At 40.5% G+C, this 288,358-nt stretch overlaps 4 protein-coding genes, 1 long non-coding RNA gene and 1 gene segment (V, D, J or C); 3 read left to right on the top strand and 3 right to left on the bottom strand.

The window, feature by feature from the left end:
* The first annotated feature begins 26,476 nt into the window (after positions 1-26,476).
* Positions 26,477-148,539, top strand: AMPH (amphiphysin). 2 transcript variants are annotated; one of them, XM_050915809.1, is made up of 22 exons: positions 26,477-26,556; positions 81,766-81,846; positions 94,477-94,531; positions 101,257-101,351; positions 104,565-104,660; positions 105,994-106,101; positions 106,498-106,583; positions 108,553-108,628; positions 109,537-109,619; positions 112,294-112,432; positions 113,943-114,071; positions 118,983-119,090; positions 122,397-122,420; positions 124,080-124,103; positions 126,722-126,754; positions 128,167-128,217; positions 130,276-130,392; positions 136,907-136,963; positions 141,066-141,215; positions 142,484-142,750; positions 144,547-144,648; positions 147,378-148,539. In XM_050915809.1, the coding sequence occupies exons 1-22, from the start codon at positions 26,488-26,490 to the stop codon at positions 147,483-147,485; spliced, it is 2,058 nt and encodes a 685-aa protein (XP_050771766.1). In that variant the 5' UTR covers positions 26,477-26,487; the 3' UTR covers positions 147,486-148,539. The 2 variants fall into 2 exon arrangements, with proteins under 2 accessions (XP_050771766.1, XP_050771767.1); XM_050915810.1 differs by lacking the exons at positions 130,276-130,392; positions 136,907-136,963.
* A 16,346-nt stretch (positions 148,540-164,885) lies between these two features.
* LOC127012675 (probable non-functional T cell receptor gamma variable 10) lies at positions 164,886-165,349 on the top strand. The segment is given in 2 exon segments: positions 164,886-164,928; positions 165,033-165,349. Coding segments are annotated over 2 exon segments (360 nt in total).
* A 9,458-nt stretch (positions 165,350-174,807) lies between these two features.
* Positions 174,808-192,776, top strand: LOC127029968 (immunoglobulin kappa light chain-like). Its single transcript, XM_050915832.1, has 6 exons — positions 174,808-174,850; positions 174,970-175,282; positions 185,246-185,292; positions 188,925-189,218; positions 190,689-190,760; positions 191,530-192,776. Exons 1-6 carry the CDS (start codon positions 174,808-174,810, stop codon positions 191,661-191,663), a joined length of 903 nt encoding a protein of 300 aa, XP_050771789.1. The 3' UTR covers positions 191,664-192,776.
* A 14,335-nt stretch (positions 192,777-207,111) lies between these two features.
* LOC127029972 (uncharacterized) lies at positions 207,112-209,532 on the bottom strand. The gene is made up of 3 exons (XR_007768262.1): positions 209,501-209,532; positions 209,217-209,368; positions 207,112-207,244 (listed from the first exon to the last, which is right to left on the bottom strand). It is a non-coding gene; the product is annotated as an uncharacterized LOC127029972 (long non-coding RNA).
* A 741-nt stretch (positions 209,533-210,273) lies between these two features.
* Positions 210,274-210,727, bottom strand: LOC127012676 (shugoshin 1-like). The gene is made up of 2 exons (XM_050890907.1): positions 210,566-210,727; positions 210,274-210,479 (listed from the first exon to the last, which is right to left on the bottom strand). The coding sequence occupies exons 1-2, from the start codon at positions 210,696-210,698 to the stop codon at positions 210,274-210,276; spliced, it is 339 nt and encodes a 112-aa protein (XP_050746864.1). The 5' UTR covers positions 210,699-210,727.
* A 6,504-nt stretch (positions 210,728-217,231) lies between these two features.
* On the bottom strand, positions 217,232-277,811 carry LRRFIP2 (LRR binding FLII interacting protein 2). 5 transcript variants are annotated; one of them, XM_050915814.1, is made up of 27 exons: positions 277,330-277,811; positions 267,013-267,117; positions 256,333-256,419; positions 254,789-254,839; positions 251,909-251,962; positions 251,774-251,818; positions 247,983-248,024; positions 246,360-246,425; positions 245,167-245,241; positions 244,365-244,412; positions 244,236-244,280; positions 242,793-242,840; positions 242,642-242,695; positions 239,786-239,923; positions 237,355-237,399; positions 236,553-236,666; positions 236,029-236,100; positions 231,191-231,361; positions 230,489-230,581; positions 228,324-228,416; positions 224,291-224,392; positions 223,922-224,054; positions 222,496-222,545; positions 221,248-221,368; positions 220,125-220,204; positions 218,853-218,957; positions 217,232-218,095 (listed from the first exon to the last, which is right to left on the bottom strand). In XM_050915814.1, the coding sequence occupies exons 2-27, from the start codon at positions 267,100-267,102 to the stop codon at positions 217,985-217,987; spliced, it is 2,133 nt and encodes a 710-aa protein (XP_050771771.1). In that variant the 5' UTR covers positions 267,103-267,117; positions 277,330-277,811; the 3' UTR covers positions 217,232-217,984. The 5 variants fall into 5 exon arrangements, with proteins under 5 accessions (XP_050771771.1, XP_050771772.1, XP_050771773.1 ...); XM_050915815.1 differs by lacking the exons at positions 239,786-239,923; positions 242,642-242,695; positions 242,793-242,840; ... (6 more) ...; positions 251,909-251,962; positions 254,789-254,839; XM_050915816.1 differs by lacking the exons at positions 236,029-236,100; positions 239,786-239,923; positions 242,642-242,695; ... (7 more) ...; positions 251,909-251,962; positions 254,789-254,839.
* Positions 277,812-288,358: the final 10,547 nt, after the last annotated feature.

Genomic DNA, 288,358 nt, shown 5'->3' on the forward strand with positions numbered 1-288,358 from the left:
ATCCAGTTCTGTGTGATTTCTTCAATACCGACCAATAAAGCTAACTGAAAGGATATGTGATGAATCAAGTAAGAGTGTATTGGTCTGCCATATCAAAGAGACAAAAGTATTTTTGTTATAATGAAGCTTTGGATTATTTTTCTCATCTGTCTCTGTTTTATTGTTTTGAGACCCACAATGCTGTGTGATAGGCTTGGTGGCAATGTTGGGCTACACTGAAGATTTTGGTGGGCCCAAAAGAGTGAGGAGCTAGTGGTGCTTAGTGAGCATGAGGCAATTCAGTCCTGCTGAGAGTTCAGTTAAAAGTGACAGCATCAGGATAAAGGTTGACTTTTGCAAAAGGAGGAGTTAATCTGTTCCTAGCAGACCTGTGGGGCCTGGGAGGGACGTGCCAGGAGTAAAGCTCTAGCCAGCTATTTGTGGGGCGAGTAAGACGTGCCTGTTGCTCTTGTAATAAATTATTTATTTATTGGGTGATCTTTTTATGGCTGATAAACAATGTCTGCAAGGGACTGGGACAGGCTCTGCAGATCTTTTGGGTCTCATTGAAGTTGAGAGGTGCATGACTGGCTTTTGCCATCTCCTGCTGCAGCTGAATCTCATGTGTTTACTGGCTAATAGCTGTGTCTCAGTGGGCTTGAGGCAGCTCTACCAGATCAGTGATGTACTGAATCAGCTGTGTTTGGTGCTTGGGCAAGAGTCTGCTGCCCAGCATTACATGAATCAGTGGGTCAGTTAATACTTCAAGGAGTCATTCTACATACAAGGTATGTCCTCTAGCTGTAGCTGCGTCTGACAGCTGCTCACCTGCGGGAAATCTTGGACACAGTGGGTATTGTGTGTTGGAACAGGAGCAAGTTGTTCAGTGTCTGACACTGATCTTGTGTTACAGAGCCAGAGCAAAGACAAAAGGAGTTGTTTTCCCATTTTTAGATCCACATCATATTCCTATGTGAAATAAGCATTTTCATGGACAGTTGCTGCCAAGGACTTGACTGCAGATTTGTCAAGGACTACTGTAAAGCAAAGAACAAGAAATATCCAGTTGTCTGCTATGTTTTGTAATGTACTTTTAGTAGGAGACTATGCTGCAACATCTTTTTCTAAATTTTGGCTGGTAGCTGGACAGAGGCTGTCAATATTCTGTGTAGACTGCACAGGTTGGCTTATCAAGTTTTCATCTTAGGAAATTTAATCACTTTCTACCTTAGAGTTAATGGTTATTCAGCTAGAGTCTTTTAAGCAGGCACCATTTTACTCTTTGCTGTTGTGTACACTACCACAGCGGTTTTCTGCTTGGTGAGTAGAGTTCCTGACTGCAATTCAAGGGAACTGGAATTGCAAATAACCTCTTAAATGAAAACCTCACATTGGATTTCCCATTTCTGAAATGTGTTGATTTAGCATTCAAGTATTGTATGTCTCAATCACCTTGGAAAATACAGTGTCATCTCTGCAGGTTGGTTGGACTGGTCCCTGCCTGTGTTATTTGATAGCGGCTTGAAAAAATACTAGCAGGAAAATTCTTACCTAATGCTGAACAAGGACCATTATCTGAATGAGGAATATCTCTCTGAGAAGCCTGTTTTCCCTCTCTCCTGTTCTGTTGTACATTTCTGACTTCATATCGATGCAGCATAACTTTTACCTGTGTTTACAAATGCTAGACACAACATCAGAGTCTCTTCCTCTCTAGAAGAGCTTCCCCCTCGAGCAGATCTTTGCCAAATACTAGCTCTAAATCAATTGCTGTGCTCAAAACAATTTAAACAAGACTTGTAAGAAACAAAGTACCACATTTAGAGAATGACTCTTTAATTACATACTTTTGGGACTGTCTTCTTACTCCACTGTACCATGAAAGATTAATTTTCTCTTGACATCAGAGAAATCCCTAGATGATGTTTTTTCTGTTCTTCAAGACAACGTGTGCTTTCTTTTACTATAATCAAATATTAAATTATGCAGAAAACAGAACATCTGAAGTGTCTGAGGCATCAAACGCACAAGAGAATAGGATGTGTGAGAAGTTCTGAGAGGTCAATGAGTCATAGTGGGAACGACCTAAACTTAGTCTTAAAAGGCTTCAATAAATGGCGATCATAATAAGCTTTTGCAGTAGAGTCTTAGAGGCAGGTCTTAGAGGCTCTGATGTGTTTTGGCTGTGACATTCCCCCAGGAGTCTGCAGCCTGAACGGACAAGGCTGCCAGTGGGTTCTGCTCCTGGGTTGTGCTTAGGACCAGTTGTGCTGCAGCAGCAGGAGTCAGAAACCTGCTGAGTGGAGGCTGGTACCCCTCCAGCCTGGAGGAACTGCCAGAGGTGGAGGTGTAGTAGAGTAATTAAGGGCTGGAAAGTGGCAGGAGTTGCAGAGGGCAGTTGAATTGTTGGTTGGGGATTTTTTCCCCTTGCTTTTAGTCTGATCCCAGTAGGATTTAAGTCCAATTAGGTTGACAAGGTAATGGTATCTTGGTGTCTGATGGCTGTAAAATCACATTTAGCAAGATGCCAGCTGGATGACATGTTCTAAATAGCGTTCACATAGGATGCAGATTTGTCTGTGTGTGGTGGCAGTGAGGGGCGAGAGCCACAATAAACAGTTGAGGCTTTTTAAAAATCAGATTAAGGGAAATGTTTTTAAGAATGAGCAATTGTCTCACATATTACCATGTCTTGTACACAATAAAGTAGTAGCACTGGAAGGTGCAGGTGACGACAGTGTTTTTACTCTGTAGGACCCATTCAGTAGCAGCTATTTTTGCACATGCTGGCACAAGAACCACTGAAGCACTTTTCAGTGTGCCCAATACCAGCTATTAAGAGTCTTCATCTGGAATTTCTGCAAAGTAATGGAGATCTTGAGTTAAGCAAAACCAAAGTTGGGAAGCATTTTCTCTGTGCAATCTGTAAAGCTGAGCCAAGAATATACTTCTGGCATAACTCAGTTCTATGCTATGCAGATTTTCATTCTCTCTGCAGTATCAAAAAACTTTCTGGTGATGCACTAAGAGGACTATGTTCTGTTTACGTTACCCATGCTCATTCTCTCTCTCTCTCTCCTTCTCCCCCCCTCCCCTCACCGCCCCCCCAAAGTACCTGCATTGGAGTGAGTGCCTTGTTTTGAATTGTGTGGTGATTTTCAGTCAGTATCTGCAAACACAGACACTGTGCTCTGTATGTGTTAAGGTGGGCAAGATCAAAAGTACGTGTTTTGTATTTCCTGTGGAAGGTAGCCAGATCTTTGTTCATCCTTAGTGCCTGGGGAAGTTTGTTCCCCAGTGTCAAGCCAAGGAAAACATTTTCCTTCAGAGGTGAACTTTGCAGAATAACTGTAATTTTCAGTGGTGCCAAAAGAATCATTGAGGTAGGAAGGGACCTCTCAAGATCATCTAGTCCAGTCCCCCTGCTCCAGCATTGGTTGCTCCATCACCTTCCCAGAGATTGAGATGAGGTAGTTCCCCAGATCCTACTTCTTACCCTTCTTAAAGATGATGATATCCCAGAGGATCAGTTAAAACAAGGACTACAGCCTTGAAGAGTGAGATTTGCTTTCTTCAGTCTTCAGGAACCTCTTCCGATTGACATGGCCTTTTAAAGATAATCAAGAATGTTTTCTTCACGCTGAAGGCTTTGTGCATGGGTATTTTATAATGTTGCAGTCCAGTCCAGAGATGAAGCCAGTATAAATTACCGTGGGGTTAGATCATGGTCCCCAACAAAAGGGCAGATGTTCCTAAGCGCCTGGGTTGGCAGAGGTGTTAGTCTTTACAATCATCGTTCACAGAAACAGCACCGACTTCCTTAGCAATAGTAAAAATGCAACTGCATTTGAGCATGTTTCTGGCACACAAATTTTCCTTTGCTGCCTCTTTCTTTCACAGGTAACTGTTCGTCTTGTCTTGCTTACATAACCAGCAACCGCCCTTGCAGCTCTCGCTGCATGGGAATTGCAGTGGAAATCCTCTGTTCCTCCATTGTCTGTACCAAGAGCTATGTCAGGCTGCTTTGAAGCTGTTAATCTTGCATCAGCTCAACAAGCAGATGTAATACCTTTTCATTACTGATGAATGAAGGATGAAGCTGGACACTTACTTGTCTCTAAGTATCAAGGAGGAATGAATAAAAATACATTGCGTGTGGTAGGAAGAGTCAAAAATGGCAGGGCCTTTTTTGGGGAAGGGTGGGAGAAATTTTTTCTTTAGCAGAATCAGTATAGAGGATTAGGTACTGATTTCATTTAAAAAAAACAGATTTTTTTGTAAACTATGCATAAAGCAGGCTGTAATGCCTATGCTAGATGGCAGAGGTCAGAGGTGATGGGCTCAAGTCAGGCATCAGCATATACAAAAGCCTCTGCAGCTATTTTAGAGCTTAATGAAAGTTCTGCTTTTATAGGGTGTGTTGTATTCACTGCTATTCCCTCTGGTTTACTTTTCATGATAAGACTCACTCACCTTTATCAGGCTGAAAAGCAGGTAGCCTGGATGTGCATCTCCTCCATGCCTAACAGCCATGCTTCATTTCTACAGATACAGGCAACTCAGCAGTCACAGGCTCCAAGGCTGCAAACTGATGTCAGGAGGACCTTTGATGGCTGAAGTCTGTGTTGGAGCTTTGGAACCATGAGACAGGTTTTGTTCCTGCTGAAACTGATGACAAATTTGCCTCGACTTAAATGAGGACAGCATCTGACCCTCCTTAGAGAGTAGTTTGCACTATGAATAAATACCATAAAATCAATTAGATCAGGAACTTTTCCTTCTGAGCTGGCTGTGATCATCTGTAACTGCCTAGATGCATGTAGTACAAAATTACTTTAGTAGCGGAGCTTGGTGGTCATCCATAGGATTCACGGCCGAAGAGGTTTATGACTCTCATTTATCATTCTAGGAAACAGTGAAAACCATTTTAATTAATAATGTGTACTTCCAAAACTGTATTAAAACAAAATTATAAGGGCATTTAAAGAGATTATACCTTGTGCTGCTCCTGTGAAATATGAGTGTGTTTATAGTTGTAGTTGTTTTTAAATGCTTCTTCCCATATGCTGCATTGCAGTGTTATACTGGAAAGGCTCATGCTGCTGGATTTGAAGAATGAAAATCTAGTGTTGCACAATGAGATTAGGTAAAGAAAGTGAATTATCAGGATTTCTTAAACAGATTTTTCTAGATACTGAATCCTTCCTCTCTCCTCTTGTGCCTCACCCCAACCTGTTCTTTTGTGACTGCAACCAGCCTTTATGTTGAATTGAATCAAACCATGTTACTGAATTCATTTACTATTCATTCTGTTACTATCTTACAATTCATGCAGTGGCAGGTGATGAGATGATTTTGTATATTTTGTTTGGCATGAATCCCAGCAAATGAAATCTAAAACTGGTCACTAATTTCTGGTGTGATGTGATGCTTATCATTTGAATCTGGTCTACTGCAAATTTCTGTATATCTCTTCTTTGAGGGGAAAAAAAAAACCCAAACAAAAAACTCTTCCTATTTCCCTTTTTGTCCATTGTGATGGTGGCTGTATTGTCTCAAGAGCATTCATAGTAACTGTTGCCAGCACATGATCATATACGAGAAATAACCTAAAAGGGGTTAGGAGTAGAAAACACTTAGGTCTATTAAAATCTTCATGGTAACATTTCTGAAATATTCCCAGTAGCTGAAGCATGAAAAGTAGAAAGGCAGAGTCCCAAAATACACTTGACAAAATAGCGTGGTGAAAAGGGATTTAAGATTATAAGGAAGTGGGTTCCACCTAAGCTGGTATGGAATTAAGTTTCTGGCACTGAAATAAGTTAGAGATGTTTTAAACCAAAGACTAACACAGAATGTCGTTAGTCTTCACCCAGAAGACTCCAAAGGTGAAGCTACAAAAACTCTGTAAAGCAAAAAGACAGATTTTAATATATTTTGGGTAGGGAACAGCAAAAAAAGAATCTTAGAAACCTTAAAACTTATAATTGGGTAACATAAAATTCAGAGCAAGATGTAATGTAGATCATAGAAGTGCTGTTTGGAAGGGATTTCTGGAGGTCACCTAGTCCAGGCTTGAGGTTTTGCTGAGAAGAAGGTATCACTAAGACACCATGACACCAACGTTCAAATTATGTAGAAGTATTGGAGAAAACCTTGTGAGTGAAAGGCAGGCACTGTACATTTAGGGAAAATTAGAATCAAAGGAGGTAAATGAATGAATACTGTCAACAGGTAATAGAGAATCAGTAATGACCTGAAATATTATGCCTGCATATAAAGCATAATAATAGTAGGAATATATTGTCAGCCACGTATTGTCGTGCGACCAGTATGGTAGCACAGAGTGCAAGGAGTTGAGGACAGAAAGAGCAGTAACACTGGCAGACTTCAGCCATGCCTGTGTGAGTCACGATGAGGCATCATGAGAAAACTACATTTTCAGTACTACAAAAGACTACCCCTTGAAGCACCTCATCAGAGAGCACAAAAGGAGAAGCAGTCCTTGATTTTTGCTCTGGGAACTGCACAGAACCGGAATGCTACAACTGAAAGGCACTTGGTAAGAGAGTCCTTAATGTGATCAAATTCAATCTCCTTGTAAGATGTAGAAGCAAGACAGTAATCTGTCACAGTAAAGCTTAACTGTTCAAAACAACAACAACAAAAAAGAACTATATAAAAATGAGGGACCAAATTAAAAGCAGTAGTTAAGTGTTTACAAGTGGTATGAAAAATGCTAAATTCACGATAGTGGACTTTTTTTAACAGCGTCTCCCCTTTCCAAAGCAAGCCTTGATAGACAGCAAAGAGACTGCTTAGATGTAAACAGATCTTCAAAAAATGTATGTTGTATCTAGAGAAGGAAAACAGAAAAGAACATTACATTCTGACAAGTTAATGTCAAGCCACAATAAAGCAGGCCAAGAGACCCAATGAGAAGCAATATGCTAAAACTGGCAAAGCTAACAATAAAAACCCCATCAGCAAGCTGCATATAAGGCCACCTGTAGAAAATGGAAGCAAAAAAGGGTTTTAACAAAGAGAGACCCCAGCAGGAAAAACAAATTAGTTCTTTGAAGTAAGTATTGAATAAGTATTTATTATGAAAGTGTTCAGGGAAAACCTAGAGTGGAGAGTTTTTTAACATGGAAACTTCTGAAATTAAACTGTTTGTAGACAATGTAGGAAAAAATCAATAAATAGTATGAAACCACATGTATCAGTACATATTCACCTAAAACTCTGGTGGATCTCAAAACAGGATATTGCTATATGATTAACTGTGATGTGTAAATTGTCTTTAAAGTAAGTCCTAATACTAAAAGAATGGAAAGTAGTAAATACGACACTAATATTTTCTGAAAGGCTCCATGACAAATCCATAGAAATACAGACCAGTAATTCTCAATTCTTTACTGGATAAATCAATAGAAGTGCAATTTAAAAAAAAGACACATGGATATATCTATTTTATATCTTATATTGGGAAAAAGTGAACATGGATTATGGAGAGGGAAGTATGCCTCCCATTTATCTGAGTTTCTAGAAGGACTTGATGAACCTGTCAATAACTGATTCAGATGGTATAGTGTTTTTACACTTGAAAAACCCCCAAAAGCTCATGTTAAAATCCTTCAACAGGATTAAAAAAAAAAAAAAAAGAAATCGGCCTTGAAACAAGAAGCAAAAGGTTTCTAATAGATTTAAATCTGTTTAAAATGAGACTTGATGTACGATCAGCTTTCACAAGGAAGGAGTGATTGCTGGTAAAATTCCACAGGGATAAGTGTTGGGGCTCAGGGTGTTCAGCATAATCAGTGATCATCTGGAAAAGGGCTGGATAGCAAAAAGAAAAACATTTGCTAACAATATAAAAGTAGCCAGAGTCAAAACTGAAAGCTCACTGAGAACATTTTTTTATCAGTGATCTGAATGCAGGAGTTGAATGCACAGTTAGTAAGTTTGCTGATGATACTGAACTGGGAGGTGCTGTTGAGTCTCTCAAGGGACAAGAGGCCTTGCAGAGGGATCTGGATAGATTGGAGCATTGGACAATCACCAATGGCATGAAATTGAACAAGAACAAATGCTGGATTCTGCACCTGGGATGGAGTAACACCAGACACAAGTTTAAATTGGGAGAGGAGTGGCTGGAGAGCAGCCCTGCAGAAAGGGATCTGGGGGTGCTGGTTGAGAGGAGGCTCAAGAGGAGTCAGCAGTGTGCCCTGGCAGCCAGGAGGGCAAACCGCATCCTGGGGTGCATCAAACACAGCATAACCAGCCAGTCAAAAGCAGTGATTGTCCCGCTGTATTTAGCGTTGGTGTGGCCTCACCTTGAGTCTTGTGTGCAGTTCTGGGCCCGATAACTTAAAAAAGGATGTGAAGGTCCTTGAATGCATCCAGAGGAGGGCACCAAAGCTGGTGAAGGGGCTGGAAGGCATGTCCTCTGAGGAGTGACTGAGGACTCGGGGTTTGTCTAGTTTGGAGAGAAGGAGGCTGAGGGGCGACCTCACTGCTCTCTACAGCTTCCTGAGGAGGGGAAGTGGAGAGGGAGGTGCTGATCTCTTCTCCCTGGTGGTAGTGGCTCAAAGCTGTGTCCATCAGGGGACATTCAGACTTGACATGAGGAAACATTTCTTTACCGAGAGGGTGGTCAAACCCTGGAACAGGCTTCCTGGAGAGGTGGTCGATGCCCCATGCCTGTCAGTGTTTAAGAGGCATTTATTTGGACCAATGCCCTTAATACCATGCTTGAACTTTTGGTCAGCCCTGAAGTGGTCAGGCACTTGGACTGGATGATCATTGTAGGTCCCTTACAGATGAACTATGCTGTGCTATGATATTCTAGTCTACTCTATTTTCTTCTTCCTACCTGCTCCTTTCCCTACCAGTACATGCTGAGGAAATCTCTGATGACATTTCTTCCCAGCCCTACACTAGCAGAAGGCATTGAATGGGTAACCATGTCCCACCCTAGGCATTGGCTCTGTCACATTGTGGGAAGGAGGCATGTACCTTCTGATGGGAGTGAGAGCTGTGGATCATCTCGAGATAATTGGACCACCTGCACAAAGTTACAAGAAGCAAGAGTGAAGCGTTGTTTTTGAAAGTCGTCTGTGTTCATCCAGTTCATCTCAGTTTCCACACGATGGCAAACCCCCACATCTCTCACACCAGCGAGGCTCAAAGATCAAGCCCTCAGTCTAAAGCAGGACGTGCTCCTCCACTAAATGGTTGCAAATCTTTTGGAGGTGAGCAATACCTGTTCATTACCACGTGGATTTTAGTTTTGCTCCTTGGACTCATTTTTAGAAAGGTCTGATCTGTTTCCTGTGGAAAAACACACTAAAACAAAAAAGCCTGAGAACATTCAGTACTCCCTCAGAGAGAAGGTCCATCTGGCCCAATACTCGGTCTCCAAAGTGGCCCACCATCAATGTCTAAAGGAGAGCATATGAGCAGTGCAAGTCGTCTTCTGTCAGGGTCCTGGGGGTGCTCATAGGCCTCCATGGCTGGGACCGGCCTCCCCTGGGACCCCCACCCTCACCATCTCCTGCCCAGGGAACGTGTCTCGGCCCAGCCTGGGGCCTTCAGTCCCTGCCTGAACAATGGATGTTTTAGTTGTGCTTGTCTCTGCCTGTCTCCTGGATGGGTCTGGGACCTGCACAGCAGAGAGCTGCTCTCCTGGATGGAGCCCTCAGACCTAGGTCAGAGCTTGTCAGGCATATCTCTAGGCATAACATAGCATAACTATTCTGTCCTGTTCTATTCTATTCTATTCTATTCTATTCCCTGCGCTCACTATGAGTCGAATAATGATGAGACTGTTATTTGCCTGAAATGCCAGGGGTTTTTCAGCTCCAAAAACACTTCCAAGGATACATAACACAAAGGATACAACTGGAAACACAACTTTGTTTTCTGAAATCTTATTTTTATTTTTTCAGATTTTCTAAATCTGTTTCAGAGCCAATGCTCACAAGCATTACCACAATGGCCATGCGCAGGCAGGAGCAGGCTGATGCGTTCTTCAGTTTAGCTTGCAAGAACATCCTTTGCAGCCTGGCAAAGGCCACTCACAGAGCTACAGAAAGTAGCAGCAGGAATACAGGCCAAGCAGTCCCTGTTTCCTGAAGAGGGAGAACGGGAAGGATGAGGATCAGGACTGACCACACACCAAAGAAGAAGAGGTGTGTGGTACCGTGGGGTATTTTCCAAAATATGACAGGTAGCCATGACAAGCACCCTTTTTGCCTTCCAAAACTTGCTGCGCCGATGTGCTTCTTGGGCAGTGATGCATGAAAAGCGCTCTCGTGCCTGCCCTGCGCTTCTGTTGCATGCAGGGAGAGCTGCAAAGTGGCAGCTGCTGATGGGGCAGCAAGCGTGGAGCCCTTCCAAGCACGGGCTGTTTTGCACAGGCAAGAACCCCTGGGGAAATGGAGGCAAGGCAAGAGCAGAGCTCACTCCCGCTCCAAACTTGCAACGGGCAAGAGAGCCCGAGAGAGCCAGGGCACCAGTGGTGCCTTGGAGGTGCAAGAGCAGCAGGCAAACAGCTAGGCGAAAGGGCCCAGAGGAGCCCTGACAAGGGGCTGTGCTCAATGCTACAGAGGAAAAGAAGCAACCCCCGGGGGCCTCCCTTGGGGCCCACCCTGGCAGTCTAGAAAGCTTCCTCCCCCTGCATGCGGGGCACGAGGGCCACCTGCGTGGAGCACGAGCAGCAGGCACCTAGCCCAAATGGCCCAAAGGAGCCCTGGCAAGGGGCCGTGCTCAATGCTGCAGAGGAAGGCAAAAAACCCCCAGAGACACTTGCTAGCCCACCGGGGGGGAAAAAAGCCTTCCTCCCCCCAGCTGCAGGGCACGAGAGGCCATCTTCGTGGTGCATGAGCAGCAGGCGGTAACCTAGCCCAAAGGGACCAGAGGAGCCCTGACAAGCGGTCATGCTCAATGCTGCAGAGGAAGGCAAAAAACCCCCGGGGACCAGGGCCAATCCGCCCCGGGGGAAAATTCCTTCCTGACCCCAGAGCTGGCGATCGGCTAGTCCCTGAGCATGTGAGCAAGACCTGCCTCCCTGTCCCACAGGCTGGTCACGCCTCCCAGGAGATGCCCAAGCCCTATCCTCCCTCAACCTGGAGCCCTTTCAGGGGCTTCCGAGAGTGGCCAAATGCCCCTGGCCTGATCCACCTTGCGGGCAAGAATCCTTCCCGTGCCTGGCAGGACACCAGTGGGTGCTCCAAAGCACTGGCACCCCTTGCAAGACCTCTGCATCCCATTGCTTACAGCTGCTGCCCTTGTCTCCACAGGGGAAGAGGATGGCGAGCTCTGCAGTGCTCCTCAAGAAGACATTCCCTTCGTCTTGCCACTGCTATCCAGCTGAAAAGGCCTGATAGCCTTGGGCACCTCCAGGCCTTGGTGGTTCTCATCTGGTGAGGGGCTTGCAGCTGTTCCCCAAAGGCTGAAGCAGGATTTCCAGCCCTCCGATGGGCTTTGAACACGGCGCCGCTGGGAGCTGGCCTTGCAGTGGAGAACCTCCAGCAGCCTCCTCCAGCCTCTCGTCTTCCTCCCTCAGCTCCCGCCAAGTCATTCCGCCGCCTCCTCAAGGACTTCCTCTAGCATGTCTTCGGGCTGCCCCCGGGCCAGCTCTGGCAGTGGGACACGGGACGATGCTCCCTTTTATCCTGCCCCGGCCCATTGTGACTGCTGCGTTGCCGGGTGCTGGCACTGTGACACGGGGGTGACGGGGCCCCCCATGGGCAGCCCCGCCCACTGCCCCTCCACCCAGCATCCTTCGGAGGAAGGCCTTTGGGGTGCTGGCCCTGAGGCAGTCCCTGTGCCCAGGAGGCCCAGGGGGCTGTCCCTGCCCTTGCTGGCCATGCACTGGGCCCAGCTGCTGGGCATCCCTGAGACGTCCTCTGCCACTCGGCTCCCAAGGACAAACCTCGTGCTGTTACTCTTCTCTCCAGCCATGGCACAATTTGAACAATGCCCTTAATACCATGTTTTATCTTTTGGTCAGCCCTGAAGTGGTGAAGCAGGTCAGCTAGATGATCGTTGCAGGTTGCTTGCAGCTGAACTATTTTATTCTTTTCTATTTCTATTTCTATTCTATTTCTATTCTGTTCTAACATATCATAAACGAACTTGTCCAGTGACAGGGAAATATTTTATTCAATTTTCACCTGATTTCATTAACATTAGAGGAAATAAATAAGAACAAAAAGAGCACTGCAAAGACAATGATGGATTTTAAATTACCTCTTTCAGGATGGAGACTCAGGAGTCACTCTATGCAGTTCTAAAATAATGTCTCCCCAACAGCTGGTGGCAGTGAAAGAGGAAGGCAAAGAGGGGAATCATTAGGAAGAGCAGAGTGAACACACCACAAAATATTGCTCTGCTGTGTATTTTCTTGGTGTCCCCACTTTTTGCGTTTCATGTGAAATCCTGATTCCCAACTCCTCCATCTCAAAAGGCCATAGTGAATTCTAACAAGGCTTCATGGACCTGATCTTTGGCCTGATGTGCTGTGGTACGTCTTGGTTTCTTATATGAAAGTGTGCTTTAGGAAGGAATGGGAAACAAAAGACAGGATTTTTGGGAAATACACACGAGTAATTGAAGTATATATTGTAATATGGACAATATTTTTGGCAAAGTAGATGATAACTTCCAAACTCTAGGGAAAGTCTTCACTATTTTTAATACCATTTTGTCAGATGTGAGAAGCATCTTTCCAAAAATACTTTGTCTGTGACCAAAATGTTTCCTTACCAAAACTTATAGTAATTTAGAGATGAAGAAACATTAAGTTACTTAATCCTCCCTCCTGTCACTGAAGAGTTGCTCCCTACAGGACTAGCATGTTTTCTAGAGGTCTAGAATCTGCTTTTAGATATTTCCAAGCAATACCACATCCTACAGGTCCCTTGAAGGTCTACATGTAAGGTCTAATAGATGATAACATGCATGTGAATTTCTTTTATCTTCTTTTGCCTCTCACCTGATACAAAGACAGTTATTCCAGAAAAGGTTGAGCTGTGCAGCTGAAATTGCTGTGGACACTAGATAGCTACAGCACTTACTTCCTCTAACTGTAGCCTCTTTTTTGTGCTAGTGCTCCTCTCCACTGCTTCTTCACACAAAAAAATCTTTGGCTAACTTTAATACAAGCTTCACAAACAGAAGAGAAATGATGCTGGGATTATAATGGCTCCATGCAAAGGTTCATTCAGTCCTCAGTGAATCTCCTCTTCTGATGTGCATTCATCAGGTACACAGTCAGTATTCCCATGATGCCTGCAACGGGAGAAAGTGGTTTCTGGATTAATGAACCAGAGCAAACATTTTTCCATTCAGATCTGTTCTAAGGTAGCAAATGTATTTTGAAGCCAATTTAAAGTTGGTTAAAATGTTTTGAAGAAGCAGGAAGGAGCTTTGAAAAAACCCTTCTGTGGAACCTCAGCAATTTCTGGTGTAGGGGTGAGCATCCTGTGTCCAGGCGTGGAGCCCACAGGGTACGCTCTGTGGCAGCGACTGGTGGCACGTCGGTGTGTCAGCAGAAAACCTGTGTTTGTGAGTGTCTCTAGCAGGTTCTGCATGAACACACTGTAACAGGCTCCCCTTCCCTCCCCCTGATGTCAGATGCTGCCCCATCTACCGCGGTGGCAGCTCACTTAAGGGACATGTGCCAGCCTTTGCCATGCACGAGGTCTCCTAGCCTAGGCCATTTGATCTGCTTCATTTGGCACAAGCTGTGCTGGGATGCTAAACTCTCCCTGGTGAAGGAACCAGTAAAAGCAATTTAGCGTTCCTACTTTAAGCACGAAGGAGAAGTGAAACAGCATCCCTCATTTCATTTGCTCAATGTACAAAATTTGGATCCTTCTTTCTCTCAAGCCAGGACTTGCCCCAGGGTTTGTCTCTTTTCTACCCTCCCACTGCATCTCACAGTAGCAGGCTTCTGGCTGGCTGCTGCTTGGGTTTTGGCATGGGGAGTGGAGGTGACGTACTACAAGGGAGCATTATCGTCCTTCTGAGGTGGCCATCACTGCTCTGCTGTTATTAATCTCTCTTAAAAGGGTCATTGGCATGAAAGCAAATAGAATCAATGATTTCACTCAGCCAAAACTTGTCATTGAGAATGTCACACTGCAACACTTTCAGCTCCTCAGGCTACTGGGTGGTACAACAGAAGCCTGTACCTAAGGTAGCAGCGATCCTGAGAAGGCAACAGTTCAATTCCTGCTTCACTTCAAATGGCCAATAAATCTCACTGAATGACAGATGGTTAGGTTTCAGAAGGACGATGAAGGAGAAAATTCATAGCTGGTGCTATTCTGAGAACGCTGGGCACCACAATGACTTGATAGATGCATAAAGGTCAAGATGACCTTCTAAATGCAAATGGGATGGCTCGCTGTTTGGGTTAAAATAAACAAATACATGAAAAGGTGCCCAGGGTCCAGCCAGTGCATAGGCTTCCTTTATACCCTCTTCATGTGTACCTAACACAAAACCTTCCTGTGATGAAATCAAAATCTCTGTCTCACACTTTGACCTTGGTGCAACCATACCAGAGTGAGGTGGCAGAAATCCGTATTCTGGAGTGATTTCATGGTAGAAGAAATCACCTTCTCTGTAGGTGTAGGAAAAAAACAGTGGTGTTCTGCTTGCTGCCTTTTGTTCTCTTGTCTGTTTTGAAATTGTGTCAGCTCTCGGGCAGCTGCCTTTCCTTGCTCTGTGGTGAGTTATGCACAGCATCTCTTAGGATTAATAAATGGCTGTTCCTAATATGTTCCTCTCATGACAAACGTTCCAGTACAGTCATAAAGTGCATGACCTGATTTATTAAGATATTACAGTAAAATATTGGGACTGCTTCTATGAATACCTCACAAGGGATGTACATCTGGAATTTATAAATGCAGTGGTGTAACTGCCATGTACATGATGGATCACCAATGTAAAAATTATGGCATCAAAATGATGTTGTGATCCTGTTAGGTGGGACAGTGAAAAATATTTTTAAAATTTAAAACTTCTGAACTGATGGTCTTGAGCAACATTTGTATGGTTTCATGTTGACACCAGCATTACTTCTGCTTCCATTACAATTCACCTGCCACATCTCTTTAAATATTCATCGTGGCCATCTGCCTGAACCATGCTGGCTGAACTAGATACCACCGCATCATTTGATATGCATCCCAACCTCTTCTCCTTCTCCCCTTTCCAGCCTCTGGCCTTTCAGGCAATAAGCAGCATCTACCTGGCTAGACATTTACTTTAATCTTCTTGGTGGCTTTTCTTGGTGATGACTTTGATTCATCAGTCCAAATTTTATCCATTTAAAAATGTTAGTTCTAAAGTTCATAGCATGTGGGCCATAGGCAAGTGCTGTCATTTGCCTTAGGAGGAGAGAGCTTCCATCCATTTATCTAAAAAGATCCTAATTTCTATTCAGAGATCTAATTTGTAGAGGGCTGCAGGGAGGGGAGATGAAACCCACCCTTAACAATCACTGTAAAGGCTTACAAAGGGATTTGATTTCCTCAACAATCTTCAACACTGGCCTCGTGCTTTAATTTTGTTCCCTCTAGGATGCGATACAATTAGAGGGATTAGGCTTGGAGTTTTGCCATTTCAAAAGGAGCATGTTTTCCCTTTCACCTAATGACACTGGCTCACTAATAAAAATGTGTGCCTTGAAACTCACATTAAAAACAAATTAAAAGTAACAGCTGCACTGAAAATTCAGAGCAAAACTGTTCGTTGTCTTTACATAGGCAACTGTACATTAAGGTTGGGTAGTTCCAAAGCCTACGTTACAATTAAAGTTGGTTTGTGTTGCACAGAGCCAAAACAACTGCATAGATGCATCCTCTGCCTCAGAGTATGAAATCCTAAGCCAAAACTTATTCAAGTCAAACAGAAGTTTTTTATTGACTTTGATAGTAGCAGGGACAGGCCTTGAAGCCCAAGAATTTCAAAGGAACTTTGTAGTTCTCTATGACTGTAATTAAAAATCCATGAAAAATGTAAGCAATTCCACCTGGTCCTCTACCAAGGGCTGTTTCTTGATCGCATCAGATTACAAGGGAGACCAACATTCATTGGGCATTGATCTGTTCGTGGGAACCAGGCAATAGGTGTGATACTGTTATACTCATTTGTGTGGTCCTTTAATTCTCATTCCCCATAAAAGACTGAAAGCTTTTGTACAAGTTATTTTCCTCTCTTTTTGCTTTCTTCTAAAACCATTTTCATAGTATACCTAAGTTAAATGTGTTCTATCTTAGTTATAAAGATGATAATCAATATGGAAAGCAGATTCCGTTCATTTGCATCGTGATATGCTTCAATATGAGCACAGACAACTTCTCCCTCTCTCTTGCCGAGAGCTGTTTACCTTTTCCAAATTCTTTATATAGGAGAGTTTTTCAAAGTAATGAATGTTGCAATAGATGATGTCAGCAGAGGGGTCTTGTTGGTTCCTTCTGTCGAATGATCCCATGTTACTGCCCTTCTGACATCTGCAGGCTAGGCTAATTTGGGAGCCCAGGAATTGGCAGCACTGCTCTTTTGGATCAAGGTTTTGAGTTACATCTCAAAGCATGTGAAAATGTGTCACGTAAACTCTACATGTTAAGCAATATTTTGATGAGTCATGCAATAAAAAGCATGACTTAAAATATCTTTTCACATCTACACTACACCAATCTGGTTCAGTCTCCTTCTGCTCATGTTTATCACGTCCCATTGCTCCCTGCTCACCCCTGCATCTCCATATGTCGCCATCGCCTTTTGTCTCCTACCTAGGTCGTTAGGCCCAGATGCAAATAAAAAGCTCAGCAGCTCAGTTCTGCAAAGCCCACACTGCATTGCAAAGTTGGGTCTAGAGGGACTGAGAGTTTCCAAAGTTTCCTGAGCTCTGAGGAGTGGGAGAGGAAGAAAAGACTCATTAACTGTGCAACCCAGACTCCCTTAGTCACTTTGTTCAGGCAACTTTTACCATGAGTGGATGGAAATAGCAGGGTTTACACAGTATATCCCACATACACAGGACTTACAATTGCAAAGCAGTTCGCTATTGTCTAATAGCTAAGACTGGTGAGTTGCTGAGCTAATACGCCACCACTCCAGCAAGGCACTGGATGAGTCTTGGCAGGCCAAGGGCTGGCCTCCATCCCTCCTTGCAACGGGGCTGAACTTTCACGTTGCTCTTCCGAGTCCTTGTTTTTCCCTCGTATTTTAATACCTTTTCAGGTCACAGTTTTTCCTGTGAAATTTCCTCAATTTGCTGTCTATCCCAGTCTCAACAAATTTGTCTCTGCCAGCTGTTTTGTTTTCCACACTTTGCACGTCTCTAGCCAACGTGCTTTCTCACAGCGTCTCCTCACGTCCCAGCCGTTATCTCAGGAGCCTGAGCCCGGGTTGTGCAGCCGGGCTGTATCAAAACCAGCCCTCAGCTCACGCACGGCCGCAACCTGGGGAGGAGGATTGCAAACAGGCTCCTTGGAGCGACTCCGACTGCAGGCACACCTCTGCCAGTTGCTATGAAATGCTGAAGACAGGGATGTTTTTCTCATGTGAACGTAGCTGTAGCTAGGCATCTTTGTGAAACCGGGACTCAGCGCCTGACGCCTTAAATCATGATTTTTCTTCTCTGGGTGGGAAGGGTAGGAGGTGAGATTGTTACCACCCACTTGTCTAGTAATAGTCTAGCATTTGGAGCATCTACTCTGCAAAAGGAGACATAGGTTTTGGGCCTCACTTAAAGCCTTGTCTCTCAAATCCCATGAGAGCGCTGTGAGCACTGGGCTACAGGGCAGTTAGTCTGCGGTCAGTGGCAGCAGCCGTTCCTGGCTTTGCAGTGGGTGCCTGCCCACATGGGGCTGCCCCAGCAGAGCTCGGGAACGGCTTTGCAGCAGCCCACACCCCAGCACGGCTCTCTACAGGGCTGCTGTGGAGGCTACGAGGGAGTCTCCTGGTGTTAGGTGGACCTTACTTCCCTGCAGTCCCAGTGAAATCCTGCAAATAGATCAAAAAAGTGCAGCCAGGCTGGAATTTCTTGAGTTTTACGGTTTGCCTCAGAAATGCGAATCTGTTGGCACCCCAAGTCTTTTTGACAAGGGATGAAGGGATCATTTGGGGGAAAACTCAATATGAATGGTTAATACGTCTGGTCCTCATGAAGCAAACTAGTATCCCTAATCTCCTCATGAACTCTTGAGACATCATAACATTTCCTCCAAGGTTTTCATCCCATTCCTGCCCCAGGGGTTAAACTGAAGGGGCAGAAGCACGTGTCTGCCTATGCTGTGGGTCTGCTCCCACCTCTAACACGGGTGTCATGGCAGGTTCAGGCGCAGAGCTGGACTTCACCTGTGAGGTGGAGCACCAGACATTTCACCTCAGCTCTTCTTGCTGCCAGCAAGGTGGAGTGAGACGAAGTCAACCTCACCCCAAGTCTGAGGTGTTGTAACGAGAAAAAAAAGACTTTCCAAGAAAACTCCTCTTTTTCCTTCCCAAAAATGCCCATATCTTTTAATCTTGTTTCTGCATTTTAGAAGCATTTTAGCAGATACTAGCTAACATGAAAAAGGTTTTATTCGCAGATGTGAGAAGAAGAATCAGAAGAAACTTGTTTCACGCTTGACATACAGAAGCAGTGGAGGCTTCAAAGATTTGTTCATGGGTAGATATCAACTATACTGAAATAATTAGCTTTGTGTGTATCACTGCTCTGACCTGTGCCTCCGCACCGTTTCTCAGCAGCCCCTTTGAGCTCCTTGTTAAGGTGCATGTCAACTGGTGCATGTCAGCTCTGGCGTAGTGAAACTATTGAAATCCTGCACTTATGCTACTAACACTCTTAGATTTATTTAATGCTCATCTACTATTCCATTAACCTTGATCAGAAATTCTTCCCTTGATGTTGAAGGGGACATGACTAGATCTTTTGCTTCAAAAGAAAAGTAGGGTACCTGAAAATACTGTTTTTGAATGATGCTATGCTGAGGTGTAGAGAAATCAGTGCACAGTTGTCGTGGTGAAAAATATTCACCACCAGGTTCTACTCATGCCTTTTCTGCAAATCCTTGCCCCATCCACTGAAAATCATTATCCTAGTACAGCACCAAGGGGCCTGAGCCTTCAGTCTACTCTCTGACCCTCTTCCTCATTTTCCTTAGTATGACAGATTTTATTTTATCTCCCTGTTTTACAGGTGTTCAGGGAATACAGAGAAGTATATGAAGTCCATGACCTCTCTCTACGGAGCAATGCATTCATTATTGATTATACAAAGTGTATTCGTCTAAAGGCATTTGCAGGTTTTTTGAATTTAATTATATGTAATAGTCATCAATTCATTGGTGATTAAGATTTACTAAAGGTTTTCCTTCTAAAAGCACTGTTTTAAGAGACGTACAGTTAGAAGATATAATTACTGTGTAGTTAGCTCTCGTCCTGCTGCATGCCGTTTCTGAGATGCATCAGGGAGAAGAGTAGCAATGTGTGAACATTTCTCAATACCGTTTTGAAGAGGGGAAAGGGAAGGGAGAAGGTGTTAAAATTTAATTTGGATGATGTATAACTTTAACTTTTACCAAGGCTGCCTCTGATAAAAGATGCAAAAAGCTGCAAAAAGCTGCTTCTAAAATAAGACTAGCATAACATTATTAGCTGAAGACTTTTTTTTTCCCCACAATGTGAGAAAAATCACTGTCTCACATGCCAAGGACAAGGAAGCCTGCAACAGTTACAGAGTTTGGTTCCTATAGTGACTGTTATAGCAACTGTTAGCATCCAAAGTGTCTTTTCATCTAATGATTGAAATAGTTCAGAAAAATCTCCTTCCACAGTTGCTGGTTGAGTGGAGTATTTATTATCATGCATACATCTATAATAAGGTGATACAGATGAGAAATGGAGTCTGGGGAAGGGCCAAAGAAAGTTTTGCTGGGATCTGGATGCGAAGGCTATCTTGCCGCCAATCCCTGCTGTTCACTTATAGCTCTTTTAAATGCTGCAGAGGTATGTTTCTGGAAAAAAAATAAATAAACCTGGAACACAACTTTTCAACTATGCTGAAGAATACACTAGCCACAGCTAAATAACAAACAATCTCTTAAGCCAGTCAGGCCATTCACAGGTAGGACTGTTTTAATTGACTCCAGGGACTGCTTCCCCCTGCATCTGTCTGGGACACTTTTGGGATGAATAATAATATAACTGGAGCCGTTGTAAATGAAAGATTTTCTTCCTGCAAATAGAAATGTATGTTGCAACTTTTAAGTGTGCTACTTTTACTAATTTTGATGAGATAAGTGCTGGCATTCCCAAAGCTCTGACGCAGAGCACAGGCATGAAATTCAGTTTGGGATTCCTTGGAACAATTTATGGATTATGGTAAGAGAAGTCAGGACCAATCTAGCTCAATTAAGAACAAACCATGTATTAAGAAAGAAGAGTGGAGAGATTTGAATAAGGGTCCTTGATAATCAGAAGCTAGGGGTATCTTCAGAGAGTCCATAGGTTTAAAACCTGACTTTCGACTCCACGATTTAAAGCAGCAGATGCTACAATTTGACAGAGTCTCGAGAGGGGGTGCCTTTTTGAAGTCTGGATTAATCCTTTGCTATGGTGTACGGTTTTCATTATTAAAGTGCCTCTCCTGTGGCCAGAGGTCACATCATTCCCTGCAGAACCTGGCTTTTTAGAACATGCCTGGTGGGTCTAGGACTAGTAGCAACAGCTGGGCAGTGCTGCTCTCACAGGCGATCTTCTGTATCCCTGCAAGCAGATCCCTGGTTGCTCTAAATTGTTATCGCTTCCTTGAAAGCAGTGAGTGTCAAGACAAGAAGATCTGCTGCAGGAGAGGTGGCTTCCAACCTCCATAGCCCAGCTCCAGGTGACTAGGAGGAAAAATCTACTGATATTTAGAAAACGCTGTGTCAGATATTAAAGCAGCACAATTAGTCCACACTGGTTTACATACATCTGTCTTCTTGAAGAAAAACAAATCCTATGACCTTCGTAATAAAATAAATGAATATATTATTTTGCATGTATATATTATTTTGCATTTCATGGCCTTTCTAAATTAGGGGCACACATACTCAGAATAGTTATGGCTAGTCATCTTTCTCCACATTTTAAACATTCCAGGATTAGGATTACACAGCTTTCACTACACCCCTCCTCCTAGCCCACAGGAATGGTGGAAGCAACAGCACTATGTAAATGTGCATAAGCACTAGGAATAAAAACGGAGAGACTAGATGATGCTATAATGTGCTCATAACGCCATTATCAGCCAATTCATGAGCAAAGAATCATTTATGGAATCAAGTTGATGCCATGCAGCTGTTCCCTTTATCACTGCCTAACTTGTGAGAGGAACTCACCACTGGTGAGGCATTCCGCAAAGGCAGCAAGATTGTGGTGGAATGGCTTTAAAAAAAAAGAAAAGAGAGAGAGATTAAATGTCACAATATTCTTTTTTATTGTTATGCAAATGAAAGGTGTGATTTTCTATATTCTCACTGTAAATACTAGGAATATCGTAAATACATTTGATGGGAAAGAAGAGGAGGGGTATGGAAAATTACGTGTGGAGGAATACACTTTTTAAGCAAAGAGTTTGTCTTTTCTTTCAGGAGAGATCCAAAGGATGTGCTACCGAAAGCCTTTCTGTCCTTTTTACCTGCCAGTTAAAAGGGCAGATATTTCTGGTTCTGGCCTGTGACCTTCTGACTGAGAAGATGAAATGTGTCAAGCACATCTATGCCCGGATTTTTCAAAAGCAATTTTCAGTGGCCTCTGAATGCTGACCTCAGACTAAAGGAGCCTGAATTTCCGCTAAGAGTGGTTGGTACTTTTCAGAAAAATTACATGCTTCTAAAGAATCTTAGTTTGGGAGCCTCTTTTTTTTTTTTTTCCTGTGTTATGGGAGTTTTTCCTACTTAGGTGGGAAAGCTCAGATGGTGGGAAAGCTCATATGTTGTCAGCATGATGCTCCAAAATTAATCTTCTGTACCATTCCCTGTCTTTTTAATTTAAAACCTGACACATCAGGATGAGGCCAACCAGAGCACGAATATCCTGTTCAGCATTCATTCCTAATGCTGGAATCAGTACTGTATACACAGCCTATCAAGGTACTGTTGCCGTGTAAATGATACAACTTAAAGCCAATTTCTTTGTGCAGCCCCTTTGGCAATGGGTCCAGGTTGAAAGTTATCCTCACCGGGGGAGGGAGCTGTGGATCCCTGCAACTCTGGCCACGCAGAAACTCATTCTTGGATCTCAAGAAAGCTTGTCCTTCTCATCACCCTAGTCTTTTCCTCAAGTTTGTATTTTATTAACACTCCAACTGTATAAAAAGAAAAAATGCCTGGTGTTAACTAAGTGATACTTAATTACTCACTGCTACCCCTACCTGCTAACCCTAAAGGATTTTGGATCTCTTGTCATGTCTTCTTATCTACTTGTGCAGCCCCAAACCAGGAAAGATTCACCCAAAGGCAGCAGTAATTCCACGTATTCTCTCTCTAGCATTTTTTTTCCCTCTATTTGAAGGTCATTTCTCTAATTCCTTCTTTTTCAGGGAGAAGGACTTGGAGGCGGAAAGGAACACATCTCCCCCCTGCAGAAGTCCAGCACAGACATCCATGTCCCATGGGTGCTACCCGGGAGTGAATTTCATACAGAAGCATCACTGGTGCTCGTTCTGTGAGTGAGCTCTGCAGGCTCCTTGTTAGTGCCGCTTTCCCACGTAAGGCTCGTTTCGGGGGGGTTCAGAGCCTGGGGTGCCGACCCAGCTGTTCGCTGATTGAAGTCAGTGGCAGGACAGACCTCCAGGGGAAAAAAGTGAGGCCAGTGCCGAGCACTGCCTACTTGTATGTAGCTCAGTGAAGCCAGATAGGTTCAAACAATGAAGCTGAAATCGAAGGGCACCTTTCAGATAAAATGCTTCCCAGTGATGGAACTGGTATTCTGTGCCAGAATGTAAGTACAGGTTCAACATATGTTAGCATGTTAATGACTGAGAGAGAGGTGTTAATGTGAAGTTATGGCAGTGAAGGAAAATGTAAAAAAAAAAAAAAAAAATCTATATTTGACTTTAATAATAAGAATTTTAATTAAAAATAAATGCCTAAGTCTTTAAATATAGAGCATGTATGTTTTTTAATTTCAGATGTTTATTAAAAATTTCCTCTGGACTAGATTTTTACAGCGTTTGGCATAACATTTATTTTATGAAAACATTTTTTCTTTTGACGTGTATTTTCCACTGTTTTCCTCCCTTTCCTTGTCTTGTGATTCTGACAGGCAGGTCTTCTCTGTGTGTCCCATATCCAAAGAGCAGTGAGACCTACAGAAACTGCCCTGATAATTCAGCTAGTCTTTTTCTGCCCATTATATGCTGACCTAAACTGCAAGCATAGTACCAAGCTGTTGTTTGTAAAAGGAGATTTAAAATTCACGTCCTCTACACTTGAAATCATTTAACTTCTCACGTTGCTTTCCCATGATTGCTAATCTGTTTGTCTCGACTGGCATCGAACTTAGGTCCGTATATTCTGCCTCCCAAAGTCCCCAATTACAGCGCGATTTCAACTCCCGGGCTGTCCTGCAGCTTTGTTTGCATAATCTTCATTTCCCACTCCAAATTGCCACTGCAGTCACTATTAAAGTGGTGTGCTATGATGGGGATGTCTTTTATCTGCCATGTCTGGGTTGTGAGTTGTGAGTCTCTGTAGGTTGCTGTTTGTAGAGCTCTGTGAGGTGAAAGTCGCTCTGTTACTCCGAAGGACTTGATATCTATATTGTAATTATCATCGCAATGGAGATGGCTGCAAGACAGCTGTCAATTTTTTTTTCTTATTGTAAAATTGACTCCTATAGACCAGTGTCTTCTAATTTTATTGCTTTACACGAATGAAGAGTGCTCAGAAAAGCAGAAATGTATGATGAAAAACCATGCTGTTGATGAGTCAGAAGAGACGCAGATTTCTTCTTTTTCTGACTAACATTTTGGGTGAACAGGTATCGTCACCTGGCAAAAGTGGTGACGTAGCAGTAGTGGTAATACTTACCTTCTCCCTTCCCCTTAGAGACTTTACGTTCAAAAATCACCACTCCATTAGGAGCATTTTTCTATGAATGACTGATCATCCCTGCTATTCAAGAGTGAAACTGAAGTGAAATCTCATTTTAAAATAACAACAAATGAACAATAACACAACAAGTATAGGGAGAAAACAAGCAGGGTAAATTGTAGTAAATGATTCTTCATTTTTAAATGTCATCTATTTCAGACTAAGATATCAGCAACACAGAGAAAGAAATTTGCTTTAAAACACATCTTAATGGAGAAGTTCTCTCTTAAGAGAGATTAACAATAAATGTTACATGTGACAAACAGGGAGTTCAGGGAGATCAGCCTGATTGTTTGCAGACAATTACTTTCCAAAATCTAGCTGATGGAGAGCACCATGTGCATTGATAAACCGGCCAGTGAAAAAGCCATTTCTGGCTGTTGGCCAAGGCCATTAAATGGGGCAAAGGCAGTGCAGGTTGACTGACTGAGGAGGAAGAGACGGGCTGTATGACTGAGTACAGCCCACACATCTTCACGCTCCTCATCCACCAGCATGAAAAAGCATTTTTGGGCTTGGCGGTGAGGGATCTACTATCGTTATATCAGACAACTGGGGACAAAAAGGCACGGGAGAGTGTCCTCCCTCCCCCTAATAGCCCAAATGCAATAATATACTCTGCTGGTGATACATGCTACCTTGGTTATCTTTTGGTGAAGAAAATGCATGAGTAATCAAAGTTAAGACCACCTCTTTTCATTATTTTTTTGTTATTAAAGTGGTCTGATCCTTTTGGAATCAGATGCCAAACTGGGCAGAAAGAGAAACTCTGAAGATGTGAAAAATTACTTCAAAGACTTTGAGAGCCCTGTGCACACTGGGATTTCGTTTTGATCTTTCACCAGCCTAACAGCATTATAAGAGACTGTCTGCGATCTTTTGGATAAAATAGTTTCCTTGGTTGCTATGATGTGTTTTCTTTGTTTTTCCGCTTTTGTTTTGTTTTGGTAATTTTTTTTCTTTTTAAAAGATGCTTATGTGAGAATTAAGTAGGCACCTACCTTTATATAGGTCACAATTTTCTAATAAACGTTGCTACTGTTGCAGCCGGTACGTTACGTCTGCTTCCTAATACTACAGGAAAACGTGTCATGCAGGTCTGGGACTGGGCGGATATCAGAAATATAAGGTCTCAGGAAACATTGCTGGACTTACTAGGTGTACAAGACATTTTCTTTTGGCAGGTACAAGACCTTCTGGCTTGTGTTTTGCACCAATCCGAAAAATCAATGAAAAACATTACAAACATAGAACAGCTCCCTATAGAAAAATATAGGTGCAGGCTCAGAGCCTGGAGTTCCAGTGTTTTGCTTTGTATTGCTTTGCTGTGTTGGCCGCTGGGTTTCTGCTCTCCAGATCAGGGAACTCCGTGCTTGGCCCAACAGCAGAAATAAATGCCAGAAGTGAATTTGGGGCCATGGTACCTGGGAAGGCTGACTTTGGTAACCTTGAGTGATTGGTGCGGAGCGATTCTGTATTCGAAAGGTTTCGGGGTGCTTGAGTGTCAAGGGAGGACAGAGAGTTTTGTTGCAGCTGCCCTCTAGTTTTGACTGCAAGTTGTAATTTCAGGATTGAGATCAAAAACCTGAAACCAGTCTGGAGCCAGTTTGTTGCTGTTGGCTGCTACACCGAGATAGGAGTGAGCGATGGATAGGAGGAGGATGCCAAGAGCAGCGCAATGGCAAGTCAACGCATATCACTTGCACTCAGCAGCGTGGCCACTGTGAGCCCAACACGGCCATCGGCCGCACCAGCAAGCCCAGCTTGGGCCCAGCTCAAGGTGCAGGTCCCCGAACCGCAGCGCCCAACTACTGTGCTGAAGGCCTGCGACGCTGCAGCCCCGAAACCAGAGTGAAAGGCGTCAAAGGAGCTTGGAAACCGGGCGCGACTCTGACCTGGTGGAAATTTCTAGGGGAATAAGTGGGTGCCTCATGCTCTCTGGCTGTACGAGGGGGGCTTGTGCCGGGAGCAGACACGGCCATCAGCCGCCACAGCGCTGGCGGCTTCTGGAAATCTTCACCCCCGTTCTCTCTCTTGAGGTTTCCTAGTATCTAGAGGAGTTGTCTCATCTCCAGGAGACAGCGCTGCCCGCCCTGCGGGGGGCCCAACAGCCGCCTCCCCGGGGAGCCGGGGGCGGGCGGCGGCGGGGGGGGGGGGGGGGGCCGGGGCTCACCTGAGGCGGCGGCAGCCCCGCCTCTCCCCGCTGTGTCTTTAAGGCCCTCCTCCTCACCCGCCCTCTCTCCATCCATCCCTGCCTCGCCGCTACTGCTCGCCGCCGCCGGGCTCTGCCTCGCCCGCCTTTCCCACCCTCCCCCTCCCCTCCCCATCCCCGCCGCCAGCCATGGCCGACATGAAGACCGGCATCTTCGCCAAAAACGTCCAGAAACGCCTCAACCGCGCCCAGGAGAAGGTGCGCGGCGGCGGGGGGGGGGGCTAGGGAGGGGCGGCCTCGCCCCGGCGGGCAGGAGGAGGAAGGGGGCGGCGGTGCCCGGGGTGCGCCAGGGGAGGCGGCCCCGCTCGCCCCCCGCGCCCGCCGCTGCGGCTTCCTTCTCTCCTTGCCCACGGGGGTGCGGAGCCGCCGCCGGGGGGCGGTTGGGGACGGGGGGGACGGGACACGGGGGCGTTATTATGTAACTGGCCCATTTAACCGCGCCAGCCGCCCCCTGCCCGGCCGTGCCGCTGTCCCCCGCGTCCCGGCGGCGGGTCGCTCCCCAGTGGGACCCGGCGGTGCGGGGGGTGCCGGTGTCCACCTGCCGCAGGCCCCGGGCGAGCCGCCGGCTGGCTCGCCCTTCACGCGGAGCGGGGCTGCCCGCGGGGGTAGGCCGAGTGGCTGCGCAGCGCACCGCGGCGGCGGTGGCCGGGCTGCCGCTCCGGCCCGCGCGGGGAAATACGGGCTTGCCTCGCCTCCCCTCACCGCCCGCTGCCAGCTCTCCTAAGAGGATTGCGTTTCCTTTAATATCCGTGCCGGCTCATCCCCGGGTGAAGCGATCCTCCTTGCTGCGCCCGCTCGGCGGCTGAGCCAGCCGGCCGCAGCGGTGTGGCAGAAACCCCCTTCGTGTGACAGAGAGCCGCGGGGGCCGGAGCGGGGAGTTGCTGGCGGAGGCCCCCGCCTTCGGCAGCAGCTGCTTCAGTTTTGGGGAGCTTCTCAGAATGTCATGAGGCTGGTCAAGATGTTGTGCAGCTGATGGTGTTTACTGCTTGGAGAACTCGGCGCCAATTCTTGCGTTACTGTAGCCTGGAAATGAACAACTGGCAAAGTCGGGGAGCATTTGCAGGAGTTCCCGTTAAAAGATAAGGGCCCTGTTGGCTGTTGTTTATTTTGTTCATCTTCGCTAATAAAAGCTGATAGGTATAAATGTTCCACACAAGTAACTCCTGGTTAGCTGGAGCTGTTGGGTGGCTCAGAACAGGACCATAGATACGGACATTAAACCAAGCAGAAAAGCATTTGTGTATGACTAGATATAGCATCCCTATCAGCTATTAGTACCGTTTGTTATAAAGCTGTTCTCAGCATGAATTTGAGAGGCACAGTTGTCAGCAAGCGTTGCATGTCGTCTCTTTTGAGGGCTAATAAAATCTTTATACACCTCTAGCATGTATCCTGTATTGTAACGTGCCCTATGTAATAGGGCTCTGGAGAATTAAAAGAGATTATTTTATGACTACTATTTCTCATGCTTCAGTACCTATAAATCCCCACTTCCTTTTTTGCCACACATTGAACTCTGTGGAGCTCTAAGGGAATAAAAATTGCAACAATTAATATGTAGAAAAGTCTCATATGTAATCATGTCATTATTTAAGAACCTAATAGTTGAGGCTGTCACAGGCAAGTGATGGATTTTCCCTTTCAAATATTCTTATCTAGATTACAAGGTCATAAAGTACTAGACTTTTTCAATACCAAAGTCATGATGCATTTCCATTCTTGCAGGTTTGGACTACAACTGTTTTTGAGTAAAACACATAATATATTCTTTAATAGTTTGAAGAGATCTGATGACTTTATGGTGTGAGTTGAGCTGGGTCGGTGGTTGGAGTAGAAACCTAAAAATACTATTCTTTTCATTGTGTCTTTGTCAGTGTTGTTACGATTAACTGTCTGGTAAAGCATTGGTGCAAGTCTTAAATCACATGTACTGCTTCCAGGTGTGTCTGTTCAAACATGGGAGGTCTTGTTTACAGAAATGTGTGGGCATACCAGAGAGCACACCTTAATCTGAGTACCTGAGGTCCTGGTGTCCTGGCAAAGACTGGTCATGCACCAGCCCCGGGGTAGCCACCTCAAGCCTGATGAGCGCCTTGGGTGCAAACTGGGGATGCTAGTGGGCTAGCAGGTGCTAGTGGGCTGCTCTACCTTTGCTTTGGTGATCAGCCACGCTAGGGGGAAAATTTGTCTGGTTTTATCTGCATGTATTGCAATCAGGCATTCGGCAATTTTGGCCTCATTATGGCATCAGTGGTGGTTGTTTCTTATGTCATGGGTCTAAACATTGCTTATTTACAGGGAATGAAAGCTGTTAGTGGCCTGCCACAGAGTAGGTCACAGTATCATGTAGCTCTGTATCCTTGCTTCCCTCTTTATGGCATGCATGTGTAGTTATTGTGTGAGCTGTGCACATGTATTCTCTCATGCATACACTTCTGGTTAGCTTTGAGTTCCTTTATGGTTATACAACATAAAATCCTTCATTATTTTTGCTAAAACTTTACTTAAAAAAAAAAAAAAAAAAGGCCCCCAAATGGGAATGTTACGGAATGATTGTTTTTTGTTTGTCTGCTTTGGGTACTTGATGACAACAAGAAAATTGTATCTAGGAGTTAAAAGTCTATGATTTGTCTGATTTCTGATGGTGTGAATAGGAGGGCATTGTGACAGGCGTGTAATATCACACTGGCTTAAAGAGATTTTAAATACATTGAGTTGTTTTATCTTGTTGCTTATATTGGATTTGGGCACCTTCAGTATACTTAATGTGTCCTTATAGTCAATTGCATTTATACATAGTTCTCTATTTGTTATTGATGCAAAGTATGTATTAAACGTGGAGTGGCTGTAAAACATGAACTTTCACCTATGGAAACTATTTTTCTAATGATGCTATCATTATTGTTAGTTCCTTGCAGTCTAGGAGAAATTTTATTTGTATGGTGTAGGTAGTGCATGTGCCCATATACGTGTGTGTCTAGTCACTACGTATATGACAAAAACTAAATAACTGACATGAAAACATCTCATATTGGGCAAATTTATCTGTCTTGCATTAGAAGTGTTAAATCAGAGAGTTACATGGATGCATCCTTTGATGCTATTTCCCTAGTTTAAACAAAAGCAATCATCTATCTGTGATAGAGCAGACTTGATAACATCAAAATGTTGTTTTTTCTTATAAGATTCCAGAAACATTTAGTTTATTCTAAATAATGGGTGAGGTTTATTCTGGAAATGGGTGAGGTAAATGTGTGAAAGGCTTGATATGGCAAATGACATTAAAAAATAGTGTAAGGCTAAAGAAAGTAAGAAATCACACACTTAATCATGAACTGAAGTGCTAATGAGGGGAAGAAGGTGATTGTCCAAGATGGGCTGGACCAGGCTAGTACTTAAAAAGAAACGTGATTTTAAACAACTAGAAATAATAATGGGTCACTCCATTTTTCACATAATCCAGAAGATGGTACTTTTGGTGGTAGCACATGTGCCCTGGCACCCTGATTTTGAATCAATGAGTGTCCCATCTACTAAATTACACTACTCTTCACTGCATTTCTTCAATGACTTTTCCCCCCAAATTCAGGAAGTATGGACATGCTGAGCTTGCAGCATCTGCTGGAAGCTGCCAACAGTCAGCTGAAGAATCTGGATTAAAGTTTTAAAAGCATCAGAGCAACTTAGGAGCCTACATCCCAGTCATAAAAGTAAATGAAACACTGATGCGTTGAAATGTCTCTTTATACTGAAACCTGAACAGATGTATTGGTAACCAAGGCTGGCTGAGTCAGTTCTGAGGACAAGATTACTTGGATGAAAAGGCTGAGGTTGTATCCCTAGGTTCCTCTTGAAATTTGAATTTAACCCAATTTATAACACTAATTATCTCCTTGACCTCTCTCTTGTAACCTGACACCTCTAACTGAATAGCATAGTTCAACTGGAAGGGATGTACAACAATCATCTAGTCCCACTGCCTGACTACTTCAGGGCTGACCAAAAGTTAAAGCATGGTATTAAGGGCGTTATCCTAATGCCTCTTCAACGCTGACAGGCATGGGGCATCGACCGCCTCTCCAGGAAGCCTGTTCCAGGGTTTGACCACCCTCTCAGTAAAGAAATGTTTCCTCATGTCAAGTGTGAACCTCCCCTGATGGATGCAGCTTTGAGCCATTCCCACGCGTCCTGGCACTGGGTACCAGGGAGAAGAGATCAGCACCTCCCTCTCCACTTCCCCTCCTCAGGAAGCTGTAGGGAGCAGTGAGGTCGCCCCTCAGCCTCCTTCTCTCCAAACTAGACAAACCCCGAGTCCTCAGCCTCTCCTCAGAGGACATGACTTCCAGCCCTTTCACCAGCTTTGGTGCCCTCCTTGGGACATGTTCAAGGACCTTCACATCCTTTTTTAAGTTATTGGGCCCAGAACTGCACACAACACTTAATGAACATTGAACAGATACAGCTGGTCCACAAATGGAAAGGTATTGTTCTCATAGTGTGGTCTTCCAGCTCAGATGACTGGGCAGCCCAATATAGGCTCATGGACGTTAGCTCTGGCACAAAGAGGGGATGACTAATAGAGGTGGTCTCTGGGCTGCAGGGTTGGTTTCTGCCATGGCTGGAGAGAAGAGTAACAGCACGAGGTTTGTCCTTGGGAGCCGAGTGGCAGAGGACGTCTCAGGGATGCCCAGCAGCTGGGCCCAGTGCATGGCCAGCAAGGGCAGGGACAGCCCCCTGGGCCTCCTGGGCACAGGGACTGCCTCAGGGCCAGCATCCCAAAAGCCTTCCTCCAAAGGGTGCTGGGTGGAGGGGCAGTGGGCGGGGCTGCCCATGGGGGGCCCCGTCACCCCCGTGTCACAGTGCCAGCACCCGGCAACGCAGCAGTCACAATGGCCCGGGACAGGATAAAAGGGAGCATCGTCCCGTGTCCCGCTGCCAGAGCTGGCCCGGGGGCAGCCCGAAGACATGCTAGAGGAAGTCCTTGAGGAGGCGGTGGAATGACTTGGCAGGAGCTGAGGGAGGAAGACGAGAGGCTGGAGGAGGCTGCTGGAGGTTCTCCACTGCAAGGCCAGCTCCCAGCGGCGCCGTGTTCAAAGCCCATCGGAGGGATGGAAATCCTGCTTCAGCCTTTGGGGAACAGCTGCAAGCCCCTCACCAGATGAGAACCACCAAGGCCTGGAGGTGCCCAAGGCTATCAGGCCTTTTCAGCTGGATAGCAGTGGCAAGACGAAGGGAATGTCTTCTTGAGGATCACTGCAGAGCTCGCCATCCTCTTCCCCTGTGGAGCCAAGGGCAGCAGCTGTAAGGAATGGGATGCAGAGATCTTGCAAGGGGTGCCAGTGCTTTGGAGCACCCACTGGTGTCGTGCCAGGCGCGGGAAGGATTCTTGCCCCCAAGGTGGATCAGGCCAGGGGCATTTGGCCACTCTCGGAAGCCCCTGAAAGGGCTCCAGGTTGAGGGAGGATAGGGCTTGGGCATCTCCTGGGAGGCGTGACCAGCCTGTGGGACAGGGAGGCAGGTCTTGCTCACATGCTCAGGGACTAGCCGATCGCCAGCTGTGGGGTCAGGAAGGAATTTTCCCCCGGGGCGGATTGGCCCTGGTCCCCGGGGGTTTTTTGCCTTCCTCTGCAGCATTGAGCATGACCGCTTGTCAGGGCTCCTCTGGTCCCTTTGGGCTAGGTTACCGCCTGCTGCTCATGCACCACGAAGATGGCCTCTGGTGCCCTGCAGCTGGGGGGAGGAAGGCTTTTTTTCCCCCCCGGTGGGCTAGCAAGTGTCTCCGGGGGTTTTTTTTGCCTTCCTCTGCAGCATTGAGCACGGCCCCTTGCCAGGGCTCCTTTGGGCCATTTGGGCTAGGTGCCTGCTGCTCATGCTCCACGCAGGTGGCCCTCGTGCCCCGCATGTGGGGGGAGGAAGCTTTCTAGACTGCCAGGGTGGGCCCCAAGGGAGGCCCCCGGGGTTGCTTCTTTTCCTCTGTAGCATTGAGCACAGCCCCTTGTCAGGGCTCCTCTGGGCCCTTTTGCCTAGCTGTTTGCCTGCTGCTCTTGCACCTCCAAGGCACCACTGGTGCCCTGGCTCTCTCGGGCTCTCTTGCCCGTTGCAAGTTTGGAGCGGGAGTGAGCTCTGCTCTTGCCTTGCCTCCATTTCCCCAGGGGTTCTTGCCTGTGCAAAACAGCCCGTGCTTGGAAGGGCTCCAGGCTTGCTGCCCCATCAGCAGCTGCCACTTTGCAGCTCTCCCTGCATGCAACAGAAGCACAGGGCAGGCACGAGAGCGCTTTTCATGCATCACTGCCCAAGAAGCACATCGGCGCAGCAAGTTTTGGAAGGCAAAAAGGGTGCTTGTCATGGCTACCTGTCATATTTTGGAAAATACCCCACGGTACCACACACCTCTTCTTCTTTGGTGTGTGGTCGTTCCTGATCCTCATTCTTCATGTTCCCCCTCTTCAGGAAACAGGGACTGCTTGGCCTGTATTCCTGCCGCTACTTTCTGTAGCTCTGTGATTTGCCTTTGCCAGACTGCAAAGGATGTTTTTGCAAGCTAAACTGAAGAACGCATCAGCCTGCTCCTGCCTGCACATGGGCATTGTGTTAATGCTTGTGAGCATCGGCTCTGAAACAGGTTCAGAAAAATAAAAATAATATCCTGTTTCCACTTGTAACCTTTGTGTTGTGTCCTTGGAAGTGTTTTTTGGAGCTGAAAAACCCCCTGGCATTTCAGGCCAATAACAGTCTCATTGTTACTCGACTCATGGTGAGCATAGGGTATAGAATAGTTTTGTTATGCCTGACAAGCTCTGAGCTAGGTCTGAGGGCTCCATCCAGGAGAGCAGCTGTCTGCAGTGCAGGTCCCAGGCCCATCCAGGAGACAGGGCCAGAGACGAGCACAGCTACACCATCGCTCGGGCAGGGACTGAAGGCGCCAGGCTGGGCTGAGACACGTTCCCTGGGCAGGAGGCGGTGAGGGTGGGGGTCCCAGGGGAGGCCGGTCCCAGCCATGGAGGCCTATGAGCACCCCCAGGACCCTGACAGAAGTAGACTTGCACTACTCCTATGCTCTCCTTTAGCCATTTCTGGTTGGCCACTTTGGAGACCGAGTATTGGGCCAGATGGACCTTCTCTCTGAGGGAGTACTGAATGTTCTCAGGCTTTTTTGTTTTAGTGTGTTTTTCCACAGGAAACAGATCAGACCTTTCTAAAAATGAGTACAAGGAGCAAAACTAAAATCCACGTGGAAATGAACAGGTATTGCTCACCTCCAAAAGATTTGCAACCATTTAGTGGAGGAGCACGTCCTGCTTTAGACTGAGGGCTTGATCTTTGAGCCTCGCTGGTGTGAGAGATGTGGGGGTTTGCCATCGTGTGGAAACTGAGATGAACTGGATGAACACAGACGACTTTCAAAAACAACGCTTCACTCTTGCTTCTTGTAACTTTGTGCAGATGGTCCAATTATCTTGAAATGATCCACAGCTCTCACCCCCATCAGAAGGTACATGCCTCTTTCCCACAATGTGACAGAGCCAATGCCTAGGGTGGGACATGGTTACCCATTCAATGCCTTCTGCCAGTGCAGGGCTGGGAAGAAATGTCATCAGAGATTTCCTCAGCATGTACTGGTAGGAAAAGGAGCACATAGGAAGAGAAGGGAAGGGAAGAAACAGTTCAACTGGAAGGTACCTACAACTTCCATGTAGTCCAACTGCCTGACCACTTCAGGGCTGACCAAAAGTTCAAGCATGGTATTAAGGGCATTGCCCAAATGTCTCTTAAACACTGACAGGCATAAGGCATCGACCACCTCTCCAGGAAGCCTGTTCCAGGGTTTGACCACCCTTTCATAATAAACAGAGTTGGTGCTGTCACAACGCTTCTGCAACTCAGGTTCAGTAAGGCTTGTTCCTGGGTGTTTCTTGAGTAGCTCTTGAAAATTCAACTAATGTGGTTTTTTTGATGTTGAGCTTCTAATCAGTAGTATATTCGGTTTCATCCAAAAGTTAAAGCAGTAAATATTCCAGTTTATGAGAACTTTGGAGGCATAACTAGTGTTTAAATTGTTGTAAAAGAGGAGGTTCCATAAAGGAAAAAGATACCACACCCCCTCCCAGGAAGGGAATTTGATCATTCTGTAAACATCATGTGTTCTTTCACTGATGACATCAGCTCTGAGGCAGGAGATGGGTATCTGCATGCAAGAATATATTTATAAAAGGCTTGTTACGTATATTGTACCTGTGCTGACCTGCCTGCAATGTGATGATATGGTTCTAGCAACCTCGGGTTCATAAAAGCAAATTACTGTCTAATGATTTAAAACATTGGCCCCACAGATGTTATAAAATCTAGTACACTGAAGTCATTACAGTATTATGACAGACCTCAATATTTAGGGCCCTGCTGGCACAAGCACGTGCGATGAAGAGGCAACTTCATCTCTGAAGAGCAAATTGTTAATCTCTGAGTTTACAAACAAAACGAATTAGAAGTCAGTAATTTCTCATGTGAATGGTATGGTCTAAACTCAGCAGCTCAGATTCTTCTAGCTTCGGGTTCCAGTATAATAAAAACTTGAATTTCCTTTTTTTTTAACTTCTTTTTTTCATAGAAATTGTAGAAAAGAGGAAGTGCAAGTGGTCATCTGGCCCACTGTTCTAAATCAAAGCAGAATCAGCTGTACTTAAAATTTTTCCTTAGGAGTGATTTTCTTGCCAGCTTTTTTAAGTATGTAATGATGGCAATTTTGCAGCTTCCCTAAAATGATCTATGCTGTTGCTTAGGCACCTCCAGTCAGAAAGTTCTCTTCTCACTGAATATAAATGTCCTTTTTTGCAGTTCAAGCCCTTTGTTCCCTGTTCCAGCTTTCCTTGATGTAGAGGAGTGTGTTCGTTCTTCTTGCTTCAAAATTCACTAGTGGTTTTCCTCTCTTGTCAGCATTCCCTATGATCTAACTGGAGTTATCATATGACCCTCCCAACCTGGCCAAATAGTAGCTATTATTAAAATACTGAGTGCTTTCAATTGTTTTAGTTTCTAACGTGTAGGTTAAAAGGTAGAGGTAGATTCTGGTTGTCTGGGTGCCAGGCACGGAAGAAAGGGAAGAGAAAACGCCCAGAACTCCTTCCTGTTAGGTTCTCATGTGATGTTTTCCCTGCTATGTGAGGGAAGGTAATCTGTTTCTCCTGTTCCAGTTTTCTCCCCATATGCAATGCTAAACATGATCCTATGAGTTACTGTGCAATACACTCTTCGTCATTGTCACTGAGCTTCCATCAAGTCAAGAAAGTGCTGTTTCTTCAGTTTTATGGGTATCCATATCACCATGTTCACTGACCAAAGCATTATTAATATCAAGGTGACCTCCTCCTCTGTTCTTGCTTGACAATTTCATCTTTTCACTTTTATTCTTTCCCATTTCCTTTTTAGTTCTTGAGCATGCGTCCGTTCCTCTACCGTTCTCTCTACACTTCACTTAGACCATCTCTTTAAAACAAAATAAAATTTTTAAAAAATCTGCTGCTAATTTGTTGGGCTTGGGTCTGGTCTCTCTTCTTCACTACATCTTACTCCTCTAGCAGATCCTCTCTCTTGCATTGTTGTATTGTCTAAGACCCAAAGTTTCTGACCCAAGGTCTGCCCCGTGCTAGCCATCAGTGAGGCTGTCATCAGTGGTCCGCAGCCACTTCTCAGTGTGGTGCCACCTTCCTGTTGTGGCACAATTAAGAGTGTGACTTTACGGGCAAGTAGTGGAGAGATGTTGGGGTGGTGATAACCTGTATATCTGGAAAATACAGGAATTCTTGGTCCAGATTGATTACCAACGCCTGCCTCCTAGAATTGGATGAGCTACTGGCCCCTGGTCCAACCAGCTGCTGTAGATGGTGTGGCTGAAAGAGCAATGAACGAGGGCAGGAAAGGGGAATACGCTTTACCTTTCCTCTCAGTAGGCCAAGTTTTCTGCGCTGGCTGGGAGGAACTGCGAAGGAAACTGCTCAGTGTCTGTCATAGCAGGATATTTCAGTGGGGATAAGTGGCAGAGAAAAGCAGGGTAAGTAAGGTGTGGAGGTGAGCATGGAGGGGAGAGCAGCATGCCTGTGCCTTCCCTGCCTGCAGCAACTCAGCATGGCTGGACAGGCTGTGGGGAGCCCCTGTTACTGGCTTGCCAGGTAATAAAAGCAAGTGTGGGATGACAGACTACTGAGTTTGGGAGAAAAGGAAAATAAAGAGTGACAGATGCCGTTCAACACTTTTTTGCAGTTGCCTACATGAAGAGGACCATAGCTCACTGAACTCACCTGGAGATGGTAGGGGGATTTTTTCACCTGCCTAAAATATGCACAGTGGGATTCACCCCCAACCAAAACCTCTGATCAGGCAGCAGTCACTGCCTGCTATGGCAGTCCTCCTGCTCATCCCAGGGACTGCAGAGTGGGGGGAGAAGGGGTAGCAGATGGTTCTGCTGCTTCAATGCAGAGAGCATTTTCCCTAGGGAACTGTTGATTAGTTTAGTTCATTGGGCTCTGCTGCAAACTCAGCTGCTTGGAGCCTCCAACCCAAAGTGTTTCAAGTGCTGGGTCGCTCTTCCCTAAATGTTTTGCAGCATCAGTGCTGTGCATCATTGAGCCTTTGCTGTTCTTGAATACAAGATAATTTGTTCCTGACCTAATGAGTAGCTAGTTAGTCAATAGTTGCCAGAATCATAAACCAGTGACCAACTTGGAAAAGCAATTGTGTCGTTTTGTCATGTTGAGTCTCTGCTAATTGGAGTTTATTAATCTGTTTAACAGGGTAAGGTAAAACATAGGCCTGCGGTAAAGACGCATATAACGCATTTCTAAAGTGTGGATTTGTGCTATGAGAAAGCTAATGCAGGAAATAGCCTGTTCCTCTTCCTGGCTGCTCTACCTTTCTTTCTGTTTTCTTAATAATTATTCTTCATTATCTGTAGGACAGGAGCACCTGTGAGACTGCAGAATTGGGGACTGGTGTGGACAAGCACTTAGTTGATAAAATTCTGTTTAGATAATTTCTAAGAAGGTTGGTGGGGCAATGGGAGAGGAGTTCAGCAGCCTTTCTATGGGTGGGGGCACAGAGAAGTCAGGGGCTGGACCACATTTCAAGTCTCTGGTCTCTGACTCCCAGTGCCCTGCTACTACTTCTCAACTGTTTCTGTTGTTGTGCCTTCTTTTTCTTACTACCTCTTTTCTGACAAAACGCTCCTGCTTACTCCCAGGTAAGATCCTCTGCTTTGTTCTCCCTGTAGCAGATTAATTCCTTTGATGCTCCCTTGAAGTCTCAGCTTGGAGTCACTTTCACCCCACTTTTTTGTACCCACAAGATTGCTAAATCTGTTTTTTGTAGTGATACAGAGGCCAGTGCTACAGTCTGTGAACTGCAATCAATCCTCTTTATTTATGATACAAAAGAGGAGAGGAAGGCCTGCCAAAGTCTTGGGCTGTCACTAAAACAACCATTTGAAAAACAATTTCTAGTCTAGATTAGCAAACAAACCCCTATTATTTTTTCCAGAAACATTTCACAAATTGCCATCTTTATAGTGTGTACACACGTGCCCGCACATGGTTACAAGAAACTGTCAATCCTGCTTTTCCCAGGTTTCAATTGGAAAAAAACTATAAGAATACACTGATGTCTTATTTTTAACAAAATAGGGGTTTGAGAAAATAAAAATTGCCTAAAGAACACAGAAAATCTGACTTTCCTTTCTAGACTGTGATCATCGGTAAGCATTTGCTTGTGTCCTTACAGAAGTATAAGGGGTTAGCGGTATGTAGCTGTGGTAGGTGATGGTCTGCAGTGCCATGGGAACACGGGTTATTTATACTGATGATTCACGCTTTATGTCTCAGCAAAGCCCAGTTAAGTGACCCACATGCATGAGGGTTAATACACATTAAGCACAAAGTAGAAGCAGGTGAAACACTGCATACAGAGAAGAAGCTTGATTGAATAAAGGCGATCCATCTTCTATGGAGAATAATCAGTCTTTCAGATCTGAGAAATGACATTGATTTTTCACATCAAATGCATATATTAGGTTTAGATTCAGGAAGTTGTTGAAAGACTTATTTGCATGCAGGGCATGTAGAGGAATAAATAAAAATGTGATACTGTTATTAAACCTGTACAGATCTGTGTGTGGACGCTGTTGTTTGTATTTAAACTAGGCTTCCAGTTGTTCAACTTGCCATTATCACCTAAGTCCTTGTTGGTTTATGTGGGTGTTATCTTTTTACACTGGTGTTGCCACTCTGTGCAGTTTGGATGAACTTTTTAAATACATAAGGCACATTGCTGAAATGGATCTGCTGTGAGCATGAAATCATTTTTTCAAAATGATATTGTCAGAAATAGGACAAATTGTAGTCCTGTAAAAATCGTAAGGAATGGTTAATGAGGCTAATCAGAGAGGAAAGAATTTCATTGATTGCCTCATGTTTTTCAGATCTGTACTAACCACATTCTTATCACAGGGGAAACAGAAGTGCTAGGGTCAAAGGCAGAACAAAGGAAAAGAAAAATTCATGGGTGTACTCAGGCCTGAAGAGAGGCAGGGTCACGGCTCAGTCCAGAGGCAGGTTGGTCTGGTGCAGGCTTAGGGCAGATGTCCCCATGGCTGACCTTGCTCAGGGAAGAAACATGTAGGGAGAAAGCTGCACAGTAGTAACCAAAGGGACCCCAGGCAGGCAGGGGATGGCTAGCTGCTGCAACCACAGCACGGTCACTGCGGGACCGCATTCAGGAAGCGGTAAAGGAGTGGATTCATTATGTGTGAGGCGGCAAGTGGAAAAGAACCGCAACAGAATGAGGTTAATGTCCAGGTGAGAAGATGGCTGGCTGAGGCCCAGAAACAAGCTGGATGTTTGGAGATGAGATATGAATTTGAAATACGGAATTTGGATTTCAAGAAATGTGGAAGTATACCGGTGCAGGGAAATTTCTTTGATTTTAAAAAATAGTACAGCACTCCCTCTATATTCTCAAATAGTTTCTGGATTAATTAGTAAAGAAACGGATATATTCCTTATGATGTGATAGTCTTGCAAACTGCCAAAATGTAACTTTCTTGATAGCACATCTCTAAATGTCCTACTTAATTCTCAGCAAAAATGGGCAGGCAGAGTTAGTATCAGGACAGTTGTATCTTCCTTCATGTTTGTTCATCTCCCCTCTTCCTTCTTTGTCCATCTCTTCTCCCATCGTCCTTTCCTTGCTGCTTTCTCTTTCCCTTCCTCTCTTCTTGTACATCTAACCAAACAAGTTGTTGTAGACTTAACCACCAAAGCCATTTAGAAAATGATTTGACTTCTGTTGCACCATCTGGTTTACTTGATAGGTGAGCACAGCTGCACACTTCAGAGATGATTGCGCGTTTAAAAATCAGTACTGAGCCTCCAAATGTTGCAGGCTTTCAGAGAGTACTGAATGTTCATTTTGTTTTATTTGCCCCCTGTTGTGCATGAGAGGGACAGATGGTACTGCTGGAACAGGACTATTCCCTCAGGGTCTGCAGGGCTGACCAAGGTCCTCCCTGTACAGTGGGAAGCTGGGAATTAAGTGACAGCACTCCGTGTAGGCAGTGCTGAGTACCTGGGGAAACGCTGAAAGACCGGGAAGGTGAAACGGAGAGCAAAGTTGCCTAGTAATTAAGACAGCAGTGCATGAAGTGCAAACGTGCAAGCTGAAGGAGTCTGCAGTGGGCTACATTCATTAGCTTTGGTTTTATTGGGAGCTCCAGCTGAGTCCACAGGAACTTCACCCAACTGGTTGCCTTATGGTTTAGCCCAGCAGTGCTGTCACTCCAGATTCAGTGAAGTTAAGGTGCTATGTGTACCCCAGGGCTTTTGAACTTACTTCTGCCCTCTGTTCTTGTACTGAAAAAACCCTCCTATGAAATCCGTACTTCCAGGGTCTGAAAACCATGTTTCAGAGAAGGCAAACCTCACTGACGTTTTGCAGAGCTGAAGAGGGTTTTATTCTTAACACCACCCTGGCATCATGTTTTCCTGTAGCACCAATCCAAGAACATATTCGTTGCAAGCATAATGCCAGCATCTTTTGTGCAAAGTTTCTTACTGGGGTAAAAATAAATGGTAATTCAGAAGTTGGCTGAGAATCTAGGTTGATTTGACAGCCAAGCTGAGAAGCAAATCAGGAGGGAATTTAGGCAACCGTTAGCTGACAAACACACGTGCCATTTGAATGGCATCTTAACTCCTTAACGAGTCACATCTCCAAGAGTCATGACAGCAACGTGGCAGGACAGGGAGGAGCAAGCTCTGTCAAATACAGTTCAGATATGGTCTGACAAATATTTTGGATCAAGAACATGTGTTTGCAGACTGCAGGATGAATGCAAGTTTGAGTATGGTGTGTTTTGCTCAGTGTTTCAACTTGGATTGTGCTGTTCAGTTCTGGTTTCTATAGTGAGGCCTGGTTTCTATAGGCAGTGTTTGTCTGGAAAAGAATTTAAAAAATTGGACCCCATTAAAAAGTATATTTTAAAGGAGGCACTGTGCAGTGTCGAGGTTGCTAAGTCACTTTTCTGAAGGATTATTTTTGTGAGCAATAAATCATTTTTTTCCCCTCTAGTGACCAATTTCCAGTTTGACTCAAAGCACTTATACCAATGTCTGTTTGCTAATGCCCATCAGTAGCCCATCCTACCGAAGGCTTACCACGAAGTACGCTGTTTAATAGTGGTGTTGGATTGCTCAGTAGTATCTGTTATCAGAAGTGTTTGCAGGATTGAGGTAGTAATATAAACCCGGCCCAGACTTTTCCTTCCTCTGGCTCAAAGAAGGATATTTTTTTCACACTCCATTATACAGAAAGATTCCTTACTTGCATAAAAGCAGTCATCAATCAAGCCAATTTTATTACACATTAATACACCTTAGAATATTTGCACATTTAATGCATCTGAAAAAAAAAAGGCAGTAAAAAGTCAGTCTCAAATGCAAAGCACTTGTTAATTCCTCCTCTCTTTCTCTGAATCCCGGGGTATTTTCAGTTCTTCTTCAGGGAAGGTGTTATCATTAAGTGTTGACAAAAACCCACCTCTGGTGGATTGTGATGGCTTTCTGTCTTTTTTTATTAAGTCTTATTAAAAAAACAAAGTGGAAATAGCAGAAAGGTGGGGAAAAGCTTTCTAAAAAGAGTCACGAACACATTTCCTCTCAAAGATACATACACCAACAGGTTATGTCTACATCTAAACCAGCTTTAGCTGTACCAGTAGTGAGCAGGTGGTTTCCTATCAGGCCAAAATTATCTGCTGTACTACTGAAAAGTGTTTAAAAAAAAAAAAAAAAGTATGTTTCATCCAAGGTTTTTAGCTCTGGGACTTTCAAAAGAGCTCAGTTCCCACTGACCTTCCTCATTTAATTTAGGGTTGTTGATAACTCAGTTCCTTATTCCTGAACATGCCTTTCTGTGCTGCTAGCACCTGCTTAAGTGTGGTATGGAGGGTTTCCACCTTGCACCCCTCAGTTATCTAGAAATGGTGACTCCAGGGAGACGCAGAGAGTACAGTTTTAGGTTACTCTGTGAAAGCATGGTGCATTGTCTGCATCCTCATCTCCATCCAGTGTCTCCCCTAGCAAAACAGGAGTTCTCCAAGCCTTCATTTGGTGTGGCATGAGGCAGGGTCTCACCTGAAGGGGGTAAAGCCCCATGCCTGGGCAGAGGGATATCTCCATGCATTGCAGGAGAGAGGGATTGCGTTCGTGTTCACCCAGGAGAAAATTGGGTCCACGTCCTAAAAGCAGTTAGTCTGGTCCTCACGGTATTAGCAAAATAAGTTGTGAGAGCACGTCGTTTTCTTATCCCTAACCTAATGCTTTTGTGCACAAAGAGAAGACTTTAGGGCCAGACTAGTTTGATGCACAACAACAAAGTTGCTGAACAATTACAAAACAGAGACATGTAGAAGGTGTACACTTGACACTGACACATGGTCAGACTGGGCATCCTTTGAAGTGAATGAGAGTGATCATTGGGAAACTTAACTGAACACCGGCCTGCCGTGGGATGTTGGTTGCAACAGGAAGCTGGTAGACAGCCAATGTTTGGTCAAGATAAAAAGCTGCTAGCTGAGTTCCCCTGCTTTACCACATTTGCTGTAAGGGTCTGTCTGTCTTGAATGGGATACACGTAGATTTTCTTTGTAGATCTTATTCCACACCAAAATGCAACTCCTATCTAAAGTTTTAGGAAAACATTATACCTTCTCTACAATGTCCTTTTCTGTATTACTTAGGAACTAAGATAAAAAAATTGTCTTTCACATTTGCAGTCTTAAGAGAGTTTTGTCATAACTTCTTGCCAATATGGAGAGCAAGCACACTCATGTGTCAATATAAATTGAACCCAAACAGATGGCTGGATAACTTTTATATAATGTTTGATGCTATGAGAATTAAAGAACTCGGCCTTAAAGCATTTATAATTTAGTAAACAATGAAGAAGCTGGGTCTGATACCCACAAGATAGTGCTGATATAGGACTAAAGTGACACAATGGTTAACAAAGGCCAGCACCTCCAGGTGAGAATTCAAGTTTTAGTGGGGCTACCTATTTAAAATTAAAGGGAAAATTGGTAACTTCTTAATATCTTTCCACATACTAAAAAATAAGAAAAGAGAGAACTAGGGGTTCAAATATGGACAAAAATCAACACTGATATGTCTGACATAAAATGTTTTTATAGCTGTATTGGAAAAAATGACAAATTGTTAAGATTTACAATTAATATCTTATATTTTCCAGAAGCGTGTATCTGTTGTGGAATATAAAATCCAGTTACTCTTTGTGTTATGTAAACCTGAGCTATAGTAAAGAGCATAATAATTTCAAAACAATGGGTTGTTTTCTAATCCTGGATGTTTGGGCATGTATTGTTGCTTGGTCCATAAAATCTGCAGTAGCTAATTTTACCAGAGACATGAGAAAATGCCTGTACTCCCATCTGGGATCTGACTGATCCTTTGGTCTCTGAGGAGCGTAGGAGTGATAGAGCTCTTCATTCCTCACCCCCCTCAAAAGAAAAGGCAGTGGTTGATTTGTATGGGATAAATGAGGGGAATGGTCCTTCATCGACATGAGCGTTTCTGTGATTCATACTCATACCAAGAGGTATTTTACTCTATCAGTAATCGTATAGAAATATAGTGGACTATGCAGATTACTCCCATGTACATATAGCAGGAAGAAATGTGCAAAAATACAGTGTCAACCAGCTTTCCACCTGTGCTCCATTTATTCCATCTTTTTTTAATGTTTTGAGTTGTTTTAGTACAAAACCTGATCTTGAATTGAATTGTGTGGGAGTTTAGTCAGAATAAAAGAATTCAGATCAGAGCCACACATTAAAAAACACTGATTACATCCATCATAGTATTTAGGATTTATGCCTATTACAAATTGTAATGAACTTGATATCAAATCACTATAGTAGCTATCCTTTAAAGATTTGATTCTGCTCATGGCAATTTTATTCGCAGCAGGATGAGGCTCTGCAGGTTAAATATAATCCAGTTCACTGTGCTAGCACAAGATTTAATACTACGTGTACTCTCTGTACTGGCTCTGCATGGGACTGGATTTAAGTTGTAGCTGGTTGCATAGCTTTCTGCAAATCACACCTGTGCTTATAGGTGTAGTAGTGTGTATACATATATTCTGAAGTAAGAGGACTTTTTACTTTGAGGATGTCAGAAGCAATGTTGTAAAATCTTGAGCAGTTACAAGCTGGGATTTCTCCTTGCTCTGAGGGAGTTTGCCTGGCTATGCCAACAGCAAATCTGTCCTGGGATCATGAAATTCTTGGTTGACCTTCCCTGGTTGACCTACACATGGCCTGCATAAATCAATACTTCTAATTTGCTGATCCTGTGAGTTTTGCAGCTAATTATAATCGTTTCAGCAAATTTGAGTAAACCTGCACAGCTACTACATCGAACTGGGGGGAAATGCTTGACACTGACTTGTGCTAATGTTTGCAAGGGTGCATGCAGGCTGACTTGCTCAAGCCTTCTGCTTGCTCCCCTTGCAATGAACACCTACGCACAAATACAGAGGGCTTAATAGATCAGTCTGGGGCCGTCTGTCACTGTTTTTAATCTTCCTAATTTTTCGTTGCCTGTTTGTACCAACTGATTGGTTGATGATACTTGGAACGTGCATGCAGTTTGATTGCTCCCTTTTCTTTTTGTGCACATCAACACCTTATTTTATCTGTTTCACTTCACTTGGGGCCTGGCTGAAGGTATGCAATGTGTAGGCTAGACCCAAACATTACCAGCCTAAAAGACAGTCCTTCTTCCCCTCCTTTGATTTTTTTGCAGAATAAATGCAAGCTGTTTATGTTGATTTGTTTAATTAAAAACAAACAACAAAAACCCCACAAAAAACCCCAGCAATGTCACAAGAAACAGGAAAGGACAGTGTACCAGGCTGGTTTCTTCATATTTTGGAAAAAGGATAAGGTTGGGGATTTTTATCTTATAAAAGAAAAAGAGCTAACATGGGTTTATTAAAAATGAGAGCAAATGGTTTCCCCTCCTTTCTCTTTGATGAGTGTTTCTCAGTGCATTTCTCAATCACATGTACAGCCTGTACAGTCCCCATTCCCATCCCTGCCTCTTCCTCTCTCTTTCAGTCAGACCAGCAACTGATCCTTCATTTAAGTTTGGATTTAGAATTGTAGGATAATTTAGGTTGGAAGAGACTTGTGGATGCTGACTCGTCCACCTCCAGCTCAGAGCAGGGACAACTTCAAAGCTAGGTCACGTTGCTCAGGACTGTGTCCAGTTGCGTCTTGAATATCTCCAAGGTTGGAGATTGCCTAGCCTCTCTGAGCCGCCTCTTGCAGCACTTCACCATCTCATGGTGATTTCTTTTATCCCTCATATCTCCTCAGAATTTCCCTTGTTGCAGCTTGTGACTGTTGCTCTACCCCTTTCTCTGTGAGCCTCTGAATAGGGCTTGGCTTGGTCTTCTCTGTAATGGCTAGTTAGGTATTTGGAAGTAGAAACCAGGTTTCCTTCCCTTAGCTCTGTCTTTTCCTGACTGAACAAGCCCAGCTCCCTTCTTATGCCTAGTGCTCCAGCCTGCTGAGCATCTCAGTGGTCCTCTGCTGGCATCTCTCTAGTCTTCCCATGTCTTTCTTTCGCTGGGTAGCCCAGAAGTGGATGCAGCAGCACTCCCGGTGCAGCCTCATGAACTCCAAACAGTGAAGGAGAATTGTTGCCCTTGACCCATGTCTACACGGCAGTTCTGACCTTCGTCCCTGCAAGGGAGCACATGGCTCTCAGGGCGCAGATCCTCAATGGTGGAGATCAGCAGCAGTTTTCTTTGGTCAGAAGAACTGAGAGCTACGGAGAGATGAACAGGGAGGAGGGAAGAAGCTAGTGGGTACCTCAGTAACTCTTGTCATTCGTGGGTTTCGAGCTGACTTCCTGAGACAGCTCCCTGAAATGCCTAAGTGAAATTCAAGGGCTGCTCTGCCCCTTTTCCAGCCTTTGGCTCACAAATGCGAGTTCTCTGGAATCAATGGAAATGGATTCGGTTTAGCTGAGAGTGTTTGTGGGGTTTGGGTTCTTTTGGTTGGGGTTGGTTGTTTTTTTTTTTCCCCCCAAACATGGTGATTCATCTCCACAACAGCTTTTGCTTAATCAAGGCCTGAGTTGCTGCTTCTTTATTATATGGCCTTGTGAACAGTTCTGTTGAGCAGCAAAGCAATGGCAATGGCTCTGTGGAGAAGGTCAGGATTCAGACCCAGACCCCCTTATTAGTCAACCTGCGGGCCAAATTGCTAAGTGGAGGGACCATATGGAGTGGATCAGTAAATACAGGAACCCTGCTTTGCACACTGACTAGGAAAACTTAGGAATTACTTCAAAGTATTTAGCTTCAGCCTATCTATGTGATGCGCTCAGAGTGCTGTTCTGTCACTGTAAAATTATTTTGTATACAGCAGCAGCCAAAATATCGTAATTATTGAATTGCAGCACCTGTCAACTTTCTGGTGTCTGTGCCCTGTTAATTTGCTCTCATAATGTTTTTGGAGAGTCCAATAACAAGAAATAACATCCTTACACATACGATATACCAGGTGGAAATGTTATTGTATCCCATAGCAGGGAGGAAAGGCTCTCCTCAGATACCCTCCTTTTTCCACACAGACATACTTTATGTAGAGAGCTGGAGATTTTTTACATTTTATTTGAAATCTCCTGGATGCATTTACTGTGTGGGAGTAGTTTCAGGCTAGACTTTTTTCCACGTGTGCTGTATGGTGGATTGATAAGTGTAAGCTGTATCAATGTATTCAACGCAGGAGCACGTACCTTACTGCCTGGGAACCCTGGACCCGGGAAGATTAAGAGTGTTTCTTCACATCTTGCCCTTAGCTGCTGTGATGCCAGGTTTATGCTATGGAAACTTCTTCTATGTATGATATATATCAAAATTACTAATTTGAAGGTAACGTGGTGTAACCTGAAGTGGAAATACAGGGATATATTCTCAGGTGCTGTAAGCTCATGTCAGCCTTCTGGCTTCACTGGTTTTATGTTGATTATCTTACACCAGGTGAAAACCTGGCTGACTGCTGGTGACTCTACCTACATTAAATGTAATGTTCTTGCTGCAGCAGCTTCCGTGCCCTGGGAGAGTCCCATGTACATGCGGAGCCTTGTTGAAAAAAGTATTTAAGCATCACACATGCAAATATAGCAAGTCTCATTACACATATGACAGATCTTACCTGTTTTCTGAGGATTATGCTGCCCTGAGAGGTAAACAAAGATGTTCAGTTATTTGAGGCAAGAGCCATCCGTGATTCCAAAAGCATTGGGCGGAAAAAAGGGACATGCAAAAAGTAAGCATCAGAACGAGATTTTTTAATTGCTGTTTCAGTGTAATTCCAGCTGTCAGGGCCCTGAGGGGCCGTCACAGTCCCTGCCCAGCCTCCCCCCATGCCTGCCCATGGGCCCAGGACCTCATTTCAGCCTCCCAGCTTGGCCCCGTCATGGTGTGGCCCTGCTCGCCCTGCTCCCTGACACCAGCAAACTCCCTCGCAAGTGAGAGCACTGCCTGAGCAGAAACAAAGTGAAATCTGAGTAAAGGCTTTGAAAATGTTTTTATCCATAGTAAGTGGCTACTGCTACTTGCATTATTTTTGTCTTACCAGTGTGGGCTCTGGGCCATCTCTTCATTTGCTGCTTTGTTGCTGAGGGTTTTACAATATTTAAGGCAGTTACAGTGGTACTTGATACTTGGCTGATTGTACTTTACAATATGGCAGTGGATTGGATGCAACTTCAGCCATGTAAGGAGGGAGCGTTACCTGAAATTGTCATGGTCCATACAGAGGCTTGTAGTTGCTCTTGATACATCTGTAGCCTCTTACAGAGAAGTCTTCTCTGGAAAGTGTTGATCCTAGGAAGAGCTCCAGACCATTATCAAGGATGAACCTGAGGCAGCAAAAATTCATATTCCTCTGGTTTCTTATATGGATCCTGAGCATAGCCTTAGTAAGATGTGCTTTGCTTCATCTCCACTTAGGAATAGTAAACCAAAATCCTAAAAAAAAAAAAAGAACAATTAATCTGTGCTCACATCTGATCAGTTTAAAGCTAAGCACAAACTGAAGGGTTTGTCTGAACCAAGACCTTATGGCTTACAATACGTGTGTCTTTCAGAGGATCTCGCTGCCTGAGCAGACATATGCCGAGGGCAGTAGAAGGCTTGTACTTCCCCTTCCACCATTCCCCTTTGCCAGAAAGTATAACTTCATGTTTAATAGCCCTTGATAGATTTTTGACTATGTATATGCTTAGATTTTTAATAATTCATGCTTTTGCAGCATATTTTGCTCTCAATTCTGTCATGTTCCTTTATTGTAATTTTTTTCCTGACAAAACGGATACTCTGAAGCACAGGATAGACCCCATATGTTCTTCACCTAATAATTTTTTACTCACTGATGTTGCAGGCAGTCTGTATTTTGCAGTTTTTGGTCTGTGTTTAATATGCAGTTAACATAGTGAATGCCAAAATGCAGACCAACTGTAAACCCACTGGTAAAGCTCTGTTCTGCTGCAGGCTAGAGATCTGAAGATCTGCATTAAGTAGGCTGTAGCATCCTTTCACCTTTAGGATGTTTACAGATAAAAATGTCTATACATCATCTCTGAAGCTGTTCCAAATATTTGTGAACTACTGGTGTATTTTGCAATACTAAGTGCATGCAATATATATTTTTGTCCCTTGGATCAAAGCATAAAACAGAACGTAGCATTTCTTTTCTTTTTCCTGAATAGGTCATATTTATCTTCTATTTTTTCTCCATCCCCAAAGTACATGGGGATGGGAAAGAGTGGGCACAAGACCCTTAAGGCTAGGGCAGCTCAGAAAACAATGTTTCAAACCTTTTTCATCTCTTCTGTTGAGTAATGCCATCAATCCTTCTCTGAAGTTTCATATGAAAAGCTCAGGTTGAGTCCAGTGACAGTCAAAAAATACCTCTGATATTGTGTGCTTGCATGCATTTTTCATTAGGGGTCATTGTTTTTCTCTATGGCCAGAACAAAAGAGGCAACAGAAAACCGTTAACCTTACACAGCCCAGATGATAAAACGCTAGTGTCAGCAATTCTGCCCTTACAGTGGAAGGATATCAGGAAATCTTTAGATCTCACCAACTTTAAAAAGACTTCTTTCTCTTTATCACTTCTTTAATTTTTCTAGCCCTGAGCTTTATTTTTGTAGTGTTCTGTATGGGATGTGGGAAGCTTTTCTGTGTTATTTTTAATTGCATTTGCAAATCACAGTACAGTGACAAAGTAATTTGAATATTCTACAAGTGATTCCTCTGGTATAAATTGTGAGGAGCACAAATACAATTACTATGGGTGGTAGAAATTTTCCCATTGAAACTCTTTTCTAAGATGAGAACAAAATGAAGTTTTGACTGAAAAGTGCCCCTTAGTGTATAAAATACTGAGTATACTTTGTCAATTACTTTCATCTTGTCCTGAAATTATTTTCATTATACTTTTAATTCACAGCAAAATCAACAAAACTAATATTACTTCTTGCCGTTCTGTGAGCCCCTTATTTAAAAAGTCAGTGTCTCCAGCATAAATGTGCTCTGGCAGCCTGATATTTTATTTTCTTCCAAGCCACATACCTGCAAACTCTGAGCCACCTAGATGACATGAAACAAAAGTGAGCTACGTGTTACTGAGTATGATGTATGAAAATTTCGTTAAAACATAGATCATTTTCCCTGGGAAGGGAAAATTGTCTGAAAATACTGCATTTGGCAAAGCAGGGAGAAAAGCAAAATAGTATCAGTAGGGTAAAACTATTTAGGGGGTTTCAGGCACAGAAGCATTCCATCATAATCCCACAGATGATAGCCTTGCACCAGTGGGTCCTCAGCTCTGCACGTACATCAAATGTTTATATATATATTTATATATAGACAGAGGAGAAAAATCAAATTATGTATTAATTATTGCCTAATAGTGTATGACATGGTAATAACTAAGCCTGAAGAAGTGCATGTTCCTCATGCAGGTGGGATCAAAGCTGCATAGTGAGCTTCTAATGCATGTGGAAACGTAACATTTTCATGGTGAAGTTATTGGACACGTGGGGTCTCATGATCACCAGAAATGCTGAAGCCTGGTTTCCAATGGGTTTGTGTCTCTTGTTCCAGTTGATTGTTTTGTGTTGTGATTCAAAGATGGATTATGTCAAAGTTCAGCCTGCAAGAACACCTTCAATTGCACCACCCAGGACTCCAGAGAGTCCACACATGGAAAATACCTTGACTGAGAAAGGAATTACTCTATTGTCTGAAGTAAGATTCACAAATAGGGCATTGATAACAATGCTTTTTTATGTGAGTGTCGATTCTCTGCTCTCTGTTTCTAAGAAGCCCACTTGCACGTGCTCTTTACTCCATAAGGAGCGCTGTAAAGTTTGTGTCTCCTGTCATGTGGAAGAATCATAATCTGACAAAGAGTTTGGAAATACTTTCATTTTATAAGTAGTATTTCTGGTGATTGTGCTTTCTCAGAAGTTTTCTGGTTTTCTTCTGGAAGCAATTCTTAAACCAGAATAGAAATTACAGACCTATCCTCCCTAAAGTTTGGCACCGTGCCTTGTACACTTTTTATGGGCTAATTGGGACGGCTGTAGAGAGCTCGGTGTCCGTTCAACTCATGGGAACTCTTTTCTAGATTGTCATTTATTTAAGAGCATATATGTAAAATTTAATCATCACCCAACTTTAAAATTTTGGTCCATAAATTGTGGCTTGACTTGAAGGGTATCTGTATAAGGATTATGAATTCACTCAGATGGTTTTAAATGGGAAGGAATTAAATCTCACCAATATGAGACAGAAGTAAGATTGGAGTTCGTCCCAAAATATGATTTGTGCAGTTGTGTGCATTTGATGTACTTAAAATACAAAATAGAGCAACTCCCAGTGGAGTTAATGGAAGGGGGATTGCTGTATCTTCTGAAGCTTTGGACTTTCCCTAAACTGCTGTCATGGTTTGCTAATGAAGGTCTGTGCAACATGACAAGTTGCAGAAGCCAGTCTATAAATATTTATCTTGCACAGTCTTGAACCTGAATGCTGGCATGAACTTGTTTATGAATGAGATTAAATTTTTGCTGCTTTTAGGTAAAATACGAGCTATTGGAGTCGTTAATGCCTGCAGGGAAACCTGATTAAATATTTTTTAAGTTCTTTGACTTTTGCTGAGCTGACAGTCTTTCCTTCTTTGTCTGGAATGCTCTTTCCTGGTAGACCAGTTTTGTGAGCATCCGCAGGGAGACTGTAGCTTCTCCTGCTCCTGTGGAGGGCAGAGGGATAAAACAATCACATAAAATACCCTGTCATTTAGGATATCTCTGTCATTTAGAGACAGACTGTAATAACACTTATTTCTCCCTAAACTTTGCTCTGTTAGCAATATTAATGTGTCTCACTACTTGTCGCCACGCAAAGCGACAGAACATGTCACAGAAGTTGATCTGTTGTGACATGGCATAATAATGATGTCAAGATTTTACTTTCGGGACCTCTTCAGGGGGGCACTGGGAGGATCCACATGGATATTTCCAACCTTAAGATGTCATTTACTAGAAGTGCTATCTTCAGTTACAAACCAGCCTGAGTAGTTTGCAGGTGGCATACACTTTGTTTCCTTTTCACAGAGCAGAGTGTGGCACTGCTAATGGCAGGCTGTTTGCAGTATCTGGACTGTGAGTAAGAGTCTAGCTTACAGATCAATTACAAGGAGAAAAGGACTTCTTCAAGCCTGGTATCATCTTGCCCTGCTCTGACAGTCCTTTGGAGGCTGCAGAAGGCATCAGGCTTGGTGGTGTATCTGTGAGCTACTCCCAGGATAGGACTCTACCTCAAAGGCACAATACAGCCCTTAATTATTTCTTTCGAGCATGAATTATTTCTTGACTTGAACACCATTGTTTTCTGCCAAGGCTGGAATGACTTAATGTGTTGATTGCTCACAGTTTTGCTCTCAAGCCTTGATTGTGATGTCTGAATCCAGGGAACATATTTTAATTTTGATGAATGTGTAACTCCCAGAAAGCAGTGTGTAGGCATCAGGAACAGGATGCACCTAAATGCATAAGCTATAGACACAGCCAGCTGAGTGAGACATTTATTGAGCAAATACTCCCTTTGTTGTAAAGACCATGAAACAAGCTGAGGAAAACTGTGTAATGGGTTACTAAATACATGCCTGTAATGAGTCTCACATTGCTCTGACATATCTATGCCACTTCACTAAACTGCAATGGAGTGATGTAGTTACAGGGGGCCAGCCTAGCCAGGTGATGACCCCCATGTTGAAAGTTGCTAAATGGCTGTGATCTTCACCAGCAGAAGTGCTCCAGACATTAAACTAACATGTTTTCCCAGGACCAGCTTGCTGAAGGACTAGGCATGCTCGCTTGCTGAACCCAATATGATCTTGCTAACTCAGGCCCCCTACAAGTGAGGTTCGTTTCCCAGATCCCTCTTACTCCTAAGATACTTCTAGCATTCCTGTAGTCCTGTTGATCTCCTCTTGATGGGAAAAGAGATTGAATAAAAATGCCATGATAGAAATCGGGTGGAAATAGTAAACATAACTGGAACAATTATGTGTTGAGCAATGGTTTGTGTAGAAACACTGTGAGTCTTATGTTACTGTGGGGGTCAAATGTAATCAGAAATGTTAATTTACACTGTAGATTACAGTACTTGCCGCTTTCTTCCCCCCCTTCTTTTTAACATCAATGGGAAGTGAGTCAAACTGAAAGAGCTCGTGTGAATAAAATCTTGAATCTTGTAATCTTGAAACAACTATCTGTATGGATATTTTCAAATGAAGATTCATTTGCCAGTAGTTTGGAGGATATTGTATGCCTCTTTTCAAATATCCAGGTCTTTATTGATTTGATTGATCTGAGTTTTCTTTCTATTTTTAACCAAAAATATTCACATTTCAATAGAAAATAAAGAGGAATAACAGTTCATTGGTGGGATGCATTTTAAGGTACAGATAACGTACTCTTGTGTCAGCGCTGAGCCTCCAGTGAGTGCTGACTGGGCTGTCTGGCTCTACCTGGGGTATTGTGGCTCTCTTGTGCCTGAAATCAGAGGTGTAAAACACCAAGACTATGGCTGGTGGAGATAACCAGAAGAGTAGATAAACAGAAGGGGAGAGTGTCACCTTCTACGCTTTCCTTGTGTCATGCACTCTCTCCACCTGGCATCACGAAGCTGAAGTATCTGGCACCTTGCCATCAGTATTTTTCCAGGAGCTTAGAAACATCTAAGGTTCTGCATGTGTAGAAGCATCTCCAGTAGGTTTATGGCTGGAAATACAACTTTTGAAACTGTGTTCAGATTATTTCATGGCAGTCTTTGTTCAATACCCTCGCACTTAGATTTCCAGAAGAACAGGTGGTCCAAGGTGGCCCTTGGTGATATGTGTGTGCCAAACACTGGAGTCCAAGTGTGGTATTTCAGGAATGCCTTCCTAATACCTGCTTGGGATTGCATTTCAGTTTGTTTGTTTGTTTGTTTTTCTTAAGGCCTTTAACACGTTGTTCAGTGCGTTTTCATCTAAAGCAGTGATTTTAGCTCAACGTTTCTTTTGAGGAAGCATCTGCACTGGTAAGGCAGGTGAACTGGGCCATTTGGGCGTATCTGCTCTGCAGCATCGCGCAGTGATATCCAGCTCTCTAAGTGTCTGGGCACCTGCAGTGCTGTGGGGATGAGACCCTGTGCTTCTGGTCTCTAGGTTTGCTGAAGTACTTCCATACGGCTCTGCATCATGCTTGGTAAATGCACCCTTTCTGTATGCAGAGGAAACACACTGTTAGGCAAAGAAGAAAACTCAAACTGAAATTCATCTTTTTGAGCAATTCTTACAATTCGTGACTGAACAGATCAGAGTGGAGTTACATGGCTGCTGGTGTATTCTGGTTAGTATAATCCTTCACTGCTGAGAAAAGGCTTACATTTTTACAGTATTGGTTCACATCCTCTATAAATTCCCAGAGAGCAAAACTATTATCTGAAAGTATATAAATTTGAGTCATGGGCCTGATTGTCTTACTTAGCCTCTCTTCCATGCTGTCTCAAAACTTTGGACTCTGATGTGCACTGCCCTGTGAGACACTCCTCTCACCTTGCTGTGTCCTGTTGAATAGCTTTTTTGTTAAATTTTGGCTTACATGAAGGAAGAAAACGTGCCAAGGAACCGTATATGCATTCCTCAGAAAAGACCGATCACTTATACCCTAAATGTAATTATACGTAAAATGTTTATAAAAATACAGTATATGAAAGGCTAATACATAGATGAACTATTAACATTACCAACAAACAGCAGTATCTTTATATTCTGTTTTAAATAGGTTTAGATACTCCTCTGTTTACTTTAGGTTGTGGTTATGTTTAAAGAAATAAATGCTTTTTGAGGAGCAATTTAGGCTATTTAATGCTGAGATAGTAAAATGTTGCGATACGGAAAACTGAGATAAGTTAATTGGAGCATTTTTTATTTATTACGAGTTACTTTTTCCAAGCTGCTACTGACTGAGTTGTACACTGCTAATAAGCATTTCATGTGATTAACTAGCAATTAGTGCTTCATAACTTGTTAATGAAGAGTAGAAGCTGTATATTGCAACCGAGGATTTGAAAGCATGATGAACAACCAGCCTTGATCATTCTGACGTCTGCTGAGTTCAGATAAAGAGCCTCAAGACCTGATTTTATTTATTCATAGCCTCATCTTCAGAGGAGGGAAAAAAAAAAGGAATGGTGCAGGAAATAAAAAGTAATGCAAATCAATTCTTTGATTGAAGTTTTCACCACAGTTTGTAATGCAATTTCCAGATCAGGCAGCTCTTATTATTATTTGCTGCTATTAGGGATATTGTGTACTGATTGTTGTTGGGGGGACAGACGCTGAAGCCATTTTCTTTTATAGTTGTCTTCATGGTCTTACCCAAAAATCTGTTGGTTGTTCGACCATATGGCAAGAGGTGCACAGCAAGAAAAGCACTAAAGCAAGATTTCCTCCCAAAAGTTAACCAGATCAAACAGTAGCAGGCTATTCCTGCAAAAATATGAGCCTCCTGTGACTTATTCCCAGGAGAGGCCTTATGAATATGAAACTGTTTACATCTGTTGCATAAATATGGGAGTGATTCCCAGTCATGAGAGGCTGGCTAGCACTGCTGTGACTGCACAGGGAGGTCTCCGTGTAGCTGGAGATGACGATACCAAAGCGTGAGCAGGTGTCCAGTTACAGCTGAAGGAATTATTCTGGTGGAAATAATATGTATTTCTGAATTTAATCTGATTATCTTCCTCTTTTATGTTTTTGAACAGATTGCAATTTCTTAAAGTTAGTTATTGCTCTAGTGCACTTCCTAAATAGCTCTTCTAATATTTTTCCTTCAGGTTTGCTAACCTCCAAATTGAATTTCTCCTTATTGTTGTATTTCATGGTCACTCACTGCCTTGTCTATACATAGACTGCATTTTTTAAAAATAGATTAAAAAAAAATAGTTTGACTAGTCATGCAGCTTTTTTTTATTGTTACCAAGTAGTTTCAATAAATTATTAGTACAAACCAAAAATATACTTGATTTAAACTGGAAAGAGAAGTTCATTGAGCTGCATGTGTAATTAAGAGCTAAAAAATTATGTGTCTGGTCATGAGTGAAGCTTCTGTTTAATTGAGGCAACAGATCTTAGAGGTAGTGCCAAGGTAGATTGTGCAGTAAGGTTTTTAGTTGGAGGTCAAGAGCACCTGCCCTAAAAGAAGGAGTGATCACAAAGATAGTGAGGGGAAAACGAGTTGAGGAGACAACTTCTTGAGAGAGAAAGGAACGAGAGTTGGACTAAGGACAGAACGAGAAAACAGAAATCTCAGAGATGCTGGTACAGAATAAAAGGAAAAACAAAGAATAAAAGAGAAAACCAAAAGGCAATGTTTGAAAGGAAACTGGCTGTGATAGTGGAGCTGTAGGTGGAGAGAAAGGGGCAGAGAGCAGAGCTGCACATCACTTGCACATCACTGATTAATGTCTGTACGTGTGTTTAATTTGGGGGAGTTAACAGTTGTTTTTTCTCTGAAATGCTGACTAGTTTTGTTGTTTTCTCACATGACACCTTGGGGGCTCTGTAGAGTGTTTCACTCTTGCACAGGAGTATTTGTAAGAGGAGAGAAAATCCTGATGTAACTTTGTAGGCTACCTGTTTGTTGTTGATGGGATTTTTAAAAACAAAGCCATGATTCACCGAAGCAATTTGACTGTGTGCTGTACTGTTAAGGGCTCCTTGAAAGATGATTATCTAAGTTAGCAAAGGTTACTTAGCTAAAATCCCAGTCGTTATTATTTCCTTAAACCTATTTCCCAAGATTTTTTGTATCTGGGTAAGGTTGCCTCTATTTTTATGGTTGCCAGTCCTTTCTTTAAGTGCTCCTATTGCTAACATTCAGCCAAATTTGTAAGCAAGCGTGCCTGTGTAGTAAAATAAAATACAGTGCAGTGATACCAAAGCTATGTCTCCAAGAGCTGTACAGCCATGTTAGCATGCCCACCAGAGCTGAAGAGGGGTTTCATTAGCCAGGATGGAGCTGCTACTCTAGCAAAGCCATGCAAACCCACCCAAGCCTGGTGTCTCTGCACACCCCTACACTTATGCTTTTCAACAAGCCATCTGGTATTCATTTAGCTGTCGTATCTGCCTCCTTCCTTTGCTGCAACAGCTTCCAAATCCTTTAAGTCAAACAACAACTTCAGACATTTGACAGCAGGATAATTAAAATATCAAATTATAAGAAATAAAAAAAAAAATTGAGATCTTTTTTGGCTTGTAATTTTCTGCGGCAATCTGGTCTTTCCAATAACAGAAATGAATTTTGGGTTTTTTTTAAATAAGAAAACCAAGAGCTCAGTTCATGGGCAAGTATAAATTGAATACTGCATATTGCTAACAGTACAGCCAGTACATTTTTTCAGGAAGAAAATACTCCATGTTCTTGCCAAAAGTCAGTGTAAATATTCCACCCTGTGGGTCACTGGTATGCCTATGTGCATAGAGGCTCTGAACATATGTCTGTCTTGGTGCTTCCCTGTGCTATATTAAATAAAACTAAGAAGCAGGTAACCTTCAGCGAGGGCTTCCAGGTAAACTCAGCTGCTCATAAGTTTTCTTTCTAGCAGCATCCTCCTTCCCACAGCTTCCTCAGGCAGTGACAGTGAGCGTGTATTTCCATTCCCATGCTCAGCCTTTTCCTGAGCTGGCAGCGATGGGACTCACCTTGCCCAGGGACGCGGTGAGTCAGCAGAACAGCTCAGTGCAGAGGAGCTGAACCAGAGCAGCAGACCCTGGATGAGAATGGTTGTGAAAAATGTTTGTTTACAAAAAGCCTTTTTATTTGTCAAGAAGGAAAAACAACTAAACAGATGCTTCAGTCCCTCAAAATTTCTTTTCCAAGAGTACATTTTTCTTACAGAAGCGACAGCATCTTCCTATCAGATATATTATCATCTGGGAAGCGTTTATCTGATCTCTAAGGAAAAGATTAAGAAAATGAAGATACACTGTTCTGATACCAGCTCAACCACTACAGAAATATGAGAGTATCCTTCTAATCTGATGACTGCAAACAAGGTCATGTAAATTACCCAATAAATGTTGAGAACACATAATAGAGGTTTTATTGTATACCCAGATGTGCTTTCAGTTTTTCAGTAACATTCTCCCATGTCTATTTTTTCCCTTCTACATGTGAAAAACTCGTAAATTTGGGATAGACTGGAGAAGAAAGAAATTCTAGAAATGGCACAGTTGTTCACCATACTTCTCAAGGGTAAAGTGTCTCAATTTATAATTAAAAAAACAAAAACCAAACCACAAAAACTTTCTTGGTCTGATATCTTGGCATACACAACCCAAAATGTAGGAATTAAATTAAGTTCTTGCTGTCATACTCATTGATGATAAAATAGACTTTTCAGCTAGAATTTCTTCCTCAAAGTCTGTGGGTGAATTTAATGTAAAATACAATCCAGTTCTCTATTGGCACAGCAATTCTAACAAAATGAGGTATAATAATTGTATTTTAAAGACCAGCATTAGACATGCTTCTTGAAAGGCATTGGAAATTGTTCTGCTAAGTGAGGAGGTATTTTTATATAATGGATTTTAATCACACAGGAGCTGCACTTCTTGAATAAAAGGTCAATTTAAGCAGAAGTGGACTTCAAAAGTGCAAAGCTTGTAGATAGATGAGAAAAAATAATTTCCAGCTTTGAATAGGGGAATTCTGATTCTACTTAGTTATGAACTCTGGCTCAGTTTCTTGCGTAGATTACTAAACTGTATGAAAGCGGTTGACTGAGCAGAGTAGTTGTTCTCAAAATAATTTAATCCCTGAATTGCTCAGCTCTCACCTCAAATTCTAGTTAAAATTTGGAGATGTCAATGTAATGGCCTCTTTGTGCAGTGTACAAAGATCGGACTCTCTGGATCCCACAGAAAAAGATTGAAACGCACAGCAATGAAGCAGTGTGGGTTGGGACTGCAGGCCAGCACCATGTCCATCATGTCTCTTCCACTTAATGAAAATTGTTCTATCCTTGTGCTTGGTTTTGCTGCTCTGTCCCTTGCTACACCTAGTATACAACGCTTTCTCCCCACATGGAGCCTAACTACTATCTTGAGGACTATGCATTTCCTTTAAGTTAGGCAAGGTACAAAGTGGCAACTCTGTAGAGTTGAATACTCATTGCCTTTCATATCACAGCTATTGTTAAGGTTCTTCAGCTATTTGAAAGCTGTGTGTGAGTTTCCAGATTTGTGATTTGGAATGATATGGTGCAGAGGGAAGAAAGTTTCTCAAATAGTAGGTTTTTTTGAAGGAAGTGTTTAGAATGGCCCTGTTGGGTTCAGATTAACCCTTGTTAAAAATCTGTGCTCACAGACTATTAACTTTTTTCGTGCCTGGTTATCTACAGTAAGTCTTACTGCAGTATGTTCTGAATTGAAACTGGTAGAAAAATCCTTTTGAGTGTAGTTTACCTCATGACATGGGAAACTGGCAAAAGATGTTATGGCTTTTGGACAGGCTAAAGAGTTCCAGCTTATCCAAAGATGAGGGTTTTCTGTCCATAAATAGACATTAGGGTACCTTGCAATTTAATTTCTAAATATTTATTAATGCAACTCAACTTTAGGGTCATTGAACTGTGGCCATATGAGTGTCTAATTATCTTTCAGTCCTCATCTCTTTCTGTTGGCACCTTTACTCTATTGGCATCTTTTTGGAATATAAAATCTGTTCAGAGGAGAAATAATTGCATTGAAATTAACTGGCAATGATTGCATGGTTGTTAGGGCAGAAATTAGATTTCTTAGGTTTATGGGTAAAATGCTGTAAAGGTAAAGCCTTACATTTTATGGCATGTTATGGAAAACACATTGCATTCCTCTTTTACTTGTGTAGTAATCCCTCCAGTACTTCCTGGGCTTTTTATCCTGTACAGGGTAACAGGGTAAATTCCCCTGTGGCTAATTCAAATTCTTCTCTAAATTATCCTGGCAGCAGAGTTAGACGTTGCATTCTTATTCTTAATCTCTTTGATTACTTGATTGATTCCCTTCTGATATCCCTTCAGTTTAATAGTGATGGCTTTCCAAGTTGTCCTGACTTGGAGGTGAAGTTTTGCAGGGTCCCCTCTATGCTAAAAATGGGTTTGCTGATTTTTTGAGTTTTCTTTTAAGTTTAAACAATATACCTTTGAGATTTTTTTTTCTCTTTTTTGTTCTCTAGTAGAATGGACAGACTCACTACTACGAAAAAACATTCTTAATTATTTTTTTTCAGCAGAAAGAGTATATCAAGAAGAGAAGAACTCCTAAGCATAAAATAGTGTTGAACATGCACTGCATACTAGCAAGGGGAGGTGTGGGATTGATGGGAAAATCCGCTCTGATCAGAGACTAGCAGATTTCCTAGGGGCTATTCAGCATATCCTTGAATATGCCCAGCACTTTCCAACTGCTCCTGACCAGCATGAGCCACGAGGTAGGACAGCTCAAGAGCCATTTCTCTCCAGAAAGTGCCCCTCTGAGGGACAGGGCTCAGGCTGAGCCTGAGACATGTCATTTAGTCTAGGTGCTCTGGATGCTGAGTGCTTGCTTTCGTAACCCAAATACAGTACAAAGACCAGGATCTATCTTTATTTATTAAAATCTTTGCATTGATCACATGTATTGCATTTGAAGTGCAAATTCTTGTGGTATTGCAAAATCTTACTGTGACTCCTCATATGTGTGAGGCTGCTTAATGCTATCTAAGATGCAGGGTCCTGCATTCTGCAGTGAATTGTTCTCATCTCCACACTTCTTTTCTCCACACTTCTTTTCTCACACTGTTTCTCGATGAATGTGATCTACTTGCAGTGATTTTTATGCAGTTGCACAGTCATGAGTTCTTCATCTAAGTTCTGCATTGAAGAAAAGGAAAAAAAAAGAAAAAAGAAAAGAAGGGGAGAAAGAGAAAAAAGAAGGTTAAAAAACGGGGGGAAAAAAAAAGGCAGCAGCTCTTGGGATCTCTTTTATATTTCTGGTCTTTGTTCCAATGATTCTTTCTATTGTTTTGGGCTATTACTACTTGACTGTGGGTGCTGTGATGAGGGGGTCCTGCTCAGCAGGGTAAGGGGGAGCAGGTAGCGATGGGAGGGTTGCTGGATGCTGTTACGTAAGGCTCTGAGCCTGCAGCGATTTGCGTGCGGCAAAGCTGACTCTTGACTTACACCATGTGAACGAGGAGCCCAGGGTGGTGCCCGGTGTTGCCTGCAGCAGCAACGTAACCTTTTAGTGAACCATCAGTATTTTCCCACTGTGCGGACAGCCTTGTGGATGTAGGAAGGTGGTCGTAAGAAAAAAATAGCTTTTTGGGTGACCAAGCTTGACTCCTGTTAAGGATAACTGGTTTTTAGAAGGATACTGCTTTGAGCGCTATACATCTGTTTACTTGATTTCTGAACACCCAAGCTGGATTCTTCCTCGTCTTTCTCCAGGGATTGAGAAATTCTTCTTCTGGTCTGTGAATTTTTAATAGATTTCATATACTTTCAAATACTACTTTCATACCTGATGATGAAAAACCTTCCTTGTCCATATTGATAAGGAGTCTTGTATCACTGTGGTAAAACTGTCTATTTTTTTCTTACCCAAACATGACCCTGAAATCACTGAAACATTTATATTTAGACCAGTGTTGTAATCCATGCGCAGTGGTTTCCCCAGGAATCTGCCACCGTGACACTGAGAGAGATCTTCACGCATTCACAGATGCGTATTTATTCTGAAACAAAAGAGTTAATAGCTGAAGGTTAGAATGAGAAATGCTGTACCAACATGGTACTTTGAATCTGAAAACTTTGCTTTAAATAGTGTCATCCTAATTTCAGAGCAGATTTAGAATCAATTAAATTAATTACTGAAAGAGAAAGCAGAGGACTCATATGTTGTAGCCCTGTTAATCACACTGACTTGTACTTAATCACACAACTTTGCATTTACATTGTTTTATCGTCCATGAGGACCACGGTGTTTTATGCAGAAACCGTTTCAGGCACTACTGAAATGCAGCTTCCTTTTGACGGATGTGGCAAATGTCTCACAGCCCATAGTAGTGCCAACAACGGCTGAGGGCAGGAGGAGGAGAACAGGAGAAAGCAGAAAGTTAAGAAAGGTAGAACATAACAACTTGAACGGTTTTATTCTTACAGCTGTGAAAAATATGCTGTGATCAATACCTGGGACTAACAAGATTTAGCTTCGCTACTTTTATGAAAATGTAGCATCTCTGATGGCCTCCTAGCAACCTGCTGAGGTGCTGGGGTTAATTTAAATTTGAGGAAGCAATGGCATCTACTGAATAACTAACATGATTTCTTGCAGCATCCAGGATTTCCATTGTGGTTATCAATCTGAGTAGATCTCTAGTGCATAAAATTCATCTTCCAAAGAAAAAAAAGGATAAAAGTTATAAAAAAGCACAAAGGTAAGAATAATAACTCTGTCCTGTTATTACTTTGCATATTATGAGCTTTTGATGTAGAGGCCTGGGTCTTTATAAAGAGGAGCATGTGGGTAACTTGGCAAGAACTACCCTCGAAGGAGTAGCAGCATTATTCAGGAAACCTTTCCTTTAGGTTGCATCTTGTCAGCTTTCATTGCCTTAACACTGTCACGGTTTAGGAATACCTCACATAATCACCTGCCCTTATTTTCATCAATTTACCTGCAGGCCTGCAGGAATCATAGAAGTCAAGAGCATTGCATGGATTAACTTAGCATGAGTCACATTGAAATTACAATGGAGGAGCCATAAATAGACCAGGAATGCTGATATAAAAGTCTTGTCCTAAAGTTTATCACTCAGCATGACATAAAGTCTAAAAGAAGCATCAGATTTTAATGTGTGTTTGTAGTTTAGATCGCAACAGGATAGGTCATAAGTCAATTTAACGTTTCTGTCTCCTAGCTCTGGGATTGTTATTAAGAATTAGGAAATTAAATCTATAAAATTACACTCACTAACAGCTGATTCCTTGAGTTTATAATGTGTATTAAATAAAGCTTTTCCTGCTTTATTTTCCCACAGCATTCTAATTTATTAATGGAGTCAGAAGAGGTTTGTTTGTGGTACTTGATAATGTTACATTTCCTTAATGTCATGGTTCAAATTTCAGTACAAATGGAGTTCACATTGTAAAAGGAAGTCTGATAAACATGACAGATATAGACAAATTAAAAAAAATTTTTTTGCTCAATTTAGTGTATTGACTTGTACCTTATATATATTAGTGGAATTTTTTTAGAAATTATATATTTCAAGGAGACTTGAAAGGGTAGTTTTATGTTTTTAATTATTTTATAATTATGCAATTTTAATTTTTATATTTTTATTTAAACTATTTCATATCAGTTGTAACATAAAGGATGAGTAAAAAAAATAGTCTCCTATAAAGTCTTTGAAAACAGGTGAACAGCAGAATTGTGGTTATATGATCCATGCTCATTTGTAATTTCTTAATGCTTTTTAAAAAAAACCACCAAAACTCCAAAATTGGACATTCCTGGAGTACATGAGACCTGATGGGGCTATACCATCTACTTGTAGCAGAGGCGCTATGTAAGCTGGGGTTAAGTTATGCCACACCACCCAGATGTGCCTACCTGAAGGAGAGATTGACCCCAAGACTCTCCCATCCAGGATAAAATGGCACACAGTGCGATCGGTTTAATCTTTATCAGTTCTCTGGAGGCAGGACACGTGCGCTGTGTCTACATTAGGATTGTGAACTAAGGATGGTCTATCTCTAGATCAAAACAGTAAGTGTTGAGGACCTGGCACTCTACACGTTTCTAGTTTTTTTAACTTGGATTATGTCTAGTACCATGGATTGAATGCCTGTTTGAGGCTGGAGTGTACTGGAGAGTATATATACAGGTATGGGGGTGTGTGCATATATATATAAAAATAAATTTTAAAAAATGTATGTGCGCCACTGGACACACATATATGTGTGTTTGTGTGTATATATACCATGTATATATGGCTGTGTATATATATGTATGTGTGTATATCCCTGGGCAGACTTACCCATGGATGCCTCATTCCCTGCAGTCCTTGCAGGTTTATAGCGTTGTGATTACAGTGGGCATCCCATCAGAGCAGCGGTGATACTAGTAGCTTGCTCTAGAATAAGGACTTGCAGTAAAGTATAAAATTTGACTGTTTAGTGTTAAATTGCTCCTGTGACAGGAAATCAGTGTAATGGCCCCTTTCTAAAGTTTGCCAACATTTAGCTATCTGAAGTACGTGTTGTTTTGCTGAGGAGAAAAGACACAGTCTTTGCTGAAAGGCAGCAAATGCTGCTTATTTAGAAGGAAACTGAGTGCCAGAGTACTGCTGCAATAGTTGCATTTTGTGAACAAGGCAGGGGTTAGTTAATTTGAGAAAGTCCAATCTAACTAATGACTTGGTACCTTTTCCCTCATGGGGGAAAAAGCTAGCCTGGCAGCTTTTTGAAATCTCTGGTCCATAGTCTAATGGTGTAAACCACCTGCAGAGTAAGCAACTGGATGACTGCAAATACCTGGAGGGCCTTTTTTCACCCATAAACAGGATTGGGCAAAGGATATGCCATGATCCCACTGATTGGTGGATTGGGGAGGCCTTTAAAGACTTTTGTTTCTAAAAATTCATAGATGTAGGTACCATTCTTCTTCTTCTTCCTTCCATAGTCCCCACGGAGAACTGCAGTTATTTTAGCTCTGTCAGCAATCTCACTGTCTGTACAACGATAAGCATTGGGCAAAATTTAATAGACTGCATCTTATAGTGTGTAATGTAATACTCAGAGATAAATTATAAAAGAAGCAAACTATTGACCAACTTCCACAACTTCTAGATGTCAGCTATTATGGGACTTTTTGCTGTGGAAGGCATTAAATCTTTCTATTAGAGTATTTTGTTACTGTTGTAGTAGATAGATGATTATTTTCAGAATTGTCTTATTTCCCTGGAAACCATAGTCTTTCTGGGAGCTGCTGCCTTCAAGTACCATCGTAACCATCTTGTATGAAAGGAGTGGGGAGGTGGAATTCAGCAACAGGGAGGTGTTGAGACTGAAGTACAAATACTTCTTCATAGGTATGTTGGATCAAGGGGGGGGGTCTACTCCTCTTCTGTATTACAATAATTTGGCATCATGTGCAGATGCACATGGTTTTGCCCACCATGGAGCAGGGCACATCTCCTTCCTTTTCAGCCTTTTTGTAGCCATCCCTTCTTCTGCATGCCTCAGCAGCCAGCCATCAATACCTTCTACTGTTGGGTGGAAAGCTGGCTTTCTAGGGACAGATCTGATGTTCAACTGTAGTATATACTGTGCTGCCCTAAGTTGGGTATCATATGGATATTTTAGATAAATTGAGACTGACTTGATAGCAGTCTTCACCTTGACATTTAAAAATATTTCATCAAACTTCTCACAAATCCTCTTGATACTATGCTTCATAGCATCTGGTTAACAGAGTAAAATACCAGATAAAGACAGCAATTATATTTGGTTATGAAGGGTGGTGCTTCCATCCAAGCTGAAGGGGACCTTCTAGAGATCAGGGAGTCCCAACACATTTTAGGGTACAAACTGGAGAGCTTTCTGTACCATACAGGCAGGCAAAACAGAGACAGTCACAAGTGTGGATCCATGTTACTGTAGAGTTATGCCACACATCCCTGATCTGGTTTCAGTCTATATTTTGCAGGTTTTAGAAGGAAAGTTCCTTCCTTTTGTATAGAGTTGTTGTTTGGATCAATTTTTATTGCAGTACTCAAAGTCCTAGATGTTGTTTTCCTGTTATCTTGCAACAGTGTAAGGCATCGGGTAATCAGAATGTATTTCCCTGAGTGTAAGTGCTAGAAAGTCTTTAGTGTCAGGTTGGATTTTCCAGAAGCCCTCCAACGAGACTGGCGGGCTTTGATTCTGCTACACGTGGGCCAAGGCCTAAACACCACAGTATACTTCCCCCTGTGTGAGTAATCCCATTGGCTTTGAAGGGATTTACATCATTAAAGCTATGATCTTGCTTAGTCAAGGAAATCCTGAAGGTACCCGAGATAAACATCCCTGAACAGACAATTTATCCCTGCAACTTTAGTTATTCCATTAGACAAGCTTCTGTGCTATTACAATGCATAGAGTGATCTTTGTTAGTCAGAAACAATGTCTCTATACATTTAAATAACAAAACCAGTATTTTTTTTAAAGACACCTAAGAACATCATGCATTTCCTAAAGTACTCCTGTCTAACATCCTTCAGTACCTGTGGGTGTCAAATACTTCTATATTCCTAGAAAAACTCCTTTGTATTCCTATAAATGAACAAAATGTTATGACTGTGGTGCATTTCTAATCCGTTAGTAGCTGCCAGAGGTTAGATTTATATTTATAAATGCCTACAGTTCTGCTTGCCTTTTAAAGCCACTATGGTTCATTGTGTGAAAAGCATCCTTTATGAAAGCATATAATCAAAATCACTTAAAATATGTCTTTGTTAAGAAATTACTTGCTGCAGAAGCTATTTTACACAGCTGAAAATTTCTGGGACTGCATTTGATACAAAGGAAAAAAATCAAATCAGGCTTTACACTTACAGAACTATTCCCAGTAAGCTTTGATTTACTTATTTTTGCACCAGTATTTTTAACTTTTAACTTTTTGCTACAAGAAATATGACGGCTTGAGTAGGTATGACAGACAATATTAAGTAATGGTTGCCATATATATCACTTTATTTTTGGGAGTGATAGAGAAACTAATCCTGCTTGTCTTTCTCACACATTCAGATCCACAAATCTAATTACCTGAGTGAAATAATTGAGATTTGGACCTTTTTATATACTTGTACTCTGTTATACATGCTTTTTTAGTTCTTTGTGTTGCTCAATAGTTGTTGAGAGAGGATTGTATAGGTATGGTGTTGATGCACAACATCTACATGTTCAGTTTAAAGCTCTCCTTTTTGCATATTGTATGATTAATTACAGGCTGGCACAGCTGCTTAATCAATTCCTGTGCTTCCGTTTCCTCCCCCTAGAGATGGAGGTGTTATAATCCAATCCTGGAGTGATTGTAAGAGGTGCTTGGGAGACAGTCACTTACTGTGGTGATCATGGTGGATAGAAGTATTCAGACTGTACATTTGAGCTCCAAATGTAGTGAGACACTGAGGAATGGATATCTTTTTGATGAGAGATGTGCAAACTTTTTTTTTCATAGGATTTAGCCCTGAATATCAAATTGTTGTAGTTTAATCTCTTTTTCTGCTTTTTCATGTCTGACACCATTTTCAGATCCATTTTCACATGTAAGCTGATTTTCAGTGCTTAACACATTTATTTCTACCACTGATTTTAAAATACATCAAGTGTTTTTCTAATTATTTTCCTACATATGACTGATTTTCAAAGCCGCTGAAAAGATGGGAAAATCAAAGGGAATTCAAGGACCTGGAGTAATTTAAGGAAAGTCTAGTTTAGACATATTATTACTAGAGAAGAAAGTTACCTCCAAGCTGGAGAGAGTCTAGAGAAAAGCCAAGAGAATAGTTGAACATTAGAAGACTTGACCACAAGGGAAGGTTGAATTCATGGCATTTGCTCAATGTAGAAAAGAGTAGACTGAAGGCAGGAATGATAACAGTCTTCCAATTTATTTAAATAAATAATTTTTTTAAACAGTTATTTTAAGGAGAATGGTGATCATTTTTTCCACCTTTTCCACTGTATGCAGGACACCAGCACAGCTGATCTTCAAAAGAAAGACTAGAGTTGTTTGCCACTGTCCCGTGCTGTTCCATGACCCTTAAAGTGTGAAAGACTATTAACTTAGTGTCCTCTTCCCTCCAGCTGAATTCAGCTATGTACCCTATTCCCAGAGATTTTCAGTAGTAGCTAGCCTGTGCCCATTTCCTGTGGAAGAAGTTCCTTCCCTCTTACGTGCGATGATGAAGATTTCTGTGGAGCTGTTCACTGAAGCATGGCTTCAGCCTCAGTGCGAACAGTTTGCTTCTGAAGAGTTTGAGAGGCCTCATGGCACAGGACTTGCTGATGAAGGTCACTCCAGGTCGTCTTTCCTGCTACTGTTTCTCCAGCATGCCTTGGTGACTACGCTAACAGGTTATATGGCCACAGCATCCCACTGTTACTTTATTTTGTCTCAATTCTGGAAGTGCTATTTTCTAAATTTCCTTACACCTACAGAGTTTGTGTTTTGTTTTTTTTTTTTCACCTGTCTTAATCCTCTCTCTGTATTGAAAATGTCCTTTGTCCAGATCCTGAATGCTTTCTCCTTGTTAATCTTGCTCTCACTGTGGTACATTCCTCTGACTCAGTGTTTGTCTCAATAAAGACCATTAAAAGGCATCAGAATGTGACTCCAGATGAGCAGTAACCCCAGAAGAACATGGCTTCTCTTGCAGTAAAGCAGTGCTTGCATGCCATTTCTTTTCCAGCATTGGCAGATAGGCTCCTTTTCTGGACACCTTGTTGCCTTGAAACTGTGACCATTAGAGAACTCTTAAATGTGCTGCTTTTACAGAAGCACATTGAGTAGAATGGGATTGTTGTTTGCTTGGCAAAGAAAAGACTTCCCTGGAAAGCGGGCCCTACCTGTGCTCTGCATGCTGCTGATCTAAGCAACACCACATCTGTTACCACATTCAGCAGCTCTGAGGGCTAATTCTGGAGTCTCATCCCCAAGCACCATGGGAGAGGATGAAGCCCTATTTGCCTGCAGTGTCTCATACAAAGTCTAGGTGTCAAAGCTGGAGCACTGACACCACCACTGCTGCTAGTCCTTGCTGACCTCAGCTCCAGTTCAGAGCTTTTTTCCTTTTCAATAACTAAAAGGCCATGACCTGGGGTAAGCATGAAGAAACGATGCACATAAACCCCTGAGAACAGGCAAGCTTATCCTTAGCAGCAATTAACGAGAAAAGTAGAAATATACTATGTTAGCTGAGCAGCTTTAGAATACTTTAATGTTGTGAGGTACTGTTTGACCTTCAGTAATGCAAAAATGCTGAATAATTCTGAAAAGCAATGAGAAGGAAAACTGGTAACTTTCTTCAGAAATATCTGACTAGCACAAAATGCTAGCCATGTTATGCTGGTTTAATTATTCCTTTATAGAGCTGGTCTTGGGGAATTTGTGATTGTTACAAGATTGTGCCTTCACAAATTCTTCCAATAAGTCTGAAATAAATCTCTTGTGGATCAGTAAATTTCTGAAAAGGCTATTTTATAAAAGAATGACAGACCTGGATGGCTTCAAAGATTTCCTGAGCTGTTAAATTAGTTGAACCAAGTGTATATGCTCTATTTAATTTTTCACACTGTTGGGAGATAATTTCCTCGATATTTTGAAACAAACTTATTTATCATGCCATCTAGAGAGGAGTGAATTCACCTAGAAGTGTTACGTCAGTGTCACTGTCTTTCTCTGGATGAGGAGAGAGGTCTGGAGCATCTCAAAGGTGAAGAGTACCTCATCAGCAAGTGTTGCCATGTCAGGCACATCACCGATATTTAGTGTGCAATATATTAATGGTCTATGAAGAAACAGTAAATTCCTCCACAGATGAACATCAATCTGGAAAATGTTTTGCAAAGTACTAGACAAAGTTATCTTCGTGTTCTGCGTTGCTATGTGTGGCATGACATGAGACTGTCTTAACAGGTGGTGAAATATGCTGTTGGCAAGCCATCAAACCGTGCTGGAAAGTTTAGGTTTTCTTTCCCCAGGGCTCCACTATATCAGTCATGTAATGAAGATTGCCTTGAGTCTGCAGAGAGAAATCCCGTCCTTGCTGAACGTGAAGGAGCCTCAGGGTGGGCAGCACCCGCACCTCAGTGTGTGCTGGACCAAGTGTGGGTGTCTCTAGCCTCAGCCAATACCTTTCTCAAGAAGTAAGAGTACCTGTGGAAATGTCACAGCTCAGACTGGAGAAGGCAGTCAAGATTAGGCGTCTGTATTGCTACTTTGAGCATATGGATTAATTTAGAAGCCAAACTGATAAGACACAAAAACACTAGTAGCCTGTCTTGTAGATGTAATAGTGAAGTGGAAGGAAAGTAAATTCACCTGTTAACTCTTTGAGGCTGTGCAATGAGAAATGTGTGAGTGCTGTTAATTACCCATGTCAGGAATGGCTGAACTCCTGTCTCTGTCATCATCTCTGCACGGTTAGTGATATAACTGTAATTTTGGGTCTAAGGATGTGGATTATAATCTCACAGGCAACCATTAGAAAAATGTATTATATCAAATCAAAATATCTCTTTTAAATCAGATTTTTTTTTTTCCTCCCTAGCAATTCTGATTTTTTTTTTTGAAAGCTTTTATCTGGTTCTTCCTCCACGTTGAAGAGATTACTTTCATTTGTAAATTACCTTTTGTCTGCCTTTTGTGATGAGAAGTAACCTAGAGATACCTATAATGCTATCAAATGAGACTTACTAACTTCATATCATTGTACTGAGGGGACATTATGTTTTACCACTAACACCCTTTATCTACTTAGTGCCAAAATCCATTTCTTTTATTATAAATTGGTTCAGTTTGATTTTAATCAAGACCAATAGGAAATATTGTCACTGGATCTCGGAACTGAGTACAGAAAATCAGGTATGCAATGTGAATATAAGGGGAAATAGCCTGAAAGGCATCACTACTTAAAGTGAAAGCCTGATTTCCTTAAGTTCTTTGATCCACTGAAAGCATATGATCAGAGCTAAATGAAGTAAACAAGAGTCTGCTATATATATCCTGTGGAACTAGACAGTGGGAGAATGCATGTGCACTTTTAAATTCAAGGTCTGTTATACTGAATGTGATCTATATTTTGGCCTTGTGACTGAAAAGCTTTTTGCTTGATTATTTTTTATTTGACTCCCAGCAGACAGGAAGAACATCATATACTTGCTGTGATAAATCCAGAGAGACAGTCTGTAGAGGACAAAGTTGTCTTTTTCCAGGTAGAATTTAAATGTTTAATTAAGAAAGCGAAACTATGGCAGCCACAGATAAATTACAATTTTATATTTGATATCTCTCTTCTTAGCCCAGGAAAAACTTGATTAATTTAGAGGTAACAGATTGTCTGTCAGGTATCACTGCTGAGTACTTTGGTAGGATAAATTATATTAGGCTCCTTGTGCAAAGATGAACTTTAGTGGCCCTTCTGTACAGGAGACAGACTTGTTTATTGCATTGTGGCTGCTTCCAGCTTAAAAGATTTTTGTGCTAAATGTCTTTGTAGTTGATTTTAATGTTCTATTGACAAGATCTCAGAAGTTAATTTTTAAAAAGTTCTATATAGGCAATCCACTCCACTTTTTTATAATTATCCAAATCTGATTTGAATAATTAAAGTTTTGTCAATGGCAATTCTTTTACATTTGATTCTATGCTACTTTTTATGCTTCGAAAATATGGTGAAAACTGTTTTTCAAGTAGCTGCTTTAACCTTTTTTTCCTAGTTCTTAAGGACTAGGAGTATCAAGTAAATAGACAGCAAAAAAACTAGCTGGTCACCAGATGAATGTAAACATCAGAAATAATTAAATATATATAATATATATAATTAAATTATTAATCATGGCTTTTTGGTAGGATCTTCAAACAAATCAAGATGATGGTCCCCGTGTCTTTAGTGCTGTAAAAGGGTAAAGGATCAGATAGTCTCTTGCTTTGAAAAGCTTGCAGCCCAAATAGGGCAGAAAGTGAATAGAAGGTCAGGTAAATGAAGTTGTCACATGAACAGAGTGAAACATTATCAGGGCAGTAAATAAAATTTCTTCCACTGTTATTTTTTGGAGGGAGCAGTATTAAGAAAAGTGTCTGCTCAACAGTAAGTATAGAGGATAAACCAAACGGGAGTAGGAAAGTGGAGGAGCTGGTAAGAGGGAGGGAAATTAAAAGTAATGAGGAGAGTGTAAGGGAGCCTGGATGCACAGCTAGTTTCTACAAGGCTGAGACACTCTGGTCACTACTAGAAAGCTATCCAGGTACTTTTCAGCTAGATGAGTAAGTATAGGCAGAAACAACAGCAACTGATAGGATTTTTTTATTAATTCAGCAGAGTAGCGCTTTGATTTATTTGGGATGCAGTAAAGGACACAGAAATTCAACCAAGGATATTGTTGCTAATTGTGCAGGCAGTTAAATTTAGCTCTTGTTTAACCAAAAGAAGTGATCAATCTTCTCAAGAAGTGAGAGAGCAACGTTACCCAGAGAAGGGCAAACAGATTGTCTTTCCAGTTCTTTAAGATGTCTTTTTGTTCACTCTTCCTCTTCTGTATAGCTCTAGTGCAGATAATCTGAACACAGCAGATTTCTGTACTATGAAACTCCTTTTCACAGGAGGATGGCCCAGAGGTTAAGATGCTAGTCTAGAATAATCAGATTTGGTACCCTACTTGTGATTAACTTCCTCTGAACTTGGTGTAGAAGTTACTTGCTTTCCTGTACCTTGTTTCCCCGATGGTAAAGTGAGCAAAGAATGAACTGTTAGTGCGTTAAGAGATTTTGTGAGGAAAAAGAATACTCAGAAGTTTGAGGATTGTAGATGTTGCTATGATATTAATAGCTCAATTCAACTGCCCACACATAGGCTGCTTGAGTTGTATCCTGCCTTGCCTCAAGCTGCTATTCCAGAAGACACTTCCATAGGTCCTGTTTGCCACCTGCACAGACAAGTTTGAGACATCCTGTGCCGTCTGAGATGCCTACGGGAAGGCAAATGAATCAAACCCACGGTTTCTCAAAGTTGATTCTTTGCTTTTAGCTTGGTCCCTATTCTCTCGTAATGTTTTTTCTCCGTCTTAATTCTTTCTTTGATTTCTCACTCTTTTTTTCTCTCTACATCTTGGTCTATGTTGTTTCTTGTTTCTTTCCACTTTGTTTTCCTCTTTAAGCTACATCCCGTGAAAATCATCTGCCATACGCCATTCCAGCATCTCTACCTGGATGCCATCCTCTGTTATACAGGCTAGTCATACAGAGCAGACTGGGGAAAACTGGTCTAACAGCTTATTTGTTTTTTGAAGTACGTAGCAGTTTTTTGAAGCCGTGCCAGGCTTTCACATCCCCTGGGGATAAATACCTTTCAGAATACATGCAGAGAGTGTGATGAGACACCTTACCATGTGGGAGAGCCCCATAGCATTAAAGCCTGTGAAGGTCCCAAGAGAAAAAAGCAGAAGTCCCTAGCAGTACATTGCCATAGCTGTTAGTATCCTTTCCCTTCTCACCAGCAAAATGAGGCCTTGTGAACTTCAAAGCTCATCCTTCAGTCTCCTTAAATTCCTACTGCCCAGCTAAGTTTTACTGCTAGACCTCTTAGGATCACACTTACGCAGCGTGATAGCCACCTACTATTGTGTTAAATTTTGCAAGGGTGCCTATTTCCAGTAGACCAAATTTCCTGGATGTTGCAAAGAAAAGGGTGAGTAATGGTCTATGCATTATGGTGCACTGCAATGTGCAAGTCAGTGCTCTCTGTAAAGTACTTTCTGGTTTTAACCAAATGACCAAGGACTAATGTAGAAGTCTGTGGCTTCATTCCGAGAGGAATCATAGTCTTGTTTATTTTGTGGATCTCTCTAGGGCATTTTTACATTATCTGAGCAATGATGTACAATTAGATTCTGTAATTTGCAGAAAGGTTATTATAATCATCTCTCATAGCATAATGTTCACATTTGTCATTTAGGCAGTGTAGAAAGACCACATTTCCCTCTTTCAATTTTGATTAAGAGAACATATCATAGTGTTTTATGCTTGTCTGGGTATTATTCAGTACTCTTCTAATTTGTTAGAAAACTGTTCCCATGCATCATGATATTTTACAATACTCAAAGCACCAGCAAGCAAAAGCTGACAAAAAATTAACAAAAGAAAAACAGCCATGAGAAAAGTGAACCTTCATGCTTCTTGAAACAGCAAATACCTTATCAGAGCTTCACAAGCAGCAGGACCGTCCATCAATAAGAAAAATCCATCAGGACTATAAAATGTAAAGAGACCATGTCAGGAATTCATGTAAATGCAGTTTGTTGGGGCTGGGAGCGGGTTCTGGAGGAGTGTCACTGCACACTTGTCATGTATCTTCCCTAAGCATCTTCTTTTAGGGGGTTGGAGAGAGGTTTGTATATTATATGCACAGTTTGTCTGACCTGTAGAGTTGTTCTTATGCTCTTCCGTACCAGAGAGTGCCTGGTACCTAGCAGCTGCCCTCTTACATTACTTGGACCATATTTCATGCATTAATGCAGTTCAGGATATGACTTCTCTTTTGCTTTGTGACACTCTACAGCACAAATTGCCTCTGTCGTATATTAGGATAGCGATTGTGGAGTTACAGTCCTCCACTAAATGGTACATTCCCAAATTGCAGTTACCATGGTGGCCTTTCTCCTAGTATATGATCCACTGTGTCAAACTTCAGCAATGAAATTCAACTGTAAATGGTAGGCAAATGAGGATTAATGTGCCCAGTGTAAGAGAAGACCTAAATGGGAGGCTGGGGAACAAATACCAGTACAATAATAAAGATATAAGGTACATTACGTGACAGTGAAGATTGGCTGTAATTTGCTGAATGATCAGTTGTTCTATATAACATTAATAGTGCAAGTGTGCACAGAAAAAAGGAGAGGTAACTACAGATCACCTAACGTTGATCTGGAAACCTGACCTAAGTTTAGTCATTTCTTAAGATCAGTAATGGAAACAAGGCGGACTGCAGATTCTGCTGAAGATGAGGAAGAAGAGAGAGTGGCCAGAGGAAAGTGAGAGCGTAGGTGCTTCTTGCAATTCTTTTGCTCCCTTCTGTGTCTGATTGAGCTCTTGTAAATTTATTGGCCATCTCCACAGCAATTCTTTCTTTAAAAAAAAAAAGTGTTCTGGGTTGGAGGGTCATTGTTTGCTCCTTAATGATTTAAGGCATGTTTTCTTAAACTATCATATCTGTGGTTTACGCACTGGTGGATCTTCTTGAGACTTCAAAACCAGGCCAGAGCATCACCCTTCTTGACTCAGCTCCTGTGTCTGCCTGGTGGCCAGCTGCAGTCCTCAGGATGCCTGGAGTGGTTCTGCTATAAACCAGCACCATACGAAGCAATTGCTTATCAGTGAAGAGCTTTATTGTAGTGTCTTTCTACATTTTCTATAGCCCTCTTAGTAAAATGCTCAGTGTTCTGTTTTAAAGACGTTTTCAGGCTTTTGAGAGTCTGTCAATGACAAAGGGATTTTTTTCCGCAACCTTCCAGCAGATATTAATGACAAATGGAGGCAAACATTTGTCACTCTCAGCTGTTGTTTCTGCAGGAACACAATGGTGGAATAGCAGCAGCAGCAGCAGTACAAAGGCAAGCCTGAGTTCTTGGAAAGTGTATGACTGTATAGCGTGGAAAGTAGGAAATTCAGTCAACCTCTTGGAAAAGAGAAGCGATTGAGCCTGTTGCATTGGAGCTATGTTGGGATCAAAATATTCATAGCAGAATTGAAACTGAGCAATACACTGTGCTGTTCCAGACGTGTATCTTAACTCCGTGATAAAATGGTAATTTATACTTATTGAGTATGTTCTGGTTGCTGATCTACTTACTTTACAAAATTCTAATAGTATTAAATGTGGTATGGTTTCTGGCTATTCCAAAAAACTGAGCTTGTTTGGAAGGCCAAGGCTTTAACCCTAAAAAGAAAGTGTTGAATCCTGTTTTTTTCTCCTTAAAGTGCTCAACTGCCTAACTTATTAGCATGAAAGCCAAAGAATGTTGATCTTTTGCTCTGTTTAGTCAGAAACTTACTCCAGCACTCTGAAATGGAAATTCTTGGAGCAAAAAACCCCCCCAAAACCCCAAACAAAACCCACCTTGTTTACCCCATGAATCACTTTCCCCACCTATGGTAATAACAATTGCTTTGCACACGTACCCTGAAACTTTAAGTCATATTCTATGTAAATGAATTTCTGCAGAAATTAATACAATACCAAAAAGTTCTTAGACTTTATATTTTTAAAATGCCTATTGCTTATATACAATTATAACTTTGCTCAAAAAAACCCAAAAACAAAAGAGAAAACAAAGAACAGCACTAGAGAAAAATTTAACAAGTTTTTAAAGAATCTTTTATTTATTATTTTTATAATTAGGAAATTCCATCTAACTTTTATGAAATACATTATGCATATTTTAATCCTACCATGTAACAACATTGAAAAATACCTCTCTGCCCATCTTCTTTTTCTGACCATATTTTGAGATTTCAGTGCTGGAGTGAAATGGAGGCAGGATAAGACTGTAGACTTTGACATCACGGTAAAAAAAGTTTGTTTTGTTTTGTTTTTAAATGCCACCCAAGTAGATCTTGAGTAGTCAGCTATGAATGTTACCTCTTTGGAGAGGAGACTTTTTATTAGTTGGACTAAACATGTAGATCCATAAGCTTTACACTTACGTATCTGTAATCCAATTCACTGTCTCTTCCTGCCCCCCTTTGCAGGGGAACAACTGAGTGGCATCCTTGTAATGATTCTCCCTCTGGTTTCACTTCAGCTACCCACGTGCTAACGGTGAGGAGGCGGGAATCTCATGTGGCTTCAGTGAGTCTTGAGTATTTGTTCTATTTCTTGTGTTTAGCACCCTGCTCTCACACTTAAGTGAGAGTCAGTAGATACATTTTGGAATTAGTTCTGTTCCAGGCTTCATACTTCGATAAGTTGTCTTCCAGGCTAGGTTTTATTTCTGGAACAAACAGGGTTTCTTAAACTTTGTTCCTCAAATACCAGCTGGGTATCATGGAACACGATGAACTTTTCTAATTTGACACTTTTTTATGGTTTTGTGGTGTTGAATGCTTTGTATAGCATCCCATCACATGAAAAACTTTGTCTTTTTAAACTTGGAGGTGCCTGTGTGGGGTTTTTTGCGGGGCAGGGGGGTTGGTGGGGCAGAGTTTTTTGTCTGTCTGGAATTACTGTCAGGCTGTGGTAAGCTTGGGGTCATTATATGTTTGCCGTATGAGTTGTCATATACTATTTTGTAGTTGGGTAAGTTGAAATACAGTCAAGTTTACTTCAGACTTATCCCATTGTGTTTCTTTTTTTCACCTCAGATAAGCATACTTGTCCTGCATCATAAGAAGCTTCTTTCAAAGCTTCTATTTTATATTGACCAAATACTACTTTCAGTTTTGTGAGCATTTGCTGAAATCCATATGATGTTTTGCACATAGGTAACTCTAAAATGATTTCTTCTGAATGTGCCTGCTTTCGTTTTAACCAATTTCTGCCCAGAAGTACCATCTTGAAACTCCTTTGGAAAGCTGTGCATGTTAGTCATGCAGCCCTAGTATTTCTTTTACAGGTTGTAGAAGAGTATGGTATTAGGAAAAAAAAGGGTTGTGGAACAGTGTTGTAGATGCATCTGTTGAGATCCAGAGCACTTCGCTATTCTCCAAAGATTTTGGACAGTGAGTCCATGACAACAGTTTTGGACTCTCACAAGTATTTGTCTTGCTTTTCAAACTGGGGTTATTCTGTAATATCCTTAAATATTGCTACTTGTGGTGAGTTAGATTAGCTTAGCTTTTTCAGTGTTTTAACAGTCCTGGGAATTTCGAAGTCTTGTCCTGGATAGTCCTGTCTGAGCAGTCATGTCTTCCTGCCCTGAGTGGTTTTGACCATATTGGTTGTTCTTTAAGAATACTGATGTGTGACTGGGGATGATGCATGTTGGGATGTATGATCAGATTACTGTCAGCTCCTGTCCACCCTGCTGCTGCTGCTGCTGTGCAGGGAGCTGAGCTGCTCTTGAGGCAGCTCCTGTGTGGCCACAGTTTACATCAGAGAATCAGTTGGGTTTTTTTTTCTTTTTTTTTTTTTTCCCCCTTTCCTTGAATTGCCATAGTCTTGGAAACTTTTTTAGGGGAGGATGGGTAGGCCTGTCAGGGTAGTAGTCTCAGCAGCTATTATAACACTGTCATCCTTGCCACAAGACAAGAGTTTTCAATGTAATCAAGCTTACTCAAGCTCATCTGTAATTTTTTCTATTATATTAGTTTCCTTTCTTTGGTACATTGCAGACACTTAACAACATTCACATCACAGTCATTGTAAAATTGATTGTTTTAATTCAAGATCAGCAAATTACTGACTTTTTCTTCCTAACACTTCAGATCCTCATAGAACTGAAATGTATTATTTGGTAAATGAAGGTGCTTAGAAGACGAAAGGGGAACTGTTTAGTCTTATGTCTTCCAAAAGGTTTACTGAAGATGCAACATCCCCAAATGGAAATATTCTTGCATTTTGTATCTAGATGTGTACTCTTGATGACATTTATAAATGATATCAGACATGCTTGATGTCCTTACTCAAATTTTGTTTGTGTAGAATCTGTCATTTATTTATCTCAGTACCACATTGCCAGATAATTCCTCTCTACATGTATTCACTCGACAGCATCTAGGTTTACCATCAGATCAGATTTAACTTTTATTTCATTCTCAATGCTAATTGGACTTAATTATTTAGTTCATGTATTCTTAGCGACATGCTGGGTCAACACTGATATTCATTTTAGATCCTTAACGTAATTCAGTGCATTAAGCAAATTGTACAGTGTCACATTTGGACACCACAGTTAAATTAAGAAAAAAATAAAACAGCTGTTTCAAATTCTATCTCTCTTCTTTGGGTTTTTTTTTTTTTGTCTTTTTATGGCATTTTAAGAGAAAACTTACTGGTAGCTGATTTAGTCTAATTATATGAAATGGGGTAGCTTTTTACCTATTTCTTTTTTGGATAGGGTGATCATGTTCACCAGCTATTTTATACAGTCTTCAGAAGACTACAGAATACTTGACTGTAGAACATTTATTGAGATTCAGTTCATGTCTGTTTCTTTAATTTTTTTAAAAGTATTTTATTTTAAATGGTACAAGCTGTTCATACACATTGATAGATGTTCTTAATGCTAACCCCAAACATTATTTCTCTGTATGGGCATGCTAAGAAAAAGTATGCTAGCCACCTGCCTTCTCCGAGTCTAGGCCTCATTTGAGCCCTGCAGGCCACTGAATATTCAGCAACAGCTTTGGTTCCTCTGCTCTTTCTTTTTCTAGTGAATGAATCCAAATCCACAATATGAGTTACCTACCACATGGATCTAAAATAAGATATTAGCCACTTATCCATCCAGATCTCCTTTCTTTGGCACGTTGTGGAGCACTCCAAGGCTTTTGTGAAACACTGTCCATCTACCCTTCCTCTGTCCTCAGGGGCCACCAATAAACTGAGCTATTCCTGTTACTAAATCTAATCCTTATCTAGAAGGGTGGTTGAACTGAGGCTTAAGGGGGAGGTTAGGCACTTGCTGCTCCTGAGCACAGCCTTCATTTTACCTTTAAGGGCCATCAGATGCCCAACCTGGGCATTTTAAGTATTTTCTCTTGACCAATATCTAAACCTAATGCTAGTAGGCTATCTACTTGCCTTTTCCTAACCCTAGCCCTAAACCAGACCCTGGCTCTAGTCTTGACCCAGGTACTCTATATAGCAAGATGAACAATGTGTCTAAAATTTATTTCAGCCTGTCCACAAGAGGGGTTGGAGTTAGAGGAACCCATGTGTAGTGTACACAAACCTTCATCTGGCCTTAACCCTACCCCAAAGACACCCTATAGGTGGTGACCAAACTGAGCAAAACTAAACCACAAGCAATAGACTTCTGTTGACAAGAGACTTCCACTTTGAGACAGAAGTGCACAAATAAGTGCTGAAAGTTAGATCAATTTCTAAGACTTACCTTCAGTCTGGTCATGTCTCTGTTTAGACTACCAGTGGTAAAGTTGTGGTTACAATAAGGTTGGTTGTAAAAGGCTGAGCTACATGTTCAGTGGTCCATGGGGCTATATGGATGGGATCTAAAGGGACCTGTGAGGAATAGTTTATTCTAGTTGCAGTCTACTCCGCTGTCTCTATACAGAATTGTGGGCATGGGATTGGGATTGCATTTAGGAAAAGAGTGAGTGAACTCTAGTTATCTGTGTGTAGGGCATGGGCTGCAGGATTTCCATGAGGGCAAGTATCTTTATCTGATGCCAAGCATCTGTCTTGGAACGTCTAGTTCCAACCATGTGACATATCTGTAGTTCTGGTTTGGGTTAGGATTAGGAAAATTGGGAAGCTATGTTATTAATGGTTATTTAATGTAACCCTGGATTAAGATTAGGGTTGGTGTTTGCAGAGGCCAAGTTCTAACACTGCATCTTGGTCTCAGTTCAGCTAAATACCTGTAGAGAAATTGAAAATTGGAGATAGGATAAAAAAAACCCAAACCATAGGAGGTAGGTGCTGTGAGAGGTAGGTTGTTCCCTTCTGAGCCTTGCGGTATTGGGCCTGAGTGCACATCTGGAGACATGGATGTGTGCCATTGATATTTTGGGAAAGAGAAAAGAGTTTATCATGATAACCTTTCTTGCTGTGGTTTGTTACCTATGTTATGAATCGTTCAGAATACAGTTAACATGCCTGCTACTTGTTCCTGTGAACATGATTTGAATGTATTGCTGTGGTCAGGAGGCTTACCTGGCAGCCATCTCTTTGAAAAGGAAATGTTGGATTTTCAGAGAGCCACCTGGTGTGGATGAAAGTCATGCCACAGTTGGGGGCAGACTCTTTGGCTCATTGGTGACAAGGAGCAATGTGAGGGCCTGTGATGATTCAAAATGTTAAATTAAATGATTCCTCTGTAAAACCATCTGTGATACTTTTTAATATTTTAAGAAGAGGTTGGTGATAAGAGTGTATGAGGTCTTTGGGACTAGTCAGCAGGCTTAAAAGCAGCCAAAAATGCCCAAATGCGCCAGGGAAATGAAAAGCTAAAACATAGCTATCGGCAGCAAAAGGCTGGTCTTTGTCTGTTTTTCCTCTCTGATGTCATTCTTTCTGTCTTTCTGCTGTAAATACGTCAAAAATTCCTTGAAGTTCCACATGCCAGGTCTACAGGTAGCATCACATCACCTTCATGATCATCGTGACCCCCAGTTTCCACTGTGGCAATGGTCACCGCCCCTTTGTGCAGCCTGGTTTTATGGTGTGGGACTGGCTGGGGTTGGGAGAGGCAAGTGGTAGGAAAGAGAATGTGGTGGACTGGAGCTGTACAGTCTTTGTTTTGAGAAGAATAGGGGTGATGTTTATATGTTTATTCATAGTATCAGTTAATTGCTACTGTTTGTATTTTGTGTTTATTTTCATTTGTTTGTTTCTGTTTTTTCCTGTGAAAATGGAAAGTTTGATCAGTTTGTCATGGGAGAGCAATCTGAACATCACTGTGTGAGATGGTTATCCCACATGCAAGTACTCTATAAAGATTGGGGGTTGCTTGACAAGAAGTGTGAAGCCTATTTGCAGCTACGTATAAGTTTTCAATATTAAAATGAATGGATACTGCCAAGATTTAATAATAGAATGCATTTATTGTAGTTAAATACAGTGTAAAGTGTAGCTGTGTCAAATTACTTTTGAGATTGTTATCACATGAATAGCCCTTACTGCTGACATATTGCAGTATATTATCTAGTGCATGACAATCCACTTCTGAATTAATGAGGAAGGCAAATATGAACACCAATAGAAGTTTTAAATAAGCATCAGCTGTAACAATTTCTCATGCAGCCTTACTATGACTTTATGTTGAAAATCATGCAGATAAAGATAATGTTAATACCGTTCAATGTAATGAGCCGTAAATAGAAGGAAAACCTAATGAAATTTGATTTAGTTTTTTTTTTTTCTCTGTCTGAACGGGAGGACAGCTTGCAGTGCCAGCAAATTTCTCTCATTCTTCCTTGGTTTGAAACCTTGGGATTCTTTGCTAAAAGAGAAGTTACTTCATTAAAAAAACACACCCCCCCCCTCAAGGACTCCATACTTTGAAGTATATTTCCACACACATATACACACACCATACTCCTGCTTTTTTCCTTTTTTATTTTGACAAAATGGTTTCCTGTGTGAACTTCAGAAACAGTAGTGCACGCAACACCCCCAAAAATAAAATGCTATTTAAGCCTAACTGCAAGAACAGAAGTGTTGAAAGTAGCAGCGTTTTTGTTTTGTGACATAAATATTGAATTATTCCGTTTTCTTTTTCTTTTCAATATAGGTACTTCAAAAACTAGGAAAAGCAGATGAAACAAAAGATGAACAGTTTGAAGAATACGTTCAAAATTTCAAACGGCAAGAGGTCAGTTAGTTTTTCAGTTTCTTTAATTGTGTCTTAAGAAGAATGCAGTGTATTTGAACTTGCTGATTTTGAAGAAGGTGTTACAGGGTAACAGGTAAGAAGATTTTGGGGGGGTAGAAAATTTTGTTCTACTATTTTCAAACAGAAAGAACAGTTGGATTTGTGCATGCAGAGGGCTAAGAAATGCACTCATAGTAAAAGGACATATTGTAATCATATATATCACCATCATGCTCAAACCACTTGGGATCAGCAGAGTGACAGCATTTTCGACGGCATAATTGAGAACAGAACCCAACCCCAACTAAATGCAGCTTTGTAGTTGCCTTCTTACAAAGAAGAGATGTATTTCCTTGGTTTCATTTTGTGGATTGCTTTCATCAGTGTTATATAGTAATACTGGTTTTATGCTAAGTGAATAGATGAGTAGTTTCAGACTGCTGTGTTTTGTTACACTCCCTGTTGGTGCAGGGGAATATGCTGGCAGTGCTGATGAAGCACTACTGGGGAGCAGCGCTCAATTACTTTAATGTTGTAAACACAACACATGAGAACGAAGGTGCCCCAAAGAGTTTATAATCTACTCCCAATGCAATCCTAAATTCTAACCTCAATTACTCCTTGCTTTGTTGGACAGACTTTTTGGCTCCCAGGTGATTAATTGCGATTAATTATATAGTAGCTTTCTAATACAAATTAATGCCTACCATGAGCTGCATTAATGCCACCAAGAAAATAGTCTTGTTATGTAAGTATGAACTGAGGTATCTGTCATCTTTGTGAGCTATCATTTAGAGCTCATATAGAAAGGCACTGGAGGGTGAGAGAACTACTCCCACGCGTTTTACTCGATGTAAAAATCGGCTCATGTCAGTGTTTGCAATTTCTGCCCTGAATCAGTCCTATCTACCACATGCACTTCTGTCCTTTCCATGTAAACACAAACCCTGCATCCTGACTGCTGGGATGTTTATTAACTCTTTTGCATCTTATGGTCACTTAGCCTTTATTTTCCTCTCTCAGTGTAGAAGGGAGGGAGGTTTCAGGAGTCACTGGGCTGTTGCGTAGATCTTCGCTCTTCCCCAAAGATGAAAATGATGGGAAGTAAAAGAATCTGTTTCTCTGAGGAGTGTGGTTCCTCCCTCAAATTTCTTGAGGTCAGGAAGATGGTGGGATTTAATAGGCCTGAAGAAGCACTCAGAAGCTTTGAAACCCTGCAGAAATGTTATATTTTCCCTTTTCTTCCCCTTCCTCTTTTCCAAGTACGCTGGGATATCAATGGAGCATTTCTTTCTTCTTGATTGTCCTTATGTTGCTGCTTATCCTTGCTATCAATATCCCAGCTGTTTGCCCAGCTAGTAACTGTGTTAGTAGAAATAAGGTGCATCTGTAAGGTTCTTATTGGATGCAGAAGGAGCAGCTGGAGCATCCCCATGAAGAAACAGAGCTTTGTGGGATATTTTTTTGGCTAAAAATTCTGAGTGAAATTAAAAAAAGAGAGCTGAAAGAGAAAAAAAAAATCTTTTTAAGCAAAATTCTGTCTCAAGTGTTTTTCTTTTCTGTCCTTTACCAAGAATTTTCCGTAATGGTGATTTTCAGCTGAAAGTCTTGTTAAGGGCTAAGGAGGATCTTAGCATTGCTTCCTTTTTATTTCCGCCTCCTTTGATGTACAGAGAGGCAGTAATAAATAGTCAAGGACTCTGCAGGAACTGCATGATGCTAAATGCGGATGCAAATGTGACTTGGGGCCGGGGGGGAATTGGGTAGGGAGGAGTGAGTGCAGAGGGGACTACTACAACTCTCTGGAGGGGCACATGCAGATTAGGCTAGGTCCACTGGCACACCAAATGAGAGAGACTGTTTGTACATTTATTAAACTAATCACACGTGCTTACTGTGCTCTGCTGGGCTCACTCTCAAAGAGTTCTGTTGTGCTAAGTTCTTCAAATATAAGGGGAAAAAATGCTGCAGAAGCACTGTTTCTGCCTTGTTCACCAATAAGAAGCATATAAATTGCTTAAATTTTCTTAGTTTTGTCCATGCTTTGATCTACAACTTACCAGCAATGCAATGATACAAAGCATTACAATGTGCATCTGAATTATCACTCTTACTGATTAATACCTTGCAGAACTGCTGTCTTCTATGAACTCAGGCAGCCATCTCTTCTTGGTTTACATTCGGTCCTGCTTTCAAGGTTATCTCTGCAACTCTAGAGCCTTTAGAAAAAGAAAAATGAAATTCTAGATATTAAAGAATAAAAAGGTAGTCTGGGTGATTGATCCTTGTGCTGAGGTCCACCAAACTATTGATGTGGGCTGTTCAGGTGGCTTGCAAGCAGAACCGCCCCTGTTAGAGGCTGTCCCATCTTTTGCAGTTCCCTCCAGGATTATTTGTCTCCGTGGTGGTTGCTGACCTAACAAGGCCTTTCTATGGCAGAGGCAGTTTGAGAGAAGGTCCAAACTTTACTTTGTTTCTTGCAATCTTACTTAGCAGTGATTTGGCTGTTCCTTGGCCATCTCACCTACCTAGATTTGGTTTTGAGGAAGACTGTCACTTCAGTTCTGTGTCTCTTGGTAAGTTGTTTGCAGCAGCTGATGCGATGTGGGCTCTGGAGATCCTGGTAAACTGAAAGCTGTGAAAATTTTTCTTGTTTCCCTACCTTATTGAGCCTGCAACACTTGGCAGGTCAACTGGTCTTAAGTATAGAATGATCTTTTTATTAATACTCTCCAAAGATAATAAATGAGGACTCCCAGTTCAGCTCAGGGAAAGGATAGAGAAAGGAAAGAGAAAGAGCATAGTGCTCATTACTCAGTGTCGTGGTTTAACCCCAGCCAGCAACTTAGCACCACACAGCTGCTACCTCACTCCTCCCCCCTCTCAGTGGGGGAGGAGAATCTAGAAAAAAAAGTAAAACTCGTGGGTTGAGATAAGAACAGTTTAATAACTAAAATAAATATATATGTAATAATAACAATAATAAGAATACAAATATAACAATGATAATAATAATAGTAATGAAGAGGAATATAACAAAAAGAGAGAAATTAGACCCAAGAAAACACAAGTGATGCACAATGCAATTGCTCACCACCTGCTGACTGATGCCCGAGAAGCGATCCACCCCTCGCGGCCAACTCCCCCCCATTTATATACTGAACATGACCTTCTATGGTATGGAATATCCCTTTGGCTAGTTCAGGTCAGCTGTCCTGGCTATGCTCCCTCCCAGCTTCTTGTACACCTGCTTGCTGGCAGAGCATGGGAAACTGAAAAATCCTTAGCTTAGGATAAGTGCTACTTAGCAACAACTAAAATATCAGTGTGTTACCAACATTATTCTCACACTAAATCCAAAACACAGCACTATACCAGCTACTAAGAAGAAAATTAACTCTATCCCAGCCGAAACCAGGACACCCGGGAAACAGATAATTGAAAAACTGAAATCTTAACATGCTATTCCTTGCCTGAATAGCAGATTGGGTGGTATGTACCAAACTCAGCAGAAGGCTATGTGTAAGGACACATCCAGCAGATCTATCTGTAGGAAAAGCTCATTTAGACTCCCCAGTGATCCGTTCCCATCTCTTTCTGAATGCAGCTGGATAAGAGCCCCTTCTGGACTTGAATTACCCAGATGAATCACCATGGAGAAACTGAGTCATCCCATGTCTGGAGAGAACATAGCACAGTGGCTTTGCAGAGCCTCAGGACTTTCCCTATCAGAAGCAGTAAGATGCTGCAGCTGAAATCAACAGTAAAAACATTTAGAGTTTTAACAGTGAATACAGCTGTTATTCACCTTCCACTTAAGTTGTAAACAGAAAATTGCTACTCTAAATCAAAACTTGTGGAACAAACAAAACATATATAAATTTATATATGACAGAGTATGACACAGATTTTGAGTGTATTGCAAGAAATTTCTTGAGGCTTAAACATTTCTCTCTGTACAGCTAATTGTGGATGTGCTCAGCCTCTTAATCAGCCCTGAAGTTCAGAGAGGGGGAAAAAAAAGACAAATCCTGCGTATTTCTCTCGACTGTGAAAATATCAAGTCCATCGGGGATTTACCTAAAATTTCATCACTATTCTGTTGTTCAAGCAACTGCATCTTACAGTTTCTTTTTTTGACAGGAAGTAAAGTAGCAATTCCCTTATCCCCAAGTATATTTTAATGACTCACAGCGCTTGCTTCATTTTTGTAAGAGATCAATATTCTATTTCATGTCTGTGCATATTTACCTCATTATTTTTCCATAAGTAGTTATGAGACTTCTTTTATTTTACAGACTACAGTTAAAATATATTTTAGTGTTTAAAACCATTAACATTATGTGTTGTATATGTACACACAGAGATATAGCAGTTACTACTAAAAAGCAGCTGCCTGTGACCTGTCAGAATAAAGCAAAATGTCAAGTGCTGTTGTTGCTAATTTATAGAATTAGGTGAAAATTAAGAGCCTTTTTTTGCTGTTGTTGAGTGAGCAGAACCTGTTTCTGTGGACTGCTTTACTTAATGTGTGCCTTGCAGTAAGAGCTGCTCCTTGGGTGTGATTGTTAGGGGTGCTGAAAGGGTTTGTCCTGGCCAGATCTTCATTTCATGCAAGCATGCTTAGCTGCCTTACAGCTGTGGCACGACATTGTCTTAAAGTTGCTCTGTGAGACAATTAACATTTATTGAAGTGTTCTTTTTGCATCAGATGTGCCACTGATTTCTTAAATTTTTTTCATGAGTTAAGATACCCAAGATGACATTCACCACCTACACATAGGCACTAGATGTGCCTCATGGCGTCCCACCTGGCCGCAGCTGTTGCTGCAGACAGAGGCACATGGCTTTGGCCACAGTCCTGTATCATACCTGCTAGTTCTGTGGTCCTCTTGAGCACCCCATGGCATCTCCAGTGGCAACAGATGCATGTGTTTTGGCAGCTAAACCCTGCCCCTGGAGAGTGATCCAGATTGCAACACCTGAACATGGGTGTCTGTGTTTGAGTTGGGTCTTCCCAGATGCTTGTGCTGAACTGGGCAGTGTGGTCTGGAGGGCCAAGACAGAAACCCATCAGTTCCCTGGGGACATCTGTGGGCCTTAATGGCTCTGATCAGCCCCATCTGGGACCCCTATCCTGCACATGGGCCTAGGAGTCTGATTTTAGCTCAGCCCTGGGCACGCAGTCCCTCCCTAAGCCATGTCATAGGGTGGTCCCCATGCTTAGGGGACCTGTGCTTCAGCTGCATCTCCTGCTGCTCCCATCTGGATCTCCCAGACAGACCCTGGACCTGGTTCAAACCCTTGCTAGGTCGGGGGGTGTCAGTGAAGCCTCTTACCAGCCCCTGGCTCTGCCCGCCTGGCCCAGACCTTGCAGGATGGTACCCATCAATGAGGGCATGGCCTGCGCTGAGGTCACTCGTGGCTCCTGGCCCAGCCCCACCAACTGAGTTGAGCAGCTGCTGTGAGGGTTGTGAGTCAGTTGTCTAAATGTTGGCATCTGTTGCCACTTGCGAGGCCCTAGTGTGACTTCCCTGGCTTCCAAATGCTGTTCAACAAAGCTGGCAGGTCCCTTAGAACCAGTTGTGTTTGCCGTTTGTGGATGTATCGCAAATGGCACTAGACAGCTATGCTGGGTGAATGGTTTTGACTATAGGATTTTCTTAATTGCCCTCCTGACTCCACAGGTTGCACTGAAGAGATCTCCATTGGCTCTAAGATGAGGAGAGGCACCCAACTCATGTAGGCAGTGATAGGTGTCTTAATCTGGAGTTGAACGAAGGACATGATGAAGAAGGGGAGCTTCAATAAGTATTATAATCACATGAAATTCAATCTGTGTTCTGCAACACCTTTTCTCTGGCAGTTATTAGGTGTCCCATATATCTATTTGACCATCTTTAAACGTACCTTATGTCCTCCCCTTAGACCCCCTCATTTTACTGATCTTGTGCATGGGCTTGAGATGGAGAAAAGAATCCAGGCAATAAGCAAAAAGTGCAAGCTTTAAAATTACTCTGAATGGGAGACACTATTTCTCCTTAGCTGATACTCATATTTCCTTGGTTGTCTGTGGAATCTCATACTAAACTGCAGGGGATTCTTGATACTTGTTAAGCTGCAACATATTGTTGGTTCAATACAACTATGTCCATAGAGGACTCCTTTGCTAAACAAAGGTGATGCCAAATGCTGTCCCTGATAGATACTCCGAAGTAAACCGCACACAGGAAAACACGATCTAGACTAGTGGGAGGGGGCTTTTTTCTGTGAGCCAAGAAGTGTTTGCGTTCAGGGGGACTGCATCTGACAGGCATCTTTTCAGGGACAGTCCCAAAGCATACTTCAGATACTGGATGACCACTAAGCCAAATACAAGCAATACAATATGCAAAGTATTTTGAGGGCTATGGAAGGGGTTTCTCTGCTGATTACCATTTCACCCTGAAATGTATGTTTAATAATTATCTTATATCTGAGGGGCTATTTTTCCCAAGACAAGAAGAAACATAGTGTACCACTAAATCTCATCTCAACCTCATTAATTTCCGATCAGGCAGGAAACTCAGGAAGGTGAGGCCCTCTCTTTTATGCTACAAAATTATCTCTGCAGGAACAGCCCAGATTCATTCCAGCTAATTCCTCACTTCCAAGGAGAGAGCAGCTGATCGATGTTTTGCTTTTTTGATTCTGCCTATTGATTGCTCCAAATCTAAAGTCTAAACTGTTGTCACACTGGGCTGGTTTTGATTGCCCCTTGGATATAAACTATTATGCATCTGCAGCTTTAGTAACTGTGCTAATTGTTTTCTCCCAGACAGTGCAGTTGAATGATCAAGTTATTTCTGACTGTTTTTGAAGCAGACTGGTATATGTTTCTTCAGGAGCCCTTTGGAATAACTGACCCTAGGGATAGCTGACATAACCCAGCTCTGGGATTTAACACATGGATTGAATGTGATGCAGTTCACAACAAACACTTTTGGACAGTTTTCTACCAGACCTGTTAATACATAGCTGTATATGTTATTTAAGAATATAGTTATGGATATGCAGCTGTAGGCATAAACAGAGGCCAAGTACATGTTCAGCAAGTCTAGCTCAATATTGAGTATGTATAGATTACTTTTAGCCATAGACTTGTAGACTCTGCACTGCTGTCTTTGCACATCCTAAATTTTCATTAAAACGATTAGTCTGGGCCCTACTTTGAGGACATGAGTATGCTTGTAGGAAGATGTAATAGGTATGAAGGTAGAATCCTAGCTTGGGGAGGGAGAGGTTTAGTTCTGAGGCAAGAAGGTTGGAATTTCATTTAAGGAGGGTGCCAAGTATTTTCTGTTCAGTCCTCATCTGAAACAGAGACCGTTGGTTCAGTAAAAGGGTTAGTTAGTTAAGCATCACTGCAGGCACAGAACTTTCTCACCTGGCTGCTAACACGGGGCAGAGCTTGCTGGTTCTTACCTTTAGAGTTCATACTTTTTGGATTAGTCCCAGTTGTCTGAGGAGCCTGTTTGATTTGATGCAGTTTACTTCAACTCATCATGTTACTTAATAACTAGAACAATGAAATTCTTCCTCTTGAGCCTTCTTAGTGGCTGGACCACAAATTTGGTGCTGTCCTGGTAGGTACTGGGATGCCAAAAACCTCTGTGTTTCCAGAGAAGTTTGCAAACCCAACTTTTTTCAAGTGATGCACTAGACAAATAATTCAAAACCTAAGTCTCTTACAGCTTGTAGAAAGAGAAAAGAGAAAATGTATTTCTTTAAGAAAAAGATTCCAAATTTTGGGAGACAGTTCTAGGAACTATAAGGAGACTGAGAAATGGTAAAATAGGGTACTCTGGTATGCAGATATATTTCATACTGAATTATGGATTTGTCCCAGTAGCCTCTTATTTTGTTAAGCTTCACTTAATGCAATAGCCCTTTGCATTCATACTTCTGAGTTCCCTGAAAGACCTACCAGTAAATACTACCTGTAGTGTTTGCAAACAGAGAGACAGTGCTGCTTTGCATTGTGGCTAATAACTGCACATTACAATAAAGGATGTCTTCCAGGTGATACAGAAAATGCTTTCCTTTGAGCTCTTTCCTTGATGTCTTAGTGATGGAATGACAAAATTTGAGTGTTAGACTTAGAGCTGCATTAATAATTACCTGGTTTGCATTTCTGTGGGGCAGGTTATTAATTAACCTGTGCTCCAGGTTCAGCATTGACAGTGCTCTTGACTCTCGCTACAGTAGAGTGATTTATTTGTTTTTGGTATCAAGCACATGCTGTGCTGACATTTCCTGTAAAGATATATTGTGTTTACATCCTGTATGTGACATGATAGAAAAATCAAACTCTTCTGTTCTGCCTGGAAAGCCGTGAATAAATGATGCCTGGCAAATAGGTCATCCGATTCCAGCTTCCATGGAGGCAAGGTGGCCTTTAATTTCTGAGTGGAAGCAGCAATTTTTCTAATGCATCAGGGAGCAAAAGCTGGTAAGACACAAACCGTGTTTTTTATGGTTTTAGTCATTAAGTTTTTGTAGGTCTTGTCAGTCTTACAACCAACAGTGTTGTGGCTCTCTTTGGCTTCATTCCAGTGCTAAGATATGCTTAAATACTATACTTTGAAAAGAAAACCAAAATTAAACATACACAAGAATCAGTAGTACTGACAAGGCTTAATGCTACTATAAAGGTGCATAAGACCCGTGGCTGTAGATGACAAGATCCTGAAACACTAAGCCTCCTTATCTCGCTGGGTGCACGTGTCTTTACCGGCTACATAATACTGACCGTGTAATAAGACCAGAGAGTAGAAAAGAGGATCTGACAGTGACACTGACTGTGTGCTACAGTGTTCAGACTAACAAGTTGTTGTTTGGGACATTGCTGTGGAGAGCTGTGTCAATTTTCCTAATGAGGGATGTTGTTTTGGGTTGTTAGCATGCCTCCCTTGCTCCTATGTGCAGTTTAACAGGATTGCCTGACAGATTTTTGGTTATTTGTGTGTTGAGTTTGACCAGGTGAGCTAAGAGTGCTGATTTCTGGTGCTGGAGTCCAGTGAGAACATGCCTGCTGTTATCAAACAACCTGATTGTGAGAAGTTTGCTGTTAAGTATGCTGTTGAGATTTCTCTCTGGAGTTTTCTTGCATATTATGAAACTCTGACTCATTTTGCTGCCTCATGTAGAACAAATAAAAGAAATTATGAAATGGTAAAGGAAGCATCAGTGCTCTCTTGGGAAATCTCATTTCAGAGGAGCACAACATCTGCAAAATGACACCTACTTTTCATTCTCCTTCAAGAAACTGCATCTCAATTAACAAAATTGATGACCTTAATGAAGATACTTGGAGCAGTGGTTTCAGAGCCACCAGATGCTTTCATCTGATAGACCAGAAAGGAGAAAGAGTGTCTCAGTAAACATCGAGAAGGTGCAATGTTAAATATGTGGCAATCATTAAAACAGTGCTTTTTAAAACCTGTGTGTCACAGTTTGCAAGATGTGCGGAGCCAGCAATGCAGTTTAGTCTGTTAGGTGGTAAAAGTGTATCTATCTTCACTAATAGTGAGTTTACTATAGCAAAATGTGTAGACCAGAGGCGCGTTTTGCAGAATTCACAGGGCTGAGGACTTTTGATGCAAATTTTTATTTACGGTATTTTATAGAAAGGTCTAATTCTGTTGCCATTGAAACTGAGAGATTATCTCTCAGATTCTGTGGAAGCTGGCCCTTGTCCATGGATGCTTTAATGTCATGTGTCATACAACATTTGCTAAAGAGGGAAAATTCATACGGCTCTATGCTGCTTAGATATTTCAGTGGTTTGTGACCTGTTAACCTAGACTGAGGGTGATGCATGTTAAAATTATTCTTTTGAATGAATTGTCAGAATTCATAACAGCACATATGGCAAAATAGTTGCATCATGTTTTACTGCTTTGACTTTTTCTGATACGTTTTCCTGAGCAGCGGTTGCTGATGACGCACAACACTAACCAACCACAGTAGATCTTCTAGTAGTTTAGGGTACTAGTCGTAGAACTGCACAGCAGTACAGTTATAAATATAGTGTTTGAGCAATGTGTGTCCCTGACACGCCATTTGTGGTGTGCTAGTTAGTCCTAGTGACAAAACGGCACGTGTATGAGTAAATATAGACCTTTTACTGGACATGAGGACAGCTAATAGGATTCTGGGCCTTCCTGCTGCGGTTTGCTGCTCCTGAAACGTCAGAAATTCTTTAATAACTAAAAACTGTTATTGTATGGACACCTGTTCAGCTGGACCATGATGAAGAATCAAGTTGCTGTATCTACTTCCCATTTTCACCACAAGTGCTCAGGCCAAGGAAGATATGAATTGGAAAGATAATTTCTATACCTTCATGTGGCTTCTCAGAGTACCAGGGATCCTCCCAGGAGGAGACTGGCATGCATAGAAGGGGAACTTCCCTCCTCTTTCTGCCGCATGTTTACAGATACTCCTCTTCAGATCCAAGAGCAAGAAGTTCTGCCCCCGGGTTCAATCTCCTTTCCTCTGTGGCAGTGTTGTTCACTTAATGCCTTGCTCCACAGAAAGAGACAACTTCTGTCATTTCTCTGCCTCCCATTCTAGCATGGAAAGAAGTAGAAAAAAGTCGTCTTCTGAAATGCATTAGGATGCTACCCTGTGATGTAGGATGATAGAATGTGTTGTTATGATGCGTTAGGGTAGTACTTTTTACTGAACAGTATTAAGATGTACACGTATATATTTTCTTAAGGGACACAACATCAAGCTACCACTACTTCAGAACTTTCTATTGTGTTGTAAGTAATTAAGCCTGAAGTTTAATCCACTGATTACTCAACCTGTGCCTGTCTGGCCCCTGCTTTGATATGCAGCTTTGATCCCAAAGCAAGGGAAGGGTTTGTCTTTCCTTGGAGCATTGAATATGGTCCCAAACCAGAGACAGATTGGTGGGCTGAGTGCTCCTGTGCTCTTCCTGTTACTCGGCACCTTCTCAGATATTACCCTGGTGGGTCTATTCCTGTGCTCAGAATTTAGTTGATTAATGGATTTAGGTTCAAAAAGGAGTTTTGCTTCAAATCAAATTAGTGTAAAAGCAACCTTCTGTTTGTTGAATCAGTAAAGTGAATTCAGTCTGCTTTCTAAGCCCACTCAGGCATTTTTACCTTCTAAAATCTTTAATATTTCCAGGACCTTAAAACAGTTGCTCTCTTCTTACAGTGCATTGCAATTTGGGTTTTTTTTGATCCAGTTCTAAAGGCCTTCAGTTCCCTGCAGGGAGCTGGGAGAGGCAAGTGAGTTTGGTGGATGTAATCTGCATTGCAACCTGTATACTGGTGAGGCAAGTGAGTATTTTTTGAGAACCACCATTTGGATTTAACGTGGCTGTGGATAGATGGATTCTAAGCCCCAGATGGTCCCTTTCAACCTGAATTTCTTATGATCCTCTGTGTCTGAATGCTCTGAGCATCGCTGTTGCTGATGGCAAATCCTTTACTGACATCAGAAGTCCTTTGACTTAAGTAGAGTTATAACAGCTTATACCAGTTGAGACTCTGCCTTCTAAAGTATTCACACATGCACCTTTTTGGGTTCTGACTTTCACACAAAAAATATGAGAGAAACTCCAAAGCAGTCAGTCATATTTTGCAGCTGATTTTTCCATATGGTGTAGCTGTATGTGAGAAAATGTGACTGCAAGCTGATATTCCTATAGTTTCCAACTGTTTAAATAAATAATTTGAAGGATATTGGGAACTGATAAACGTGGAGCGTTTCCAAAATCTTCAGGCTACTGAAGGTGACCTGGACAACAGCTTTTTAGCAATAAAGTATGTGCCATAGTGTAGCACAGATTTTATTGCAAATCATAGGAGCTGTGAAGTCCAACTTGTGATACAGCCAGAGATAAAGTAAGGCAACCCATTTTGTTTTGTCTATTCTGAGTTTTTCAAAGGCTGTTAGTATAAGATAAAAAAATATCATTTTGATGTATTTGCCAAAGAAACACTTGAGATTTCACAGCAGACTGCAAGTTTGGGGTTTTTTTGTTTAGCCAAGCTAAACAAAATAACGAATGCTATTGGTTTTTAGTAGTTATTTACTTGCAAAATATTAAAATGTTAAAATGCTCGGAAAAGTGTTTGCAAAAGTAGTAAGCCATTTATGTAAGGGTATGGATTTTCTGCAAGTCTAGACTGGCCTCATCTGAATGGTTTCCAGTGGAGGTGCACTGTTCTTGATTATACTTCTTTGTGTTTCAGGTGAGGACATTGGCCAGGTTGACTTGAACTGGACCTTGGCTGTAAAATATACCTGTCTTTCTTTGGCTGGAATTCTTCCCTGTGCAGATGACTGATAAAATAAACCCAGAAATTTTAGCCTAGAGAGTACACTATGCATAGCATCTTGGCCAGGCCATCTTTTCTGTATGAACCTGTGCATGCTTGCAACATGTGACACTATTCATCAGATAGCTCCTGAAATTGCTTTTTGTTGTGAAGCTTGACATACGGTGTGCATTTTTTAAGGCATAAAATATAACTGAAATGTGTTTTTAATAACATAACTGAAATGTGTTTTCACTTCCTTGCTTTTTTTTGTTTTTTTCTTTTCCAGGCAGAGGGTTCCAGGCTCCAGAGAGAACTGAGAGGCTATTTAGCAGCCATCAAAGGTGATTTTTAAGTTTTATGTCATGTTTTCATAAAGCAAACTTTTTTTAATAATTGAGGCAAGTAGGCTTGTTTAAGGTATACAAAGACAAATACAAGTAATACTGCTTTTGTCATTAGTAGTCCACATTTCTGCTTTGGATCCGGCACAGGCTCTTTAGCCTGTTGCTGGGGATTCTGCACCTTCGATGTCAACTCGTGTGTACAGTCTTGCATGCACGGCTCATCCTTGGCTGTCCTTTGTGTGCAGGACCGCTGCCCAGATTCTCACGTTGCATGCATTTTGAGCACCCACAAAATCTACGCATCTTGTTAATCATCTTTGCAAATGCTAGAATATGAAATACCCCAAGCAAGGCAAGGGATTGCTTGATCTCCGAAACTGTAACATTTCCAGATATTACTGGTTGGATGATGATCTCCCTCCAAAACCACGCTCCCTGCAATGATGTGATTTCTCATGTATTTCTGACTGGTTAATCCATTTTTTTAAAGTTTAAAAATCAAATGTGATCTCTTTTGATATTACATTGAAAATCCAAGTAGCAGAAGCTCACTGGTCAGCACTTAAATATCAGAGATTAAGTAAACAGCTATTTAAATCCCACTGGACATTTGTAAATCCAGCACACAACTTAGCACCATATGCAGAGTGTTCTCTTTCTCATGCTGCCTCTCTTTGGAGGAGTTGGAGGCCAGGTGCTAAAGGGAAGGGAATAAGAGTTGGTGACTGACAGAGAGACAGTGATGGCTTGTTGAGATAAATATATATATATATGTGTGTGTGATAAATATATATATATGTGTATATATTTTTAACCTGGCTCCAGTACAGTAGGGAAAACGTTACAAACGAGTGTTAACATCCTTGGAAATCACTGTGTCATAATAAAGCTTTGGCAGCTGTTGACAGGCAGGGAAGAAAGCTCTTTCTGATGGGAGTTGTAAAATGGGGAGAAAAATGGTAGTTTAATGTCTTTGACCATCTATTATTTGTGGATGGACTGGGCAAGGAAAATCCTGTACCAGACAGAAGATATTTTGCCTTGTAGGGATCTGCGCGATGTCTTTTGTTCTTAGAGGAAATTTCAGCATCAGTCATTTTTGGGGACCCATTGGATGCTGATTTTACTTTCTTATTTTTCAGTCATTTCTTCCCCACACCCATTATCAGATGGATACTCAGAAGCAGCATGATGAGGCTGTTTGTTGGCCAGATGGCTTTTCTGTCATGTAGGCTGACTGTTTACATGCTGCTTTGATTTCCGTGTTGGTGACAGCAATCCTTCTCTCCATGTTTCATTTTCTTTCTCTCTCTCTCTCTCCCCCCCTTTTCCTAGTACTCTGTGCATTCGTGGTCCTTTTGCTGGTTTACTGTCTAGTGGGCTACCCTTTGCACCAAGTTTTGTTTTTAACTTGGTGTGAAATTTTTCATTGTGCAAGTTTTGCCTTTTTAGCCGTGCTTTTCTGTTCAGCATCTTTCTCTTGTTGCAGCCTGTAGGTCCATATTTGAAAATAATTTGGACAGACTTTCTTACTGAGAATGAAAAGTGTTTGCTAACACCTCATTATCTTCATGTCTTAAAAAAGACCCAGTCATAAGCAGCTCGCAAGAGCCTTAAAAATGTTGTTCTCCAAAGCCAACAAGCCATCAGTGAGCTTCCTTGGTGCACGTGTTGGCACACCTTCATGCCGTGGAGTGAGAGGACAGCTCGAGACAGTAGTCCACAGTACACAGCTCTGGCTGGGGCTTCCCCAAAGCTGACTAGCCTAGCAGTGGTAAAGACCTTTCCAGATTTTGGATGGCAGAAGCAGATCCAGCAACTGCTATGGTCTTTTTGTTGCTATTCTTTGAAGGACAGCCATCATTAAAAGATTTTGGGGTGGCTATGCACAAAAGCATGGGAACCCTCATATTTAGGCACTGGAGTGGGACTTCTGCATCTAGGACATCTGAGCCTTGGAGGCATGCTCTCATCAGGGGCTCATTTTGCAGGGAAAAAAGTTGATCATATCATTGGAAAATAATGCAGTTGACATCCTTGTACTCTTACAGGTGTGAGAAAAGCAGTTCATTTTAAAGGGTTTCAGGAATTGGCAAGATAGCTAACTTTAACTAAAAGCATTTTATGAAGCTGGTATGTTGTGAACTCCAGTAATAAGTTTCATTTTGCTGCATGACTTTTGAGTAACTGGATCTTGGAAGTTGGAAGTACAAGATCTGGGCATGATTTAAGGAAGGAATGGTCAATTGAGCCTTCTTATGACCCTCTATCCCTTCATTTTAATATACTTGACAGTTTGAGGTTTAGGATCACACATTCTTAAAAGAATTTTTGTTGTATTCAGACTCCTTCTCTCACTCAGAAGTGCTTCTTAGTCTTAGCTGGATCTTGATCTTTACTGCTGGTTACTCAAGGACTCGGAGGAACCATGTCGTAAAGCTGTTGAACTTGTGAATGGCTTTTATGTGCTGTTTTATTTCACCTGCATGATAGCTTAACGTCTGCTATGTATCAGTGTTGTTTGTACTGACGAGACTGTGTACTATCCCCCATAGCTGTAGTCATCTCATGCCTCTGTCTTCTGTCTCTTCCAGTCTCCTTGGCAACGTGTATCTGGGTTCTCTACTTCATGATTCATTTTTTTAAGCTTTTGAGAGCTGTAGGTAACTTGAACGGTTTTATGGGCCAATTGTTAAAGAAACCCTAAATCAGCCACTCATTCTCTACCCTGAGCTCTTTGCAAGTACCAGTGCAGATGGGGAGATATAAATCTGGATCAACATGCAGGTGGCAAGGTGGCAGAGGTAAAAGGGAATTCTGCATCATGAAAAAGAAGCACGATACTTTTCAGGTGGCTTAATGTAGTGAGAAATAATAACCGGTCTACAGGAAGGGAAGGGGAGATTTTGGAGGTCTGTAAGCAGTTTTGCTGCCTAGTTGTCAGTCTGCAGCTGACAGAACTGCACATATCCTCCAGACACACAAATCTTAAAATCAATCATGTAATTTCTTAGAAGCAATAAAACTTTTCATCATCTTTCTGTAAAATTTAGTAATGAATTATGAAATGACTGAATTGTTCCAGTGGAAACTCTAGTGGGTAACTAGCAATAATAGATACAACCCTTATGGCAGGGTAGGTCATTTCCCTGGAGAACCGCACAAGAAGCTCTCTTCCCCACTCAAATAATTAAATAATAAGAGCCAGACCAAGGTGCCTCACTCCATCAGGAAAACAGAATTTTCTCCGTGATTCAGCCTAGATTTCCCTGCTGGGGAGTGAGGAAACCCCACAGTATATGGGTCCTACAGCCAACATGGAGTCTCAGGCCAGTCTCATTCTCCATGGGAGCTTGAGTACATTGGAATTGTGATGGCAAAGAGTCACCTACCCTCTGCCGTCTCTAGGGTGCTTAATGGGAATGTCTCTGCACCGCCACCCCCAGGATCCCTACCATGTGGGGGCCTCTAGGAGTCCTTTGAGGTTCCAGGGACAGGGGCTCTTTCCCATAGAAAGAGGGATGATTTCATCTGAGAGCCTCAGACTTCAGTAACTGGATTATTTAGCATCATTTTTCCTAAGCGATTCAATTATTTTGGCATTTGTAGTTATTAAATAAGTGACCCAATTACCAAGAAGAAGTGGTACTAAATGAAACAATTGATATTAAATGTAAATTTCTAACTGTTCATCAGCAGTAAAAATTCTTTTCACATTTCATAGTACTTTAATGACTTGCTTTAAACAATTTATCTTTCTCTGTGATAACAGTTAAAAATAGCAGAGAGAGACAGCCTGCAGTCTATGGCTGAGACGCTAATCCTCTTAACTTTAGTGCTGAATAATGCATAAAAGGTAACAGTGCATAAGAAATCTATGTGAAAACCAGCCAAATAAAAAAATCATTGGACATTATAAGTTTATGCCCACAGGCATGAAAAAAAATGGGAAGCCACTGGATTGGTATTTACCTATGCACTCATTTGGGGTATTGCAGTAAACCTAGTGTAGATGCAGTAGGAGGGGAGTCGGACAGATGATCTTGTGGTAAATTCAAACTGAAGCCCCTGACTGAAGAAGCCAAGTACTGTAATGCCCACTTGCCTCACGCTGCAGGTGGGTTTGATTGATGTTTTTAACAGGAATGTGGTAGAATGGAGGATTACCAGATTCTCAGAACTGAAAAAAGTGCAAAAGTTGGTGCAACTTTGATATGACTCAAGCGTCAGATATTAAGTGTCTTTTGTTTATTCTCTTAAGCAGATATATGCCTGAGTCCTGTAGTACTTAAAAAAGAAATTCTGCATAGGAAAAGGTGCTCTACCCAAGTCTGATCTGCAACTGAGCTGAGTGCAAGCTGCAGGAGGGATTAGCGAGCAGCTGTGCTAGCCTGCCTGCCACAGGAACGTACATGGCAGGTTTAGCACACAGCATGCTTAAGGGCAGAAATTCAGGTATCAGAAAGGATCAAGTGTGAGCAGGGATGCACAAACCTTCCTGGTCTGTGCTGACCAGACCTGTCTGTCTTCACCCTGAGTGGACAGAAGCAGCCTTCTTAAGCACGGCAATACCGTGCTGGTTTTGCCTTACCTCCTGAGTTGTTTAATTTGCAGTGGCATTAAAGATTTTAAATGAGTCCTGCCTGGAAAAATACGCGAAGATCGTCTGTATTTTACTGTAATGTGGCGTATTCTAGGCAAAAAAAGCCCCTTCGTTCAGGAACCCTTTCTTAGCTGGTGATACACCATCCTAAGCATTAACCACAAAGGAGAAAAGGAAGAAATGCACTTCAAGTTCTTGTGCTATACCAATTCTCTAAGCTGAGCTCTGTCATTAAAAAGCACCCCCAAGACAATCCCTGAAAAGATCAAATACTCTGTTTTGGCTCAGCACCTTTTCATTTAAGGGTGAAAGCTTGTACCCTCTGAACACCAGGATTTCCTTTGTACTTGTTCTCCCCCTTTCCCACATCATTCTCTCCCTTGAACCCAAGGTCTGAGAACAGCCGTCTACTTTCAGCTTTTTCAGTATCTTTTTTCCTATCCTACCCATTCCGTAGACCTCCATTTTTATATTAGGAAGTGTGAATTACTGCATTTGTTTTCCTGTCATATCTTGAGTGCATGTTTTGGAGTGCATGGTGGAATAGCTACTGACTAGGTCAAGCGTACTCTTCTAGACATTCAAGTTTCAAATGAATTCTTCTCTTCCACTCCTGAACATCTCTTTGTGCAGAAAACAGAAATATTGATGTTATTCCTAAATTCAGCCACTGAGCAGTTAAATCTGAAGATCACGCTAGAGACATTTTCAAGACAGCACAGATGTGCTGCAGCAAACAGACTTTGGCTGAAGAAAAAATGTGGTTTTTTAAAAAAGTTAATGCTAGGTAAAAAAATTAGCAGTGTTGTTCAGATTTTGCAAAGAAGTTGAAATAAAGTTGTCATTTTAGAATTACTGATTCTGAACTGACTCTTAGCATGTTAGGTGAGATCAGTTTGGTTTCACTAGATTCAGAACCATATCCAACATCTAATGTATTGGTGCTCCATCAAAATGGAAAGGCAAACCCCAGTGCCTTCACTGAGGGCAGTAATTTATTCACTGGGATCAAACTCATCTCGCTGAAGATAGATTTAGGCTCTTTCTTGTAATACCATTGCAGCTACTTTACATTTAAGCCAGCTCGTCTGTGTATTACAGAGTGATAACCATCAATAGTTCCCGTTCTTATTTCACCTGTGGTAGCAAGAGCTCCAAAGGTGACTGATGCAGTTTGGTTTAGCACACTTCTCTGTAGACACCACCCCGCTGCAAGTGTAAGCAAGCACTGGGCCCCACATACTTCTAAACCTACTGGGTGAGCATACAAGATAATCATTCTTCATAAAACCAGGTCCATTATGGCACTCTCCCCAAGTTCAGGCGTCTCTTCTCCCTAGGCACTGTCTCAGCTCTTGCCAGCCCTTTGCTTCATTATGAACATACCTTTAGGTCACCGTCATTATTGTGGGCACAAGAATAACAAGCTCAACCACTCTCACTTTACACGTGAAAGCTCCTGAGACTTAAATTCCTTTGAAAACAAGGAAACAGAGAAATCCTGAGATATGTTCTACCTGTGTGCGACCTCCCCCATTCTGGGGAGCACCTTTGTTTAGCACAGACCTCTTCTAGCTTTTCTCCTAAGTCCATTTTTATAGCCAGCAATTCCCATAAATCTCTGCCATTTTAACCGTGCCACCCTGGAAATGCCTGCTCTTCCGCGCAGGTTGGTATGGTACTCATTACGGACAAGGTAGGAAACTGCTCTGTAGGGAGAAGAAGCAGCGCTGAGAATAACCAAAGGCAGGTCGCTATTTGATTGTCTTTTCAGTGATAGTTTTTCAGTTGCGTATTACATGTCTTTAGTGAGCAGGACTACCCTCTGAGTTGTTATTAATGTTCAGATATGTTTAGTTCAGAATAGAAAATGGAATCTCTAATCTGATAGAAACTTATTTTCTGCATATAAATATGGGTTATTCCTTCTGTGAGGGACATTTCTCATTAACCTGGGGGAGCTGGGTGAAAATAAAGGTTTTGTTTCAGCTCTTGAAATCGATATTCTAAACATGCCAGAGGGAATAGTATAGTGGGTACATGTGGGTCAAAATAAAGATATTTAGCAACTGTTTCTTGTAGTTTGCAGTTATATGTTCCTCCTGCTGTCTAATTACAGGGATGCAAGATGCCTCAAAGAAGCTTACAGAGTCTCTTCATGAAGTGTATGAGCCAGATTGGTACGGACGAGAAGATGTGAAAATGATTGGAGAGGTAAGATGTGTGGAAAGAGGAAAAAAGTATTTTGGCTGCAAACAGATTAATCTGAGCTGTTGAGGAGAAGTTTACATCTGAAATTTCCATTAGTTCTTCATTGCATGTTTGTCCTGGTTTTGGCTGGGATAGAGTTAATTTTCTTCTTAGTAACTGGTATAGTGCTGTGTTTTGGATTTAGTGTGAGAATGATGTTGATAACACGCTGATGTTTTAGTTGTTGCTAAGTAGTGCTTACCTTAAGTCAAGGATTTTTCAGTTTCCCATGCTCTGCCAGCAAGCAGGTGTGCAAGAAGCTGGGAGGGAGCAGAGCCGGGGCAGCTGACCTGAACTACCCAAAGGGATATTCCATACCATAGAAGGTCATGCCCAGTGTATAAATGGGGGGAGTTGGCCAGGAGGGGCAGATCGCTGCTCGGGCATCAGTCAGCGGGTGGTGAAAATTGCATTGTGCATCACTTGTTTTTTCTTGGGCGTTATTTCTTTTTTTTGTTATATTCCTTTTCAGTACTACTATTATTATTATATTATTATTATTCTTCTTAGTTAGTAGTGTATTTTCTTTTACTTTAGTTATTAAACTGTTCTTATCTCAACCCACGAGTTTTACTTTTTTTCCCTCCTCCTCCTCACCCCACTAGGAGGGGGGGAGGGGGAAGCGGCTGCGTGGTGCTTAGTTGCTGGCTGGGGTTAAACCACGGCAATGTTAAATCCTGTTTTCTGAGCATAGAAATTATTGGTCTTGTGAAATGCACCTCCTGCTGACCAGATGCCGCATTTGCAACGTCTGTTTTACGAACTAGCTGACGTAAGCTCCCACTGAGGTCAACATCAGTGTGAGCAGAATTGGTCCTGATAGGAACTGATTGACAAGTTTGTGCAAGGTATCTTACATGCAGTTTTACAGTTGGGATCCTGAATTCAACTGAATTTTAAAAATTATCAAATCTGCTTATCCTTATGTGCTATGTAACAACTGTTGAGCCAGTGGCACTAAACAGGATATCTGATGGGACACTTGCCTCCCTCTGACAAGAATCTGGAATTTAAGGGCAAATTAGCTGCAGGGCACTATTCCTTTTAGCCTTTTTAGCTTCCTCCACTGATTAGAGAAGAATAGGCTTTTCTAGCAGACGCTGCAGGAATTTGACTGGAGGTGCTCTGAATTGCCTGCTTAAACAGCCTTAATTCTGGGGGAAGTCTGTCAGCAAATGTGCTGGTGGTGACAAGAAAGTGCAAACTGTTATCAGTGCAACTTTTAACCACCTGGCTTTCAGTTTGCAAGGGCTCCTGGATAATATAAGTAACAAAAAACTGGAAGACAGAGCAGTCTTCCCAAATCCGCGTAATGATTGCTTTTCTTCTCTATGGCTGCTTTCCTCTACCCTTCCCTGCTGCTGAAGGCATGACATGTTTTTGATTTTAAAAGCACTCAACTTCCAAACTGTATAAGTTAAGATACCATACCATTTATATCGGTTTAGGTTAAACAGCTGGAAGATCTGCTGCATCTTGCATCACCTCATCTTGTATCTGTAGACTATCAGGTTTTACACTCAGAAATTTGTAATTGTGTGTGAAAGGGCCAAAATTTGGCTCTTAATCTCTATTAGGTATAGGGATAAATGTTAGATGTGTCTTCTTAATAAGAGACTCATGTGGGCAATATTACAATATCTTTGCTCCTGATTTTTTTCCCTATGTAATCACAAATGTAGATTTATGCATCCCTCAACCTAGAGTAAAAAAGAATGATATATTTGTGCAGCCCAGGATATAAATGATCATTCCAAAAGAGATCCACCTAAATGACCTTATTCTGTATGGTAGGAAAGACAATGGCTTAAAGGACTCTTCAGCAATGTTTTTTGAGCCCATTAACTTTCAGAAAACCTCCATGATTTTAATTTGTCCAAAACATGTATCAGCAAGATACAAAGGCAAATGCACAAGACTGGCAGTTGCTTGCTATGATCTAATGCTGTGCTGCTCTGTAGACCACTGTGATTAAATATTGTGTTAATAAATGAGGTATTTCTTTTAAGCATGATTAATAGATTGTAATAATTCATTAGGGACTCTGTTAGGGTAAGAAATGAATGAACTGAATGCTGGCATCACACAGCATTTATAATATGCCCTATAGTAGCTCATGATAAAAGAAACACTAGGTAATAGCTTTCCGGACTTGCCAGTGAGGATAACAGCCCTGCAGAGCAGTGCTCACCCCCTTTAGTGTCCCTCCCATAGAAGGAGGGAGTTCAGTGATTTTTGAAACATGCAAAGAAAAGCGGGATCAGGATGTTTAACACATGCTAATGACTTGTTCAGTTGAGAACCTGGGACCTCGAGCACTATGTCTCTTTGTAACAGGATTTGCTTCTGGCAAGGAATCTCACCCTGCTCCCCATGGGGTCCTTGTCACATCAGCTGCATTAACATGGTCTTAAAAACCAGAAAACTACAAGGGGTGTCTCTTGGTGACTACCCCAGAGCTGCAAAGGGGACTGGGGGAAAGCACTGTAGCTTCTGGGGGGGATTTTGTTTCTTTTGCCTGCTGATGTTGGCATGTTTCACATCTGGCATCCCAGTTCTCTAGCAGTGCGAGGTAGAGTTCTTGTCTGTGCATCGGCTATTTCATCAAATGTACCTTAATGGCACAAAAAGTATGGGATGGCAAGACCTTTCTTAGGGTGGGTCTCCACAGCTTTTATTTTAAAAATGACCAAGCAAAGCTAAGCTTACAAATCCTTGTAGTTGATGGGAAACTCGCTTTAATTTCTCCTTTATTTTATTTACTCTTCTATTTTTAGTTGTACTTCTTTTCTCTGTAAGGAAGGTTCATCATCAGTGAACATACTTAGGCGTAAGAACTAGGACAGCTTCAGATTCTGCACTGTTGACCCTCAGGGACCTGAAACCCTGAGGAAGACCTTGAATCTGTGATATCCTTATTTTCACATAGCAGTTACTATTTGAAAGAATGAAAACACAAACTAGTTATTAAGCTAAATCTTCTTTTGTTGTGAATTAAAACTTGCAATGTCAAGGTATTCCTTTTCATTTACCTTATAAGTGCACTCTGATTTATTGCCATAAAGAACATTTTAAAACTTCAGAAAGATTAATCTTTACCAATTACATTTGTATTTCTCCTAGGTTTGGAGTGGAATTAAACTACTAAGCGCATTTTTCTTTTTTCTACCTTTACAGAAATGTGATGAACTTTGGGAAGACTTCCATCAAAAACTGGTGGATGGGTCATTGTTGACCTTGGATACATATCTAGGACAATTTCCTGATATCAAAGTACAGTAATGATTTCCTATAAAGGACTATTTGTAAAATTACTGTTGAGTCATAAAATAAATAGAAAATGAGATTACAAGCAAAGAAAAATAAAAAAAGGGGAGGAGGTGGAAGTCATTCTCTTCTGCAATGTAAAAGGTGTTGTTCTGTAAGTAAATCCCTGACATTAAGCTGCACTGATTTTCCAAGTGAACAAAAATATTTTTCATGCAGTAGTACTTGGAAGTAAATTAGCCTTTGTAGATAAAACTTTTGGGTTTTTTCCTGCTCCTGTTTATTTGGTATGAGATAATTCTCACCAACTTCAACAGGGACACATTAAGCTCTTCAGCTGTTAAAATGCCAGACAAATTACAACATGAAAAGCAGGCCTTTTGTCATTGGCTAGACGCACCTGTGGGTATCTAAATACCTTTCTTTTAACTAAGCCATGGTTCCTATCTTTTAATTAGTTATAAAAAGATTTTGTAATAATCAGGAGAGACTGTTATGCAGATTCTAGCCTCTCCCAGATGCCTGTCTGGTGTACAGTCCAGGGAGATGGTTGCTAAATGAAATGTGTGGGGATAAAGAATCTTTTATATTTGAATGTGACTGTATGGACATAGCTGGAAATTCTTTGTGATGGTTTATAATTGAGTAGGTATCATGCAGTCATCCCCTTTGTCATTTACATCAGAGACTAAAGAAAAAATAATTAAAAAATCCCAACGTTACTGATGTTCAGTCTCAAACTTGCTTGTAAATCAAACTGCACTTATGCCCTCTCAGCATGTGGAATTTACGTATAATATATAGCTTTGTAAAGTCAGTATATATCAAAGGACTTTTGTTTCGTTTTAAAAGAACTATAGCAGGTAAATTAGAATTCCTATTGTATGTTGAACTCCAGTTATCTTAGCTATGTGTCAGAGCAACTATAGTAAGAAGTATATTTTAAGCACTTTTCCAACTCTAGAAAAAAATTACATTAATTATCTAGTCAATTTGCACACTAAGGGAAAAAGATGGTGTTACCGTGAGTTTGACAGGTCCACTTATTCTGGAGAATGAGACAAGTCTTGCATAACCTTGATATGTCACTTCTAAGGCCTGTAAGCCCTACACCCACAAAAAAACCTTCCAAACCATCTGTAAATGGATTCCTTATTTAAAATAAGATGATTATTTTGTCTCTTTCACCATGTCCATGTTCCTGCATGATACAGTAATTCAGATACGAACAGCAGATAAGGGAGAATAAAAATATGTCAAAAACTTAACTGACAACATAGGTAAAATAGCTTTTAAAAAAGTGCTATTTGTGCTGACTTTCATTTCTACCCCTGTACAGACTCGCATTGCAAAACGAAGCAGAAAGCTAGTGGACTACGACAGTGCAAGGCATCATCTAGAAGCCCTGCAGAGCTCAAAAAGAAAAGACGAAGGCAGAATTACCAAGGTAGCACAATCGGAAGATCGCTGGCAGAAGATTTAGGGAGCTCAGGTGGCATTTGTTTCTGTGCAGAGACAGAGCACAAAGTTTCACTTCTTTTTCCTCTTTCAGAAATTGAAATAATGATATCCTTAAGCATAAACGTGTATTGAGGATTTTGGTGCATGTGGAGGGCACGCTCAGCCTCTTTCAGGAATGAGTCCCGTTTGAGCCCTAACTTTCTCTCTTGATGAGACTGAAGGGACAGCAAGGCCTGCGTTGGCTTGCATGGTGTGAGACTGAGTCACATCCTTTGTTAATAAAAGTTGTAAAAGACCCACCAAAAAAATGCGCAAAAACAATTTTGCAGGTTTTGCCATGTCGTAGTGATTGCAGAAGTCACCCTTTTTCATTTTGTTTTAGGCAGAAGAAGAATTTCAAAAAGCACAGAAAGTATTTGAAGAGTTTAACACTGATTTACAAGAAGAGTTGCCATCTCTGTGGTCACGGTAAGCCTAGGCAGATATTGTCTGGAAGGCCTAAAGGGGGGAGTAAGGAAAGGGAACCAGGGGATTTTAATGAGCTGGTAGAAAATGGCTTGATGGCTCCTTGAAGATCCCATCCATTATCTTTTTGAAATAATAAAGGGGAAATTGCCTGCAAATGATCCAAAATTATACTTACTATAAGTGTATTTATGCTTATTTCTTTCAGTGTATCTTGGCACTTAAGATTCATTATCATATCTTCATTCTGAGGTGCAAAAAGGTCTCCATTTTATCGGTTAAGAACTGTGTCAGAGCACAGAACAGCAGGTCGTGACTACGACCCACTGCTTCCATAACCTTTTTCAGACACCTTGGTGCTGGATATCTGATCCTTTCAAGAAAAAAAAAGCCACTTGTTAATAAAAAGGATCAAATGTTTCCACTGTCAAAAGTAACCGTACAGAGCAGCCACATCCTTTTCTAGATTTGCAATGGGTCTACTTATAGGTCATTTTTCTGTAAAAGGTATCAAAACAAAGAACCTTACAAATGCATAAAGATTTTATGGCAATTGTTTCCCGGTTCCTATAAGGCACTACTAAAGCAGTAGAAAAAGGGAAAAACAACATTATAACTACATCAGAATACACATTTCATAGTTTTGCACTGACTGTGTCTGCGATGTAAAGCATTTGATGGCATAGATCATTCATTCGAGATGTTTAATCATGAATTGTGTTTATACAGAAAATGCAGACAAAATGAATGGGAGAACAAAAGCAGGAGAAAAATAAGCATCTCATTAGTGTGCTATGTTCTTTAACAAATGACAGTCTGGAGTGGAAATGTGTTGTGAGTCACTGAAGTATCTTCTGTCTTCTCTGCCTTCTAAATTAATTCCTGTTAAATTTCAGATCAATAGAGGGTTTTCCAGCTGTGTTTCTGCCTATTTCAGTTGAAAAGCTTCTTAGCACTTCAAGATATTTATTTTATGGGCTTACTAAAAGTAAAACTGCATATGAATGATTTAGAGTAAGGGCCTTTTTATTTCAATATGTGTGTTGCCCACTAACTAATCTCAGGGAAAGGTAGAATTTAATTTAAGCAATAGGCATAATTTAGAAAGCAATTGCTTTCAGGGTCCTTTTTTTTTTTTAGTTATTACAATTCTTCAGGAAGAAAATAATCCATTGAGTTGACATTTTGCAGGCTTATTCTTATGCCAAAGATTATTTTTGTTAATAAATGTTTGGAGAAATTACACATGAAAGTTATAAATAGGAAAAAGAATAATTCAAACCATAAGAAAACACCTTCTACTTTCGAAGTGTACAAGACATATGTAATCGCTCACCCCAAGCAAGCAGATTTTTGAGTGCATGTGCAAAACTGTCTAGTCTATATTAGAAATTATTTTCTCTTACATACATATGCATGTATTTCAGGGCTGATTTCTTTAAGGAGGGCTGAGCATGGGACACCCACTGCCAGACCATACTGAGCTGTATACCTTAAAGGTGCCTCCAGATGCACCTGCATCACCATAGGTGCTGTGATAGCATCTAGGGCGCAGGCGCTCGCAGTGCCAAAGTGGTACCTCTCTCCTTTCAGTCAATGGTTGCCTGCTGTCCGGTGGGAGATGGGGTGCCCAGAGCACCTTGCCTTCTGTGTGCTTGTGCCGCACTCGTGCCAATCCTTTTCCAATCTTCCCCTTCTCTAAAACGAGCTGAAGCCCCCCCGCTGTGGAGTAGTCTCAACTTGGTTCATTCACTCTGTGCAGTGTGAAATATGATGGTTCTTAACACAAACAGAAATAATCATGTACAAACTAGTCTGAAATTTTGACATTCGATCCAATTCTTTGCTTTGCTGAGAATAATAGTCAAGAATGTTGCTTGTAGTCTGGAAAAAAATTAATTAATTTGCCTTTGTGGCCCTCCCACCCCTATCTTTTATTCTCTTTTTCCTTTCTTTGTGCCATCCTCCATAGACGAGTTGGCTTCTATGTGAACACCTTCAAAAATGTATCCAGCCTCGAAGCCAAGTTTCACAAGGAAATAGCTTTAGTGAGTAAAAATGTATAATGGATGATGTGATATGTGATATGCATAACAGCAAGCAAATGCCTTGTAATGCAGCAGTAAAAATCTAGCAGAGGCACACGTGAGAATTTGCCCTAGATCCAGATTTCTAGTATAACTTTTGTATTTGTTTCTACTTGCCATTTTTGTACTCTCCTTAGGGAAAGGGCAGCCCATACAATTTTGAATTACAGTGCATTATCAGTTGTAGCACTAAATTCACTTTCTATTTTGATAACTTCTCCATTCTTTTTAGCATACCGTTACCTTCAGTATTTTTTCTGTGTCCGATTGCTAAGCATCTCATTGCTTTAATCAGTACAAGAAAAACATGTCAAGCATTCCGTTCAAGACTGCTATATACATTGTCAGCAATGCAACATTATATCTGTGACTGTTAGGCAAATTGAGCAGTTTCAGTGAGGATCTTTTGAATGTACCGTGCTAAGTGGTAGTGTATTATCTATAGTAACCTACTAATAGGAACCAAAATTGTTTGGAAAATTTGCTTGACTGAAGTCCCACATAAATTGGGATTAGGTTTTTGAGAGGAAAACATGGATCTTCTCGGCTACCCATGTTGCTTTAAACTTTAGGTGACCTCCTCCATCAGAGATCAGGCAGCAGTCACACTTATAAACTTGTTCTCTGAAAACCAGCTTATGTTTTTGAAGAACAGCTGTTATCTTTGATTCTATGGATTTTGATAGGTTTCCACTTAGGCTTTTGATCTACATGGCACTGAGTATTTTTGGAAGGATCTATATGCCATTTTAAAGTTATCAGATTATATATTACCAGGTTATCAGTTATCAGACCAGATTTATCATCTGTGTTTTTAATAATTACTATAGTGCTTCATATAAACTCAGGCAAGTGTTTTGTTTTCTCAGCTATGTCACAAACTATATGAAGTGATGACGAAGCTGGGAGATCAGCATGCAGACAAGGCCTTCACCATTCAAGGGGCACCAAGGTGAATTTACTGCTTTTTTTAATGAATTGCATTGCAGTAGGCTTTGTGGGTTTCAGCATATGTAGTAATCACCTATACTATGTGTAGTGATTGCTGCACAACACGGTCACTGGGTCTGTTCGTTCAGGATGGTAGATGAAGGTACCTTGGATGAAGTTCTTAACATGAGTAAAGGTGCAAAACTTCCTTCACCACCCATTTATTTTTCCTTTCAAAAAAAGAATAAAGGCCAGATTCTCAGCTGTTGCAATTTAGCCTAGTTCAAGGTAGACTGTTACACCAATTTGCACCAGCTAAGTATATAGTTCGTTTATTCTTAGATGCTTAGTTTACAGCAATGTTGGTAACTCTCATAATTTTCTTTAAAGCCTTGAAATATTTAGATGTGTTTTTAGCTCCTAAAGGCATAAGATTAGGTGAGAATCCTAACCTTTGTAAGTCAGCTTTTATCTCTTCTGCTTGTGGGGAAAAGTCAAGAAATGTGATCTGAGAGTGCATCATAAAAGCTGAAAAGCTGAAGTAAAAAGAATATCACAAAATACCATATTTTTAATGACTTTCAAGAGAAATCTTGTCTTAAAATAAAAACAAAAGCAAAAAAAGTTTAAAATAAAATGGTGCTTTCTTAAGGTCAGTGGATGCCAGTGCAGTATTTCTGATCTTTTGCTTGCAACAAATGTAGCCTTTCTGCCATAATTTGATCTCTCAGTACTGTAACAGTGATAGGCAGAAGAGGTTGAAATTATAGAACAGTGAGATTTATCAAAACACAATGATATTTAGAGTGAATACATAAATCCTGAATTCCCAGCCAATCCCAGCTCATCAGAAGCAATCAGAACAATGTTATAGCTACTGTTATTTTTCCCTCAAGCTGGGCTCAGATTAGCAACAATTAAGACTGACCAAACAACATAACATCTGCCTCAAACATATGGCTGATATTTCTACGTTTGTTTTGATCTCACTTTGGAAGAACAAAGAATGAAATATTGAACCTTCTGACCTAATGCAAAATTCAGAACTATTTTATTAAGAACGTGTCCAAAATTTTTGTTTTGGATTAGTTCAGTGTTAATCTGTGCTCATATATACTTACACACTGCCTTCGGAGTTGTTAGCTCATGCATCACCACTTCCAGCCCCTTTAGGATGGACTCATGAGCTGGACTATGTTTCCATAAAGGATTTGTAAAATACTTGTATGGGATGAAAAATAATGTAGTGTTGGAAAACTTCAAGCAGTTTTTGTAATAAACAGGTGTTTTGTCTACCTGTGTCTCCTAGACCATGTCCGGCATGCACATGCTCGTTCCCACTAAATTACTCATTCCATCAATGAGAGAAAACAATAATAATCATTGCTGCAAATGAGTAGACATAGGTTAATGCGGTGTGATCTTCTTAACTTATTTTAAAAAAACTTTTTAAAAATACATTATTTTTTTAGTTACCATGTTACTCTCTTTTGCTGTACTGTTCACAGAGCCTTGTGTGAAAATCTGGATAGATTTTGACTTCCATTATTAGTTATGATGCTCTAAAAAACTACTCAGGAGTGGATCTTTGTAAGATAAAACACCTTTCCTTTTTAGATGCATGAGAAGCAGATAATGGACAAGTACAGTATCTAATCTTTCCTTTAAAGAACCATATAAAAAGAAATGTCTTAAAAACTTGTATGCTACTCTATCCTGAAGGTAAATATTGTACCTGGGAAAGAAATTGCTTACTAACTGCTTATTTTTTCTTTTTTAATATTTCCACAGAAAGAGGTGGTGAGTGTGAGCTAGTCTGTCCTTTCCAAAGAACAAATTTTTCTTGTGTTAGCATTAGGAACATGTTTATGGTGTGGTCTCCTCAATCAGGTAGCGCTTCTGTTCTCCCTGAAGATGTGTAGGAGTTGCTCTTCTGTTACCGTGTACTGTGGTTGTTGAGCGCTGTAGTTCATAGCCTCCCCAAGTTGTAAGCTTTCAGCATTTCTAGGTAGCTGAATATGTCTCAGTGTTTGCACCAGGTCCTTTCATGGGAAGTGCAGATCCTTTCTCAGGGCTTCATCAGATCTTCTCTCAGTATCAGCAGAGCTCTGTTGAAGTCACTTGACTACTGCTTGTTTATAGTTGTGATGAGTTGTCCCTCTAAATAGTGATATCTTCATAATAATCTTGGTCATGTTTCATTTTATTGAAATCTTTCTGGAGTTGCTGAGCTTTTAAAATTATTTGCATTATTCATTGTTATGCCTTCCTTTGGGGTTTTTATCTTTACAGCATTTTATTCTGAGAACTGTGTGAAATTAAGACAATAATGCCATCTCACATTTTATGATAGTTACAAACTTACACGTGAAACATTATTTCAAATACAGAATCTGAAAAAATGCAGGTACTCTGTTTCCCTCAAGTTATAATGATCAGGTAAACAGATGTTCCAAAAATCAAGATCACTCAAAATTAAAACTTCCTTTGACGCTGTAGATCACTGAATTTTACTTGAATTTAATTGCAGGTTTAGTTTTAGTCATTATATAATGGCTCAGTTTGTCTCCAGTGTGTACTGCCTTTTGTGGTCACTGGCATTACAGCAGGGATGCAGTTCAACTATTGCATCAAATTGTCAAGGTAATAAGTCAGCATGATATGTATGTCCTCATCATTGCTTTGCTTTTGTCTAGTGATTCAGGTCCACTCCGCATTGCAAAAACACCGTCACCACCAGAGGAGGTCTCTCCCCTGCCTAGCCCTACTGCTAGTCCCAATCATATGCTGGCACCAGCATCTCCGGCACCAGCCCGACCTAAGTCACCCACACAGGTAAGCAGAAACCTAGCAGGAGAAACTGGGCTGTTGTGCAGTAAAAGACAGCTGAGACGATGGATTTTTCATCTAGGCTGTGACTGAGAAATGACAGAGAGGCCACTGGCTCTGTTGCACTCTGTTCTGTTCATTGGTTGTTCATCCCTGTGTCACAAGCATGGGTGGAAAGTGGTTTTTACGTAAGGGGGAATGAAGAAAATTTAAGATGCCCAGTGAACTGGGGGGACTTGTGGTGACAAAGCAAAACACTTCTTAAAAAGTTGCATAGTCTCTAAGGACCCGTATCCCAGCAGTGATAGTTTGAAAAACCTATTTCTAAAACCTCCTCGTGAATTTCAGTACATTATATATTTCTGCTATTCATTCATCCTCAAATTTATGCTTACCCTGGAAAAAAATTAGCTAGTGAGTATGTACTGGTCTGGCCAACCTCTAAAACAGTGAATAATAGAGCTAGCTTAAATACAGCTGTGATAATTACTGATAATTAAAGGCTTATTGGTTGTAATTAACACTGGATTGAGAAGTTTGACACGGTTGGAGTCACTGGAGTCATTTCTGTTCTCACCAGTATTGGTGAAATAAGAATCAGTATCATGCATCAGTTTCATCTGTAGCATAAGAGTTGTATGTGATACTTCATGAACATAGCAAAGACTTGTGTTGATGTTACTGATGTTTTCAGAATTGGGATAGTTTCTGTGCTGATTGCTATTTCTATGGTGGGAGCACATCAGAAGAAATTTAGTTTTGCATTTAGTTACATGTGAGCATATTTGTTTTCTCTGGTCCCCCAAAATGTGACACCTCACTGCCTGAATATTCATCTGGTAGGACTCAGATTAGTCTTACTGGTACCAATGGTGTTATGTCACTATACCACCTGAGGCTGTGGATTTTTTTTCTTGGTATTTTGACAGATTTTAAAATTATCCAATAGTATTTGGTATTATTCCAAGCAATTATTTTGTCATAGTTATGTGAATCTCTGGAGAGCAGGGGGAATAAGTAACCTAAGCACCTTTGAAGTGCTGTGGTTCCCAGAGATGATATGAGCTTAGCATTAAGTAGGCTTTAAAGGTAGCGACAGGTGAGCAGGGACAAAATCCCAAAGCTAAACAGGAATGAACTTAAGCAGCCAAAAAGCTGCAGAGGCCTGGCTCTGTGCAGTATTGCCCTTCCAACTACGGGCTGCGTAGGAGAGGAAGTGTCTTGCACTGTGTGCCCGTCACAGCAGAAAAAAATCAGCCAAGAAATGCTTTTGTATGAAATCTTAAACCTTGAGTTGGAATGAGTTTGAAACATAGAGTTGTTTTGCTTTTCCCGCAATGTTTATTTCAAGGCATTTGGTGCTGAACAACCAAACAGTTCCTTTCAACCCATGGTTTATTCCCACATTTGAGGTGAAGCAGCAGAGGTAAAAACCTAACACAAATTGTTTAGACCTAGCTTAAAGCTCTTTCTTTTATCCCTGAACTAGTCTGTGACATTTTTGCTGTCTGCCTAGCTGAGGAAAGGTCCGCCAGTCCCACCACTGCCTAAGCTCACACCCACGAAGGAGTTGCAACAGGAGAACATCATTAACTTCTTTGACGACAACTTTGTCCCAGAAATCAATGTGACGACCCCATCACAGGTAAGCTTCAGGGGATGGTGTATGGGTACAACCTTGTAATCACCCTAAGTTCTCCAAGATCGTGGCCTTGGGGCTGATCTCCGTGGGGAGGGAGGAAGAGGGTGCAGGTAGAAGGCAGAGGCACAATTACCATTTTATGTTATCTTGAAAGGGTCACACATACGGTGTTTTATCTTTGAATAGGCCACACATAATCACGCAAAAAGGCTAACATTGCTAACATATTGAAAAAAATGAGAGATTTCCTGAGAGGCCTGACTAAAAATTCTGCAAAGCAGCCATGTTTGAGATTTAACTGCATCCAGGTTGCATTACAAGCTGAGAGGTCATCTAAGATGCTTTTTTTCTAATCCTAAGCATCTCAAGTGGCACTTTACAGTGATCCTTCATTATTTCTGTTTCTTCCATCAAAATCACAAAAAGTATTCCTTTTTTCTTTTGAGTGATTTAAAAAAAATGGAACTTGGCTGTTTCAATCAACTTTTTGCAGGTATAAAAGGCTGTTCCAGCTAGATTATTCATTCACTTGGTTTTGACTCATAGAAACACTACTTACACAGCAGAGAAGTTATCAAAATTACTTTTATCTCATTATTATGAAATTATGAAATTTTTTAAAATTGCATATAACAAACAGAAAAGCCAGACTTGTGTAAAATAAGTCTGTATAATTTGTATTCAGTTAGTCAACTTTTATGCAGTTATGGTAACTGCTGGTTGTTCAATAATAGACCCTGTGTATTATGGTAATTACAACTCTAAAACGTGACCCTGTGTCTGATAGGCTGGGAAGAAATATGCAGATCTGAAGCTTATGCAGAATGTTTATGAATTTTTGTTTTCATGTGAATTATTGTTTTTGTACCAATTCATTTGACAACACAGGATGATGTAGGCACAGCAATGAAAAACAAAATTATTTTAGAGAATTTGAACATGTGATGTTTTGTTTTCTTGTGGAGGAGAGAAAAAGGCATTGCCATCCATAGGGATCTATTTGGAAGAGAAAAGAGTTATTTATAGTTAAGTCCCCACGCAATTAAAGAATTAATAGCAGCTTCCAGTGTGCAGCCACCATTGGGCCCTCCTGCTGAAGGGAGATTGCAGGTCTGTTGCATCATTGTATCCTGACTTCATGGGAGTTATCACTCTGACAGCGCGAGCCTTGACACCGGTGGTAAGAGTTGGTGTAACCTCTGCTAGATGTGGCCCCCTGCATTAAATGCTGTATCCACCTAACCTTCACCTGTCAGGCCAGCCAGGGAAGCAGAAATGGAACCAGTTTGCTTTTCTATTAAGAGCTGACACTGGAATGGGGCTTTAAATGAGTGTAAGTCACATTTCCAGAATCTTTACATCTTTTCCACGAGAGATTGGTATAAAAATGGAATGGCATAATAAAGGTGGGGCGTGCTTCTGAGAACTGAAATCTTTCCCTTGTGCCTCAAGGAAAAATGGATCTCCCTTCAGTGAGTGATTTATGTTCCTCCCTCCTCCACAGTCAATGACCTGGGAATGACCTAAGCTATTCCCTGGCCACCTTCTCGTGAATCATCTGCACTTCTCCCTCCACAAAACCCACGCCCATCACTTAAAGCATCCTTACTGTATCTGAGATCTCTGAGTATGTACAGGCATACCCAAATAGTGTGATGTGTAGGTTTTATATCCTTCTGTAAGAGAACCAGTTATTGAAAATACATTGCATGAAATCCACAGGAAACGTGGACTTATTGCTCTTGGTGCTTAAGGCATCTCCTGTACTCCCAGAGCCCTTGTTGGGCAGTGTGGAGGAAGCTATCGAGCCTGCAGAGCCCTCTAATGGTTCAGGACTTCCCAAAGGACCACCACTGGTGTCCCTGTCACTGTGCTCATGCAGAGGAACAAAACCAACAGTCTGATGAATAGACCTTTGCTGCTTTAATCCCATATTTCAGAGAGGATTACGAACAGGCCAAACACTTTTCTCCTCTGGAACACAAGTAGCCTGTAATTGTTGTTGTTCATCTTTCTTTACCAAGGAGGGCTAATGTGTTTGATGTTGTGCAAGATGCTGAAAGACAGTTCTGCTTGATGCTGTTGAATATTTTGGACCTGATTCAACAAAGCAGCTCACACTTCTATTTTATTCCTTGTCAACAATGGATTTAATTACAGCTAAGTAAAAAAAAGAGGTGAGAAGATGTGATATCTGGGTGACCAGATGAAAGGATCATTTAGAAATGAGTGGTCCTTGCTTTATTTCTTGTTTTCTTCACATCACATTGCTCCCTAGTGTCCAGTTACTAGCTCGGACATTGTAGGCCTTTAATATGCCCCCTCCAGGTACTTAATGTGTCTGAGTGTGTCTGGCAGCTCTGAAGTGAACAACCCATATCTACTAGGGCTATTTTAAGGCTTGTACAGACTGTGTGCAGAGAGGGAGTGGCAGTTCTGGTGGTCCTTGCGGGTTTCTTGTGCCTTCTCCATCCCTTGTGCATACATGTCCTCTAAGAGGTACAGCCTTGCTTCTGCCACAGCCACGTCTTTCAAATGTGGCATTTATTCATGCTTTGTCATGCTATGGTGGAATTAACACAGGATGATTGGCAGGCTTTCATGTCACAGCTTTGTCCCTTATCAAGGGATTTCCTGAGGTTCCTGTTTCTCCTAAATCTCCATCTAATGTGATATCTCAGTTATGCTATATGTTTATTTGGGCCTTTGTTCCTAGTTACAAGTGTTCTCTTCATTTTGGTCTGAGAGTAATGAGTAATGGTAATTTTTGCAGTCAGTGATCAGTACCCTGTCACTACAGATACCTTAGCTGTCATCACGCATGGCCTAAGCGAGACTCCTATTCATTTGATTCAGTCCTCATAAATAACAACTTCATTCTCGAACCTCACTGAAAGATAATTAACTTTTCCATCTCCATCCATTTCTGATTATATGCTAGTTAATGCTGTGTTGTTTCATCAAGCTGTATGACCATATGAGTACTAGTGCCTCAAGGGCATATGTGAAGGAATCTAAATACGTCGGATGAAAGGCATGACAGAATGAATGTAATGCTGGTTACTGGTGGGAAGGGCTGTTTTGGTTTTGACTTTTTAAAGTGTGAGACCATTAACACTGGCTTCAGTGCATCAGACCAGTTATCCATCATCACCAGTGGCCAACAGCAGAGGCCAAGGGAAGAATATAAAACAAGGCAAGCAACGTTAGTACTCCTTACACCCCCTTCTCCTATAGTCTCCCAGCCTCCAGCCATTTGCAGCTCAGGGGCTTCCTCAACATGATTTCTACCTATTTAGTAATCCTCAACAGACTACCTGGCCACAAATTTGTTCAGTCTTTCAGCACATGTAAATTTTTCACATTCATACTACATGATGGCAAGGAGGTCCCCAGCTGAACTCTGTGCCACATGGAGCACCACCACCTTTTCTTTATTCTGCATCTGCCTCCATCAACTTCGCTGCCACCTGCCTTCCTGCTTTGGAGGAGTCATGGAGCAGCCAAACCCCAATGCCTCTCATGCTGGTGCAGACCCCACTTGCATCACCCCTAGCACTCCTCTTCCAGACTGAAGAGTTCCAGGTCATTCAGTCATTCCTAGCATGGGAGCTGAGGAGTTATTTTGACCATGTTTTCAGATGATACAGAGAGCTCAGATGTCTTGTGGCATATGGAAGCCATTAATTACCTACGTTTGAATATCTGTTTACCAATAGTAACACTAATTTGGAAAGTTGACACTCATAAATGTTTTAATAAAAGATTGCTTATTTTACTATTATTATCATCATCATCATCATTATTATCATCTCCTAGTTTTGCTGTTCTTACAACTGCCCTGTGGTTGTAGACTGCCCCTGCTGTGCACTTTGGTCACAGTCAGGAACAGGACATTGGACTATGCTGTCTGACCCTGTGTTACCATTCTTACATAAGATTATATGTGAATGTATGTGTACAAATAATTTCCCATGGTATCATTTCCAATCTGAACTCTTTTCAAAATAGCATTCTAATGAATACTTTACTATCTACATATTCTGTACATCAAAAGAGAAGCTTCTCTCAGTATTTAACGCTGAACAAATAGCAGTAGGCAGTACTAGCCTTGTTACCAAAACCAAGATGCTTGCCTAGAATATTTATCATTAGTGATAATTAAATCTCAGCTACAGTTTCATGCTAATTAAAATTTTATGTTGAAGCACACTAATTATTTGTTCGTGTTACTTTACAGCGGGAAAGACCTGTAGCCCATTGAACCAATGTATATATTTGTAGTGACTTCAGAGGACTTGGCTAATTCATTAATTGCAAACAAAAAAAGGGTCTACCATGTAATCCAGTTTTGTAAGAGCAGATCAGTGTAGCAAGATTTAGTTAGTGTTATGTAAGATGTTTCCTAAAGTTTAGAGCTAAGGGCAGCATTAAATGTAAATTGGTATTCATGTTCAGAACTGAAATTTAGTTCAAATGCATTTATGTCCTTCTATATTGGCTTTTTACTAATGTTTGTGTTTGGGGAGAGATTCACTTATTAGAATGTATGGACATTGAGTGTCATTTATGTAGTTTTTAATTTTGGTGTCTGTCTCAAAGCACTTTAAAAGGGCCTTCACAGTCAAACAGTGAACAGTCAGCACTTTCCAAAAGGGCTGCGATTTGTTTAGCCTGAAAAGGCAAAGCTGCACTACAGAGAAAACAAAGGTGTCATAAGAGCGAAGCTCATAAAAATAAAATTAAAAGTTACACTAAAGCTCAGGAAAGTCTTCAGAGCTTCCTTCCATCCTGGCTTGCACCACAGCTAGAAAGTCTGCGATACAATTTTTTTCTTGGGCCTCTTAATATTTTGCTGCCCAGGGCAGCTTTTGAAAGATGAGTATCTCAAGAGTTATGTTTCTCTTCTAACAGAACGAAGTTCCTGAAGCTAAGAAAGAGGAATCTTTGCTAGATTTGGACTTCGACCCTTTCAAGCCAGAAGTTGTATCAACAGGAGTTACTCATTCACCCATGTCTCAGGTATCTCTTTTCCTTGAGGTAGACAAAGCATATGAATGCAACATGCTGTGTTTGGTAGCAAAGATTTGCCTCCTGTACTAATGAGCAGTCTATCTGCAGTGTCTGAAAAACTTGATCTTCCTGAGCAGCTCTAGTCAACCATCTATCTTTCCCCTTCAGTAACCCTGTACTTGATGATATACTGGAAGGAGAGGAAATTGTCAGGTGGTAAAATGCGATGCCTGCCAATGCTGGTACCTTGGCCTTGACTTCGGTGTGCCATTATTTTCCATCTTTAGAATAGCTCTTAGTGCCAACATTGTAATTCTCCAGCGCCTGATTTTTTTGACAATTTTTCTGACCTGGCTTTGACTCTTCATGTCTGGAAAGATGCCTCAGGGGACCTAGGTCTCGTGGAGTCAGCATGCAATTGCTTTGCTGTGATGGAGTTTCTTTACCAAGCAGTGGATATGATCTGAGTGGTTTTGCTTTTGTAAATCTATTTTAGACCTAACCTCAAGGAAAATGAAAGGATGGAATAGGATGTTTCCTTGCAGGATGTTGTGTTAAAGAAATTCTGCATTCTATCGTAATATTTGCTATGGTAGTTTCTTGCAGCAATATGAAAAAAAGAAGAAAAGTAAAAGAAGAAAAAAGGCTGATATATCAAGTTGCTGATTTTCATTGGCTTACTCTAGAGGAGCTGCTATTTTAAGATCCAAAACTCGCCCTTCACTACCCATAAGGCTGATAGTACAGTAGGGAAGTTCTCCTGGCCAGCAGAGTTGTAGCTGTGTTGCACACAGAGAAGGAAACAGTATTAACACACTGTTAGCAAAACCTATTATCCCTGTGGCTATCACTAACCTGGCTTGTACTGTGAGACACGAGAGGACTAATCAGCTGTTCAGGAATGCAGCACTGGGAAAGGAGTGAGAAGACAAGAAGCTTTAAGGCTGAGATAGTCCTGGTTCTCTGCTGATCTCTTCCTCAGTTAATTAATTTCTTATTTGGTGTGCAGTCCTAGTTATGTAATGAGGTCTATCGTGATCTCTGATGGGTTATGCGCTGTCCGAAAAACAGTGTATTGTCAGCACTCCAAACATTAGCTGAAATTTCTCATTGTGGTTTGCTAGGAGAAGTGTTTAATTATAGCAGAGGCTTTGTGCATCTTACTTGTTATTTTCCTTGCTCCCTCTAAACAGGGAAGGGGAAGGAAATTCCTTGGCATTCAGCAGTGACAGAAAACTCTAGCTGTGACTTTACCAACTCTGCCCTTTCAGCTTGTCTTGTAATAATGCTGGTTAGAGCAGTGGGATTATTAAACCAAAGACATTTAACTTTTGTGACAGAGCACGTTTGTCCTGACATCATATTGTACAGATTGTAGAAGAGTTTATTAGTTTAGTGAAAAAGAGTTGTTTTAGATTCAACTGTACCATGAAATACAGAATATAATTCTGTGTAGAAAAGTACATTGTAAGTTTTCATCTAGGTACATAGGAAGCATTCACTGAGCACCTTCAGTTTCTCCTCTCCCCTCACCTTTCCTCCCAACATATGTACATGAGAAAGGATGGTCCACATCCACAAGAGCATGTGCGTGAGTCAGAGCACTGTGTTTTTAGCAGAAGGGAAGACAGCCCTGCAGTCTGGGTCTTGGTCTCACTGGATGTGGCACGGTCATTGCTATGGCAGCATAGACAGAATGAGACCTGTGGTTGCAGTCTTTGGAGAGCCCTGTGCTACCTTGCAGGGAGATTAAGAGAGCCTTAAGTGGTATTTCTATATGTGTATAGTTTTTGCCTCAGTCACGGATATTTTCCCCTCAGCAAACTGCTGAAGCAGTGATGTGAAGACAGGAGTAGTCATCTGCTTCATGATGCCTCGGGAGGCCTGGCATGACTTCCCTATTGATCATTTAATTAATTACCTCCCTTCACTGCTCTGCAAGGGTGATCAAACCACAGTAAGTGAGCCCTGGTCTGCGCTTCCTCACTTGCTTTTCTGTTTTTATGGCTGCTTCAGAAATGGCCTTTCTAAACGCGCATGGCCCTCCCCTCTGTTTGCTAGCTGTGGTCTGTCTCACCTTTCCCTCAGTTTATTCCTTCACCCTCATGCTCAAAGTCTCACGAGCAATGAAAGGAAAGTGAAAAAAAGAAAAATGAGCAATCTCTCCTTCCATGGAAGTCAGTAGGACATCTAGGGTTTGTACCAGTTAGCGCTATAAGAACAGACCTATAGTTTTCCTTAAAGCTTGAATGTTCAGCTAATAATGTTACAGTGGAGTAAGCAGGTACACTTGTGAATTACATCCACAGAAGCGGCACGTACCTGGACTTAAACCAAATTAAACTGATTGAGAAATGGCTGTTGATGTTAATTTGCTGTAAATCTGAGTAGTGAGTTGTTACTGTGTCTTTTGTTCCTGAAAGCAGAAAATGTTCAGAGAGCCATTCAGCCCTTATAAAATAAGAAGCAGTCAAGAAAAGAAGCTAAATGCAGCAATCCTTTCTCTCAGGCAAATGTTAGATGACACATTTAACATTTGCAAATATTTCAGGAACAGTTTTACATTTTACTTTATGAACATCTTTAGTTTTGGTTTTTCATGGACTTTAACCTAGGTGTGAATATAGTAGGTATGTTTTGAAGCATCTCAGACAGCTTCTGGGACCAACCAGCAGAGTTCCTTCTCATGTGGTGGGCTATTAATATTGGCATGAAGTCTGCTGCTTTTCTTTCATCTGTCCATTCAGCTCTTCTGCTGAGAGGTCACTAACATTTATTACTTAACAGACTGGACAAGAAAATGAAAACATTGGTCTACTTTCTTGTTTTCTTTCCCCAAAAGCATGCCATTTTCCTTCCTGGTGTCAGAGTTATGAGAAAACCCACTTGTTCTCAGTGGATAGCTGGATCATTTTTTAACTGGCTAAAAAACCTGACCTATATAAGCTCTTTAAAGCATACAACTTGCAGAGACTCCTGTACCTGTTGAAAGTTATTCAGTCACCAGCTCAGAATCTGGCTGTTACTCAAGCACGCGGCGGTGTAGTTTGCTGGAAAGAAATAACTGCTTTGAAGTGGGAAATACCACAATCCATCACATACTGCCCATCCTATTTAACCAAAAAGTGTATTATGTAGGTATGTACCCACACACACGCACGCACACATGCGCTAATCTATAAAATATATATGTATTATAAATATGCATATAAGTTCTCTCTTATTAGTTAATGCACACAGTTATGTAGCGTGTTGAACGTACAGTATAGGAACAGAATTTTTCTAAGAGCCTTTTTTTTCTGGCCCTTTTTTCAGACATTGCCATGGGATCTATGGACGGTAAGCCTGACATTTATCATTGTGAATTGGGATATTTCTGTGCTTCTGATTTTTTAACACCCTAAACTCAGATTTACAATGCTTTTACCAAAAGCCGAGATAAAGAATTTACAGACCGTGACAAACACTTTCAAGTATATGAAGCCACTGGGGATCTTCTAAAACGAACAACAACAAAAAGTAATCTCTGTTGCTTGGCCTACAAAACCTAAATGATGTCAGAAGTCTAGGCTAATAAGATTCACAATCATTATAGCTAAGTATGTGTTGCTTTTGTTCTCATACCTGAATGACAGCTATTAGAGGGTAGGAATGAATGCTAGTCACCTGTTTTAACTATCTGAAAGTGTAGTTCCTCAGGACTTTAACCCAACGGACAACCATTTTCTCAAAATTCAGGAGTGAAGAAAGAATTTAACTTGTCTTTGTGGACATACAGTGAACTGGAGTTATTCAAAAAAGAAGCTGCTACTTTAGGAAACTGCATGAATCCTTCCTTCTTCCTCGTGGTGGCAAATCAGATACAATGATCTGCAGGAAGAAAACAACTCATTTTTGTGAGCTTTCTTTTGACTTTGTGTCATGGAGATAGCTGGGTTGACTTGATGTGGAGCCTGGTACGCTCATTTTTGACCTTTTGCAGCTTCAGCCAGCACAGAAATCTGTGGATGCTTCTTGTGCATTCAGATTTGCAGCACTGTTTTGTTAACACATAGCGTATGTGATATATGTTAAATGCTCATCTCTTTCTATTGGGAAAGGTTAAATAAAGCCTGAAAAAACAGTCACGTATTTAGGCTAGCCAAAATTTCAAGGCTGCCAATATCTAGACCAGCTAAAATAACCCAGAATTGTTTCAAATTTATTGCTCTAAACTTATATTAGATAGCTTTATTAATGTCTTCCTTTCGCACAGTTTTATTTATAGCTTGTTAATATTATATATGTATTCTGTATTGTAATTATTTTCCTCTTTGATCTAGTTTAAAAAAAATAGAGTAAGTAGTGAGCTTCACAGCTAAATGTTTGAAATTACGGATACTCAACCTTTTACTGAGTTTCTCTTAGTAAGTTGAGCGCAGAGCAGTTGTTGGATCTTCCTTGCGGCATTTGTATCTGTTCAAAGTGGCAGTGTAGACAGCAGGCTTTGTGACTTGATGCCTTACTGTGTGTGGATGTAAATGCCTCTGCATGGCACAGGGTGATGGAGAATCGGAGCTGCACACTCAGGGCCCTCTGCACTGCCTGAGTGATACAGTGATGCCGTAGTGTAAATACAAGTAAGCCCCACTGCCACTTGCGTTGTTTCCTTCCTTGGTCACTGTCTCCCAGAGCAACCCCTCTTTTCAATTGAGATGTAATAGGGTTCCTGAGATAAAAATGTCGGTGGCTCGCAGAGGAAAGCAAGGTGTGATAAATATTCAACATACATGTAGAACTTCTTTTATAATGTAATGCAAAGGCTGGAAGCATGGCTTAAATTCAGAGGCCTGGGATTAGTCTTCTGTGGAATGGCAGGAGAGGACCGCCACTCCTTCCCCACACCAATTTGGTAACTGCTGCTGGTTAGACAACTGCTAATTAATGAACTGCTGCTGTAACAAAGTACATCATGTTCTTCTTTTCTGTGTTTTATATGTATGATTTTCTTCTATACAGACAAGCAACGAATTGGTGCAGCCGGTAAGCAAACCTCCCCCCAAAATCACAACCACTCTAGAGACATGCTTTAATCAGTGTGGAGTAATACATAGTTTTCTGGTTTTGTCTATCAGTGCTGCTCTTTTACATTGCAATCTATTGCCTCCAAATGTTGCAAACCACATAGCTTTTCCTTAAACGGGTTAATTTAGTCACTTTCATTCTTTAAATTAAAATTGCTCTAGTAAAATATAAATTTTGTGTTTTCTCATCAAGTCCTCCTTTATCTTTTTCATCTTGTGTTTTTTCTTTGCTTTTCTGTCTGCTTAAAGCCTGATTCTTCAAAAAGTCTTTCCCTGTGTAACCTGGTCATGGAGGAAACCCCAAACAGTGGGTCATCAGAAGATACTAACAGATCTCAGACTGATCTAGGTTCACTCAACTGGGGCCTAGATGTTAGCACACCCAGTGTCAGCCAGGAAATTACTGCAGGTGGTTCTTTGCTTTTCCCTGGGGCAGAGCAAACCTCAAGCGAATCCACGGGTACTCTGCCTGCTGGTGTTTGGCCTGCTGTAGGTGAGCAGGAGGATGCTGCACCAGGGTCAGCTTCTGTAAATGAAAACCAGAGGACTTCACTGGAGGACCAGTTGGATGCCAAAAATGTCCCATGGGAAGATGCGGTGACCGATCACCCTTTAGAGAACATAACCAGTTTTGAGACACCCATCCTGGGAACCGATAGCTTGTTGGATGAACCCCTCCCATGTGATGTGCAAAAGGCAGAGGAAGAGCGGGAGGAAGACGAGCGAGCAGGTGTCAAGCCAAGTGAAAAGGTAGAGACCAGAGCTGTTAACTACAAGGAGGTAGAAGGTACAGAGGAATTGGAAGAGCAAGGTTGCAAAACCAAAGGAAACAGTGAGGCAGAACTTCATAAGGGTTTAGCAAAATCAGATCTTGAAATTTTAGTCAGCACAGAGGTAGCAAATTTACATGAGTTGGAAGATAATAATGGGGATGCTGGGAGAGCTAGTGGTGCTAACGTAGAAAACCCTAGGGCAGAAGAATTAACATGGGTCAATGTCATTGAGGAGGCAGATGGAGAAATACCATTGTTGAGCACAGGGCTGGAAGGTGGGGACAAAATAGTGGCGGACAACTGTAAAACTGTAGAAAGCACTGGCGCTGAACCTGAGAGAGTCTTTAGTATCTGGGATCAGGACCATGAAAGGACGTTTGAGGATGGCTTAGACCAAACTGACAGTGGTACTGGAGAGAGTACATCCATGGAGTGTATAAACATGATGGCACGTGTTGACCTAGAGGTAACTGACCACACAGAAAAGGATCCTACAGATACTGGAAACGTTCTGTGTGATGCTGAATTATTCAGTGCAGAAGAGTCTGGTAAAGGAACCGAAGACAATAGCATCAGCCTCCTCCCAAATGGTAGTGCTGCTGCTGAAGGTCAAGCTGCTGCTGAAAAAGAGTGGGCATTGCTGCCCGAGACAGCTGATGCTGCTAGCACAAGCTGTGGTAATCCTTGCCTAGATAATGCAGAAGACCAAGTGACAGGTAGGGCTGCAGCAGCAGTCACTGAAGAGCATCCTAGTAGCAGTGGTGTTCCTGAAGCCTTGGAAACAGACCCCTGGCTGGCAAACTGGGATCCAACAGTTACTAATGATTCCTGGGGTTTTTCTAATCTGTCAGATGGCCAAGCCAATGGACTGGATAATTGGCCCTTTTTCCCCAAGCAGCAAGACTCAGAGGAAGGTAACATGGAAAATGTTTGGTTAGGCATTAGGGATAAATGGTCTACGCAAGACCTAGGAGGGACTGATAACAGCTGGGGAGAAGTAGGTGCGAGCACAAACAATAAAAGTCAGGAGGCACCAGTAAAACAAGGCTTGCCTGGGGAGCAGGCGGGCATTAGCAATCCTGGACCGAGCAAGGAGATAGCTAGACCCTTGACTCTGTTTCAAATGGGAAATTCCAGAAATGCTAGCACCGAGAGTTCAACTAGTCCTAAAGACAATGAGACCAACAACTCAGATTTATCTGAAGATGAAATTGCTAACCGGAGATATGGATTGTTGTACCAGGAAATTGAGGCTGATAAAGAAGAGGTACCTACCCCAGTGTGTAGCCTAGTCTAGACAAAGAGTTCCTTAGGCCGTGCATAACCTTGTCGTTTAAAAACAATCCATTTGTGTGTTTCCCACTGCCCCTCCTAAACCCGTGCAATTCTTTTTTTGAAAAATTGCCATGCAACTGTTCATAGTGTGGTGCCCTTCAGCCGTGTAATGAAGCAGGCTGACAAAAATGCATTTCAAAATGGTGAATGAAGCTTTGATCTGTGAAGGCATGTTGTGTCTCACAGGTTTTGTGTTTTGTATGTATAACTTTACATGCACTTAGTCTTCTTTTTAATTATTATTTTATAAAAATACTTAAGTTACTCTGCTTTTTTTTGTCATTTTCTTTAAGCCTGTGACACCTGTTATCAAATAGCACTGTCATCAAATTTCTTGCTGCCTTACCCTTCATTTTATTTTTTTTTTAATGTCTGCCCTACATTTTTATTTTGCAAATAAAAATGTTTTGACTCATGTTCTGATTTAGTAAACAAATGATAATTTGTTCTGATCTTCACTTCTACATAGGCATCCAGCACAGCATTTAATGGATTTGCACAGGTAAGAAATAAACATGTTTTGAGGTTATTTTTTTTCTGTGCTGTTAGGAAGGGATTAGGACTGGCTGTACAATTTCAGGAAATCTGTTCTACAGACAAGCTGCACAACAATGTCATACTGACTCAAATCCAAACCTTGTCTGTTCTCAGAAATTATTCCTAGAAGCTACTAGAATGATGCTAATATTCTTGGTACTCTTGGCCTGACTGAATTTAATAGCAAAAATCCGACTACCTTAGTGGGACTGATTTTTTTCCTCCGAAAAGGACTGGTTTAGCTTTTTTATTGTGCTCTCTTCTGGATTTTTCTCACAATCCCAAAATCCTGTAAAAAGCATGGTTTCCTCAGTTTCGCATATTTTCAGTGACTCTGTGTGTGTATATATATAATGAGTTTTATTTGTTTCTGCATCTTTATTTTCATTTAAGGTATATTTTAATCTGGAAGTTAAACCTAAATTATTTATTTGCTGCTCTGCTGATGGTGAGACTGTGTTAGGCATTGCAGAGATACAGCATATGAAGATACCATGTTTATGCTTTCAAATTCCAGGGCTGTGCCAAGATCCCAAATTTCAGGTGGATAACCTGGGGCCTCATTAATTTCCAGCATCCTTTTAGAGACTGGCTCATCCACAGCACACCCTGTACACCATTTTTTAAAAGCACCCAAAAAGGCTGAGTTTATACAAGGATGGAAATGAGTCTTCCAGTGCTTAACCATTCTGCCTCAGGACATTTAAATTAGTAAAGGATCCAGAAGGAAGGGGCAAAGCACAAGGCTACCACCTCTAATAATTAAGGCAAAATGTTTACCCCGAGGAAATCAAAATTTGATGCCCCCACTGCAGTAGGAAAAGGATTTGGCCCATCAATATTTTGCAAATTAATTGGTTCTGAATGAGTAAGATGTTGGAAAACATCTCAATTTTTGTACCTTCTTAATGCAAGTAAAATTTTGTATCCATAACGACTATAGTTACTATTCAAATAAAAGCCCAGAATCAAGAGGATGTGAAAGTAGCTTAGAGCTCGTGTACTCCCCAGGCACAGGCACGTGTAGTCTGCAAAAAAGATTCTGAGTTTCACAACTTAGAAGTGCATTGTACCTGAAACAAAGTCCTTGCAATTCGCATGTATTTAATGAAGGGTTTTTCACTGCCTTTAATAACATCGCATGGTTTAGAAGCATAGAATATAGAATTGAAAAAGGAATGCCTTTAATATTAATAGTGCTTAACCAATAATTATTATTAATACCTATTTAGATTATCTATTTGTCATCTTATTCTATGTGAATTTATTTATGACTTTACCTGAATAAACCATTAAAAAAATCAGGTCTTTGATAGACACCTGCAAACATCCCGTCTCAAATATTTTTGCATCATTGGTTTTCATTTCTATATCTAGGATACCTCTGCGTTTACAGTGCAATCAAATGAGAATGTGACAGAGCCTTTGGTAAGTGGTGGCTTTTGCTTCCTTTTTAAATGCCTTGTAAAAAATGGCACCGTTTTTCCTTTATGCAAAGATATTTTCTCCTTTTTTGTGTTTTCCATCCTCTAAATCACAAAACCTTAACCTGGAAGAGTTGGCGGGTGATATCATTGTAGTTGTAAGTCTTTACTCCCTGAAATAGTCTTTCACAAGGATAGAACAGACAAAAACAAAAGAAAACCAGGATATTCTAAGATATGTTTGCTTTTCAAAGGTGTAGTCAAACAATTTGTTCATTTATTGCATTTAAGAAATGACAAGAATGAATACTATGGTCCTGTGCACAGCAAGCAGGTGATAGTGCATGATGGCTGTTTAAATGTCTCCAATATTGCTGTAGTTTTATCCACTCTCCACATATTAATAGTAGGCACAGTCTGCTTCTAAGGAGTGGAGAATCTTTTTGGAAGTGATCATACTTGGGCAGTTTCTGAGTTTCTCTTGCAGTCTTTGGTTAGCCTGGAGTAAGGATGTGGAATAGCAGCATTGCTGGGTGAGTGCTATAGCTACTTAATAGCAGCAGAGTGATACTCAATATTATTTAACGTGACTTTTGTATAATGCCTCCGGTGGTGCTTGTGTTCATAATGGTTACTGAATACAGTGAGAGTATTTTTACTTGTAGCTGAAATGTGGTAACTAGTCTGAAGACTGCTTGTCAACAAGTGACTTGAAGCATGTCAATGCAATCTGCATTATAACATTACCTGTGATTTTAATCCTGAAAGTTTCTTCCAGCGTTAAACCTCAGGAAACTCATTAGTCATCTTACCTGGGATAAATCTACTTTGTGTTTCTCATTTCAGTCCTGATTCTTCTTTGTGAAATTCCCTAGAGCTGGCATTAATACACTACACAGAGATTTCTGCACAGCATGGTATAATATAATGAATGTTTCTTTATGCTATGCCAAATCCTCAAGGTCTTGCTTGGGCAGACTTCTCTGTACCTCATTAAAAATCAGTCTGCTTAAGGAATATGTAAGAAAAGAAGTGAGAGGCTATGGGTTTTTTCCTGAAAAATATCAGAGAGGAGATTTTAGTATCTTTAAGAATTTCATGGAAGCTGTCTCTTCATCACAGGAGACCTTCTAGCCAGCTGCCTGTTATCAACTGCAAAGCAGCTAAATAGCTTTTGAGCTTCATATTATGCTGAGCAATTTGTTCATGGCAAATTAATCTACTGGGGTTATTTTATCTGGTTGAGTCAGCCATCTTATAAATGGAATATGCTGAGCACAGCTTGCAGCTCTCCCCTTGTATGCAGAGTGATGTCTCCATTGGAGATCGCAGTTTTGGTGTGAGCTATTTTGCCACAGGACTGAACGTGTTGCAGGGCTGGTGATATTTGCTAGATCCTCTTGCTAAAAAACAAGCTTAGGCCAGAATTTAAAAGGGTGGAAGTCCCAATAGTGGGTTGATAAATGGATGCCTTGTAGGTGATTCAGAGCTCAAGAGGGAGTGCATTTTAATAAGAAACCAGAGATGATTTTCACACTGCCAGAATTCCAGCAGTCAGTGGTTGCCCTTGTGCATATAAAAACTGTTTGAGTCTCTGCTAATTGCTTCTTACCTTCACTGGAGAAGGGATTATATTGTCTGAGAACAGACAGAACTAAGAAATAGGGGATAATTTTAAAAACTCATATTTGAAGCCCAGGGTTGGTACACACAAGTGCCAGTTTCAACTGCTGACCTTGCCATCAGTTTCTGGAGCATTTCTGAGCAAACTGAGTGCTTTCCCCTGACTTCCATTGCCCCTTTCTGTAACTCGGGAAGCTGATGCTTTCTTTCCTTGCGAGGGAGGGATGTAGGACTGGCTCAGTTTACATGTAGAACATTGAGGATGAAAATGCCCTTTAGATGCTGTAAGGCCAAGCACTGCTGTCCTCTCCCTGGCAAAGCCCGGCAAGATTGAGCCTGAAGCAGCACTGTGCCAGGCACAGTTCCCGTTCCCTTCCTCCCTCCCCACTATCATGTGCCTCTCAATAATTTTTCCACTGTCTACTTAATAAAACAAAAGACTGAGGCTGAAGAAGCTCCACCTGGGGAACCCAAGGTCGAGGAAACCCCTGCTGCTGCTGTTGCGGAAAAGGAGGGCGTCCCTGCTGAGCCTGTGGAGCCAGCAGAGCAGGCTGCGGTGAGTGACCTGTCCCCCATGCCACCTCTCGGGCCTCATCCGAGCCACCTTTTGTCATGCTGCATTTCAGCCATCCTTTCCATCGTCACCATCCATCCATGACTGGTTTCCCCAGCGCCCAGCTGTGTCACAGCATGCCTCTCCAGCACGTGTCCTCCTTTCAGCCCTAAAATGTCATTCCTCTTATGTTTGGCATTTTGGACTGAAGTTCAGCTGAGTGATTGTGGTTTCACAGATTGTTTGATTCCAGATGAACTTCAGAAGGGGAAAGAATTGATGCCATTTTTAAATGACCTTATTAGCAGTTTTCTCATTTCATTTCAAGCTGAGCTGTAAGCACTAAGCCAATGTACATCTTGTATGGTCCTTGCTAGAGCATGAAAATACCAGAAAAAAGTGATTGTAATATAAACGTCTACAAAGCTCATGGTTTTAGAAGCCAGCCATGAGCTGAAGAGGGAACTCCAAGCACCAGTTTGGAGATTTTTATGTGTCAGCATTCAGGAAACAGTGGGAGGAGAAGAAATGACAGCTCTGCAAGAAGAACAAAGTGGGGCACCCGATATCACTACAAATTAAGAGGTGGTCTGAGACGGTAGGCGTGGGGTTTTTCTGCTGACTAGCATCCCTTTTTATAACAGGTATCTCAGTGAATATCATTTTTATCCAACTGAGGTTCCTCTTCTACGTACTACTGTCAGAAGGTCTTGGCGGTGGGTGATACCCACAGGATAAGAAACCCTGGAGGAAAAATGCATCTGTTTTTGTATGCTGACAGTTTTCATGCTTTTCTCGAGACAATAACATGTTCAAAGTCTCTAATGAGTGTTTGTCACTGTTAGAATACGCAGATTACTATTGAAAAACTGGACAGAAAAAGGGGTTGTTTTGTGGTCGGTTCCTCTGCCACAGAAGCCAGTGGAAGCTGTATAGCCGTGCTTTTTGACCATCGAGCACAGTTTGGTGCCATAAGTGTTCCCAGAAGAACAAGGTTCAGCTTGCTGAACCGTTCTTGGCCTTGGGTGAGTCCCTATGTATCTTCATTTGCTAAGTAGGGATGATGATACCCAATTCATCATAAAATTAGGTGTTTTTCAGTAAGCATTTGATACACTGCCACATGGGAAGCAATGTTAAGCTGATGTAGATGCAAAGTAGCTGAAGAAAGCGGAAGTAGCAGGCACCTATAGGTGTGGCAGTGCAGGGCATAGACAGAAGACTTATTAGATATGCAACTACTGTAGCGTCTCATGGATCTGTCTCTGGAGCTGATCTTGTTTAACATTTTTATTAATGGCAATGGCTCAGACACTACAAGCCTAATGGTGACATTTATCGATGACTCCAGGTTGGAGTTTCATTAACTTAGGGGGATAGCATTAGGCCCACTAGCTCTACCTGCCAAGGACAGGCTGGTTATCTGCTGGTGGTGTTAGACCCATTAAAAAGCCACAGGTGATACTAAGCACCCTGTCTTCAGCAGAAAGGAAGAAGTACTAGTGTTGGTGTGCAAGGCTCTGGAGTACAAATGCAGTTTATTAAAGACCTTAAAGATGAATTGATGAGTTTGCCTGGGTGGTTCCAGCTGTCTGTACCATGGGATTAAAAAGCGGTATCCAGCACAAATGATACAAAGGGGCAGGTTGAACTTTAGCTGTAGCACCTGCTTAATTCATTCTTCCCTTGCTCCCATCTTCCTAAGAGAGGAAAAATAATTTATTGTAGAAGGAAAGAGGGGCAGTGCTGCGTGGGCTGTTCTGGAGGACTGAGGGGGAAAGGGAACATAATGCCTGTCTCTGTCCAGCCCTTCCTGTTCTCTGTGGACTCCTAGCAGCATTGCAGCTATGGAGGGAAGCAGTCCCGGTGTGTTCCCCAGAGCTATGTTTAGGGTTTAATTCTGATTACACTTGCATGAATTTTGAGTATTTATTTCTTTTTTTTTTAATTCACTTTTGTTCAATTCCATGGTACACACTGGAGCAAGTGACTTTCAGGATCATCCCCTTCCAATAACATAACCGAATGAAGAAAGCCCCACAGTCTGTGGAGACCAGGCTCTCCCCCTCCTGTGTGTTTTCTTTTCAGTTGATATAAATCACAGTAATAAACTGTCAACTCTGTAGTAAGGCAAAGAATGAAATTGCCTGTCTGAGGCACATTGTTTTGTCAAACTCTTGTCCAGAATGCCTCATGTCTAGTCAGAGTAAATTTGACAGTTTGGAATAAAGGAGGAGTGAGGGAAGGTGGAGAAAGGAGGGATGGGAAATCAGTCATTGGTCTGGAGCTGTCCTATTCCCATGAGTGAATGGCAGGGAATAATGTAGAAGAACAGATATTAATGAAGCTGAAAAGGTTGTTTCTAGATGGTTTTATTTTGACTATCTGTAAGGATTTAATGAAGAAAAAAATTGTAAAAGAAGTTCACCGTTTTTCTAAAAGGAAGCCAGCTCCTTTTTGTCTCACACTAAGACAAAGCAACGCTCTGAATCCTGTTGCACGTCTTAAGTGCTAATTAAACAACAGGCTGTGGCTGCAACACCACGCATCCGCTTGTCGACCAGCACAACCTTTTCAGATGATCTGTTTTGCTGCCTGACTGTCCATGAGGAGTTCTGGGTCTGCGGTCTGTTGGCAGCTGCTCTAGCCAAGGCACAGGACTGCAGAGCTGTTGGGAGAAAGGCAGAGAGAAACACAGTGCAAGAGCCAGGCAATTTAGGAGCAATCCAGGAGGAAGACTGTAGGCATTAAATAGAAGTTAAGCAGTTTTGATTAGGTTTGTGCTTTGGTTTTTTGTTGCTTTTTGAATATGAATTTGTCCTTGCTAATTTGGGAAAATAAGCTAAAGGTGTTAATTTTTAAAATGTCCAAATTGGAGTTATTCTGCATTTGGCTCTGAGGGGTTGTTATTTCAGGAAGGGCTTTCCAGGACTTGCAAAGAAGAGTTTTGAAGATTAGGATTAATGACAAATATGATCAAAGCTAAGGAAAAGTACACTGAGTTGCAAAAGATGAAAATGTGTCATTTCTCGACAGCAGTTCTGCATTCATTTGCTTTATGAGTGACAGTTTACTTTAAAAGTAGAGTTGTAAAATATTGATAGATACTTTCGTATTGGGAATCTTTTATCAAGTTTAGTAACTTCCAGTTTGGAGTGACAGCCACTAATCAGTTTAATTTTTCTGAGGTAAGTTTCCTGTCGCATCCCATTAATCCAGAAGATCTATGGCATGCGTTCTTCATTGTAGGAGCTTCGCAGTAAATTTTCTGGTAGGGTTTTCATTTAAATTAGGAAGAGAATGGTCCAGGGGATAGGGTACCACTTGCGGCTCAGGGAGTTTTGGATTCAGTTACTTGCTGTTTTATAGTCTTCCTGAACAAGATTGCCAAGACTTCATTACAAGAGCTCGTCAGAATTGCTGCCTGGGATGTCATTACATATTTTTGTCTGGGTCCTTCAGGTCTCAAATGCCATAGAACAAATAAAGTTTTTATTAGTAGCTGTCAACAGTTGATCCTTTTTGGGGAGGGGATAAAATGTTTGGTAACTGAAGGGACAGAATGACCATATGCACCAACAGAAGCGAGGTTAATCATGGTAAAAAGTACTTGCATGGACTTCTGCACACCGAAACAGTTGTTTCCCTATTTCTGTGGCATCCCCAAAGGCAGCTGTAAAATCCAAAGGATACAGTCTAAAGGATATAATGCATTAACTGCTGATTTATTTCTTTTTGAAATAATGCTACCCCTCTCACCACATCAATTTTTCACATTCAAACAAAGATGACATGAGAACATTATAATGAAGTGAAAGCTTGTGAAATCTTGTTATTTTCCTTTCTTCTTCTCCTGCTTGTGCGACATAGCGCTTGGAGTTGATAGCACTGCTGAGAGATTAGCTTTTTGACTTCCATTATGCTCGTTAGTTTGGAAAGAGCCTTTCAGTGCTTTGGGTCTGATGCCTGCCTGGACTCTGATGTTCTCCCACTAAAGCAGTCAGACACTCAGCTAAATACTGTGGTTTTCAAAGCTGTGTATAAGCATATATGAAACTAGCTCCTGATAAGCTCTTTGCAGACACTGAGCAAGTACAGCAAAGGCCAGGAAACAGCCTGCAGCTTTGAGAGTATCTAATTATGGTTGAATCCCACTGTAGGTACAATTCATGGTGCCCAAATGGCGGAGTATGTAATTTGGGAGAGCAATACAATGGCTAGATACAGAAGAGCGGTCAACTGTGTCCAAATTGTGAGTGTGCGGCTAAGTGCAGGTGCAAAGTTGGAGCATGAGGCCATTAAAAATATATGGCTCTCATATACGGGAGAGAACTGATGTAGAATAGTGTCATTCTGTTTAAGTCTGCAGAAGCAGATTTTTCTCTGTTCATGGAACTAGGGTGTTACTTTACTCAGATGTTATTTCAGTCATCCTTTTTACTAGGCTTTCATGCCCTAAAAATGGTACAGTTCATGCTACCATGCCTCTCTTCTCAAACCCCACCATCCACAAAATCCCAACTTCCAGCTAATCAAAAAAGCAAAAGCAAAATGCTACTAATTTGACTAGTGCACAATAGTCAAATCAGCTTTGGGAAGTCCCAAGCTTTAGGAAGCAAGGGGATCTCTCCTTACTTTCCCCTTTCCCACCAAAGTTGTGCTTTCAGTTAGCCTGGATAACAGTCCTCATTTAAAAATATCTATATGTATATATTAGATTCTTCTGCAAAGAGGCCCAAAGCTGGGCTGATGGGATTCTTACCAGAGAATATTGCCAGGGTATTATTAAGAGAAGGGCAGATGCTGGCACGTACTACAAAGTGCAGGATGATGCTCATTTCTGAAGGCAAACTGACTTGTAAATACAGCTGATGGCAGGAATTCAGCACTTTTTAATAGTAAAAGTAGGGAGGACATCTATCTACCAACTTGCAGTTGGATATAAAGCTTTTATGGACAATAGAAACATTTGTGTACCTCTCTGTTAAAAAAAAAAGTGAGACTTCTGTGGGTGGCTGTGTGCATGCATGCATCACTAGGTTATATTTTGCTGTTGATATTTGTTTTTTCTATTTAAGACCCTCTACAGTCTCCTCAAACTTGCTATAAAATCGAGGACCCCATGGCAGAGGCTTGGCAGCTTCAAAAAAAAAAAAAAGAAGACTTAATCATTAAAAAAAAGGTTATATAACACTGTAATTTTAACAGGATAAAGCTGTGAGAGGTTTCTATGGTAACGCCGCTGTCAGCAGCTGCCTTGCCCTGGCGTCTGGACAAGTTTGGGGCTTATGAGGTGACTGCAGGCAATACTAGAAGATTAGAAAAAACATGAGTGATATGAAGTTTGGATATAACTCAGCATCCTTTTAGTAAAAAAGAAACATGCAACCATTTCAGCTGAAACTTGTCGAAGTTTTGGAGTGACAGCTGTGGGCATTGAAGGCAGTTAGCTGGAGCCTGAGTACTTGAGCTCTCCTAATTTCTGATTGCTAAAGTGGATGGTCCAATCTACCATGCCTTCACATAGGTTTGCATAACTTGTCTTCACTCTTACAGCTCTTTTGAAAAATCTGAGCTAGCTGTGTTTGCAAAGCAGCCTCAAAATTTATTAGCAAAGTAGATTTCCATAACAGGGCTTTGATTTGCTTTTCCTCAGCAGAACATCTTTAGAAATAGCCTGTGTCTGCAGGGAGTCAGACCTGAACAGAAAAAAAGCACTTCCAATTGCTCCAAACCGGCCTGAATTTTAGTGATTTTGACTGTTGACCTTCTGTAGAAAAGGACCTAGTGTTAGATGACATCTGTGCTGTAAAAAGTACTATTTGGGGGAGCCCATTAATGTTCAGTGCATTTGATCCCTTGAGCACCTAAATGGGTGTCAGATTTTGAAAACCACTGACACGTGTCTAATTTTTTAAATGTCAGCCACCTGCTGCACGTACCACTGAATATGGACCTAGAGAAAGGTGATTCTGCAAAAAAAAGATGAACTTTGTGACCCATCTCTTTTGAACAGCCCCTTTAAATGAGTTGCAGTCCAACATGAGTGGAAGAAGTAAGTGTGTTAGAAAGTTTACATTGAAACTCTGGTGAGTTGCAGGGGCAGCAGCAGGTTATAATGGGAACAGTTTGAATCTTGGGTGGGAGAAATCTGAGCTTGCTGGAAACTGCAACGTCAGCAGTGTTGTGGGTTGTTGCTTACTAAAAAATTCTTCAAAGCTGGTGCTATTATGAGAATACTGATAATAAAATTGTCCTTAGCACTTACAGTGCGATGATGATGACATATGTAAAAGGTTTTATTTGTTGGTTTTTAGCCTATAACTACTTTTATTTCAGATTATATGTGGCAGCAAGAATCTTTCTGCTTGCTATATACTATCCCATTCAGTTCCAGCCATTCATTTCATTGCATCCCATGCATGCCGTGCTTCCATTAAGCTTGATTAATACCAATTTCTCTGCAGCCATTGCCTCAGCATGAGTAAGGTGATGACCGTATTTCCTCTTTATACAGGACAGTGTCGAGACAGGGGATAAGGAGACAACCGGAGTTGCTGAGAAAGAGAGTGAGGTACATATGAACAGCCTCAAGAGTGTGGTTGTGCTTTAATATCTTCAAGAGAATCATGGCAAAAAATATATTTGTCATTTGCATGTCATCAATATGCAGGCCGATACGATGCAACTGTGACCTAGCTGCAGTATCTATTCTAACGCTGCACAGATATATCTATATCTGCGGTATATATTCTAACACCAGAGCACCTCTCATTCAATGCAGGACCTGCCTTAGAAACTGCCTGTTGCAGCAGTATAGAGTGATAAATATCTCAGGGCAGCAAGCAAAGCAGCTCCACGGTAGAAGGAGGTATAATGCTGTTTCTATTGACATTTGGAAATATATTGCATAGATTCTCAGTAGCTTTTACACTTTCCATAAATTTGTTTGCCTAGCCTTCCTGCAAACATCTTTATAAAAAGAAAAAAGCTTTGATTAATCATTTATTTTTCCTAGCACAATATGCCCTGAACTAAAACAGATATTTGAAAATAATCATATTATGAGTTTGTTTGCTAAAGCACAAATCCGGCATCAAGTTAGATACAGTTAAAATCAAATTACAAAGCAACCGAAAAGCTCAATGACATACTTTAAGCTGTGCATGTGTGGACTCAAGTGATTGTATTTTGCTTATATTTCTTCAGAGGTGATAAAACTACTTACCCAGTATCTTTCTATACTAAAGTGAAACTATAATGTGTTCAGACGTGCACAGAGAGCAGAACAAGAGGAATGCATATTAAATGCAGGGATAGAAGTAGGAACTGAGAAAGAGATTGTAACTCCTAGTTATTAATCACCTAGGATTTGTATCTCGAGGTGCTGACAACCTCCTTTTTTGTTGTTATTCGTTTTGGTGCCACAATGTATACAAAAAGATTGTGAACTGGTCTCCATTCACTTTGGTTTCAGAACATGGTAAGTCCAGCTGTCCAAACTTGGGTTTGTTACCCTGCTGTAAAACAGCATTAGCTCCGCTAGAGTTGAGGATATATCTGTGGCTCCAGGGTATCCCATTGTCACTGGGAAGCGAGTTTGGGACTCACTGGTGCTGTACTCCTCACCAGTGCTGCCACATCTGCGTAGAAATCAGTGGAATTACACTAGCAAGAAAGTACAGGACGGGAATGGTAGATCAAGCCCAGCTTGGTGTTGACACAGTGCAAGAGAGTGTTGCGTTGCTTCTCTAGCGTTGGCTTGTCACTCCCAACTAGTCTGGTCCAAGAAGAAATATGCAAGAAATTCCTCACTATCCTGTGAGCACCAAGGCTAAGTCTTTGAAATCTTTCCCCTTTTTTCTAGTACCACTTGTCCTTATAAAGTTGAGGTCTCTTATCTGATGAGTTTGACCCTGTGTTCTGTTTAAAATAGCAGTATTACTGTATGCAGAAGAGCTGCCATAAGAGATCAAGCTATTTGCTAAGCTGATATCTGGCCTCCAGTGGAAGGTGGTCCTTTTGATACTGTAACTTGCGTAACAAATTCTTTAGTACCCCAAAAGTCTTCCAAGACTTTGCAAGCAATTGATGTATTCCCTAAAGCATGATGATTAGTTCCTCTTGACATTGTATTAGCTAGCTTAGCTGCAATTATAACTAACTGTCATAAAAATTACCCAGTCCCTTTCTAAATCCAGCCATGGGGCAAGATCTTCAGCTCTGGAAAACGGGCATAGCTCAGGGAGCTCCTCTGGCAGACCCCCAGTGGCAGGCTCAGTACCCCTCTTTCTCCTCTCCCTGGGCTCGTTCTTGCTGCTGCCGAATCTGTGGCATTGTGTTGAGCTGACAGCGATGTTAATGAAAGGAGAGTGCGACCATGTGAATCAGCTGCATCATGGGTAAAGAATCATTCACTTCTGCTGCAATTAAAACAGTCAAGTGGTTCTTCTGTCGCAGCCCTCATTGTACTGGATGACCCTTTCTTTGTCCCCTGTTTGGCCGGTATAGTGGGACAACTGTCCAAATTTCAATAATACTGCTAGAGATAGCTGATTTGGAATACTGGTAGGCTGTCTAATATTATTGATGACCTATGGAAAAGAGATTTGTAGGATAGGTTTTCAATATGAAGTGAGGTAATACAGGTAACTATATCTGCAAGTATGGTTCACCATAGCTGGGTATGAATTCAGTGGGATGAGCCTCCCTCTTTTTTTTTTTTCTTTTCTGTACTAATCAAATATATTTGAGGCCGATTGATAGGTTCATTCTGTGCTACCTCACATGTGTTTTTGTAAAAGCTTTTTTTAATCATCTAGCTTGCATTGTTTTTGTACTCTAAGACACGAGAACAAATGATTATACAATTGTGAGCTGTGGTATACATTCAGTGGCTCATGGCTACAGGCTGTGAGAGCGTCACCCTTTCACTGCGGGGCATTTGAGAGCTGATTCATGTAAATTAGTATTCTCCTCCTTAGTTAAATAAAATGGGCTATACAAATCCAATAAATAGAAAAGAAGTGTTGATCCTAATCACAACAGACAGCGAGATCAATTTCTGCAGCATGCTGTTAGAAGCACATGGTATAAAATCAATCTGATACGCACTCTGTTCCCCCTCTTTCCTACTAGCCTCTTCCAGGGCTTTTATATTCATCATTTATTTGAATATCTTCTTGGGTCAAGGCTGCTAAAATTGGTAGTACTGTGAGTGGCAGGCTTGCATGCCTTACAAGTCACAGAAGAAGATGTCAACATCTGCCCATGTCTTTTGATGTTACTTCTTTTTACGATAGGGCATCCTTCATCAGCAGCATTTTCAATTTAAACTAAAGCTTCTCCAGTGATTTCTACAAAACTCTATAGTATTTTCTGCCCCCAAGGACTCCAGAAGAATTTCTTTATCACATCAATTAATAGGAGCAAATAAGAGTAGTGCTGAATATTAGATATTGCTAAAAAACAATGCCTGAAGAGTGCCCGTGAACAATTGCAGGTAGTTCAAGTTGAGTTCAGGTAGCTGAGTTAACCTCATCCATGCAGGAAGGATCAAACTGAGGAAACAAAGAGGATCAGGCTGCTAACTGGAGATCAGAGATATTTCTGCTAACTGTAGCTTGACAGTGGTACCTAGAAAACAATTTTTCTTCAGTGTTTTTACTTTATCCTGGTGCTATCTGCCATACGTTAAAAATTCCATGTTGACGTTAATTGGATTAACAGAATGAGTTCTGTCATTTACCTTCCACTGTCCAACCCTTAAGATTAATCCACTGTAGGTATATATCCAATATGCTACTGTAAGCATATGCCAGTATATATGAATACAAGTTTTAGAGTGATACATAAATTACAGCAACAGTCTCTGCTGGATGAAGGATTCAACATTGATCTATAGGCAGGTACTTTTCTATCCGTCTTTCAAGAACTGGAACAAAACATGCATTAACTTTTCAACATGAACTGATCACAAATGGTTCAGTCATATCCAGACTGAATGGGCTTTTATGTATGTTTCTTTTTTTCATACTGACCTAGCTATAGGTCGTTACGGTTATGTTTTTTTCTGATATCTGATGGAATCTGAAGATTTCTGGTCTTTACCCAGCTGTAGAATATATTTGCTTCTGCTGATATAGCCTGATTTGCAAGTCTGTCTATTAGAAAGGAGTGTGTAATTAAGGCAATATTTTTGAAGCCAGCGCAGGTCTAGAGGTAGGTGACAGTAGCTGGAGAAGGCTTGGAGCCTCTTCCCGACAACAGACTCCACTAGCAGGGTCCTGTGGACCCCTGGACAGCTTGCAAGCTCCTCTTCCTCAGCAGAAACCTGTGGTGAACTTCTTCCACAATACAGCTTGCAGGCAAGAGAAGGAGAAAGTACTAGAGCCTTGACAAACTGTTACTCCAGTAACAGTAACACCTGAGGACTCTGCTAAGTGGTACCTAGTGAGGTTTCGTAAATGCCTTTCTCCCACCTTGTTAATCAGCTTCCCTGCACAAGCTTGCCCCAGGCACTGCTCTCCCCCACGAATCAGGAGGAACCCCAATGCAACCAAGGCCGTGGGTTGGCAGCACCCAGGGAGGTCGCAGAGCAGAGGCTGGTCCATGGTCTCTCCAGCAGATATCCAGAACTCATATCCTGAAAGGTCCATCCCTCCTGTTGTTTGTAGGTGGTACCTGTCACCGAGGGGGCTGCGGCGGCAGAAGATGGTGCAGCTGTGGCAGCAGGAGCTGGTGACGGTGCTGCTACCACTGAGCAGGAGGGTGTTGCTGAAGGTGACAAACCTCAGGGAGAAGAAAAGGAGGCTGATGTGTCTCAGGTAACTCATGTCAGTGCACGGGAGAGTGTGTTAGGGGAATCGGGACAGATTCAGCAGCCTGAGAGGCAAGGCTGCTGCAGGTCTGTGCCTCCGGGTCTAACCAGTAGCAAGGCTGAGGCTTTCCTGGGATAGCCCTGGGAGGGGCCCACACAGCGTATCCCTTCTTCTGAGTCCTTAATTTGGGTTGTGCGTGCCTTTGTGCCCCTGTGCTCCCCTGGGCTTGTGGAGATGGGACTTGATGGGCTGATGGCTCCTGTGATAGGCCCAGGAGCACCATGGGCAGGGTATTGTTTGCACTCTTCCTCCTGCTGTTGTCTCTCTGTGCTCCTGTGTGGAGATGAGGTTTATCACATAACGTAACAGGGCTTTCTGGAGAAATAGGCAGAGAAAGTAATGGATTTTTCTTGTTTCCTGGCACCATGTCCTATCAATAGCATCACTTTGTTTTATGTAAATCATGGTGGTTAAGCTATGTATCTGCATCTGGCCTGTTGCCTTTTCTTCTGCAACATTTGAGGAGCTGGGGAACAGCTACTAGAGGAGACCCTGTAGCTGGGCAGCCGGTTGCCACCTCCTGTTGTTGCACATTGTATTTTTTCTGTGCACCAGAATAGGATGGTCTGGCAGAGGATCAGTGAACATGTTCTTTTCAGGTTGGATGCTCCAACAAGTTTCATTACATGCTTTTTGTCCTAGGCTTCATTATTGGTCAGATGCTACCTACTTACCCTTTTTGCTTTCTCTGCTCCCAGTTACATTGCTGTAAATCAGGAGAAATCTCCTCAATCAGTCAAAGAAATAGGTCATGTTTCCTTCTTTCATCACCTTAATATCACTATTACCCTGCTGACTTGGATTCACAAAGAAATATGGGACAGTGACTCCTGGAACTTGTGGCTTTACGCAAACCCACCCAAAGTTAAGAGCAGGGTGGAGGAGAAAGGTCTGTTAATTTTCATGCACATTGAATATGAAACCCAAACTACCTGCAGAGCATTTTTATTATTTACTGCAATGATCTGTGGTAATATAGAAAGTAGACTTAGGAGGACTAAGGGGAACAGTGAGAACGGGGAAAGGATTACTCTTTTATATTCTTGCACAAGTACTGTTTTCTGTCTTAATGTAAGAATTTACTGTGGAGAAGAAAGAAATCCCCATTCCCATATATGCCCTGTGCAATAACAAACAATTGTGTTTTCCTGCTTGAAATAAAGTACTAAATACTCTTGCAGCGCTTTTGTGGTTTTTTTGTTTTTTTCCCCCAGGAAAAGGTCAGCAGCATCCCTTCAGTAGTAATAGAGCCAGCATCAAACAACGAGGGGGAGGGAGAAGAACACGAAGTTGTCGTGAACGAGTCCAAAGATGCTGCAGCAGAGATGGGCACTCAGGGCACTGACACTTCTCCCAGTGAAACTTCCCAAGTTGGAAGTGAGCAGAAACCCGTTGAAGAAATCCAGGTTGCACCTTCTCAAGATCAGCCTGTTCCAGCAGAAGACGCAGCTTCTGCGATGCCACCCGGCTTTCTCTTTAAGGTCTGCTGCTTCATTCTTCTTTTAGGCATCCCTTCAGATCTAGTTTCTGTGGATGTGTCTGTCTGTGCAGGTAGTGTGATGATTTCTTGAGGCCAAAAGACACTTAGTTTAACAGCCAGACACATGCACACACAAATAGACACAAACACAACTTTAACATTTTGTTGTTGCTTCATACATGAAGTCTGAGAAGATACATTTTCTGCACACCGTTGTTGCTGTGCATATCCTTATGTGGCTGTAAGACTCACTGAAGTACAAGAACCCTTTCATCTCACCAAATTACTACTGAAAATTAATATATTGAATAAAAGTGCACTGCCCCAGAGTTAGTCAGCAATATTGTATGATACATGCTAACCATATATTTGATATACGAACAATATATTTGATCTTTAAGGTCCCTTCCAACCCAAACCATTCTATGATTCTATGAATTTTAAAAAATGGCATTTTCTGGCCTGAAAATCTGTAGTGGAAGTTCTGGTTCTATTGAAACCCATGGGACTTCTACAATTCACCGTAATGAAGCCAAAATGTCATTCTGTGACTTTAGTAATGTTATAGTTATAAACTGTTAGGGTAATCAAACAGAAAAGTTTAATGAGACATAAGAGAAATTCTCTCCTTGGCTGGAAAGACCCCTAGGGTTTCCTGGTTCACAAGGTTCTTTGATAATGCTTCTCACTTCAGAATCACTGAGCAGCAGAAAAGCTCCTTGAGGATGGATGAACTTTACGTGCTTCCTATTATAATTTGCACAGTTCAGACTAATTAGTCCCACAGCACTCCATAAGTATGCCATTCTTCTTGGTCTATTCTCATTGCTCAACATTTTCAGCAAACTTTGAGAATAACGTTAAGGTGAGGGTGATCAGTATCATGCAACTCTGACTCAGACATGCTGACATAGTTCATCTTTTGTTTTTCATCACACTCTCTTGGGTCAGACATAAATAAGGAGAAGCAGAATATATGCCTGCCATCTGGTTCTTGATGCCATTTTCTTTCGTTGTTGCAGTTACCATGGAACTGGCTGTGCTTTGAGAAAATTAGAATAGCATATCTCTTAAGGAGGTAGAACCATTTAGTTAAAATGGCCTGTTCACAATGACATGCTGATCCTGCCAATGTTTTAATAATCACCCCTTTGAAAGACAGATATTTTTGGCATACCTATCTGCCAGTGAATAGGAGCTCTTTCCAGGGCAAGCATTAAGTAGGGTTCCCATTACTCGCCTCTTTGATCACCTGTTGAAATGGGTGCTGTACGTCCCACTCAAATTTCCATGGATGTTTACAGCAAGAATAATATCCAGTGGCCACAACAAAAGAATGAGAGAGAGTTTGAAATATCAGTTCCCAATTTTATGTGCAAAATCCTGCCGTCCATTTCTCAGATCTGGTAATGATAGTGGGGAATGAAAGCAAGTTCCTTACACAGAAGGAATAAGGGTGGCAGGACTTGTCCGAGAGCCAGGACTTGTGGGGTGTTACAGTATCATCTGTCCTTGAGATCCTGTAACCTTGGGAAAGGATCTTAGGTTTCTTTGGTAGTCTCAGGAAGAATTACTTAAGCTGTCCCTTCTTCCAAGGATATGAATAGAAAACTTTGACATGAATCAGTGTCAACATTAACGATTTGAATGTACCTGTCTATAGCCATATGTTTGCATAAAGAAGGCACATTATTCTTTTTTTTTTTTTTTTTTTGCAATAAAGATTTAACAGATAATTTTGTTGGGAAAATGTCTCCATTTAGATCATGTCTGTATGTTTCGTGTTATTTTCTTCAGGTTGAAGTTCTACACGATTTCGAGGCAGCTAACAGTGATGAGCTTAATTTAAAAAGAGGAGATATTGTGCTAGTAATTCCTTCTGAGACCACAGCTGATCAGGTAAAAACATGTGTTTCTTTCTTTTGTTGACATTTTTCTTTGTCTCAACTTTTTTCTCACAGATTATTGTTAATGGGAATGTGTATTCAAAATGTCATTACTGTTAGAAAACATGAAGATTTTAATTTTGTCTTTGTACTTGGTTTCATTTGAGACTAAATGGCACAGTTGACTACAGCTGAAGTCCCAGATATATGCTACTAGCAGGATCTGCCCTCAGCACATTTTCTAGGGCTTTTTTTATGCTACTTTGTAGTGGATTTTATACAGGCTCACAGGCACACAAAGACTTAATACAGAACATGACATACAAATTGTGCATTATGTTGCTATGTATCATCGTGTCTTAACATTGCAGTAGAATTGACTACATGGTCCCTAGATGTTCAGAGTTTTTGCCTGTGGATTTGGAGAAATAATACAAATTCACCCACAGAGAGCACTGAGACTGCACACAAATTGTGCTGGAGGTGCTGTATGCGTGCTGCATGCTTCTAAAGCTAACTCTGCCCTCCGGAAGCCTGAACCTGAATTAAACAACAGTTTAATTTCATTTAAGACATCTAATTTTGTTTTAACAATGTGTTTCAGGTGAATTTTTAAACAACTTTATTTCATGTGTTAAATTGAATTGCAGTGAAGTGAGTTGATTTTTGGCCACTGCTGTAAAAGAGAAGACCGTACTGCACACTGTTAGCACCAGCCGCTTCGTGGGCATCTGTTAGTGCCAGTAGTGTTGGTGAAAAGTCTCCCGTTGGTTTGGGGGTTGAGAGGTGGGGGACTGGATGCTGCCTAGTCAGGTAGCTAAGAGCACTGCTCTGAATGAAGACTATTTCTTAAAATAGGTCTAAATACTAACGCCCTAAGCACATATGAGTGCCGGCGACGGTATTTGAAATTGTTTCAGTGGTTGATGCTGTCCAAAGGTAGGTAATAACCAGTGTTCATCATCTCAGCTGAGCTTTCTTTTAATACAAGAGACAAGTAATGTGTTTTTTTTTTATTTCAGAATAAAGTATTTTTCTTTCAGCAGGGCACTCTGCTCTTTTTATAGGGATAGATTCTGTTATCCTTACTCAAATTATGCTGCATCTTACCTCATGGGCAGTTCAACTGATTTCGTTATCAGTATTTGCAGAACAGGACACTGCTGTAAGGACAGCAAAATCTGCTCTCTGTCTTCAGTCTGTTTTTCTTAGGATGTTACATATTAAATATGCTTAATCTTCACTTGATGAATCCATGAAATATATTCTTCTTTTGTGGTGTGCATCGAAATTCCATTAGCATTAATTGGAGTAAATTGTGTGCAATGATGGAGAAAATAAACCTTTATGTATTCATGTTTCTGAAACCATTCTGGTTGTATCTTTATTACTCAGTACGTATTTGCCCTTCGTGTTTAACATCACCATAAAGCTTAATCTTTTTGTCTTTTGCCAGGTACATTGTTGATTTATATAGTCTTTTTATCTTTGTTATTCTTTATTCCCCTTCAGAATTGACCTGTCTGAAACCATAATTCTAATATAGCTGGTAACATCAGCCTGTATTCCCCATTCGAAGCAAACTAGTCCCACCCAGCAGCTTCAATTTTTTCATTAGTCTTGAGTTGAAGTTATTATCCAGTAAAACTGTTCATTCCTTCGTACAGTCTATGCTGCCTGTGCTAGAGAGCTGCAGTTCCTCTCTCCTTTCTCTCAGATATTCCACATGCTTCAAAAACCTGTCTCGTTACATGTACGCAGCCAATGCCATACATAAGCTGTATCTGCTTTAATGATGCTTATTTTGGGGCAGAGAGCCAGTACACCACCACATGCAGCCACTGAGCAATCATGACTCGGTGGTGCATGTGAAGATCTGTTCAAGCTCCTCTATCTCCTCGTGTACTCTTTGTGCAATAATAATATGGCAGCATTAGAAATTCTGTTTGTCATGGCTTTGCTCTGGCTCCTGTTCTTAAAAGGAGCAAAGCACAGAGTTACGGAGTTAGTGAGATGAGAATAGGTTGATCATTTTTAAAAATACTGAATTGATTTTATTCCAGGTAGCATTGATCATACTTAAGAGAACCCAGTACTTTCCAATAAGAAAACTCTCTTTTGATTGCTTGGACTGCTGGTGATTTGTTTGCAATTTTGCATGTCAAGTTCTGGTTTAGGTTCCCAGGAGTTTTTGGAAAAATAATTGCATATTAACTAAGTTTGAGTTTCTAGAGATAGTAACTCCGGAGATTGCAAGAACTGTTATTTCTTCTGACTGCTGATACATGAACAAGAGAAAAGAACTCTTGGGAAAAAATTCAGATTGAAAACTATTTTTTTTCCCCCATCTATGGTATTGTGTAATGTTTCTGGCCCACTGCTATGCTTACTGCACAAGTGTGCCAATATTATTGTGGCAACTTTGAAAAAGTCTCAAAAGAGATTTGCACAAATGCAGATCTGGTGTAATACTGGATGACCTGGAAGACTGATTATCCAGTTTCGAGTTCGGCTAGGGGTTAGATGGGCTAACGTCCATACAATATGCTCACAGTCACTCAGTCTCACAAAATTGTGGTCTGGCAAAACAGAGAAAACAGTCTGTGCAAAATCAGAGGCTGCTTTTTAACCAAAACACCGAATCTTTTAGCCATATAACTCTGACACATCTTCAGGTCTGAAGCTCGTAGCAAAGAAGGGGGGAGACCTGAAGTTTAAGAGACTCTGTCTTCTTCCTTGCAGGAGGCTGGCTGGTTGACAGGCATTAAGGAATCTGAGTGGCTTCAGTACAGAGATGCAAATAGTTACAAAGGACTTTTCCCAGAGAACTTCACACGCCATCTGGAGTAGTTCTCCGCTCAGGCAGACGAACGTGGTACGAAGCTCAGTCAGTAGGTTTTTAGCCTCTTCGAAACACGGGAGCCCACCTTTTTGTAGTTTAAGCTGTTAATGGTTTACAGACTGGTGCCAGACAAAGCTTGTTGAAACCTATCAAAATGAGCATGAATGCAAACAGTTAAACTAGCAATTTCTGAAGCAGTACATGAAAAAAAATCAAATAAAAAAGAAATGTCCTTATTTGTTCACATGTACGTGGCAACAGGTTTGTTTGTGCTTTGTCAGAGCTATGGTGATCCTGTATTTGGTCCTTTCCCATGAAATCTGAAATTAGCCTCCTCAATACCAAAACCTTAACTTCTCTGCACTAAGTGTATTGTATTGAGTTGCACTGCAGAAGATTGATTAGTTATCCTGTAGTAATGAGGTCAAACTATTATAAGTTTCATGTGTTTAAAAAAATAATTAACTGCTGCAACGTTTTTCAATGTTATTTTTGGACATGCATAATATATATACACACAAGAACTTATATGTGTATATATAAGTGCATATGGATATATATGCATTTTCACGACTTCATCGTAGTTCTTTGGCTGTGTAGTATCATCGGTACATGCATTGCTCTTTCACTGTCTGGCATTACAGGAAACGGTTTTGTTCCAAGGCAAAACTAGCTGCTCCATTGCCAAAACATGATACAGTATCTGTGTTTGTAATGTGAAATTTTCATTCTGAGATGATGAATAACATCATGTTCAAAGCTGCTAAACCTTTGAGAAGGCATGGCTCAGTCTCCTCTTCCAGCTGCAGTAGTTACAATGAGATAATCTGGACGGGGAGCTGTTATGATGCTAATCTATACTTTTTTATTTAATTGGCTGAATAAACTTAAAAAAAGAAACAGATCTAATCTCTGAGAGAAATAAACACAATATATTTTCACTATATGTATTTATGCAGCGTACCTTCACAGATCCTTTTAAAATAAGATATATAATGTATCCTGTATGAAAAAGTCATCTGTAACTTATGTTTTCCAGTGCTGTGTCATTAAAAATAAACCTTTGATCCAAAGAAGCTGTTTCATCTGTGCTGCTTTTGAAGTTTTGTAACACTGAATTTCATATAGTTTATGTTGTATTAGAGAATCTAATCTTAATTTAATACCTCTTTTTCCAAAGAAACACAGCATTACAGGTGCACCATCTAAATTCTTGCTCTCAACCCTAGTCATGGCCAGAGCTCCAAAAGGTCTGAACCCCAGCTCAGCACATCTCCTAGCGGCTCCTCCTGTTCCAGACTCTGATCGCCAGTATCTGTCCACGAGCACCAAGGGAGCTTGTCTCTGCTTGACCATCACTCAGCTGAAGATTGCTACCTCTCAGTAATTTTTTGCTTGTCCGTTTATTTTGTGTGGAAAGAAAGTTCTCCATGAATCTGCTCTATTGTGTTTGCTGATGCATGGAAGCTGCAAATATTTAGAACATCTATATTTTCCTAGTAATTCAGTTATTTTTCATGATATTTTGGTTGGGGGCTCTTTTTGTGTGTAAACGGTATCTGTTTCCACTCTATTTCTAATTTGTCAGATTTCAGTTGAAGAAACAGATTTTTTTGTTGCTCTGGAAGAGGAGGAAGGTTGGTTTCTCTCTGTTTTTCAGAATACAGTAGCTTTCAGAAGCAAGTCTAATGATAGCTGTGTTTTGTGAAGAAGCTGAATGGCTCAACTGTGATAGCTGGGATTTTTGGCTTTGAAACGTCACAATGAGCAATCAGAGTCTAAGGAGGTTGCAGGAAAGCTCTTCGGTTTTCTGGTCATTCCTTTAACAGGCTTGGCAGTCAGTAGTGATCCAGGGCCAAGAATCTCACCAGGGAAACAACGTTCTTTTGGTTTTGGTGTGTTACAATAAATTCCAGACTCCAGTGCACCACTTTGAGGTGGTTGTAATAACCTATTACACCTGATTCACGGTGAGACTCTGATGACCTCCAGGCCAGTTTCCTGTTTAACTACATCTCAACACTCGCATTTCAGTAATAGCTACTCTACAGATCACTGCAACAGACCAGCACTGGACAATAGAGCCTCAGTTTCCCTGTGGACGCCATGTTGCCACGTCTTTGACTGGGACTTGCAATCAAGCAAGACCGTCATGCATGACAACCGTAACCCTAAGGAAGCAGAGGACACTATGATCAGCCTAAAGCATTTCTTTACCCACTGCTGATTGTGTGCAGTTACCATTAAGCTCTCTTGGTGCTAGAAGTACCCAAGTCAAAGTCAACACCCTTGGCCTTGATTCTTCTAATGTCCTTGGTACAGGTCAATGTGCCAAATCCACTGGTAAGGGGTTCGCAGCACACTTGAGGTTGTATATAGATAGGAAAGGTCTCTGGTCTACAGTAAAGAGCTTTCGTGGTTTCTTCTGACATACTCTTTAGAAATACTTCTTGACTCTGCTCTTCATTTCTTAATTTCACCTCAGTATAAAGAAAAATATAATTTCAAAAACCATCAAATGTCCACATCTTGCTGCAAGGACTGTCATTATTTGCTGGCAATAAGAAGATGTACGGATCATGTCCCAAAAACCATGCTATTGCACATGATGCCTGTGTCATTTAAGTGCTGCAGGTTACTGTGGATATGGCATACCATTCTGACATTAAGTATCTCTTTGTATCTCACACACACACCTCAGAGCCACAAAGCAAATAGATGTCTTGCAGGAAGGATGAGAATTATTAATGTTATATCGTTAAAATTTCTTGTAAAATTCCATATACTAAGATGATAGATGTTAAAGGAAGGACATTGATAAGTTAGCCAGAATGATAATTTTCCCAATTTTCCCTTCTAACAGAAGGCGTTCATGAGTAGAAATGTATTTATCATTTTGGGTTAACAACTGTTTCTCGTATTCAATTTCTTCTTACTCTAGTTTCATTAGACAATCAGACTTATCTCTCAGACACTTTTATGTCTGCAGCTCCTGAGATGAATAGTATAAAATAAGTGTATTTCTCTGATCTATAGAAGCTTATTCTAGGGCAAGCAAGGGAAATTCTTTCCAGTATGTACTGCTGTTAACATACCAGTGATACCCTCCCCCTGGAGTTATATTAGCCCAGAATTATTTCTCCTTTTCTTGGATTTTTCTGATTAACACACCACATTGGACTTGGCAAATTACTGGATTTCATGCTTTCAGAGTGATTGTAAAACAATAACCCATTGTATCTTCGTTTCTCTAAAGACTTATTTATGCCTAAGACAGCACACACTACTAAGCTTGTACAGCAGCTATAATTTCTAATTCTACATAAAATAAACCCTTGAAAGATTTAGGGACCCAATCTCCTGATCCTGCAGGCTGATAATGCATGGTGTGGCCTTGGAAGTAAGACAAAATAACTGAAGATGGAGGAACATCTCATGTGAGTGAATGAATAAATTGTGTATTTGCAGGTCATCTATCTGGTTTACAACGTTTCATGAATAATGAAAAATGCATAAGCTGAATGATGCTTCTGTCCCTTTTCTCCTCCTCCTCCTCTCTCCACCTTGCTCCACCTCTTCCAGACCTCACAGCTGGGTGCATATGTCCATGCCACAAGAAGAGTGAGGGGAGACTGGGGGGTACAGTCCTACTCAGATTGCATGGCATTTGATTCCAGGATGCTCTGATTACTGATACCCTAATGCCAGAAAGATGTGAAATAAGTCATAGTCTCATTGAGCTCATGCTTAATGAAAATGTCTTAGTGTCTTGCTGACACAGGGAAAAAGTCATCAAAAGAAAGTCACCATGATGGGTAGGTTAGATGGATGGGGTTGGGAGAGAGCAGCCACTGGCTGTAGGAACAGTTTACAAGGCTGTCCCCTCTTGCACACCCATGTGCGGGCAGAGCATGAGCAAGTATTACAGCCGTAGCAGCTGGAAGTACTACAGTAGCCTCCAAAACACCACAGTTTGCTGCTTGAAGAACAAAATCAGATTTTGTTGTTAGTTTTTAAAACAGATCTAAAAGATCTGTCTTTTTGTATTTAAAACACTAAGGTGATGGTTGATGAAACCACCTGATAAGCCAATCCCTGGCTACAGAAAGTAGCTAGTTCAATTAATTAAGCAAGGTCACATTTCTGAAAGCAGCACAAAGGAGCGTGAAGGTGTTTTTCCAGCCAGCTGTAATCAGGAGTGTCACTGTTAGCTCTGATGCGCTCTCTGGTGGCGAGATGTTTGCTGCAGACGAGGGGACTGCAATGGACTTGGTGCAAGCAAGCCAGTGACACTACATGGCAGCCACTTTGCTTCTGTTTTAAACCCCAGCTCTTTCTGGAGTAAAGAAATCCTGTTTAATTAGGAAGAGGAAGTTTAGGAAATGGCACGCTCTCAGTCCAGGTTCAGAATTAGAGAACAGGGAGTGGGCTATGTTTTTGGACTCAGCATCTCGCTAAATGTATAGATGTATGATGAGATAGTCACTTTTCAAAGATTCCTCTTTCAGGTCTTCATCCATGTGATTTCAGCTCTGATGCTATCTTTGTGTGTACCATGTCTCCGGCAGCATTTCAAATACATGTGTGTTTCTCTTGCATGGTTGTCTTCACTCTGACCTGTTTAATCAGCACAGAAGCATCATATGGGGAAAACTGCAGCGCTTTCCAAATGGTGTCTCCTGTAACCGACAGGAAGACCTTGTAATTAACATTAATTTGGCAAAGCTGAAATCCTCCCAAAGGGAATTGTGTTGCATATTCAGATGCTTAACAGCAGTTAAAGGAAACTTTAGTGAAAGAAAATACCCAGACAGTAGTAAAAGTACCACTCTGCGTGTATGCGGGATTTCTGTCCAGCCACAGGCACTAAATGCAATGCAGAGAACAGCAAAGGAGCATGTAGCCACCAGAAATAGAGTCTTCAGGAGTCAGTGAGACCCACATCTGCTGAAGAGGGTCAACAAATGCAGAAGTCCTATACGTCCTCAACCTGCTTTCAGAGGAGAAAACGGGCTGGGGTCTCTTTTGGTGCTATCAGAGCATAGGCTTTAGTGCAAGCCAGGCTAACCCCAGGTCACTAATAGCACCTCTATATTTGCTTAGACAGACTGCGTGTAGTACAAGGTATAATTGGACCAAGAACATCAAAACACTGGAAAGGTAAGTAGTTATATACTTAAATTACTACATTTCCAAGTGTACATGCTACAAAGGAGAAGGTGAATGTACTCCAGGCTTCCTATACTTCATTTATTTCAGGTGAGTATTCATAAGAAAGCCAAATTCTCTATATAAGTTTTTAAATTTAAACACATTGAGCTGCAGTGGAAGGATGCATCTGGCTGTGTGTCAGTGTGAGGAACTGAGATTATCTGTTAACTGTCTCAAAGCTTGCTTGTGTATGCTTGCCTGATAAAACATGGCGTAATTGTGAAACCCAACACATTCCAGCTTTCGAGGGAACTTGTATCAGGCACCACTGAAACAAGATATTCGGACTGGGCCAACTGCCCGCCAGGAATGTGCACTGTTTCTCGCCAATGGCCGCACGATAAGCGAGACCGAAAGCGTGTGAACAGTGCATGGGATGTATGCACATGTACCGGGCTGTGCTCTATAAAAGACCGTGAGAACAAAGCCGCGGTGTGCGCCCACCACCGAAAAACTGAAGACCGAGGACCAACAGGACGCCGCTGGATCCATGGTGGTGACTATCCTTTGCCTATCTCTCCGAATGCTTGCTTAGTTTCCTCTTAATATTTCCTGCCTTTCCTGTTGCTCCATTCTTCTGTACTCATTCAAATAAAAACCAGCCTGATTGGTGGCATTTGACCTCGTTTGTGTCTTAATCTCACTCTTGGGATCATTACGAACCTCTCCCAAGCCAGAAAACAGATCGGGACCCTACAGTCAGTGAATTAAAAAAACATGTAATCTTGAGGAATAAGCTGTGCAGGTTAAGACAAAATCACCAAATATGGAGGTCATACAAAATTCTCTCTCTCACTGGCTAAAATCAGACAGACCCCCCCACCTGGCACGGTGCTGTGACTCCCAAGGTCTTGCAGAGATATAAATGAAAGTGGAAATTGTCCATAGTCATTGGCAGGGATTCAGAACACTGTATATTAAGCCTACAACATGTTTTACAGGAGAGGCTGTATAAATGCTGAGGATCTTTGAGTATCTCCTAACCCAAGACAGAACATCACACTGCTGTCCACCTAAAAAGTACTCATGAAAATAAAAATGACCGATGCAGAACTGTTTTGCTTAAAAATTTCAGGGTATTGTAGAATTCTTCACATCCACCCTATGGATGCTATATAGCATCCACACAGCTGCTCAAAAAAGGCTTCTGAGGGTTTTACTCCTTCATACCCAGCAGAGGGTGGTAGATGCTAGAATTTGCATTGGCCAAATTAGCTGTCATTTGGATCAATCTTCAGCTATGAGTTTGTTTCATTAGTATCTCTCGTTATCTGAAGTTGGCTCATACCTGCAGACACACAGGGCAAATTCAGTGCAATAACAGAAGCAAAACCAGTTTTATGTACGCAGTAACTGGCTACTTCAACCTGCAGGCAAATGAAGACAGAGAAGTACATTATCAGGCTGTACCGTAAGTCGTTACAGCAACATATCCTTGCATCTCATACATATTAAAACTCATGCTGTATACCAACCATGGTAAATCTGCACCAAGTAGCAACTTACTCAGCTGATTCAATTCAAAGAGACAATGTTGGTTTGAGAGGAAAAAATAATTTTAAATGCTACCTCTGCTTAAAATAATTTTATAGTCTACCTGTGTTTAAATAAACAGCTAAATTATTAGCTATGGGAAAACATTTTAAAACAAAAAATGTCTTCATTTTCTAGCTCCTTCACACTACTTCGACCTTGTAAAGCCAGTTTCCCTCGTAATTTTCTTACATGTCTCCTCCTGTCTTTGTCTCCATCTGTTCAACCTACCCATGATTTGTCCTGGTTTCACTGGGGTGACTGAAAACCCTGCTTGACTTGTGGTTCTTAGGCGTTAGTGCTGCAGTATTGGACTTTCAGCCAGAACAGCACTGATAAATGAATGTTTGCAGTCTTTTAATGTTGGAGTGCTCAAAACCAGCAAGCCAGTCAGTCCTCAGTTCCCTGACACTGGTTCTTGAGGCTGCAAAAATACTGCACCAAACCAGCTTTCCCCTAAACAGAGTCCTCAAAACAGTAAAGGAGGTAGAGAGAGGAGACTTGTAGGGATAACACCGGTAAGTAAAATATTCCACTGTTTTTCTATACTGCCTGCTCGATTTAGGTCTATGAAATAGCATACAAATTCATAGTGTTCCTACCCTTTGATTTTGCCCTTTTCTGAGAAGTCTAGGGGGAAAAAAAATGTACTGCCAGGCAATGTGACGTGAGGTTTCTAGATAGATCTGATCGATGCAGGGTCTTTGGCCAAACGGTGCTGCCTATCCCATGATTGCTTCCCCCGCCCCGGCTTTTTCCTGGAATAAGGAGGAGCCCACACATGGTTCTCATCATTCTCATAGTTTCCTCTCCGAGATGTAGGTGAGTTAAAGCTGGTAATGGCGGGAAAGGATGTCAGTAGGAAGCAATGCAGAAGTCCAATAGTGCAGTGTTGAGGGTCAGAAGTGAACTGAACGCAATGGTCTCTTTGCACGCTTCTTGTCTGCCTTTCAAGATAATGCAATGCACAGTCTTTATGCTTTGAAGACTGTTTCACTCTTCCGATTTACCAAATGGAAACTAATCTGACATTTGGTCTAGGTTTTTTCCCCCCTTTCAAATAACAAACACTTTGTAGAGCTCCCTTTCAGTGGAAAGAGGCACCCCCACCTTCACAGGCTTTCACACCATGATGACATGACCACGCATCCCATCTCAGCCCTGGTGTGTGCCCATGTCTCCTTTCTTTCGCTGTCAAAGCCTGAAACGTTCTGATAGGCTTGAAGCAACAGCAACTGGTGAGTCTCCTTATTTTCTTACCAGAGGGTTTAGGACTTTGTCTCTCATCTTGCTCTTTCAGCCCTGGAGTACTCCTTGCCTGGGAGTGCACAATGCTGCTGGCCCTTGAGGAGCAGCAGCAGGGGCATGGAAGCCTCCTGGAAGCCTTCTCAGCTTGTCTCTTTCCCTGTGTCCTGGTTTCGGCTGGGACAGAGTTAATTTTCTTCTTAGTAGCTGGTACAGTGCTGTGTTTTGGATTTAGTGTGAGAATAATGTTGATAACACGCTGATGTTTTAGTTGTTGCTAAGTAGTGCTTACCTTAAGTCAAGGATTTTTCAGTTTCCCATGCTCTGCCAGCAAGCAGGTGTGCAAGAAGCTGGGAGGGAGCAGAGCCGGGGCAGCTGACCTGAACTACCCAAAGGGGTATTCCATACCATAGAACGTCATGCCCAGTATATAAACAGGGGGGAGTTGGCCAGGAGGGGCAGATCGCTGCTCAGGCATCAGTCAGCGGGTGGTGAGCAATTGCATTGTGCATCACTTGTCTTTTCTTGGTTTTATTTCTCTCTCTTTTTTTTTTTTTTAAATTCCTTTTCATTACAATTATTATTATTATATTTTTTTATTATTATTGTTAGTATTTTATTTTATCTTACTTTAGTTATTAAAGTGCTCTTATCTCAACCCATGAGTTTTACTTTTTTTCCCTGATCCTCCTCCCCATCCCACTGGGAGGGGGAAGGGGTGAGCAGCTGCGCAGTGCTTAGGTGCTGGCTGGGGTTAAACCACGACACCCTGTAAGTGCACATTTCTTTCCATATTTTTTAATGTTTTTAAAGGTCCTGGTCATTGTTTATATAGGGCCACGTGCCTGATGCCCTGCAAGGTAATGTTATATTCCAGAGAGCAAAAATTGCTCTACTGTGCAGAAACTAGGGAACGGAAGAGAAATTTTCAGTCCACAGGTGGTCAGAGAAGTATGGATGCACAGCAAGCTCATGCACTGATTCGCCAAGGCTGCAGCATAGCTAGGTACTCCTCAGCAAGTGTAAGACATCAGTGTGAGACTTCTCTCCTCTGTACCATCAACAATGCGCATTGCCCCGGAGACAGATTCACCTCCTGTGAACCCCAGCTGCACAGACCCAGCTTAGGGGCAGACGTTTCTGTCCCAGGTAGGGGCGTATTTCTAACTATGGCCTCCTCATCGCTGCTTTCTTTTCACTTTCCAGATGTGCTGCAGGACATTAGCCTGGAGCAGGACCCTGTTATAAACCAGGGACACAAGGACAGCAATGCTGAAGTCTCTTGCAACGTGATGGCCAGGTCAGAGGCAACCTACATCCATCGGCACTGAGTCCTCCCAGGGAAGGCCCCAGAGAAGCAGCTCCACCTCCATCTCTCAGGCTCTGACCTCACTGGGGGAACAGCCATCTCTATAGAGAAAAATCTCAGTCTCTGCACGAGAAGACACCTGTGTCCTGGTAGGGTTCAGGCAGGAGAAGGAAGGCAGCAAGTGCTGCTCCTGTGCCATGTGGGAGCGGGCAGCAAACCACAAGCCTCTTCCAGTCTGCAAACTCTACCTGCCAGGAATGGTTTGTGGGGCATGTTCCACCAGGTTTCCTTTCCCTCAGCCCTGGCCATTAGACTAGCCACAGGAACCATTGTAGAGATCGAGCAGGAGGCATATCATTTCAAGCTGGAGAAATAAATGACAAATGTTGGCGTGTCCCTGTAACAAAACAATATGTCCTCAGACAGGTCACTGCAGCTATCTGTGAGATGAAATTCAATGGCAGCATATAGGAATAGAGAAGAAACGAAGAAAATGTACAGTATCCAGCCAAAACTGAGGGGAATATAGGTAATCAAAATGACTAGACGATATGGAATGGTGAAGGATATATGGATATTAGTGAATGTTAAATGCCCAGACACACTCAGGCTCTAACTGTGATTTTAATCATGAGTGAGGCATCAAATTATCCTTCAGGATCTGTGTCACATGCCCTGCCTCTGCAAAAGGTCCCATGAATATTTAAATATACTAAAGTACCCGAGGTCTGCATTGCTCTGCATTTTATACGAAGGAAAAAAAGAGCAAGAGGGGATGCAGCAGCCAGCAGAGACCCCCCCAAACATACCCACAGAGGCCGATTCCCAAAGGGATGCCTCTCTGGCTGCCTGTGCATGTCTTCTCCTTTTCAGCAAAGCCCATCGTTGCCCTTAGCCTCACTGTGGCAGTCCCAGGGCTGTGCCCGCCTTTGCCTCCCAGCTCTCAGCCTCCACGCTGGGCCAGAGGGAGGGATCAGCGCTGCTGTCCCAACAGCCATCCCAGCCTCCCAGGCCAGGGAAAGCCGTGGTGCCGAGACTGGTAGGAGGACGGGAGACTAAAAACGGATTTCTAGCCAGCATCTCCTCACCACTGCTCTCTCTCGCGTTTGCCTCCAGACCTGCTGTGGGCCCTCCGTGTGGATCAGCATCCGGCTTTTATCGGCTGGCAGTCACAGCAGAGCAGCATCGGCCAAGGGGCTGATGGCTCGAGCTCCAGCTACATCCACTGGTACCAAGCCCCAGGCAATGGGCCACCGCTCTGCCTCTCCTCAAACTCAGGTCCTGCCCAGGACACCGGTGTCCCTCCCATGAAGGTCACAGCCTATTTCCCACCCAGAGACATCTGCACACTGAGACTATGTAGAGTGGGAAGCTATTGAAATGCAAGTCTGGCTCCAATCCAATTGCAATTCTGTAGTATAAATATGTTTCTGCCTACAACACAGGAGGTTCCTGTTAGCTCCAGAGGCTTCTGGCTCCCCTTAGGGGTGTCAGGCTCCTAGATGTGGCCTGACATCGGTCCTCTTTGCTCTGCATCAGCCCTGGGAACATTGGTAGACAATGGGCAGCGAGTTTTATCAGCACAGGAGAGGGTGCTCTGATGAAGTAGCTTGGTTTCCAGGGATAAATGCTGTTGGCAGGCCTTAGCAGGTTTAGTGGTTTGTGACACAGTACCATTTTTTGATAGATTTCAAACTCTACCTAATAAAGAAAGGAAGGGGAATGAGCTTGAAGTTTTAATCTAATTACGTTCGCATCACGAATGAGCAGATGAACAGCAACGTCTGTTTTACATAACATTACTTCGGCTATTCAAAGATTTTACTCTTATAGAAATGACCTTCTTTTGAGTAAACCCTCATGCCCTGTGGAAGTACTGAATGGTTTATTTGTGTGGTCAGTTGCTTTGAGTCCACGACCAGACAGCCACCAAATGCAATGACTCTGGAGGTAGATTCAGGGGGTAACACCTTAGGGAATGTTGTGGTAGTTTCTCATTAACATGATAGATTTCCAAGTTGATTATTTCCTTTCACCCAGTTTGAACGCTTGAAGGCTGCAGAGGTTTGTGCTCACTTTGAAGAGGGCAGAGTTAAATATCTTTGCTTTCAGCGCTGATGGAGAAACTGGCAGTGATGTTACAGTCCTGATTGCCCATGGCTATTAACAAGCCCAGATTAGCACAGGATGCCACTGTCTTTCCTTCCAACTATGAATGTGACTGGAAATAAGTGCATAAGCTTTTGGTACACCCTTTTGCATGTTTTAAGGTGTAATGATATTTTTCTTACAACAAAGTGAGTAGCACATGTGCTGATCAGACATTTTGCTTTAGTCCTGAAAATGTCCAAACTTTCCTCCCCTAAATATTTTTTTCAGTCAATGAAAATAATGTTTCCATTATGTTCAATCTGACCCTTTCTCATTTGCCTACTTGGTACATGAAATTGCCGAGTTTGCATGCCCCGTGGCAGTTTTCAAGTTTTACCCCAGGTAAGGAACTTTATGGATGCAAAATCCAGAGGGATGAAGAAGCAAAATGCTTTCCAGATGTAAATAGGGAAGGGCACAGTAAATGCTGGGGAATCCTTACAGGAGAAAACCACCTCCATCTTAGAGTCCTTTTCAAACTATCTTCAGTTGAAGGCCTGGGCAGGAGGCAGGAGGGACTGCATAGTGCCTGTGATTTCCAAGGGGCCATCCTAGGAGCCATGTAGCACTGTCTGCTGCAGCTCCCTCTTGCTACTCCAGAGCAATTCAATATAAGTGCAGTCTTTGGGAGAGTCAGTGAGAAGTATCCTACTTTGCACTATACTGAGCATCTTGTTGTTCCTGCCTAGGTTGTTGACTTCCTTCCTGGGCTGTTGAGTGATGTGAGGTATGCCACAGAGCTGATAAGCAGCTGGGAGGTGCTGCTGGGCTATGGTTTATTTATCAGATAAAAGTCAAGCACAAACAAGAGCTATTTACAGAAATACGGTACTTAAATATACACCCTTAGCAGTCTTTATGAAGTTGTATCAAAGGTTTCCAGAACTAGAAGTGGAATTTTAAGATACCTGTCAGATCCTGCAGTCTGTCTTGTTCTCCATGTAGGATTATTTCTTATACTGTTTCTATGGCAATCTAGTTTTAGCAGTCCCCAAAATGGAGCTGTAATAATCTCCAAGGGGAAATGAAGGGCTACAGCCTGGCTTACCTCAAGATCAGGACATTGTCTTGATTGACAGCCTGAATTTGCAGTACCAGCAAGGGCTACTAACATTGAGCTCACTTACTCTTCTAGATCACCGAAGAAAAGGGTTACCATTTTTCCCTGCAACAGCTAAAGAATGCAAAGCACTTTGAGAGATTCACAAAAAAGAGGTCCTTGTCTGAAAATTATTTTTAACTAACACTAATGAGAAACAGAGAAAGCCAGTGCTTCTGAAGTTCCTCAGGGCTATATAGATTTAGGTTTTCTCAACAAAGCATTCAGTACTTTGTTACATATTATTTTTATAAAGCAAAGATTTAAGGAAAAAAAGATCATTATTTGAGTCAGAGGGTGGATATTTTTCAGACACTGAATTGCAAAGAACTCCATTCCCAGGTTTACCCTGTGTTTGTCTACACCTTCCAGCAAGAGCCGAAGGGTAGAAGAGGATCTATGTTGGAGCAGTCCATCTTCTTTTTCCAGGCTATGTTGCCTCTTACACCTCACATGGAGTGAGTGGTCAAGGTAAGAAACTTCTGACGTGTAAGTCTCCAGGATCAGTGATGTGCAAGTCCTGGGTCAATGCAGCACTGCTGTTGATCTTGCAGCTTTTTGTAGTTTTACAAAATAAATTCATATTTTTTTTTTATTCCACTCAGAAAGCCACAAACATTGTTTCCAATTGCAACAGGCCTTCACTTCTGACTATTTTGCAATTAAGACAGGAAACCAACAAAATGCTGTTTAAAGATCTAACAGCTATGGATGCCAAGTGGTACACCATGAAATGATAAACAGTTGTTTTGATGTTAAAGTTGCACTTCTAGAAGGTACTTTTCCCACACTTTGTATTGGTAACAGGATTTTCACTGTTGGCAGGAGCTAGAGCCCCTTTGTGTGACTCCCTCTTGACTTGCCGTCAGCGTGAGTGCTCAGCACTTTGCAAGGTGGACCGTTCAGCTAAACCCTAGCAGAAATGAGAGGAAGAGCCCCTTACCTCAGCAGGATTTGTAGTAAGCCAGAAGACAGCCACAGCACTCTCCCACGCTCGGTTCAGCTTCTGCTGCAGTGGAAATTACCAGCTGTCCCTGCACCTTGGGTGTTTTACGCTCCCAAGAAAGGGCTGGGTTGACTCTGCTGAAGTCAGTAGTATCTTGAGTATTGACCTGAATGGTAGCAGATACAGATAATGAAAGGAAGGAGAGAAAGAAAGAAAGGAAGCAAAGCCACAGTCAAAGCACCAGGGAAAGGGGGAACCTGCATTCAGGTGTCTCCAATGTGGCAGGGAGCAATGGGATGGGGTGACTGAGGTGTGGAGCGGACTCTTTCCCTATTAGAGATGGCCATGGTGTTCCAGATAGTCTCCTAAAATTTGAAGAATGCTCTCATGCATTTCTTTACAGTTCCTTCCTTGCAATGCGCACCTCCTCATCTTGTCTGCCTTGGTGAAATAGCTGACCTGATTTTCATTTCCTCTCAACAAGTTGTAAATTTTGAGCTAAGGAAGAAGCCAGCCCTGAAGGTGAATATTTTGTCAAGATAGAAGCATCTACAAAAAGACTGTTGGAAGGCAATCCTTAAGTTACCTAAATTCTTATTAACCACTGTAATTGATTACTGAGCTTTTGAATGGCTTTACATTCTCTTCATAGTTGCTGTGATACACCTACCAGATGTATCAATGCAGAAGGTACCATTAAATTGTTAACTTAAAATTTTCTAGCAGAAATCAGAACAATGACCAACATTGAATTCAGTTCCACCTGCTAGAGAGCCCTGACCACTCATGTCTCAAAAAAGGCTCGAACGGGCTCATCAAAACCATGTGCTGGTTCTCTACACTGAGCTGGATTAAGCCATTCAAAGTCAGACTTGCTTGTGGACAAACTTGTACCTAATAGGTCATTTAACACTATGAGCTGTATGGAGCTATACAAAGCCCCTGATGACATCATGATTTTATATCACGTATGAGAGAAACCCCCAGTACAGTTTTGGGTTTGCAGGAAGAAAAAGTCAAGATCTTTTTTTGTAAAAAATGGTTGATTTGTTGCTTACCTTAACAGAAACTCTTTTATACATAAGAAGCTGACAGGAGTTAGGCCAGGCTGAAAAAAAATCTCTGTGTGTAGGTTGTGTCCAGTTATTTGAGTGTGTTTGAAATCCCACTGAGATGAGTGGAAAGACTCCCTGTGACTTTGGATGAGAAACTCCAATCAATTTTGGGGCAGAAATAGGAAGTGCGTGCATTACTTCATGGTGCTGGGAAAATTATATCTTGCGTAAGCAACTGATTTCTACTTTAAAAACAAAGAACCCTGACAGCATCAGTATCAGTAAACTGTCATTATAAAGTGTATTTTTCAGACGGTCTGGATGAGGAAGCAGTGGAGATGGGAGATAGCCGGGGGAGAGGGCTATTCATCAGCAGGTTTTCAGATCTCAGTATTGAACTTTTTTTTTAATGAGATTCTGGCTTGCCTGATTAATGCTAGCTGATATAAAAATACTTAGGCCCATGTGCTGCATTTGGCTTGGGAAGTGTACACTATTTTGATTAGAAAATCAGATAGTAAACCATATCAGACACATAGAAAGTATGTTCTAAAAATGGCTCTCTTGCAGGTTTAAGAACATAATAAGAACACAAAAACGAGCATATTACTACTGATGTCCTGCAAATGTCATATAAGTTTATACTATAATGCATCTCCATTTAAGCTAGAGAGCTAAACTAGCCTGCTAAAATTTGTAATGGTACCAAGACCATGGGAAATGGCTGAATATGAAGACAGCTGCCCCCAATAGGCAGAGAGAAATCCCACCTTCTCAGTAATGGGGGAACCAGCAGGTGTAGGGCCAGGTAGTGGAAGATGATTGCTGGACAGGCATACTTTTGATGCATATTTATGATTTTTTTAATTACTGGAGCTGTCAGTAAAAGTTTGAAAACACTGGAGCTTCCTTTGCAGTACTGAGTAACTCCACAAACTGACCGTAGGAACAGGGATTTCGCGGAGAAGCTATATTACAGGATCCCATTTGATATTCAAGGTTCAAAATGAATGGGACAAATTGTTAAAAGAAGAGCTTCAGAGGTATTGTCATGGGATGGAAAATCATCCTACACTTGGAGCCTCCAACACCTCAGTCAGTAAGAGAGTTAAGGAATGAAGCTGATCTCTGTCTAGTACCATATCTGGGGAATAAATCTCAGAGAACAGGGCTCTCACTACAACAAGCAAAGATATATCCAGGCAGAAATGAAGCAAGGGGAACTCAGGCTACAAATAAGGCTTAAGAGTGGGGCAATGAATTGCTGAAGCATCTTGCCTATGACTGTGGTACAGTCTCTGTTGCTGATCACAAGGCAGTTTCCTTAAACAAAAGCTGTAGTTGCTCATGCAGGGCTTAATTTTGGGAGCTGCTGTGGGTGGTGGTATCCGCTGGCAGGGTACCACCACTTGCAGGAACTTTCATACGTGGACGGAGATCTCTTGTGGCCCCCAAAAAGTTCAAGGCATTTAGAGGTGGTGCCACTGGGTGATGAGAACCTGAGTCACTCATTTCTCCTCAAGTGCCTGCTCCCTCCTGCTGAGGATGGACTCTGCTCCTGGCTGGTTCAGGGAGGCAGGCTCGACATCGTGCAATGCACATGTTGCTGCTGCAGGTGCTTCTGGCTGCATCAGCCCTTTGCTGTAGATGTGAGTCACAGGAGCTTGGGAGAGCCCCAGTCTGTGAGCCCCTGGGGCTGGTCACTGCTGTCACAACAGTGTTGTTTCTCTGCTTTTCTTGTAGATGGAGCTGTGCAAATCCTCAGGCAGCCAAAACCTTCCACCAGCAGAGCCATGCAAACGACTGCGTGGATCAGCTGCCATTTTTCTGGGTCAGACTTTCTGAATACCTTCATCCACTGATACCAACACGAACCTGGAGAAGCTCCAATGCACATTCTGTACATGCAATCAGGGGATCCTTTTTTTTATGAAACATCTTACAGAGAAAATTTTTGGGCTGAGAAGGAGAGGAGAGAGTCCATCTGTACTCTGACAATAAATAAAATCACAAAGCAGCAACAGGCTACCTATAATTGTGCTTACTGGGACCACACAGCCTTAGAAAACCATCGGGCAGCTGACAGAGAAACCTCCTCTCTGCTCCCAAGGGCTGGAAACCTCACCTGACTCCAGGGTCCTGCTTGCCAGGCTGGGCTTGCCTGCAGGAACTCATGAGGGTGACAAGTTGTGAAAAACAGCATACAAGTGCTGCTTGGCTGCTTTAGGTGACTAACCTGGAAGGAAAGGCAGAAGGGAGTTGCACCACCAGCATGAGGCAGAGTCAAAGCTTAATCCTACGTCCCTCTTTGCCGGGTGCAGGGTGCAGCCCGGCATTCTGCCTCCAGCAGCAGGCAACAGGAGGTGCCTAGAGGAGACCATACGAACAAACACACAGCAGCAATTTCCCAGAAACACTTCCTGATCTCATTGATCTAGGGTAGCAATTTTGCCTGCTTTCGAGGGGCATCTCTTCTCTTCCATCCTCTGATAGCTGACGTACCTTAAAAGTCCAGATAAGAAGAACTGACTTTAAAAGCTAGCACACTTAAATCATATATTGAGGGAAAAAAAAAAAGGTGACTCTTTACTCATCATCCAAGCAAATTCCCTGCGGGAAAAAAAGAAAAAAAACCATATGTTTGCCTCAGTAGTGAGCTCTCTTCTTACAAGAGTGGTTTTGGGGTTTTTTTTTGTTTGCCTTCTCTTTAAGTATTAATCAAAGGAAATGGCTTGTGCATCATTATTTAACACATCCGCAGCTGGCGCAGCCTCATTGGATGGTCTTCTGCTGCTCAGATATGCTTCGCCCCCACTTGAGTCTGGCCCTGACCCTGTCCCCATAAGGAGAGCAGCGACAATGTGGCTGCTGAGCGCTTTCATCCTGGCAGCTGGTTTTTCTTGTATGTGCCCTGCTCACCCCACTGCCTGCACATTCGCCAGTGGCAAAGGGGACACTCTCTTATCTCAGCTTCATGCCTCTAATTTTTCTCTTTCTTTTACACAGGCGTTTCTGCCCAAGTCTTGCAGCAAACCCCCATATCCATTACCAAGCCAGAAAGCAAAACGGTGCTAATCAACTGTCACGTTTCCGATCCTGATTTTAACAACGTTTTCATTCACTGGTACCAAAAGAGGCCCAACACAGCTCCCAAGCGCGTTGCCTACATGTCATCCAGGCTCTTCCTCGAAAACAAGTCCGATGAGGGGAAATTTAGTATCGAGAAGGACGCTACCAAATCTGTCTGCACCCTGACAGTGAGTAAAGTAACTCTGCAAGACTCCGCTACCTACTACTGTGCTAGGTGGGATGCACAGCAGTAGAAAGCCATAGGGGACCTGCACAAAGATGTGCTCTGCTTTCTGAACCAGATCCTGAAGTGTTTGAAAACATGCAGGAACATCCCCACCCTACTTTCCCCATCAGCCTTGAATAAGACACACTGTACAGGCAGCCAGATACCAAAGATGCTGCTGAGCTAGTGCACGCTTTGCAGACACACAACAGCCAGCACCAGCAGAGCTGGTTTTTCACTTTACCAACTAAAAGGGCATTTTCATAGGTCTGGCTGGATTGCCTCTGGATGGGTTTACAGGACAGCAGGGTGTGCTAGCTAAAAGAAGGAAAAACCTTTCTATTCCCACTACCCTTCAAGCTACATCTTTGGAATAAATCCCCAGTTATGTCATTTGTGTGGCAGAATAGAAGGATATAAGTGAAAATAAACTTGAAGCACCGCTGAGGACTGCAGATGTAATATACCCATTTTGTACTTCTCTGCTGGTAGAGAATCTTGTTTTATTTTCTCTTTGTTTTCTATTTGGAGTTGATCAAACCTTCATTTAGGTTAAAACACAGGTCTCTTAATTGACTTCAGTGGGGCTTCTCATCCAACAGGGCAGCAAACCTGCAAAACAAACAGCAACTATACAACAGATATTTATATTTCCATTTTGCAAACAGAAAGACATTCATTTAAGTTATTTCACCCCTTTTCTGTTTACGGCCAAACAACTGATAGATAAAGTCACAGGACCACTGTGTTCTGATCCCAAGGTACCCAGTATTACTGGTCTCCAGTACAGGGTCTCCAGAGCACATTGAGCACTGGGGTAGTGGTTGCATTTCACAGAAGAGTGAAAGATCAAATTCCTGTCACAACTGTAGGACAGCAGTTACTGGATCTATGTGAAAATCCTTGTAAAAAGAAAAAACTGGCTGACATAAGTAAAAGAACATTATGACAACAGAGAAAGGGGAATTGGTTTAGTTTTCTTTCCAAGGGAACCGGCAGCGACCTTGCCTCTGAACAATGACTTTGAATTGCGCAGAATAATTTCTATATTTTGCTTGCCCTGATCATCTTTACTTTAAACTAAGCCTATGGGGGCTGTAAAGCATTTGTGTTTCTTTGCATAACACCCAGCATTTGGAGATGCCACCCTGGGGTGTAGCATCTCACCTTACTTGTGACAAGAAGCAGTCACAAGCGCAGCAATACTAATTCTGAGCTCCCAAATAGCTGCTGTGTGTTTTCCTGGTCTTTGGCATTTAACCTGTGTGATGAGCAGTAATTTGAGACCCCTTAAATTCATTAAGCTCCATGTTCTTTTTTTTTTTCCCTTTTATTGACAGTGGACTCGAGGAAAAGAGTCTGACCCCAGGCATTGTTTAGCAGCTTTCAACTAGTCTAAAAGCAGTGGTAAAATTTGCTTCAGACTACAAAATCACCTTGTAAATGAGTTAAAGTAATTGCGTGTGTGTGCATGAGAGAGAGAGAGAGAAGGTGAGTTTGTGCTGCTTGTGTAAAAGCTATAATCTGACTGTTAACATTTAGCAGGGTTCAGTCACGCTGCTTTATCTCAACATCACCGGCCTGCTGCTGGGGCAGCCTCTCCGGATGATGCCCAAGTGAGTCATTTCCTTTCCTCAGCCGCAGCCCTCCGTCCCCACCAGGAGAGCTGTCACCTTCCTCGTGGAGGCAGACGCCAGCGAGAGCCCTCGGGATGCTGCTGCTCCCGCTCCTGGCCCTGGCTGCAGCCTGGTCTCGTACGTTCCCCTTGTCACTACGGCACAGCGTGGGGCAGTGGCAGGAGGCATCTCATATTTACATGTGTGAAGGAATAGCAGGCTAAGAGTGTTTGTTCTGTTTTCTCTCCTTCTTTCTAGATGGACAAGCACAAGTGGTTCTGAAACAGAGTCAAGTGTCTGTTACCAGAGGGCAAACTAAAACTGCATGGATTGAGTGTATAGCCGAGGGCATATCTGACTTCGAGTCTGCGTATATACATTGGTATCAACATATACCCTCCAAAGCTCCCAAACGGATTCTGTATATCGGATCAGGACAAGTTTCTTATGATGACAATTCCTATAGGAACAAGTATTCTTCTTTGAAGAAAGGTACAAACATCTGCGCTTTCTCAGTTAATGACATCAACTCCAATGATGAAGGTACCTACTACTGTGCCTACTGGCAGTCCCACAGAACTAGCAGACCACAGGCAGCTTGTACAGAAAGCTGCCTGTACCCTGGGGAAAAGGAGCACTCCTGTGGGTGATGGTATTACAGCTCAATTATACAGTAACACAGATATTGTCTTTGAATAATAGAGATACTTTCCCAAATACAGTCTGAGCTAGCAAAAATGAAGCGATGGCAGGGAGGGAGCATAGGAGGAGGATATTTGCATTGAAGATCTAGCCTGGGAGACTTCAAATCCAGGTCACGATGGAGATACTGGTGATACTCATCACTGGTCTTTCCCATCTTAATGGTTATGATGACAATGACTGCTTTTAACACTGATACCCCTTAGGACCCCTTCTTATAGGCAAGTATCTGTTACACTGGGCAACACCTGAAAAGATGGCCCCAAGAAAGGATTGTGAAGACTGTTTGCAAGAGATAGTTGCAAACTAAAGCAGGGAACGTATGAAAATGGTGACACAGCACTGCTCAGCCAGATAGCTGGGAGCAGAGCCGCAGTGAAATTTCACTTATGTGGCAATGGTATTCACAACACCATGTTCATGTGAGTGTTTCATGCAACTCGAGCTTATAATTTCCTCTCCTCAATGGCAGTCCATCCCCCATCCAAGGTTCGTTACCTAAATTCCTACAGGCCCAGATGTCTTCTCTGAAAACGTCATTGCTGTAGGTTCTTCTTGAAGCTTTAGTTTCGCCTTGGAAGATACCTTCCTCTTTGGCTTCCACACTTAAGTGGACCAGTAAGAAAGACAGTCTTCAAGTCAGTAAACTCCACGCTTATGATATTTTTTTTTTGTTCTTTCATTGTAGATATGTCTACACTACAGGACCTGACACAAATTCATGTATCTATCACAAGGACAACAGAAGAATATGAGCTTTCTGTACTAGTTGTGAGATGAGATTTAGTTGTGTACACTGCTATTGACAAAGACCTAAAAAAAATCCAGAGTAGATTATCTCTTTTGGGTCAGGAAATGAGAAATCTTTCTCAGGGAAGAGCATGGTGTGTGGTGGCTGCTGCCCAAGGGACCATTTGCTATGAAGTCTTTGCAGGGCACCTTTTCAGGGCTTTGAAATGAGGAAAAGTACAAGAAAAAGCAGAGGGCAGCAAACAGCTGGCTCAGAGACATGCATGCTTCACCCTAGCTTTGCCACAGCCACTGGGGCTCTCTTGCAAAAGAGACACCAGCTGTCTTTTTCCTATTTGGTGCTACAACCCCATCATCAAGGAAGGCAGGCACTTGCACACAGTATGTGCCCAACCACTTCGCTGCTGGCAGGACACTACTGCTGGAGAAACCCACCCTGAGGAGCTGGAGTGCTGTCCCAGAAGGACACCTTGGAGACAAACCATGTCTGAGATAGATGGGTAAGGCTGACCAGACTGTTTGGAGGTGTTTTGAGTAAGAGTAAGAAAGAGATGATAGTTCACTATGACTTATCCCATTTGTGCTACCAAAGCAGGCAGTATATTCTAGGAAAGGCTGGTGAAACATGCTTCTGGGACAGCTTTGGGGTGTCTGAGGAGATGAGAACATCCTTGGGAAAGGCCAGATTGAATGACTCGAGATTTATGTGTGTGCTCAGCAGGTAACTCTGAGAGGAATGTAGTAGATGATAGACGAAGAAAAATTATTTCAGATTGAGTATTTTAGGTCCTTTCTAAGCTGTTACTGCTGTGGTTTAGCTTGTTGGTAAAATTAACCCCCTCGATGGTAGCGTGTTGAAGAACGACCATTGGATGTGCCGAATGAGTCATTTCCTCCTCCCAGTCGTTTGATGCTTTCTCCACCTGAAGGGCTTTATAAAGTTTCTGTCTCTGTTTATTTCATTTCCAGGTTTAACCCGCACAGGCAGCATGTTGCTGCTTCCAGTCCTTCTTGCAACTTCATTTTGGTCCCGTAAGCCCTTTTTTCCTCTCCCCTCTCCTTCCCATGTGTGGAGAACACAGTTCTGGCTCCAAAATCCAGCGGTTTTTTCCCCTCACGCAATTTCTCCGCTTCCCTTTCCAGGTGGAGATGCGCAGGCAGTGCCAGTGCAAACCCCGGAGCTGCAGAGGCGGGTGAAGGGCAGCTCTGCCAGCATGGCATGCCGAATGAGCACCGAAAACGTTGTGCACTGGTACAAGCAGCTTCCCGGAGAGCCGCTGAAGAGGATACTGTACATGTCGGGACAGTCACCTGTTTTTGATGACAGAGGCGATAGAAGCAAATTTCAAGTTCGGAAACATTCTACTCAGCCCCTCTATGATCTCACGATAGATTATTTAACCCCGAGGGATTCTGGCACTTACTACTGTGCGTACTGGTTTTATCAAGGCATCACAGCATTAGATGGGCAAAGATAAGCCGTACAAAAAGGCGCTTTGCACTCTGAACTGCAAGCTCTGAACTCTGCTAAAAATTCAGATACTTCCTTATTCCACCCCTCTCATGATTTTCTGCAGCAGGATAGGAAAAACAACAGTATCTTGTGACAACTGTTAAATATATGATGTTAACAATCAGCATATCATTTCAGTACTCGCACATATCTGTAACATCCAGAAACTGGAGAGTTCCAGTCACTTTAGTGTAAATATATGAAACACTGCTCTTAAAATGAAAGCTTGATTGTACTGAAAGCACTCACCTGACAGTGAACACAGCCTGTCTGTGTGTGTGAACAAATGTTAGCTGTAAACTTCTCTTCTCTATTAGAATCCTTGGAGCAAGCAGAGAAACATATCATCTCCATCCCCTCAGTGCTTTCACTTGAAAAAAAGACGTGAATGTAAAAGAAGGGGAGAAGACCAGGTGATCATCCTCCTTCACATTTTTCTTTTGTCTTCCTTTGCATTTCAGTTACTATGAATTCATACAACAGCCCAGAAAACCTAATTTTATTGTCACAGTTTCTCACCTGATGTGTCCAGAATAGAACTGAAATACTCAGCCACGGGCTATGTCCCTGGCAAGCAGAGACTCTCAGACCCTTTGAGTTAAGTATACTGAGTTTTACAAATCAGGTTCTACGATCAAAGACTGGTTCTAGGAAAGCTGTCATTTGCCTGACAGCTAAGTCAGAAAACTGAGATAGTTTTGTGCCTCCAAGCTTCTGAATTAGGACAGAGTGCACATGCTCAATATCCTGTGAGATATTCTTCTAATGCATCTGGACCTCCAGAAATGAGCACAAATACCTCCATAGCGGTGGTTTTACAGTTCCACAGGTTCTGAACATTGTTTTTGCTAAACTTTCAATACGATTTGAGTATATAACACCTTGCTGTAGACGTTTCTGGCCTCCTTAACTATTTGAAAAATAGGTTGTAGTACATGTGACCCCAGATGTTAACTTCAGTCAGCTTGCCTTCTGTCTTCATGTTGTGGGATGTGAGGATTCCTCACAAACAATCTAGGAGGTTTCTGGAGTGAATTGACGGCAAATTCCTGACACAGCTGTATGGTGGGTTGACCCTGGCTGGATGCCAGGTGCCCACTAAAGCCGCTCTATCACTCCCCTCCTCAGCTGGACAGGGGAGAGAAAACATAATGAAAGGCTCATGGGTCAGGATAAGGACAGGGAGATCATTCAGCAATTACCGTCATGGGCAAAACAGACTCGACTTAGGAAAAAAAATTAACTTATTACCAGTCAAATCAGAGTAGGATAATGAGAAAATAAAACCAAATCTTAAAAACACCTTTCCCCCACCCCTCCCTTCTTCCTGGGCTTAACTTTACTCCCAGATTCTCTGCCTCCTCCCCCCAGCGGTGCAGGGGGACAGGGAATGGGAGTTGTGGTCAGTTCATCACACGTTGTCTCTGCCGGTCCTTCCTCCTCAGGGGGAGGACTCCTCACACTCTTCCCCTGATCCAGCATGGAGTCCCTCCCATGGGAGACAGTCCTCCACAAACTTCTCCAACGTGAGTCCTTCCCGCGGGCTACAGTTCTTCACGAACTGCTCCAGTGTGGGTCCTTTCCATGGGGTGCAGTCCTTCAGGAACAGACTGCTCCAGTGTGGGTCCCCCACAGGGTCACAAGTCCTGCCAGCAAACCTGCTCCAGCATGGGCTCCTCTCTCCACGGGTCCACAGGTCCTGCCAGGAGCCTGCTCCAGCGTGGGCTTCCCACAGGGTCACAGCGTCCTTTGGGCATCCACCTGCTCCAGCGTGGGGTCCTCCACGGGCTGCAGGTGCATACCTGCTCCACCATTAATCTCCATGGGCTGCAGGGGGACAGTCTGCCTCACCATGGTCTTCACCATGGGCTGCAGGGGAATCTCTGCTCTGGCGCCTGGAGCACCTCCTCCCCCTCCTTCTTCACTGACCTTGGTGTCTGCAGAGTTGTTTCTCTCACATATTCTCACTCCTCTCTCCGGCTGCAGTTGCTGCTGCACAGTAACTTTTCCCCCTTCTTAAATATGTTATCACAGAGGTGCTACCACCGTCGCTGATGGGCTCGGCCTTGGCCAGTGGCAGTTCTGTCTTGGAGTCGGCTGGCATTGGCTCTATCGGACATAGGGGAAGCTTCTAGCAGCTTCTCACAGAAGCAACCCCTGTAGCCCCCCCACTACCAAAGCCTTGCCACGCAAACCCAATACAAGCTGATTGAGCAGCCAATCTGCTCTGCTGGACCTCCTACTCACAAACAAGGGAGCATTGGTTGGGGATGTGAAGGTTGGGGGCAGCCTTGGCTGCAGTGACCATGAGCTGGTGGAGTTCAGGCTCCTGAGAGGAGGGAGCAGGGCAAAAACCAGGACCACAACCCTGGCCTTCAGGAGAGCAGACTTTAACTTCTTCAGAGATCTGCTTGGAAGAATCCCATCAGATACAGCCCTGGAGAGAAGAGGTGTCCAGGAGAGCTGGTTGATATTCAAGAATCTCCTCCAAGCTCAAGAAAGGTCCAGCCCAACAAGTAGGAAATTAAGCAGAGGCAGCAGGAGGCCTTCATGAATGAGCAAAGAGCTCCTGACTGAACTCAGGCATAAAAATGAAGTGTACAAGAGGTGGAAGCAGGGTCAGGTGACCCAGGAGGAGTATGGAGCTGCTGTTCGACCATGCAGGGATGGGTTTAGGAAAGCAATAGCCCAGCTGGAGTTGAATTTGGCGAAGGATGTAAAGAGGAACAAGAAAGGGTTGTACAAGGACATCAGCAGCAAAAGAAAGACTAGGGAAAGCTGCTGAATAGTGCAGGGAAACTGGTGATAAATGACATGGAAAAAGCTGAGGTACTCAATGCTTTCTTTGACTCAGTATTCACCTGTGAGACTGGCCTTCAGGAATCCCAGGCCTCTGAGACCAGAGGGGAAGCCTGGAGCAAGAAAGACCTACTCTTGGTGGAGGAGGATCAGGTTAGTGAACCCTCAAACTGAACATATGTATGTCCATGGCACCCGATGGGATGTAGACACAAGTGCTGAGGCCTTTGCAAAGCCATTCTCACTTATCTTTGAAAGGTCACAGCAATCAGTACAGGTTCCTGAAGACTAGAAGAAAGCAAATGTTAGTCCTATTTTCAAGAAAGGCAAGAAGGAAGACCTGGGGAACTACAGGTAGGTTAGCCCCATCTCAATCCCTGCGAAGGTGATGGAGCAACTAATCCTGGAAACCATTTACAGACACATGAAGGTGAAGAAGGCGATCAGGAGTAGTCAGCATGGATTTACAAAGGGGAAGCTCTTTAAATAGCTTTAGATAATGAAGCTCTCTGCAAAGTGGATATTGGCCATTTCATCAGCGACAAGTCTATTTGGTGATAATTTGAACCTGGAAAGGTATTTTATTGAAAAAGATTCTGGCCACTGCATGTGTCCTCTTGGCATAGACACCAAGTTTAATCTGTAATTATTCCTACTGGGAGACTTGCTGTGTCTAACACAGTACAAAACCTAGACAGTGTCTGTAATTTAGACATTTAATTGTGTGAGAGCCAGTCACTACCGTATTCCTTTACTCTTCATCTGGGATCTGACAGATTCCTGCTGTGTGATCAGAAGAATAGCAACATACTGCTACTGTTTTATACATGTCCTGGTAGTTTTTGGCAACAGGGGCTTGATTTCAGGTCCTCAACATACAATTGCCAATGCAGTTTTCACTCTGATTAACTATAGTTGCCCATGCAAGAGACTGTCATGGGACGCTGCTGGGATGAGTGACCTTTTCCTTGCACCTCCCTCCCTTCACCTTGAAGTCTGTTTCATAGTTCTCTCTTCCTTATCACTTTGTTGTGCCTGCCAGTCCTTAAGTCATTTCTCCTTCTCGTCCCCCTCAGGGTGGTCTGACAGAAAATTAAACAGACTTTCCCATGGTTATTTATTGGGAAGAGAGGGACCCTTTCCACTGCCACCACACAGAGGCAGATGTCTCTCCTTGCCTGCCTCTCCCTGGAGCCCTGCACTCACGGGCACCTTTCCAAGCCAGTTTTAGCAACATGTGCTTACTGCCGGCTTGCTGCATGTGGCCAACTGCCAGCAGGAGGGAGGCCAAAGCAGCTCATCTCCCTCGTGCCCAGCGAGCTGCAGCCCAGGCTCACTGGTCACAGGGGAGTGCCCTGCGGCACCAGCCCCACTCATCAAGATGCCCCTCTGCGATGGCTGTTGACAACAGCCCTCCTCAGGCTCGCTTTTGTTTTTCAGTCTTCCTTTCCAAGAAGTGTTTGCATCTCAACTAAGCTTCGAAACCAAAATCCTGCGGCTGTGCATTTCCTCCCACACTTGAAACCAAAGCGGAGGCACGTCCCCACGGTGCAGCTGCCCTGGTCGCTGCAGGGTGGAGGGCAGCACCAGCACGGGGGCATCCTGGGCACTTTGGTGTGCCGCAGCTGGATGACTAAGCTGAAGGAGCAAAAGGAGCTCCCTAACAGGATGGGGGAATGCCTCCCACCCACTCGGGAGGGAGTGCCTCTCTGCACCCCTCCGGACGATGGCACGTACTCACCGCCCACCGGGGTGACCTCTGGGCTGAAACCTTCACGCCGCAATATGCAGCTGGAGCTGCTCTCGCTCGCAACCCTTTCTCAGTGGCTCTAGCTTGAGTTTTACAGGGCCACAATCCTTGGATTTACCAATGTTTCTCATATTTACCTGAAAAGCAGACAAGACTACAGCCTTCTGACCAATTTTAGCATTTGTCAGCCTGAAGAGGGTTTTCTGCAAATGTGCCCCATCTGCTTGCGCACAGAAGACCTGTCGCTGAAGACCACTCAACAGAGTCACCTCCTCCTCCCACACAAAACTGTCCCCATCTGGGGTCCCTTTCACCCTCCTCTGACTCTCAACGACAGCAGAGTGTGACAAGCAAACATGCTGCTGCTGGCAGCGCTTGTGGCCACAGCCGCTTGGTCTTGTAAGTCCTTCCTTATTTTCTTATCTTTCCTTACAGGCACCCATGACTGTGCTAACAGGCAGCTTCCCAAATCTCTGAATTCCAGCTAATGACATAATTTCTCCTTTTCTCTTTCCTAGATGGATTTGCACAAGAAATTCCTGTGCAGAGCCCTATATCCATCACCAGGTTCCAAAAAACTGTACGGATGACATGTGAAATTAAAACATTAGGGGCAAATTTTGATAGCACCATCATACACTGGTATCAACAGAAGGAGGGTAAAGCTCCAGAGAGGCTCCTATACTTTTCAGGAGGGAAAGCTTCAGTTGAAAGTGGCTTTAAAGGGGACAGGTACATGGTTGAAAAAGTTTCTGGCCAGACACGGTGTGTTCTTACAATAAAAGGAGTAATTCCAGACGATGCTGCTACTTACTACTGCGCCTACTGGGACCCTCACCATGATAGAAACTCAAAGATCATCAGGCAAAAAACCCTCCCTCAACGACTGAACCACAGGGCTGTAACTGTGCCACTCCCTCAGTCTTCTCACTCCATCTGTTATGAGCTGCTGAAAGGCCAAACCTTTTTCAGCTACCCAAAAAGAGCAGCTAGCTCTGCACAACTGTCATTTTCAAAGTCTGGGTCGTCATTAGCACTCTGGTCTTCAAACACACATCTACTATTTTAAGGGCAAAGGAAGTCTTCACTGCCTTAAGACTTAGCACATAAATACTGGAAACTCGCTCCTTTGGTGCTGTTTACACAGCCATGGCAGAAGTCTGGTGGCCTTTGAGGGGAGCAAACATTGCTTTGATTTTCTAGTCTGGCCACTGTCCTCCCCTAGGAAAGAGAAGGCAGTAAAAGAAAAAAAAACATGCTGAAGAAAGTACCTTGGTGGTGGGAATGATATGCTTGCCATTGCCTAGCACTTCTAAGAAAAAGTTCCCCGTTATAGTCTTCCCTACTGTACGTGTAAGCAACTGTAAGTCCCTGGAAATATCGTTTACCTAATTTGGATTCCGCAAAATCCCACACAGACCAATTTAAATCAGAGACTTACAGTCTCTTATCTACCACAGCTGATGATGTGCTGCATATAACCATCCACTTGTTTCATTTCATGTTAAGGCAAACACGATAAACAGGGGTTTTTTGGAAGGAAGGAGATTTGCTGAAACTGTCAAGTTTGACGGACTTATTTCAAATTTGCAGTGAGTTAGTATATGGCCCTGGGCACAGCAAGCATTTCACAGAGGAGTCTGAGAGGAATAATTTTTGCTTGTGCCTTTAGCCCAGTATGTGCCTACACATCAGCTTTTCTTTTCCTGATGAGGGGTGTAATTGGATACCGGAAATGCTGGACCATCACACAGAATGTGCTAAGGGACTTTAGAAAGAAGATCAGGCTAGGTGCAAATAAACACTAAACACCAGTAGCCTCAGGTCTTGAAAATCTTAAACACAAAGTGAAGTTTAAGTAGGCAAGTGCTCACTGATTTCACTGAATCCTGTTGGTATCTGCAGGGCTAGTCAGTGGTGTGATGCACAACTCTCAGCCAGAAGCTGGTACTGTCACATGCTGTCTTTGTTCATAGGATCTCATGGCAGTTTTCCGAAGAGTTTCCTCTTAGTTCAGTGAATCACCCTTATTTTTTGTTGTTTTCTGCCTTCCGCGTGCAGTGGCTTCCAACATCCATCCCTACTGCACTTGCAGTGCTGCAGTCAGGGTTGATGTATTTCTCAGGGGCCATTCCCTTGTGGTCCTGTCATGGTGTCAGAAAGCTTCCTGAAGCAGACTTCATCCTCATCAGAGCATATGGCATCACTGTGCCCATTTTATGATAGTAAAATTGATGTGGACCATCTCCAGTGGTTTCACCACCTCTAGCACACTCCAGATGTCTCACAGGGGACCAGCACTTCCCAAGCTTCACAACAGCTGCCCATGGTCTGTCCACAGAGCAAAGCCCCATGCAGTCTTTTTCTTCCCTTCCCTTCCCTTCCCTTCCCTTCCCTTCCCTTCCCTTCCCTTCCCTTCCCTTCCCTTCCCTTCCCTTCCCTTCCCTTCCCTTCTCTTCCCTTCCCTTCCCGCTTGCTTCCCCGTCCCCACTGCTCCCCACAGGAGCTCAGGGGACACGTTCCTCTGGCTTGACGCACAGTGTAACCAGCTACCACCCAAGGGAGTCCCCTCCTCCTCCCACGTGGCATTGCTCACTCTGCACCAGGGCCGATTTCCTTCTTCTCTGAGTCTCAACAACAGCAGAGCATGACAAGCAAACATGCTGCTGCTGGCAGTGCTCATGGCCACAGCCGCTTGGTCATGTAAGTCCTTCCTTATTTTCTTACCTTTCCTTACAGGCACCCACGACTGTGCTAAGAGGCAGCTTCCCAAATCTCTGAATTCCAGCTAATGACATAATTTCTCCTTTTCTTTTTCCTAGATGGATTTGCACAAGAAATTCCCATGCAGAGCCCTCTGTCCATCACCAAGTCTAAAGGAAGTATACGTCTGGAATGTCTCTTTAAAGACAGCTCTGATGACACCATCATACACTGGTATCAACAGAAGGCAAATAAAGGTCCAGAGAGGATGCTCTATTTTTCAGGGGCAAAAGTAGTAGATGACGGCTTCCAAGCACACAGGTACAGGGTTGAAAAAGCTTCTGGCCAGAAACTGTATATTCTTACAATAAACAATGTCATTCCAGACGACACTGCTACCTACTATTGTGCTTACTGGCATAGTCACCGTGGTAGAAACTCAGAGATCACCCAGACAAATACTCCCTCAGTGTCTGAACCACAAACAACTTGAAAGATCCGAACTCACTTCCCTTGGTGTGGATGAGCTGCCTGGCCTTAGGCGCAGGCTCTGGAGAAGCAGGACATGCTCGGTGCTGACCAATGCCTTGGAAGCATCAGCTGCCAAAAGCTAGACATTTCGACTGAGCAAGTGCAAAGTGCAAAGGGAATGGTGAAAGTCCAATACCTAACCCATCCTCTGCATTCCACCTTCTCCTCCTTTTCACTCAAGCATGTCCGTGAACTGGTTGCAAGGATTTATTTAATGGAAAGGGACGCTTTTCCATATTGTTGTTCCTGGAAATAGTTCAGCACGTTGTACCGGAGCTCTTCAAAGCCTTTGGCCTGGCAAAGAAAACTGGAATAGAGAACCTTAGCCCAAAAGTTTGCAAAATTTTAAGCAAATAAAAAGGAGTGTTATTTTCACTTAAAAGTTAGTAGCTGTTGGAGAAGGAAGATTTTCTATTTATTCCTCCTGAGATCTGGAGGTGGGAATTTTTGTTCATTTTTTTGAGCTGTATCCTCCTCCTCCTTGCTTATCAATATCTGTGTTTCACTACCATTCATCATAGTAGTGATGTATTTGAATTACCCAAAAGTTGAAGACAGCGTTACCAAAGCTAGTACCAAAGAAAAGAGCTTTCTATATTTAAGACCAACTTTCCGTATTTAAGCAATGCATCCCTCCTAGCTATTGCCTCAAGGTGCATGCTGACCCTCATGCCTGAGAAATTCATCCTCAGAGGTTTTTCTCTACCATCAAGCCTCTCCTTAATATTTTCCTTTGCTGTGGTACCCTGATACTCTCCTCACTTGGCTCATTGAAGAATATTAGTCTGATGGGATGAAAAAGTGACAGAACAATTTCAAACATGTATTAGGTCTCCAAGTGGCTACGGGTCAGTTTTGTCCTCCTCATACTTGCAAGCCCAGATCATACAAGGGAGTTAGACAAGCTGTCTGCAATATGCAGTGTTTCACTTTTGTTTCTTCTAATGAGACCTCCCAGCTACACACTGTCGTGACCATAAACCAAAAGTCCCAGCAACTGCAGGTGAGATGGTGGTGGCCTCCATCGCTGTGTGTCTAAGGACACGGCAGGAAAAGCACCAGTCAGCACCGTTCTCTGTCTACATCACTCCTGCCATTGTTTTGGGGTTGTAATTACGATGTTGCTGCCCAGGAGCCTTCAGAGTAGATGACTGCTTTTGTTACACCTACTTCAGTTGAAAGACCTTCACCCTCAGTCTAGTTCCTCCCTCTAGCCACAAATAGTAATTTCTTAATGTTGTTTTGCAGTTGGGATGCCACACGAGATCCCAGAAGTACTCAAACTCAGTTTCTTTTAAATGGCAAACTAAGCATGCAGGTTGTTTGATCGATGGTAACAGCGACTCCTCTGATGTTATCTTGGGCTGTTTTATAAGAAACCTGTGCGCAAAGGAAAAGCCTCCTTCTCCCACCAGCTGGTATATGAAAAGCTGCCAGTGAGCTGCTGTTGTAGAGCCTGGAGTGCTTCCAGCAGATGGGAAGACAACAACCATGTACCGGGGACAGAAAATGCAACCTGCAGCACACGGACACCTTCACAATGCTTATGGTGCTGGCTCTCCCTCCTTTTCCTCTGCTGAATTGTATTAAGACAACTAAAAATGAACTCCATGCTCATAGTACTTGATGTCACTTAATTGCAGGTGAGAGGGGGTGTACCCCTTTGGGAAAGAGCAGGATCGTCACCTGAAGGTATGTGTTCACCTGAAGGTATGTACACGCACAAACCTGTGCACCTATTTGTGTGTCTAAAATTGAAGAGAAACCTTCACCTAAGTCTTAGGCGTTAAGCAGAGGGGTTATCTAACAAATTTGCAACACTTTAGGAAAGAGATTTGCTCTGAAGGGCAGCTGAACAACCAGGGGCAAGTCTGAAATTCCTGACATCCTCCCAGCAGCCAAGGGGGTGAAGGGCCAGGCCTTCACTCAGTCTCCCAGGGCTGATTGGGGAAAATAATGGGATTTTCCTCAGCAATGGCATAGCAAGAGAGCATGCTAGCTTATTGCAAAGTCAAAACACAGTGTGGAGCACATGGATCAAATACTTTGGCACGGGAACCAAGCTCATTGTCTCTAGTAAGTACCATTATTTTCGATCTGATTTTCACAGAGTCATTCATGTTCTCAGATAATTAAGAATGAAAGACTGTAGGAAAATTAATTTCTGCCCGATAAATCATGTTTTGTCTGTGAACTGCGTGTGGTGCCCCAGTTGGGTGGGTTGATGCGCAATAAATAGATCGACCTTGTGAACAGAGAGATCGCCTCTAGAACAATTACTGAGTACTTATTAAGGACGAGGGAATGGAAAAATAAAGAGAGGTAAAAATTTAAATATTGGGATGGATTCATTCCTGTTCTGGGAAAGAAAAGTGAACTGCTTGAAAGTTTACTCTCAGAACAGCAAGTCAGAAATGCAAAAAGTTTCTTATTGATAGAGGTGATTCAGTCTAAGTTGATTCGGAAGGAAAATTGCCTGGAATGTAATAAATTCCTAGTTCCTGGCCCTACTGAAAGTAACTCGTTTACTTTTGCATTTGTATTATTCTTAATTGTGGTGAAGCTATGCAATCAATAGGATGAATGCTGTTTTCAGTATAAAACATATAGCAATGGCTACAGTATGTTGCTCAGAAAATACATGATATTATCGAGGTGACTATAATTAAGTCAAATCGTAAAAAGCAGAGGAGAGTTACAGAGAAATTTAAAATGTTATCCATGCCTCTGACCAAAAATGTTCTCTGCTGCAATTTGCAATTAAACTGTGCCTGTGTAGAGGCAGCTGCTTTTGCTGAAAAGACGACAGCGTGACCACTTACCAAAGGCATGAACTTAGTTATGGGCGTCAGTAAGTTTTGCTTAGAATATGGACTTTGCATTTAAAATACGGGCTTCAAAATAGGAGTTTGATGAAACTTCAGTTAAGGTACTTTCACACAATAAGTAATTCACAAGACAGGACACTTAGGGAGAAAAAATTGTTTACCTGTATATTTAAATCAACAAATAACTGGTAAACTTTCATAATTTCCTTTGGGAATCATAATGTAATAGCATTTCTTCTTAAAATAGCAAAAAGAGGTTACTTCAGAGAAAACCTATCAGACCAGAGGCAACAGATCTTTGTTAGAGAAATCCCAGAGCTAAAAGGATTAGAACATAGTTGTAAAATAAGCATGGCACTGCTTTCTTCTCAGAAAATGCTGAGTTTAAAAACCTGAATTTTTTACTCACTACAAAAATCGAAGTATTTCTAAAAATGACACTCCAGTCAATGCTGAAAATTCAGCTATTACACTGGGCCAGATTTATCATAAACCTCTATATCAGAGAGACTTTTTCTGTAGCCTATGCAAGAAAAGTGCAGTGCAGGAGATATTGCCAAGCATTATCAGACTGTGGGATGCTGATGTCAAAATATTTGGAAGTGGAACTAAGCTTATTGTTTCAAGTAAGTACAAAATGTAAAACTTAACTACTTCCGAAATGCTTTTCAATACAGTTAGATGCTGGCTGTGTGAAGTGCTCTGCTATTTTAGCTCCCACTAGTTTTAACTCTACTGAATGCTTTGCAGGATTTTCCTCTTAAACGGCATTTCTATATGCAGAACACAACGTCATTGTTTTGTATTTATGTGTGAAATGGGGGAAACACAACAGCTACTGCAGCACGGATGTATAACTAACCCCATTATTATTTTCTTCTTAAAGATGAATTTAAATATGGCACAGATAGCATTTGGAGAACTGAAAGATGTTTTTGTCTTTAAATATGCATATTCAACCTTTGTGATATTTCTAATTCATTCTGAAAGAAAAGTGTCAAACCTTTGGATTACGTTTTCCTTTAGAACTATGTCTGACTATACGAAATGAAAGGAGTTATCTGAGATATGCCCAGAACTGTCTGAAGATATGCATAGTTGAAAGGCTACTCTCTCTTCCTAGCTTTTGCAGAAACCGCTTATTATCAGTTATTACTATTGTTAAGAAAGAATGCCAAACTCAAAATGTTTTGACATATTTATCAAAATTATTTTGCTTCAAGTAAGCTTCAGGTGCTTTGATACTTGCCTGTGATTCAGCTCAGCCAAGCACCTGAGATGAAAACAGTTTGCCTAATTTTGACCATCTGAAAATGGTGTATCTGGTTAGTGGGAGGTTCGATTCCAATCCATGCAGGGTTTTGCTTCACGTTACTGACAACAAAAATATTGGTCGGGGGTCTTGTGCTGCTCAGATCTCAGCATAATGTTCACCAATTCTAGGTCTGATTTTATGGGGGTGTATAAGGAGCAAATTACTTGGCCAATATCTGATCAAATAGATCCTCTGCTGGTGCTGCCTCTCTCCAGAAAGCAGAGATGGAGCCAAGGTGCTCAATCTGCACCGTCCACCTAAACTTTCAGATGACTAAAATTAGTTGAGATGAATCCTGTCCATTTAACAACATACATGCACCCAAAAACTTCCACATTTTTTTTTTTTCTGGTTTAGTTTAGGCGACTCCTCCTTTTTTACTTTTCTAGGGTCTAAAAATTGATTATACAGCAAATCTGATTTTCTTTAAAGAATTCTGTTTACCCATATAAAGATAACAGAACTGCACTGTTACTGCAAAGACTTTATTCACTGTGAGGAGTTATTACAACAAGCTGTTTGGCTCCGGTACAAAACTCATTGTGTCAGGTAAGTTATGTGCTATTTTCCATACAATAAGCGATAGGAGCTTGGGGTGGTCATATAGATGAGTGTTATAGTGTCCCAGAGGGCACTCAGCCCACTTAGAGCCTCAGTCAGCACCATCCTTGCACAAGATTCCCTTCCCAGCTTGTCATTCCTACAGCGAGCCTTGTTTGTATTTGTAATGCAGTGGTTTAGGATCACAAACATTTCTGAAAAGGAGCTGTTTTGAGCCACTTTCGATCATACTTCTCCTTGGAAATGTGGTAGAAAATCGCCTGTAGTAGTTTCCGGAGCCCTCATTCTTTCCTCCAGCTTTACCGAAGGAATAAGCAGGGAATCAAGCAGCTGTGAATTAAGCTTGAAAAAAGAAAACCTCTTCCCAATACACATACAAAGAGCAATATGCAATGGCCATTGCCAAAATCCTTTTTTAATTGGGCTAGTAAAAGTGAAATAACTTGTCTGTAATTATTTTTGTCATGTACACAGCACTTTGGCAGTAGAAATAAATTAGTACCTCCAAATGCTCTCTTATTGCTTAATACCATGCATGTGAAGAAGTGATCCATTTTTTTGCCTTTCCTACAGAAACATTTATTTTAATGGAAAGTGGAGGACAAAAATCTTCTTCCCATTAAATGCGCTTTAAACGCCATAATCCTGGAGTAAACAACTACACAAACACAAGGCAGAGGAACTATTGCTACCAAATGTTTTAAGCCTGGTTAAATACATAAACTTACATTAGCATATCAAGCAAAGGTTGTTTTTAATGATTTCTGTCAGAAAGACTAAGTAAATCATAACTATAATTCAATAGAAATATCCGTGTCAGGACAATCATGTTGTTTTTAGTGAAAATCCTTACCTTGCTAACCAGGCTTTTAGTAACTACCATTTAAAATAAATTATTTTCAAGCATCACTCTAATTCTGTAGGATTTTGTCTTTATGGGATCAAGGCTTCTGACTGATTAATAGAGTAAAAGGGCTGTAGTTACCTCACGCTTAAGATCAGGCATTTCATCACAGCTTGTCTTTTCAGAGACATCAGCTCACTAATTTACTCCTAATGGAAAGAAATGGAGAAAACCAGGACTTAGGATAAGTGACCTTAATTCAGTTGTATCATCAGGGTTTGAGCCTGAGCAGAATCTTTTCCCAGATCTATACTGAAAGAGTAAAATACATAAAGAGCCAAACTCCCATCAACTTGTAATGAACTTGATTTTGTTGTTGTTGGTCTCTTTTAATTAGTTCTGACCAAAAGAAAGTTGCTCAAGACTTACAATAATGCAGGTAACAGAAGGGCTGGGATTTGAGAGACTGGTTTGGCATTTGCATTTGGTGGAATAGATGAGTTTTTAGAAGCTTACGGCAGAACGGGAATATTAATCCAACATAAACTGGCAATACAGGATTCTTCTGTAAGTATCTTTCCAGGGAATTTAGGCACTCACAAGGTTGCAATAGGGAAGCCAAGACTGAACCGAAGACTGAACCAGCCTCTCCAAATCCAGTTTTTTTCCTTCAGCACAGAAGCAGAGCAGCTTGCTCAGCCAGCGTGGGGCTGGTTTCTCTCTGCCATCTCTTCTGCTACAGCTGCAGCTGGGTCTTACTGGCAACTCACAAGCATATTGCTAACTTATTTTGAAGTGATAAAAAAACAATCATCTGCTAACATTTCTAGGAAATAATTTCATAACAGAAATTATGGCAGCAATATTTGATTTCTTTAAATGTTATCTCCTAAACATTACTGAAGTATCTACCTTGTTTTGATCAAATGCATTGAAGTTCAGAGTTCAAAAAGCTACAATTATTTTTTGTAATTATATATTATAAAATACACATTGCCTAAAGATAGATTATACTTAAATTTATTTATACATTACCTGAAGTTGGATTAAACTGACTTTCTGCCCTTTTAAATCAAAATGGTGAAGTATGCATTAGTTTGCATATATGCATGTGCATGTATGCATTAGTTTGAATTAATTAGTATTTTTTTTTAACAGGGAAAAACATGAAGCCCTGAATCAAAACCCAGTAGACTTGAAAGTCCAAACAAGTGTTAGGGCAGAAGGATGGAAGTGTAAGACATAAATGAGGGAAGATGTGGCCACTCAAAAGAAATCTGCAGAGTGAAAGCCTCTTACCATGAGTAATATTAATAGGAACATTTGCTAATGGCTTTACAATATTAAGGATTTCATGTGCATGAAGATGAATTCAGTATCCAGTTCTTTTAAGGCAATGTTCACAAACAGGTTTTGGTGTGAACATTCCCCTGTTCATAACAGTCTCTGTTATCCTAAAGCCATGGCCCAAAAAGATCAGCTTGAATTGGTGATAGCATGCAGCTCTAGGTTCTTGTTGTAGGATATATATTCATACACAGATGTACATGCACATATATATAAATGCATTATTTCCCATGTTGTCAAGGTGATAACCTTTACTGTTCCTCACATTTTCCATAGAAACCTCAGGGGATGCTGAAGGAGTCTCAGTCTAGAAAATTACAAATCTCAGGTGCACAGGATCTGCTTAAATATTTCCGTGATTTTTAATGCCCACTGTTAAATTAGGGCTCCATCCTCCATTTTGTCAGTATTCCAAAGCATTAGTTTTTGTGTACAAGTAAGCTTATTTATTTAAACCTGAAGGACTAACATAAGTGAAATCTGTTGTATGAGCAAACACAGGTTCATCCATACACCATTTTATAAGGGAAGTTTTAATTATAGAAATCAGAGTGTCAAAAGAAACAGGTGCATTTCTAATTAGAAAATGAGGCTAGGCTGGGACACAAAGTGAGGTTTTAAAAACATTGAGACTAGATAGGTTTTTGCAAAGCACCTGTAAACAGTGAGTATTACAAAGTCTTCGGAACTGGCACAAAGCTTATTGTTTCTGGTAAGTTTTTTAGTATCTAAGAAAATATGCCTTATACCTATAATCCAAAATCTAGATGAGAGAGAATGTGATATGCTATTTTAAAATTATAATACAGATTAAAATACAGATTTAAGGTATAATACAGAAAAGTGATGTGGACTTTGCAGTAGCAGAATTCATTTCTTTAGCACCGAAATGCTTGTATAAGAGAGGTCAGGGTGAAATATAGGACTTCACATAAACCATAAACTGCTGAAATACAACTTCTTTTGGATACTTAGGGCTACATCAGGTCATTCCCTTGTGCAAAGCTTACTGCCCAGAGCAGCAGGGTCAGGGTAATCCAGAAACGCGGCTGTAGATTGCCCCTTGGCCTCAGAGCAGGGGGAACAGAGGTGCTATACAGGAAAACATTGTGAGTGCCGACAGATGCCCTAAACCATGGCTGAAGCTCTGCATATCTCTGTTTGATCAAGGGGAAGGTCTTTCCCCATGGATTTGTCCTAACAAAGCTGATTTATTCCAGCCAAGAGGAACTGAGCTCTCTTGGATGCACCGCAGCACCGGATAGCTGCAAGCAGACAATAAATAATCAGAAGATTAAAATATTGGGGGGAAATCCTGGACCTTTGGAAATGTTGCCATTGGTTTCAGTGTCAGCAGGATTTCATGTGAGGTACAGATGTTTTTTCCAAGGGAGAAGCCAGAAGGCCCTGGGGAAGGATATGCGCGGGAATGATGGAAGTTGATGCTTCTCTACAGCATACACAGATGCATGTGTGATGTTTTCTTTTGGTACTGACTACCTGCAATAGTACTGCGTAGGCAAGTACAGCAGGATTTGAGGGTGAACAGTCCTGATCCCGCACCCATTTAAGCGGATTACAGCAACCTCAACATGCAGAGGGTTAGGCCACAAATGGGTAAATGCCCCTCCACTAGGCTTGAGAGGAATCGTGGCTGTTCAGGACTGCCTTTCATTAATTCAGTTAAACAGTGGTCTAGCATGCACGTATTTTTAAAGCGTGTGGTCAAAACCACTCACCATCCTGGAAAAAAATTAATTTTTCTAGAAAAAAAATCTAGACGAAATATGGTAGCTCAATCAATGCCCCAGACACCAACAGTTTTGGTTTGTTTTGATATATTTTTTTTTAAGCAAGGGATGGCAAAGATTAGCTTGAAACTGAATTTAAAGTATATATCACTAAAGGCTTTTTGGGAATAGCAGCATTAGCTGAGATTGGATTCAAATTTTCTACATTCATGTAGCCAAATGAGTAGACTTTTATTGTTCATATGATGGTTGTTAAATCTGGTCCTTGTCCGGCCAAAACGTCCCAAGCAGTTTCTGTAAGGGAATGTACCAGTGTGGGTTCAAAAAGATTTGGCACTGGCACAAAACTCATCTTCTCCAGTAAGTGTTTTCAAAGACTTATTTTCTTAAGTTTTGTAATGGGAAAGCTTTGGAGTGAAGGTTGACAGCTCTTTAAGGTATCATCTGGGGAGGCTCACAGTAGGTCAGGACTATACTATGTTATTATCAACGATAATACCTGAAGTTGCTGGCAAGCAGGACAAGAATGCTACTTAGGAGCTGAGTGTGCTGAGTGCTCTCAGCTCCTACTGGCTTGGAGGGGAACTAGGAGCTTTAAGTATCAGACAAAATTACTCCATTTTGTGGAATCATCCAAGTAATGAGAATTAAAATTTCAGCTTAAGAACACATTGACCTTATTTATAAGTCTTATTTATCGATACTTATAAAGAAACTGTAGAGGAGTTTCATTAAGAAAACTTTTGACAGTTAATCTATAAAAACATACATTTTTAATCCAAATTTGTTAATAGCTCATTGATTACAAGCCTAACTCCAGAATTTTATTTGCACTATTTTTTGCAGGCTCACTGCATTATTACAAGAGAGAAAAGAAAGATTTTAGCTCAAGAAATATCTGCACATGCTTATATATTATTTTAAAAAGACCTATGTACCTTTAAAAATCTGCCTTAGAAAACTGTTTAACAAAGTAAACAGCAAAATTTTTGAAAGTTTAACTAAAACAAAAAAGACAGTGGAGTTGAAGTTCATGACTTTAAAATTCTTCAGAAAGGATCAGATCATTTGCCTGGAAAAGCCAGTGTAAACTGTCTTGTTGACTTCAACGACTTTACAGATCAGCCTGAAAATACATCAAAATCTACAGCCAATTCTATAAGTTTTCGTCCTCTTTTCCATAAGCATACCTACAGTTTATGGAGATATATATATATTTTTTTTCCACACACAAACATATATATACATGTATATATGCAAAACTTAATTTGTTCAGTTCTCCACTGTCATCCATTTACCTATGTGTGTACATGAGACTCTCCCATGCATGCACACAGTTGCAGTTACTCAAGCAATATATTTCCTCAGTATTGTGATGTGATTTAGGTATTTCATTTAAGCTAAGCACCTAGGGTCTTTTTATGGTAAATGGAAAGACATTGGCAATTCCAGAGGTGGAAATTATTCCATCTTAATAGAAGTCTCTAAAATGGGCAGGATGAACTAGTAGCTGGAAGCATCTCTCTCTGCCTCTCTATTTAGATTTGATAATCCAAGAGAATAACATTAAACTAGACAACTAAAGTTTAGCCTACTGAAATTAGTCAGGGCAACTTACTAAGCTTTGAAAAATCTAAAAGAAACATCCAAAATAGTAATGAGGCTTTGCAGAATGCAATGTCACTGGGATAAGATCTACAATCTTCAACAATATTTCAGTTTCTTAATGTTTCTCAAAAATAATTTTTCAAACATTTTAGTAGGTTTCTAAAGTTTTAAACAACCAGACTTAAATTTATTTTTCTAATAAAATATTCAAGAAATCTTCTGTGAGATACTTTTTAATCTAGTCTAGAAGTAGACTATTAAATTTGCCTTCCTCTGTCTTCCTCTAGTCTTCCTCTATCAGATGTGCTGCTTGACAAGAAGCATGAACGAAGCAGTCTAGATGTTAGTGTTCACTAAATAATTTAGGACTTAAATAATGTTTCTCTATGCACATGGCACAGTATCAAAGCTTAGATCAAACATTTTCTGGACTCTGGAAGACTCTATATTGTCTAAACAAAAATGAGTTTAGAATATTTGAATTGAGTCTTGTCTTCTGATTTTGTGCTTGGTTTTCTGTACCATAGTCATAAAAGCCTCTATTCATTTTAGTTCTCTATAAAATAATACATTTTAAAATAAGGTTAAAAGTCATATTTTCTATTCCTAATTATTCTAAATAGTATTGTAACTGTTTTTGACAGAGAATCAAAACTTGCCATTTGAGTCCATTGAAATAATATATAATATAAAGTGTGTTTGAATGCCAGGTTCATCCAGCTTGCCAAAAACTTATTTTTACTTCAAGGATGGAAACAGCTGTAATTCATCCATCCTATTACCTAAAATTCTTTTCATACATAAGACATTTCCATTCCCATCCGAAGTATTTCATAACAAATTAGAGAGCTAAAACATTTGTTAATAAGACATTTACGTTGTTGCTCTTCAGAATTTGTATTTTGTGGCTGCGTATTTATTTGCTGTACACTATTGATCTTCCAACTCTATTTTGTTAATTTTTTTCCTCCAATAACCAATCCAGACAAAGGAAATTCTGCACCGGCAAACTCTGAAATCCTGCAGAAGAAACATGAAAATCAGATAACATATGTTTGCCTTATTGAGAAATTCTACCCGGAAGTTATTCGGGTGACATGGACTGATGAAGAAAGTAAGGAGGTAACAGACAACGTAGTAAAAGGAGACACCTGGAAGCCCACAAAAGAGGATGAATACTCAATTGGCAGCTGGTTAACTGTACCAGTGGAGAACAAAGACAAGAAATATTACTGCAAATACGAGCATGAAAGCCAACTGGATTCACTGTCGACACAAGGTATATACTACATATTAAAAATCTCATTTTGTGTATTATTACAGACATCACTTTTTCTTTGCAATAAAATTATAGAAATAATGCTTTCTATTACTGTTCCTGAAAGCATCTGTGCTCCTTGGCACAACAATAGCTAAAATACACATCCAGAGAAACTACCAAAGTTTTCCCAGGAAAAGCAACCCAGCCTGTGCTATGCTCCCCAAGTGAATGTCCCTCTGTAATAGGAAAAGAGCAGTTCTTGAATCTCATCAGGTGCAAACTAGCATAGCTCCAAAAGGTCTGCGCTGAGCCATGTCAGTTACTTTCCAGTCTACAGAAGTTTCTGAAAACAGTATTACCTCTCTGTTACTCATGGCTTACAGGTGTAGGTCCCTCTGACACCCCCTGACATTAGTCACAGCTATAAAAAACTAAGGACTTAAAAATGAGGTTGCTGGGGATGTAGAGCAAAGTTTAAATATATTATTTACTCATAGTCCAGCAACAGTGAGGTAATAACCATGTATGAAAATAAGATATCACATTTAATTGTGGAAAGATTGATTATGCAAAGCAAAATCTGAAAGACAATGCAATTTTAAAGAAAAAAAGTAACCTATAATCAATGCAAATTGCTTAAATCATGGTAATATCTTTAAGAAAAGCTGCCTATACTGGTTTAGATTAATCTTTTCTCAGTACCTACCGCTGTTCAACCTATTATAAATTAATGTAACTCCAATGATTGAGAGCATGGCCATAAATAAACATTACATTTTGACCTTCAAAATATATTCTGACAAAAGTATGCTTTAAGTTTATTTAGATGGAGAATGTATTTAGAGATGCAATACGGATGTCTTTAAGCCCGTGTATCAACGCATACAAACACCATAACCGAGAACAAACACAAATTTTCTGTTTCAAGCACAAAAAGGGTTTATTTTAGAAAACAACCACCACCAAAATAGCAAATTCCCAATAGGGGAACCTTAGATCACACTCTCCTCAAGATTATTCTTTAGTGTTGAGCAACCGTTAAGTAATAGACTAAGTGAGGTCCCTTCCGATGTAAGTTATTTTGCATTTCTAATAACAGTAGTTTGTGAAGGCAAACAGACTCCAGCTACTTCAATGACAAGATCAGATGGTCAAATTGACTGCAGTTCAAAATAAAAGAGACTCTGCCAAGGAACAGCCTAATGGACACATTCCTGAAAGGGCAAAGGCAAACCTCCCACTTACGGCAACAAATACCCAGACACTTCTCTACGAGCATTTCCCCCCTTCAAATGCTCTCTGCAAAGGAATCCTACTTGTGAACATCTGCTCTGCAGACAGATCTTAAACATCTTTTTTTTGTTGTTTAATACTAACTTCCCATTTCACTGTTACTGTACTGCCTCTTTTTTTCCCCTATTTCTCAATTCATGTTTGTTAAAATTAAAGAAAAGCCTAATTGGGGCATTTAAACTCTCTTTCCACTAGATTCTACAAAGATGGCTCCTCAGGAAGAGGACTGCAGCACATATCCCAGAAACAGCACAGTTTTTAATAGAGGTAATTAAAATATATTAAAATGTGGGAAAGCAGTGCATGTCATGCAAGAGTTAGATATTGCTATATATGCTCAGAACATCATGAAAATGATCTTTCTAAATAGCATACAGGAAATCTTTTAAGTCTGGGGTCTGTAACTTAAAAACGCTTCGGTGCTACTCTGAATTAACTTCTGTTGTGGATTATAAGAAGGGGCTCTCCTACCTTTATTAGATAGCTTTATTAGGAGCTTTCTTAGGATGCTATAGATGCTGTTCGGGCTACTAGATTATTAGCCTGCATTAAGTGCCACTTTTTTAAATACCTGAAGTAGTTAAATGCTCAATGCTTCAGCTGATGCTCCATCAGCCTAGCAATTGCCCAGCACTTCGGACAAAAAAAAAAATTTTTTTTTAGCTTGAACTGGGATTTAGGAAGAATAGTGAGCATTTATGTTCAAAAAATCCAACACAAAAGGATTCAAGCAAACACGGTGCTACCAGTAATCAGTGCTGGAAGCACTAGAATTGTGTTCTTGCCTTTGCAGGGAATAATAACCCAGTGGCACTGAGAGGCAGTCTAGTGCTAAGAAACCCGCTTGGTCTAGAATTTATTAGCAGTGCAAACCCACTCAAAGGACAGTCAGACATTGTATGTGTTTATACACTGTCCACCGGAATCAATGTAATTGCAGCAGTAAACAGATTACACATTCCCAGTTCTACCCATCTTTTAGGAGGTTGTACAATATTGACATTAAACGAGACTTTCTGTCTTATGTTTGTTACAGATCACTTAATGCACAGGACAGCATACTTGGTGTACCTCGTCCTTCTTCTGAAGAGCTCCATGTACTATCTCATCGTACTCTTCTTCATCTACAGAATGTGGGTTCCAACCAAGCACCAAGGAAAGAAAGCATAAATGCTGGTTTAGGAAAGGCTTACAAAATCATCTTCAATTTGCTTTGCTATATACTTATCCATATAAACTCCCCTGCTCTCAGTGTTAAATGTAACAACAACAAAAAATCCCAAAATAATTTTCTGGCATTAGTGCCTAGAGCTTGTTTTGCTTTACTGCTAGTGTTTTTATATCAGTCTGGTTTTCCTAATTTTTCTGAGTATTGAACTGAGGTGGGCAATAGGAGTAAGGTTACTTACCTTGGATTTTAATCCGAAGTCCATATTGCAAAATGAGGAAGGTACTCACATTAAAAGTAGTTATGCATGCCGAAGTTTAGAGGAGTAACAGGGCTTTTGACATATAACACACAGATGTGTTTTGTCATTGCGCTTAAGGCCTAATTAGGAGCATTCCTGTGCTGTAAATTCACAGATATTTGTTAATTTTTACTTTCAATGATTTATTGCAACTCTCATGTATCCACCAAATCAGGACTTAAATATTCTGAAGTGATGTGCACTTTAAGAGTCAATTAAACACAACTTTAAAAAGTGAACATAATATTTTTGAATGAAGAAGTTAGACGAGCATCAAAGCAATTCTAAGGTGCACACATACAGAAACGGAAGAAATCCACCAGGCCCCACACCAGCACTGTGACACAGACTGAAAACCTGCATATTGTATTTTTAAAGAAAGAAAACAATTGTAATGATCACGAACATCATCTTGTTTAGAGATACCTTTTTAAGTTGAGCAAAACCTTAAATCTGAAGCTTTGATAGAGAAAGTGTTTTCACAATAGAGGAAAAATTCTCAGATGTTGGACTTTGAACTCTTCATCTCCAAGTTCCACAAATCAGTTCCTTTCAAATTTCTGTGGAAAAATTGGAAGTAGACATATTGGGGTAAAGCATTTGCTCAGTTTGGGGCAAAACACTGCCATAAGTTTGGAGGTAAGTGCCTGCAGCATTTACACTCACTACATTTGTAATGATGTAGAGGGCAATAAAAGCTTTCCTCCAGGTGCATTTGTGAGGCCTGTGTTTATTCTCCAACATTTCCACAGCATGTACCAAGATGGCTAGAAAACCTGATTCATTTCTCTGTTGGTATAAATTCCTCAGGAAATAAAAAATCCTTAAAACCATCAGTTTTCTGCTTTTCAATTTATTAAACAGGAACTCTTTTACACAGAAAAACAAAAGCTAGCTTGTTACATCTTTTCTGTTGAAAAGCTAAGCCAAGCCAGCGGGAAATGCAGTGCTGTTACAACAGGACAGACTTCTAGCGCTCACGCCATTGCAAGGGAAGGAGAACACAAGTCAGGCTCAGTTCTAACAACCACAGCTATTTTACTAACAGCGTATCTTACAAGCTATTTTACCATCTGCATTTGAAGCCAATGCAACCAATTACTGCCTTCAATGTCATGTTACTCTTCAATGCGAAGAAAGATGTGATGTCTAGTCTTTAGTCAAACTCTCTTTGAGAAACAGCTGATATCCAATGCTATTATTTGTTAAGGCTCAGTTCCAATCAAAGTGAAATAAAATAGCTACAAAGGTATTTTTGGAATCCAGTTACTGTAGATTTCAGTAGCATCACTGATATTACTGTCCCGGTCTCCCCTACCTTTATCCCTGCTAGAGAAATGCTTGATTGCATTAATGAACCAAGATCTCTTTCACTAAAATGATCCCCAAATCCACTCATCGTGTCTTATACAAAAAACTGAAAGATGCTGTCCATGCAGCACAGGAAAACAGAGAGAAAATACAGCTTTTTAAGCTTTTTGCACAAAACCCCCTGCCTACGTGCAACCCTAAACCACGTTGAGCATAGCTATCACCTCACAGTTTCTGGGGTTTCTCAAGTACGTGGTTGCAGGTTCTACATCTGCAACAGCTCACATGTCCCTGAAGTTTATTTATACAGACATATACTGTTCATACTAAGTTTAAAATTTTTATTTATTTGGCCCAAATAAGAGGACAAGTGGATTTTTAAGGCTTCTGGGTGCCGGGGCATTTGTTTGCAGGAAGGTTTGGTTATTAGTGGAAAAACCCTGTAAACTGAACCAGTCACAACTGGTTCAGAGGAGGTGGGCTGCGATGAGAATGGGTGATAAGCTGAGGACAGTTAGACCACAGCCGTCCTGCCTTTTACCACAGTATACTTCTAAACCATTTCCTTCTAATGGAAATACAAACTGATAAAAACCACATGCCTAAGCTACATGTAAATAACACAGTGAAACTCACTGTTCGCTACGCATGTTGGTCTAACTGCATGCTGGTGATATGTACGTGTAGGGGCTATTGCTACCACAAAAACATGGGTGCTGCAGGATGTCTGCAGGACTTGCAGTCTTATTTATCATGAGTGTACACCAGAGTTAGATGTTATCTATTAAGTGTAAACTTGTTGTCAGGACTTTGTTAACACTTGAAAGACATGTCTTCTCAAGTACATATCTTACCACAACTGATTTTCAGTGATTTCAAGCTTCTACAAGTATGAGCATTACAGCTGCTCTATTCCTGTTACAGAGTTGCAGAATTAATGCAAATACTACGAAAATGGCTACAGGCAATCTCGTGCTTCTAATGAAAAGAAGACAGAACGGCATCAACTTTTGCCATGAAAGCACAAAGGAGTAATCAGCACAAATGAATTTATTTGTGGAAAGGCATTTGCAATGTATTCTTTATCTCACTAGAATAATTTTGTGTCCTATACTGTACAACAACTTACATGCTTGAGAATATTGACATCTCAACTATCAAAATAACCTACAACAGGTGATATGGAAAACTACCCGTGGATTCCTCTCACATGTAGTTGTAAATGAGAAAGGTGAGGATAAGGATTATAGCAGCCTGCCAACAGCTAACTTCTGTTGATACTAGGTACAAACACTAATAAATTTTAAGAGAGATTCAAATAGTGGACTATTCAGTTTGAGATTTTGAAACTGCTGGGACACCAGCACACACTTAGAAAGTGCTGAGGAAATGAAAAATCTCAGAGGCATAGTTTCAGAATTTGTTTCTCTGCACCTGTAGATATTTACAGGGAAATAGATCGAATGACAATTAACAACAAGTAATTGACAAGTTTTACCTAGTGAGTCCAAACAATCATTAAATATAGTTCCACCATAGAGAAGTTTTACTTCATTGTATTACCAGTCTCTTGATAAGGTACACAAGACAACACTTTCTAGTAATTACCTAGTTCTTGGAAGATTAACCTCAGGAACTACTGAATACATCTTGGACATATATTTTCATACCACTGGGGAGGCAACCTAATACACATATGTCAAGAAGATACATCTTTGTGAGATATTACAGCACATGGGAACTATTCCCTTTGCTTTCTAATGAATAAACTCTCCTGTCAGCAGCTCCACCAGCAAGTCAGCCACAGACTCTGTTGCCAGAGTTTCCAAATCCCAACAACTTCCCCCCGAGATTTTCTTTTACAGAAGTCAGGATGAATGAAGACGAGAGTCAAGTCAACAGATACTCAAAATGGGGGGCTCAAAAGAAAAGGCCACCCACTGTTCCCAATGAGCACTAGAAGATTTCAAATCAGAAGCTTCAGCTTCTCAAGAAGATTTCATTCCTCCCCCAGCTGGAGCTTTGCCATTTGTGGCAAAGTGAATGCCTGGGGCAAGATAATCCTGAAAATAAATGAAGTAATTCCCAAAATGAGGAAATAATCTCTCATATTCAACCAAAGTGCACTACAAAAAGATACAGCTCTCTGCTGTGACAAAGTGCTCAAAGGCCCCCAAAAGAAAGCTTAGGTGGTCACAGGGCTATGTGCCCAGAGACAGCTCCTGCAGGAGGCACTGCTTTGCAGGAAGGTGGCCTGGTGGATTAGTCACTTCAGGGAGACTTTTCCTTTCCTTTCCTGGAATAGCATAACTGCCAATCATTTTGAGGCCCGAATTGTAAAATAACAGTAGGAATAAACTGTTTCCAGGCTGATTTGGTACATGTACTAGCGGAATGATTACTCAGCAACCAAGACTTCATATCTAGTCCCTTCACCTTTAATATGAAGTCTCTAACCATTTTCACATAATTTAAATGTAATTTCATTTCTCATACCCATAAAGGGTGCTTGAACCAACACTATTTGCTTGACAGCTGGGGCAGTCTAGCAGAAAGAAAGTGCACAAGCTGTTACTGAGTGTCCTGGTTTCGGCTGGGACAGAGTTAACTTTTTTTTAGTAGCTGGTACAGTGCTGTGTTTTGGATTTAGGGTGAGAATAATGTTGATAACACTCCGATGTTTTAGTTGTTGCTAAGTAGCGCTTATCTTAAGCCAAGGACTTTTCAGTTTCCCATGCTCTGCCAGCAAGCAGGTGTGCAAGAAGCTGGGAGGGAGCATAGCCGGGGCAGCTGACCTGAACTAGCCAAAGGGGTATTCCATACCATGGAACATCATGCCCAGTATATAAACAGGGGGAGTTGGCCGGGAGGCGGGGATCGCGGCTCGGGAACTAACTGGGCATCGGTCAGCGGGTGGTGAGCAATTGCATTGTGCATCACTGGTGGTTTTTTTGTTTGTTTGTTTGTTTGTTTTCCCCTTCTTCCCCCTCCTTTTTTGTTATATTCCTCTTCATTACTATTATTATTATTATACTTCATTATTACTATTGTTAGCATTATATTTTACTTTAGTTATTAAACTGTTCTTATCTCAACCCACGAGTTTTACTTTTTTTCCCCTCTTTCCTCCTCCTCACCCCACTGGGAGGGGGAAGGGGGGAGCGGCTGCGTGGTGCTGAGTTGCTGACTGGGGTTAAACCACGACACTGAGGCTCAAGCAGCAGCTCGCTGAGCTCAAAGCGATGCCAGTCACAGGCCCCTCACCACCACTTGCAATATGAGGCATGGCAGATGAATGCACATGCAGCATTAGCCTGGCTAAACTGCAATGGACAACACATTAGCTCGTTCAACTCATACATGTGGGCAGGGAGGAAGAGAAAGAATAGAAGGAGGGGGAGGCAGAAACATCAGCCATTTCTATCTTCAAGTACGGTCACAAATATAGGAACAAAAGGAGAACATTTCCAGAGTGAGCATACAGTCTTTCAAAACTTTCTGAATCTTCAAGTTTGACTGTTATACCCACAGCAAAAGGCTGGACCTCCTCTTAAAAATATTAACAGCTTAAGTTCTGCAGTTTCAATCTGCTTTTTTGGTGAAAGCACCCTGTTTCCACCAACATTCCTCAATCCACCAGCAACCAAAACCAGATCGCTGAGCCTCTGTTATGTTTAACTAAAATGCATTTTCCTTTTGAGTCGTTAGTGTGTTTTTAGTCCGCAGTACTCCCAGGCATCATGCCACTGCATAAGGTTTCATGAATCTCCACGCAGGAAAGACTGACTGTACCTGGAGCCCCAGCAGCCTGCCCGGTAAGCAGGGTATTTCATTCGTGACCTGCATTCCTGTAACTGAAGTTTTTCCTCTCCTAAGTATCTCCTGTGTCAAAACCAGACCTTAATTTGCAGTGCACTGGTACAGCACAGCATGATAATCTTCGTTGTCCTGATGCTTCATCACCCCTAGACGGAGCTGTAAGCCACTTCTTATGCGAAGACACTGCAAGGTTTCTTACTGTTTTATTGAGTTCTAACTCCTCTTGAGAAAGCTTTTAACATCTGTCTTGAATATACTCCAGTTCCTAGTAGGTACAGAGCATACCTGCTCACCTTCATATAAGCTTGCAAAATAAATGCTAGCAAACTCCTTAATGGAAGGAAAAACACACAGAATGTGCACATGGGCTTACAAAGGCCATGAAAGGTTATGAATACTTCCACCCCAGGGCTGGCTATGCTGCGTCTGCTGCCCTCTACTTCTTGGGCAGAGAATCCTCTTCCTTCAGAAAGCTTTGAGAAAGGCCGACAGCTGAGCTCTGACACACTGCTTTAGACAAGCTCAAGTGCAGAGTACCAGTCAGACAGCAATTCCACTCTGAAGATGCTTTCTGAAACAAAGGTCTGGCAGGAACAAAAATCCCTTCTTCAGCAAAGGGTCTTCCAGCCTAGCTCATCATAGTGAAATGCCAGGTCAGAAAGCAAGGGGCTGCAGAGTTTCAGAAGCCAGGTAACCAGCATCTCCAACACTGTAGCAAGAGAGGCAGCTCAGACTCCTGGCAGATTAGCTCTCCACAGGACACAGGGCCAATAGTTCTGTTTTTCTTCCCACCCAACACCATTAAGAGTGGGAAGAAACCTTGGTGAACCATCAAGGTGAACATCATTAAGGCATGTGACAGTGCTGTCAAAAAAAAAAACACTCAGAAACTGTTAAGGCAGCAATTAAGTTGTGAAAAATATCACCAACATTTATAACTTTATCATATAAGATGGCAAAGGATACCTTTAGTGTTTGGTGGTTGCTCCAAAGATGAGAGAGCACAGTATTCCTGTCTGCCACTCACCAGTCACTCCCACCCAAAGGAGGGAAATCTGATCACATATAATCACCTCCAACTAAGGACAGGACCACAGAGGACATGCAATATGAGACCAATAGCTGCTGCATGTTTGAAAGGTGCCACCTTTCATCTGTCACAGCCGCAAGCACAAGGCCAGCTCCCCTCCTCTCACTGCACATTTCCTTTTGTAGTGCATCCACACCAGTCATTTCTGTTACAAACCTCTACAATACTTCACTGAAAGCTGTTCAAGCCATGTGCGTGCCAAACACAGAAGTGTTAAGGCCAGCTGCTCCTTCCTGCAATATGGGCTTTGCTTCAATTTACCCCACAGCTGATTGCAGGACTGTTCCTGCCACAGAGTCCTGGGGAAAATATTATCTGGTTACCCTAATACACCATGTCCTGAGGAGCTCAATGGGGACTACTCTGGGTTAATCTGTGGATTATTCAACACACAGAAATCAGAAATTTAAAAGTCCGCAAACGCAGAGACAAAGCACAGCCTTGGAGTGTGCGTAAGAGCAACTCAGCTGAACATTTCCACCAAAGGGAGGCCAGGACACGGCCAATCCCCCACCTCTGCTCTGTTGATGGCTCTTCTGGTACAATATTTACTATTGGGAGGGTGACCAGGGGAAGCAAATGGCCTGCACAGGCCCTTGGTACCCAGGTTAGGTACTCAGCATTTAAGTGTACAGCCCTGGAATAGAGTCCAAGGCCCTGTCCTACGCACTCCAGAAGGAAAATTGGTTGTCTGAGAGTGAGGACTGACAGAGCCAGTGCTCAGAGAAAGGACCTAACCTAAAGGAGGGCTCCCAGCCATCCCATTGCCTTGCTCTGGGGCTGACACAGGGCTTCTGCCCAGCATGGCTCTCCAGTCTGGAGCAGCCTCTCTGGAGAATGGGCTCTTTGGTCTTTCCCATTCCCGACACTCTTCTTTTCAACATTGATGGCTGGTTGTGTTTTCCTTTCTGACGAGCCCAGCAGTTATAGCCCTCCCCACATTTCTCATCTATCAGGGGAGTGCTCTCTGCTGAGAGACAAGGAGGTAGCAAACCCTGCCACAGTCAAGATATACTGGGTGTAGGTGTCAAGGTTTTGGTAGTGGGGGGCTGTAAGGGGCCTGCTGTGAGGAAAGGCTGGGGCATTCTCCATTGCTTATCACCCTTGATCCTCTGATGTCTTAGCTTCTCCAAGATCTGCTGTTTCTGAATGTAGCTGTAGAATACATTTTCTTCTCCTTTTGTAGAGGAAGCTATTAAGTATCTGCAGTCTCTCCTATACTTCACTGGATATAGGAATAACTCCACCAAAATGAGCAACCTTTAGGTTCGCATGCTGCCATTTTCTTTCTCTGCCTTGTGGGTGCAAAGGCTTTTGTTTCTGTGACCCATTCATTACTTCAGCTTATTCTCTTTCCATTACTGTATTTAAGAACACAAATACTTTTCTCCTTAATCTCAATAGTTAGAGAGACACATGCTAACCATCTGAATAGATGGTTCAGCAAGTAACAGTTCCACCTTGAAGGATAAGAACCTGTAACTAAGTATTGCTACACAGTTACAAAATTTTGACCTTTCCGTCTCTGTTTCTTACAGTTTTGACACTAATATTTGTTAAAGCACTGTAGCTAAGCAAGTCTTTCCAAAAACCGATTTTAAATACAAGAATTCTTGTAAATGCTTCTGCAAAGTTGCAGAGCTCAGTATCTGCAGGTACCACAGCTGGCGAGTTCAATCTTAAATATTGATAAAACATGCAAGATGAGCTTACAGTACTCAATGGGGTTTTCTAATAAGGCTAAACCTGCAAAATAGTAAAAATGGTCTAAAACCAATGAAGATATTCTTATGTGCAAAGAGGTCTGGAAAGTTTTGAACATAGGTTATAGTCTCCTTGTGCATACTGAATTGCACATCATCTCATGATAGCTTTTGTTCTAATATTTGTCACACTGCAATCAATTCTGAGGAAGAATCTTCTCTGCCTCAAGAAAAATTTTCATGGATGTTAGAGGACTGCTGCAACACGAACAACAGATGTAAGGGACTTTATACTACATTATTACCCTAATCCTCCTGATAAATTGAGACATTCTGGATTCCACAGAATAAAAGCTCTTAATATGAAAACAGTATGAACCTGCTCTATTTTGATACATTGTGGAGGGTACCGAAAATAGACATCATGTATGATCACAAGTTAAAACTATAGAAGTCTAACTGTAGACTCCTAATTCCATATTGAAAAAAGACTCCAGACACGGCTCACTTACCAAGGGGTAAACACCCTGTGTTTTGCACCAGGAGGTGCTAGTCTGTTACAATCCAGTAAGAGAGGCACTCAGGCTCTGTGAACTATAATTTAAAAATGTTATTTACTACAGCTAACAGTATAAGGAGAGAATATTACAGATAATCTTACATCGCTTGAGATGGTGGGAACTCTGGGTGCTGTAGCATCGAACAGGCCCGCCGATCCACTGGCAGCATGCTGGACAGACCCTGTCAATAGGAGAGATTCTTCCATTTTGGTCATTTGAGCTAGTTTATAGTTTTCTTACAATAAAACAACTCTATTTATAAAGGATGTTCACAGGAGAACTTCTTGCTCTATTTTTAGATAAAAGCAAAGCATGCAGGTGGCATAACCACTGCTACCAAGTGGGAGCTGCCTGCAGGCTCCTCTGTTACAATGAGCTGACTGAGTTGATCCTGCAGCCAAGGAATCTGTGCAGCACACAGAACCTCAAGGCCACCTTCTATGTGCAGCACAGCACAGGCCTGCCTGCGCCTGCTCAGGTTAAGTGTTAAGTGGATCACTAACTCCACAATGTACAGTGGCCTCTGGTCAGGATCATTACATTCCACCCCTTGATCCACATGCAGTTTACCTTTTCCAAAGATATTAGAGATTTTATTAAGAACACACGGGCTTCTCAAGCCTTAAGTACGAGGCACAATAGAGCAGATATGGTCTGTTCAAGATCGCTAGCTCCTCAAATACAGCATCTTCTGCAAGGTTCCCAATACACACTCCCAAACCATCAGTGACATCCTGACATACATAGCAAAAAACCTGCAACTATACAATTAACAACACCTTCATGAGGTGTACATACACAGGGCAGACAAATTAAGGTTGCTCAGGCCATATTCAATCCAGCAGCACCTAATGCTCACGTGCTACAAGTGACAGCCTCCACTGACATACACTGAAACAAAAAGATATTCATTATCCACAACTCTCCTGCCCTTAAGACCTCAGACTATTCTCAAAAAAAACCCCAAAACGATGAGACAACTTCACCAGTTAAAAACAAAGCCTGAGGTTGGGGAAACATGACAAACATTAAAAGGAACTGCTCAGGAGCACAATTGTTTTCAAAATCATGTAAACAGCTCATGGTGCAAGAAATTAATTTATCCCTCAAGAGATATCCTGGAAGGACTAAGCAGCCCTCACTACTGTTATTTTCAAGCATCTGACTTTTAGAAAGGTTTTTTCCCAAATCCCCTAGGAGGGTTGCAGGGAAATTCAGTGCTTTATGTGAATTTTAGTGCTTTCCCTTGGGAGGGCAGCAAGCTCACAATTTAGTAGGACGTTCCCAGTTCCTCACACCCAGGACAGCCAAGAACATCGCCTCCATGCTGGCCAGTAAAACACCTATGGAAGCCACCATGAAACAACACCCTCATTTAGATTTTCCCTCTGCACCTCCAGGAAGAGCAGCCCTTGCAGGTCCAAGTCTTCCTTCTCTTCCCAAGCTTGACAAAAGCACTAGAGAAAACAGAAACACAAAGCAATGTATAAACAGAGAAAATGTGAAAGACCTCCTTTGCCAACAGGTAAGGGACTGAAATAGACAGTGACAGGAGAGAGAAGCTGATCACTGCCTAGACTCTTTTGTACTAATATCAGCACTTCTTGAAAAAGTGAGAGCTTATTGCCTGTATTTAAGTATTCCCCCAATACACACACCAGACACTGAAAGAATACTCACGGTGCTCCATTAGATGAAACAGACACCTACCCTTCAATGCATAGCTCTTTAGAGCTCAAAGGAAAAGGACAGCTCTGCCCATCTTCATCTGTTGCTCCTTCATCTCCCAGGACAAGTTTACTCCGGGTGCTGAGTAAGCCCTCATGGAAACATCCCACAGACAGCCACCAGATGGCTCAACAGCTTCCCTTGTTCAGAGAGCTTTAACGCTCACTAGATCATTCACCGAAGATAATTCAAGCAAGCATGGCTCTTTAAAAGACAATGTCTACAACCGGGCTGGACATGAACTCACTCCCAGCTGTACCTCTTGCCATACATCTTGCATTCAAGAAAATGTAAGTAAGTATTTAATTTGATCTTCCTCATGGTTTAATTAGCAATTAAAACAACAAAAAAGCAACCACTCCCAGGCACAGGGAAGTGCTATTTATTCCACTTCTCTCAAGTTATATCTCCTGCCTTTCCCTTATCCACACCACATCCTGAAACGTATCCTCAACACAGCATTAGTTCATTTTTAAGCAACTGTAGCTATTATGTGTCTTAAATTATTCATAGCATTTTTTCAGTGACTTTTCACAAACTACACTGAGAATAAATTCTACAAATGTGCCAGTGTAATGGAGAATTTTTTCTATACATAATTTAAATGTGTGATTGACAAGTGAGGCTGCCTTTCTTGCAACCAATGTTCCTCTTTTAAGGCTAGTGATGCAGTTCTGTTTCTCACAAGTTAGTGTTTCAAGAAACTTCCCTGTTCAATCACTAGCACTTCTAAAAACTCTTTCAGCTTTGCAAACATATTATACTGGATACAGAAATTTTATTTTATTAAAGTAATGCCTTATATTGCACTTGACGTCTGAAGATTTTTTTCATGACCAGTTACAGTGTGCATGTAAATTTTTATTAGCTACAGTGCAAAATCCCTCAGAACATGGTAAACTGCACATCTGGAAATATGAAGGCAGTTTAGCTAATGAAGTATCAGGCTGGAAAAGCTTCCCCTACCCTCCCACCCCCAATTCTATTTTACTAAAAAATGACATAATGAAATAAGGAGCTGAAGAGTTTAAACTTAGGGGGTTTATCTTTTTTAATACAGAGTTTTTGAAGAAATACTCAGGTGAGAGAAGAGGAACAACTTCCGTTCCATGGATATTCTATCAAGTCCTAACCCAATGTAAGTAAAACCTGCCCTACTTGGGAGCCCGACAAACATTCCACATGAAAATTGCAGTCTCATAACCAGTATATGAAGGAAAATGTCTGGCTAGATACTTCATGCTACATTGATCTGGTTTATGCAGGACATAAGAACCCAAAATATCTTTGAGAATGTTTTTGACCTATTAGACTTGTATTTAAGTGGCTTCAACAGGATGAGGTTTTGATGTACTTCCTGATACGCCTCATATCCTACTCTTCACTGATACATGTTTTAACTCTCCCAGGACAGAGACTACTACTGTATAAAACATCATACAGCATGAAATTCAATACACACACATACATACTCCTGCTTCCATGACATCCCAGACATAACTTTAACTCTACAGAGATGAATGGGGGCCAAAAAAACCTCATCACTTGATATTTTCTGGTTAAAATTCATAAACTACTCTCATGAAGACTAAAACGTACATTTCATTCTTGGTGGCTGATACTTGCAGATGCTCCACAGGTAAAGTTTCAGCGGTACCAGGCTGAAAAAAGCCAGTTTTGTGACAAAGAACATGGCTTTGTGGGAGGATTGTGAGGCGTTAAATCAGGGGTCTATTCAGTAAGAACATGTCAGAGACTAGCTGGAAGGAGTCTCAGTGACAAAAATGGCATTCAAAATGCCCGTGTTAGAGCTAGCTCAGAGGTCAATGTGTAACAAGTCTGATCAACACCTGGGTGTTGACTAAAATACAGACAGAACTGTTTTATAGCCAGGTTGCATACTACAATCATCTTGCAACTGGCTGGATGTACCTGTTTAGCTTCAGAGCCTGTGAAAGTTGCTTATCTTAAAAAAGTGTACTGAGTGTCTCCCTTTTCAGTTTCAAAGAGATGCACTGTTTCCCCAATTTTAAAATTGGAAGTTTTCAAGATACTGTACAATGAAGTCACAGCAGCATATGTGATTTAGCAAATGCTTCAACAGCTGACCAATTCCATATTTGTCAAATCAATATTTTATACTGGTACAGAAGAGGTTTAACTTAAGTATAACCAAACCTGAATTACTTTGGACTTCTACTTTGCTAGGTCTGCCTTCAGCATATAGTTCATAGAATGGTTTGGGTTGGAAGGGACCTTTAAAGGTCATCTAGGTCAACCCCCCCTGCAATGAGCAGGGACATCTTCAACTAGATCAGGTTGCTCAGCGCCCATCCAACCTGACCTTGAATGTTTCCAGGGATAGGGCATTTACATCTCTGGGCAGAGAGGTTGTGCTGCTACGTCACAACTGAGCACAGAATCTGCAAGAGGTCAGTTACTTGCCCTTCCAGTGGCCCCAAGAACTATTCAGAAAGCCTACAAACTCCCTGGGATAGGTCCACTGAGCCCAAGCAGGGCCCAGCCAGTAATTCTACTGGAAGAGCAGGGAAGACCCCACATAACATTCAGACCTTGTCACAAATTGTACTAATCCCTGGCAACCTTAACACCTGAAGCAACTCGGATTTATCTGCTCAGAGGTGTTGCATTCTCCTCTGAAAACACATGCTCTTTGCTAGGTGCGTATTTTGCCCACTAAATACCCCTTCGTAACAGTACACAACGGACAGAAGCAATATCCTCTCCCTTTGAAGTTTGAACTTACCTGCCATCATCTACTGGTATGCAAGTTATTTTTGGCACACTGGAAGAAAACCCTCTAAAGGGTAGGGCTGCATCTGCCCAGATTTAGAGAGGCACTCCAAAAAACATGGAAGGATGGGCTGTTACTCATTGAGTAAAATTTAGTCTGGGGCTCTATCACTTAAGGCAGAGAAAGTGTATGATAAATATACTTACATTTTCTAGGGGTCATCCAGCAGTTTCCAGAGAAAACCCAGCCTTGCTTTCTTGACAGCCCTATGCACACCAATACAGAAGTGAGAAGTAGCAGCACACTCAGGATCAGAAGCCTTCCTATGCTTTAGCCAGGCTTCATACAAAGCTAGCTTTCTAGCCACAGAAAACAGTCACTGCAGGCTGCAGGGTTGCTAAGGTGACAAAAAACACCTGGAGGGAAGAGCTCACCCTGCTCACATCCTTCTGCGACTACAGGAGGGGACAGCAACATCAAGTTTACACTCCCCACTGGAATTACTGACTCCCGTGGCAAGCCTGTAAGCTTTAGGTCAATAGCCGTAACACTGTATTATGGCAGAACACTAGAAAACATTCAGCAGGCACTGCCTTCATCTGAACTGCTGAGACCATCATGGACAAAGCAAGCATAAGAGTGACTGCTGTTTACAAACTACAGAAGGGGAGAAGTCTTGTGCCTCTTCACATGGGACAGGTGAGGCTGGGAATCTCTCCTATAGAGACAGAAGCCGTACACTTGTCCTCTGCCACCACAAACCTGGGATGGACTTGCCTTCTTCATGTCCTCACAACAGAAGCAGCCACTTCAGAAAGAGGCAGATAGACAGGCAAAGAAAAACCAGCCCGTGCTACACATCATTAAAATGGTTTAACGGTTTTCAGAGGTTCCTCTAACACACCACCTACTGCAGTACTGAGAGTGTCAGTTCACAAACGGAGGGCTCTTCCTTGGTCGTTTGAGGTTATGTTCTATCAGGGACAAATGCATCAAGTCCGTGAGAACAAAGCAGGGAAGCTCTCTGCTGCCAACAGCTCTCTCTACCCTCACAATATCCCCCTCCCCATGCCCCAAAGCAGAGCACCTCTCACAGTCTTCACAGCAAGCCAGACAGGCACCAAACCAAGGCAGAACCCGGATTCTATTTCTCAAGCCACATTTGTAGCTGTGCCAACTGATTCGGATGGTTTTCACTCCAGCTGGGCAGTCAAACCAGAGCTGACAGACTGGCTAACACAGGTACCTATACAGATACAACAGGGGAGGAAAAGTGCACTGGCTGGCACTGTGCCCAGACTGGACTCTAGTGCCTGGCAGAGGACACTTAAAGCAACCCCTGAAGCCATGCAAGAGATGCCAACCAGTTCCCAGATCCCCACTGTACTTCCTAATGCATTTACTACAAGCATCAATATAAAACACCAACCCTAGCGTAAACTAGACCTGAAGAGACACAAACATTCAGAATCAAGTGATTCTAGGCACTCCAAACCCACCCACATCAAACAAAGTCCTACTTCAAACATGATAGAAAAGTCAACCTCTAATGTTCAACGATTATTGTATGGGACATTTCTAAAATGAGATATAATGAACGTTATTTCTCCCAGAAGAGTTTGAATAGAATCATCTCTGTTATAAAGTCACCTTATGCCTTACACACAAAAGCCACCTCCTTAAAAGCAAGTCACTCCTTGCACTAAAGAAGAGAACCTTTTGCCTGTGTCCCTAGTATCAGATGCCCAGATGTGACTGTATTTGTAGGAGACGTTCTCACACATCATGAACTGCCTAGGTGTTAAGAATGACAGGAAAACTCACTGATAACTAAAACATTTCTCCTTTATTTCACGAGATTCTTCTTTTTTTCTGCTGGAAAATTGGAGCTGTCAGACGATGCTTATCTGCAAATGCATCTCCTCTAAGATTCCTGCAAAAATAATGCAGCAAAACTAAGTTTGAATTCTATTTCATCTCCCACTCCCTCCTCTATTTACAACAGTTCAACTCCCAACTACTACATTAGATCCTGCTTTGAACTGTTTTGTACTACTAACATCAGACCCTTCTTCAAAGGCCATCCTAGAGAAATAACCCCTGCCATATTCTGCCATTTAAGAAAGGCCACAGTGTGTCACTGCATTAAGCTGAGAAGTAGGACACATACACAGTTCCTGGGATCATGTTGCCTGTGTTTCAGAGGTAGTGGCCTTTCACGTGCTGGGTGAACAATTGTTATCCCAGTGCTGAGGCCGGAGCATGCTGTGCTGGTAACATTCTGAAGACATCGACGAGAAGGCTCAAAAGATTCCCCTGTTCAAAGAGTTTCAAGGCATGTTAGTTCATTATACACCCAACACTTCAAGAAAACACGGATCTTAAGGCACAATATATAAAAATGAACTAGTAGACATTAAGCAGCTGCCAGCTGTACCTATGACATTCATCTCTCCGTTCAAGAAAGAGTAAGAAATACTTAAGCTGATCCTCTTCAAGCACTGGTCTGCCATTAAAAAAAGAATATCCAGCTTTCTCTGGCAACATGCTCTTTATTAGTAGCTCTGATTTCCTGTTTCCCTTCATCCTTAAAACATTGTGAAACACAAACAACTGTATAGTTTGGTTTTAAGCAGTTTTTCAAACAGTATCCAGCTTCAGTTACCTCTTTGCTGACAAACAAGTCATTGGATAAATGACACTGTCATATCAGGTTTACAGCACATGTGCATTTGTAAGAGAAGCTAGCTTGAAACAGTCTGCTTCCCTAAAACAACAGTCTAGGAAGTACAGAAATTGTTAAGGACACAACACTTTTCAAACTCCCCTTACCAACTAGCTTTGCCCTTGGTGTAGGATGCACCACCTCTCTTTCATTCTGGGGTTCCTGCTTGGGCTCTGTCAGACACCTCTCAGGTCCAGGTCTTGCATGCTCTCCCCGTCCACCTGTTCTGGCCACTGAGCTGCTCTTGCTGGGTGATTTATGGTGATGAGGCATTTCTGAATCCTCATCAACACTGCCCAACTTGTGGCTGGGACTGATACACCTTCTGTGTCAGCCCCACTGGTAGCTGGGTCAATCACCTTCTTCCATCAAAAAGCTGTCACCTGACGTACATTCTGAGAATTGTGGCCCTTACCATGACAGCACTCAGCCAGCACCTCTGGTTTTCCTTCAGAAGTCTTCACTTGTGCTAGGCTTGGTCTGGAGGATTCTCCAGCACCTTCCAGCTTTCTCTCCTGATACTGCTTCCTCCTTACTCAAGAGCCTTTTACATACAACTTGCCTCAGGTCAGGCACATTGTCTGAATTCAGTTGGGCACCTGCAGAATCTACCTCCCTCAGCACCAGCTCCAGTTCTCCTATGCTCTCATTTTGTTGAGAAATACTGCGATTTGCGTTTTCAACATTATGTTCCTCTAGGTTTTCCCCAAATCTAACTTCCTCCTGTTTGGAAAAGGCTCTTGTTGAATGAGGTGTCTCTGGAACAGCAAAACCCTAAGGACACAATGCACGAGCCCTTATCTCTGAATAGCACTGCCTGATGGACATACTTTTGCGGAACACATTGCCAGATAGTCCACACTCTTCATTTGAAGAAACAGTCTCCAGCTCTGGCACTATGCTAACAAGGAAAAAAAAAAATTCAACTCAGAACAAGGAGTCCTACTGAACTACAGATTAACAACCCAGAGAAGATTTGCTTCCTTTCTAAATCCGTCAGTCAGACGAACCGCAGAGTTTTCTAAAAAGATTTGCAAGACCCAGTGTGTGGTCACCAAGATAAGCTCGGGTGAATATAGTCTCCAGAAAGCATCCTGAAATAGGCTACAGTTTGGGTATTCTCCTCACATGAAAACATGAGTCCTAACAGCAGGACTCCAGGAAATTTGAGCTGCGGCTCATACCTATTCTCCAATTAGTCTTTTCAAATATTGGGCTTTCAAAAACTACCTCATCATAAACACTAACAGGCCACAGAAAAGGAGATTTCTCTAGTCAGCTGTTCAGTTGATCAGGTCACTAGGAGGCAAGGATACAGGAGTCAGACCTTTCAAATTCGATCCCCGTTCTGCCAGGCATCTTCACTCAAAAGCTTTAGCCTTTGCTGATATTCAATTCTGCTCCTCACCGCAGCTAGTACAACCACAGCTACCACTATACAGAATTTCTCCGTTCTCATGTATTATCTCACTATTACTACAAAGGAGTATTCATGATGCAGTTATAGGCACACAGTCCTCCTCCTTGCTTCAGGAGGGAGAAATGCTCAATAGATTTCCTTACCACAGTCTGGGTCTACTTCCTTTATGGCATTAGCACTGGCAGATTCACAGCGGTCCTCTGAAATGCAGCCAGCTGGCTTATTGTCATCTGCTGTGGCCTTCGTCTCACTCTCAGGGATTTCTCCACGTTCCACAATATGTTGTGGAGCTCCCCTAGGGAGGGGAAAAACACATCGCTTTTAGGACAAGGAATTATTTCTGTTGCGCTACATCTGCCTCCCCCCCCTCCTCACTGTAAGAAAACTGTAAGAGAAGTGACAAGACAAATTAATCAGAGCTACTTACACACAATGCTCTTGTCCAGTGACAACAGGAATCGTTACAGGCACTGAAGGAAACGTTTCCGCATTCTGCCAACAAGAAATGTTTCACTGTGATTAAGCAGCTGAAACAAGACTGATAGTCCCCAGGAGAGCAAGGCTTCAGAAGACTGGCAGCAGGAGAGAAGAGAAACTCAAATTCTGCCACGCTTAGAGCCAGCCCTCTCCTTCGCCTCCACAGGCGAATTGTGTGGATGTCTGCAGGAAGAAAGCAATGGAGGTACTTGGAGGGGAAAACTCAGAAAACAGAAGCCTCCCTGGCCGACAGAAGTAAAGGTCCAGACCAAAGACGGGAAGGCGGGATGCCACCACATCACAAACCCCCTGACCTTTCTGGCCCAGCAACTGACTACAGAAATTTCCAAGCAGCTTCTGAAGACGAGAGCCCAAACAAAGCTGAGACACTTGTCTAACAGAGGAACAGTGCAAACCATGTTGGTGCAGTTATTTTCAGCTCCACATATACATATCTCACAATTACATTATAAGAAAACTGAACTATATGTAAACCAGGTGTCACAGACACCTACCCATTAAAAGGAGAGCACTGACTCTCCTTACAGAAGAAGGAGAAGCAAAAAATAGGAAGTATTAATGACTAGAACGGGGGGAAACCTAACGTGACCTCTCCTGTGTAGCTAACTGACTTGTCACGAGTCACTAAAGTTCAGAAAGAGACCTCAGGCTTATCTGGAGCCAATTCTGGCACTCCCCATTACTGCAAGACAAAGACAGTGTTCAAAATACCTCAGCAGGTGCCTGCACTTGCTGTGATTGAAGCAGTGTTTGTAAATAAAAGATCTGAAACTTCAAGCATTGATTCTCTCCCTTTAAACACAGAAAGGCATCTCGGGCTTCTCTCACTTTGAGCTTCTCCTCATGCAAAGCCAGAGCTAGAGCTCTGTTGTTGGCTTGGATGCTCTTCAGTCGCACAGGGCTGCTGGCTGCAAGAGAACCGTCTGTCATTACACACGGGAAATTAAGAACGAGCACCGGACAAATTGCGACACAGGCAACCAAAGCACCTTACTTGTGCCGTTGGCACTTGTAGACAAGGGCTCATAGGCTTTCCCCAGCCCTGTCCATTTCTTGTTCCTCTCTTTTATTCGTTCTTTCAAGTTGGCCTGAATCCTTCTGAACGGCTTTCGCAAGGACTTGGCCATCTCCTACCTTCACAAATAACGGAGGCAAAGAAGTCACCCGCAACGGCCGCGGCAGGGAACCGGGGAGCGGCCGACGGCCTGCGAAGGCGGCAGCAGCCGCACGGAGGCGGTGCGGGCCCGGGAGCCCCGGACAGCCGGCCGCCCGGCCAGCCGCACCGCTCTCACCGGCCTGCCCAGCGCCCCGGCGGCGGCGGGGCCTACACCCGTCCCTCGCCAGGCGCGGCTTCGTGCGAGGCGACTTGAGGCGACTTCAACCGCCCGCAACCGTCGCGGCTCCCGCCGCGGCCGGGCGGGGAGAGGTGGCCGGGCCGTGAGTTGCTGCCACAGGGCACCTCACCCCTCCGCCTGCGAGATTGTGGGGGGGTTATATTGTCGGTGTTTCTGCTGCTCAACCTGACTGGCCTCGCCTGTGTAGCTTTTGGGGGGGGGGTGTAAATCAACAGCTTGCAGTTAATGGACTCCTGGTTTTCAGTGGGAAGTGTGGGGTGAAGATCTCCTTCTGGCGCACAAGATGAGGCTGTGGAGATTCACGGTCTCGGTGGAGTTTGGTAGAAAAAGCCACGAGCGCATTAGGCACCCCAGAGGCTGCGTTTTGGCATGTGGTGTCCCACAAAAGACAAACCAGGAAAACCGAGTTTCTCTTTACCTTTTTGGTGCTGCTGTCTGTCCCCTAACAGTCACCGAATCTTTCCACCCGGCCCCAACAATCCCTCATGGACCAAACAAAACCACTGCAAGCTTGAGGGAAGAACGAACTGTGCTGGGTGTTAAAATCATGCCCTCAATAAAAATACTGGTATTATGCCATGTTACAATTATCCTTATGCCCACTTTCTACTAACTTTGCACCTTTTTGTGGGCAGTAATTGGGCATAACCCCGCATGCAAGAGGCACTAACAACCTTCTCTGTCCCCTTGCAAGCATCTCTAAAATTATCTGATTAATATAATTAAACTCAACTTACGTTTTTTTCTCAACCAAACCCCAGCTGATCTGACCAAACATAACAACTTTCCCTATAAGCTTTCTGTAATTATGGCTAACGCTTGTTTTTCATTTGACCGACAAGCAATTTGTGGTCTCCAGCAATGCTGGTAAGGTCATGTAGCCACTATTCACTTGCCTGTCACAGATACACTGGTTCTGATTAAATGAACTGTGCTTTGATTAAAAAAAAAGAGCTTTCTCTGTTGCTATCCAAGTGTCAGTCATTATTACCTTTTTCATGCCTATACTTGTATCAAGACAAAATAACCTCCTCTTTTTTTTCTTGGTAACTCCCAGCTCATCTCAACAATCTCAGGAACACTTTGAGATATTTCTCTAGGTAATTTTTTGTTTGTAAATGACTGAATTCCAGTCCACACTGATTCCTGAGAACAGAAATTGGATGCTTTTCTCCAGCCAGTGAACAACCCCTCAGTACAGGCCCCACTGAAGGGACGAGAGATTAATGCAGGACCTCCGGAGGGTGCAGTCAGGCCACAGGATGCTGAAATGGAAGATGATAGTGGTCTGGTTGAAACAGCTGATGTTCAGGGGGACACAGTGATGCCTGGTGGAGCTGAGTGAGAGCAGACACTTCTCTCCTGAGATGGTGCCTCCTTGGCAAGTCTCATCTTTCCTGAGGTCGTGCAGTGCTACCTATTTATTTCACAGCATGGCCCTGAAATTGAAGACTTTTCTGATCTCTTGGGACTTTAGTTTAGTGAGATCATGCTGGTCTATCTCTATTTGGAGGTCATTCTCTTGTAGGGGATAGAAAGATAAACTCCATTACTGAATTTTGTAGACATTACCCTAGTAAAGATAAAAGCACTGAAATCTTTTGTAGCTTCTCTAGGGAGCTGTTAGGAGAGGCAGAAGTCTTTTGAAAGAATTTTCCCCCTCAGTATTACAGAAAAATGATAATGAAAAAATCCTTAGAAATATCAGCATTTTGTGATTTGTCCTTTAGAGCCCAATTGACTTTGTGCTTAAAGGTTAGAATCCTGGTGTGATCAGTAAGTCTTAAATGCCCTTATGAACTACCTGTCCCGGTTTCGGCTGGGATAGAGTTAATTTTCCTCTTAGTAGCTGGTACAGTGCTGTGTTTTGGATTTAGTGTGAGAATACTGTTGATAACACACTGATGTTTTAGTTGTTGCTAAGTAGCGCTTATCCTAAGTTAAGGATTTTTCAGTTTCCCATGCTCTGCCAGCAAGCAGGTGTGCAAGAAGCTGGGAGGGAGCAGAGCCGGGGCAGCTGACCCGAACTAGCCAAAGGGATATTCCATACCATAGAAGGTCATGCCCAGTGTATAAATGGGGGGGAGTTGGCCAGGAGGGGTGGATCACTGCTCGGGCATCAGTCAGCGGGTGGTGAGCAACTGCACTGTGCATCACTTGTCTTTTCTTGGGTGTTATTTCTTTTTTTTTTTTGTTATATTCCTTTTCATTACAATTATTATTATTATTATTTTAGTAGTAGTAGTAGTAGTGTATTTTATTTTACTTTAGTTATTAAACTGTTCTTATCTCAACCCACGAGTTTTCCCTTTTTTTTTTTCCCTCCTCCCCATCCCACTGGGAGGGAGGAGCGGGAAGCGGCTGCGTGGTGCTTAGTTGCCAGCTGGGGTTAAACCACAACAGCCCTTTTGGCACCCAGCGTGGGGCACGAAGGGTTGAGATAACGACAGATCAGATCAGAGTGTGTTAAAACAAACTTGTTATAAGTATTCATTATATTGGTTTGATAGTCACTGGTTACAGTGTGGACTCTTTTGCTCTCAAGGTTGGTGTGGTTGTTCTTGAAGTTGCATTATGAAATACCTTACTTGCAGTATATGCTCCCTGTTGTGCTATTTATTACCTGTGGGAAGTGGATTAGAGTTACTACGTTGTTGTTGTTGTTTGTAACACTGGCTTATGATAGAAGTGCAGGTCATGAAACTAATCGTGTGTTTGTACTCAGCATTGTTGTCACCTCTGTACTTTGGGAGCCACCTACGGGAGACTATTAATAATTGTACCTTTTACCTTTTCTCCTCTGAGAGCCAAGCTATGGAGGAGACATCTCTGTACTTCGGGTGCTATCTCCTAGAGAATATTAATAGTTACACTTTCTACCTTTTCTCCTCGGAGCCAGCCTATCGGGGAGACATCTTCCCACATCTTCCCTTTCTCTGCCAGGTTAATGACAATAGCATTGGAGGTGTTTGTAAATTTTGAATATTCTTGGGATGCTGAACTCAGCATGGTCCTATTGCTAGGAACCAGCATGTTCCTGACCGCGACTCAGATCTTGTTTAGGGTTAAACAACTATTTAAAAATACCATCCAGAGATCAACTCCCACGACTGCAGCTACTCCAACCCTGGTGACAGGCACTGCAGCTACTCAAACCCCAGCGACAAGCACTGCAGCTACTCAAACCCTGGTGACAGGTACTGCAGCTGCTCCAACCCCTACGACAAGCACTGCGGCTACTCAAACCCCGATGACAGGCGCTGCGACTACTCCAAACCCCACAACTGTGGCTACTCAAACCCCGGTGATAAGCACCGTAGCTACTCAGACCCTGGCGACAGGCACTGTGGCTACTCAAACCTTGGCAATGGATGATGCAGCTGAACTCGAGAATCAACCGGTGCCAATATCAATCACCCCTATACAGAAGAAGAAATATACAAAAAAATGGGTTCGCTTAGTGAAGGATGAAGGTGAAGCAGGGTCATCACGAGAACAGGAGGAAGAGGCAGAACCGGAGATAATCACCCAATCCCTATCCCCGAGTGAGCTGCGAGATACACGAAAAGACTTCAGCCGTCGTCCAGGCGAGCACATTATCACCTGGCTGCTCCGATGCTGGGGTAAAGGAGCCAGTAGCTTGGAATTAGAGGGTAAGGAAGCCAAGCAGTTGGGATCCCTTTCTAGGGAAGGAGGCATTGACAAGGCAATTGGAAAAAACTGGGTTTTTTCCAGTGAGTTTCCAGTGGGTTGCACTGATCGCACAACGAAGTGGCCCAGGAATTTTGGAAGTGATCACGGACTGGCCAGAAGGTAGAGATTTTGGAATATCGCCAGAGGAGGAGGTAATGCGTGCTGAAGAGGCCCCACTATATAATAAACTGCCAGAAAATGACAAACTATGCCCTGTTTACTGATGGGTCCTGTCGCATTGTAGGAAGGCATCAAAGGTGGAAGGCAGCTGTATGGAGTCCTATACGACAAGTTGCAGAAACTGCTGAAGGAGAACTTTTCTAACAAATTATGCCTAGGAAGCTTTGGGAAACGTTCTGCATTTTCAGTGTTAACATAGAGCACGTGAATCGAGCATCCCATCTGCTGTGTGTGTTTTACCTAAGTGACAGGAGAAGAGAACATACTTTGGTTTTGTTTCCGTACTGCAGAAAGAGACCACGGGAAGACACTGACATAGAAATGGAGAAGGATGACACCAGAAAGGAAACAACTGCTGTCTGCACCCCTAGAAGAATAGTTATTGATTTGACCATTGTATTGACTCTTCTGGAGGAAATCAGTAATCAGGCACATGCAACTAAACAAGCATTTTGCTTCTCAAGATTTTGTTATTCCACCAACTAAATACGATTGCTTAGACTGCTGGGGGGAGGGGGGGGGCGAGTTAAAAAGGTGGCCAGTAAGCCCGCTGTGCTGCTAAGCGAGCATTTAAAAAAGTTTGTTAAATGTCAAGGGCCAAACTTTGAACAGGCAGCTGCTAAGCAGCATGAGCCATACTGGAGAACTGGTTTTAAAACTTTAGTGTACCCTGTTAGTAGGCAGACCTTTTATACATTCTAAGTTGTTTGCAACATTAACTTGCATCATAACTAAAAGCACTGTAAAAATCACAGCTTGAAAAACGAAGTGACTCTAATTTTCAAAGAAATGTCAGATAGGATATAGTAATTACAAAAATTTTGTGGAGTTGCATGATTCTGAAATAGTTTTATAAGGAAAACTTAATAATGGGACAGGCTTGATAATCATGTTGGTTTTATTTACAGCTTTTGCTTTTCATTTTTATTTGGATCTGTCCCACTTATATGAAAGGAGTTCACAAGAATCTGGTGAAAAATTCTTACTGCTGGTAAGAGTTGTTTTGGAGAAAGGTGAAAGGTTTGCAATTAATTCTTCCTAGGGCTGTTCCCTCTTAGCCCTTTCAATTGCCTTAAGAGTCATATTGGATCACATAATCCAGTATTATTCAGTTAGTCTACGCGTTGGGAATCCATGTTCTGGGTATTTTGTTGAATTTGTTTTGATTTTCTGGTAGCAAGAATTGGGGAAGCTCTACAACTAAAACAGCTACACTAGCAGAACTCTAATGAACAACTTCTTAAAAAAACTACTAAAAATCTTAGTCTTTAGAAAGGATGTACTGACGCTTTACTTGTGCTCCAGAAAAAGTTTTGCAGTAGGCTGGTAACTCTGAGTTAGTAACTCCTTATCTGACTGTCATGGTTTAATACTGAAATCAGAGTTTTCCCTGTGCCATAAAATGTCCAGCTTCAGCAGGGTGGTTTAGACAAGGTGAACTAGAAGGAGATGTGCTCCCCACCATGTGCCAAATAAGGTTTTAGCAGAGTTTTGTATATGTGAACACTCTCAAACCCCACAAAGTATCCCTTTATCTTCAGAATACACACCATTAAGAACAACTAATCAAGACCCTGATAATTTCTTCTGAACAAGTACACAATGGAATGCAAAGAGTTAACAGCACAGACAATGAGCTATGTGATCACCAAACTACAATTGTCTCCTATTTAACGAGTAGGCCTAGGGAGATCTGCTACTTACAAGGAGGTTTCTCAACAGGGAAGGCATTTTCTTTTCCAAGTCCAAGAAGCATCCAAACCAAAAGCGACAGAAAGCTTCAGTTTTGCACTGTCAAGATGGCTGTTCTTTGGAAAGCAGCTCTGGTACAAGCAGAAGTACTAACCCTCTGGATTGCAAAGGTCCTGCAACCTGCCTTGCTTTGAGAAATACTCCTGAAGGGTAGCAATTTGCAACAGGAAAGCATCCAATACAAATCCAAAAGAATGATTCAGATCAAATGCTGGGCTCCTGCTGGCCTCAAGGAAAGTCCAACACAGGGGCAGTGCCACTTCAAATACTTCAGAATTGCCACTGCAGGTGCTGCTCATTTCCCACTTGTGATGCGCCAGCTTGAAAAGAGTGGAAGTTCTTAATAGCATTCACTGTCCATAGAGAGTAGGCTACAGACAAAACCCACACCATTCCAGAAAGCACCTTCTTCCTTGTACTGCCCCCCTCCTCCATGGCAGTACTGTCGAAGAGTAGCAGACCAGGATAAGACATCAGAAAAAAAAAATTCAAACTCACTACTTCAAAGCCAAAAAGATACTTTTCGAGAATATGGAGATCAGAATTTACTATTCTGCAAAGATTTGGCTCTGTCCTGTTAGTATCTCAGTATTTAAAAGAAAACACAAAACATCTGGTTTTGGTCAGTAAAGTGTCCATTTAATAAACTCCTTAGCCACATTTCCCACCCCTTCCTCCCACCCTAAAATTTCAACTCACACTTAAGCAGCAGATGACACATAATTTGATGGTGTACAACAGAAGTTTTTAAATCTGCAACTCTTAATACTAAGAGTATCAGGGGCTAGTATTTGACAAAATTACCTAGAACTCAGATGTGCCCATGCAAAAGCGCAGATTTTTATATACAGTCCCTATTTTTTCTTATAAATTTAAATATTTTACAAAAATGTATTTTCAAAATGTATAAAGTTTAGTGAATACCCCAAATGTATCTTAAAATAAAATGTTATCTGATTTCAAAGGTTATTTCAACAATGAAGTCTAAATTGCACCAGATAAAAGGCACTTGTGCTATGTGATGTCTTGAGCAAATATATGTTAGTTTATAATACAGTAATACAGTGTCGTCTTGAATTCATGCAGTTGCCTCTGAGCATCAAGCATCATTAAAGCAGCCAAAAGAGATCGTGAGTAAACTTGATTCCACAGTTGTAAAAACATTTTCTATCACTAGGTCGAACATACAGCATTGTGCTCCAGCTCTGACTCTAGAATCAAACACTACAGAAAAATTGCTGTCATTCACATGGGAATTCAAACTACATTTCATTCTCTCATAAGTTACAAAAAGTATGCCATTTAATTATGAAACTAAAACACCAATGAACAGCTCAGTGTTCAAATAGTTTGTGCCAATGAAAGTCTGTATTTAAAAACAAGCTAGGGGCTAGTTATTCAAGGAGCAGTGCATCATATCTTCAATTTCCACTTCACTGTTGAGATAAAAGCGCAGTCCTATTTGCCTTCATCTTCTCCAGCCTTTTCATTAAGTGGCTATTCGTCATCTCCATCTCTTCTATCTTATCCAGTGCTGTTCTTAACTATAAAATGAAAGTAAAAGTTACAATCACTTTAAGTTTACTTGGAATTTCTGCTGTTCTTAAGCTTTGACAGAGGAAATTAAATCAGGAATACAAATATTATATGCTTTATAAGAGTGCCACATAAGTTAAGACACAACACTTTCATTGTTGCAGTCAGATGAACCGGAATTCAACTGTTAAATAATTGGGAAGCAATTGAAACATGAAATATGTACTCATTCCAAAAGAACTAGGTGCCTGCAACTTCCTATTACATGCTATTTAAAGGTAAAGTCCTCTCCACCATTGTTACTTGCTGATGGATATATATTGCTGTGGGTAGCAGGCATCATGCTAGTCATGCAGCAACTCTTAAGCACACATCATCAACAGCTCAGTTAAATACAGCTTCTTCCCAGCTCCCTGTGAGGCGCATGCTAGAAACTTCCCAGGCTGGCACTTAACATAGGGCACATTTGGCTCCCCAGTAATATTTATGGAAGGATTAGCTTAAAATAGTACAAGTTATCACACTTAGAAGAAAATACAACTTTAGATCCTTCCTTCCAAGGAAGTACTGCATTGAATTGTAATTAGTATTACTTTTATGTGCTACAGTTGTCTTCTGAATGCAACACTGATAGACTTGGAGGTCTCCTCAAAAAACACTTAAAAGCTGTAACTGAAGATTACAAAAAAACAGCTTGGAGGCAAAAGACAGAGCTGTTCAAGACTGAAAGGAGCATACAGCTGAAAAGGAAATCAAGTCAATTACCTCTCGCTGAAGCTTCCTCTTTTCAGCTTTGAGTTCATCTTCTACTTTTTCTGCATTTTCTGCGGCATTTTTGTACCTTGCAACCTGCCCCTCAAGTCGTCCAATCTGCAAACCCAAACAAGACAAAAGTAACAATTACTCAGGTGTTCCACCCTGAGCTCACCTGCCACCAGCTGTTCTTCCCTTTCTGAAAAGCCACTGTAACACAAGGCATCCTGTGAATTATCCATAGTATCTCCCTCTGGAAAGAGGAGGTTTAACTGTGTTAGCAGCAGCCATAATTGCAAAGAGAGTGTTTAAAAGAACTAATAAAACAGTAAAATAAATCGTGGGCAGAAACTTGGAATATCATTCACTGCCTGTCCCTCCCCTGGCAAGGGTCACAGGAAACTGTAGAGAATGCAACATAGCATAGGACACAGTTGAGAAGATACAGAAGGTTAAAGAACTAAGCAGAGAGAGAAGAGTTGGAAAAAGAAAAATCAAGAATTGGGGAACACATGGGATTAAAAACAAAAGCTGGAAAGCTGAAAAGCAGAGACCATATGAAGAGGTGCAAAGTAGAAAGGAGACTGTAACTGTTATCAGGACATGATGCAAGAGGTCTTGAGCTCAAGCCCAGAGTTCAGCAGTAAAGAGGGGGCTCAAGACAAATCCTGGTTGCAATCTGCAGGTGTTAAAGCCCACTCGCTGGATTGCTGTAATTTATAGCTCCCTGCTATCCCCAAATCCATAGGATGGGCTGGTAGCCTGTTGCTATGCAAGAGAGAACAACTATGCATCTTCATTCAAATTATAATCCTTTATGTGATTTTTAGGTAATCTACAGAGATGCTGAACTATAATACCATGTTACTGACTTACAAAGTGTGAGTAAATCAGTGAGATATATATACATGTCTATAAAAACAAACTCTTGAATTTCAGAGTAAATTATGTACCTTCCACAGTCTATACAACTTTCTTACAAGTAATTAAGCTACATAAACTGATTTTCTTGAACTAGTAGCTTCAGTTCCTCTTTATATTCTGCCATACATTCACATCTTAGTAAATTAACTCTTGATTATTTTCTCTTATGGTTAGACTACGCACAGGTATGGACTTGCAGGAAATAAGAAAAAATACAAACGTAGTGCCATTCTGTGCAAACTAAAGAACAAACAGTAAATCAAATGATGAAATATGTTTTCATAGTTTTTGTTGAAAACAGTATCGTAACAGTGTGCAGAGCAAGCGTAACGATAACAATAAATACGAAGACATACTTACATTTTGTTCCAAGGTAGTTATATCTTGTTCAGCTTTCGAAAGCTTAAATTTGTATTCACTAATTTGTCTGTTGGCATCTCCTAGACAAAAATTGACGTGAATATATTACTCAAAGCAACTCTAAACTGGTAGTTTCCCTTTTAATTAAAATTCATTAAAAAGACCATTTTATTGAGAAGCCCATATACAAGATTATAAAGAGGTAAATGTTCTTTCAGAAATCTTTTTTGAGAGTATGAGAAGGAAATAATTTTCCTGTTATTTAGAGAACACAACTACTGTCTCTAAGAGCATGCATTAAATCTCAGATGTATGAGATACGCACCTTTTAAAACATATATTTAGATTAGCAAACTCATCTCTCAGAAGAGAATCAACACAATAACCAACACATGCTGCAAAGTGGGTCAAATGACAATGGACATAATACCAGCAGCATTTAGCATAGACATCTGTAATAACATTTGAATGATAAGGAGCACAAGGCTTGAACCTGCCTGACAAACTCCAAAGAGCTTTGCAAATTATTTTGGTGTTGTATTTTAGCCCTGACATTGCCAGTGCTCTGTTCATGTTCATTGCCACAAGCATATTAAATGACAATCTGTCAAACAAGTAAAGTTTTCAGCTGAAGAAAATAGCTTGCTTGAAATAGGAAGTAGCTTCGTGTTTCTATGAAGCAACACTGAATATTGTGTTAAACTTTAATAATTTTTCATGTTTTGCTTCAGAGAATAATAGTCTTTTAGATTAAGTTTCTGTATCAAAGATTCAACAAAATAAAAAAATCAGGTAGACTATATTAACAAAATATCTCAGCTGAAATTCTCATCTAAATCTCATCCAAAAATTGAAATTGTTCAAGTAGTGGCACCCATCCCAGGCAAGGTCATCAACTGGAAAATAACCTCCCAGAACATTGTTATTCAATACTGAAAGAGGCAGATTTTTAAGCTATTCTGCAGTGAGAAATTTCCTGCAAGGAGATATACCAACAAAAAACTAGCTGCTCAACAATATATTCATTCACAATACTACTGCACAACAATACAGGAAAAGGAGTTGGAAGAGTCCATTTCCTCTCCTCAGTAAGAATACCTTTGAACAGGAACCATATACCTACTCTGCATTTCAATTAGCTGCAAGTCAGAACCATTCTCTAAGCCTATGATATCTGGATTCATGCCATCGCTTTTAGAATATTTCTGTCGTTCTTCTTCCAACTGCATCTTCAGTTTTCTAACCTGAAAAAGAAGTGTTCTGTTGTGAAAAAGACTCCCAGAAGTTCAGTAGTTGTGTATCTAAACGTTCAATGGGAAAAAGGCAAAGCAGTCCTGAGGTGCCACCGGCTGAGACGGTTCTGTAAGCGGGAGAAGCAGAGTCATGCAGGGGAGGCAGGGAAGCCAGTCCCTGCAGCCTGTGGCTGCAGTCCCCCATCCCCATTGCTGGGCAAGTGCCCTCTGCATGTCAATGCACAACCCAAACCCACCAGTTTGGTCAGTGCTGCAGGGATCTCTGCGCAATGCAAGGGCACCCAGTAACTCTAACAGAGCTGCCTTTCCAGAGGAGGTGGCGGCATTAAACTCTGTTCCTGCATTTCTTCTACAGTACACCTTTTACACTCTAAACATGTATGAAGATAATGAACAATGTCCTGGTGAGTTTACAGAAAGAATAATCCATAGCTTTTTTGGGGTCCCATCTTTTACTCCACCTGGAATTTACTGGCATTCTAAACCAAGTATCTACACTAAAATTAAGGTACATTCCCAGCAAAAACAAATGTTGACAACACCACTTTAAATTTGCAATGTGTTCAACTAGAAGCACAAAACCCATGGTATTCTTAACAATTGTTCAATGGCTATATGTTTTCTTGAGTCCTCTCTTCTCAATACTGAACTGTATTAAAATACAACTACTTTGATAATATTAATTTTCTATTTGAGTAACTGAAATGATCAAAGAAATAGTACCACTTAGCAATTTGGAAGAAAGTGCCACTTGAGCTTACGAGAATGTAATTTTACTGACTTGAGTATTTCCGCATAAGACAAAATAGAAGAAAGAACAACTTTAAGTACGTGCACTAACAGTAGAGTCAGCAGCCAGTTAGATTTCAGCTAACCAGTTAGTGAAATGAGGGTTCTTTACCAACCAAGATCAAAGTCACGTGGATAAGGACACTAGTGAGAGGAGCTGATAATTCCTGGTAGCCAGCCAGGTAAGAAGTTGAGTATTTTATTTTGCTTTAATGCTTAAGTATTTGATTAAGCACCAAAGGTGCTTAATATTTGTTTATTACTAATATATTAATAGTCTGCAAAAGGATACACAAAGGTCTATTGCTGAAAAGAATAGCTTATTTTACCTGGGACAATAATTCCTCCTTTTCTCCAGCCAGTTTTCGTAGCCGGACATCTAAAACCAAAGAACCCAATTAAAACCCAGAGAAATCTGTAACTAAGAACATATTTTTCATAACTTTGTTCATTTTCAAATAAAATGCTCTTCAAACTTAGTTTTATGCTCCCAGTGCTATTAGCTTTGATATCTCACTAATAACAATATACCAGCCTTCAGTTAATAGCAGAAAAAAAGGAAAAATATTTCATTCATGCTGTTTATTAGTATAACAATTTTAGAAGCAAGACCTCTAAGTTTAGTAATTCTTCAAAGTAAATAACAACTGAGGATTTGGTTTTTTTAATAATAAAACACAGTTTTGTCCCAATATCTAGAATAGCCATTTCCAACAAAATTTTCTTCTGATTGCATACTCTTTTCCCTGTCTTATTTTTAAAGATGGCTATCTCTTCAGGGAAGGCACTAAGCTCCCCTGTATGTTTAGAAAGGTTGTAGAAAGTGTTCTCAAACCACAAAAAAGTACTTGGGAAAGGACCCACAGGAATGTTGCAATATCTCTAATCAGTCAGAAGATCAGTAATGGCTACAAAACAGCCTGTCAAGCAACAGGGTCCTAAGATTAGAGCAGCTCCCTTGGAAATTGTAACTTTGACAGCAACAAAGCATAAAGACATCTGTATTTCACAATGATGGAGCAGCAGCAAAACATGTATCAAGTCTAATATCTGTCAAAACAAAAATATGTAACTATTATATATTATGTACAAATATAATACAAGTCTAGAGAGATATTTCTTTGCATGTTAACTAACAGAGTTTTACAGTGGACTGACTATGCATACATTAACTTGTTCAACCCAAGGATAAAAGCAAGTTAAAATAAAGGCCCCCCAAACTTGCATCTTTCTGTTGTCTGTGTCATTTTTTTAATGTTTTTAAAACTTTGGGTTTTTTTTCTAATGAATGTGATGAAAGACTGCACTTGCTTTACACTAATAAAGGCAGAAGTATTTTAAGGAAAGGGAAAGAATATACAATGCATTGTTTTCTATAACAGAAGTTCTTTCATTAATTATACATACTTTTAAAGAATTTTTTTTCATGAAACACAATGGAAAACATACTAATCCAAAAGACTAGACTTTTAGGCAAGATATTTTCTGACAGTAATAAAACAGAAACTGGACCAAGAGATCTGATCAGTTACAAACATCCAAACACATACTTTTTTTTTTTTTTTTTTATTCAAAAGATACATCTGTCTTTTTACTCAGCATAAAAAAAAAAAAATCACAGTCTTTAAAGTTGTGTCAGCATGTATTCCGGAAGCATCACAGGTATCTTTTTGTGGCTGTAAATCACAACCCACTGTGAACATGAGGGAAACAAAGGCTTCAAACACTCTATAAAGTATGTCAGGATATTTGTACCTAGTGGTCCTTCTCCTGCAGATTCCAAGACTTGAGCAGCTTCCTGTGATACAACTGTTATTGCACCAACCACTGATTCATGGTTTATATCACCATTTGGTGTGCCATCTGGAATTATAACTAATCCATGTTTCTAAAAATAGAAAAGAAAAAAAACCTACTCGTACAAATATAATTGGACAGAAAAGTTTTTAAAAAGCTTTCAAGTTGATCAAAACAGTTACAATGAAATGCACTATTTATCCTACCCTAAGGTCAGGTTTTGAGACTGCACAAGAATAGTAACCATTCTTCCTCTTTTTCATTGACCTTGATTTCATGCCCCATTCCTGGATTTCTGTTACTGTAAAGTAACTACTACCAACATACCTCTCCTCTCTTCATTGTTTCCTTCAGGTCAGCCAACTCCTCTCTGAGCTCATCTCGCTCATTCTTAATGCAGTCAAAGTAATCTTTCTGTCTTTCTAGGGCCTGGGTTCAGGCAGATAGCAAGAAAAAGAATGGCACAGAGAAAAAGCATATGACAGATAGCAAAGAGATTTTCTACAAGTAAATACAAAGAGCTCAATAGAAGTAAAGAAATTAAAAGGGGTATTTAATATATACAAACATACATCTCTGATAACTACCTTTTACAAGTCACATATCTAGCCTCATTGCTGCATGTTTGTCATGACATTTTTTTTCCCCAGGCAAGTCTTAGTAGATTCTATAATAGATTTTTATTTAGTGGATTCTATTTTTGGTAGATTTTTATAAACTAAATTGAATACCAAAAGAGTAAGTGACTCTTCTTAATACAGGTACTCTGTGGCCAGAAATAAAATTTGCTGGAATTCAATCGGCAGAGATCCTAAAACGTTACATCCATTGAACTAATTTCTCTACCTTTTATAGGGTATAGAAGTAGAAATCTTACCTCATAAAAGACCTTGGATATATAAGCCTGTCATCCACTCACAAATACTAGTTTATTTACTACTTGCTTAAGTGTTACAACCATCCTTTAGTAAAATCAAAGCAATCAGTTTTAGAGGAAAAAAAGCAGCAAACACTAGCAGCGCAATTTTAGCACAAAAAAGGATTGCAGCTAAAAACGCAACACGGATGTAGATGGGTTTGCCTACCTATGCTGGAGCTGTGTTACCTGGCAGTTAATCAGACACTTTCACTTGACTGGGCAGCATCCCAGTATTCCATTCAAATTCAATACTGCATGCATTACAAGTAATCCTGACCATACAGCAACTGCAAAAGTGTACACACATTTTACCAAGAAAATTATCCAACTAAACCTTATGTCATGCATGAATAGGAATTTAGGAATGGACTGATACCAAGAAAGAAATGAAGGTGTATACCTTTGTATTGTAATTGCCCCACATAACAATTGCAGTATGCTGAATTTTAATAATTATCTGTAATCTGTATACTAGAGCAATGTTTTAATGCATTACTCTTAATTTCAACAGAAAAATTTAAGTGCTGTTGCACTTGATTTATTAGTATGTAAATGTAACATTTAATATAAGGGTAATTCAACATGTGTGAAAGCATTAGTTGTCACATCATAGTTTAAGAATTCAGAAGATGTCCTTTTATTTCCTAACACATACTAGATCTCTAACTACATTATAAATGGTGTGAAGAACCTTAATCATTACATCATTTTGTGTTCCACTTAGATACATACACCTTTGCCATTACATGAAGAATAGCGGCAGAGACGGAGGGGGAAGTAAGCTCACCCACTTGAGAGAATGGACACAGAGGCCCAGAATCACACTGCAGACACAGATCCTGTGTGCTTGGCAGTGCCCTGTGGTGCTGCTGACCTTCCCAAAACATCCTTTCTATCCTCACCCCCTAAGCAAAAGTATCGGAAATCAGAAAATTTTGATGGGGAAGGAAGTGAAACTGATATAACCATGCATCTCTACCTATGGAGAGATTAGTAATCATTATTCAATGTTGAAAAACTGTCGTAAAACTGCTAGTCTTTGTATGCTCAGGAATTATGATATATGACATGGATTTTCTACTAAATCTACTTCTGCAGTTCTTCTATTGGGGCAGGGGGCAGAGATCAGGACAACTAAGCTCTGCAGGCATGTTTTAACATACCAGTATGATTAAAATCTGATCATTTGGTAGAAAGCAGATTTGTCTGGGGTCCAATTTTCTAAATATTCCAAAAACCTTCATGAAATCTATACCAAACTCAGACATGCCATTGCTAATTTCAAATTGGTAATGCATGTACAATTTGGAGCCACCAACAGTAAGACAGCTGTATATTTCAGGAATATAACCTGGAAGTTATAGTTCAGTGTCCTCAAATTGATCTAATTTAAGACCAAATACAACTGCAAATTTCAATCACTTTGTAGAAACAGGACAATATAAGAAGGCAGGTGTAAAACGAACTCATGCTATCTCTATTCTGCTTGCCTCCCTTTCTTCCTCTGAGGCAGCATCAGTCTTGCATACATTGTAAAACTAGGTTATAATTCTAGTTATAAACTACTCCTTTGTAAAGCTCAGAGACTTCTGAAGCTGGAATAGAGTAAAAATTAGCAAAGCTACTCAGTATTGGGGAGGAAGACTCAAAAACTGTGAGCTAAGAAAAGTATGTAAGTGTTTTTAGATAACAGAAGTGAGAAAGAAAAGACAGCAGCATTTTTACATTTTAAGAACTAAGATTTCAATTCTGAGATGGTAAAAAAAAAAACTAGAAAAAATCCAGTTATGGTGTTTACAAGAACACAGAAACTGGCAGGAAAATTTTGGCTAGAGGAAAAAATATCTTTCTTGTCCATCTGGCTGGTAGCTATTTTTTTTGAACATTAGATAAATGATATGCTCGGTACTAACTCTGGCAACGTATTTGAAAGAAAAAAGTGCTTGCATAAAAATTGCTCACATTGAGACAGTCCAGTACACAAAGGTGAAGAGTAAGTATGGAAAGGATATGGTTAAAGATAAAAAAATCCTTTCAGAAGAATGTTCAGAAATAACTTAAAAATGTTGAAATATTATACTACGATGGAAGAGAAGATTGCAATATGGATTGAAGGACTGAAACATGAAATAAATATGGATTGAAAAAAAGACTGTATAACAGGGCTTTTTTTTTTTAACCGGGCACCATCGGTTAAAAGATAACTTTTCAAAGTGACTTGAACTCCAGCAAATACAGCAATTTTCAAAGAAATCTGCATATGTCAAAATCTAGTATGAATTCAGTTAGAGAGAAATGACCCTAGAGTTACTAAAAGGCAGACAATTCCTTTCTAAAGACCTTCCAGTTAACTCCCTGTCACCAACAGGCAATCTACTTGTGGCCCAGAACAGCACAAGTTCAGAGCCATGTAGTTATCACTGAGAATCAGGCTGACTCAGACAGTTTTACCACTTCTGTGCTGCCCAGAAGCAAAACTGACAAACCCTGCCTGACCTACATTAACTGTGTAGTGAATATCAACACAGTTCTTCCTGTACCACCTTCCTTCCTATACAGGAGCCCTACAGATGCTTCTCAAAAAGTCCCACACAACAATTGTTTCAATTCCAACTCTCAATTCCAATAGTTGGTAACTCTCTGGTATTTTGTGTGGTATCACCAAATCAGCTTGGTTCAGTGTTGCATCCAAGCTAACCAGCCCTAGAAGGATCAGAAGGGCAATATAGGAATGCGCAAGTTGGCTGCAGAAGTCAATTTAAGATCGTATTTTTTAGCTCTAGGCATGCCAAATGCAAGCACGATCTACAAATATTCACTGAGACTTCTCTACATTTTGACCCTTAGCTTCTACAGCTCTCTAGGTTTTCCATTATTTGGGGTATTTCATCTCTCTTATCCCAGGTATGTAAAGCAGACCCTTTTAAAATCCACTAATTCTTATGCAAAGCGTTAAGATGACAACAGAGGCAGGAGTCAAACGGTGAGGAAGCTTTGAACTGTTCAAGTTTTGAAAATTGTATTTGCCTCTAAGGAGATTGAAAGCTTTAAAAACAATTTCAAATCTGGATAAAATTATATTACTGCTGTCACTATGGATCAATATATGGACCCAGGCCATTTTTACCTTTGTTAAGAATAAGGAAACAATGACTTTTTCAAGCCTTGAATACAGGTAAAAAAATATTTTGTAAAAAATTATAAAATTGTATGCATAACAGTTTATTATGTTGCAGATTTAATTAGTATTATTCATCATTATGCAAGTAAAGATGAAGTGGAGCTCATTTTCTAAAGAAGAGAAAGACTGCAAAACATTTTAAATATTTAAATTGGGAGCGGCCTTCATTTCTTTGGAGTACACAGCATTCCTTGGGGTGTGGGGGCATCCATCTACTCCTAAAATGAAAAAATACCTTTCCCCCCATATTTGATTCATACCCCTATTTTTTTATCTTTCCAATTAATTGTCTCCTGGAGATCAAACACCTCTTTGGTTATGGAGTCTATATTCTGCTGCATGCGTTGATTCTCCTGTAGTAAATAGGATGAGGGAAGAATAGAAGAGGAAAGAGAAGTAAGGAAATGGAAAAAAACCATTCAAATAGATAAAGGAAATTAAGTAGAAGTCAACCAAAGAGTTTGAGCATGAAGTTAAAGAAAAAGGGTACAACTTAACATAATATATTCCTTATGAATTCATGCAAGAGAATGGTAATTAATTTTATTCATTTAATGTTGATGGGAGAATTTAGTGCAGCTAGAGCTACTTTTCTTTAGTAACAGTTCCCACTGCAGACCGGGGATAACATCCTTTCTACAGGAAAATAATTACCCTGTTTGTAATTTCCAGATACCTTCAAGTCCTGTTTGGAAGTGAACACTAATGTTAACAAGTGGTTTTATTAGTGTTTTACAAAACAGAAAATCTTCTTGAAAGTATAAAGAAGGAAGCTTGAATCAAGCATCCAGGAAGTGAAATAACAGCTGCTGACTGCTTTCTGATACTATATTAATACATATCAAGTGTGGTCCTATTTTTTTTATCTAACATTGCATTTTGCTGCTTGCCCTGCAAACATAACTAAAATTCTTTGTTATGCTCATATAATTATGTATGAAGATAACATAAGAATTTATAGGGCCAGAGACACTTTTCTGCCCTCCTAATGAATGAACTTGATTTTACATCTGGGAATGGAAGACAATGTCTTTCTGCAAAAAGCTTCAGCTAGATTTTCTGTTAGTGTTAATAGATGGAGAAGTTACTCAAATAAACGGTAAATATGGGTCAAATCTTTGAAGGGACTGCATGCATTTGGCCAATATTCAACACATACGCTACAGTCTACCAAAGCAAATACTCCAGACAAATCTATTGTATATTCTTGATTCACATACTCTAAAAAAAAAAAAAAAAAAAAAAAGAAAAGCAAACACCACAAACCCCAAGAACCAAAGAAGAAAGTATAAATTTTTTTTTAATTCACCATGAAGTCAAACAGAATCCAGAGCAAGCGACAGAGCTACAACCAGAATTTGCTAAGTTTTTTTGCTTGTCAGCATTAATCTACTGCAAAATGCTGCTACTTAGGCTAATCTTATTCCTTTTCTTCAGCTAGGAAGTCATACCAGCTCCAGTTCGCGAAGCATATTATTTTCTCAGTAACCATAACAGATCTGGGACTTTTCAGAAGTCTTTTGGAGTTACTGTACTACTACCTGGAGAGCACAAGAACTGAGTGGGGAAAGAAATTGATCAATGAAATGCAATATTATATAGCTTTCAAAAATCAGGTAGTGGAAACTGCGGCCCATACATTTAAGATCATAATTTTTTACTGAAACCGAAAGGCAGTGGGGAAATGATGTATTAATTGAACTACAACTTCCAGTGCTAGAACTAAAATTAATGGGAAATGGAAACCCGCATACTGTTGACAATATACACCTTTGTGGACCATTTTAAAATGAAGACTGATAATAGCTCTGGGATTTTAGGGCACATTGATTTGTTTCCAGAAGAACAGGGCAAGAGGGGGAAAAAAGAGCAGGGGGAGAGGGGAAGAGAACACACCACACACCCAGCAACACGGTTATGACCCAATAACATGCTGACCAGTGTTGCTATATTTATGCTTGACTGGTAAGCAAACAAACATTCACTACTGCAAACTTCAGTGGTTGATGCTCACAAAAAAATGAAAAAACGGAAATGGAAACTTTTGGGAAAGGCAAAGAATAACATTTGGTATTATCCATGCATCAGGACTTCTGGCTATGCAAAAAGATTTTGGCCATACAAACATTAGTTCTGCCCTCACAGGAAGAGAAGATACAAGGAATATTCATGAGAGAACCACGATTCTCACAGGAATTAAGGATTTTACAAGATGTAACAAAGTTGAAAACCTTGCAGAGACATTTTCAACTTTATAAATTTAGAGAGATTGAGAGCTTAAATTCTACCCACTAAAACAAGATAAATTCTTTCTTAAAAACGCGAGATAATATTCAAGCTCATTTTGTGTATGATGGCTGTTCCCATTCAAATCTTACACCATATTTGCACAAGTTCTATCATACACTATCTCATATGAACATACCTCTATCAATTCATCTCTCTGTCGAAGGCCCTCTTTAAGTTCATCCAGCTTATGCTGCAGAACACTGCACGTGTGTTTCTGTCTTTCCAATTCCTATATTAAATAAATTGATGATTTATTTTGGGTTTGACACTAATTTTCAATATAAAGTTTTAAAAAGTTAGTAATACCACTTAACATAACATTATCTAAGAAATTACTGCAACAATTTGAGAAATTCTACCCACTAAGTGGCTAAAAATCACAGAATCAGTGTTTTAGGTAAGTTCTCCAGATACTTACTATACAGAAGATTTTATTTAATAAAATGTAGAGAGAAAAGATGCCATAAAGGCTTAAGCACAATATGAATGAGAAAAGCTCAGATACTGAATTTATCTAAATATTGCTGGGAAAAGCTGCCACATAGAGCTTCCCTTTCCAAGAAAGTGGGACTGAACATGTTGTATTCAATTTAAATGCGTATTTTATCTTTAGTGTATCGCATTAATTAAATAACTTTTTTTCTGGGGGTGGGGGAGGCAGGGATGGGGTGGTAGTGGTGTTTTGGTTTTTTAAAACCAACACAATACTCAAAACATCTTTGGCCACTGAGACAGACTTTTCCACTAATCCAAAAGTTTTCAACTGGTCTTACTAAGTAGTCCAGGATTCTATGGTTTATCTTTATAATTAGAAAAAAAAAGTCTTAAAAATCAGTACCTTTGACTTCTCTTCATTCTCCCTATAGAACTCTGCTATCTGTTCTTCTTTCTCCTCAATGACATCCTTTAGAGTATCCACTTGGTAAACCAAGTTGTTTTTCTCATTGTCTAGTTGAGCATTGGAAACCATAGCTTTCTTGTACTTCTCTTCAACTTCAGCGAGCGAATCCTATAGACAGTAGAAAGGCTTACATTAGTCTAACTTTTTGATGCATTGCTATAATGTTAAAATACCACCATAACACCGAAGAGTGCTATCTGTTATACAGTAAAATTACACAACCATTTTTGTTTCTGAATTAAATTCGTGTCTTCCCTTTAGAGATACCAAGTCACAGTTCAATTTCCATTATTCAAGTTAGGTCATACACAGCAATGAAAAGTTATCATTACAGAAGTATGAAAATTACAAGATAATATTCCACTTGCATTTTCTACTCTGCCACCTTCACAACTTAACTCACAGGGATAAAGTAGTAATATCACAGCTTTATTGTATTTTCAGTGCATGCACGAGAAAACACTTCAGAATGAGGCAACAAATCTGACAGAACTTTAGACAATTAGACAATTAAATGACTAAAAAAGATCACAGAAATATCTCTAAGAGCAGCTTTAACTTAATGCTCATTATTTAAGTAGTGCTTTATTACCTCAAAGTTTTAAGGTATTCACATTTTTTCAGTGATAATGATTCTCTGTTTAAGCAGACATTTTGTCTTTCTATTTCTTTTAAAAAAAAAAAAAAACCACCATAAAGATTCACATGCTTGATTCTCTACCTGAAGGTGCACATACGCCTTGCCATATACCCTCTTACATAATTCTCTCACATTTACAAAAATGATTTTATCCTATTATCTTTTTCTCAGTACTTTAACAAACGTCAACTATTCAAGTACTAGAACAACTATCACTCCAGGCACTTTTAAACATGCAATGATTTCAATATGCATTCTTTTAAAAATATAAAAATTGAGTTTCACAGAGTCCTAATTTTAGAACTGAAAAAGAACTATTAAGCCATTCCCTTTCCAGATTAGATCTGTGCCCTACTACAAATCCTCCAGTATTTCATGTAATCTGTTAATTGAAGGCATAAGTAGCATAACCTCCATTTTTAATTACCTGTATTATGACAGTAGAAGTACTAGCACAGGAAGGGCACCAGGCATGGGTTTTCCAGAAAACAGAACAGTAGGACTAAGGACTAAGATATTAGGGGAAAAGGTGGTAACAATCTAAGTTTCCTAAGAAAACACTGAAAAATGCTATCTGTTATACAGTAAAATTACACAACCATTTTTGTTTCTGAATTATATTTGTGTCTTCTCTTTAGAGATACCAAGTCACAGTTCAAATTTGCATTATAAGAAAATCAAAAAAGCCCAACCCCCAAGTGCTATTCCATGTTATAAAGCTCCATTTTCAGAAAGCTGTCCTTAAAGTACATATTTTACCTTTTATAATTTTATCATAATCAAATGTATTTATACCTCTCCGTTCCATTCACTGAATTCTGCAATTCTGTGCTGGAGAAATACAGTATTCTAGAAACTCCAGAAAAAAAATAACTTAAGACATATCCTGATAGACTACAGATCAGAAAAGACAAGACAGTATAAGTAGTGAAAATATAAGAAAGGTACTGTTATCATCTGGGAGGTAGTAAACAGCAAACAGCAAAGATGATTGAGGATAAGAGAAAAGAAAATAATGAAAAAATAAAGAATATATGTAAACGCATTCAAGTAATTCTTAAGATTAAAACCACAGAAAACATTTTTTGTGATGGTGTAAACATGACAAATCTTGTAAAGACTGGTAAAAGAAAACATCAGAGACAGCAATCCTTCCACAGACTTTCAAAAAATAATTCAATTCAGAGGAAAAAAGGAAAACACTAGGATTAAAATGAATGCTATAGTTCTTTTATAAGGAGATACAAAATTTAACAAAAAGTACAACTAGGAAAAAATTCCAATTTGACTGTTCCTGTGAGTGTGGTGAGTGGAGTCACATAGTAATTTAGATTGGCAAAGATCTCTGGACGCTGTCTGGTCCAATCTCCTAATTAAAGAGGGCCAACCAAGATCAGGCTGCTCACAGCTCATCTCCAGTTCATTTTAAGTATCTCCAGGGATGTAGACTGCAGAACCTGGCTGGGCAACCTGTTCCAGTGTTTGACTGTCTTCCTTGTGAAAAGTCTTTTTCTTGAGGTCTAATTGGAATTTCTGCCCTTACAATGCAACTTGTCTGTTGCATTTTGCCCTGTCACTGTGCACCTCTGAAAGGAGTCTGCCCTGTTTTCTCTACAGCCTCCTATCAGGCAGCTGAAAACAGCAATGATACTGCTGCCCACCCCACCCGCACAAGACTTATCAAATCCAGTTGTCTCAGCCCCTTATTGTATGCCATGTGCTCCAGGACTCCAGCCTTAAAGAGGAGACTAGGTTGGGGCTTAAAAGATTGGAGTAAAATGTCATTAATCAACAAGTTAAGGGGGGAAATAAAATCTGCAGTTATGCAAGAGGAATAAATTGATTTTGAGACAGAAGAGTAAGAATTGCTTCAGAGAAAGAAACCAAGCTATGCCTAAGAGTCTCCAACCAGTTAAAAAACCTGGAAAATTGCTAAGACCTCTTTGGAACTGTTCCTTCTTTTCGAGTAAAGTATTACACCTGTTCCCTATGGTTTAAGAATTCCATGTAGTTTCAGTAATCTTCCAGCTTGATGAGAAATAATATGGATTTGGAAGAATTTCTGAAACACTTGAATGAGGCAGTGGGATGCCTAAGGATGAAGCAGTGGGAACAGGCTGGAATGGAAATGGGTAATAAGGCTCTGCACATAACCTAAAGCTATGATGAAATACCACCCACAATTCTATCAGTAATGCCAAAGGGCTATGCAAATTAGCCTGCTTGGCTAGAACAAGATGATTAAACGCAGCAGACATCAAGAGAATGCTCTGTTAACTGCATAAAAGAAAAATTTTGAGGAAAGAAAAAGGATTCCTTTCTAGTTGATGCAAGGGAATATACAAAGAATCAACAAAACTGAATCAAACTGAGACATGAAAAGATTTGAAGACCTAACTAAATCAGAACTATCCACATTAGAGTTTATTCTGCTGACACCCAGCAGATTTGTAGCCAGGTAAAAACCACACTCTTAGCAGCACAAGGGATGGGCAACCACAGAGATAGGAAGGTAGTGTGATTACAAATCGCTGTTACTCATCCACTGAAAAACACTTAGAAGTGTAAAAGCAGGTATCCTAGTAACTCTTCTAACGTACACAAGACAAAACTGCTAAAGCAGAAGTTGAGAAAAAGGCAATACCTTCCTAATTAGAAAGAAGGGTTTGTGAAAGAATCTCTATGGAAGACAAATTAACTTAGGAACATATTATTCAGTATTAACAATAGCATAAAATGCAATTCAATTCTGTAAGCCAAGCATAGATCAAGATCTTACTGTCTATTGCACACCTGTGCTCTTTGGTAACTGTAATGGATTACAATAAATAATAGTGCATTAGCAATGATTCAGAACAGTAGTCATGAGATGCTGGCATACATGCAAAAGTGTGACTTAGATCCATTCTGAAAATATGAAGCAATCTCACATTTTATTCAAATTTAGTACAATCATAGCTATGTCTAATAATCTTGTAGTCTACTGCCCTTTGAAGTCCTTTTAATATTCATATGGCAATATGACTAAAACCAGACGTACCTGATCTGAGCATATGGCTATCAAAGTTACTTATCCACTAAAGAGGAAATAATTTTTGCTACACTGAACAGCTCAAATTACATATTTTCTGTTTACTATACCATCTAATATGTTGTTTAGTCAAGGAAATTCAAGGAAGCTGTTAAATACATCAGTTACATGCTCTAGTACAAGCAGCATTCATTAAATTCAGTCTCTAAATAGATATAAAACAAATATGGAAAGATCTCTTTACTTTTACACGGAACCATTTACAATTAGATAACAAGAAAGAGAACAGAACAAATATCCTGAAAAAGATTTGTAAGCCACATGATTTGCTGTATTCAGTTTCCCTTCAACACAGAAGAGAGGAAAATAGTGATACTTTAAATTAACTGCAAACTGTTAACTGTGTGAAAACTTACAAAAGAAAAGCATATATACTAATTTAAACAAATCAAAATACAGACAAATCTCATTAACCTAATGCTGAAGATACCAACCTATAAATTAGACAAAGATAATGGGAATGTAAACCATAAGCATAAAAAAAATTCTTTCTTAATGGCAAAGGATTAAAACAAAATTAATCTTCTGCAAGCAATATGCCTGCCCAGATTTACTTCAGCACATCTTTCAAAACTATTACTTTGGGTTTGCTTTATAAGATGTAGTATTTGCTGAAACTTGGAAGACTAATTTTTAATTTCTTAAGTTCTTTGTCATAACTATACCCCCTTTTTTTCCTTCCCCATTTAATACATAGTAATTATTTTGAATATCCATTTATTTGCTAACAAAACTCTAAAGAATATAAATTGAACCTCTCATTATCTTACCAGAAAACACCTGCTAAAAATATGAGTTTAATACTATTTTAACATAAACCACATAATGAACATATACTATCTCATGTACATTTAAGTCATATCTTAATAATGTACTCACATGACAAATTTAAGCTGATGCTCTCTATGCATTAAAAGTTAGATACATGCTTTAAAGAAATTTAAAAACTTGTTAGTAAAGCCTTATCTAGTTAGTGGAACCAGTGATATCTCCATTACCCAAAAATACCCATACAGAATGCATGCTTGGGAAGAGCCCTGATACCTTTAGTTCTTTAAGTCCCTGCATGTATCTCCCTTCTACATCGTGTATCTGGTCCTTAAGATCATAGATATCCTGCAGGACATAGGAATGAACCATTGCATAAGAAGTATGGGGAAATAATTTATAGTCAAAAGAGCATTAAAAGGTTTACATGCATTTCTGTCAAATGCCAGAGCCTGCAATAATTCACAGAAATTATAATTAATTCACAGCAACTTGATGGAAATTAAGATTTTGTTTATATCCTTGAATCTAAGCCATCTCAAATAGGACAGAATTGTTTCAAATGTGACATAAACAAAGTCTTATTTTAATATAAGCTGAACTGTTAGCACCATAAATATTTATGAACACAACAAATATAATTACTAAGATAAACACAGAAATCTTTTGTCATTGAAAGTTACATCCTCATGACTTTTTCTTACTATTGAGAAACCAGAAGTTCTGTAGCAAAGAAAAATTCCTCCTAACCACAAATACAATCTTAAACTAGCTCCAAATTCTCTGAAAGTGCAGTTTACCCGTAATTCACTGAGGGAGGCATCAGGATCCACCAAACTGCTCGTGTCTCCACTTCCTCTCCTAGATGAGTTGCCACTCAGAGGAGTTGCACTTATTGAATTGCGAGATGATGGCTTAAAAAGGGAAAAACATTGTATCAGGAGTCATACTGTCATTTCTGGTATAGTTGACATTACTCCTTATAAATTTCTTCACAGTCATAGAACACTTTTCTCTCTTCTTTTCACCATTTCTTAATATTAGCTTATAGACAATATTTTCCATTGATTATTTCCAGCACTTATGTTTCTTCTTGGTGAAATGTTGGTTTCTCTTTGATGACTTATCACTTATCATAACATTACAGCTTTGAGTTGTCTGTTCAGAAGACTTTCATAAGGAGGCTATTAGTGCTGAAAAACTGTAGAAGTTTAAAATATTTCTACAAATTATAGTTTCTGCCACCCAGGATTCAGAAGAAAGTCTCCAGTGGAATCTAGCATATGAATTTTTATAGCCCTAGCCTCTTAAAATTCAACCTTTCCTGCTAAATATTTCTCTCACAGAAAATAAATTCTATAAGAAACTAATACTTGCTAAAAGTAAACTAAAGAATAAAATTCTTTCCTTGGGAAATAAAAAGACACAAAGCATTAATTTTTAAGAGAAAAAATATGTCTAAAAATATCTCTTTGCAAGCTCTTAAAAAATGACTAAAACACACTCTGCTAAACAGCATTTATACTTTTTGAACTATTTTAATACTTAGAAATTTCTGGATGAACACTGACTTTCAATAATTTTAAAATTAAAAACTCTTACCCTTGAAAATATTTCTGAATGTGATTTTTCACTCTTTTCTTCCAGCTGAAAGAGAAAAGGGAAAGCGATCACAATACATCTTTTGCAATGGGGGACTACTGAACCACCATCTTCTCTTCAAAGATACTGAGAAATATTTAAGAATGAAAAAAGAAACAATAAAAAAAAAAGAAATTCCAGAAGTTCGCATAGATCAAGACAGGAAAAAAAATATTCAGCCTGAAAAAGTAGTTTTTACCTCAATTACAAAATAAATGAATGCTTGTAAAGAAAAAGCTAGAAAGTTTTTAAAAAGTCATTACCAATATTAAAGTACTGAACAACAAAAAATGTTTCACTATTTTAAATTTCAACAGAGTAGTGACTACAACACTTGGTGGCATAACGAACATGAAGCTTCATGCAAGTGCACTTCAGACAATCAGTGACACCAGTGTGAATGTCCTAGTTATCAGAAAACAGATTTGTTCCTTCAGTCTCTTTGGTGAAACCTGCAATTACATCAGGACAAAAACAATTCAGGTAAAAGCCCATAACTAAAATGTACTAATTAATAGCAACCTACAAAATAATTTCAATTCAAATTTTATGTATTGAACCCTAAGCAAAAGAACTACCACCCCTCCTTATTATTTAGGAAACTCTGATATTGCAAAATTGTATTGTAGATTTCCATATTTTCTACATTTCTATGAATCAAAATAGGTGGAATTAAATGAAGAGCTTAACATGTTGCCATGTTTTTGAAAACAAGTATGATATATTGAGTATGGTATCTCAAATATCTTGATTCTCCAAGGACACCTGTTTTTCTCCCAGCCAAGGGAGAAGAGATTTGGAAGTCTGCTACAATCACAGTAGAAACAAATGTTACTTTATGAGATGTTTCTTTTTCCTTCTATTGTGGTTTCTATAGAAGCAACATTGCATTTGCATGGCAAATTCACCATATCCAATGATGTACTGAAATTGTAAGTTGCAAATATTTGTCACCACTGTGATGACAAAATGATGTGAAGAATGCAATTGATCTGAAGTATCCATTTATAATAACTTAAATAAAAATATAAATTTGGAATCTACTAATACATAATAATGATGATAAAAGCAACTGAGAAGGTAGCATAATTGCCACTCTCAGCCTCCACATTTTCTTTTAGCAAAGCATTAATTTCAGAAAAGCAGGTTTATTAGAGAAAAAAGGCTAAAATTTAAACTGAAGAAATGATTGGTGTCTCATGCTTTGAGCATGTACAGATGATAAATACCATGCATTATTACTATACAAGTTACACAGCACTATCAGAGTGTTAAATCATCTAAATGCAGAATCACAGAAACAGTGGTTGTAGGTGTACCCTAGCAGTCACCTAGTCCAGCCTCCCATCCAAAGCAGAACCGCTGCCAACAGACCAGGTCAGCTGTGGCTTCATCTAGCTAAGTCTCACCAGCTCCTGAGGATGGAAGTTCTCCAGCCTTGCTGTAACTTGTCAGAGTGCAACACTAACCTCCTCGTGGAGCTTCTTGCAGTGTCTAGTCTGAACCTCCTAAGCTGCAGTATGAGGCTGCTGCCCATTGTTGCACTGCTTTGCATGGGTATGAAGAGTTTGGCTCTTACCTAATCAAGCAGTTGCAGGCTGCTGATCACCATGAAGCATCCCCTTTGCCCAACAAAATAAGCCCAGTTCTCTCAACCTCTCCTCCTACTGCATGTGCTAACCCTGACTGTTATTTCAGACATGTCTAAGAACAGAAATTTCCCTATTTCTTCCACTATTAAACACAAAAGTTTTGACTGCAAGTAACAAGAATTTCTAGAACTTATTGCAGCAATAAAGAGAAGGCAACTAGGTTTGGTGTAAACAATGTTCAGACTAAAAGGATGCACAGGAAAACTGTCATGATAATTTTCCTGTAGCATGCTCTATTGACTTGGGATTCAGTACAAGAGCATAGCCAACGAGTGCTCCAGTAATGGATCCTGACAAAATCTCATCTTGGATGAATGAACAATAAAATGCACTAACGAAGGCACAGTTGTAAGTATTTATTTTTGTCACTAAACCAAGTAGTAGTATTCAAAAAATACACAAAAAACCTAGATATTGTTAATTTCCATAAGAAAACCCCCAAAATTGTACATTTAAGAGATGCTTAAGCTTATCACACACAAAAAATGTGAAGTGTTAACACTTGTCACATGCTTCTAGCAACAGGCAAAATCCCCTTTAAAATAAATAAAGCAGCATGCTTTTTAAAAATTCAGACATTTTTATACAAAAAACAGCCCCAAGCCCTCAAAAAAACCTATTTGCCATTAAATAACTCTGAATGCTTTTACAGTATTTACTCTTTCAGAGTATGAAAAGAAAATCCATGGTTAGTAAGTTTGCTGTATTCACCACAGTATAACAACAAGCATTACACTCACACTATTCAAACCTTGGACATCATCTGCATCGGAAACAATGCTTCCCCTGCGGTTGGAACGACTAAAATAGTCAGCAGCAGTTTCACTTTGATCAGAAAAATCAGAGGACTTCAAAAGATAAGGAGAAGGGTGAAAGAACTGAAGATGATACCACAGAATGAACAAGTTTATTTAAAAAAACCAAACAGGAAATCCTAACTTAAATCTCCATTATTGCAATTTATTCTTGCTTTTCTAACAGTTTAACAGCTGTAAAATCTTACTGTTCTAGATTTTTGCTATTTTAAACGTGTCTACATGAATAAAACGTGTGCCACACTGATATGAATACTTTAGTCAGTATACGCCTTGTTTTTAAACATTCTCTTCACACGTTCATTATTCTTATAGCTTACAGTACCTAAAACTAAAAGCAATGAACATTTATTATTGATTCATTTTCCTCATTTGGAGTAATAGAAAAAAAATAAAATCAGAGATACAAAAGGGTTTAGTACTAATATAGTGCCAAATGCAAGCTACAAAAATTACCTTTTTTAAAAAAAGGTTTGTAGATCATAGAAACAGATTATATAATCAGAAGTTGATAAACAAAAGTTATTATTTTTCTCTACAAATGTTGTCTTTTCTTCAAATCAACACAATCCCAACCCTACTAATTATGAATATGATCTGGGCTTCCTCTCATTCACAATTTTAAGAGGCCTTACAATAGAAGACAAGCTTACTCTCCAAAGCTGTATGTCAGACAGGCACCTAAAAAGGTGAGGACAAAACGGTAACACTACACATCACTGGTAAAAAAGGCAAAATATATCTAACCACATGAATTCCCATGGCAGTTGTAATTAAACTGAAATATTTAACTGAGAAAATATTATGCACATTAAACATAGTATTTAATGAGAAGAGTAGGTTTATCAAGTGTTGTATTGATAACATTCTACTTCAAAAGGCAGAAAGTTACTGTGAACATTATATTTCGTTTTAAAGTGATTATGAGAGAAAAATCTTTAAATGAACAGTCTGAAAATATTGTCCTTATCTAATTTCCACCATTTTAAAAAAATAATTCTTAATTTCTTTGTTCTTGATGTACATGAGTGATGTAGCCTCATCTTATTCCAATTAAAAGACAGTGAGATGTCTTATGTAAATGTGACCAGTTACATATAAACCAGTTTGCTCATGAACACCTGTCTCAGATTATGTGTGCTTAGGACTACAGAATTTGTACTTTTTGTCACTGCTAGGTTATGTTCTATTTCTCTGACAAAGAATTTTCCAGCTATAACTATATCTACGTTTTAAATAATATCTTTATTTTTTAAAAATAACAAAGTAAATAAATTTGGCTAAACTTCCTTATTTCACTTGCATTTCACAAAGTATAAAGATGGTGAACAGAATTATGCTTATATGAATTATGCTTACAGCAAAAGAACAACTCAAGGGCTACAAACATAATCTATGACAACACTGTGCTCTCTTTCATTCAAAACCAACTTATCTTTGCTGTTGAAAAGTCCATACATCTGATAAACCTTACTATTCCTCCTTCTATACCTTTTGGACTTTAATGTCTTTCTCAATGGGTTTATCAAAACCAATACAGTTTAAAATGGAGATACACCATACAGTTTTTCACCAGTGTTTTCTACTGTTTCCATCTTCTCTCCTACTTTCTCTTTTGATTTCCAGTGAGTACTTAGCTGACTTCCAATACACTACCCACAGTGAAACCAAAATACTAACCATAGAAACAGTAGAAAGTGAGTTATTTTTACTGCTTCTGCTTTTCAGAATTATTTCATTAAACAAATACTTTGAACTCTATTAAACATTCACTAGTGTGAGTGAATAGCACCTTGTGGCATTATTGGTATCACATATACATACTGAGATCTGATATATATATACTCCTATATACATATAAAGTATATACTTTTAAGAAATGAATCTTAATGTTAAGAAAAACTGTGGAGACCAGTAGTATTTTCACAGTTCAAGAGACTTTATGGATGGATGTTAATACCTCTTAGGTTTTGGAACTTCATAAAGCAACAGCAAAATTCCCTTTTTCCTACACCCTCAAAAATTCACTTTGACATCTGTTGTAGCTAAAAACACCTAGTTTCTGACAAATCCAGGTTTATTTGTTTAGTCTTTATAACATTGTTAGGAATATGTCAAAAATGACAAAAGGACCAAACATTTCAATTTAACCTATACCAGAACACTGATTTACTTTTTTGTGTAGCGTAACAAATGAGCAGCTGTACCAATGAAACTATGACAGTTGTTCTGCGGCAGAAACAGAGTAGAACTATTTAAAATCACTTTGCAGCACAAAAAGCCATCTTTGGAATGACACTTTTAACACAATACAGATCCAGGAACAAATTTCTCTCAGTTTTGAATACTGGTCACCATAAAAATGGTCCAGCTACTTCTTACTGCATGATGTAACAAAGTTTGCATTAGTCCTCTTCCCAAAAAGAAAGACTTTTTCACACATATTGTAGTAACAGTTTCATGTGCCTGCCCCAACTATGACATAAGGTAGTGACCCCAACAATGTACTATACTCCATTTTCCAATTGCTTCCAATTATATACATTACAAACATGTAAAAGATGTTTAGAAAAACAAATTCCTTATTGCTTCTACACTTTACTGTTACTGCTGAAACTTTACATCTTGCTAAAAATCACATCTCTGACAAATTACATTTTTTTGATGCAGAATTCAAAAATCAAGTCTGTGTGTTGGTTAGTAAAATGACTCCAGTGTAAATACTTATAATCATGCGTTAGTATCAAAGCATTCAGCAAATCATGCAAGAGGAACGCTCACCACAGGACTACTTCGAACTGAGCTTGCTCTTGAAGAATAACTGTATTCAGATGGCTAAAAGTCATGAAGGAAATTTTCACAATTTTCATAGATTTTTGTCTCCAGAAAACAAAGATAATAAAAGAAACAACCAAAAGCCTATTACACTTACAGTGCGAGAACTATATGAGCTATGTAATCCATCATCACACAAAGATGCCTGAGAAAGAGGGAATGAAATACTATTTATATTCAGTCTCAGAAATAATTATGCCACACTTATACACTGTAATTCTTACGCACTGTAGTGTACTCTATCTTATCCCATCTATGCATTTTCCAGTTATTATACTTTTTGAAAGGACAACCAATTTTTTAAAATTTCCAGCAGCATTTCCTCCTACTATGAGGGATGTCTACTACCAAATACAAATCCACGAATTTCCTTGAAAAATAGCCAAATAGTTAAAAAAAAAATCAAATCTTAGCTATTTTCAGAAGAAAATTAAATTAAATATTTAAACTGCAATTTTGTTTCCACTGTTCTGAAAGCTTTCAGAAGTTTTAATCCACCCTGGGAACTGAAGCTATATTGTACGCTTATCAGTTTTACTTTGTGTTCACCCATGCAGGTTTTCCTGAAGGAGAATGTTTCAAGGTGCAAGACTGAAATCTATTTATGCAGTGGATAATAAAAGCAGCTCTGGCCAATGCAATTAAAAAAAAGAATTACAGTCTCATGCTGCTTTCCTCCTACCTATGAAGAGATCTCTAGCAGAAATTAGAAGTATATGTATATTATATGTAATAGCAGTCATTATGGTCTTGTTCTCTCACTGGATATTCTAATGTTTTCTCGAGAATATACACAAAGCCAAAAGAAGTAAATTATCTCTGTTTGCAATCCAAGTGCAGAACAAGACCTCACTAACTACATAAAAATATTACATAATACTACTTGACAATTTTCTACATAGGTTTAGCATGTCTCTAAATGGCAGTATAAGTTGGATTTGAACTACTGTAGTAGCAAAAGGCATAAAGTTTCAGGCCTGCATGTCACTTTTTAAAGACGTCAACTTTTTGTAGAGCTATCTTAGCCATTCTTATGGCACTTCTAACTACTTTTTATTTTGTAAAGATGCAGATTAGGTTTTCATCCTATTACACTTTTGTATGATTATTAAATTTAAATATGGCATCTTATTTGAAAGTATTTAAAGTGTATTTACCACAACTTTCTGTAATCTCCTGACAATGATTTTTCCCATTCAAATGCTTAACTTGTTTAAATACTTTTTTTAGTATCATACATGCAGTTGTTATTTAGTATGCTTGGATCAACTTGTTGTAATCCCAGTGTTCTTCAACATCATTGTTGTATCCATAAACTTTATGCTTGTCTAGAAAAAGATCAGTAAAACAGCAACTACTAAAATACTTTAAAGAGGCAATTTAACAATGTTTAAAACATTAAACTGAATGCCTCCACAAAATGACACACACAAGCTGCAGCTTTATTTCAAAATATGAAAAAAATGCACATGTAATACTGTCAAGCCTCATGGCCATACAATACAAGTTTAAGGCAACCATGCAAATGGTGCTTACGAACCAAACTGATACTTCTTATCAAGCCAGTGTTTACAGAAGGAGACACCTATGAAGAAAAGTGTAATTTTATATTTCTGAGGGCCATTCAAACATCTAAGATAAGCAAGATATTATTTTACATTGTACTAACCCTGTAACTCCTAGTTGTTGCCACTGGATCACTGTATAGAGAAGATGACTGTAGTGTGAAGAATAAAAAAAAGTCAGAAACACTTTTTCTGCGTACATTAAATTTTTTTACCTATTGCTCTATATTCCCCAAAAGTTCTAAAGATTGAAATAATACATTTTACATCTATAATAGACAGGAACTTTAAGAAAAGTGTGGATAAACATGCCAAGAAAACAGTTATATTTGAAATCATAATCTAAAACATTAAAGCAATCTAGTGTTTTTATCAGAAGATTTGTAGAAGAGAATGATAAGAAATTAAGTAGTTTTCAAAAGACACATCAATTTCCTCTAGCTACTTATTTAAAACCTGACCATGGCAGTAGCTGCAGGTGCTGGAAGATACTACTCATCTCATGACAGACCATTGATTTATCATCTATATTACTGTAGAAGAAAGTAGTACATCGGTGCTAAACTTTTAAGACTTTTTGTTGTTGTTGTTTTTTAAAAATAGGACTTTGAAAAAGCAAGTGTTACAGCTGCTAGTTGTTTTATATCATACAGCAATCATGAAAGAGAAGTCATTTTAAATTTAAAACCCCAGATACGCAGAACAGAGTAACTTGCATGTTATCCATTCATTTCACAAAAGGCAACCCTTAAAAGCAAGAAATACAATTGCAACTATTAGCTGTAATAATTTGCAGTGTTATAGATGGAAAGAGAGAGAAGTTTGCTTCATATAGCATAAATAAGCAAAACCAAATACATGTATTTTATATACATTAAAAAATTAATACAGGAAGAGGAGACAGACCCGAGTATGGTAGGAAGGAACTGGTTTACTATATCTAAGGCTGCTATAATTTCTTTGATCATAGTAAATTCCACTCTGTGGGGGGAAAAAGAAAAGAGAAAACAAAGGTCGCATCTGTAGATCTTGTAAATAAAAGTTCTATCTCAACATTGCCCAAACGTTCCCAAGCTTAGAACTTGTACAGAAAGCTGTAAAAATTTTCCCTATGGTTGACCCAAAATCCATATAACTTTCTGAAGGAAGTAAAGCGTAAAAAACCCAAAAGCTACTTATGTACTCTATCAGCCTTATCTGTATTTTTAATGCCATGCCCAAAGTAGTAAATAGTTTGGGTTTTTTTTCTCCCTAATAAATAAGAAAACCCTGACAAGTTTAGATAAACCCTGACAAGTGCAGCATGAAATACATGAAAAACATTTGACAAAACTTGCTAATAATTAATACAATGATTTCCTTGATCTTTTTTCCCATTAGATACCATCCTGAATCACAGCATTTGGGGAGAGAGGACAGAAATTCCTAAGAATTTAATAGAGGATGCATGTTTATATGATCAGCGTTAGTCTGTATCCTACCACTGTTCTTTACACCAAGTGTGCATGCTGAAAGTGTAGCAATTATACTTTGGCTTATTTCTGTTGTTTTTTGACACTTCCTACACAAATTGCATATATATGCATATGTGAGGAAAAACTTGATATACACATATAAAGAAAGAAAAACAGAGAGATGAAGACATGGCAAAAAGTAGTGCTTTCAGAATGTAGTGCTTCATATCTCAATAGGCCACAGGAGGCAGAAAGCTTCATACTACTCATTTAAGAACTGAGAGAACAGTTAAAATATCTCTGATAGGGGACAAAGTGTAAATAATAGAACACGTATCTCCATTCTGACTGAATAAAATTTAATCCAGAAGTGCCACTTTTAAATATTTCCAAGAGCCTTCCCCCGGCCTCCAACAGAACATGATTTCTATTCAGCTGATTCCATTCATGGGATTCCACTGCCATGAACACCGTTTCAAACACTCAAGTTCAGGTCAGAATTTGGTCAATACTAGAGCGTTTTTTTTTTTTCCTGAAAAGATTTATGCATATGTCAGCAACCTAATAAATTTATCCATAACTATATCAGTATGTAACTCTATACAGTTAGTGCATTTGTAATAAATATTATAGTAGAAAACTAACCAATAGATCTTTATGGGAATAAGCAGCTTTCTTCTTTGAACTATGAGATTCACTGTAAGCATGACTCTAAGAATAAAATTTAGAAAATTAATACCACTATATAACAGCATCTTCAATCTTAAAATATAAAGAAATCTAACATAAGGATTTAAGATTTTTATCACCTACGACAGAAACACCACAGAAAAATCTAACTACATGATTAGAATAATAGGCTTCTACCGCTGTGTAAAAAAGAACTGATAAGTGAAACTATAACCAAGCTTATCTCTGATTAACAGACTTGGCTTAAACCAGTGTTCATATTTCACAAAAAAATGTAAAACTAATAAATAAACTAAAAAAGCTTAACATTACAGACTATTTTAAGCACAATATTGTGTTTGCCTATCTGTAGCTAATTCAGGTAACACTGCTGTTTAAACAAATTCAGCTTTTTAAGCTGCTTACGTAGTCCTTTTAGTGGTACTTGGTGCTTGTCTTTGCTTAAGGAGACACACACAAATCTTACTTGGCATAATACCAATGAAAATGTGATGCACACTACTATCACTTCATAACAATAAGAAGGATTTTTTTTTTTTATGTAAAGGTATGTAAACCACCTGCTTTTTCTCAGGACTGAAATAATTTTCCATTAGATAAAGTTTCTGTATGTATCCTGGTTTCAGCTGGGACAGAGTTCATTTTCTTCCTAGTAGCTGGTACAATGCTGTATTTTGGATTTAGTGTGAGAATAATGTTGATAATACAGGGATGTTTTAGTTATTGCTGAGGAGTGCTTACACAGAGTCAAGACTTTCTGTTTCTCACACCACCCCACCAGTGAGTAGGCTGGGGGTGCACAAGAAGTTGGGAGGGGACACAGCTGGGACAGCTGACCCCAACTGACCAAAGGGATATTCCATACCATATGACGTCATGCTCAGCATATAAAGCTGGGGGAAGAAGGAAAGGGGTGACATTCAGAGTGATGGCATTTGTCTTCCCAAGTAACCGTTACGCATGATGGAGCCCTGCTTTCGTGGAGATGGCTGAACACCTGCCTGCCGATGGGAAGTGGTGAATGAATTCCTTGTTTTGCTTTGCTTGCACGTACGGCTTTTGCTTTACCTGTTAAACTGTCTTTATCTCAACCCGTGAGTTTTCTCACTTTTGCTCTTCCTATTCTTTCCCCCATCCTGATGCTGGGGGAGTGAGCGAGTGGCTGTGTGGTGCTAAGTTGCCAGCTAGGGTTAAACCATGACAATATGGAAATGGAGAACACAAATATATGCATACACACTCTTTTTTTTTTTTTTTTTTAAAGTATGTCCTCCAAGTATAAACTGTATATGTCACTTCACTACAAGTTTAGAAATAACAGATAAATACTGAAAAGAGCTTACTGTAAGATAGCTGTCTGTAATCTGTGACTTCATTAGATTTTCTCCCAGAAAAAGTTTATACATGCATTCTATGGAAAGTGTTAGAATTGTACTGCTATTCTACGTCTGAAAGTGTGATAGTACAAATTTATATACTTAAAATCAATAATTCAAAGTAACTAGTTACTGTCATTACACCTTAAAAACAAAGCACAAAAGCAGTCTTCACTCAAAGACATGCAAAGTGTTAACATACAGGGATCAAGTGTCTTGCAGATCTATCCTTAGCACTGTCATACTGAAGTAAAAGAAAATGAAATTAAAATCATGAAGTTAAAAAAAGGATAAAAATTAGCTTTTTTCCAAAGAATGACTAAAACGACTTAAAAGAAAATTACAAGAAAACATATTCTACTAATTATGAAAATTTATACATGAAGGAATGCCATTTACTCAATCTAAAGGGCATTCTGAGACTGGAACACTTTTTAATAACAACTATTTCCCCCCCAACAGCATCCCAGTTTCTGAAAACTGAGATAATTTTGAACAGCAGTAGGTTATGTGAAATATTTCATGTGGTTTTGGTAACAAAATTTTAAATAATTAAGCAAAGTCTCATACGGTAGATTGTATTAAACTGAGACAGTATTTTTTAGGTTATGTGATAAAAGGCTCATCTCCACACAGGCAAAAGAGCCCAGAGGACCATCAGTCAGCCCCGCTGTCAAGGTGTGAAACCCATCACAACGTGGGGGCTCTCCAGGGCACCTTACAGACTGAGGGAGGTTACTGCCTACAGGGCATGGAAGACATTACAGGATGCAGGGTAACAGTGTCTTGGGATCAGTGGAGGAATCAAAGGTGGGGAAGGGGAGGGATAAAGGTGTTTTCAGAAGGAGCAAGTGGGTGAAAAAGGAGGAATAATGGGATGAAAGGGCCACCTGTGTGTAAAGAGACTGCTGGTCTACTAGATTTGGCAACTCTTAACAATACTTATGAAAACAGCTTTGTACTAATAGCTTTGCCAGTGTCCCCATGTTTCTTGTCACTCAACAACGGCAAAGTTTGTGGAGTTCATACATTCATTTTTTAACATACAAATCTTAATTTTCAAAGCAAGCTTGTTTTTTCCAGTTCATTTAAAATTTCACATGCATAACTTAGCTATTCTGACTGTAGGTAATGCACAATCCAAAATGTTACTTAGTGTCATCCCAAGCCTTCTTAAAACACAAAACACAGAAATTGAAGGTAGTTTGAGAACATTACATGATATACTAATAGCATGCTACAGTATTACCCAGTGTAATTTTCAACATGAGAACTACTGAGAGGATTACAAGAAAAATAATTTCTTCTTATCTATTGATACGTCTGAAAATTCCTTCTAGAGATCAAATTAACAACAAAAATTCCCTGGTTTTAGATTTTAAATTTTTTTTATAAATTAATATAGGCCAAGTTTAGTTCATATTATTTCATATTGTTTTCATATTATGTCAGTAGTTCCAATATATCCAATATTCATACTATATTAAATAATAATTTAATATTATTAATGTAATTTACAGACTATGGTACTTTTTTGCATTGCTAAAAGTATTACCATACAGGACCCATAGGATGCTGTACCTGTTTTAACCAACTCAACCATTTATTTTTTTTAAAACAGTTTTTATCTTTAATAGGAGCTAATAATCAGTAGCTAATAGCTACCGATAAGCAACCTGGCTGTCAGAAAATGGATTCAGATCACTCAGATAATCATTATCATCACAACACTTAACTTATACCTTAACTATTAACAGCTTAACAGTCTACTAACAAATATTTAAGTTGCCTAAACTAGGAATACCACAAAATATATAGAAATATTCATTTATGAAAAAGTAAAATTTCTGTTTGTATTCCAGCCTTGACTGTAGGACTAACATTGCAACATAACTGAGAAAAAAAGGTTTCCCGCCATAACTTTTCGCAACATCTTTGTACCTATCAAGGTTGATGCACAACCTTTGCCATTTTATTTTACTTCTCTTTTGGGGACATTAGAAGAGAGACTGGAGAGACCAACTCCCTTCAAACTTGAGGTTATCTTCAAGACAGAACACTTACCACTTTCTTTGAGCCCTCAAACTTGCTATCACAAAGTGTTTGATTACATCAATCATTGCAGCAGTCCAATTAATACCGTTTTCTATAAAGAGGCATGCTTTCACCAAACTACTGCTTTGGTAAGTAGACACAGAAAACGTTATAATGTGAACACATCAAAGCATGCTCATTCCAGGCTACACACCACAAGATCTCTCCTTCTGGAGGTACTTGCTCTGTTCCTGTGAGACCCACTGACATCCAAAGAACTCTTAAGAATGAAATTGTAAAAATATATCAATATAAAAAATAGTTTTAAAAAGCTCTAATGATAACTGTTAATCTTCACTGAAAGGCACAAAATAACCAAGGCAGTCAAAGAAATTCTGGGTAAGCCCCCCAAAAATGAGCTCATTTTTCTGCTGAGTTCAAGCCCTATTCTTTAGCCAAGAGTAAATTACTTAATCTCCATGTTAGCATATTTTTTATGTTAACCAAGGCAAGAGCAGATCTGAGCAAACCTGTACCAGCTCACAAGTTTATAAGTGTTGCCACATAGCATATTTTACATGCTTTTTCTGTAAACCATTTACTGTTTGCAAAGTAGTCAACACTATCCGATTTAAACGATTTATTTGGTAAAAATATCTGTGCGATAAATTGCAGAAACACTTAACACCAGGACTTGCAAGACTTTACACAAAATTCAGTTAATCAAAGATTACATTTAATTGCTGAAACCTCTTAGTGACAATCACTTTTTTTTTTTTAAAGTCACACAAAGAAACAACTTATTCCACCCTCCAAAATAAACAAAACCAACCCTTTTATTTTAGTAATTTCTCCCTCTCCTGGCCTATATATCCAGATCAATGACAAGCTGATTTCTAGGCAGATCTACTAATAACAGGAAAATGTTTACAAACCCTCAATAAAACCATTCTTTAGCACTGTGTATGACCTAAAGAGGATATAGGAGAGCTAATACAATACAATAAATACTTCTATTAGCAGTCTTTGGGATATCTTGCAGCATTCAGGTAAGTCTTTGCCACCAATAAATAATATATCCCCATATTCTCAAAGAAATAAAACCCTGCATCATACCAAACTCTTCAAGTTGTATCCTAAGGTACTACTACTTTTTCTTCCACAAATATTATAGAAACACAATAATACTTAAAGTGCAAGCAAAGACACAACAGTGAGCAGACGACGATCAGCATCAGTTTGGAATGAAAGCCCAAGTTACAAACCAGTATTACTCATCTTCAGGAAGTGGCATTGATTCAGGATGACTGAGTCAGCAGTAGTATTTATTAAATAAAATTTGCCTGTTTGCAGAATTTCCGAGACAAACAGGGAAAATGGGAAACAGATTTTTTTCCCCTTTAGACTTATCTAAACTAGACCAGTGTTTGATCATTAACAGCACCTTCACATCTGACCATAAGATTTGACGTGTAGTAGTAATCATAAGACAATTGACAACTTGCGTAGGAATCTTAATACTCTACCATTTCAAGACAAGCCAATTAATTCTTACTAGTTGGCAATATCTGAAGTCTGAGTACAATTACTCAGCTTTTTAAAAAATAAATAAATCATATTAGACTGGAATAACACTAAAGGATGACACTTAAAACTTGTCATTAAATATATGTTATTCCAAATAATTGATTGTTGAACTACATATATTTCCAAACAGTTTCCAAACACCTACTCAATTATTTTCAGCAATGAAAAAATACTGTAAATAAATATATGCAGAAAAGGAAAAAAAGCACAAAGTATTTATAGTAAAAACATAGTCAAAGAATTAAAATGTGACAACTGAGATTCTTTTTAAATGCAAGGATTGAAATACATAAAAATAAACTACCTTGTTAACATTGATGGAAATAAAATACCAGATGAACTTTAACATTATATGTGACTTAAAATACTGACTCTAAAACTGCTAATACTTGGAAGACTTAAAGCATCATCCACTCCCTAAGAAAAATGAAACCAAAACCCAAACTTTTTTTTTTTTTTTAAAAAGGCCATGATGGAAAAGGAGAAGTATACAGTTTGAACACAAACCAAATATGAATGTCGACTGGACCGGTGAGAATACCTGGCCCTCTCTGAATCTTCCTGAGAAAGAAGAAATGCAGAGTTATTTCACAGAAAAAAAAAAAGATGACAAAGTAAAAGCAAGTAAAGACGAGCAACATGCTGTTAGCACTTTTAATGCTATGTATTATTTTGAATAATCCATTGTGGCAAGTGAACTCATTAAAGTCAGAAGAACTGTGATTTCACCTGATTTGGGTAACTATGCCAACACACTACATTAGGAGATGTAAATGAGGGGGGTTAATATAATTAATAGTTAGTGTTCAGTAGTCAATCTTTCTTCTGATTACTGTATTAATGCAGAAAAAATATTTTTTAAATTAAGAATTAAAGTAAAAATAAAAAAAATTTAAAAGCTTTACAAAATTAGAAGTACACCAGTGAGAAATTTACTATATAATTACTACAGTCAGATTGTGAACATTTTACAAAGGTATTTTAGCCCTAATAGAGATGATCATTCTCAGTTTCCTCATACATATTTCAGATTTTCTCCTCTATTATAGGAACAAAGCTTCTTAAGCAAATTGATCAATTAAAAGTTCTATAGGTAGTTCTGCTCTACAATGACAGTGAAAATAATAAACTCAACTTAGAAAATTTGGGGGAGGACAACTAGCTAAGGCACATTAATATCTTTTGTTCTGTTGAAAGATCAGAGAATGTTCATTTTGGCTCACACAAAGGAATATGTGAGAAGCAGCAGTACAAAAATACAACTAATTTAAAATTAAACATTAAAATGTTTCACATGCCATAAGCTTCTAAAATTTTTAATTACAGTAGGTAAGCATGTTAATAACAACCTTAATTTTAAACTATCCCATTTGAAGGCTACAACAGGGCTCTAAAACTAGGAATCCTTCCTTAACTGACTCACTTCCTACAGTTTTCACTATGCCAAACTATTCTAAAGATTGTAAGCCAGTTATCTTTAGAGTTAAAAGCTCAGCCTCCAGATCATGGATGGATATCTAAAGTCTAAAGCTGGCTTTCATACTGCTTATGGTCACGTGGTTATTTTCTACATTATCACTGGATACATTAACTTGTTTAATATTATTTTGTGACTACTCAAGAGGCCTAGTTAACACTATGCAAGAAAATAATTTCCCAAAGAGGGGAAAAAAAAGAGAGGTTAATTTCATAATGACATTTTGGTCTTCCTCTCTATCGTGTCTACTTTGAGGTTTAAAATGAACATTTATGCTATATAACTTTTCAACACATTATAGTCAGATCACTGCCAATTTTAAATATACTTTGTGCCTGTGGTCTAAATGGCCAAATACCTGTTAATAACATCTGCAGCTTGCAAGCAGATAGTTTGCTATTTATATGATTCCTCTTAATTGCCGGTATAACACACCAGCTAATAACATGCTCACATACTGCAAAACTTCAGCTTCTGATACAATTTTCTGTACATTTTTGTAGGTAATTTACTTAGGGTAACAAGTCTCTTCCTGACATACAATCAGAAAATAGAAAGTCAGTGTTAAGTGTTCAGCATATTCAGGTCAAAGGATAAAGTAAGTACTATAGTACATATTGCAAACAGACAGCTGCTGCTAGTAGCTACTATTTCTAAGAATTTCTAAGCTTCATTTCTAAGAATTTAAGTTTGAAATATGCACTTTAAGACAGAAGTTAGGTCTCCCAATACAGGAAAGGAGTGCACATCTGCTCAGAAACCTCCTGCAGCAGATGTGCCTCTTATGAGTGCAAAAAGAAGGTGGCATTAATTTCAAAGTGAGATTGCTTACAAACTCAATCTGTGTTCCACGGTTTGGAAACCCGTGCTGTCCAGCAAAAAAGCATTCAAATGTGCATTCCACCAAGAGATAACAGAAACCTATGTTGTCCTCTGTAAGTGACATGAGAACTACTATGCACACAAATGTCAGCTAGACAAAGAGACAATATAAAGTCAGCACAACTTTTGCAATTAAAATTCTAATGACAGTTCTAGGATTTCTCAACAGAAGTGCTGATTAACTGTCATGGTAGTTTTAACTATTTGAAATTATGGTTAGTCTCGGCATGTATTACTCAAATCTTCTTGATTCAAAACATTCACACAGTGAACACTTTCCTAAAAACAAACTCACATCTCCCATGTGCCTTTTTAAGAGGCACATGAAGTTTGTGAAAAACTCTCTAAAGAAACATTGCACTAAATTAGTATAAATTGAACAACAGCTTTCTCAGATTGTAACTCAACTATCTCTACTCCTTCCTACTTAGTGGATTTAATCTAAATAAATGAACAGTCAAATATTTTATCATTATTAATTGAAAATGGGGGGCAAGGGGTAAAAGGATGCAAGTGATGCATGGGGTGTTTTTTTGAGTTTGAGGGTTTTTTTAAATCTTTTACAATTAATTTTTTTAAGTCATTGAAGTGACTTTAATCATCAGTGAAAAGACTAGCATTTGCCACATTACTCAAAGAGGAAACAAAAAAAAGGCAAGTCTGCTAAGAAAAAAAAAACAAACCAAACAAACCCCAGAAGTTAACTGAGATAAAAACATTTACTATTGAATAGATGTTCACCTAGATTGAAACTAATGTAATTGCACTTTAAATAGATTAATGACTTTAAGCCAGCACATGGTGGAAACAAAAAACATTTTAAGAAAAGCATTTCATTTCATAGTTTGTCTTTTGCTGTCATAAAGTACCCTGCATATCCACATCCATACATAGTTTATACATAATTGTTTTCAGTAATAAAACACTTTGAAATGACACACAGCAAACCGTTAGTAAATTACTTCCTCCAAATCCTATGTTAGTTCTCTGAGTGGCAAAAACGTGCACAACAGGTGGTTTTACCCTACCATCCATTTCTGGATATGAGCCCATTTTCTATCATATGAGTGCTGAGAAAACTACAGAATGTAAAAACAAAAACAAACAAACCATTTACAATATAGATTAGTCACCACACAAGACTGGATTCCTAAATAAAAAATTTGGAAGTATCTAAGTTAATTGCCATGTAATCTTCAGTGTAATATCAGATACCTAGAGCAGTTATAAAACTGAAAGTATGGAATAATGAGAACCATATAAAATTGAGGCAAAAACATGTTTTGTAAATTGCACTTGTTATTACCACAGCCAAAAAAACCCCAACTATCAGCATTTACATGGATTTGAATGTAATAATAATAAATAATAAATTCTCAATCTTTTGCATGCTATGTCAAAACCTGAACCAAATACAATAACCATGAAATAACCAGACTGCTGAAAATCTCGTTCCTAAGTTTTTTTGCTTAAGAAATGCAAACTTTTTTAGGAGAAATGTGTAAGGCAACACACAACCGTATGCATAAATATTATCCCAATTCTATTAATTTTTTTAAAAGAAAGATCCTGACAATAGGTATTTATTGTGAATATTTTCGGTACAATCCATATGGGAAAAAATTAACTGAAAACTGCATATCCAAAGTCACATATCCAAATTATCCTGTTACTAAGTATATTATAACTACATTGAAAATAGAGCAAAGTAATTCTCTCTAATTTTTCATAGTTGTTTATCCTATACATTAGGCAGTGTACATCTTGGGCACAGTCATGTTTATTATTTACACTGTGCTGCCAGTTATCCATATTGACATGGACCTTTTGCCCAGCAACAAGCAAAGAAACTGCCACATATTAAGTAATTATTCTTATAAAAGCATGAAAGTCACCAGCTGATTCAGCCACAAATCTAGTAATTCAAATCCACACAATATTAAACTTCACATTAGAAGTTGAAAACTGTTCCTCTCTATGCAAAATTATTTATGCAAGCCCGAGTTCTGGACATTGTCATTATGTTCTCTCTTCTGCTCATTTAAAATCAAATAAGCAGTAATAAGAACGCCTCAGCCCTTCAAATATCTAAAGATAAACATTTAGATTAATCTTTGTCCAATTTTGATTGCTAGCATTGAATTTTCTGCGTTTGTTAGAGGTAAAACATCCAAGCATCTGATTTTGCCTGTAAAGCTAGAATTTAAAATCACATTAAAAATGTTTTATTTTTCATTTGAAAGCAAGAGTGCTAACAGCCTATTTCGTATAGCAGATTTTTTTCCACAATATGAGTATAACTATTAAGGAAGTTCAAAATGAATGTTCAGATTAATATTTTGTGAGATGCTATCCACAGGTAAATACAAAGCAAGTTATCCTTTTAGATATATAAGCTAAGGGGAAAGAGGAGGGTATGGGGGGAGAGAGAGAAGCTAACAGTTGCCTGATGCTGAAAATACTAGCACACAGCTGAATTACACCAAGAAACAAAATCTGATGCAAGTACAGAAATAAAATACATTAAGAATTTTAGTAAAGGTTTGCAATAATTCCTGATGATTTACACTACCTCTTTTTGCTGTCGCTCCAGCTCTCTCATACGTATATCTCTTGCTTCTGCTCGAGCTGCCCGTTTGGCTGCAAGCCTGGCTTCTGCCTACAAGCAAATTGAAAATACTGAAAGTTAAAACCACATTTTTTGTACAATGGTTTGAGTACTCAATTTAATAATCTCTTCACAAAAACACATTAAGATTCTAACATCACAATACATAAGTAGTAAAGAAGTCAGAGTTCTCAGAATGAAATTTCAGAAAGGATATATACCTAACTTTACAGATATCATTACTAGTCAAAAAAATTACATGTTGATATAAGCACTGAGTTCAGAAATATTGCTATCACTAAATCTAAAAATTCATGTCTTGTGGACTTTAACAGTATTTAAACAGGCACGTATACACCTGCAAAATCTTTGGCCACAGACATTAAAACAAAAAAGAAAGAATCAAACCAAAGATATTAAACTACTACTGTTCATGTCATATTTAAAGGCTCTGCTATCATTTGGAATTACTTCAAAAAGCAAACATCACTTAGAAGTCAAATTACTTCAAACAGCAATCAAAATCAAATTGATTGTTAGACAAAATGTAAGAAAGAAATTTAAGGTTAAAGTTCCTCAAGAACTAGCTTAAACATTCACCATCACCAAAAAGGGACTTCCCTAGCTTTCCATTCAAGCCCTTACACTCCCAACATCTTCGTCAGACACAGCTCCAGCACTCAGAATCTGCTGCAAGCCAATTTAACTAAACTACCATAGCAGAAAGTTAACAACAACAACAAAAAGTAGCTTTCTGAGTTTTCTGCTGTGTTAGTGAAATGAATTGGCTTGTACAAGGATCTTATGAACACCAGACCCAGCAAAAGGGACGGGCAGGACAAACAGTAGCAAGACCTCCCCCTTTTCAGTGGCAAAAAGCTTTTACCTCTGTACTGCTTGTGAAACCTGGTTATTGGCAGATACAACTATATATTTTCTCCACTTTCTATCCAGCCTTAACCAAAAAAGAAACACATTGTCTTTCAGATCCTAAATGCTACCTCAAATTTAATCAGTTAGTCAATTACATAAGACAATAATTTTTGACATAAAGCTAATAGTTGAGGAAAACACAAGCTCAATTTTTTCATGTTTGAATGAGTTGAGGAAAATTTTGTCTTAAATTCTTGAACTATTAAACCACTGAAGACAGGTTTTCCACCAAAAATTCCAGTTGTCTATGTAATGTTAATTAAAAACTTATGAGAAACACCAGCAGCCAAAAATTCAGAACTCTTAACATCCAAAACATTTAGTTTTATAGAACTTCTTAAAAGTGTAGAATTCAATGGGATTTTGCCTTTGGTTAAGGATAGGTTTTTTTCTGCTTTTGCCACTATCACAGCATAGGTTTATGCAAAACATTAGAAACCTGTAAAATTCATGACAATTGCCAATAATCTTTTTCTGTGCTTCAGGAAAAAGGAAGGGGTATTTAACTCAGTTTAAATTATGATTAAACTACAAGTACAAAAATATCTATCAAATAATGACAAGAAAGAAGGCAAACACATTATAGCTTTATTTCTTACAATAGTTTGTCTTAACTTCAAATGACTCATTAAGATTGTTTTTCTATATTTTACATACTCGGATGAAATGATTCCAAGTCTTGACTGCCGCGATGTAATCCTTTTTCAGAGCAGCATAAAGCTACCCTTCTTCCTACCTGATGACAGCACACAAGAAAAAGCAAGGGAATTCCCATGCAACAGGAAGTCTTTTCTCACTTGCAGCCCTACTCTGTAATTTTCTGTCATCATAGCTCTGTGGCATATAAACTTTCACATAGACACATATGTAGCACAGAAAGAGAAAGGACTCAAACAGCTGATATGTCTGGGTTTAGTTCTGTCTATAGATTAGCAGATATATGCATCTAGCCTTTAGACTCTGGCAAGGCTTTATTGTTAAAGATAGAAAGTTCATTCATTTACTGATTCACACTAAAAATCAATTCACATTTCACCACTCCCTCCTAGTCCTACAGCCAGAGACCTAACTTTCACATTCCTACAGTAGAGGGGAAACTCAATTTCTTCCGATTTACTAAACCCTTGATAAAACACAGGAGAATTCTACAAACATTTGTCATAAAATGGGTGCCTATAATTGAAGAAAAAAATCTTATCTTTTTAGAGAAAATTTTTAGCAAAAAATGGTTTAGTATTACATTCATTATTAATCTGAGCAACTAGATTCCTCTAAAAAGTACACAATTTCAAAAAGACAAAGAAGTTGACAAGTTAACTGAAAGTGCAGTTTTCTGGCTTCCTTCACCAAACCTTAGAGCAAGAGACAAATGACATTACCATTTGAAAGGCCATCATACTGAATAATTCTTTAGTCTCAGCAGAATTGTTAGAGAGCAGACCTCATGTTATTAATAGAGCACTCATACAAATCTTGAGAACTGTGTAATTGAAATTCAAAATTAACATTAATAAAGAAATAACCATAATTCAAAAGGACATCGTTTTCTTCTTGGGTGCTGCTGTTCCCTCTGCTGTGTTACTGAAAAAAGCCCATAAAAGGTGAGAAACAAGTTTCCACCAACAAACTCTTCACAAATTAAATTCTTCAACTATGTTGAAATAAAGTCTTTAGATATCTGCTAAGGGAAATACAGTGCCATAACAGCTTTGGATAGAGAACAGAGTTGAAAAGATGATGCTGTTTGGACTATAGAAGCAGCACAGAAAGAAAATCTAGACTACTTTTTATTTTTTGGAGAAAAACAGCAAAAGCACAGGCAGTCATGTTATAATGCTTTTCTAATTCAATTAGTATTTGAATTGAAGAGCATTCCAAATACATCACTATTGCTTGCTCATAGGAGCTTGGGAGTCAGTCCAGGTTGCGTTCTAATTCCAGTCTTAAAAAAGTACAGACTGGCCACTACAGTCTTGATTTCAGTTTTGGTGGTCATTATCCTCTATACAGTCTTTAGACCAGACACATAAAATACATTATTTATGATAAAGATATATTACAATATCACCTAATTGAAGTACAGCTTGTTAAAAAGTGATATACCAAATTCCTATTTTCCTGAAGTAAAAATTCAACTGTGGACTGTCCCAAGATCTAGCAAATCTGGCACTTTATTTTAGAAGTTTCTAAAGGGGACTTCCAACCGCTAAAAAGAAATGTAATAGCTGAAGTATCTTGAACACTTCAACTGCAAATAAGAGATGAGGTATCCAAACCTGTTAGCACCATACCAGTACACCTACACTGGTGGCTAAAATGGAAAGAAATCGCTTGGTTATATATTCTGGAGGGCTAACAGGAGCCATTAGGCATAGATACAAAAATTTTGCATGGAATTTATTCAGAGAATTGATCAAGAAAGGAAATAGAGGACTACAGACAAGATCTTTGTAACAAAAGAGATTGGATAGAAACACAAGCAAGAGGCCCTCAAGACTTTGTTTGGATAGGGAAAAAAAGAACTAAATCATAAAGGATTAATAGCTAAATCTGTAAGTTTTCCTTGTATATGAACACACTCATACTACTCCTTATCTTTTACCTTCTACCCTAAAGACAAATATGTGATTTTAAACCAAATGCCATATCTGCGCTTCTTTGGGTATTAGCTCTGCTCTGAGTAACAAAACAAAGCCATCTGTTCACTGCTGAGTTCTGGAATTCTTCATTTCCAAATCGGTACCAAAAAGCATCACATGCAAAAAAAAAAGTAATGTTTCCTTGAACCTACATAAACAGCATTTCATTCTAGAAGAATATGATGGTTCTGGCTGTTTTCAAGCAGTTAAGCTACTACCTTGAAGCAGTACTCACTTTGATTAGGTTATTTTATGGCATATGTTTAGTCAACATAGGGGTAGCAAGAGAATGTTCTCCTTCCATTACAGGTGACACAGTCAGTTTCCTCATTTTCACCTAAAAACCAGTTACTAACAACTACTTACAGTCATTTAGAAAACCATCTCTGCTTACTCCATTTTTTCATCTTTTTTTAATACATATTCTGCCACAATCTTTTGAAAACCTTTCAAACCATTTTATCTCAACTTCCAAGGATAACATTTAGTTCTTCAGTTAAATCCAAGATATTTTTGGCAAGAAAGAAAGGAGAAAGGGAAAGAGACCAGATTTTAATTTGAATGCCTCTGTAAAGATTGAGTCTGGAGTCTCTCCTTTCTGATGTGTTTTTTATCTCTTCACAGCAATGATCAAGTTCTTTACCAAGGTAAGAAACATACTAGTAACACAGAATTGATATGGCAGAAGCTTCCCTCCATGTTGAGCAAGGAGAGGCACAACATCTGTCTCCGTAGTGTAGACAGGCATCTTTCTCCTTCCCCTTACTTGCAAGAAGGAATTAACCAGAAAGCAATAGTATTTTTAATTTTCATACTGTAGAGAAGGTGATTCATTAATCAGCTCAGATTCAGCATAAAAGCTTCTTAAGGATAAAATATAGGCTATACTAACATATATTATACACCTCTGAAAAAATATGAATGCTTTTAATCAAAAACCTTAGAATTATGTTGTCATCACGGGCTGAAATACGTATAACACCTTTCTCTCTCTGTCAAGGGATATGCGGTGTTTACAACCCTGCAGTTTCCACCGCAGGAGGCCCAGGCAAGGAAGGCTTTCCTTCTTCCACCAGACGGCAGCAGTGAGGGCGCCGGCTACCCCTGCCGAGGTACCCGGCTCCGTTTCTGCCGCAGGGTGTTTGACACAACACCAGGACATTCTGCCAGCTTCGGCAAAGCATCAGGATGAGCATTTTAAAAATGTTCACCGTATTTCTTCATACACTACTACACACTGCAATATAAAGTTTATCTCATAATTTCTTAAGTGAACATGCATTATTTCTGTCTTCTGTTGCTCATTTCTTCTGTATTCTCATTTCCATGCTTTTTACCCTCCTCATCTCCTTGCTGTCTCATGGACCCAAGGCAACACCATCACTCATGTGCCAAATGTATTTCTTATGCCTCCTCAGAAATATCTTCCTTCCACTTATTTCTGATGTGCCTACTTTTTCTCCAGTTGCCTACAAAGCAAAGACTATAAACAACAAAATCTTAAGGTTTCTGTGACTTAAAGGTTTAGGATTCTTTATTTCTGATGTCTCTTATTCTTTTTCCATTTATTATAGAGATTCATATATAGATTGGAAAATCTCTAGAATACCTTATCTCCTATAAAATATCCTTAACCACTATTAAAAACAACAGCAAACAAAATTTTGAATACTAAAGTAGAAATAGCTGATTTAAAAATATTTAAGTGGTCTCTTATTAAAACAAATTCAAAAACCATCTAGCACCTACAAAGACAATCTCTGTATGAGGGTGGGGTTCTTTGGGGTTTTGTTTGTTTGTTTTCTTAAGAAAAGCTGAAGCTGTATGCAGAGAGAAACATGTACTGAACTTTGAATAGATTCAATATGACAAAAGACTATGTTGTTAACGGTTTCTAAATTCATGATATAGCCTTCAAGCGTTTTAAAATATTGAACTCCTGGCTTTTTCTACCCTGGTAATTAAGTAACATGACATTTTTACCAAAGTAAGAACAACTGCACTCTACTCAAAGTTTGAGCAGCTACAGAGTGAATTTTAAAGCCAAATGAATCTTTATTCTCTCCCATGAGAAAACACCTCTTAAGAGTTTCCAGGCTCCTGCTATACAATGAAAACAGAGTCATAAGAACAGTTCCTGAAAAAATACAGACAAGATGCTACAAGGAGGAAATCAAGTGAACAGTGGTACAATCGTTGTCCACAAGCTCTAGTTCTTTGTCTTATAGAGTTACTCAGCCCTGAAGAATGGAAGGGTTGCTGACGCAAGCACGGAAAGAAAGGATATAAAAGGTAAATCCCAATTGTCCCTTCAAACTGCTGCTTATCAGGTTGAAGCTGGTGAGAAGAGTCAGACTATTCTCATTTTCTGGCATGACATTCATTGTATCTGAGCTTGAAATGAAGTCAATGTAAGAACGCAGAAGTGACTGAAACCTCTGCTCTTGCATGTAAGGCTGGTCTTGGAGAAAAAGGTCTCAAGTAATCATAAGAGATGCCTGGTGATGACAGGTTACTGCTGAATATTTAAAGTGAACACAACAACTTGTCTGTAAATTACACAGACAAGTGAAGCAGTGATGCAGATGTCAGCTGAAGATACTCTGTCCACAAAACAAATTTATAAGCAGAGAATCTCCACAACAAAACCGCAGGGAAAACAGATCTTGAGATTCTATCAGCTGTACCCAGTGTAGACTGTGAACATAACCTTGAGAATATGAACCTCAATTTTTATTTATTTAGTTATTTGTTAAACAAAAAGGATTTCTACATAAGAACCTAATCTTGACAGGAGCCTGAAGTCATACTAGACAATCCCTATCTGTTATTTGGAAAGGCAGAACTTTCCACGAGACAGAAGAAACTGTCTTCCACACCAGCTGGCTTATATTCTTTGTCAATCTGACAAAGTTAACAGCTTCAGAATCCATTACAACAGCTAGAGAAGGAACCAGAAGGTGGCATAAAGGAACTCTTCATGTTTTCAGGAGATAGGCATTTTTTAATTTTTTTTTTTTAATAAGAGATTAGCTGACTTCAAATTAACCTGACTATAATCAGAAGACACTTGCCAATACTCCACTTTAATGTAGTTGGGTACATTTACACTCAGAGTTCCTTTTCTCCTTGCAGTGAACACCTGGACAATATACCTACACCTGTTCCCACAGCTTTTGAAACAAACGTGATCAACTGGTAATCCTCTGTTGTATCAAGGCAAGACTTCCAAACTGATCAACTGCAACTAATCTCACTTAAGACACTGAATAATATGGAGAGTGCATTGCTTCCAGAAAAGGATACATAGATCCCTGTCCCTGGATACGTATATCACCTTTACTATTCTTCTGTTTCAGCGAGCACAGGGAATTCAATGCCAGGAAGGGTAACACAACAGAATACAAAGTAGGTCCCAAAAAAAGAGGTCTGGTAACTCAGAAGTTCTTGGAATAAGGCAGTAATTCACTCCAATGTTGATGTTTTAGCATACCTGTGCCTTGTTTAGTGCAGAGGCATTGCAGAAGAGCTTGTCTCAATGCAAACTCCCACAGCAAGGAAAAGCTATGAAAGAACTCTCTACATAACAGTGCTAGTGCTACAAGAAGCAAAGGGGAGGAGACACAACCAACAGAGAAGTTTTCTGATGCAGAGGAAAGATGGAGAAAACGAAAAATCTCACAAGGAGAAAGTAGTTTGACCAAGCCCCTCAGATCCTATGATAGTGCCCTCGTCTTCCATTAAATATTTTCATATAAGATGACACATCAGATTCAACCAGTGCAGAAAAATGACTATGTAGAAATGAATTTACTGGATCTATACCAAAGAATTCTTTACACAACATTTCCTAGAAAGCAGATGTTTGTTGGTACCAAAAGGAAGATATCACATCTTTTTGACACATCCCACAGAACAAGGAAATCTCAATTTTGTCAAATTCGAGTGGTGAGAAAGAATAACGTTAGTGCTTTCTGAAATATGAAAAAAACCCTGAAACTTCATACACTACACTAGAAGTCTTTGCTAGTATTACAAACTCTGAGAATTCCTAGTGCCATTTTGTGACTGCTCTGAATCCCAGAGCACTTCTACGCAGTTCTTCCATGCAGATCATCCTGAGCGCCAGCCTTTTGTTTCAGCATATTCTGTTTACCATCTCTCGATACCTAGAACACCTTTTAGGAAAGTTTTCCTCACAAGACATCTGACTGCTGGATTATGGGACTCAATTCAACTGTTGTAAGTAACATCTGCTAAAAAGGTAATTTCAGAAGAGGAAGTTGAGGAACAAAACCCCCTTTGACAATAAAAAGATATGCAAGCCATGTTGCTGAGATAATGGCCTCAGAACAGCGAAGTATATCTACTCTATATATTCATGCACTGAGAATTGGCATGCCCTATGTCAGCATGGTAACCAAAAACTTTTCCCCAGCCTCAAATAATAAGGTATATGTACAGGAAGATAAGATGTTATTTAAAGACAGAACTTAGTTTCATTAACTGGCCTCTGCTGTTATATCCTAAGAAATGCATTCTGTTCCTTTAAAGTAGAAGTTTTCTTTAGAATAAGTTGGCTAATACTATGAATTACAGCTACCAATTCAATGACAACAGCTGCTGTCTGACATGGGATCTGAGGGCCAGCTTCTCCTACATGGACCAAGGGATTAACAACCTGACAGTAGTACATATTGTGATAATACAATATTCATGATGACATAAAACTTTTCACACTATTTTAAAATTGGATAACAATTTTAAATTAAGACTCTTACAGTGAGACCTGGATATGGCAACACAAAAGAAGAAATGGTGCTATACACAGCCTCGAAAACATGTATGTAAAGGTAACAAACCGTTTTATTCTGAAATATGTTGAATTCTCTTCTCCCTAACAAGCCATGGAAGGTGAGTCTCGAAATACAGAAAAATGCCAGAATATTAGAAAGGGAAAAAATAATTCTAATAAGAAAATCAGAAGGAACATTTAGAACAATTTAATTCAAATAGGTTTTAAGAATTATTAATAGACATAAAACAGTCAAAGACAATCTGAAATGCCTACCCATTAAATGATATGCTGATCAGCATAAAAATTTTAGTTATCTCAGCAGATTTAGACTAATATCAGAATACTGAATAAGTTATGAGCTTTTCAGCAAGTATTATAATAATAATACCTAGTATTAGTTTAATTTAGCATGAAGGGGGAAAAACACCTTCATTTTTGTTTAATTTACGCTTATGCTCAAATTTTAATTAAGGAGGTCAGCAATCATAGAATCGTTGAGGTTGGAAAAAGACCTTTAAGATCATCAATTCCAACTGTTAACCTAGCACTGCCAAGTCCACCACTAAACCATGTCCCTAAGTGCCACATCTTCACATCTTTTAAACACCTCCAGGCATGGTGACTGAACCACTTCCCTGGGCAGCCTGTTCCAATGCTCGACAACCCTTTTGGTGAAGAAATTTTTCCTAATATCCAATCTAAACCTCCCCTGGCGCAAGTTGAGGCCATTTCCTCTTGTCGTATCACTTGTTACTTGGGAGAAGAGACCGATACCCACCTCGCTACAACCTCCTTTCAGGTAGTTGTAGAGAACGGTAAGATCTCCCCTCAGCCTCCTTTTCTCCAGGCTAAACAACCCCAGTTCCCTCAGCCACTCCTCATAAGGCTTGTTCTCTAGACCCTTCACCAGCTTCATTGCTCTTCTTTGGACACATTCCAGCAATGCAATGTCTTTCTTGTAGTGAGGGGCCCAAAACAGAACACAGTATTCGAGGTGTGGCCTCACCAATGCCGAGTAAGAGATGGAAGAGAACAAAGCGCCACAGAAATTTTAAGTAAGATAATACTTATTACACCTTGCTATTGAGACCTTTTTTCCTAGGCTAAGTTGCAAGCTGATGTTACTGTACTGGAACCATGCAGAGAATATTCGAAAGAAATTTAAAGCCAGATTCCTTCTCCTTCGTTAACTGTTTTCCCCAAAAATGGGAGATGGAACTTGATGAGTGAGACCATACATGACCCAGAGCCCCACACAGAACATATCTGATAGGCCAAGAACTTCCATTAGATTTGGTGTGGACATAGCTTTCTGGAAAGTTACCAACTAAATGAAAATGATTTTTTTTTGCTGACAGGGCGTTTCCTTTGCCTACAGTCTGTGATGGCTACATTTGAAAACGCATACAGAAGCTGCGTTTTCAAAGACCTATCACCTACCTATTTTGTCTTACATACGCATATAGTATATATATTATACACATACATATATAGACAACAGTTTACATTACAAGGCCAATTAGAATCTGCATTTCCACTCATCTATGTCAACTAGGCTGAGAAGCTTTGTAGACAGTGTAGCGCAAAGCTTCTGTATCCACTTGTATACAAACAGTACTAAGGCTTTTGTTTCCAAGTCACAGCGTTTCCTCCCAGAAAAACTCAAGTCCAAATAGACGCCTGCAAGACTCTGAATTCCAGCTGCCTCCTTCCTATATCCGGTGGAACAAAATTTCCCTTTGTATCAACTTCTTGTTAATTGCATTTTTGGCTCATTACTTCCAGCTCTTTTTCAGGTGGTGACTCTGTTAAAGTCCTGGTATAGTGTACATATTAGGCTTATTTTGACAGAAATGTGACTTTACACATTTGAAACAGAACATATTACAAATACCTTTTAATAATGACTATTACTCATTCAACACTATACTTACCATCTTAAGAATACTACACACTGCAATGGGATAAATGTGGAATTTTTTTAGTTTTAGACCTGAGATAGCAACTGGATTTCTCATTTATCTTTAGCTAAGCATATAACTATCTGTAGAAACATCTGCTAAGCTTAAGTGTGATCCTGTGAAGTTACACTAATCATACAATTAATATATCATTGTGACATTTCAGTAAATGTGATTTTTTTTTTTATTGAAAATACACTTAGTTTGTATTAATTGTCATATTTTTGGCTAATTACACTTTTTAACTTTTTCTGGATAATGAGATTGCTTTCATCCCTATTTCTGAATTTAAGATAATCTAACATTAACAAACCTCTCTCGCAATGTTACTCAGAGCTTCATCTTCTGCAGAAAACCTGTCTTTCACTGGAGTTCTCTTCCGTCCTGATCCAGGAGTTCCCATTTTTACCCTCTGGTTCTGTATTTGCAAAAACAGACAGGGAAAAAAAAAGCTCAGTTTTCAGATCTGGAATTAAAAACAAACAAGCAATCCACACCCCAAAATGTAATAAACTTTCCAATTCTTCAGCTGTGTAATACTCAAGAAACCTACATGCCATTGGCACAAATTTATCCAGCAGTTGTATTTCTGGGAAAACTTTATCACGAAATCTTGTGGCAGCTTTATAGAACATCACTGCATCCTACAAGGTGCACACACAGCATTTTTCTACTGAACAGAACCCGTCAGTTTACCCACAGCTTCAAAGTCATGCACAACTGTCAACTGCTCCGAGCTTAATGACAATACCTATGTACTATGTACCTATGTCACTTTTCACAACTCCTAAAAATAAGTATCCATTTAATTTTATGGACATGAAGAAAACCTATAGGCAACAACAGGTTCAAGAATTAAACTTACATGATCATTAAAGCTCTCTCCAAAACAGAAAAGACAGATTCAGTAGACAAACTTTTCAAAGCATCCAAGCAGATAGATGGGGCTTATTTACATTTTAATACAGCTGTTCTCATGCAGCTGCAACTGAATGAGCACTGCAGTCTTCTACTAAAGTAGAAGTTTTACTATAGAAGTAAAGACATTTCTAGACAAACAAACATTCTTTTGCCTAACAAGATTCCTAATTTGGGAAATGAAGAGAGAAAAATACTAGCATCATATACCCAGAATAATACATAAAATACCCTCTCAGTCTTCTTCCAGGAACCTCTGTTATCAATTGCAAGAATATAAAAATCACCACCAAACCTAAACATAGCACATACAGCCACAACCAGCAAAACATTACTCAAAAAAATAATCTAAATTAGTTTTTTCAAATATCCTAAAGTAACCCTACTTCCAGACACCAGGTCCTTCCAAATTCCAGAATTTGGTGGTAGTCCAGCTATTTGATGTAAATGACATAAGCGTCCCACACAGGGCTTGGGAAAACATCTTATTTAGAACAAAGTTTTCTTCATGCAAATAGAAAAGGTCTAGAAGGGAACTACTATTGGCTATCCTTTTGAAACTGAACTGGTGAAAGAACCATCTTTCATACTGGGTCTAACCAACAAACATTCAAGAATTCCTTACAGTTTAATCAAAAGGAGAAAAGAAAAAAAAAGAATGTGATAGGTATTCTTGTGCAAGCATAGTTTTTACTTTATTATTTTTATACAGCAGTCACAAAGCCAAAATATATTAGGGTACTTTCTGGCACTCAAAGATATCAAGTAGCATCACAGCTCTTTTTTTTTTTTATTATTTTTTTTATTTTAGCTTTCACACTTCTTCCCCCCTCCATAACTTTATGCCACTAGTCCTCTCTTCCTTGCAGGCAGGAATTCTTTTATTCTGCTTCAATTTCTGCAGGTATTTTACTATTCTTTATGTGCTTAGACAAGGGAAATAGAATATTTGTTGATGAGAGAAAAGACAACAGACTTGAAACTCATGTCCCCCTTCTTAAAAGCTCCTACATAGGACAGATACAACAATTATGCAATAATCTTATTCATTTCCAGTTGCTATTCTCAGACCAAAACTAAACATACTCAATACTGCAGATGCACAACAACTCCATTGTGTAAAAACCTTAACGGAGAGTTTGCAGCATTTGCAGATGAGTAGTAGAGGAATAAAATCACAGTATCTGAAGGGGCCAGAGAAGATATAGTTCTATCATCCAGTAATGAACACACTCCTGATGGGGAAGAGTGGACATAAGTACCCCCCTGGATTCCATCCACTCCTCCACACACTGCTCATTCGTTTTGCAGTGCAGAGTGTTTGGATAAAATACATGCATTTGGACCAACACACAGGACTCACCTGCCAGGGAGTGTTTTTACCATCTGCCTGTGGCTCATGGTTCAATTTATTTGTTACTCCCCCACAACATGATTTTTTTTGTTGTTGTTGTTTGTTTTGGCTTTAATTCTGGTGTTATGTAGCAGCACACTTTCAGGAAGAAATACAAGATTCCAGCCTCACTCTTATCAGAGGTTGGGATGGGTCTTGGAAGTAGAACAGCAGAGATCAAACTCAGGGTGAAGGGAGACTGAGATAAGGCCTGGGACAAGTATTGCGATTGTTAATCCATTCGGTAAGAGTGTCTTTTTAGTCTTAAAAACAAGCAAGCAAACTCATGTTTTGTACTCAGATTAATTTAGATATATACATGCAGAAAGCAGTCTGGAGATCTCTGTGGCAAAAGTTTAAGCTCAGAGCTACAGGTTGCTGCCAACATTCAGAAGAACTGTCTCCAAAAGTCTGCATCTTTTTTCAGTAATTCTTATTGGCTGACTTCAAATAAGAAAAGCAGATAGGGCCCAAAGTAGAAGTTGCATCAACAGAAAGTAATACTCCCCTACTACAGAAGGTTTTCACAAGGTTATATATTAGCCCCCAAAAAAAGAAAAATCAAGAAGTTATGTTATTACAATAGATCAGTTCATGTAAGCAACAGAACCCAAACCTATCTACTAAAAAGGTCACTAAGCATGAAATTCTTTTAATTTGTATGTTAAGGGTTGTATTTCTGAACTAAACATTTACCACGTAAGTAAAAACTGCAGAATAACTGCACATACCATAGACTTGAACTGCTTTTGTGAACATCCTTGAAACAACATACCACTTCTAATAGATAACTAACTTCGGTTTGTTAATTCAGTGAGATTCTCTTAGCTGGCAGACTCATTTGGGGAATTGAATGTAATAGGTTATATAGCTATTTTTAGTATAGCTATGTTCAGACTGACAATAAGTACTAACGTATATAGAGTAGTGAATTTAAAAAAAATTAGATGCTGATGCTTTAAATGAGCAAAAAAAGCCCATCTCAGTCACCTGGTAGCATAATTGTGCCAAAATCACTGTGGAAGTCAAGTGTGGCATTGCTGCCAGCCATCTGCCACACCTCTCACTTAGGATGAGCACAGAACTCCTGACTGAGCCCAAACCCCCAAAAAAAGGAAGCAGGGACAGATTACCTAGAAGGTATACAGAGATGTTGCCTTTGCCTACAAGGAGGAGTTAGGAAAGCCAAAATTCAGCTGAAGTCAAAACTAGCAAAGGCTGATAAGGACAAAGAGAAAGGCTACTTTAAGAACATTGGGAACAAAAGAAAGACTACGAAAACTGTAGGGCCACTGCTTAACGATAGAGGGGACATAGTGGGGGGGTGCTTGCAAGGCCCACCCTTGGCAAAATGGTCTGGGTAATAACAAATGTGAAGATAGGAATTTTTGTGTGTGTGCGAATCAAGTATGCAAAATTGTCTGACAGGATATTTGCCCAAAACTGGTCATGCTGAAGAGCAAGAGGATCATCAGTTAGATTAAACAGTAACTAGGGAATTAGAAAGAAGTGTTTGAAATAAAGGAGTCCTCCTGAAAAGAAGTATAAAAAATATGAAAGTCTGTACCAGTGGGAGAGACCTTGGAAAGGAAACAGCATCAGTCAAAACCTGACTTGACACTGCCAGAAGTCACTCTGCTGAATGCATCATGGTATCTGTCCACGCCAGACAGTGCAGCATCCCTCCTGGAGGATGCAAGGTCCTGAACTCCAGCTATCAGGTGGTCAGCAGAGGGTGCAGCACGGGAGGAGAACCCACACCTTAGGTGAATGTGAGCTTGTGAGGTGCACTCTCACTGGCACATGCATTAGGGCATTGCAGGAAGCAGCATAGGTACACGCAAATCTAGAGCACCCACATCTTCAACAGGAATCATGTGCAAATAGGGGACCCTGGAGCTGAAGAACAGAGGGTAAACATTAGCCTAGAGAGGCTGTGAAATGTCCCGCCCTGAAAATATTCAAAACTTGACCGGACAAGGCTCTGAAAAACCTGCTCTAATTGACCACACTTTGTGCAAGGGGCGACCTCCAGAGGTTCCTTCCAAAACAGAAGACTACATGATTCTATAGTTATTATTGCTGCCAGCTTTGAAACTAAACCTCAATACAAGCTTTCTTTAATAAGATGTTTTAATATGCCTTCAATGGTCTTGTCACAATTTCTTCCATCCCATGTAACTTTTAATTGAGCTGACGTATGCCAGAGTATTTCATGTCTTGTTATATAGTTCAGTACTACAGAGATCTAGTCCTATTGCCAGTAGACTAATTAGTCTAATACTAAACGTATCATGATGTTACTTCTCAGAAAACTATAAGGTGCCAAATATTTCACATGCATGCAGAAATATTTCTTAGGTGCTTCACTTGCATAACTTGCTAATTACAGGAAAAATTATTGTGCTGCATGTTGTAAAGAATTTAATATATGCTGTAACATTAGAATTTTCACAGAAAATAACTAACAAGAACCCCAAAACAAAATACAACCACACAAAAAACAGCTTGTTACACTGGCCTTCCTAAACTATAAAAGGAAAGTACATTATAATCTGCGGCATTTACAGTTCAGAATTCCTGAGTTACATCTATTACATGTTTATTTCCTACTGTAGGCTGGGTTACACATTGTATTACACGACTGATGAAGTGACATCCTGTTGTATTTCATTCCAAAAAACTGAAGTGTCTCAAGTCCTCAAACAAACCAGAAGACCTGTGAGGAAATCCCTCAAGTTCCTCTCATTCGTCTTCACTTCAGGCATATATAAACTTTATCTCTTCCCCAAGTCTTTGCTCTCTATTCTTCTTCCTATTACCTTCTGACTAAGGTTCTGTTTCTTTTTTTGCTTCCTAGAAAGAAGTGTGACCCATCTTACATAAAAGAGAAGCTACACTACAATTTAAGGCCCTATCACTCACCACCTTCAATGGCACCACCTGTTCTGATGCCTGGGTCTATGCCAGTGTATTTGGCATCGCATACATGCAAGGCATTCAGATACTACAGTGTGAACAGGCTATAAATAAACAGACTGAAACTCTCCTTTTCTCTTTCAAGTAAGATCACAAGATAATTGAAGTTCACCTGTGTAGAAACAATCTCTGTATATTTGATCCAACAACAGAAAAGAGCAGCCCTGCTCTAGAACCACTGGCTATTAGAACCAGCCTCAGTTTCCTAATTAATACTGGAATATAAGCCGGCAGCCCCTGCATTTCAAGTCCAAAGCCGCAAACACAGTAGTTTATATCTTTAAAGAAGTAAATTATTTTAATCCTGAGAAGGAGTTGCACCTTTTGTCATAGTATCCAGGCAAAGTTTCTTGCAGTTTCAGTTGTCCACTTGCAAAGTTAGTGTTTTTATCTGCTACAGACCTTTAAACATCTGAATCAAGTGGACCATAAAGGAGGTTCTACAGAATACTGCAACAGCACTAACTGCCCCTGCTGCTGGAAATTGTTATCTTTGACATGATAAGACAGATAAACACTACTGGGAAGTTGTTCATTATAAAATATCATCTGAATGTAATTTCACAACATTAGAGTACATAAATACCTAGGTTTGTTACAGATTTTTATCTGTCTCTTAACAAAGACGACATAGCACTAAGCATTTTCTCAACAAAACCCAAAGATCTTATAGAATACGTAGTAATAGTCTCTGTGATCAATTTCAGTTATAAGTTGATTCAATTTAAAGTAGTAGCTAAATTCTTTGATTTCGTAAGAACAAAAAGGCAATGAAGCTAGTGGGAGAAGGGAACTTTAACACAGAGGAAGGCTGGAATTTATTGAAATTGAACAGTCTAAAAACATAAAAGAATCTGAATGAAGGTTACTTGGATGAATAATGTTAGAAACACATTAATAAGGAGGATGAATGTAAGAAGCAGGGGAAAAAAAAACATTCCTCAGCAGCAAACCAATCACAGGTTGCTAATAAAGCACAAACAGTAGTAACTCATTTTGATATTTGACAGTTCCACAAATGTTAAATGTACTAAAAAATATACTTGTGAAATATACTAAAAAGAGCAAAAGCTTTTTCAAATACCTAACTAAAAAGAAAGATCTAAGAAGCATCTAAGAAGCAGGAGTGCTATGCAATGATGATGGAGTTGAAATTAAATAATCTAAATATACTTCATAAGTTAACTGAACACTTGCTCTTTACTTCCACAAATGAATACTGCTGATGAGTGAAGGTATGGAAGCTACCATACCCACAATTAAAGCAAAGTTCTAAAAGTTAATGTGTTCAGAAAAACAGGAGAAAACCCAACCTAGCAATTTTAAAGAACTGTCTCATGAAACTGCAGCTCTAGCAACACAAAGCTACAAACAAGCCAGAGGTATTATTACTGCAAGACAGCAGAAGCAGCATTCATATCTGAGATGGAGCAGAAAGAATCACATTGGAAATCACAATCTTATTTGCTTAACCTTCAGTGCTTTGTCAAAGCAAATTCTAAAGGAAACACAGAAATAAGTGGACATAGAATAAAAATACGTGACTACTTGAGTTAAAATTATGCAAGACTAACATAAGCGTCTTCCCTAGAAGAATGCCCCAACACAAGGGTACGCTCTTTGGAATTAGTATGTCTGTCTATGGGCTCAAAAGCACCTAAGAAAAGGAGCTGCATGATCACAGGGTGACCAGGACCCAACAAAGGAGTGTGTGGGGAGTGAGAGAGGGAAATAAACAGGGTTTCAATGCAATAGTTTTAAGGATTCATTTAGAATTTTCGTTCAGAATAACCGTGTTCAGAAAAAGATTAACTGAAACTAGAGCTACTGCAAAAAAGAGCTGCTAATATGAGTAAGAGAGCCTAACATTAAAGGGGAAAAGTAAAGACTGAGAAAAGCATATAATTACTGTCTGCCAAAAGATTACAGCGCTTACCACTATGACGGAGCCAAAGTTATTCCAGTTCATGAATAGTGTTTCCATTTTAAAAAAACCTGTTCATCTTTAATCATGGCCTACTTCAGAAACCGTTGGCACAAAGTTTCTGCTCTGAGCAAACAAGCTTGTGTCAGCTTCTTCAGGAAAAAAAGTTGCTCTTTGGATAGTTGACAGTTAATTCAGTACAAGCTGACAATTGCACAATCTACTCCTTTAATGCAGCATATTTGTAGTTTATTTGCCATTTTAAAATCTGAGAAATACAACTTCTTATGAGTTCATGGTTTTTAGCAATAGAATGACAATTCCTTAGAGGGGGCTGAAATCCCTCTGCTGGTGTTACAAAGCTATAGACGAACAGAAAGTCACCAGTTAAGACAACCAAAAAGCCATTACACAGTCTGCAAAAGTGTTGCCTGATGGAGCCATAAAGTGTAACCATGCCTAGTTAGCATTGGTAAACTTAAAGCAATACAAGACAGTAGCTATACCAATGTATCCTTCAGCCCTGTAGAACTACCAGGCACCTCCAGGCCCACCAAGCTATCTTTGGTGACCTTCCTCAGTCTTTGCAAATTACCAAAATTCCAAGACAACATCATGCAGTGATGCAACTTCAAGCAGTGGCACTTATTTTATGAAGTATGAGTTCTCTGCCAATCAGTTGCTAACAGCTGCACATGGAGATACCATTACTCCACAAAATAAAACATTACATACAGGATATTATCATCAGTGACAAGAAGCATCTGCAAAGCTCTTGTAATGGTCACTCACCAGAGAATCTCTCAGGGCACAATGTAAAGCAAATGTAGGTTTCAGAAAAGCAGTGTAACACAGTTGCACTTCTCTAGAATTAGTGCTACCATAAATGCTGAAGATCCAGGAACAAACTAAGAAATCAAGCGTGATTTTAAAAATACAAGGAAATGACAGTACTATAATGAACACCTTGAAAAATGAGAGGAATGCATCATAAAAAGCAAAGTCACAAGAATCTTCCGTGTTTATTCTAAAATGAAACAACCATCATTTTTGCACTGTCAGCTTTTTCAAAATGAGTATCCTTTCTGTCATTTTGCAAAAGAACGTTTCATTACTCATTAAAAAACAGAACAAAACATTGCTGCTATATTAAGGCTCCATTTTTTTTAATGAAACAAACAGAGAGCCCCATGGTAACAACCCACATTCAGTAACAAGCTGCAACTATTTAAGATATTTTTCCATTACCAATTTAATACACTCCTACACTCTTTTCTACTACTGCTACAGTTACAGTACAACAAAGAAAAGCTACTGAAGCAAGCAGGACAAATACTGCTGGGTACCCCTTAGAGCTTTCTCCACCTGCTGTTCTTCAATCAGCTGACATCACTCCTGCTGACTAGCCCTCTGCTGTGGTAGCAGGCTGCTAGGCTTAGAAACACTTGTTCCCACCTGGCCTTTTGGGAGGTGTCCCCTCACCTCTTCCCTTGGAGCAGCTCTAACTCTGCATGCCTAATAAAGTTCATATTTTTTTTGTATCATCTTCACAAGCAGACAGCACTATTTACACAAACTATTTTCAAGGACATGTAATGCATAAACACAAACTGCCCATTACACACACTTACATGTTACCTAGTTTCCAGATATTCGAGATAATAAATTTGGATTACTTTCTCAGAAAGCATCTCTAATCATTTTTTGTAACACTGCTGGACTGTACTGACCCATAACTATCACCACACACCTTCACATCAGGATCTTACAAACACAAACAACAACATAGTATCAAATCTGTTACTGGTTTCTAATCCTCTGCTGGCATTATATACCAGAGGTATTCAATTATATATGATACCAATCTAGGGTTTTTGGGTATATGCACACGAGAAGTCATGCACTATGTGAAACTCTAGACCTTAACATGTTCTACAGATCCCCACTACTTAGAGTCCAATTTGAACAGCACTTTCTAAAAGTTCACATGTTAAAGTACCATGCCATCTTCTGAGACAATGAGAGTCATTAAAAAAAGAAAAAATAAGTTCCTTTGGAGTCAGTTCACAAGAAGTACTGATGTTTAGGGCAAGAAGCTTACACCTGACACATTTCACACAACTGTCTTCTATTCACAAGTTCTCAGCTACAGCCAGGAGTTCAGTTCAGGTAAGACTGACTTCACACTCTAAGGTAAACATCTCCAAACCCAAGTAACACAAAACAACGGAAAAAGCATGTCACGTACATCAAACTATTTTGTACTGCTAGGGCACCTTTCATCTGTTCTTACATCATCACTGAGCAATTACATTAACCAAGGAAGCAGATGTATATTAAGAAGATAACTGTTTCTGGGCCCCAATACATTTAAATTACATCACTTTACAGTCAAGACACAACGAATGTTTAAAGAACTCACCAGACAAGCACTGATTTAATCTTACAGGAAATTTCTAACAAAACCCCCAGACATCCCCAAAGATGTTCAATGATACTTTTCATACTTTAAAGGGATAAACCTGATCCCAGACCTTCCTCACGTCAAGCCAAAAATGTCTGTAACTCTCTCTAAAATGAGGGAGTCACTGAGTAGATCATACAAATCCAGTGTAGTACTACTTCATCTACAAAACGTTTCTATTATCACTGAAAAACATTGCCCTTCAAAGTATCATGCTAGAAATCACCTAGAACACACGGAACAGATCACAGCCCAGAGCTGTTTTCAGGCTCCTTCCAAACTCATGAATGTGCCCATCTCTCTTATCATCAGCAGTCTCTTTGCAATCATAGCAACAGGGCATACTATGAATAAATAAATGTGCTCTGAAATTAAAAAAAAAAAAAAGCATAAGCATCAGAAAGCCTGACTGAACCCTACCATAACTCTCTACCGAGGGGCACGCCCTACCGCTCTGGGCAACAGTGAAACTGCGGTAACGTGCTTCGAGGAAGTGCGAGACAGAAAGACACTGAAATACACACAGCTGTGATTTCAGGACATCTTCCTTTCTCTCCTTCTTCTCTTCCTCCCCCTTGTTCCGCCGTTTCCACCCAGTACCGAGGCGTGAACGGCCCCTTCCCGCAGGCCTGCGGACCGGGGCCGAGGGATCGAGCCCGGCGGAAGGGCTCGGGCGGTCCCGGCTTCCCCTTGCCCACCCGCAGCAGGTCTGACAGCGGCCACAAAGAAGGGGCCACATACCACCGCCCCAAGCTGCCGCCGTTATTGTTTCCCTTTCTGTTCACCTACCTGACAAGGGAGTCCCGGCTGAGCCGCTGTGCCCTCCCCGCTTCTCTAAACCCGAAGAACCGGGTTCCCACCCTGCTTCCCCGCCCCGTCCGGGTTTGTATGTATATGACACCCTCCCCACCCCCCCTCACCCTCTTCTTGCCCGGGCCCCAAGGAGCCTTACCTGCGGGCCAGCCTGCTGCAGCACCGGAACGCCTTGATTGGAAGGGGGGGTTTGTTTCACTCTCCCCTCCCCCCCTCCTTCCACGGGTGCGAGGAGCTCCTGGGTCCCGGAATCGCCTCAGGCTCCTTCCTTCCCTCACTCCCCACGCCCAGAGTCCAAGGAACAGAGGCAGAAGCCGCCCCAGGGCGAGCGCGGGTGCCCGCGGGGCACAGACCGTCCAGGGGCCGTGGCAGGGCAGCCGTTACCTCACTTCACCCTTTCCCCCCCTCCTCTCCTCTCCCCTGTGAGGGGCCGCAGGAACCGGAGCTTTAGGCAAAGACGAGCCGCACCGCTCCAGGCCGCCCTCCTCTTCCCCGCCCCGCGCTCTTGCCTCCTCCCCTTCAATGCCGGGCGGTTACAGCCACATCGAGAACCCGGGTAGGAAACAGCGGTTAATTTCAAACCGCCCGCAGGGCCCTGCGGAAGGAGGAAGGGGCCGGCGCTGACGGGAGGGCGGCCGGCGGCCGTTGCGGGAGCGGTACACGACCGCCGCCGCCGCGCACCCTCACTGCCCCCGACCCCAGCCCCTCACACAGGCCGGCGCGGCGGACTGCGCAGGCGCCGCGCCCGCCGCCGCGGGGGAAGGGGGGGGGGAGGGAGGTGCGCGCGCGTGCGCAGAGCGGGCGGGCGCGGCTGTGGGGGCGCTGACGGGCGGCGCTCCGCTGGCGCGGTCCTGGCCGGCCGGCTGGCCGGCGCTCGGGGGCGAGGGACGAGGGATGGCGGACGGGTGCCTGTGTCCTGTAGGCGCCCTTTCAGCTCGGGGAAGGCGAGGCAGCAGTCAGCCTCCGACGTTACATGCTCTGCCGGAAGAGAGGCGCCCTTCTCTCCCCCCGTGTCTCTTTTCCTCAGCAGGCAGCGAAGGGAAGGGGGGTCGTGCCCTGTGGTGAGGGGGGCTGCGGCGCCCAGCTCTCCGCCTCGGCCCCGCCTTATCGCCGGGCAGGCCGGCTGACTCACTGCCGTGGCGGGGAGAGGTAGGTCTGCGACCTTCTCCTTTGTGTTTGCTTCTCGGTTGTAGCTGGGGTTTGTTTTTAGCGAGCGGTGTTCCGCAGGGAACGGCCCAGCGAGAGCGCCGGGAGGCCGCAGCCGCCTCTGTAGAACCGCTGCGCGACCCGCCGGCTTCAGCCGCGGCCGGGCCCGTAGAAACCGCCGTGCTCGCTTCGCGCCCTGCCGAGTTGTGCGTCCTGCTCCCACCGTTTTCACATGGCACGCCGCACAAGCGTTTCAGAAGATTTACGTGGATGGGTGCCAGGCAGGGTTTATGGGTAAAAATCCTGTGCAAGCATTTACACCTTATCTTATACTGGCACAAATGCGACCGGACTTCTGTACTATCAAAATTTAAATATAAGCAAGCATCAGAGTCTCTAAGGATAACATATAGAAAAGAAAGAAATGGCTATACCATTAAATATATTCCAGTTTATACACAAAGAGCCAGCTAATGTTCATGAAAGTATTGATGAGGCTGCTGTGAAATAGACTTGGGATCAGATCTGTAGTCATTTGCTTTTCAACACCTCTGTCAGTAAGTGCAGGGTGTCTGTAAGAACGTAGAGATGATCAGAGGTCTGGAGGAGATGGCATTTCATATGTTAGAAGTCACATGGGAACGGAAAAGCACTGTTAACATGACAAGCCTAGTGGTAGGACTCAACATTCAACAGAGCCCTTGGCAAAGGTCAAATGTCTTACTAAAATAAGCTCAAGTGGATGTGCATAAAGTAAAGAAAAAGGGACATGCAAGTGAATTAAATCTATTACAGTAGACATAAAACAACTTCCTTGAGTTTCATTAGTATTTTGTAACTTTCTGTCTGAGAAACCCTATACTGTCTCAATCTCTCTCCTCAGTTGATCATAACAGCATAGCCTCACCATGCTTATTTTTAACATCACATTAATTTCTGTAGTAATAGACGATGATCTCACCGCAGGGAGATGAAGTAGAAAGTTTCTCATGGAACGTCAGTAGGAAAGACCAAAAAAAAGTACTGGCTTAAAAACTACATTTGAAGTTTATTCTTACAGAAGGACTCACCTGCTGATTTTCTGGGCTTTATGGAGAGTCTTCGTTAAAAACATCTCGGGTCATTTTGCTTTGGTCTAGCTGGTGGGAGAAGTCTTTCGTTCCCTCTTGAGTGGAGGGTTTGTGTGGAATCTTCTGAAATGTGGGATGTCCCAGGTCTGTGTGGGATGATTCTCTGTTAATATATTGCTATATAAAGGGGAAAAATGTTTTCAATCGTTTGTACATTTTTCTCCGATGAAGTGTTGGTATTTGCATACGTTTAGTCTTTTGATATCATAGGCTGCACATTTTTCTTTAATGATGCAGCAAAACGCATGTCTCCTTGAGTGCATTTTTGTGGCTTGAAAGAGCAATTGTTTACTTGACTGAAAAGCGGTGCACAGTGCAGTGCATACACAGTGCAGTTACTACAGGCAGTGGTACAGGATGTCACAGTAGCAGTTCTGAGTTCAGCATCATTAATGAGTAGTTAAACAGTCAAGTTATATACAGTTTCATTATAAACCTTTAATTAGAAGTCAGAAAATTAAAGTTATGTTTGAACTTCTGCTGTGAAATGGCTGCAGTTACAAAACACACATTTATGAATCTGCCTGGAACAAATTCTTACTGAAGCTACTATAAAGCTTGCTCTGTTAATAATGAGTTTCTGCTAAAAATAAATAAATGAATGAATGAAGTATCACTGGATCTGCCTTTGAATATATCTTCTCTTCACTGTTGTCTTTTTATACAGTAGGTTAGTATAGATTCCTTGTCATATGTAATTGAACCTGCTGATTTGCTCTCTCCTTTCCCTTTTCTCTGGAGATATCTCTCTAAAACTGTTCTGCTCAGTTGAGGCATTCCATGGGTGAAATCTTAGTTCTTTTTAGAGCGATGATCACCTAAGAAAGTATATCTAGGATGAATCTGTAAGTCAGTTGTATGGAACACTTTCAACAATGTCAACTTCCTGCAATAATTTGTATACAGTTTTAAAGAGATTTTGTCACTGAAACAACTTTGATGAGAGAAAAATGTGTTTTCCTGTGTAATGTTTGCTCTTTGTGCAGTTTCGAATATCTTCTTTTTTTGTCCCTCTCTTTAGCATTTTTAATCTTTCCATGAAGCTTTTGTTTCATGATTGCAGCTTCTGGTTAAGAATGTAATAGTGATGGCACACATGTAGGATTATAGCCTAACTTAATCCCTGATGTCATTCCATGTATTTTCCCTTCTGTGTCCTCCCTATTCTTCTCTCTCCCCCCACTTACGGAAAGAATAACTTCCAGCTATTAGTTTAACTGGTAGATTGGTTTACTGATGGAGACTGATTGGTTTAACATAGCATTTTAAGAAGTTCTGACCACCTCCATCCACTTAATTCTCTCCTTGCCATTTTGTCTCCTTCCTTTCCTGTAGTTTCCATCTCCTCACTTCAGATACCATCACTCAACAATTTGTTTGGCACAACTGAACATACTTTTTTTTTCCAGCTGATCCTCTTCTGGAGATTCCCAATGTTGTTAGTAACTGCTTTTTCCCCTGCTTGTGACAGGTGGAAAATCAACTTTGTGTGGCTATACTATAAAATAAGTGCAAAAGCCTTTTGTAACACAGGGAACAACTTTTGCTTGTTTGTTTGTTTTGTTTTTCAAAACATTTATTGGATGTGCTTACAGGAGGCTTCTGCCAGGACCTTTCAGTCCTGTCTGCCTCCACCTTTTGTTAAGAGTTTAGTTTCTGCTAAAGATACGTTTCTGTCATCAGATACACAGCCACTAATACATATTAAATAAATGTTTTCAATCTCAGCATTTATATGTTTTTTAAAAATTCAAGAGGAGAAGAAGAAAAAAAAGATGCATTGCCTTCCTTGGACGACCTTTTGCATGTGATCTCTGCACCAATTTTTTAGCTCGGAAATTATTAGGACGCAGAATATATCTACAAAATATAAGGTCTGGGGAACCATAGCAATCAGACAGTTTATACCATAAGTTAAATGTAAAGATTACATATACCATAAGTTAAATGTAAAGATTACATAAACAGACTCTGGGCAGTTTATAATTCAGTTACTAGACTAGTAAAATATATTTTTAGTTACTGGAAAACTAAATAGATAGAGCAAAAGAATGAGTAATCCTGTGGCACAGTCAAAAACTCTTTAAAATCATTCAGTACCGGTTCTGTTGAAGCACTTGTCATTATTCGAAGTAATGTTGATTTTCAGTTACATTCAAAGCAATAAGCAAAGGGTTGCACAACTTAAATGTAAATGATGGGAAACAATTTAAGACTTTAAAGAGAATATTTGAAATAGTTATAAGGCAGAATGCATGCAGACTGTATGCTGAACGTAATCACAAAATTCTTTATTTAAATCTTTTGTAGAGTTCATTGGAGTACTGAGGGACTATTACCAGGCTTCCTCTGTAAGGTTTTTGCATACATATGACATTTACTAAGTAGTGGAAAAAACCAGGCATTCAAAATTCCTGGCTGTTTGTTGTGGGGATATGCACGTTTCACAGCTGTTCTTGTAGGGGTTAATATAGACTAGAAGGTTTCTGGTAGTGCTAGGTAACTGCAGAATCAGTGAGATTTAGTTTTTCCCTTTACCCCATTTACTTTTAATAGTGCAAAAATCTGTAGGGCACAGTAGGAATTATGCATATATGATGCATTTTGATGGGGATTAGCACCCACAAATCTTTTTGGTGCTCTCCAGCAGTAGCATTGCATGAATTGTTCTAGTTCAAATCCATCGCATCCTCAATAGGGAAAGGGTTAGACTGTCTGTTGAATAGCTGTGGGTAGAGCTAACTGAAAAATCTGTGTTCCAGTGTTCTCCCAGAAACCTAGATTTCCAAGTAAATGCAATCTTTTGTAGAAAACTTCTGTTTTAACACAGATTTGTTAATTGACCAAACAATTGAAAACAGAATGCTCCCCACTTTATTTTCACTGTTTTGGTCTTTTTTTTTTTTTTTTTTTTAATCTTTTAGAAATAAGGTAAGCACTAGAATATTGTGGTTTATGTGTTTATAGGAAGATTTTTTTAATTGCTATGGATTAGTATCCACTTTTATACAGTAAAATTTTAAGCACTAGAGTGCTCTGAACAGTGTCCCAAGATCAGCCTGTTAAATAAGAAATACGGGGAAGATACTGGCATTATTTCGATCGATCCCATTTAGATGTAGATAAATTATGAAATACCTTAACAAGGTTTGTGGACTGAGAGTTTGTGAGAAACCTTTTTTTTTTAAGAAAGTGAAGCTATATTCTGAAAAAGTAAATTTAAAAATTTTACTTTTAAGTTCAAAGGTTTTTATATTATACATAGCAGTATATTTAATTTTCATATAGAGCTTTTCATTATTATTCCATTGTAAAAACAACTAGAGATCCAAGTGTCGTTGTCCTTACAGACCTGATAGATGTACTTCTAAATGTCTTTATGTTCTGTTTGATATATATAGAAATAATGACAATTTCCTATGCTAAATATAATTCTTGAAAACTCAATCTGAAGTAATGATCTATTCTGTGTGTTATATATCCCCCAAAAGAGATTATGTAAATGCTAGTTGATTTTACTGATGACACAAAAGCCACATAGGGGAAATCACCTCACTCTTACATAGCTGTGTTGAGTTTGCAAAACTAACGAGCAGTGTCTATATTAAGCATAAGTGAGTAAACACATGGATCTTTTAGTATGTACTCACATGTTTTTCTTAGACACTTTTCTGATGCCTGTTTTATTTTTTTATGTAGAAATGTCATTAGAATGTAAAGTTTAAATATGACTTTTCAATACATTTAGATTTTATAACACCCTAAAATCTAACGGGCATTTATCAGAACTATGCCTGATATCCCCACAACCCCAATTATCTTCACCTACTACAGTGTTCCCACCAGCTATGCAGAGGTGAACAAATTATTAATATAACTAAGACATATCTACTATGATTTTTTGTTTTCTTTAGAAAATATAATAAAAATTAACATACTCTCTTATTTTTGCTTCCTACCTGAAGGAACCACTCCTTTACAGTTCTCTTCAAAATCTTGAGTGCACAGATTCTCCATATAATAAAAATAGCTTTCACTGAGCCTTCATCTCATTTTCTCCAGCAACAAAGTTGACCCTCTGTCTGATGTATTTAAAAAACAACCAAATGGAATAACTGAAAGCCAAACAGAGAGATGCTTCTTTCCCATCAGTATTGAGCCTGTATGCTGCATGCTGCTGCTTGCTGCTTCAGTGTACTTCTCTGTTGGTGTACGTCTGACGTTAATTTGCATCATTATTTGAAGGTGAAGGTGGATGTTTCCTTTGTACAAGCACTGTTAAATTGGAGAAGTAAAAGGACACTGAAATTTAAATATTAAATGTCAGGTTCTGAACTGCAGTTTAGAGATTGTCAAAGCTGTATATTGCTGACAGAAGTCAGTCAGTGGTAACTTTCTATCTTCTTTGTATACTTAATCACCATCACTTTTGGTCCAGTTTTTTTACAGCTCCTGAGCAGACACTGCCACTTCAGTCAATGGCAGCTATGGATGCTCAGCACTCCTGAAACAGCCCATTCAAATTAAGCAGATTTGGTTTAATAATTCCATTTACTGAATTGAAAATCAGAAGACTGGAATTAAGTAATATTTGTCTATAAGGTACATGCACCCAAGATCTAGAGCAAAACCATCTTTGCCAGGTCGTGATTAGAGCAGATAGTAGCTCCAATGCTTGAAATTCTATTTTGAAATTCTATAACATTGAATACAAATGTTTAAAAAAAAAAAAAAAGGTAAATTCCTATTCTTAACATCGTAGAGAAATGCTATGCTAATGGATTCAAACACTAGAAAACAACGAGGAAGAAGAAAAATGTGAAAAGTTCATAGAAATGTTCATAATACTTAATTCATTTAAATTAAATACAGTTTAAACTGTGTCTTACTTGTCTGTAAAGTCTGACCTGTTGACATTTGTCTTTAATTTAATCACTTACTTTATACAGGATTTTAATATCCCTCTTCAGTCTTTCTTATGACAATATGTGGATCTTTTATTCAGCTAGAGAGTGAAGCTACTAGAAGACTCCAGATGTCTAGCTGTAACACTAGAACTGGCCAAACTGAAAAGTGGATATATAATTTGAAAATATTTAAACAAATTAATTAAATTAAATGAAATTGATAATATTCCTTTAAATGTACATTGCATTTTAGAGCCTGAACATAGGATTACTTAGATTTTGTAGCAAATTTATCTCTACGTGTACTTCATGTTGAATCTTCTGAAGGTTATGGGAGCTCAACCTTTGTGACCTAGAAAGAGTAAAAAGCAAGTATTTATGGGTCTGTATGTAATGTGCAGTTCTGATGTAAAAAAACTTTAATATTGTAGAATTCTGTATTTGATACATGAACAAGAAAAGATTATTTGCAGTTTCTAAGGTTTTGGGTTTGCCTTTTCAGGGGTTTTTAAGATGATCATGCAAATAATCATGATTGTTAAGGGACGTCCTAAATTACAGCTACGCATGATACCTATACAACTCTGTGAGACTTCTTGAATTATATTAGCAGAAGTCAAACCAATTGAAACAGAGTAAACAAAGCTATAGATGACGCAAGAGAAAGAGTCTGTCTTCTACTGTTTCTAGGCTGAGCAAATGTAAAAGCAGTATAAAAGGAAGCAGATGTCACTCCAAATATATACTGGGCAATTCTACTTCCAGGCATGATTTAATTCTGAAGAGTGACACGACGGTCTTGCTCAATATTTCTGTAGCATTTGAAAGGAGATCCAGTAACTTTTGTGATGATTCATGCCTGAATATTTTGTACACTTATTAACTATTCCAACCAGCTCAGCTAAAAAAGAGAGAGAGAGCACACACAAACTGGATTATAGTTTCTTGTGCAGACTTGTTTATTAGCATCCACTTAAAAGAGCCAGTTGGTTACTTACGCAACCTCAGCTCAGCTTGCACAGGTGTCACCAAGGGCATCGCTTTTAAAAAATGGGATTACACAATTGTAATGAGGACACTGTTTGGCAGGGAGAACTTTCGTTACAGGAAGTGAGACATGAGCAAGAAATAACGCTGGGTGACTACAGGAGCCAAGGTTAGGTTTATGGGCCTGGCAATTTTGGAGGAAAAAAAAACCCAGAAAATCCCCCCAAAAAAACCCAAACTCTCTACATGACTACAAAAAGCATATCTGGTGTCAGAACCAAGGCACAATAAATACGGATCTTTTTTCATACTGTTTTTAAAGTAATTTTTCAGAGCAAAGCTATACTTTGAACCACACCTTAAGCTTTTATGCAACAACTTAGTTTTGCTACTTTGTTATAGACGTCAGATTCTTTAATTACTTAAGGCTGAAAACAAATACTTTTTAGGATTTGTTAATGAAAATAGAATGGGTTAATCCACCAATTTAAGAATCCTTCAGATCACCAACACAAATTGTAACTTTCATTTATGTACGTAAAATACACATACATGCAATATGTATAAACCAGAACATCATGTACTAATAAATTAAATATTAAAACGAGGCTAAATGGAATCTCAAACAGGTTGCAGTGTCTAATGACAAGCAATTATTTAAATAACCATTTCATGCTGTTAGGTTACTCCTTCACCGAAGATGTAACAGTATTCTCCTAACTCTCCATGTCTGCTTTACTTCAAAACCTTTGAGAAGAAATTTAAATAGTCACCAGACCAGCATAAGTAAGATGTGTGCTGACTTTTCAAGCTTTGCCTGTTTCCTGAGGGAAATACCACAGTTCTCAATTCCTGGTAAGCGAGACAGCCACGTTCATTTTTAGAACAACCAGTTCTGCATCTGCTTTTATCTACTTTTGTATGTTACGGAGGGGACATTTGGCTTGGTTGCTTGTAAAAGATGGTACCAAACATAACAAGTAGGATGATCACTGCTATCTAAACATAAAAATATGGGTTGATACAACTAAAATTTAGTTGCTTGAAACTACATAATAGTTGTTGTGTTCCTTATAATTTGTCATCGATAAGTGTAGAAGTAATGTCTGGAGTATAACCTAGAACAGGAAAAAAGTGGCTTCCTATCTATGTGTTGTTACTGTTAAAACATGCACACCTTTTCCTCAAAAAAAAAAAAAAAAAAAAAAAAGCCCCAGGAAAAAAAAGAAACTTTCATGCTGGATGAGGAAAAGCAGTAAAAACGCTTATTTCAAATTAGCTATTTGAGGGTTGCACTTGTTCATATTTGTCAGATTTAAAGGAGTAGCATCCAGAAAAGCTACGAAGAGATGTTTTGTAAAAAGATACCCCAGAAATTATTGAGATCGAGAAAAAAGTTGTAAGGAAGACATTGAACTGAAACTTATCTAAGCTTTTCTTAGATGCAATTATTTTACTTACTGGCTCTATTTTTGGGCAACTTAATATAAGATTAAAGGGCAAAACTGAACTAAACTATTTTACATCTGCCCTTGACCGTGCTAGGTTAAGATGAGAAGTGTGACAGTTTCGCTTGGAGATTTTGTAAAAAATCCAGAGGCTTTTAATTTGAAATCATTCCCTTGATAATGACAAGTAAAAGTTTAGAGCCCAACATACAGCCTGGAAAGTAACGCCAGTGGCTCACCCAGCCGCTCTGACGTCAGCCCGTGACTGGCACGGTGCTAAGTCTGTACAAGGTCAGCAGTTGGTGGGAGGCAGCGTGGGCTGCCAGGTGCCCCAGCAGTGAGCGTGAGGGTGCAACGCAGCCATTACTGGCTGGCCGCCTGGGAAGCGGCTGCTCTCCACCCTAAGCCGGGCAGCTGGCCGAAAACCCAGGACTGAGAACTCTTTGGTTTAGCACGGAGAAGACAAAGGAGTAGAGTTTGCAGGGGTATAGTGAAGGTAAGAAGAGAGAGAAGTAGGTGCAGAAGTATAAGCTGTTATCCCTGATCAGTTGATGAAAGCTGCTGCTGTTTGCAGCCTCTCACTGGCAGGGAGTAGGCTCTTGCTGCAGGTTGCTATAGTAAAAGCGCTCGGAAGGTCAGGATCACAAAGATGTGAAGGTTATTATGCTGGTGTACTGAAGACCTGATACTTGTATCCTTACCATTAGGCAGTACCACTGCTCTCATTTCTCAATACTGGGCTGTTACCTCTACAGTGATGCCATTTTCTGATCCTTTGTCTCTTCTGTATTTGCACTGTGAAGTCTGATTTTGAGTCCCATGTTTCAAATTCTGTTAATAGTTTATATTTTCAGTATTTACGCTTTCCCCTATTTCCAAATATGTCAACAAACAAAAATATACTTAAGTATTTGAAATACAACAGTCAGAAGATGATGTTAAAAAGCAAACAATTCTTGTTTTTGATTTAAAAACTAAAAATATTTTCTGTGTTAACTAATGTACTTGGTATGTTTCTCATTCTTAAAGGAAGCATTTCATTTCAGTCAGCAAGCCTTTTAAGTGTATTCAGTATTTACATTCTTCTCCCTCCCCTCCTAAAAATCATCTTCTCTGGAAACATTGGAGGCAAACCTCAGTTTTCTATGCTTTTGGTATTTTGTGTTTGAGCTGCCTTTGCCTTTGAGCAGTCTTAGTGTTAGACTAAATTAACAAAACAACAAAATTCTTTCACTACAGCAAAAATGAAATTAGTTTCACTAACTAGAACTAAAATTACTAGTTGTCATTAATGGAGTTTATTTCATAGGAATTAAATGTCTTGTCTGCAGTGGTAATCTTCTCAAATTAACATGAGGGAACTCTCTGCCCCTTCATTATTTCCTTTGCACCATATAACAAAGCTTTTGACTTGATCCTTTCTGCTTTTGTCTTCTTAGGGCGTCTCTGCATGAATGATGCAACTGGATTTGTTTGTAAATCAGTGCTAAAAAAAGACAAAACTGCATTCAAAAAGTGCAAATCTTTGAACTTAAAATTCAGAAATTTCT

This window comes from Gymnogyps californianus, chromosome 2, assembly GCF_018139145.2.
Source record: "Gymnogyps californianus isolate 813 chromosome 2, ASM1813914v2, whole genome shotgun sequence".
Classification (NCBI taxonomy): Eukaryota; Metazoa; Chordata; class Aves; order Accipitriformes; family Cathartidae; genus Gymnogyps; species Gymnogyps californianus.

What these genes read in the sequence shown, in the direction of transcription:
- LOC127029968 (XM_050915832.1), top strand. Translation starts at nt 174,808, where the DNA reads ATGCTGCTGCTGGCAGCGCTTGTGGCCACAGCCGCTTGGTCTT. An exon ending in GGATTCACTGTCGACACAAG is followed by an intron (nt 189,219 to 190,688) that starts GTATATACTACA and finishes TCTTTCCACTAG; the next exon opens with ATTCTACAAAGATGGCTCCT. An exon ending in CAGCACAGTTTTTAATAGAG is followed by an intron (nt 190,761 to 191,529) that starts GTAATTAAAATA and finishes TGTTTGTTACAG; the next exon opens with ATCACTTAATGCACAGGACA.
- LRRFIP2 (XM_050915814.1), bottom strand. Translation starts at nt 267,102, where the DNA reads ATGGGAACTCCTGGATCAGGACGGAAGAGAACTCCAGTGAAAGACAGG. An exon ending in ATGTCCAAGGTTTGAATAGT is followed by an intron (nt 237,400 to 239,785) that starts GTGAGTGTAATG and finishes TTTCTCTTTCAG; the next exon opens with CTGGAAGAAAAGAGTGAAAA. An exon ending in AGGGACTTAAAGAACTAAAG is followed by an intron (nt 231,362 to 236,028) that starts GTATCAGGGCTC and finishes TACTGTCTATAG; the next exon opens with GATTCGCTCGCTGAAGTTGA.
- AMPH (XM_050915809.1), top strand. Translation starts at nt 26,488, where the DNA reads ATGGCCGACATGAAGACCGGCATCTTCGCCAAAAACGTCCAGAAACGC. An exon ending in AAAATTTCAAACGGCAAGAG is followed by an intron (nt 81,847 to 94,476) that starts GTCAGTTAGTTT and finishes TTTCTTTTCCAG; the next exon opens with GCAGAGGGTTCCAGGCTCCA. An exon ending in CTGAGACCACAGCTGATCAG is followed by an intron (nt 144,649 to 147,377) that starts GTAAAAACATGT and finishes TCTTCCTTGCAG; the next exon opens with GAGGCTGGCTGGTTGACAGG.
- LOC127012676 (XM_050890907.1), bottom strand. Translation starts at nt 210,698, where the DNA reads ATGGCCAAGTCCTTGCGAAAGCCGTTCAGAAGGATTCAGGCCAACTTG. An exon ending in TACAAGTGCCAACGGCACAA is followed by an intron (nt 210,480 to 210,565) that starts GTAAGGTGCTTT and finishes GTTCTCTTGCAG; the next exon opens with CCAGCAGCCCTGTGCGACTG.